The sequence below is a fragment of the Panthera leo genome, chromosome B2, assembly GCF_018350215.1.
Source record: "Panthera leo isolate Ple1 chromosome B2, P.leo_Ple1_pat1.1, whole genome shotgun sequence".
In the NCBI taxonomy this organism is placed as follows: domain Eukaryota; kingdom Metazoa; phylum Chordata; class Mammalia; order Carnivora; family Felidae; genus Panthera; species Panthera leo.
The window spans coordinates 106,766,603-106,982,002 of NC_056683.1; the positions used below are offsets into that span (position 1 = coordinate 106,766,603).

Sequence of the window (215,400 nt, forward strand, 5' to 3'; positions counted from 1 at the left end):
TCCTCTAGCCCTGCTGCTTTCTGAGCAGAGCTGTTGACTTTTAACATTCCAGATGTTAAGTCCTGCTGGCTGTCAGAACTCACAGAGTCTGGCCCCTCCGCTTTTTCGAGGGGCTCTGCCTTGCCCAGCAGGCTGCCCCTCCACTGCCCCGGCTCTCTTCCACCAGTCCATGTAGGTGTACCACCTATCGCCCTTCCTACCCTCTTCTGTGAGCCTCTGGTCTATGCTTGGCTCTGGAGAGTCTGTTCTGCTAGTCTTCTGGTGGTTTTCTGGATTATTTAGGCAGATGTGGGTGGAATCTAAGCGATCAGCAGGAGGAGGTGAGCCCAGCGTCCTCCTACGCTGCCAGCTTCCCGAAAGAAGGATCTACATAATGTATGTATCAATACAGTAATATACGTATCTATATAAGTTAGTTACTTTAGCTACTACTTTGATATTGTGTGCTCAGAAATGTTTTTGCTATGCGAGTGTGATAAAACATTGCTCTAGACTTTGCTGTAGGGTGAAAATTTATGAAAAAGCCTGTCCCTTTTTTTTCTATTATTGAGGTATACTTAGCATACAATGTTATATTAGTTTAAGGTGTACAATAGTGATTCAACAATTCTATGTGTTATATAATGCTCACCACAATAGGTGTAATTACCATACAATGTTATTACAATATTATTGACTATATTGCCTATGCTGTACTTTTCATCTCTGTGATTTATTTTGTAACTGAAAGTTTATACTTCTTAATCCTTTTCATCTATTTTGCCTGTCCCTGCACCCACTTCTCTTCTGGCAAACACCTGAAGAGTGTACATGGGTGTATATGGGTCTGTTTGATTTTTGTTTGCTCATTAATTTGTTTTTTTTTTAGATTCCAAATATAAGTGAAATCATATGGTATTTTTCTCTCTCTGTCTGACGTATTTCACTTAGCATAATACCCTCTGGATCTATCCATGTTGCTACAAATGCCAAGATCTCATGCTTTTTTATGGCTGAATAATAGTCCATGGAGAGTTAGGTTCTTTCCATTATGTTGTCTATTGTAAATAATGCTGCAGTAAACACAGGGGTGCATATCTTTTAGAATGTGTTTTCATTCTGTTTGGGTAATACCCTAGTGGTAATACCCAGTATTGAATCATATGGTTTTTCTATTTTTAAGGAACCTCCATGCCATTTTCCACAGTGATTGCACCAGTTTACATTCCCACCAACCACAGTGCATGCGAGTTCCCTTTTCTTCACATCCTTGCCAACACCTGCTATTTCTTGTCTTTTTGATACTAGCAATTCTGACTGATGTGTGGTGATATCTCATTATGGTTTTCATTTGCATTTCCCTGATGAGTAGTGATGTTGAGCATCTTTTCCTGCATCTGTTAGCCAGCCATATGTGTTTTTTGGGGAAAAAAATTCTACTTAGGTCCTCTGCTTATAATATTATTGTTTTTGGTCTTGAGTTGTATTAGTTCTTTATGTAGTCTGGATGTTAACTCCTTGTTGGATAGGTTATTTGCATATGTCTTCTCCCATTCATTAGGTTGCTTTTTTTGTTTTCTTGATGATTTCCTTTGCTGTGGAAAAGCTTTTTATTTTTGTGTAATCCCAATAATTTATTTTTATTTTTGCCTGAGGGGATATATCCACAAATATGTTGCTGATAATGATATCAAAGAAGATACTACCTGTGGTTTCTTCTAGGCGTTTTATGGTCGAAGTCTCACATGTAGGTGTTTACTCAATTTTGAGTTTATTTTTATTTTTATTTATTTAAAAAAATTTTTTTAATCTTTATTTTTGGGAGAGAGAGAGAGACAGAGACAGAGCATGAGCAGGGGAGGAACAGATATTGAAGGAGATCAGAATCAGAAGCAGGCTCCAGGCTCTGAGGTGTCATCACAGAGCCTGATGCGGGGCTCGAACCCACAAGCTGTGAGATCATGACCTGAGCCAAAGTCGGATGCTTAACCAACTGAGCCACCCAGGCCTCTGGCCACCCAGGCACCCCTTCAGTTTATTTTTAGATGGCATGAGAAAGTGGTCCAGTTTTATTCTTTTACATGTGGCTGTCTAGTTTTCCCAGAACCATTTATTGAAGACATTATCTTTTTCTCATTGTATAGTCTTGCCTCCTTTTGGTAGATTGTCCAAGGTAGAGAGATGTCGGTTTGTTTCTGAGCTGTCTATTCTATTCTGCTGATCTATGTGTCTATTTTTGTGCCACTACCATGCTGTTTTGATTACTATAGCTGTGTAGCATAACTTGAAATTGGAGATTGTGACACCTCCAACTTTGTTCTTTCTCAATTTTGCTTTGGCTATTTGAAATCTTTTGTTGTTTCATATAAATTTTAGTATTATTTGCTCTACTTCTGTGAAAAATGCTTTTTATAGGGGTTGCATTTAACTTGTAATTGCTTTGGGTATTATGGACATTTAACAATTTTAACTCTTCCAGTCCATAAGCATAATGTACCTTCCTATTTATGTTGTCTTCAATTTCTTTCATTAACGTCTTACAGTTTTCAGAGTATAGGTCTTTCACCTCCTTGGATAAATTGATTCCTAGGTATTTTACTCTTATTGGAATAATTGTAAATGGGATTGTTTTCTTAATTTTTGTTTCTACTAATTCATTATTAGTGTATAGAAATGCAACAAATTTTTGTGTATTGATTTTTGTATCCTGCAACTTGACTTACTTCATTTATTCTAATAGTTTTTTGGTGGTGTCTTTAGGATTTTCTATACATAGTATTCTGGTATCTGCAAATAGTAACAGTTTTACTTCTTCCTTATCAACTTGGGTGCTTTTTATTTCTTGTCTGATCACCATGACTATGATTTCCAATATTATGCTGAGTAAAAGTGGCATCAGTGGACATCCTTGTTTTGTTCCTGATCTTGGAGGAAAACGTTTATCACCATTGAGTATGATGTTAGCTGTGGGTTTGTTATATGTGGCCTCTATTATGTTGAGGTATGTTCCCTCTAAGCTCTCTTGTTGAGAGTTTTTACCATGAACAGATGCTATATATTGTCCATGATTTTTCTGCATTTGTTGAGATGATCATATGGTTTTTATCCTTACTCTTTTTAATGTGATCTATCACATTGATTAAATTTTAAAAATAGTTAACCACCCTTGCATTCCTGGAATAAATCTCACTTGATCATGGTGAATGCTTTTTTAATGTATTGTTAAAGTTGGTTTAGTAATATTTTGTTGAGGATTTTTGCATCTGTGTTCATCAGGGATATTGGATATTGGCCTATAGATTTCCTTTTTTTTTTTTTTTTTTTTTTTTTTTTTTGTAGTCTTTGGTTTTGCTATAAGGATAATGCTGGCTTCTTAGAATGAATATGGAAGTTTACCTTCCTTTTCTATTTTTTGGTATAGTTAGGAATATTAGGTATTAATTCTTTAAAGGTTTGTAGAATTCACCTGTGAAGCCATCTGATCCTGGACTTTTATTTGTTGGAGGTTTTTGAGTACCTATTCAATTTCATAACTACTAATTGGTCTGTTCAAATTTTCTTTTCTTCCTGATTCAATTTTGGAAGACTGTGTGTTTCTAGAAATTAATCCATTTCTTCTAGATTGGTTGTATTTGTAGGTCTTCTCTGTCCCTTTCTTATTCTCTTGGTCTCTTCCCTTGTGGTTTGCTAGTTTTCTTTATTGTTATATTACGTTCCTTTCTATTTTTTTTTTTTTTTTTTTAATTTTTTTTTTTTTAACGTTTATTTATTTTTTGAGACAGAGAGAGACAGAGCATGAACGGGGGAGGGTCAGAGAGAGAGGGAGACACAGAATCCGAAACAGGCTCCAGGCTCTGAGCTGTCAGCACAGAGCCTGACGCGGGGCTCGAACTCACGGACTGTGAGATCATGACCTGAGCCGAAGTCGGACGCTTAACCGACCAAGCCACCCAGGCGCCCCTCCTTTCTATTTTTTGTGTATCTGTTTTATGTTTTCAATCTGTGGTTACCACTGAGTTCTTCTATAACATCTTATATGTGTAGCCATCTACACTAAGTTTATAGTTGTTTAAGTTTGAACAAATTCTTTTTTTATTCTTTATTTTAAAAAAGTTTTTTTAACAAGTCTTCTTGCCTAGTGTGGGGCTTGAACTCACAACTCTGAGATTGAGTCACATGCTCCACCAACTGACCCAGCCAGGCACACTGAACACATTCTAAAAGCATTAATTTTTTACTCCCCTTTTCCATTTTTTGCATATGGTGTCATATTTAGTATCTTTTTATTTTGTGTAACTCTTGACTAGTTTTGGTATATACTATAATTGATTTTACTATTCTTGTGTTTTAACCTTCATGCTGGTTTTAGAAGTGACTGATCTGCCACCTTTACTGTGTATTTGCTTTTACTTTTGATCTTTGTTTGAGTTAAATAATTCCCTTTAACATTTTTTGTAAGGCTGGCTTAATGGTTATAAACTCCTTTAACTCTTGTTTGAGGAGCTCTTTATCTCTCCTTGTATTCTGAATAATAACCATGAGATCATGACCTGAGCCGAAGTCAGATGCTTAACTGACTGAGCCACCCAGGCACCCCATAAATTTAAATCTTTAAAAAAAATTTATTAAGTAATCTCTGTGTCCAATGTGGGGCTCAAACTCAACCCTGAGATCAAGAGTCACATGCTCTACCGACTGAGCCAGCCAGGTGCCCCTGTAAGTTTAAATCTTAATACCAACTTGTCAGCTTCAACATTAACATGTAAAAGAAATGGCCTTGAGAGGGTACAGACTTGCCTGGATTAATAAAGATAATGTAGTTATTAGTTCCCAGTGTACATCTTTTGAATGAGTTCTTGGTTGCAAGTAACAAAATAAATCAAAATAGCTTAAACAAAATTATTGTAAGGATGGAGCCTTTTATGGAGGAATGAATTCAAGCCTCAGGGAAGGGCTTAACCAAGGAATTGAAAGCTGTTAGGGATCTCTGCATTCCCCCTCTTCCTTGTACTTATCTGTTCTATGGTTTTCTTTACTCTCAGTTTAGTTGGAGTTGGTAAACTCTAAGGCTTATATTTTACAGGTGCAGCTATCTGATAAAACTAACTCAACTTTTTTTGTACCCAATTCCAAATTCTTAATGAGAGAATTAGATTTGTCCAGTTAGAGCTCTGTGTTGATCTTTGGTCCAATTAGCTATCCTTAGGTTGGCCAAGTCATACAGTTAATGATGGCTGCCAGAGGCCAGCCCTGTCGATCAAGGAGTGTTTGTAGGGAGTGTTTTTAGAGAAAACAAAAGGGTTATTGATTTTCTAGGTGGGCACAGATCTAAGTGGGTTAATTCTCAGGTGCCTCCAAATGTCTGTAATTTTGTCGGGACTAGATATCCACTCACTTACCCAATTCTGGGGCCTGAAACTCCTCTTGCCATAATTTATTTTATTAAATTTTATTTAATTTTTTATTAAATATCCAAATGGAGCAAATTACAGAGTAATGATCATTTATTGCTTAAACACTTTAAAACCTATTCTGATTGCTGGATTATCTTTCTGGATGTATCAACCTGATACATGGCTAGCTGTCATAGTCAGTAAAAGCACACATTTGCCATATTTGCTGATAATGATTTTTTTTTTTTTACCTGGGATAGTTTATTTCTTTATTTTTTATTTTAATTCCAGTATAACATACAGAATTGTATTCATTCCAGGTATACAATGCAGTGTTTCAAGAATTCTATGTATTACTCAGTGCTCAGCATGATAAATATATTCTTAATCCCCTTCACCTGTTTCACCCATCCCCCCTCCCACCTCCCCACTGGTAACCTTCAGTTCTCTATAGTTAAGAGTCTGTTTTTTGGCTTTTCTCTTTTTTCTCCTTTGTTCGTTTGTTTTGTTTCTTAAATTGCACATACGAGTGAGATCAAATGGTATTTGTCTTTCTCTGACTTATTTCACTTAATATTATATCCTCTAGATCTATCCATGTTGTTGCAAATGGCAAGATTTTATTCTTATTTATGGCTGAATAGTATATATGCCACCTCTTTGTTATCCATTCACCTGTTGATGGATACTGGGTTGCTTCCATAATTTTGCTATTGTAAATAATGCTGGAGTAAACATAAGGGTACATAGATCTTTTTGAATTAGTCTTTTCATATTCTTTGGGTAAATACCCAGGAGTGGAATTAAGGATCATATGATAATTCTACTTTTAGTTTTTTGAGGAACCTCCATAGTGACTTTTCCAAGTTTGCATTCCCACCAATAATGCATGAGGGTTCCTTTTTCTCCACATTCTTACTAACACTTGTTGTTCCTTTTTTTTTCGACATTCTGACAGGTGTTACTTCATTGTGTTTTTGACTTGCTTTTCCCTGATGATGAATGATGTTGAGCGTCTTTTCGTGTATCTGTTGGCCCTCTGCATGTCTTTGGAGAAATGTCTGCTCATGTCTCCTGCCCTTTTGTAATCAGATTATTTGGGGTTTGTAGAGTTGTATAAGTTCTTTACATATTTTGTATGCTAACCCTTTATCAGATATGTCATTTGCAAATAGTTTCTACTATTTAGTAGGTTGTCTTTTAGTTTTGTTGATTGTTTCCTTTGCTGTGTAGATTTTATTTTGATGTAGTCCCAATAGTCTATTTTTACTTTTGTTTTCCTTGCCTCCAGAGAGAGATCTAGCAAAATGTTGCTATGGCCAATGTCAGAGAAATTACTGCTTGTGCTCTCTTCTAGGATTTTATGGTTTCACACCTCACATTTAGATCCTTAATCCATTTTGAGTTTATTTTTGTATATGGTATAAGAAAGTGGTCCAGGTCCATTGTTTTGCATGTTGCTGTTTAGTCTTCTGAATAACATTTGTTGAAGAAACTTTCCCATTGCACATTCTTATGCTTTGTTGAAGATTAAATTGACCACATAATCATGAGTTTATTTCTGGGCTCTCTATACTGTGCCATCAATCTGTGTGTATGTTTTGTGCAAGTACCATAGTGTTTTGATTAGTACAGCTTTGTTGTATAACTTCAAATCTGGCATTGTGATACCTACCTCCAATTTTACTTTTATTTTTCAAAACTGCTTTGGCTATTTAAGATCTTTTATAATTCCATACAAATTTGAGGATTGTTTGTTCTAGTTCTATGAAGAACGCTGCTGGAATTTTGTAAACAAATCTCCTTCTGTATACCCCAGGCATTTTTCAAACTGCTACTTCTATGCTGTATCTCAGCTGTGCTGTCTCTTTAAGGGTGGGGACTCTACTTTTATGGTTCTCTTAGAGCTGAACGCGTTGATTTTTAAATTTCCAGATATTAAGTCCCACTGATTGTTAGGCCCCTCTGGTTTTCAGAGCCAAATGTTATGGGATTCATTCTCCTGTGCCTGGGGTGCTGGGTGTGTGGATCTGCTCCTCTCCCCTCTCTGCACCTGCTAGTCCTTCCTTCCCACAGACAGTCCCATGAGTCCATTTGGTTCCTAACCACATCTGGTTCTTTCTATCCTCTTTGATGTGGCCTCTTCTTTACATTCAGCTGTGGTGAGTCTATTCTGCCAGTCTTTGGGTCACTTTCTGAGTTATTTACACTGATGTGGGTGTTCTCTAGTTGTATCCTTGGGACAAAGTGAGCTTAGGATCCTCCTACTCTGCCATCTTCTGCAAAGGTCTCTCTGATTTTTAGGAAAAATGAATTGTGGTCCTATTTTTAAATTATTAGTAGGAAAACGTGGCTCAACCCCAACACAGACAGTAACTGACACATAAAGGTTACTTAATGAATTTATTAACTGAAAAATAAAATCAGTGACTTTTGCACAATACATAGTTGGTTTATAGCGTTGCCACACAGCAAATTGAATTTTAGTTTTCTGGAAAGACATTTTGTAGTTATACACCGGGAAGTCATGAAGCCCTAAACAGATGCTTTAGGGATGCATGACTGAGGCTATTCTTTGGCTATTGTGGGTGAGACCAACAGCTGCTTTGAAAGCATTCCAGCCAAAATTATTTCAGCTATGCCTTATGACATGGCACTCTGGAATTCCAGTAAAAGGTGATTTTAAGAACTAAAATAGATTCAATTAAGAGCAGCTTATTGAGGAAAATTTTCATTTTGCTCAAAATGAAATGGCCAGAGGAGGTAGCCATAACATAGTTTATCTCAGATTTCAGGATTTGATGTCCGTTCTGCCATTTCCAAAGCATATGGTTCTATCATTGGTCAGAAATAAAAACTAGCAGCATTCCAAGTCTTATCAGTAGTAGCTTTTGTCAGATTATAACCTCCTCCGGCTAGCCAAGAGCCTACATGAGAAAAATGGTATTTGAGGAACATTGTCTGAGGGACTTTTCAGTCTTTTATTCTCAGTTCTATCCTAGGATCAAGTTGTGGAATTTCTTACATTGAGTTATTCTTAAATACTAGAATTTTCCTTTTTATCAAAGTTTACTTCAAGAGAACGGTTTTGGGAAAGTCACCTGTTTTGTTGTAATAATAATTTAGAATATCATTTGCTTCTTTATCCAATTGTCTTTTATAATGAAGTTCTGTGAAAATTCCTTCCACAATTCAAGGTTAGGAAAGTTTTTTCTCCTCCCTGGAAGCATTCCTCTTTTCTGATAATAAAAATCAAATAACCACACATCTTATCAGTCTAGTGTAAAGATGCATGAGGCAAGCACTGAAGCTTAAGTCATTATATTGGCCTTCAATTCCATGTTTCTATTCTCATTTAGTCCTGACTTTCCACTCCTATTTAATTAGTAACTTTAATAAAGAATAAATATTTTTATCCTATGTCTTCTTTTCAGTCACGTCTAATTACTTTTTTAAATGAAGCAGTGTGTGTATATACTTTTAACATATACATAAATGAAATATAAAATAGCAATGAATTTAGAATGTAGAAGAATTTATGTGTATGTACAACCACACACGAGTGTGAATATATGGATGTACACAGAGTTCGTAAATACAGACCTATTTCATTTAATTTATTTGATAACCGACTAGGAGTTTGGTATTGTACCAGAAGGGAAAGGCCAAAGATAAATTATATGGTAATTGACTTTAAGACTATTTGGGGAGACTGAGAACAGATCTTTGCCCGTATATCATCTTTTAACGAGGCTCACCCAGACTATTCTGTTTAATACTGAAACATGCCCACCTTTTCCCATCTCCTGCACTGACACCCTACCATCCTTTTACTCTTTTCTGTATCACTTACCACTTTCTAACATTCAGTGGTTTTATTATGTTTACTGTTCATTGTCCATTTCCCCTGATTCTGAGTTCCATGAGGACAGGGATATTTGTACATTTTGTTCAATGACATATTTATCCCAATCACCTTAAGGAATGCCTGGCACATAGTAGCTACTTAATAAATATTTGAATAATTGTAATATAAATGCTATAGGTAGACATAGAAAAGAATGTCTAGTTCATTGTGAGGGCCTGAAAAAAACTTTCACAGAAGAAGTGACAACAGAGTTCTGTAGAAAGGTATTTCAGGCACAAGCCCAGAAAACTCAGGGATAAGAAGAGTAAATGCTTTGGTAATACTAAAGATAGAACTCATGTGTTGGTCTGTACGTGACCTCCTAGCATCTCAGGTAATCTTCGGTCCTTCTCCACTTCTCTGACTGTATGTTCTAAGCATCTTCTATTCATATATTGAGATTTAAACATATGCTGAGGTGCCAAAGGGCACAACATTCACATAGAAAATGGCATATAGAAAAAAGCAAAAGGAATGAATCTTTATTTTTTTTTTAATTTTTTAATATGAAATTTATTGTCAAATTAGTTTCCATACAACACCCAGTGCTCATCCCAAAAGGTGCCCTCCTCAATGCCCATCACCCACCCTCGGCTCCCTCCCACCCCTCATCAACCCTCAGTTCTCAGTTTTTAAGTTTTCACCATATATATACAAATATCTGCATTAATGCAGAGTCACTGGGATAGTACTGAACTATTTAGTCTTCATTTTTTTTTCAATATATGAAATTATTGTCAAAATGGTTTCCATACAACACCCAGTGCTCATCCCAAAAGGTGCCCTTCTCAATACCCATCAACCACCCTCCCCTCCCTCCCACCCCCCATCAACCCTCAGTTTGTTCTCAGTTTTTAAGAGTCTCTTATACTTTGGCTCTCTCCCACTCTAACCTCTTTTTTTTTTTTTTTTTTTCCTTCCCCTCTCCCATGGGTTTCTGTTAAGTTTCTCAGAATCCACATAAGAGTGAAAACATATGGTATCTGTCTTTCTCTGTATGGCTTATTTCACTTAGCATCACACTCTCCAGTTCCATCCACGTTGCTACAAAGGGCCATATTTCATTCTTTCTCATTGCCACATAGTACTCCATTGTGTATATAAACCACAATTTCTTTATCCATTCATCAGTTGATGGACATTTAGGCTCTTTCCACAATTTGGCTATTGTTGAGAGTGCTGCTATAAACATTGGGGTACAAGTGCCCCTATGCATCAGTACTCCTGTATCTCTTGGGTAAATTCCTAGCAGTGCTATTGCTGGGTCATAGGGTAGGTCTATTTTTAATTTTCTGAGGAACCTCCACACTGTTTTCCAGAGTGGCTGCACCAATTTGCATTCCCACCAACAGTGCAAGAGGGTTCCCGTTTCTCCACATCCTCTCCAGCATCTATAGTCTCCTGATTTGTTCATTTTGGCATTTAGTCTTCATTTTTAAAGAAATTAATTGAAATTGAGGTATAATTTTCATATAACATATTAGTTTCAGGTATACAACATAAAGGATTTGATATTTGTATATATATGGTGAAATGATAACCACAACAAGTCTAATTAATTAACATCTGTCACCTTACATAGTTACAAATTTTTTTATGGTAACTTTTTAAAAACATTTGTTTAACGTTTATCTATTTTTGAGAGGAAGAAGATAAGCGGGAGGAGCAGAGAGAGAGGAAGACACAGAATCTGAAGCAGGCTGCATGCTCTGAGCTGTCAGCACGGAGCCTGATGCAGGGCTTGAACCCACAAACTGTGAGATCATATAACCTGAGCTGAAAAGTCAGATGCTTAACTGAGTGAGCCACCAAGGTGCCCTTCTTATGGTAACTTTTAAGATCTACTCTCAGCAACATTCAAATATGCAATACAGTATTATAAACTAGTTACCATGCTGTACATTACATCCCCAACACATTTATAACTGGAAATTCTCAACTTTTGACCTCCTTCACCCATATTTCTCCCCCCATATCCCCTTTTCCACCCGTCTGCCTTTTGTAACCACCAATATGTTCTCTGTATCTATGAGCTGGGTTTTGCTTTTGTTTTTGCTATTTTATATATATATATATATATATATATATATATATATATATATATATATATATATATATATAAAGTTTATTTATTTTGAGACTGATTAAGTGCACATGTGAATGGAGGAGAGGTAGAGAGACAGGGAGAGAGAGAATCCCAAGCAGGCTCCATGTTGTTCGTGCAGAGCCCCACACAGGGCTCAGTCTCATGAACCATGAGGTCATGACCCAAGCTGAAATCAAGTCAGACACTTAACCATCTGAGCCACCTAGGCGCCCCTGTTTTTGCTATTTTAGATTCTATATGTAAGAGAGATCATATGTTATTTGTCTGTCCCTGTCTACCTATTTCACTTAGCATAATGCCCTAGAGGTCCATCCATTTTGTGACAAATTGCAAGATTTCATTCTTTTTTTTATGGTTGAATAGTATTCTGTTGTATAGTGTGTGTGTGTGTGTGCGTGTGCGTGTGTGTGTGTGTGTGTTCATTCACCCACTGAGGGAGAGTTAGGTTGTCTCCATGTCTTGGCTATTGTAAATAATGCTGCTATGAACATGGGGGTGCATATATCTTTTTGAGTTTGTGTTTTGATTTTCTTTGGATGAATACCCAGAGTGGAATTATTAGATTATTTGATAGTTCCATTTTTTTTTAATTTTTTGAGGAACCTCCATACTGTTTCCATAGTGGCTGCACCAATTACATTTCCACCAACAGTGCATGAGGGTTCCCTTTTCTCCACATCCTTGCCAATATTTCCTATTTCTTGTCCTTTTGATAATAGCCATTTTGACTTGTGTAATATCTCTTTGTGATTATGATTTGCCTATCCCTGATGATTAGTGTGGTTGAGCATCTTTTCCTGTGTCTTGGCCATTTGTATGTCTTTGGAAAAATAAAAATGTCTATCCAGATTCTCTGCCCATTTTTTAATCAGATTTTTTTTTTGCTGTTGAGTTGTATGAATTTTTTATATATTTTGGATATTAGCCCCTTATCAGCTATATAATTTGCAAATATTTTCTCCCATTCAGTAGGTTGCCTTTTTGTTTTGTTGATAGTTTCCCTTTGCTGCACAGAAGTTTTTTTTAGTTTGATATATAGTCCACTTATTTTCCTTTTGTTACTTCTTGTTTAAAAAAATTGTGATAAAATCTGTATAACATGAAATTTATCATTTTAATGAGTTTAAGTATACAGTTTGTGGCATTAAGTATATTCACAATGTTATGCAACCATCACTACTATCTTTGGAATTTTTTATCATCTCAAATTTTATACCCATTAGACAATAACTCTCTTTTACTTCCTTCTCTTCATTTCTGACAAATTCTGATCTTTTTTTCTGTCATTGTGAATTTATCTATTCTAGCTTCCTCACATAAGTGGAATCATAACATTATTTCTTCTTTTGTCTGGCTTATTTCACCAAGCATTTTTTTCAGGGTTCATCTGTGTTGTAGCACATGTCAGATTTTCACTCCTTTTTAAGGCTGAATAATATCCCATTATATGTATGTAGCACATTCTGTTATTGTAAGATAATAAAAAAATATATATATTGGTCTCTGCCCCAGATTCCTGGGTGCAAAGCTCCTAAACTCTTGTAATTTCCTAAATTATAAGAACACTATGAGCAATCTTGTTTTAATATTTGGTCTTTGACCTCATCTGTGACACAGGGCTCCTAAAACTCTTTTAAGTTCCTCAGTGATAAGAGCACCACCTCTTGGTCTACTAAGGTACCTTTAGGTGGGCTCCTGGATAGAGGACTGGTCACCAGAAAGACCAAGCCATGATTAGAGGCTTGGAATTTTCAGCCTTACCCTCCATCCTCCAGAGAGATGAGAGGGGCTTGAAATGACATTAATAATTGATTATGCCTATGTGAGAAAGCCTTCTTAAAATCCCAAAAGTATAGGGTTTAGACAGCTTCCAGGTTGGTGAACATGTCTATGCTAGGAGGATAATGCACCCCAACCCTATAGGGACAAAAGCTCTTGCATTTAGGAACATCTAAGACCTTGTCCTATGCATCTCTTCCTCTGGCTTTTTATCCTTTATCCTATCCTTTAATCTGGTAGACATGTTTCCTGGAGTTCAGTGAGCCACTCAAGCAAATTAACCAAACCCAGGGTCATTAGAGCCTCCAATGTATAGCTAGTTGGTCAGAGGCACAGGTGACAACCTGGACCTGTCCCTGGCTTCTGAAGTGTGCATATGTGTAGGGAGTGAGTGAGAGGAATGGCCTGTGGGACTAAACTCTGAAGTTGTGGAAGCCAATGATGTCTCTGAGTAGATAGTATCAGAATTTGGTTAAATTGAAGGACACTCAGCTGATGGCAGAGATTTATTTGTTGTTGGCTGGGGAGGGGTGGGGAGGGGAAGAAAACACACACATTTGTTGGCCAGAAGTGTCAGAAATGAATGTTTTGTATGAGGAGATAGACTGAATTGAAGTATTTCCCTACAACAGAAGGGAAAGATTGGGTTTTTAATTTTAGTTATCTGTTCATCCATTGATGGACATTTGGATTGTTTCTACCTTGTGGCTATTGTGAATAATGCTGCTATGGCCATGGGTGTGCAGGTATCTGTTCGAGTTCCTATTCAAAATTTTGCCTTTGAATGTATACCTACATGTGGAAAAGCTGAATCATATGGTAATTCTCTTTAATTTTTTTGAGGAACAGCCAAACTATTTTCCACAATGGCTGTATCATTTTACATTCCTACCAGCAGTGCCAAAGGGTTCCAGTCTCTCAACATCCTTGCCAACTTATCCCTCCCACCTTTTTATTTTTTTAAATTCCATTATAGTTAACATGCAGTGTTATATTAGTTTTATATGTACAATATAGTGTTTCCAGAATTCTATACATTACTCAGTGCTCATCAGGATAAGTGACTCTTAATCTCCTTCACCTATTTCATCTAACCTCACTCCCACCTCCCCTCTGGTAACCCTCAGTTTATTCTCTATAGTTAAGAATCTGTTTTTGGGTTTGTTTCTTTTTGTTCATTTGTTCATTTGTTTCTTAAATTTCACATATGAGTCGGGGCACTTGGGTGGCTCCGTCAGTTAAGTGTCCAACTTCCACTCAGGTCATGATCTTGTAGTTTGTGAGTTTGAGCCCCATGTCAGACTCTGTACTGACAGCTCAGAGCCTGGATTCTGCTTCAGAATCTGTGTCTCCCTCTCTCTCTGCGCCTCCCCCCCTCATGCTCTGTCTCTGTCTTGGTCTCTCTCTCTCAAAAAACAAGCATTAATTTTTTTTTAATTTCACATAAAAGTGAAACCATATGGTATTTGTCTTTCTCTGACTGACTTATTTCACTTAGCATTATACCCTTTAGATCCATCCATGTTGTTGCAATTGCCAAGATTTCATTCTTTTTTTATGGTTGAATAATATTCCATTGTATATATACTACATCTTCTTTATCCATTCATCAATTGATGGACATTTGGGCTACTTCCATAATTTAGCTATTATAATACTGCAGTAAACATAGAGGTGCGTATATCTTTTTCAATTAGTGTTTTGTGTTCTTTGGATAAATGCCCAGTAGTAAAATTATTGGATCATAGGGTAATTATCTTTTTAATTTTTTGAGGAACCTCCATACTGTTTTCCATAGTGGCTGTACCAGTTTGCATTCCCACCAGTAGTGCAGGAGGGTTCCATTTTCTTGGAAAATCACATCCTTGCCAACACTTGTTTCTTGTGTTTGTTATTTTAGTCATTCTGACAGGGGTGAGGCGATATTTCATTGGGGTTTTGATTTATACTTCCCTGATGATGAGTGATCTTGAGCATCTTTTCATGTGTCTGTTGGCCATCTGAGTGTCTTCTTTGGAGAAATGTCTGTTCATGTCTTTTGCTCTTTTTAAAAATGGGAGTGTGTGTGTGTGTGTGTGTGTGTGTGTGTGTGTGTGTGTGTGTGTTGAGCTGTATAAGTTCTTTATATATTTTGGATGCTAACCCTTTAGTGGATATGTCACTTTCAAATATCTTTTTTTCCATTCAGTAGTTTGCCTTTTAGTTTTGTTACTTGTTTCCTTTGCTGTGCAGAAGCTTTTTATTTTGATGTAGTCTCAGTAGTTTATTTTGCTTTTGTTTCTTTTACCTCAGGAGACATATTTAGAAAAATGTTACAACTGATGTCAGAAATTACTGCTTGTACTCTCTTGTACTCTTGCATTTATTTTTCTGCTATTCTGTGCCATTGATCTATGTGTCTGTTTTTGTGCCAGTACTGTACTGTTTTGACTACTACCGCTTTGTAGTGTGACTTGAAATCCAGATTTGTGATATCTCCAACTTTGTTTTTCTTTTTCAAGATTGCTTTGGCTATTCAGAGTCTTTTGTGATTCCATACAAATTTTGTAGGATTATTCTAGTTCTGTGAAGAATGCTGTTGGTATTTCAATAGGAATTGTATTAAATCTGTAGCTGGCTTTGGGTAATATGGACATTTTAACAATCTTTGTTCTTCCAATCCATGGGCATGGAATATCTTTCCATTTGTTTGTGGCCCTCCCACCTTTTAAAAATAAAAGTCAGCTTAATGGGTATGAAGTGGTATCCCATTATGGTTCTAACTTGACTTTTCTAATGACTAATGATGTTGAACATCTTTTCATGTGTTTATTGGCCATTTGTATGTTTTCTTTGGAGAAACATTTAAGTCCTTTGTCCATTGTTGAATTGGGCTTTTTGTTGCTGTGCTGTTGTGTTGCTGTTGAGTCTTAGTAGTTATTTATATATTCTGGCTATTAATCCTTTTCAGATATATGCTTTGTGAGCTTTTTTTCCCCTTTTTGAGGGATTGACTTTTCACTTTGTTCATAATTTCTTTTGATGCACAAAGGCTTTTAATATTGATGAAGTCCTATGTGTGCTTTTGTTAGCTATGATTTTGGTGTTATAGCCAAGAAATCATTGCCAAATCTAATTTCATAAAGGTTTACCCTCTTTTCTTATAAGAGTTTTATAGTTTTAGCCTTTATGTTTCAGACTTTGATCCACTTTGTGTTAGTTTTTGTATATGGTGTAAGGTAAGGGTTCATCTTTTTTTTTTTTTTTTTCTTGTGGATATCTGGGTTTTTCAGTGCTATTTGTTGAAAAAAACTGTCCTTTCCCCATTGAATGGTCTTGGCACTCTTGTCACAAATCATTGGACTATATGTGTGAGAGTTTATTTCTGGGCTATTTTATTTCAAAATTTTGAATACTAATAAAATTAAAATTATATTGTTAAAATTAAATATAACTACATTCAGAAAATTAGAGAGATATCGTAATTCCAAGGATTACCAGAGGTGGTTCATATGTAGTAACCTTCCAAACCAAAATTAAATGGTAGAGTCCATTGTCACAGTGGTATCATGTAATAGAGAATATTAGAAAGTTTGTGATAACATAAAGGAAGTTATGCATATCATTATTTTAAAAGAATATGTCTATTCCAAAATATGTTGTTGTTCTCCATTTCATATATGAAAATAATACTTAAGAGACTTCTATAGATAATTTTTAGCTGGATCCAAAGCAATATACTGCTCTCAATATTTTTATATGCTTTTATCTGAATATTTAACTCAGAAGCTTGTTTGTGATATATTTCCAAATATCTTATTTGTATTGTTTTTCTTAGAAAATTTTGCATTTCGTTCCTGTGAACATGAATAAAGCATTCCAAGCATGTTATATTATAAACTTCTCCTTCTCTACCCCCTAATCCACATTAATACTCTCTACAACATGAAGAAAGACACAGCAAAAGAAACCAATCATGGTTCAGCTGTTCAAGAAGCACTTCTCACAGCATGCCATATGTGTGCTCATGCTCTCTCTCGCTCTCTCATTTTCATTCATGTGCTCTCTGATTCTTTGTGATTCTCCCTGTAGGACCTATCTCTTTACTCCAGATTTAAAATCAGTGTTGGGGAAAAGCTAACAGCTAGAAGCATACTGTTTGATGATGAAAAGCCTTAAGTAAATATGTGAAGATATTATGTTAGGAACAGAAACAAGAGTTTTAATCATACCTACATACATGATTGGTTATGAAGGAAGTGACCAAATGAGATAAAAACTAAATATCTCAACCTGTATGTAAAAATCAGCTTGACCAAAGTAAAAGTGATATTGTGATTTATAATAAGAAATATTTGACCTTTGTCCCATTTCTGGCACAGAGCCTCTACAACTATTGGAATTTCCTAAGTGAGAAGAGGGTTGAAGGTGTCTTTTGTTATGTTAATCAGGTGATGTTTAGACCCCACCTAAGGATGGGTGCTCTGCCAGGGAGGCCAACCCTGTGATTACAGGGTTGGAACCCCTAGGCTTCCAGGGAGGGAAAAGGAATTGAAGATTGAGGTCAGTCACTAATGGCCAATGAAGCCTCCATAAAAACACAAAAGGACAGGGTTCAGAGAGCTTTCCGGTTGGGGAACCAGGACACTTCCATTTGCCATTGTGCCAGGCCCCAAACCCCAGGATCCCAAGAGGATCTTGTCCTATGTATCTTTTCATCTGGATGTTCATCTATAACCTTTAATATCCTTTGTAAGAAACCAGCAATCTAATGTGTAAATAGGTTTCTTGAGTTCTGTGAGTGGCTCTAGCAAATTAATTGAACACAAAGAGAGGGTTGCAGGCACCTTTGATTTATAGCCAGTTGGTCAGAGGCACAGATAACAACCTAGCCTTGGGATTGGGGTATAAAGTGGAGAGCAGTCTTGTAGACTGAGCAGTTAACCTGTGGGATCTAATGCCATCTCCAGGTAGTTTCAGAATTGTAGGACACACAGCTGGTTTGGAAAATTGCTAAAATATGTGGGACAACCCCATCCCTATCCCTGACACATATTGGAAATTGGCGATCAGAACTGTTAATAAGGCAATTGGTGGTATATGTCCACTGTGGTTTTACTTCTAAACTCCTGGCATAAAAATAGTGTTAACATAATAAATAGCATTTTTATCATTGTTCTCACATCTCTGCAAACACTCTTCCTCCTTTGACCTCCCTCCTGTTGTACTTACCTAACAAAATCCTAATCCTGGTGAAGTATAATTTACCCATTCATATAAACCTGTATCCAAGTAGCTGAAGATGGCCAAAGAGCAAAATCATGCTGATGGGTTTCAATATATAGCCTCTGATCTCAGTCACTTCTTGATAATCCTTTTATTCTTTAGTATATTTGCTCTTCTACTTTCGAACACAACTATTTACTCACCTATCATAATTTATATCTTTCCCAAACTATCTCATATTATCTTTGCAGGAAGGTAGGGTAGAAGGTATTTTATTACCCAGACCTGAAGACTGAGTCACAGAGGTTCTTTAAGATACTTGTCAGTGGCAGAGCCAGCACCAGGGAGCCTCAGAGGAGGTGAGCTTCCTTCACTGGAGTATCCAAGTTCAGTCAGGGTTGTTATAGGGGAGATTTAAGCATTCTGTCAGAGATTAGAACAGATGGCTTTTAAGGACTCTTCCAACTCCAAGATTCTAGGATTCCATGTTGCTTTTTCTATCAAAATAAATGTTTTGCTAAAACTGTTTTTCTTCAGTGATAGGGTTAACCCCATCTGTGGGGTGGGGGGAGAGCAAGAGAGAGGTAGAAAGGCTTTAATCTCATCCTAGGGTTCCTGTCACTCTGGAGACCAGACCTCAGAAAGGGAGGGCAAATCCAAACCCTATGTAGGACCTCTTTGGCAGAGTATCATGGTGGCATAATAATGGCTCTAGGTATACGATCAGCAAGGACAACATTGTCACTGCAGGAATGACAGGCAGTTCAACGGAGGTTTCCTGGACCTACCTTCCTTTGAGATGCAGTCCTATTTTTTATTTTTATTGTTTTCTAAGGAAAGTATTTATCTAATGTTTTTATTGGTGTATAGTTGATACACAATGTTACATTGTTTCAGGTATGCAACATAGTGATTTGACAAGTCTGAACATTATGCTATGCTTACCACAAGTGTAGCTATCATCTGTCACCATACAATAAACATACTATATTCTGGCATTACAATACCAGACTATATTCCCTACGCTGTACCTTTCATCTCCAAGACTTAATCATTCTACAACTAGAAAACTATCTCCTATTTCCCTTCCCTTTGTCATTTTGCCCATCCTCCCACTCATCTCCCTCTGGCAGCCATCAGTTCTCTGTATTTATGGGTCTGTTTCTGCTTTTGGTTTGCTTATTTATTTGTTAGATTCCACATAGAAGCAAAATCATATGGTATTTGTCTGACTTCTTTCATTTAGCATGATACCTTCCTAGGTCCATCCATGTTGTCACAAATGGTAAGACCTCATTCTTTTTTATGGCTGAGTAGTATTCCATTGTGTGTATATATGTGTATATGTATCATATCTTCCTTATCTCTCCATCTACTCATGGACATTTAGGTTGCTTTCATATCTTGGCCATTGTAAAAAATGCTGCATTAAACATAGGAGTGCATAGATCTTTTTTAATTAGTGTTTTTGTTTTCTTTGGGTAAATACCCCGTAGTAAAATTATGGGATCATATGGTAGTTTTGTTCTTTATTTTTTTGAGGATCCTCCATGCTGTTTCAGTAGTGGCTGCAGCAATTCACATCTCCACCAACAGTGCACAAGGGTTTCCTTTTTTTCCATACACTCACCAACACTTGTTTCTTGTCTTTTTGACTTGTGTGAGGTAATATCTCCTGGTGGTTTTGATTTGCATTTCCCTGGTGATTAGTGATACTGAACATCTTTTTATGTGTCCGTTGTTCATCTGTATGCCTTCTTTGGAAAAATGTCTATTCAGGTTCTCTGCCCATTTTTAATCAGATTATTTGTGGGGTTTTTTGGAGTTGTACAAATTATTTTGGATGTTAGCCTCTTATTGGATATGTCATTTTCAAGTATCTTCTCCCATTCAGTAGGTTGCCTTTTTGTTTTCTCGATTGTTTCCTTTGCTGTGCGAAGGCTTTTTTAATCCCAATAGTTTATTTTTGCTTTTGCTTCCCTTTCCTGAGGAGACGGATCTAGAAAAATGTTGCTAAGTCTGATGTCAGTTATTGCCTATGTTTTCTTCTAGGAGTTTTATGGCCTCAGGTCTTATTACATTTAGGTCTTAAATCCATTTTGAGTTTATTTTCTTATATGGTGTAAGAAAGTGGTCCAGATTCATTCTTCTGTATGTATGTAGCTGTCCAGTATTCCCAACACCATTTATTGAAGGAGGTATCATTTTCTCATTGTATATTCCTGCCTGTCTTTTCATTGATTAATTGACCATAAAGCATGGACTTATTTCTGGACTCTCTAGTCTGTTCCATTGATCTCTTTGTTTTTGTGCTAGTACCATAGTGTTTTGATTACTACAGCTTTGTAGTATATCTTGAAATCTGGGATTGTGATACGTCCACCTTTCTTGTTCTTTTTCAAGATTACTTTGGCTATTTGGGTCTTTTGTGATTTCATACAAATTTTAGTATTGTATGTTCCAGATCTGTGAAAAATGCTATTGCTATCTTGCATTGAATCTGTAATTGTTTTTGTGTACATTTAAACAATATTCTTTTTTAAAAATATTTTTTAATGTTTATTTTTGAAAGAGAGAGAGAGGGACGGAGAGGGAGGGAGGGAGGGGGCAGAGAGAGAGGGAGACATAGAATCTGAAGCAGACTCAAGGTTCTGAGCTGTCAGCAGAAAGCCCCATTTGGGGCTCGAACTCACAAACTGTGAGATCATGACCTGAGCCGAAGTCAGATGCTTAACTGACTGAGCCGCCCAGGCACTCCTAAACAATATTCTTCTAATTCACGAGCATGGAATATCTTTCCATTTGTTTGTGTCATTTTCAATTTCATTCATCACTGTTTTAGTTTTCAGAGTTCTTTCTAACTAACCTCCTTAAGATTATTCCTAGGTGTTCTTTTTAAGATTTTATTTCTAAGTAATCTCTACATTGAATGTGGGGTTCAAGCCCACAATCCCAAGATCAAGAGTCACATACTCTATCAACTGAGCCAGCCAGGCACCCCTATTTTATTCTTTTTGGTGCTATTGTAAATGGGATTGTTTTCTTAATTTCTGTTTCTGCTACTTATTAGTGCGTAGAAACACAACTGACTTCTTTGTATTGATTTTGTATCCTACAAGTTTGCTGAATTCAATTATTCTAAGTTTTTTGTTGGTGTCTTTAGGGTTTTCTATGTATAGTATGTCATCTGCAAATAGTGAGTTTGATTTCTTCCTTATCAAACTGTATGCCTTTTATTTCTTGTTTGATTGCTGTGGCTATGACTTCCAATACTATATTCAATAAAAGTGGTGAGAGTGGACATCCTTGTCTTATTCCTAACCTTAGGGAAAAATCTGTTTTTCATCATTAAGTATGATGTTAACTGTGGGTTTTTCATAAATGGCCTTTATTATGTTGAGATATGTTCCCTCTAAACCTACTTTGTTGGGAGATTTTGTCATGAATGGATGTTGTACTTTGTCAAATGGTTTTTCTGTACCTATTGTTGACATGATTTTTACCCTTTGCTTTGTTAATGTGATATATCATGTTGATTGATTTGCTAGGTTGAACTACCCTTGCATTCTTGGAATAAATCCCATTTAATCATGCTGTATGATTTTTTTTAATGTCTTGTTGAGTTTGGTTTGTTCATATTTTTTTGTGGATTTCTGCACCTGTGTTCATCAGAGATATTGGCCTGTAGTTTTATTTTGGAGTGTCTTTATATAGTTTTGGTATCAGGATAATGCTAGCCATATAGAATGTATTTGGAATCTTTGCTTCCTTTTTTTTTTTTTTTTTTTTTTTCAGAATAGGTATTAACTCCTTTAAATGTTTGGTAGAATTCACCTGTGAAGCTAATTAATCCTGGATTTTTATTTGTTGAGAGTTTTTGATTACTGGTCAATTTTGTTACTGGTAGTTGGTCTGTTTCAATTTTCTATTCCTGGTTCAGTTTTGAAATGTTATATGTTTCTAGAATTAATCCATTTCTTCTAGGTTATCTAATTTGGCAATGAATTTTTCACATTATTTTCTCACAATCCTTTGTATTTCTGTAGTGTCAGTTCTTTCTCCTTTTTTCTTTCTTACTGGATTTACTTAGGTCTTTTTTTCTTGATGAATGTGACTAAAGGGTTATCAATGTTGGTTTCATTGGTCTCTTCTTTGTATTTCATTTATTTCTCCTGTGATTTTTATTACTTCCTTCCTTCTCTTAACCTTTGCTTTTCTTCTTCTTTTTCTAGTTCCTTTAGGTGTGAGATTAAGACTATTATTTGTTTCTTCAGTTAAGCCTGTATTGCTCTAAATTTCCCTCTTGGAACTGCTTTTGATGCATCCCAAAGATTTTGGACCATTGAATTTTCATGTTCGTTTGTCTCCATGTATTTTTTTATTTCCTCTTTCGTTTCTTTGTTGAGCCATTGGCTGTTTAGCAGCATGTTATTTAGCATCCATGTGTTTGTGTTTTTTTCTAGTTTTTTTTTTTTTTTTGGTCTTGTGTTTAACTTCTAGTTCCATACTGTTGTGGTCAGAAAAGATGCACGATAAGATTCTAATCTTTTTAAACTAATTGAGATTTGTTTTGTGGCCTAACATGTGATCTGTCCTGGAGAATGTTCCATGTGCCCTTGAAAAGAATGTGTCTTCTGATGTTTTGGAATGGAATGTACTGTATATGTCTGTTGAGTCTATCTGATCTAATGTGTAATTTAAAGACACTGTTTCCATATTGATTTTCGGTCTGGATAATGTGTTCATTGATATAAGTGGGGTGTTAAATTCCCATGCTATACTGTCAATTTTTCCCTTTATGTCTGTTAATATTTGCTTTATGGTTTAAGGGCTCCAATGTTGGGTGCTTAGATATTTACAATTATTGTGTTTTGCTGGATTGATTCCTTTATCATTATGTAATGTCCTGTTGTTTTTTTTTTAATCTCCTGTTACAGTCTTTGTTTTAAAGTCTATTGTTTGATAGATGTATTGCTACTCTCATCTTTGTTTTTATTTGTATGGGATATCTTTTTCCATCCTTTCACTTTCATTGTCTGTATGTGTTTTTAGGTCTAAAGTGAGTCTCTTGTAGGCAACATATATGTAGGTCTTTTTTCTTTTTTTTTGCAGCCAGTATGGCAATTTAAAATTCTAAATCAAATCATGCTATTTATTACATGCTCAAGATTCTAGAGGATTGAGTTGAATTCCTTACTAAGCATTTCAGGCCCTTTGTAGCACAATGGAAAGAGCACAGGTTTTAACCTTTACTAGTTGTATGCTTGTGTTTTTCATTTGAGTTGTTAATTAAAAATGTTGAATTCTAATAAAAGGCTAGATGCTCAAGGAATGGTTGCTCTCTTATGCCATGTTCTCTAGCCCTTACACATTGGACCCATAGGATTGCACTTAATTCTCTGGATGTAGCTGGCCTGTTCTTTCTTGACACTTGTACTAGTTTGTATGTGAAACAACCCCGTCCCAGGTCTGGTTAATTCTTACTCATCTTTCAGTATTACAGCTGGGCACCATTTCCATGTCAAACTTTCCATGTCACCACTTAGGTAGAATCAATGACTTCGTCCTCTCTGTTCTCATGGTACACTCCATAAATCTTATTTGTGTGCCTTCTGAGGTTGCTTAAAAAAGAAAAAGTGGTCCTTGGCTATTTCAGCAAGTATATGGTTAGCTCTTTGAGAACAGATGTTCATCATCTCTGTATATCTGTGTCTAGCACAGTCACCTGCATGAGTACTAATCATCAATTCCTTGGTAAATAATCTCCAAATAGCAGATATATACAAGTTAGGTATGGGAATAAGTGCTTATAACTAGATTTGTTTTCTGAAATAAGCATTAACCACTTTTCTTAGAAAATTTATTCTCAGTTGAAGAAAAAAATTCAGAGCAAGTATTTTATATAAACTTTTTTTTCCAGGATAACTTATAAGAACATGCCAACTGTGCACACTCATACACAGTGGTTTGTTTCTTGAAGATTTGGTGAAGATTAAATAACATGATCTTTCTACTGCCCCTGAGCACAGTGTCTGACACATAGTAACCATTTAAAAAATTGGTCTTTGTTGTTGTTACAATCATTCATAGACCAGGTATTTATATTTATCTTGTTCACCCAGATTTTTCTAAAATCTACATTGCTTAATCAACTAAATTTGGCACTCCAGTTGTTGAGTAGTAGTTGAGTCCATGTGTCAGTAACAAACTAATTCCTAAGACAAATTACGATAGAACTGTCTCTACCAAATAGCCTTTGGCCATAAATATTAATCATAGATACTAACTGTATTAGAAGCTCTAGATCCCCAACTATCAGAGTAGTAAAATACACTATAAATAAGTCAGCAGTATTTTCTATAGTTGAAAATCTACAATTTCCACAAGTGTTTTCATTATAGTCTTGTAAATTTAGAGGACACAGTTTATATTACACATGGTAATGGAACAAATCAGTAGATTTACCTATCCTGATTTTGTTTTGATTATTGAAGTCAAATAATTTGATATTTTGTTATTATGCAGGAAATTTTTTTTCAGAAAACACTTTTTGGGTAAGTCTTACCTAGAATTAAAAAATACTTAAAAACTCAAACTTACTAGAAAAAAATGAAAAGCACTGTTTGTTCTAACAAAATTTATTATGCAGTAATTACAAAGGTTAAAGACTCTTCCATCTCAAATAAAAATAACTGTTATAATTACACACATAATATAGTAGAGTGATTCCAGTAAATATCACAGGAAATAGTGTATTTGCAAATTGGAGAGACAAATACTTTCTCATTCACAGTGTCTGACATAGGAAAGCCTGTTCACATAATGGTCTGTATAAGGTCATGCTCTTAGGAACAGTCCACACAGAGCTGTTGCCAACACTACTCTTTCAGAACGTGAAGTACCGGGCAAACCATTCCTGGCGCTGGGGATCGGGAGAAGCCACCGGGGAAGCTTCACTCTGAGGAGGACTGAATTCATAAAAAAAGAGAGACATGTAACCCAGCATTAAGCTGTTTTGCAAAACGAAGGGAAAAGCACAAAGAAACACCAGTGTAGATGACCACAAGTGGTTCCCTGCATTAGATGTGTTTTGTAGACCCCTCTACACTAGATTGGGTTCTCCACTCCATGAGAGCGTGAGAGTGCATCAGCAGCTCAGATGAAGTCAGTTAAGGAGGAGCCACATCAAAACAATTACAAAAAATTACAAAAAACCCCCCAAAATCCAGACAGTTGAGAAAAATAATGTCACCTTCTTTGAATAAAGAAAATTCAGGAGGAATTGTCAGAAATATGAATAAGATAACATTCCTCTTTTTCAGCACCTTTTCTTCTAGTTAATTAAAATTTCAGAATCTGACAGAAGCATTTGGTTTTTACAGATGTATCCTCAAATATAACTAACTTAAGTAACTAAGCCATGGTTCAGTATTTTTACTACATGTATATTTATATTGAACTATCATAATTCCATAAGCAAATACTCTAGGGGGAAAGGAGTACCATTCAGAAGCCAGTTTCCCCTCCATCTTCAAAGTTCAAATTTATACTTAATTCTAACTAAAGAGTCTTTGGGCTAGTTGAGAAAATAAAAGAATCCCTACCGTCTTTGGGGGAAATTACAAGGCACGCAACAATGTGTAATGGAAACTCCAGTAGTCATGTTCCTTGAGCTCATGCACATGCATCTTACTGATACCTGAACATACCCATGCACAAGGGAAAATAAGCAACACAAAATATTTAGCAGGAGACACATTCAAAACGTATTTGACTATTTTCATTCTTGCTATTTTTTCTCTTTAAAATAATTTGTCATTAACTATGTAATCACTTACCCTAGAAAAAGATAGTCTACCTGTAAGGCTATTACTGGTGACACAGCTGAGATTTAGTAGGAATAAGTTAAACAGTAAATTTAAAGCAGCACAGAATCAGTAATAGTAAGGTAAACATTTACCAAAAACCAGTACTTTCTGACTTTACTTAATGGATAAACAATTGGGTTTCATTCAAATTCTCCTTGTGAATGCATTTAATCAAGTCCGAGTTTAACTTAAAATTGGAATGTCAATGGTAAAAATTTTTTTTTATTTTTTGCTTACGTAGATCATGAAGTTCCCAGAGCTTACATATATTTTATTTTGGCAGTAAGCATATATATTTGTAAATAAGCCTGGCAAACGAGAGTGAAAAAATATAACAGAAATAAAAAATAATTTAAAGTTCTGTAATAAAGATGATTAGTGAAAAAATTGGCTACAATACTCAAAATGAAGCAATTATCCATAAATATTAAGAATTAGCACTTCTTTCAGTATATAGAAAAACTGACAAGAAATTTTAAAAAATCTTAAGAGCCAAAAAGAAGTTCTCTAGAGAAGTGATAAATATATTTTGAAAAGATTTCACAGTAATATGTTTTTTTCCCTAGGCTGTCCTTAAAGTAGTGAATTTCTGCAATGTAAGAAGGTAAATTTCTCAGGTTAAAAAAGAAAAGAGAAAAAAAATCATTGGTGAGACGGGGCTCACCTCAAAAATGTCTTGGGCTCTTTAGGTGGCACTGGCTGTGGAAGTGGTTTGCTGCTGTTGAACTCGGTATCGTGGACTGGAGAATTAGGAATGGGAGCCAGGCGGTTAGGATGTCCGTTGCCCACTCCACCAGATTCCAGAGCACTTAGATTGGGAACACTCACAAACCTGTTTGTTGGTGATTTATCATTCTTCTTCTTTTGCTGCATTAAAAATAATACATGTGAGGATAGTCCCTGTATAAGGACAAATGAGAAAATAGGAATAGTAGAAGATATAAATTTGGCATGGAAAATTTTCGGAAGCTTTACGTTAAATTGGGATGTTAAAATGAACCAGTGTCACCCAAAGTGTGGTCTGGGGATCCTTGGAGGTGTTCTTTATCTACATGGAATCCTCACAGACAGACATGCTCCTGGGCCAGAAAAGAATGAGGATTGGTGTTCATGGGGAGGGGAGGAGATGGAAAGAATGCCAAAGGGTAAAGAATACTGTGAGGAAATGGGGAAGGAGCAGGTCTTGCAGATACCACAAGGCTAAACGGATTTGGGCTCAAATTAGGAGAAGAAGGTATAAAGTTAAACAGTTTTAAAGAGATGTCCGTGAACTTTAGCCTTCTGTCAAAGGGAGGCAGTCCTTGTCTGGAAAAAAGAGGAAGTGAAAAAATACTTGGCACAATAGTTTGAGACATATTCCACATTTCCACTTAAGACCCAAAGCTGCCTTACGAGAGAAAATTAAGTCTGCATAATTAAATCTCATTTCCCAGTTGGTAGTATCACTAATTGGCTCATAATCTTTTAAAAGCATTTAAAGGATATAAAACAAAAGTGATCCATCTTTTTTTATTTTCTAGTTGGTCTTTAAAAGCAGATAGCAAGAGGAATATAATCGCAGAGTATCAAAACCTATCAGTTTACAAATCATTAACTTAAGTCTCTATTTTATTCGCACTCATCTTGCTGTGCAGAATAAAAATTCACAAGCTGCAAGATATTTTTAATACTCCCATCTTTTACTAAATGTGTACTAGTTAAATTTATGAACTATTTTTCTGCAAAATGATTCGAGTGTTTAAAAAAAAAAAAGCCTAATTGGCCTTTTTCCTTTATTTACAAAGTAATGATCTTGCTATCTACAGATTGCCCTCTGTCATATTCTGTCAGTCATGGAGTCTCTGACAAAGAGTCTTTAGCATAACTGAAAACAGAAAGGATATCTTCTAGAATCACAATATTAGTGAAAGGTGAAGTCATTCAAAAATTAACAAAGATGTGTGCATTTTCTTGTTCTGGTCACCAGAGGGCATTAAATAAACCCATTTAAGGTTACTATTTGAAGAAATAAAAAATATTATTATTATAAAAGTGTTATTGGTGTTATTATAAAAGTATTATTATAAAGTTGTACGGTAATGGTTTTATAGCTAAAACTGTAATTCCGCAAAATATATTAGAAATATTTTCCTTTTTATGATCTTGTTTCAGCAAGTCTCATAATCTTGCTCTCTAATTAAAAGCTTATTTCACCCTAAATTATGGACTTAAAAACTGAAACTAACTATATTAATTCATTCACCAATTATTTACTGAGAACCTTCAATGTGCCAGGCAGTATTTTAGGCTCTGAAGCTATATGCCTCCCTACTTTAGTCATTCTGTTTCATAAAACATTTAAGTCACTCTATGTTAAAGGTTTAAGTTTAAAGTTTGGAGCACTTTAACTTGTGAAGGAAGGATAGAATCCCATGTTCTTAACAGAGAAATTTTTATGAGCTTTGAAAGCAAAAGTTTCTGGCTAAGGGCCTAATACAAATTAGGCATGATGGGCAAATTAATTAAATCTGAATCAAAAGACAGCTTTACCACTAGTACTTTATTTCTATTACTGATGTCTTCCAGAAGATATATAAGTTCCTGTGAAGCCAATATAATTATTTATTCTTATTTGCTTTATTCACTTACCTGTGGTAGCTTATAGAATATGTGATAAAGTTTGCAACTGAACAAATATTTATTGATTACCTACTATACCCAAAGCACTATGAGGGGAGCCACAGGAAGCTGGGGTACAAAGATGTGTAAGACTTAGCCATGCCCATCTCATTTGTCTACAAGGCTCTTCTATCTGTCCTAAGAGAGTAACAAAGATGGCCCAAAAAATGGGTCATCTTCAATTTTAATTGTCATGAGAGGTCCTAAGACTGAGAGAAGTAAAGCCTTTTTCCAAAGACTAGTAGGCAACAAAATACATGTCCAATGCAAGGTCCATTAAGATGGCAGGCCTTAGGCTTTACGTTAGGGAGCGCTGTTGTGTATACAGGGCTGGAGTACCTTTAGGATCCCACAGAGAATAGTGAACACCAAGAAAATGACAAGAAATTATCCTGAGGAGATTTAAAAGTTAGTTTTCTTTGGAGATATGAAAAACAAAATGGTAGAAACCAAGGGTTTATAATTAATAAAATGTTTTAAGGAATAAGAATTCTCAACAAAAATATTAGCCTCGTTCAGTGAAAATGTATACATAAAGAATTCATAGATTTTAGTCCTAAATATTAAATTGAAAACATTGTTTGTAAGCTTTATCCTATGCTGCTCTAAATATTAAAATTTTTAAAGCAAGTTTTAAACTACATCCCTATTTTATGGTGTTTATAGCACATACCTTAGTCAATGGATTAATAACACCAACAGAAGGGCTTGAGTTAAACATTTTGTTGAAGTTAGTTTCTCGATTGACTAATTCCAGCTGATAAAATTTATTATCCTCCTATGCAAAAGAATTATAAACGTCACTTAGACATTTTCTATTGAAAATTTAAAACTGTAATGTATAAATGCCATTCCATTCAAAATTTAATATAAAACCTGAAGATTTATATACCTTGTTCATCAAAGATTAAAAAAAATTTTTTTAATGTTTATTTTTGAGAGAGAGAGAGAGCGAGCATGAGCAGGGGAGGGGCAGGAGAGAGGGAGGCACAGAATCCGAAGCAGGCTCCAGGCTCTGAGCTGTCAGCACAGAGCCCCACGTGAGGCTCACTCACAAACCGTGAGATTGTGACCTGAGCCAAAGTTGGACGCTTAACCGATTTGGCTACCCAGGCACCTCAAAGGTTTCTAAATCTGATTGCCAGTGTCTTAAGGACTGCTGGTGGGATGGTTATCAAAACCTTTCAATACCCTATGCTTTGAGACTCTTCTCTACCCTTTCTTTTTTATTTTTTTTTTAAATATGGAACGCTTCACGAATTTGCGTGTCATCCTTACACAGGGGCCATGCTAATCTTCTCTGTATCGTTCCAATTTTAGTATATGTGCTGCTGAAGCGAGCACCTTCTCTACCCTTTAATAACTTTTCCCTTCAAGATTGGATCGAAATGGTTTCCTTGGTCCCATCTCTATTCCAAACTGCAGGCTGTGCAGTTTGAACATGCTTAACTTACATTCATGGAGTTGTGTGCATGGTTTTGTTGTTTCTATAAAGGTGATACTGATACAGCATTACCTTCAGTACTGCAAATACATTTCATTTTGCTTAATCTCCTCTCTGAAACCTCAATGTTCAGTTAACTTTTGAATAATACAGGTTTGAACTGTGTGGGTACATTTACACACTGATTTTTTTTTATATAAATACAGTATAGTACTGTAAATGTATTTTCATAGTGACATTTTTCTTTCTAGCTTACTTTATTATAAGAATACAGTAATGATACATATACAAAATAAGTGTTAACTGACTTTGGTATCGGCAGGGCTTCCAGTCAACAGTAGTCTATTAGTAATTCAGTTTTGAGGGAATCCAGTTATATGTGGATTTTCAACTGTGCACAGAGTTGGTGTCCCTAACCCCTGCATTATTCAAGGGTCAGCTGTATTACAGCAATGGTAATCACTGACCAGAGAAACAGTGACCTACATAGAGATAAATCTTTGCCTTTCGCGTGACCAGTATATGTCAACTGAACAACTAAACTTTAGGAAATAAATACATGAGTGTGAAATGCAGGACTGTGCTCTAGTAGAACTAGATTCTTCATTCCCTTCTTAGTTACCACTACCTTTTGTATCATTAATCTCAGCCCACGTACTTCAGAGTCCACAGAATCAAGGTATAGTGGAAAGCATGTAGAACAACCCTTAGCTGGATTCCTAGTCTGTCACCAACTAGGTGTTGCTTTGAGTTTGTTTTATTCTTTGAAGTCTGATACCTATCCTGTTGTGAGGATAAAATACAACTATATCTGTGACGTATGCTCACTAAGAACTGGAAAAGCTGTTTCTACCATGGATGAAATATACTTAATATATTTGCTAATAACTTCATGTGTGGAATGTAAGGTGATCAAAGCAATCTATGAGGGCTGTGCTCATGTTCACAATGCCTGGGAAATCTTGCCAATGTCTGCTCCTGGCTCCATAATGAACCCCAATCTATGACCTGCTGCTTTTGGCAGGAACTTCTAGTCCCAGCCAACAGGATAGCTTTCCTAGATGCTAACATAGATAAGTTAAAGAAAAAGGACTTCAGAAATAAATGCTTCTAGGCTCTCTTTTCATGCTAATGTCCATAGTTTTCAGTTGAAGAGATCAGTGAGCCAATAGAGTGATTAGCATTCTATTTTTAGTTTTACTCTGAAAGATTTTTCTTTTTTAGTGATAGTAAAAAACAATACTTTAATTATGGATCAGAAGACTCTAAAATGTTTCATGAATTATGAAACATTTGTGTATTTCTTATTCTTGAAGAATAATAGCTTCAATGAAGGCAGTCTATTTATTGTTAAATCTGTGTTTTCTTCCCTGATGGACTGGTCAGAGACCCTAACACCTCAGTTTGGACCGAGACTCTTAAGAGAGAGCCTGAAGCCTTTCTTAGAACCCTAACAAAATGGAACCCTTTTCCCATGGAATATCCCTTTGGATCAGGGTAAGTTAACATGACTAACTGGAAGTATACGGTACAGGATGATGCATGCATGTGTTGACTCTTCTTTCCTATCCAACTCTAATTCTACATGAACAATATGCATATTGTTCATATAGTATATTAGCTGTACATTGTATATAATTTCAAACGTATACTAACTGTACATTGGCAATGACATATTATTTAAACATATGTCCTAAAAAAGACTCGTAAAAAAATACTGAAAAGAAGCACAATCCCTTTACCCTAATACCAAATTTAAAATTTTTAATTACTTTGTATTTCTTAATTCATGAACATTTTAATAAACTTTCAATCACAATGCATATAGTTTATACTTTCAATTTTCACTTAGCATTACTTAATACTTTTCCATGTTTTGCCAACCCACAGTCTATTGATTACTAACATGGTTACAACCTCCCCCTCCCCCCACAAATCTTACAATTAGTTTCTTTATGACTTGGTCTCTTTCTGTAAGCATGGCTTTTAATTCTGTAATCATCTGTATATCTTCTGGTTTTGATTCTCTCATTAGATATTTTTCTTCCATTTCTTCTAGTCTGAAAACAAGAAACCTTTAGTTCATTGATAGGACTCAGACACATCCTTTTTAATACCTGCAGTTTTCAAAATAGTCCAGCTGAACACATACAAAATTTAAAACCAAACTTTTTTCCTTAAAACTTTTCAGAATAACATGGTTGCCTCAATAGCTTATTAAAGCTATTAAAGCTAAAATATCTTATTAAATAGCCTTATTAAAGGCTCTACAGGGTAGAGGATGTTTATTAAAGACTTTGCAGGTTACTTTTGGAAGAATTCACTCATTGTAAGTCATTCAACAGTGTGTGGGGATGAGGTGAGGTAAGTTCTGTAGAAGAAATGATATATTGAATAATACCTCTAAATACAGGTTTGATGCTGGAATTGTAGGCTCACTATCAGGAGAACTTACCAAAATTATACTCCTGTGTGATGACATAAGGATTGGTAACATATCGAAAAGGGACAAGGGACAAGAAAAGATACAGAGGAAAGGGAAACAAAGGACACATATAATAACATCATTCTTTTCCGGTTTATGGGAAACTCAACCTAAAAATTCTGTATTATCAGCTAATACATTACACTCCAAAAAAGGTACATCAGATAATTTCATTTTTCCCTTTTTCTGCCCTGAATGAGACGAGAAGGCAACAGGAATGAATGCCACTGAAGACTCCAGGATAGAGGCTACCCTTTATGAGCAGAGGCTCCACAGACCATGCAGGGTCCAAAAATATAAGACAAGGCAGAATGAAGAGGATGCAAATGGAAACTGCTACAGAAGAAGTACTTTCAATTTTAGAAAATTTAAGTAGAACGACTTAAAAATTCACTCCTTTGAAAATAAAAGGATAGAAATTAAGCTCAATAAAATCATGGTGGATGAAGACACACAGAAAAACTTATTCACTCAACAAATACTGAATAACTTGTAGACAATCTGTCTTCTAGGATTCTGTGATCTACTCCCACCCCCTAATTCTAAAGGGGTACAAGAATCTCTGTGTACTTTAGGAATTTTAGTAAACTCCTACACTAACTCACTCCAAGCTAAAGTTCTAATCTAGAGGGTTTAGGGAGGTGTGTGGGTGAAGGGAAGTGTGGGGTTAGGAAGGGGCAGTCTCAGAATCAGTTGGTCTTTGTCAGTTCAGTTTGAGGTTAGTTTCACTGTCTTTACTTTTGTTCTTTTGTGACCATGCAGACTGAGTGAAAGATGTGATTTCACTGGGCTCACATAAAGGGACTTGCATTTTATAGTGATACGGTGTTTTAAGGGCAACAGTTTTAAGAAGCTTGAGAAACAATAATCCAGTCAAGGAAAAAGGCATTGGGTTTAACACTGGAGTAGCCACAAGATGTCACTGTAGAACTTTATCATTAAACACAAAATACAAGATTTTTGAACTGCTTCCTGCAGCTAAACAAGAATACTTGGCAGTAAATGGTCACTAAAAAACTCAACTTAACACCTTATTTAAAACTATTATGGAAAAAAAACCCCAAAACAGAACAAAATTAAAAAAAATAAAACTATTATGTCTATTATTTTAGTTCTAGTACAATGAGAAGTTAAGGAAAAGTGAGTCTAAATCACTTACAACCCGTGACCCATCTTTTTTGCTCTGAGCCTCAATTCTAGTGTAAGTTCTCATTTAGGTTAAGCATGCTTTACCTAAAAAACTGTCATCAGTTAATCCTCTGACAAAATGACTTTCTCTCTCTCTCTCTCTCTCTCTCACACACACACACACACACACACACCTTTTAAAAGATACCTGGATATTAAAGGGAAAAAATAATTGATTAAATTGAAGAAACCATTCATATAAATATAAATGGGAAAGCATTAAAGGAGAGAACAAGTAAAATGATCCAGATTTAACTTGCAAATATATTTCCAGAATTACCAAGTCTTTCAAAATTCTAACAGGAAGAACCCTCGGTGTTACTCTGATCCATTTCAAGCCAACGCTGGTCAACAATCTCTTTCTTCAGTTGCCCCTGTGACCTCTAGGCCAGCACTGCTTAAAGACTAGGTGTGAACAACTGGTGGTACAGGAAATGATCTTAGTTTATTCTCCTTTAATCTTTCTGGTCACAAGAAGGAAAAAAGTCACAGTTTTGTTCTATGTATCTTAAATGGCCTTTATAACATATGCTTATTACCCTACTTCATACCACTTGGGCAGACCTGCAGCATCAAATAGCCAGCTAGGATCTAATAACATTGTGGTATTTTCACAGAATTTATATTTGTATAATTATAGCCTAGCTTCTATTTATTTACTTATTTTTAAAGTTTATTTATTTTGAGAGAGAGAGACAGACAGACAGACAGAATGGGTGGGGGAGGGCCAAACAGCTCTGCACTGTCACAGCATGGAGCCCAATGTGGGGCTCAAACTCAAGAACCCACAAGAATGGTAAGGATGCTTGACCAAGTGAGCCATCCAGGTGCCCCAGCCTAACTTCTATTTAGAAAAATGGATACGGGGCGCCTAGGTGGCTCAGTTGGTTGAGCATCCAACTTCAGCTCAGGTCATGGTTTGTGGGTTCAAGCCCCCTGTTGGGCTCTGTGCTGACAGCTCAGAGCCTGGAGCCTGCTTCTGATTCTGTGTCTCCCCCTCTCTCTGCCCCTCCCCTGCTCACACTCTGTCTCTCAAAAATAAACGTTTAAAAAAAAAAAGAAAAATGGATACGATTTTTCAGTAGTGATAATGGTTTTACTGCAGAAATAATCAAGTTTTCCTGTTAAATTTTTTAAGTTATAATGAGTCAATTAAAAATATGAAAACCGTATCAAAGGTAGCTGGTAGCCAGAAATGACCAAATTCTGAAAGGTTAATAAAGCCTGGGAAACACTGCCTTGAGGGGAAATGTACAAGTTTGTATAGTCTTTTACTCAAAATACAGATTCACATTAAAAGTAATACTGAGAACAGAAGACTATGGGGGAGGAGAAAGGGGAAAAAAAAGTTAAGGGAGAGAGCCAAACCATAAGAGACTCTTAAAAACTGAGAATAAACTGAGGGTTGATGGGGGGTGGGAGGGTGGGTGATGGGCATTGAGGAGGGCACCTGTTGGGAGGAGCACTGGGTGTTGTATGGAAACCAATTTGACAATAAATTTCATATTAAAAATTTTTTTAAAAATTAAAAAAATACTAGAGAAAACAGAATTAAAACATATATAATTACTAATTAGGTCACTGTTGGATTCTCCCCAGGCATGCATGCCCTGATTTTTTTTGGCTCTGAGAATATATAGGTCAATGTCTAGGGTTCATGAACAACACAAACCAAAAATATGAATACATAAAAAATCTGTATAAAACATATAAAAAACTTTTCAAGGTGGCAGTACTCCTATGCTTTATAAAAATAATTGACAAAGTCAGCAAATTGAGATTATAGGCCAAACAGTATTGGCACACATATATTTTAGAATCTTAACTATATAAAAATAAACTCTATTATACCATCCTTCTCTACAGTTTAAGGAAAGGAAATACAATAATTGAAGAAGTTTAATGTTGAACCTTTCTTTCCCCATAATTTATGGGCACAGACTACTATCTCCTTACCTCACAAAACTTATGAACACAACCTGAATGGTAATTTAAAAATCAAACAACAACAACAAAAGATGATTAGAGTAGTATAGATAAAAGAACTCTTTTATCAACAACTTTTAAAGAGTGGTAATTCCAATATGGTGGAGTGTTTTTTCAATTAGGGATTACTTACCTACTTAAAGGCCCCATACAGAAAACTCTGCTTCCCCCAAGAAGAAACTCTTTTTGTTTCAGTACAGTGAGAAGTTAATGTAAACTTAATCAATAATAATCTCTGAACTCCCCTTTTTGCATAATAAAGATGTCATGACCCCATCCACATTCTATATAGATTTAGATTTGGCTTAAAGTTCTTTAAAACAGCCATTCTCTCATTTGTTTCTAAAACAAACAAAAACTATGACATATTAGACACAAGGGTTTTACTACTATCCCACTCAGGAAAATAAAATAGTTTCTATGGAATATCAGGATATCTAAGACTTGAGTACCTAGCACTAGAGAGGGGGTTTTCTAGTAATCATTCCATAACTACAGAACTCATCACCATTTCTACAATGTTTAGAGGGTACCTTTCCATTCTTTAAATTTCCATTCCCCTCTTCCCTGAAGTCCAAACAGGGTTTGGGGCAGGAACAGAAATAAAGCTTCCAGCTGCTCGAGAGGCCCTTCCACTTCAGGCTTCAGCCTGACCCATAATGCTGCAGCCCTTCCACTACCACCCACTTCTATGATTCCACAGGGCTTTTCCAATTTCAAAGACTTAAAGTTAGCATGCAGTTGATTAGGAACTTCAGTAAGGTGTCCGTAGTCCTTTGCAACAGGCTAAGAATAGTTCAAATGTTGTCCCCCCAGCTCCTTAACCTGGAATGCAGTCTCCCTGCTCACCACCACTGATGAAGGCATTCAGCAGATCCAAGCAGGCTGCATTTAAGGATATAAGGCAGAAATATCTCAACTGTCTAAAATTGTGCTTTCCAGGGGTGCCTGGGTGGCTCAGTTGGTTAATTGTCTGACTTTGGCTCAGGTCATGATGATCTTGCGATTTGTGAGTTCGAGTGTCGCATTGGGTTCTGTGCCAACAGCTCAGAGCCTGAAGCCTGCTTCGGATCCTGTGTTTCCCTCTGTCTCTATCCCTCCCCTGCTTGCAAACTCTGTCTGTCTCTGTCTCTCTCAAAAAAACAAAAACAAGAAACTGTGCTTTCCCAATATGGTAGCCACTAGTCCATATGTGGCTATTTACATTTAAATTAATTAAAATGAAATTAAAAATTCAATTCCTTGGTGGCACTAGCCACAATTCAAATGGTCAACAGCCATTGTGGCTAGTAACAACCGTACTGGGCAGAGCAGATACAGGACATTTTCATTATCGTAGACAAATCTGGGCAGCCCTGGTCTAAATACATTTATTTGTGTGTGTGTTTGGTTTCAACTAAAAGAGTAAATACCTAAACTAGAGACTAGTTGTATGATAGCAACTAGTCTTTTTCTGGTGGAAAAAGAAATACAGTTGGTTAACATGGATCTAGCTGAAGTATAAAACAAATGGTAGACCTAGAAAAGCAGATAAAATATTTGACTCATGAGTAATACTAATTCAATTAAAAATTACCATAATTAGCAAAACTAAGTTATTTACTATCTACTGAAAATTCCTAATGTGTAAAACCCTATAAAACAGAATAAAGTAGAAACAAATCTTTAATCTTTGTAAATTAACATTCCTAAGGAGACAGGACACACGGATAGACACAGGTTATTTTTGTGAGCATGTTTTTTCAGACTGTGAAGAGGGAGATACCAGGATTTCAGCCTCTGCCCAATGAGTAACACTGAGGCCAGGAGAAGGGAAAGCCAAAAGTGGGGTTTACTGTAACTAATTTTTGCAAAATGCCTAAGGTGATGGATGCACTCTTCTACATGGAAGATACCTGAGCTCTTACTGTAGCTCAAAAGGATTTAAATATTACCACAAAACCAGGAAACACCAGAAATCATCATGACTGGGAAAATGATCTCACAGGTCTCCTCATCATTTCAAGTATAACTTCATAATGTGATAAATGTTAGAATTCTCAAAAAATGCATTCAGGAAACATTCAAGTGCCTACTAATGCGAAAATCCTGTGTGTCCATTGCAGAGTACCTCACTTCAGAAGCCACCACTGAAGTAAATGCCAACAACTGGGGTCTGTTTTTTGTTTCAGCTGAAGTGAATGTGGTTGTATATGTTACATATACGTAATAGCAACTATGAAGCTTAATCAGTTAAATGAATAAAATGTGAGGAGATATTTAGATGGGGATAGGTAATCGGGTAGTAACAACAGATTATTCTAGACTGTAGAGGAAACATAACAATCTCAGAAGGAAACTGTCAGTGTGGTGGACACAGGTGAATAAGGCACAGTGACACTAGGAGTTTAAGTTTCACTTTGAGACTAAGGTTAACGGGATTAGTCACTATTTTGACTTTACTGAACTATGTGGAGATATTTACATATTTTTATTCAGCATTTTAAATTGACTGGAAGAAGATAGACTAAAGGTGAATAAACCATTTGCAGCCGCAGCAGTTTAGAGTAGATTAATTAATTCTAAAATAATTTAAGTTGGACCAGGTTTTAGGGCACAGAGATGGAGTGAATGTTATTTGCACATTGGCTATAAGAGTTTAGAAATGTGGAGAAAAGAGAAAAGCTATTAAATACTTTCTGAAAACATTAGGCAACAGTGATAAATCTTGGTTTTAACAATACTGGAGTTACTATGTATGAATAGTAACTATCTGTGATGTTTAACTTGCACTAATTTTTCAAATCAATATTAAATGTTTGTATGAATTCCAACAATCTCTCTGTAGAGTATAAAATATTTTTATAGTTTTTGCTCTTCCCCACCTCCAATACCCTGTAATCCATTCTCTAGATGGAAGTACTGTCATTAAAATTCTGTATTTGTTTTTCAAGATTTTTTGATATTTGTGTATAAAATATGTATTATTAGTTTATGTATAGGATCATAATATTCCTTTTGGCCACAATATGCCCTTTGTATTTAATATTATATAATGGACATCTTTGGAGTTTTCACCATGGCATGTCGGTTCAAGATCCTGAGGGACAGGCTTTAGGCAAGGACTGTCCTAGCAGAACCAGAACAGTGGCAGCTGAGAAACAATCATTCAATTGCCTTATGCTCATTAAGTAAAATATCATACTGCAATTACCATCTGGAATATAGCACTTATGTTTTCTTTTTTAAGTATCCCTTAATTAGATTTAAAAAGAATAGCTAATCTGAGGTTAGACACAGTCTCCTCAGTTTATGTCCCACATACGAATTTTCTTTAATATAATATGACTTACGACACTTGTAAAGCTGCATTTATTTCCTTGAGTAGCTCGTTAGTCTTATTAAAATCTGCCCGCATGATATTTTTCTCTCTGAGGTGGTCTGCTGTCATGACATCCAGCTCTTTTTCAAGTCTCTTGTTTAAATCTTGTTCATGCAACCTGTTTATTTTTGGTTAAGAAAATGTTATTCTGAAATCAAGCTTTCAAAACTTTCTATATTCTACAGATTTGAAATGGTTTTATGTATAATATAGAGAAAATTAATGGAAATAGTCTAAAATAACTTACTTTGCTCCTATCTTCGAGTTTGTTAAAGTTGTCTCCTTTAATGCTTTTTAAATTACATTTTATAAAGATTTTAGTTAATTGTATAGTTTCCAAAGTTAATGAATACATACCTATTATTCAAAATACCAACATTTTATCTATGTTCTAAATTACAGCCATCAACAAATAAAGGAGTGGTCTTCAATATCTATGAGAAGGCAGTCTAGTCATAAAAATAAGCATGTATTGCTAACTACTATTATAGCAGTCTTTCAGGTAACACTGTATATTATGTCTGTTATGATTAATGACATACCTCATCTGTTGGTTAGATTCACTTCGTATTCTGAGAATTTCTTTCCCCTTAAATTCCAATTCTTTGGTTAGGGCACTTATATTTTCATGAAGGTGCTGTACCTCCTTATCCAAGTCTGAGATGTGATGCTCTCTGTGCCTTAATTCCTCTTGTAGATCTGTTATTCTACACATATGTTCCTTACTCTGCAAAATACAAATAATTATTTTTTAAAGTAAGCTCTATGCGGAACTTGGACTCACAACCCCGAGATCAAGAATTGCATGCTCTACCAACTCGGCCACCCAGGTACCCCTACAAATAATTCTTAAACGTATTCTAGTATTTGCTTTCTGCATTTATCTAAAGGAAAGAAAGTGACATACTGGAATGTCAAATGTAATGACACTGCTTCGAAACAAACTGCTGAAAAAAATCTAAAGGCTCTTCTTTTTCCATATATATATGAAGTGTTTATATGGATACAGTTTATATGGATAATATCAGGGTGACAAGAGGCCCAAAAGACCATAAAATGCAATTTCCCACACATTTTACAGACAAGGAAACCAATACCCAAGAGATACCTGTTCAAGGAGGATGTATATGAATGGCAGAGCTGAAATTAGAATGCAGGGCTCCTACATACTCACCAAGTTACATGGGCTTACAGTAAAATGCTGGCACCACTGTCCTTTGATCTAAAAATTCCCTGCATCTAGGGAGGCCATCCCGACACACACATATCATATGGTTTAGAAAGCAGACTTTGTCTGCTTTGTGCTGATCTAACAGTTACCTTGTCTGAAAGATAAGCTCCCTTCCATATTCCTAGAAGTCACTGTTTTTCACAATGTCTACTAGATATTGTCAATTTCAGTGTTAGCATAGTTGAAGATAGAACTTCCCTCCATGATTATAAGGTGGCTCATTTAAAACTTCATAGCAATGAAGAGAAAATTTGAGCTGATCATTTAACATAGCTAAAGACTAACAAAGTAAAAGTCTTAAGTCTAAAAAATAATGGACTTCATTACACTATGCCTAGAAATCCATCCACCTGGATAGACATATATTCAAGATCATAAATTCTCTAATTAAAGGAAGTATACTTCATTAAAGAGCAAAGTTTAAAAAGCATAAATATTACCTGTGCTAGAGTGGTATGGAAATATCTTTTTTTTTTTTTTTTTTTTTTTGAGGACCTACTACTTCCCTAGCTATGCTATCCAGCATGACTATTTAAATTCAAGTTTAAATGATTTAAAATTAAACAAAATTGAAAATCCTGGTCCTCGGTCACACTAGACATATTTGGCCCATGTGGCCAGTGACTATCACAGTAGATAGCAGATACAGAAGAGGTTCGCCTATAGACAATGCTGTTTTATAGTATTCTGTCTTCACTCTTTGTGTTATTCATATTTCATTGATCGCTTTCTCAGGATGCAAGTAAAATTCAATATATTCAATTAAAAAGTCATAAAATGTAATTTTATGACCGATATAATAAGTCAAATTACCTTATTTCCCTTTAAAAATAAAGCTCTTCAATATAGGTAGCAAATAGTAACTAATGTAAATACTAGTTATTACAAAATTTTCAGAAAATTGTGAACATTCAGATCTATCCACATTTAGGGAATCATCACATAACATGTTCTTCTTTACCTGTCTTCTGCTAATATCTACGCTTCGCTCTAATTCCATTTTAGCAGCTGCCAATTCTTGATGATGACTGTGCCGTAACAAATCAATTGCAGCCGCATGTTGATGGTTTAGTTCTGATCGTAAGGAAGCTGGAATCCGAGGGAAAAAAGAGCTTTAGTATATTGAAAAATATTACTGATACTTTACGTAAAAATTATAAAGGTCACAGAATATTATTTTTAAAATTAGGACACTTGTATATGCCCATTAAAATATCATAGACTGTCATAGAATGTCATGAATTTAAAGGTCATCCAGCTTTGATAAGAACAAGAAAATTTTCATCTGCTCAACAGATCAAGGAATTTCCATATATGCTTTGAGTTTGGCAGTAAGGTGCTAATGGAAATGAAATATTTTTAACTTTTCTCATTCACTACTGGAATAACATCATTTTAAAGCTGAATAATACCACAACATATATTCATTTAGGAAGCAACTTCCCACCCAGGTAAGAATTCTTCCACAATATTTCTGAAAGATGTTAAGCACTGGCTGGTGAGTGCTCTTAGTGATTTGTAAATCATCATTTTTATTTGAATTTGAGATTATTTGATACAATCCACATTTACTGAATGTCAGGTACTATACTAAGGGAGAACAAAATATGACCCTGTTCTAATAACTGCATAGGCTACAGGGAAAGGCATCATGCCAGGGAATTAAGTGGAATATCAGAAATGTATATTAGTTATAATGAAAGCACAGCAGTGGAAGCACCATTTCCTAGGAGAAGGAAATTAGGAATGCTATCACAAAGGAACTGTCACAGGGCCTCAGTCTATAGCACTGAGTAGGGGTTCTCCAAGTGGAGAAAGAGAAAAGCATAAATGAGAAAGGGATAAGATATGCAAAAGCAGAGAGAACCTAATTTATCAGGTAAACTATAGGAAGATGGTGTGGCAGATGCCCACAGAACATGTGGTCATACTGGAAAGAAAATGGAGCCCAGTCTGAGAAAGTTGTAGCATAAAATGCTTTTTACTTTATGTTTAGGTTCATGGTTCTCAGTCTGGGATACGTGTGGCAGTATATCTGAGCGACTTTTAGGGTATACAATATCATCATCTGAAACATGAACTGTACTTAAAGATTTAGGGGAAAGTCATTACTTTCATGTTAATACAAAGGAGATGTGAGTAAAATGCAAATTATATATTCTAAAGCTAAAACATAAGATGACTTCAAAGAAATGCTGTGCTTGTAGCTAGTCAATTTAGGCTCTTCCTGAGGCCTCCACATAGGGCATAAGTTTAGTCTCCCCTGTATGAAGGGCGGCTTCAGTGGAAAAACTTGACAGGCAGTGAGGTGGTACATGGGAATCAGTGAAGGATTTAAAGTTGGGAAGTTACATGGTGAGATTTGAGTCTTACACAGATTAGCCAGACTGGAGTCTGAAGGATGAACTGAAGGAATAAAGATCAGCGAGAAGGTTATGACAATAACCCAGGTGAAAAATGATATGACTATGAAAAGTGGAGGAAATAACAGAATGTGGAAGCAAAAGAAAATAAGTTCTCCTAGCTTCCTGGCTTGGGCAACTGGGTAAACAGTGACACTCTTAGTTAAAATGGAAGGTACAGGAATGGCAATACACTTTGGACTTCAGAAAGATGGTAAGCTAATATTTAAAAATATAGAATATAATTTGCAACATCTAACTTTCTAATATGCAATTTGAAATAGAAATCTAATTCACAAGGAAAGGAGTTCGGTCTCGAAATACATATTTGGAATCACTAGCACAATAGATAGTAGTTGGAGCCATAGCTGTGAATCCAATCAACCGGGAAAAGCCTGAAGACTGAAAAACAGACCAAAAGGCTGGGGACTAAAGATTGGGAAACAGCCATATTTAACAGATGCACAGAAAACAGGACCAGCAAGTGAAGATTCTTAAAAAGCAGAGGTCAGAATGCAGTGCGGTGAGTATATGATCATGGAGACCAATGGGAAAAGAAGATTCAAGAAGGTCAAAGAGGTCAAATGATGCAGAAAGAGCAAATATGATGAGAGCTAGTGAGCATATATGAATTTGGAATTTCAAAGTTCAATGGTGACTTCAGGGACAGTAATTTTAATAGTATAAGGGGTGCAAAATGTAGACCTGAAGGATCCTGACAAAGGACTGGTACCTAGAATACACAAAGAACTCCCAAAACTCAACAGTAAAAATACAAACAATCCAGTTAGAAAAGATATACAGATGGCAAATGAATACCTGAAAACATGTTCAACATAAGTAGCCATTAGAGAAGTGCAAAGTAAAATTCACAATGAAGTAATACCACACTCCTATCTGAATGGCTAAAATACAAAACAGTGACATCAAATGCTGGTAAGGATGTGAAAGAAACTGTCACTCATTCATTGCTGGTGAGAATGTGAAAAGGTACAGCCACTCTGGAAAACAGTTTCTTAACTAAACCTACAATCATCATATGATCCAGCAACTCTCCTCCTAGGCATTTATCTCAGAGAAATGAAAGCTTACTCTTACACAAAACTGAAAACACCAGATGTCCTTCAATGGGTAAAGAATAACAATTGTCCTTCAGCAATAAAAAGGGACAAACTATTGATACATACGACAACCTGGATGAATCTCCAGAGAATTATGCTGAGTGAAAAAAAAAAAAACAATCACCAAAAGGTGATATCTTATTCCATTTATAACATTTTTTAAACGACAAAATAATAGAAATGGATAACAGATTAATGGTTACCAGGCATCAAAGGTGGGGAGGAAAGGGAAGTAGGTGTTGCTATAAATGGGATCCTCATGGTAATGGGAGTGTTCTGTGTCTTGACAGTATCAATGTCAGTATCCTGGTTGTGATATGAACTACAGTTTTGAAAGATGTTACCACTGGGGGAAACTGTCTAAAGTGTTCAGAGGATCTCTCTGTATTACTTCTTACAAGCTCGTATGAATCTATAATTATCTCCAAATAAAAAAGTTTAATTAAAATCACAAAAAGTCCTTTTGTCAACAAAGAGGCATTTAATCAAGTTTCAATGGACTAAACAATAGTGCTAACACTTGGCCTGTTTCTACTTCTTTTCATACAGTTGTGGAAAGTTTGTGCTTCCCTTGGGCCAGAATTCTCCAAAGGCTACCTCTGCATTGGACTGTATGCTCCTTGTATGTAAAGACAGATCAGCAGTTTACTTTTTAGTTCTCCTTGCTCAGCAGTTTCTGTAGCATGTAAACAGGTATTCCACAAATGTTTGATAAACATTCTCACTATGATTTTCACCCTGGCTATCGCAGTGTCTTGTCACAGAGGAAGAGGAGAGAACTATGACGACCTGGCCTAGGACTCCCAGCAATAATAGAGATGATGTATTGGGTCAAATGGCTTTGCCTTTGAGGCCTAAAGTATTCACAACACTTTGGGCTTCTCTGTTTCCAATTCCTACTTGGAAAGCATATGCCACTGAAATGTGACAACATACAATAAAAACTTATATTAAGAGATTTTGGGGAAAAAAACAAACAGAAGGAAAATGAGATGGTAGGAATAAAGTTACCAAACAACACCAAATCCCCCACCCCCAAACTCTTTAAATACCTATGCAGTATTTCTTCAAAACTCAACTGATCTCTTCATAAGAAGGGTAGTGATTTGAACACTTCAAAGATTAAAATCCCAATAAAAAATATCTGAAAAATACCTAAACAAAAAGTCAGACCTAAAGAGTTTTCTCATACAAACAAAATCCTGAAGTGGAAAAAACAAAAACAAAAACAAAAACAAACAACCCATATGACTATCATGTCTAAGGACGTGTGCCTCCATACTTATCTACTCCTTTCGGTCACTGGAAAGTCAGGGCAACTCCTTTTAGTCTCTTAATAGGTGGAAGCCCCAGTGAGTGCTGCTTACATAGCCAGAGTACGGAGAAAGGTGAGGGGACCTCACTTCATTGTGTTCTATCCATTCTACTCCTCCATACTCACCTCTTCATCTGGTAACTTCAAATATGCAAAACACTTAGATACTCATTTTGGTGTGTCAAAAATTAAAAATAAAACTTTGTCATTTCATGTTGAATTTTAAAGACGATACAAATAAATATGACAAGATTATAATCCTTTCAAAATACCAAGCATAGCCTTTCCTTCATCTTCTAATTCAAACCGAAGAGTCTGAAGTTCCTGTTCCATTTCTATCCGGAAGCCCTCCATTGACTCTCTATGTGCATCTTTTAATGACTGAAGCTCTGCAGAATGTTTTTGTTGTAAATGATTTTCAAGAGCCTAAAACAGGAGAAATGTATTCAATTTATTATGTTAGAATACAGGAAAGAAAATGAAAGCAAAATAAAAAATTGTGGGGGGAGGCAAAAAATAAATTACTAAAACTCAGTTATTTAAGAAAAACAAAGCATTTTTAATTCATCTTTAAGGATATTTTATATATAAGATAACAACCATTAGAAACTAAATTAATAGGGTCACTTCAGTAGAACAATCCTTATGAAACCAGTTGATCCAATGTATTGTGTTTAAATTGGGATGTCAGCCCTTTACCTAAGGTAGTTTTCCACTAAAGTCATTTTCTGAAGTTGTTGAGGGGTGTAAGGCACCTAAATGAATGAATATTTCCTCTGTGTGCACAAACTTAGGAAGAGAGGAGGAGGGCATTAACAAGAAAAGATCTCCTTCTGATCAGGAAAAGAAAGATGACAGATGGCTTTTACAACTCCAACCTTATCAAATATTTTGTAATGACTTTCTACAGGCATTTGGGAACAGAAGAAAATCTGTGAGAGTAGGGAACTGGAAAAGTAAACAAACCTCTCACATGATTAGTTCTAAAAGCCTAACCAGAGAAAATAGACTACATATATGTGGCTAAAACTAAGAGAAGTTATGTAGCCACGGGAGAAAAACAGAGCTCAGCGTACCTCAAGGATACAGACTGAACTGACAAGAAGGGTTTTTCTTACCATATCTGTAACATGAAAGGTTTCTGAGAAAGATACCATGTTGTAACTAGGGCTATATTTCCCTAGCCATTACTCTAAAATCCTGTTTTTATAAGTTAATATTTGGCTACTTATGCTCACTGTTTCTCAAGTGTTTTATTTCTGAAAAATAAAGCACAGGTTTCTTTAAATATAGTAAAATATGGAACTTTTAATCTAGACAACTTTAGTTACTTAGGTAGCTTAGCTACCTAGTGATGCACAACTTTTGAAAAATGATTAATGTTCTAAAGAGACTGAATGTGTAAAATTAAAGTACTGATACAAGAGGTTATATGTTATTCTCATTCACAAATGATACCAACAAAAAGATTATTTAACAATCAGGTCTAATTGTGTGTGTGTGTGTGTGCATGCGCACGCACATGCACCTTTGTTAAGGTACAGATAACATACAATATTAGGTTCAGATACAACATACTGATTCAACATTTACGAACACTATGAAATAGTCACCAGAAGTGTAATCACCATCTATCACCATACAAAGTTATTATAATATTACTGACTATATTGCTTATATTGTACTTTACTACATCTCCAGGTCTTCTTTTATAATTGGAAGTTTGTACCCCTTAATCCCCATCACCTACTTTGCTCATTCTCACCACCCCCATCTCCTCCCATCTGGCAACCACAAGTTCATTCTCTGCATTTATTAGTCTGTTTAGGTTTTGTTTGTTCATTTGTTTTGCTTTTTGTTCACTACATACAAGTGAAATCCTACAGTATCTGCCTTTCTCTGACTTATTTCACTTAGTATAATACCCCCAGGTCCACCCATGTTATCACAAATGGCAAGATTTCATTCTTTTAATGGCTGAGTAATATTCCAGTGTGTGTGTGTGTGTGTGTGTGTGTGTGTGTGTGTGTGTGTGTGTGTGTGTATCTTTTCATACACACACACACACACCTTTATCCGTTCATCTACCGATGGACACTTAGGTTGCTTCTATATCTTGGCCATTTTAAATAGTGCTGCCATGAATACAGGAGTGCAGATATCTTTTCATTTTCTTCAGATAAGTACCCAGAAGGGAAATTGCTGTATCACACAGGAGCTCTATTTTTAATTTTGGGGGGAACCTCCATACTGTTTTCCACAATGGCTGTACCAATTTACATTCCCTTTTCTCCACATCCTTGCCAACACTTGTTATTTCTTGTCTTTTAATACCAGCCGTTCTGAGAGGTGATATCTCATTGTGGTTTTGATGTGCATTTCCTTGATGATTAGTGATATTGGGTATCTTTTCCTGTATCCATTGGCCATTTGTATGCCTTCTTTGGAAAATGTTTATTCTGGTCTCCCACCTGTTTTTTTTTAATCAGATTGTGGTTTTTTGGTGTTGAGTTCTATAAGTTCTTTATATATTTTGAATAGTAATTTTTTATTGGATAAATCATTTGCAAATATCCTCTCCCATTCATTGAGTTGCCTTTTTGTTTTATTGATGGTTTCCTTTACTAGCAAAAGCTTTTTTACTTTTAATTAAAAAATGTTTTTTTTCTTTTTTCTTTTTTTTTAGAGAGAGAGCAGGAGAGAGGGGCAGAGGAAGAGAGAGAGAATCTTAAGTAGAATCCATACCCAGCACACAGCCTGATGCAGGACTTGTTCCCATGACCCTGGAATCAGGACTGAGCTGAAATGAAGAGTTGTATGCTCAACTGACTGAGCCACCCAGACGCCCCAGGTCTTTAATCCATTTGGGGTTTATTTTTGTATATGGTATAAGAAAGTGGTCCAGTTTCATTCTTTTGCACATTTTTCCGAGCATCATTTATTGAAGAGACTGTCTTTTTCCCATTATATATTCTTGTAAACTAATTAACCATGGGTTTATTTCTGGACTCTGTATTCTGTTCCATTGGTCTGTGTTTTTGTGCCAGTACCATACTGTTTTGATTTCTATAGCTTAGTAGTATACTTTGAAATTAGGAAGAGTGATAGCTCCAGTTCTGTTGTTCTTTCTCAAGATTACTTTGGCTGTTCAGGGTCTTGCAGTAGTTCCATACAAATTCTTAGGATTATTTGTTCTAAATCTGTGAAAGATGCCATTGCATTTTTAAAAAATGAAATTGCTGTTTATTTTCAATTCACATTATATACACAAATATTAACTTCTGGGGAGAAGGGATTTTTTTTATTGTTTATATTAAACACTCAGTGCTCATCATGACAAGTGAATTCCTTAATCCCCATCACCTATTCCACCCATCTTCGAACCCATCTACCCGCCTCTGGTAACCATCCAGTTTGTTCTCTATACTTATGAGTCTGTTTCTTGGTTTGCCTCTTTCATTTCCTTTTGCTCATTTGTTTTTCTTTTCTTAAATTCCACATATGAGTAAAATTATATGGTATTTGTCTTTCTCTGATTGACTTATTTCACTTAGCATTATAGTCTTTAGCTCCATCTATGTCACTGAAATAGCAAGATTTCATTCTATTTTATAGCTGAATAATATTCCACTGGATATATATACCACATCTTTATCCATTCATCTATCAATGGACACTTGGGCTGCTTCCATATATTGACTATTGTAAATACTTCTGCTATAAATATAGGGGTATATGTATCCCTTTGAATTAGTGTTTTTGTATTCTTTGTGTAAATACCCAGTAGGGCAATTGCTGGATTATAGGGTAGTTTTTTTTAATGTTTATTTTTTTGAAGAGGGCATGGGCAGGGGAGAAGGAGAGAGAGAATCCCAAGCAGGCTCCATGCTGTCAGCGCAGAGCCTGATACGGGGCTCAATCTCACAAACTGAGATTATGACCTGAGCCAAAATCAAGAGTCAGATGCTTAACTGACTGAGCCACCCAGGCGCCTCAGGTACTTCTGTTTTTAATTTTTTGAGGAACCTCCATACTGTTTTCCATAGTGGCTGCACCAGTTTGCATTCCTACCAATAGTTCAAGAGGGTTCCTTTTTTTAAAAAAGTTTTTACTTACTTATTTTTGAGAGAGAGAGACAGTACAAATGGGGAAGGGGCAGAGAGAGAGGGAGAGAGAGAATCCCAAGCAGGCTCGCACTACCAGCACAGAGCCTGATGCAGAGCTCAAATTCACAAACCATGAGATCATGACCTGAGCCAAAACCAAGAGTCACTTAACCGACTGAGCCACCCAGGCACCCCAAGGGTTCCTCTTCCTCCACATCCTTGTCAACACCTGTTGTTTCCTATGTTACTGATTTTAGCCATTCTGACAGGTGTGAGGTCATCTCTCATTGTAGTTTTGGTTTGCATTTCTGTGAAGATAAGTGGTGTTGAGCATCTTTTTATGAATGTGTTGGCCATCTGTATGTCTTATTTGGAGGAATGTCTGTTCATGTTTTCTGCCTATTTTTAATTGAATTATTTCTTTTCTGGGTGTTGAGTCATAGAAAGTTCTTTTTATATTTTGGATACTAATCCTTTATTAGATATGTCATTTGCAAATATCTTCTTCCATTCAGTGTTTCCTTCACTGTGCAGAAGCTTCCTTTTTTGATGCAGTCCCGAGCTTATTTTTGTTTTTGTACCCCTTGCCTCAGGGAACCTTTCTAGAAAAAAGTTGCCATGGAAAGTTGTCAAGAGAATTATTGCTTGTGTTCTCTTTTAGGATTTTTATGGTTTCAGGTTTCATGTTTAGGTCTTTAATTCATTTTGAATTTATTTTTGTGTATGGTGTAAGAAAGTGGTTCAGTTTAATTCTTTTGCATGTTGCTGTCCAGTTTTCTCAATACCATTTGTCAAGGAGATATTCTTGGATATTCTTTCCTGCTTTGTCAAAGATTAATTGACCAGAAAACTGTGGGTTTATTTCTGGATTTTCTATTCTGTTCCATTCATCTGTATGTCTATTTTTGTGCCAGTCCACACTGTTTTCATTACTACAGCTTTGTAGTGTAACTTGAAGTCTGAAATTGTGATCACTCCAGTTTTGCTTTTCTTTTTCAAGTTTGTTTTGGCGATTTGGGATCTTTTGCAATTCCATAAAAATTTTAGGACTGTTTTTTCTAATTCTGTGAAAAATGCTGTTGGTAATTTGATAGGGATTGCATTAAATGTGTAGATTTCTTTGAGTAGTATACATATTTTAACAATATTTGTTCTTCCAGTCCATAAGCATGGAATGTCTTTCCATTTCATTGTGTCATCTTCAATTTCTTTTGTCAGTGTTTTAAAGTTTTCAGAGTATAGATCCTTCACCTCTCTGGTTATGTTTATTCCTAGGTATCTTATTATTTTTGGTGCAATTACAAATGGGATTATTTTCTTAATTCCACTTTCTGCTGCTTCATTATTAGTGTATAGAAATGCAATAGATTTCTGCACACTGATTTTGAATTCTACAACTTTACTGAATTCATTTTCTCAGTTCTAGCCTGTGTGTGTGTGTGTGTGTGTGTGTGTAGTCTTTCAGGTTTTCTCTGTATAGTATCATATATATCATATCATATCTGCAAAGGATGAAAGTTATACTTCTTCCTTACTAATATGGATGTCTTTTATTTCTTTGTGTTATCTGATTGCTGTGTTTAGGACTTCTAGTACCATGCTGAATAAAAGTGGTGAGAGTGGACATCCTGGTCTTGTTTCTGACCTTATAGGATAGGCTCTTTTTTCCCCATTGGGGGTGATGTTAGCTATAGGTTTTTCACATAAAGGCTTTATTTAGTTGACGTATGTTCCTCTAAACTGAGTTTATTAAAGGTTTTTATTATGAATCAATGTTGTACTTTGTCAAATGCTTTTCCTCCATCTCTTGAAATGATCATATGTGATGTATCACGCTGACTGAATATTGAACCCTTGCAACCAGAGAATAAATCCCACTTGACCATGAGAATGATTTTTTTTACTGTATTGTTGGACTCAGTTTGTTAGTATTTTGTTGAGGAGTTTTGCATCTATGTTTCATCAGAGATACTTGCCTGTTGGTCTCTTTTTTAGTGGTGTCTTTATCTGGTTTTGGTATCAGGATAATGCTGGCACCATAGTATGAATTTGGCAGTTTTCTTTCCCTCTCCATTTTTTACAATACTTTGGGAAGAGTAGGTATTAACTCTTTAAATGTTTGGTAGATTTCACCTGTGAAGCCATCTGATCCTGGACTTTTGTTTGTTGGGAGTTTTTTGATTACTGATGCAATTTTTTTGTTGGTTATCAGTCTGCTCAAATTTCTTTATTTCCTCCTGTTTCAATTTTGGCAGGTTACATGTTTCTAGGAATTTATCCATCTTTCCTAGGTTGTCCAATTTATTGATATATAGCTTTTCATAATATTCTCTTATAGTTGCTCACATTTCTGTGGTGTTGGTTGTTATTTCTCCCCTCTCACTTCTGGTTTTATTTATTTGGGTCCTTTGTCTTTTTTTCCTTCATAAGTCTGGCTAGAAGTTCATCAATTTTATTCATTTTTTTTTCTTCAAAGAACCACCTCCTGGTTTCAGTGATTTTTTTTTTAGCTCTATTATCATTTATTTCTGCTCTAATCTTTATTATTTCCTTCCTTCTGCTGGTTTTAAGTTTTGTTTGTTCTTTTTCTGGTTCCTTTGTTGTAAGGTTAGGTTGTTTATTTGAGATTCTTCTTGATTCCTGAGGTAGGCCTGAAATGCTATAAACTTCCCTCTTAGAACCACTTTGCTGCATCACAAAGGTTTTGAACTGTTGTGTTTTCATTTTCATTTGTTTACATGTACTTTTAAATTTCTTCTTTTATTTCCTGGTTGACCCATTCATTGTTTAGTAACATGTTATTTACCTTCATGTGTTTGTGGTCTTTCCAGATTTTTTCTGGTGGCTGACTTCTAGTTTCATAGCGTTGAGGTCAGAAAAGGTACATGGTATGACTTCATTCTTGTATTTTTTGAGGCTTGTTTTGTGGCCTAATATGTGATCTATTCTGGAGAATGTTTCATGTGCACTTGAAAACAGTGTGTATTCTGCTGTTTTAGGATGGCATGTTCTAAATATATCTGTTAAATCTCTCTGGTTCAATGTGTCATTCAAAGCCATTGTTTCCTTGGTGATCTTCTGTTTAGATGATCTATCCTTTGATGTAAGTGCAGTGGTAAAGTTCCCTATAATTGTTCTAGTATCGATTAGTTCCTTTATGCTTGCTATTAACTACTTCATGTATTTGGGTGTTCCCATGTTGGTTGCATAAATATTTACAATAGTCATATCCTCTTGTTGGACTATGCCCTTTATTATTATGTAAGTATCCTTCTTTGTCTCGTTAATCTTTCTTCTAAAGTCAGTTTTGTTCAATATACATATTGCTACGCCAGCTTTCTTTTGACGTAACATCCATTTGTATGATAGATGTTTCTCCAACACTTTCAACCTGCAGAGGTCTCTAGGTCTCAAATGAGACTCTTGTAGAATGCCATTGCAATTTCAATAGTGACTGCATTGAAGCTGGAGATTGCTTGGGTAGCATGGAAATTTTAACAATATTAATTCTTCCAATCCAGGAGCATGACATATCTTTCCACTTATTTGTGTTATCTTCAATTTCTTTCATCCATGTCAGTTTTCAGAGTACAAGTCCCACCTCCTTGGTTAAATTTATTCCTAGGTATTTTACTCTTTTGATGCCATTGTACATGGGATGGTTTTCTTAATTTCTCTGATAGTTGTTATTACTGTATAGATATCCAACAGGTTTCTGTATCCAACAGGTTTCTATATATTAATTTTGTATATTGCAACTTTACTGAATTCATTTATTCTAATAGTTTTTTGGTGGATTCTTTAGGATTTTCAATGTATAGTATCATGTTATCTATAAATAGTGACAGTTTTACTTCTTCCTTATCAATCTGGATGCCTTTTATTTCTTTTTCTTGTCTGATTGCTGTGGCTGGGACTTGGAATACTATGTTTAACAAAAGTGGTGAAAGAAGGCTTCTTTGTCTTGTTCCTGGTATTAGAGGAAAAGCTTTCAGCTTTTCTTTGTTAAGTATGATGTTAGCTGTGGTTTTGTCACTGATAGCCTTTATTATATTAGGGTGTGTTCCATTTATACCCACTTTGTTGAGAGTTTTTATCATAAATGAATGTTGAATTTTGTCAAATGCTTTTCCTTGCATCTACTGAGATGATCATGTGATTTTTATCCTTCATTTAATAATGCAGTAAATTACACTGATTTGCAGATATGGAACCATTCTTGTATCCCTGGAATAAATCCCATGTGATCACGATGTATGGATTTCTCTAAATGTATTGTTAATTTTGGTTTGCTAATATTTTGTTCACAGTTTTTGCATCTATATTCATCACGGATAATGGAAATAAGGCCCAATTTTTAACCAATGAAACTTCCTTAACTTTCCAGATAAGATCGATAGACTATAATTTATTGGAGAGGCTAGTCAATTGTTTTTAATGGAATGTGATTTTGTTTTAACAATTTCTTTACAGCCTACTACTTCTTAAAATAGTTGCCTGCACCCAAATAAAGGATTGAAAACAACCTATATTGGGGCGCCTGGGTGGCTCAGTCAGTTGAGCGTCTGCCTTCACCTCAGGTCATGATCTCACCCTCCATGAGTTCGAGCCCCATGTCAGGCTCTGTGCTGACAGCTTAGAGCCTGGAGCCTGCTTCAGATTCTGTGTCTCCCTGTCTCTCTCTGCCCCTCCCCTGCTCATGCTCTGTCTCTCTGTGTCTCAAAAATAAATAAAAACATTAAAAAAATTTTTTTTAAAAATAAAACAACCTATATCATTAATTTACTATATATGGTGCAAATTATTCTTAGTAAAACTGCATTTTCTATCAAATGTTTTATCTTAATTATAAAGTCCTTAGAATAAAATGAAAAATACAGTGTTAAGAAATAAACTGAACCAAAATTAATCACACTACGACATGTCAAACTAGTGTCTTACACAGAAGAAGAATAATGTATCTATTTGATTTAAATCTCTTTTGTATGATCTTTCTGTATCACTACTTATTCACATAGCCTTTGGGGAGGTATACAGGGAATTGTACTATTTTAATTTCATTTTATTGTGAATTTTTTATAGGAGGGTCAGTAGTCTGAGGACAAAAATATGGGATAAAAAATATAAATTCCTTAGGTATTTGTGCCTTTTGTAGATCCAACCTGAGAGAGAAAACTGAAAAATTTGATGAAAGGCAATTATAAGTTCAAAACAGTATTAAGTGATTACAGTGGTTACAGCTCAGTAGGACCATGCTAAATTTATTTAACCACCATCAATTATATGACAAACCAGATGGTGTATCGGTCATAGCATGAATTTGGCATTATGGTGGGAAACAGAAATAAAATGTTGGCCCTAGTTTAATCTGTGTAACTAGTGTGTATGCTTAATTATTCTGACCCCCACAAGAAAAATTCTAGAAAACACAATGAAATAAAGCAATATATAATTTTTTGGAGGCAAAAAATGAATTCTTAAGAACATGAAGGCTTATAATAATATATTAGGCTGTAGGATACCTCAGAACATATATCACATTAAACTTACTCTTTGTTCCTTTTCCTTTTCTTCTTCCATAGTTTGAAATGCAAGGACATGTGCTTCTTTCAAAGATTTATGTCTCTGTTGATGTTGTTCCTCTAATTCTTCAAGCTCTTGTGTAAGTCGTTGTCGCTCTTGTGTGAACTGGGCTTGCAGTTGCTGCAAAGAAGTCTGAGACTGGGAAAGCTGCATCTCCAGATTCTGTTTCAGCAAGGAAATCTATGCCACAGAATGGTACACAATGAAGAATAAATACAAGGCATACTTCACAACAAATTTCCAATCTAAGGGAAAAAAGCATTTCCAAGATATTAACTAAAGTAAAATAATTGCCTTAAGTATCCACTTAAAATGTTTTGCAATATATTATAAATATTTAATATTTAGGTATCACCACTTGTAATTCTATTTATAATATCCTAAAAATAGACAGTTTTATTGGTATTTAGTTTGTGGACTAGCTAAAGAACACCCGACATTTAGAAATACAGTGAACACCTGTGTTATAGTGCGATAAAAATTCATAATATGAAATAAAAACAGGACAACTAATGTTAATGTATTTATTAGGTTACAGTCCTTCAAGGAGATAGTATAAATAGTTAAACTGCTGATTTGTGAGGTGGTAGAATTGAGTAGTTAAGAATGGGGGCTCTGAGTTAAAATCTTAGCTCTGTCACTTACTAGACCAATACCTCACCAGGCCGTGTGAGCTGAAGTGTGTTACTACACATAGTTCACTTAGAACAGCCCCTGGCATGTAATAAGTGCTCAATAAATGGTAACTAAGATTATGTGAGGATTTAAAAAATTACTCTTTATAAAAGATTTTTCCATTTATGGTTTACAATCCTTATGTAAAAAAAAAAAAGATGTTCACTTTTGAATTTTGATTTAATTCAAACAATTTGTAAACTTCAAGCTTTTTAAAACCACAAACATCCCACAGTCCTCTATTTATATCCTCACAATGTCAGGTACTTTTCTTTACTGATGGAAAACTGATTTGTCACTCCTTTTGAAACAGACATCACCCTTAATGTCTGCATTGCTTCTGAGTCCCTTTTAAAGAATAAAAGCACAAACGCATGTATACACATATATACATATTTCATTTGTTTGTTTGATATAACCATTTAATTTGATCTATTTCTCTTCTCATACACAGGAAAATCTAACTTGGAACTAGATAACTCAACCATATTGTAATAGAAGTTTGAAGCTAAGGAACATAGGAGAACCAGACAAAAAGTTGTCAATTGTATTCCATTAATTTAAGATGCTATATGTGTTTATATACAAGTAAAACAGTTTCTGTGGCCAAGAAGACTAAGGGAGAGAGGAAAGTGAGTTTTGTAAATGGGATAAGATATTCTTTTGACTGATGAAAGGCAGGTATAGGATGCCTCACATGTCTCACAAAGGAAAAGGGACCTGGGAAAGAAAAAGGGTGGAGAATCATCAGAGATGCAAAAAATAAGGAGAATGTTACAACAGCAGCTAAGGACATACTTGTAGAGTAGGAAGACTAAGACAAATTATACCATGTGACTTCTCACCATTTTATGCAAAGAAAATCAGGATGAAATGAATATTAAGATGAATATTAAGGACAGTCCAGAAAGAAAAAGTACATTACAAAAGGGTAAAATGCGTTGTTTGTGAACACTAACGTGTAATTGGTAGTCATTTTCTTCCCAGCTAGCTGGCCCTTGAAACAGAAAAGGCACCTACCTGCCCACTCTCTTTCCAAGTTCAACCCTTGTCTCATACCCAGCATGGGGACCCAGTGACACCCTTGTCTCTAGTGATAACTTATTAGAACATATATGGAAATGTTAGGAAAAGACCATGTTACATGTAGAATAATGACTGATATTTTCAAATCGATTAATTGGCCCCTGGCCAAGTAAGGACCAGTGAACAAACTGCTCACTAAGCTATCTGCCCTCGTATGCATCTGCATACACTCAAAGAAAGTGGGCATGTTTTTCAAACTTGCACACAGGTACCATATGGACTAGTAGTAGCCCTGGGTCCAGTCCTTTAATTAAGTGTGCACTTAGATTAGTAAGAAGCCAATCAGTTCATAGCAGTGCATCTTATTTTCTGCAATACCCACTTCAAAAATTCACTGCATCAAAAAGAGCTCTCCCATATGTTAATTGGACTAAAGTGGACTCACACTTAACTATTTAAGGATGAAACTTATGAAGAAATAGAGTATTTAAACTGAGAAACCACAGTAATAGAACAGTAACATATTTAAAATCTAAGGACACTTTTGGGGCACATGGGTGGCTCAGTCAGTTAAGCATCCGACTCTTGATTCTGATTCAGGTCATGATCTCTCAGTTCCCGAGTTTGAGACCCATGTTGGGCTCTGTGCTGTGTAGAGCCTGCTTGGAAGTCTGTCTCCCTCTCTCTCTTGCTCTCAAAAATAAATAAAGTTTAAAAAAAATTATAAAAGAAAAAAAAATCTAAGGACACTTTCAAACCTCTCTAGCTTAAATGAAATACATTTAAATATTTTACAAAATAATATAGTTTACCTTGAAAAAATTCCAAAGTATTATTTTTCATTTTGGGATATAAGATCAATTTTTGTTATCTATATTCAATAAAATATAAAGTATATGCAAAAGACATTATCATGCAATTTAGTGTTCAAATATACTTAGATATTCTGTATTCTTAACTTTAAAAGCACACCAAAATAATATTAAGGCTATATAAAATCTCTAGATTCATGCTCAATACCATAAGATGAATTATATGCAGAAAGCCTTTATCATGCAGTGCAGCATCAAAACTTATTTCGCTCATTTTATAAATAAGTTAGTAGCATTGCATTAAATTATCAGCCTTTATTCAACGTGACAGTGACATGGCACTTTAAAACACAGAAATAATGAGCAAAGCAATGTAAAATGAACTAATGTTTTATGTATAGCTATAACTTAAACAGCTGAGTATATTTTATGAAAATACATAATTAATATGAAACTTCATTAATTCAAAATAAAAGAGAACAAAGATAGACTTCACATCAAATAGTATAGGCAATCTTTATCAGTACTTTTATTACAGAATTATAGAAAGCCATTTCTCATAAATGAATGAGAATGGTTCAAATTATATATTCAAAGTATCTAGTCATGTGGTATTAGTTTATTTACATGTGTTATAATTTTAAATTTTAATGCTTTTTGCTTTGTTGGTTTTAAATAAACCAAAAGAATCCTTATTTCAGAAAAGAATTTTAGTAATTTAAAAAATTCTTACCACAGGAGTTGGATATGAATTATATAGTATATTCTATTGATTAATAGCTACGAGATATTTTGCAAACAATTTTAAAAGCCAATAGAAATTGCTACCCTCGGACCTGTACCACTTAAAACGCTGATATCTTTTCAAATATAAAGTGTTGTAAACTTTTCAAAAAGACTAAAATTAAAAACATATGGATACATTTTTCTGGAGAATGGAAAGTTTTATCTATTTCCTAGGGGCAATTTCACAAGGATTCTGTACCTTCACAATGGTGTATAAAAAAACACCCTCAAAATAGAAAATGAATCAAATCTGAAGTACTGGATGTGATAGGATGTCAACATGGGATATGGAATTATGTTAGGCCAAAATACTTAACAATTTTGACAAGAAAAGTCAACACAAATTATAAGAAAGTCTAAACCATATGATATCAGTTCAATACTTTCAAATATATAAAGCAACATTAAAAACTGCTAACACAGGCTTAGAGAAGACTTATTACTATATCAACAACTTCTATAAATGTTCATGTAAAACATTTGAAGGTCCCTGAATATTTTAACTCCTTTTTTTGTTTGTTTTTAACCACTAATTTGCTATTTTTGAAGAGTCTAGCTAAAAAAGTAAATTTAAGCTTAGGAAAATTATGACCATTCTGAGAAAATTCTCAATTGTTCATAATTTCTTGGTATTTTTCTAAGAAACCCTATAAACTGAATTTATCAATTAAGAACCCCAAAAATGCCTACTTAATGTCCTTAAGATATTTCTGCAGTATGTTCCCAATCACTCTTTCATTCTTAGTTGAAAGAAAGTAGACAGCTTTTATAAAGGACAAAGGTCTCAATAACCACTTGTCTTTTAGAACAAGACAGTATATAGCAGACAACTGTTTGCATGGAAGGCTGGGCAAGAATGTGTGGAGGGGGTGGGTAGGTGCTCACTCTGCTGAACAACACTGACACGGTCATGTTTTGTTTGGATGAGGACAACTTAGAAGAGCTGATCCTCAATGACTGATGTTACCAAAGGGAATTAATTAATGGGGATTTCATTGTGTCACCAACTCCTTTTACCTTTTATATGGATGAATCAAGGCATTCTCATTCTAGTTACTAATTGATTTAACTTCAATTTAAGGTTTTTCCATTTATAACTATTTAAGTAAAGATGACTATGTTGTCACAAGTATTCTGAAGTACAATTCTGACAATAATCTTACCTTATTTGGGTTCTTATCTCTATCCCAATCAGTATATTTGTCAAAAAGACTGGATTAATATAGTGATCATGCCCAAATCCTTATTAGGTTATATGTGAATTTCTAACTGTAGTCTTATTTCACCAACATTGGGATAAATATCTTTGTTGCTTATTTTTACATACATTTTTTAGTGGCACTAAGGTAGCTCAGTCGGTTAGCATCTGACTATGGCTCAGATCATGATCTCACAGTTGGTGAGTTCAAGCCCTGTGTTGGGCTCTGTGCTGACAGCTCAGAGCCTGGAGCCTGCTTCAGATTCTGTGTCTCTGCCCCTCCTGTGCTCATGCTGTCTCTTTCTCAAAAATAAATAAACATTAAAAAATTTTTAAAAATATATTTTAAAAATGATGTTCAATGTATTCATGTATTTCTAATTATGTTTTAGGTAGAAAGCAAAGTTTAATTTTTTTAACTTTCTATAATTTATTTATTTTTTACAATTTATATCCAAGTTAGTTAGCACATGGTGCAATGATGATTTCAGGAGTAGATTACTTAAGGCCCTTACTCATTTAGCCCATCCCCCCTCCCACATCCTCTCCAGCAAACCTCTGTTTGTTCTCTATATTTAAGAGTCTCTTCTGTTTTGTCCCCCTCCCTGTTTTTATATTATTTTTGCTTCCCTTCATGTTCATGTCTTTTGTATCTTCAAGTCCTCATATGAGTGAAATCATATGATATTTGTCTTTCTCTAATTTCGCTTAGCGTAATACCCTCAAGTTCCATCCCTGTAGTTGCAAATGGCAAGATTTCATTCTTTTTGATTGCCGAGTAACACTCCATTGTATGTATATACCACATCTTCTTTATCCATTCATCCATCAATGGACATTTGGGCTCTTTCCATAGGCAAAGTTTAATTTTAAAGGTAGATAAAGTTGTCTTTTCTTGCATAGTAGAAATAATTTAGAAAGGTATGAGGAAATAGTTTCACTCCAGAAGTATCAAAATTTTATAGGACATCTCTAGACTCAAGCTTTGAGTCCTCTAGGACAGGAGTTGCCAAACTGCAGCCTGTTGTAAATTAAGTTTTACTAGAACACGGCCACACAGATATGTTCACATATTGTTATGGCCACTTTCATCCTACAACAGCAACAGAGTCAAGTAGCTACCAGAAAAACTGCAGGGCCTACAAGGCCAAAAGTATTTACCATCTGGCGCTTTATAGAAAAAGTTGGTGAACCTCTGGCCTAGGATATCAAAAAAATATTCAAAGATCTTCAGCTCTGTTTTTTTTAAAGAACAATGTTGGGAACGGTAAACATAAATTTCATTTTTTCTTTTCATATTATATATGAAAATTTTTTAAAGAGGTGCTTATATTGGAATATTACTTTGAAGCTTAATTTCTGCATATTTAAGTAAAAACAATAGCTTTGGCAATTCCTAGGAAAGGGACTTACTTCATTTCACTTAAATCTTTTCATAATTACAACATCAAAATATAAAATATGTCCTGAATCTCATGAACCTTCACAACTAACACCTGTTAATTGATATTACTTTTTCAAAAAATAAACTAGTTTACCAAAAGAAAAAATATATTTACACTTATTTCCATTGTTTTGACAGTCAAGTAGTTAACAGTTTTCAAAAATATTTTTCAGAGTAATTTAAATAACGAATTCTATGTTTGAAAGGTAAAATCTTGCTCGGCTTTGTAATAAAAATTTGCTTATTAATACAATGTGGTAGAGGTATGCACATACACAAACAAATGGCTGAAAGTTAGAAGCTTTTGTTACCCATATATGAAACATAACTTATTGAATACCGAAGTGTATTTTTTATATTGTAAGTTAAAGCTGTAAAGCAGTGATGATATTTATGCAAAATCAAAAGTGCAACATGCCCTTGTGTACAAATTGTAAGTGCCGTTCACTTACATTGTTGATAGATTTATGCAAAGCTTCACCCAGAGAGTGCCGCTAGGAAAAAAAGATCAAAGGAATAAAGGGAAACATTCAGAAATCAACTAAGTGAAAGAAAGAGGAATATAAAAGGGAGAGTAAAACACAGAACATTAGTTATAATATGCTCAAGAAAAAATAAGTTGAAAACAGTTTTTCGGAAAGGAATTAGACCAAAAAAATTAAGACACACAATCTAAATTATCTGTAGTCCCTTAAGACAGTATCTGATGTTTGTGGGATGGCAGACTTACCTATGCAAAATACTGAAGGCCAGTACATATAAATCAGAATTCAGTTGGAAAGAGAATGGTTATTGAAGGACGTAGAAGAAATCTTACTGTTCTAAATTCCTCCCAGAAATCTACAATATAAAATGCTTCAAAGCATTATACTCAGTACTGATATAAGCTCATGAAAGACTTCTCAAGAGAAATGAGCAGATGAGAACTGAAACACTAACTTGATTGACTATATAATTTGGGGGCCAAAAATAAATATGAGATAATCATTAAAAATGTGAACATTTACTAATAATCTGATTTTATATTTAGGGGAAAGAAAGAAGAGATGCTTTTATATCTCTTCAGTCCTATTTTCTAGGATATATTTGGCAAAATTATTTATGATCTGGGTTCATTTTTCAGAAGTTCATTGAAATTTTCAGTGATATAAAACAACTGGAAATACCCACACCCTCTCTTTCCCCAAATATGAGAGAAAATGTGATTTCATTTTCAATTGCCTCATTTTTTTTTGCTTTCTAAAAATACAAAATAGTATTTTAAATTTATATTAGTAATTTAAATAAGTGCCTGTGGAATACTTTCTACTTTGGACACTATAATTAAATTTTCAGACAGAAAATAATTCTCTCTTTCATAATGTGATTATTCCTTGGTGTGTCATAAGCTAAAACTAGTTTTTATTTGGTAAACAATTTATTTAGACTAATATAAGATACAGTTTAAGATACAAATATATCAGAGTTATAAAAATAAGCTGAGAAAAAAAAGATTAATTTCTATTTAGTTATTCCATAACTGATCAATTTAAAGTTTCTCATTGATTTAATACATAAAATTACATACAGAATACATAATATACATAATACATATTTTGTAAATGCATATATACTTTCTTTTATATACATGTCATATTAATTTTATTTACTTTTTCTTCACGCTTTCTCATACTCAATATTCTTTATATACTAAAAAGACACTTCTCCAGACTTTACAAAATTTACAAAAAGCTAAGGGACGTTTAATTGTTTTTCTTGTTTGTTTTACTTCTTTTATTTCTCAGAAGTGGTGTTCTAGTACTAGAAGTTAATCTAAAATGTATGGCATTTACTTAGGAAGTAGATTTGATTTTTCATTCTTTAAGATATCATCAAACAAAAATATGTATGTTATTTAGGATTCCTGAACTAATTGATAAGCTAGGCTAACACAACATATCAAAATAGCATGCCAGGTCTTCCCTTAGGAATTCTAGACTTTAGATTCTGTACAACAGAAGTGTATTTGAACACTTGGAATCTAAACTCACATGGGTACTGCCTCTGTCAACACACTGTTACAGGCAATGGAAATATCTAAACCAAAAGATATGGTCCCTGAGCTGTGACCTGGGGTGACCTACACCACAGACTTGGCTGCAGCAATGGGGAAACGCACTAGTGCTATTGGGTCACAATACCCTAATTGGTTAATACATAAATGAAGATTAGTTTTTCAACTAAAAAATCTTTATTGGGGTACTATTAAATTCCAGGAAATAATCTTAAGTACAGAGTGATATAGAGAGTTGAATAAGACCATAAAACAAACATACAAAAAACAAATTCAAAAATAAGAAGTTGATGACATTGTAGTATTCTACAATAAAAAAAAAAAAAAAGATTGCTGTGATAGGAAATGACTGGAAGTGATATTGGGTAGATGGTAAGGAAAGATCTTTTGAAAGAAGTGAAATTTGAACTTGAAATCAATGAAAAAGGCAGCCACAAAATGAGATAACTGATCCTGGGGAAAGTGTGTCCAGGCAAGTGGATTAGCTAGCACAAAGAGCCTGAGGTGGAAGTGAGCTGTGAGTGACTGGATGTACATGTGTATATGATATGTGTGCCGGGGGGAAGGTTTGTGAGGATGACAAAAGATGGGTGATTTTTCAGGGGCCAGATGTCTTAGGGTCTTATAGGACAATAAAGGAGTCAGAATAAGAGCCTTAATTCAATGAAGCGCCTCGAGAGAATTTTAAGGAGGGGAATAACAAGATCTGACTACATCATAAAAGACTGCTTTGAGTACTTCTGAAGAAAAGTGACATTGGGGAGGCTGGATAGGAAGCTTGGCACAGTATTTACTAGGGTAGATAAAAGCTGATGGTATGTTTTAGAGGTGGAATAAATAGGATTGACAGATTACATGAGAGATAAAGCAAAGAGAAATCAAGGATGACTCTTCGGTTTCTGTTCTGAGCCACAAGCAGTGCCAAGAAATGAAGATGATGGGTTGGCAGACGGAGATTGGGAATCAGTATTTCTGAGTCAGGCAGGTGAAATTTGAGATGCCAATTATCCAATCAAATGATTTTGAGTTCAGGTGAAGATATCAAGGCTAGAGATTTAACTTTGGAAGTCACTGACACATAGATGGTATTTATGCCACAACACAGATGAGATTCCCCAAGTAAATGTCTGCTTGAAAGAATATTGGATGAACTAAAAGTCTGTATGCAAAGATGTTACTCAGCAAGCATTCTATATAAGCAAGATCCATGTTGATAAAAACTGATGCCCTATATAATAGTCCATTTGTTTTAAAACAACTTAAGCTTCTTGTTAGTTTTTGAGATGAGTAAAAAGGGCCTCAGGACATCCTCTTCCGCTGATAGCACTCTGATTTCTCAACATCGAAAGTACTGAATGTGTTTCAGAATTTCTTTTCTTGAAAGATGAATATAATCAGACTTTCAGATAAGTGAGAAAGAAAACAAAATAAAAAGTTGCTGTGCTTAATAAGAAATTTAGAGCTTTGTATGTAAGAAACTATGCTCTTAGGAGTCATCACATTTATTCTAAACCTGAGTTTATTCATTTAGAAAATAGCACAAGGTTTTACATGTTTGCAATTTGTAAACATATTGGTATATAAATATTAAAATCCACTGAATTACAGGCTTTTGGAGGACAATGACTGTCTTATTCACAGTTTGTATCCAAAGTGCCTAAAGGTATGTGGCAAAATGTAAATGGATCAATGAATGCTTATTTAAAGACTGAATGATATGGAATTTTATTATTTAGTTTTTGCTACTCTCTACCTTACTTTTCCTTTCCCCCATAATAACATAAGCAGTAAAAAGAAAGCTTCAAAGCTAAAAAGAAAAAAGTTATTTAGAAAAAATACATACATCCAAATCATGCAGAAATCCTGTTGACAGAGGCCAAAAGATTCTAAGACTTCGAAACGTATCCTCTCACAGAAATGAACTAGTGAGTATACCAAATATACTATTTGTCCTCAAAATATTGATCAAAACAAAGACCGACAAGAGGGAACGATATTTGTTGAATGGCACCTAACTTGTCCCACTGTATTCTATTCTCCATTCTGCAGAATTTTGAAATTATAATACTTGAATATTTCATACTCCTGATTAAAATCTTCCAACAGCTCCTCATTGCTCTTTAGATAAACTCCCAGCCTTGGGGATCACAAGACCCCAAGTGATCCAACCCTGCTTACCTCCCCAGCTTCCTGGCTCTCTACTCTCCAGAGCAAAGGTGTTTGGGGGCTGCCTGAGGGCCTTTGCACATATGTCCCCTTCTGCTTAGGATGCTGTTCTTTTCCTCTTTCCCTGATTCCTGCCTCTCTTCCAGGTCTTAGGTAAAGGATCCTATAGGCAAAGAAACCTTCCCCAAGTTTCCAGACTATGTTAGGTTCCCATGGTACACATGTGTACTACAATTATAATGAGTTAATGTATCCAACTGTTATTTCTATTTTCCTTCCTTTCTAGATTATAAGCATTGGGAAGGCAGAGATTATTATGACTCCATTATGGGTCTAGCACACTACATGGTGTTATCAGCACTAAATTTTTGACAGATGTCAAAATGTCATCAAATGTCGACAGAATAAAATTCTCATTACTAAAACAAGAAACGTCATTTATCAAATTTTTGATTACCTTGAAACAATAGGTACAATGATCTTACACTGCAATTCAAGTAAAATACGTTAAAGCCTAATGAAATGTTCCAAAATTCAATATTTAATATATAATATGGTAATTTTTTAAAGCAAATTATGTAAAGTCCTTTTCTAATATTAATTTCAAGTTTTACTAATATCTACAGAAAAGCAACCAACAACCTTAAGTTTTAAGAGTGAAAATCACAACTTTAATAATTATCCTAGGGGTGCTTGGGTGACTCAGTCGGTTAAGCATCCGACTTCGGCTCAGGTCATGATTTTGTGGTTCACAAGTTCGAGCCCCTCATCAGGCTCTGTGATGTCAGCTCAGAGACTGGAGCCTGCTTCAGATTCTATGTCTCCCTTTCTCTCTGCCCCTCCCTTGCTCGTGCTCTTTCTCTCTCAAAAAAAAAAAAAAAAAAAAAAAAAAAAAAAAATTAAAAAAATAATTCTCCTAAAGCAAAAAATTGAAGAAAAATTCATGAATAATTGTTCAGTATTTAAACTAAAGTAGTAATAACAGGCACACAATAAATGAAATTAAAGTAGAGACAAGCTAATGTTAGATAATTTTTAACACTTTCCTCAGAGATTATCTTAAATAACTGTATAATCATATACCCATTGAAATTTTTCAGATCCAAAATGCTTTTTTTAGTACCTTGTCATATGAAATACAAATATATTAAGTTGATTTGTTACTACAGTGCTATCTCAATGTTCGTAAGTATTTTTCAGATGTGTTCTGGGTCCTGCTACCTCTGAAAGAGGCACAAACTGCTCTGCATTTCATCAAAGGTCTTACTATGGTATTTTGCAGAACTTATATATATGCTTAGTACACATTAATCACTACCCAGTATTTTAAGCATCTCTTTTTAAAGCCAGGTGTAGGCATCATTGTTCCATCTCTTCAGTCTCTTCTCCTAAAGGTACCAATTTAAGAACTGGATAAACTTCTAAAAAGGGAGGTTTGGGTAGGGAAAAGAAAATGAAACATTTTTAGATTTGCGAATTAATTCAGAAAACAATTTAGTACTATTTATCTTGGAAAAAAAATCTCAAGATGAAGAACACTAACAACTTAAGTCTGATAAAAGAGGATATAATATAGTTAAAATAATGTCATTATTATTTTTTTTTAAAGAAAGAGAGGGTGCAAGTGAGCAACAGGCAAAGAGAGACAGAGTCCCACGAGGGGCAGAGAGAGAGAGAGAGAAGCGAGGCTCACCAAAGCAGGGCTCGTGTTCACCCACAGTGGGGCTTGAACTCACCCTGTGTGGGACTCGAACTCACAAACCATGCGATCATAACCTGAGCCAGTCAGATGCTTAACTGACTAAGCCACCCAGGGACTCCAACATCATAAATTTTTTTGACTGAAGAGAAATGAAGAACAAGCTTCCATATTTACTAAAGAAAAGACTGCATATTAACTTTGAATCCAGGAACTAAAAGTATGGAAGATAATGGATGTTGGCTGGGTTTTGGTAGACTTTAATTCCATTGCACATTTTCTGAGAAAGCAAAATTGGGTCCTGCCTGCTATTCTCACTCTCTATTCTAGGTGGCTTTTCTCTATGTTTTATTACACTTCGGTCTTCTGCTTTTTCCTTTGACTTCCCTTTTCCTTACTCCAGTCATCTCTTCTCCCCGGGCTCAAGCTAGATCTCTGATGTTTTTCTAAATAGTTTCCTGCTCTCCTAATTTCTAGGGAGAGGGTTCAGAACCTTCAGGGTCAGCTTCATTGATGTCCTATCACTGCTCAGGGCTCTGTCAAGGTCTTTGAGCTAGCTGGGAAGAGATGATTATTCCAGCTCTCTTTCTAATCTCTACCTCAGAAACTACTTGTATCTGTTCTTCCATTAAAAGGCAGTATTGTTATTCTTTTAAAACAAACATAAGGGGCGCCTGGGTGGCTCAGTCGGTTAAGCGTCTGACTTAGGCTCAGGTCATGATCTCGTGGTTTGAGTTTGAGCCCGACATTGGGCTCTGTGCGGACAACTCAGAGCCTAGAGCCTGCTTCGGATTCTGTGTCTCCCTCTCTCTCTCTCTCTCTCTGCCCCTCCCCTGCTAGCACTCTGTCTCTCCCTCTCTCAAAAAAATAAACATTAAAAAATTAAAAAAACATAAAAACTGATGCAAATATAATCTTTTTTTCAGTAGGCAGAAATGCAGTTTTTAAAGAGAATTCCTTCCTAATGTAAAACTTAATTTAAGAGTTAGGAGATGGAGCTAGCAAAATGAGCACTGAGCCAAATTTACTTTGAATTTTTGATCTAAATAGTCTAGACCATTGCTGTCTAACAGCATTATAACTGAGAGCCATGTGTGTAATTTTAAAAGTTTTCAGTAGCCAGAGGCACCTGGGTGGCTTAGTAAGTTAAGCATCTGACTTCAGTTCAGGTCATGATCTCACAGTTTGTGGGTTCAAGCCCTGGACTGGGCTCTGTGCTATCAGCAAGGAGCCTGCCTTGGATCCTCTATCCCTCTCTCTGTCCCTCCCTTGTTCTCATGCTCTCTCTCAAAACAAACAAATAAATGTTAAAAAATTAAATTTTCTTATTAAAAACAAAGTTTTCAGTAGCCATATTTTTAAAAAGGTTAGAATTATTTCAGGGTGCCTTGGTGGCTTAGTGTGTTAAGTGTCCAACTTCAACTCAGGTCATGATCTCATAGTTCATGGGTTCGAGCCTTGCATCAGGCTCTGTGCTGGCAGGTGGAGCCTGCTTGGGATTCTCTCTCTACCTCTCTCTGCCCCCCACCCTCCAGCTAATGCTCTCTCTCTCTCTCAAATAAATAAACAAATAAATTAATTAATTAACAAATTAATTAATAAATATCAGAACACAGTCTGCAACAGCCATAGGAAGCTGGCTTCTCAGTTGTTCTTGATCAACAGCACTTTTTTGAAATATTAAAAAAAAATTTTTTTTTTACCTTTACCAAAGTATTCCATCAAATTACATGTTTTTTTTCTTTATAGTTTCCCTTGTGTTCTCAATGAAATAAACTTAATTCAGGTCCTAAATGGGTAGAATTATTTGTGCTTCATATGTTTGACAAATGCCTCTTCAGTAGCCGTGTCTGTTTTTGTTCACTCCATCAAACAACTATCAAGTGCTTGCTATATGCCAGGGAGTTTAAGCATCTGGGTGTGCAACAGTGAATAGCACAGATAAAGGCCCAGCTCTCATGGAACTACATTCTAACAGTGTAAATAATATGATGCTATACAGTAATAAGTGTTTTGAAGAAACACAAAGCAGAATAGGAGGACACAGAGTGATGGAGGATGCTATTTTAGAGAAAGTGGCTAAGGAAGATCTTTTTGAAGAGTTAAGATTGAGCAGAGAATTGAACAAAGTGAAAGAAAGCCATAAAGATCTAGGGAAAACGGGTTCCATGTGGAGGCAGGGGCAAAGGCCCTGAGATGGATTAAGCTTGGTGTGTGTGTGTGTGTTCCAGGAATTCCAAGTCTTCCAGCAGGACTGCAGAAAAGGAAGGGAAGGAATGGCAGGAGATGATGTTGGTAGGGGACAAATCATAAAGCTACTACAGGCCACAGTAAAAGTGTGGATTATAATCTGATGGTGGAAAGTGTGAAGCAAGAGAGTAACATGATCCAACTTAACATTTTAAAAGCATCACTCTGGCTGGTTGGGAAATAATATGTAGGCGGACAAGAGAAGCAGCAGGAAGACCAAGTGCAGATTCCATTTGCAGTGTAGGAGAGAACTGCAAGTGGCCTGGACTAGCTGGTAGGGGAGGGAATGCTGGGAAATGATCAGATCCTAGGTGTACTTTGAAGGGAGAGCAGCAGGAAATGCTGATGAATTGATTGGCGGCACAGCACGAGGAGTCAGAGATGGCTGAGCAGTGAATGGACAGCAGAGTCTAGGAGGAGGAGTCTGGTTTCCGTTGAGGGGTGATGGTTGGGTGCATCATGTGTATTCAAGAGTTCTGTTTCAGACACTGTAGATTATTGAGATGTTTCCATTTCATCCTCACTTCAAAATCACAACCACATTAAGCTTCCTAAAATGAAATTTTCAACATGGTACTCTCCTATCCATAAACCTTTGACAGAATCCCATAGCTTACTGAGTGAACTCTGAACTCCTATGCTTGGAAGTCAAAATTTTTCACAATGACCTATCTCCCCAGCTGTCCACACCTCATTTTTCTGTACTCCTTATACACTGTGCTTGGGAAATAATAGTATATTCAATAAAACATAGAATGAGTAAAAATATTTGTGTTCATCCTTTACCGTATTTGAAAGTCACATTAAAGCTGACCTCTTTAATGAAAATTTTCCCAATCACTTTGGCTATGTCACTCTTTCTCTACTCCATATTCCCACCAAGCAGTAAGCTGATAAGGATGTAGGCTCTCTGAAAAATAAAGCCCTGATATGTAGCACATGCTGATATTTGTGGTGTAAATACTCCCAGCCACCAACATGTCCCAGAATATGGAGCTGAGAAGGCCTGTACACAATCACAACTATGTGAGCTGGTAGGAGCCAGACCCAGCATATCATTGCTCCTATAGTACAGACTCTCCAGACCATTTATAGTCACTCACTGCAGTGACTTTTACTGTAGGTATCTGTATACAAATCTTCCTCTATTACACTGTAGATATGTGGAGGGTAAAAACTTTGTCATATACAATGGTGGCTATCACCAGCTAAATAACGTTGGGGCCTCAAAGTTCAAACTGGAGAGTCAGACCCAAACAACAAAGTTCCACAGTTCTATGTCTGAACAGTCCATGTCTCTCCCAAATTTCTCAGTCCACTGATCTGAATGAGAGAATTGGAATATAAAGTCATCAAGTTGGACCCCAAATAAAATCTGCCCTGAAAACAAGGTGAAATAAATATATCACGACATTTTAGGATCACAAATAGAAAAAATATGATCACAGATGACTCTATATAATTACTTTTCTTTACAGTTGAAGAGTAAATGTAGTTCTTTTATTTTAAAGGAATTTAAATGTACACACTGATTAGCCCAGGAAGCATACCTAGTTTTGGACTAAGGTGTAATCACTGGACAGAAAAAAGAACACCATGAAATATTAAAACTAAAAATATGAAATTAGAGCACAGAATAAAAATAATAGCTTTGAGAAATTTTGATAAAGTGAAAAACATCTGAAGAAAAGTGAAATTCTTAGGCCTTTCTTTACCCATTTCTTGATAAGTTTAAATCATATTTAACTCTCAAGAGACTAAGTTCACAGGAAAGAAATTATTTCTTCTTTGCTCTAAGCAAAATGAAATACAGGTAAACCATGGCACAAAAATACTTATTTTCAGTTCACTCAGAAATAGTTAAAATATGTGAAAACACAGATCTCTGATACTTTTCACAATATATGTTTCTGCCTAAGGTCTGGCTGTTCCAATTCTGTTCCCCACTCTTACTCTTTAAATGTCACAAACCCCAAGGTGGGTCTGTTTTCCCTAAATGCAAAAGGTCCTGGCAGTGCTAGGGATAAGGGGATGAGTGAGGCCCGCAGAATGAAATGGCTGTAGGGCTCAGGGCTGGGGGTGGAAAGTATGAGGAACAGGGCTTGGTAGGATCAGGGACGGGGAAAGCCGTAGAGCAGGTGTAGGGCACAGGCTCTAGGAATCCATCCAAAATAACCAACAGAACAAGATCCAAAGGGCCAAGAAGGAGGAAAAGGTTCTTTTGTCCATAACAAAGTTCCATTAAAAAGCCTGCTGGTCCTGGGGCGCCTGGATGGCTCAGTCGTTAAGCATTACAACTCTTGGTTTCAGCTTAGGTCATGACCTCACACTTCATGGGATTGAGCCCTGGGTCCAGCTCTGTGCTGACAGGGTGGAGCCTGCTTGGGATTCAGTCTCCCTGCCCTGCCCCTGCACTCTCTCTCTCAAAATAAATAAATAAACTTAAAAGAAAAAAAACAACTTGCTGTTCCTGCTAGAAGTTTTTGTCCTCCCACATAGCTGGAAAAAATGCAACTTTGATAGCATAATACCATTTTCACTTCAATGTAGAATCTTTTGTTCAATTGTTTTCTTAACTTTCTTCAGGCACAGAAGATCCTGAGCTGCAACAGCCATTTGCCAGTTTTACCTAGGGTAATGTGTATGCCCTTTGTATTTTAGAAGGGGGGAGAGGGGAAGACATTATAATTTTGGAAATGGACCGATGGCATAGAGCAGCACAGATCAGTTTCACCTTTGGAGGCAATTAATTCCTGGTTATATTGATATTTATGGTTAATCTGCTTTGAAAATTGATCAAAAAAATTCTTTCTGTAAAGCTGGCAAAAATTGGAGCCATTATGTAATAAATTATTTTATGATACACAGAACTAAAACCATATGCAAAGCATTATTTCCTTTCAGGGATAAACAACGCAGACCAGATATCGGGGTGCGGGGAGGGGAGAAAAAAATGTCAGAGAAGCATGCATGAAATATGATAATTATAAGAGAGATTATAGGAATAATAAAATAATAATAGAAAACAGGTGGGAGAAGTGGTAGGTCCTCTTTACATTGCTAAACCCAGCCAAAAAATGTCTATTAGTCAATACTTTGTGATTGAAAAACAAGGCAGACTTTCAGTGGGGGGGTTATTTTTTACCATATATTTGAATTAATTGCATCTTTTTAAGTAGAGAACATCACAGAGGGGTAGTACCACTGTACCCAGAATCTGTCCTTCTAGGTCTCTAAATAGGGATGTAAAATAAGTGTACAGAAGGTAGCCTAAGCAATGCTAACATGGTGCCCAACTTCTAGTGAGAGTTGTTTCCTTCTGAGTTTCAAAGGTTGCAAATTTATTCACAAAAACTCATAAATATTCATGTATATACTCCCTTTTTAAAGTAACATTACTAATTATTATGAGAGAACAGACACAAATTGGCAGGCCCCAAGAACTCTTGAAAGATACTATATGTATGTACCTATGTAATAAATTATCTTACAGAAAGCCTTTCCTGTTTCTTGTGAAATTCATCATGATCACAAATAGAAAGATAATAGTAGATTTCTAGCACTAAATTATGGAGCTGCTTCTCGTCTAAGCTCTGCACTTGCTTATCAACTGGTGACTCATGCAGTCAGTCTTATTTAATAACTGGCTTTGCAGGAGAATGCTAAGAATTCATAGTTAGAAGTTGTATAAAATGAGTGAAAATGTGCACATTCGTTTAATTATAGTTAAAAATGGAAATAAGTGAGCCTGACATAAGAAGATAGATTTAGGAATATCACTACCTTTTGTTGATAACATTTTGAAGCGTAACAGGCAATATCCTTTTAGTGAGAAAGAAGGAAATTGCTCACTTCTGGTATGGTTTTAGGCAATCAGGATGCATTTAATAAATTTTACCTTCCGGGACCCAAATGATATCTGATGGCTTAAAAACATTTTTTATACTCTCAAAATATGGGTAACCTTCCCATTTAAAAATTCCTGATGTGTTCAGTTCAAATATTAAACCAAAAACATGAAATTCTTTTCAGAATTTAGGGCTCCCGATGTAACATTATTTAACACAACATTTCACAAGTTAACGAATATGTCTCCTTGATTTTATACATTAAAAAATTTTTAAATTTGCCCTATAGAAAAAAACCCAAAATACAATGAAATTAACAAACAATATTTTACAATATTTCCCTAGCTAGGGAATGTCAAGGAAATGAACTTCCATAATGTAGAGACTATTGATTACCTGGTTTAAGAGATCTTCTACTTTCTTCTGCCATGAATCCCTGGCTGCATTTTTCTCTCTCTCTTTTAATTGCAAAAGTTGAGACATTGCTGACTTCTTATCCTCTTCATGTTGTAGTCTTAACTCTTCACGAAGTTTAGAACACTCTTGTCTAAAATAAAACAAATACTTTTACTTTTTAAAGAGAATTATTCCTCTCAATAGCTATAATACAGTTGTTCGCAGGTTTTCTACATATTTAATTAATCCTCCTCAAAAGTCAACTCAGAATAAGAGTTACTAATGATTTTAGTCAGGCTTACAGGACTATACAGCAAGTTGGTAACTTACCCATGATCATTGATTTGTCAGTTAACAATGGCAGAACAGGTACTAGAATAAGATTTCTGACTTGAGGTTAGTATTTTACATTCAGGAAAATAAAATGAGAAAAAGTATTCAAGCAGAAAAAAAGAGTTCCAATTTCTCTGCATCTAATCATGAAAAAAATTCATTAAAAATACTGTCCCTATGATTTTAACAATAAGACAATGTAAGCCATATAACAGAAAAACATCTTTGCACATTGTTTTGTTTTTTTTTTTTTTTTTGAGAGAGAAAGCGAGAGAGAGACAAAGCACAAGCAGGGGACGGGTGGGGGGCAGACACAGAATCCGAAGCAGGCCCCAGGCTCCAAGCTGTCAGCACAGAGCCCGACGGATCATGACCTGAGATGAAGTTGGACGCGTAACTGACTGAGCTACCCCAGGCGCCCCTGCACATCTGTACTGATTAGATTACATCACAGAGTAAGAAATGTACCTAAGGTTTTCAGTCCATTTTACTTCCAAGTCATGGGCCATTCTGTCCACTCTGAGCTTCTCTTCCTCTTTCATGACAGCAAGCGTTTCTTCATGCTGTTGTCTTTCTTGTTCTAGCTCACCCTGAAAAATAAAAATTTTTCAATGAAAACAAGTGTTCAAAAGCAAGGTTATTGCTGGTTATTTCAAATAAGCAGCGTGCTTGCATTATCACTTTTAAATTCTTACAGCACAATAACTGATAGTGCCATCTATAACAATTACTCAAGATTTTCTGACAGTATGTGGCACACATTTTATATTTTAAATGTCCTTGTGCAAACTATGTTTTATCAAGGCTTCTAATTTTACAAATTATTTTAAATAGCTTAAAGTTAGCATAATTAATAATCTTTTTAAAAATGTTTATTTATCTACTTTGAGAGAAAGAGAGAGCTGGGGAGGGGCAGGGAGACACAGAATCCCAAGCAGGCTCAGTGCTATGAGCACAGAGCCTGATGCTGGGCTCATACTCACAAACCATGAGATCATGACCTGAGCCAAAATCAAGAGTCGATGCTTAACTGACTGAGCCACCTGGCACCCCAATAATCTTAACTAAACTTTCCATATCATGGGTATCTATTATCTTCATATATGTACACGTTACATAGATACGTTCTTCAAATTCATTCATATTTATAATCAAAAGTCTGCTATTTATCCAAAGCTGAAGCATTACAATTATACTTCACTGACATGATTAAAATAACTATAAGACATTTTGGCTACTATTTTTATTATGTAACTTCAAAACAGTGATCCATGTGTTTAGTGTTATGGAAACATAATATGCTATATATGAAATCCCTGCAGATTAGCATCAATCAAGTGGCTCTCCGGAGCCTAGGGCTAGACTGTTTGGACGACACTGGCAACCATCAGTCCCCGCCAGCAGTGGAGCTGCTCTCTGCCTCCCACAGAAGAGGAACAGATGATGGTGCTTCCTTCTGTTCTAACAGTGACCCTTCCTGGATCACCCCCTTACTAATGGCATGTGCTGTAACACTGCTGAGGGGCATGTCCAGATTAATGGGAGAGAAGCAAGTCAATGTTGAAACTGCCATTCTACACTGGTGACCTGGCTTATAGCAGTAAATTCTGAAAATTGGGTTTGGCCATCTTAGCCAACCTTCCTTTTCACTAAGTATTCTGCCTCTAGGAACTACTACTTTTTCCACCACAGGCAGCATTAAATGAGGTAGAAGTACTTAAGAAGTATTTCTTTTACTGACTGCAAAGTACTTTATCAGACATTAGTGGGGTAAGAAAAGAAGTAAAGAAAATACTTGCTTTTTTCCCCCAACTGTTTTCACATCCATCAGCTCATGGGATCCTCATAGCAACATGGGGAGGTTACAGGTGAGGAAACAGGCTCAGAAAGATTGAGTAATGGGAGAAACTATAAACTCCCAACTACAGATTTACAAATGTTAAACTAATATTATCATCACTGTCATCAGAATCTTACTCCTTATTTCCCAACTGTGGCCTAAAATGTCCTAAGTGCAGAGAGTCATGCCTTATCCGTGTCTGGATCCCTCACAGGTTATCAACCAACAACTGGACATATACTCAGGGATCAATATCCATTTTATGATGGGTTCATTTATGTAATACACAACCGAAACTCAGCAGGGAGGAGGGGAAAAAACTCACATCCAGAGAAAACACCTGCTGTTGAAGAGCTTACCTAAAGCTGAAGTAAACTGTGATGCAGTATCTGTATTTTCTCAATCAAAACTGTCCAGCAGAACAAAAAAAATGGACAGTTGCTAAGGTTTTGCTTACAACACTTAGTATATTCCACTACTTGATAGAAGAGCAATGTAAATATGAGCAAGGACCTTAGAGAAATGAAACGGATTCCAATACTAAGCTACAAAAATTAAATTTGAAATAATATTAATAAAAGGCAATGTTTCCTGAATGCTTGATATTTTACTAAGCACTGTGCTGTAAATGGTTTACCTCATTTAATTATTACAGTAGTGGTGTGAGGTGTATTATTACCCTCTCCTGCAATATGCAGATGAGTAAATTGAGGCTTAGAATAAGTAACTTGCCCAAAGTGACACACTAAGCGATGGATCAAGAAATCACACCCAGCCAATCTGACTTCAGAGCCCACACTCTAAATCACCTCTCTGAAGGAAAAGTAAGAACTCTCTGGAAACTATACGCTTAGTTGTTATGGATTCTTTTCTCCACTTTCTGAGGGAATCTAAATATTTGCTCTGCTCCGTGAGAATGGAAGGGAGCAGAGCCTTTCAAAATTTGTAGGTGACAGAGCATTGTTTAGTTGCTACATATGAGAGTTTGAATGCTTACCAATAGAAGAATTGTGCATCCTGATTGTTATGGGTTGAATTGTGATCCTGAAGAGATATGTGGAAATCCCAACCCCTGTACCTCAGAATGTGATCTTATTTGGAAATAGGGTCAGTGAAGATGTAATTCCTTAAGAGGTCATAGGGTGAGCCCCTAGTACTATGTGATGGGTAGCCTCATAAGAAGAAGATGTGGGGCAAAAAGGGGGGAAGCCTGGGTGGCTCAGTTGGTTAAGCATCTGACTCTTGATTTTGGCTCAGGTCATGATCCCAGGATTGTGAGACTGAGCCCTGAGTAAGGCTCCATGCTGAGTGTAGAACCTGCTTAAGATTTTCTCTCTCTCTCTCTCTCTCTCTCTCTCCCTCCGCCCCTTCCCCTGCTTGCGCTCTCTGAAAAGTAAAAAAAAAAAAAAAAAAGAATATGTAAGGACACACAGGAAGAATGCCACTGAACACCAAGGAGGAAACTGAAATCTGACACAAGCCAAGGAAGGCCTGGGGCTACCAGGAGCTGGCAAAGGTGAGGAAAGACCTGCTTTCTAGGTTGAAAAGGAAGAATAGTCTTGAGAACACCTTGATTTTGGACTTTCAGCCTCCAGACGGTGAGAGGATAAATTCCTGTTGTTTTAAGCCACTTAGTTTTAGTACTTTGCTAGGAAAGCCCTACAAAACTAATATACTATATATAATGTCTATTTACAAGAAACTTTAAGCAGAGTAATTAAATTATATTTTTACCTTGCTAATGTTTATAGCAGGACTATAAAATTACCTCAACATTCAGTAGCGCATCCTTGGTCTCCTTCAGCCTGCCTTTAGTCAAATCGAGCTCATTTTGAAGTCTTTCCTGGGAGTCCTGAAGACTAGCAATGAGTCCTTCTGCAGAGCCAAGACCTTGTTCACTTTTCCTTACCAGATCTTGGAGGCGGCCAATCTGCAAGTAAATACAGTACTTTTAATATACCTCACTGTTATCGATTAGCAAAAGTCACGTTTGTTTTCTTAAAAGTCTTTTCTTTAATGGTAGTGTTACTGAATGGGTCTTTTTTGATGAATTTGGAAGAAGCACTTAAATAATCATGATAGACTTCATCTGTTGTTGTTTTTTTTGTGAAGACCTCCATATTTATGATTTCCCTTTTTTGTGACAACCATGGAAATAGGTGGATAATTCAAAGCCCTGTTTTAACAAAGAGAATTCCCAGTTCTATCAAAGGAACTGAACCAAGATGATTACATCAAAGACAGGGGAAAAAAGTATTTTTTTTAGATAAAAAAGTACTTTTAAAATTTCTCTTCAAAATTCAATCATTTATACTTCATTTGAACCCAGTTCTCCTACCATTTATAAAGTGACTGATTTAGGTCAATAGTGATAAGCTGGTAAATGTGTATTAGAATAAATTGTGATTTCTTTGTTTCCATACAGTATCTATAATTGTTAAGAGTTGATTTATATATACTCTTGAAATTAGGAGTTAATAAGACTATTTGTTGATTAGGAAGATCTATATCCTCGAGTTATGAGAACTAAAATCAATAAATGAAATACTTTAAATTATCTAGGAAACCAATATGAAGTAAAAATCTCATTTTATAAAATGGCCAAGCTGATCAAAACTCGACAGAAATGAAAACTGCTAATTTAAAAATAACACCTGAATATTTCTCATTGTAAATACAGACACCATAAAGAAAATTATAAACATTTTCCTTCAACCTCCTCTCAATTCAGCACCCCTTTTCCTGTCCCCTTTCCACACAGATGTTTATATACTGGACAATTCTGGTGATGGATACCAACTTCATAAAATGAGCTGGGAAGAAGCTTCTATTTTTTTCTGTACTCTGAAATATTTTCATAGTTAAGATTTATTTGAAATTTTAAGTTTGTTTATTTGAGGTGGGGGAGGGTCAGAAAGGGAGGAAAAAAGACAGTGCCAAGCAGGCTCCACACTGCAGCGTGAGCCCAATTAGGGGCTTGATCCCATGAACCATGAGATCACAACCTGAGACAAAATCAAGACTCAGACCCTTGGGGCACCTGGGTGGTTCAGTCAGTTAAGCTTCTGACTTTGGCTCAGGTCATGATCTCGTGGTTCATGGATTTGAGCCCTGCATCAGGCTCTGTGCTGACAGTTTAGAGCTGGAGACTGCTTCAGATTCTGTGTTTTCCTCTCTCTATGCCCCTCCCCCACTTGCACTCTCTCTGTCTCTCAAAAATGAATAAATGTAAACAAAAAAAATTTAAAAGAAAAAAAAGACTTGGATCCTTAACCAAATGAGCCAGCCACCCAGGAGCCCCTCTGTTTCTTAAAATTTTTAATGAAATTCATCCATTAAAATCCTCTGGGCCTGGTGCCTCTCTAGATACATGTTGGAAGTCTTTATTTCGTGGTTATAATTAGTTCGGTCAAGTTAATCAACTACTCTGAGTCATTTCAGAAATTTAAAATTTTATACAAAGTCATCTTTTTTCCTAATTTAAAGAATAGAATATGATATTCATTCCATGTTTTAACATTTTCTCTGTCACTGAATTTATGCCTCCTTTCTCTAATCAATCTAGCTTATTTGTATCTTTACTTTTTGTGTTGATCCGGCTTGCCAAAAAAATTTTGTTTCACAATCCAGATAATTTTCAAATGAATAAGAGTTACATGCACAAATGGAATACATGAAAAAAACTGATAGGGATGCTTGGATGGCTCAGTCAGTTAAGCATCTGACTCTTGGTCTCAGCTCAGGTCATGATCTCACAGTTTGTGAGATGGAGCCCCACAATGGGCTCTGTGCTGATGGTGCAGAGCCTGCTTGGGGTTCTCTCTCACCCTCTCTCTCTGCCCGTCCCCTGCTCACATGCTCTGTCTCAAAAATAAATAAATAAATAAATAAATTGCAGAAAAGAAAAAGAAAAAAGAAAAAACTTAGTATTGTAGTTATTACCATAAAGAATAGAGAAGATCTGTTCAAGAAACTAAGAATATAATTAGACAGAATTGATATGTTTAAATGGACAAAAACCTTAAAATGCTGCACAATTAAACATTAGAAATAAATAATAACTGTTTATGGTTCACCAAGGCATTATAGCTTGTATACCAATATGACCCTACTTATACTAATCTTCATACCCATACCGTCTTTCATCATTCTTACAGCTGGAAAATTTACACCCACCTTTCAAAGACTACCTCCCATACCACATTTAAAAATTCTCCAATATCACATTCTCCAGAGTTTTTATGAACACTTAATGGTAGAGAATCACTCCCTCCTCTGAACTTTAAAAATACATTGTATTTATCACCAATTCATAACAGTCACTTGAAACTATGAGTTCCTTGACATTTTGTCAAAGTATCCCTACCATCTAGAAGATATCATGTAGTCAATAAATGTTTCCCAAATCATAAAAGATATACAATATTACTGATGTCACCGGACTGTAGTTCCAACTTTTCTGGAGACCAATTTAGTAATAAATAACTTGACGTATAACATTATTCCTACTCTGACCCAGTAATTTCATTGAGGGCAAGAGTTACACAAAAAGGAAGTAATTTTTAAAAATGAACAAAAGTATTAATAGAACTGATAATTTATCCAATTACCAGTAAAAATAAGACACTGATAAACAGCATTCAGAGAAGTCTTCTCTAATACCCCAGGCTCCTCAGGGTTTCAGGGCTGATGGCTGAAATACACCTTGGTTGGTCACTGATGAGGACAAAGTACTGGCCTTAGGAAACCGCAATCCTGCCATACTGGCCATGGCCTTTGCACGATCATCCTTTCTCCTCAAGTTAAGAGGGAGCAACTCCTTAAAATTATCTTTATAATAAAATATTTAAAACATTCAATGCTCAACAAAGAAAATGTTTAAGCAACTATGGTAAAGATATATAATGGAACACTATATGAATATTTTAAATGACTAACATGTAGACAAAATTAAATGTAAATATTTATATGTAAAAAAGTTTTATAAATCAAGTACACAAAGTACTGTGAATATAGATTGCAACCATACTAAAATGCACATACACATATTAAATACCATTAGAAAATCTGGAATTCTGAAAACGTTCCTCATGTTCTTACTTTTTTTTTTTTTGTAAAATTGCTTAAGTTCATAAAGAGCAATGTTCAAAACTTTAGCACGTACCAATCAGTGCCTTTGAAAGGAATATATTATGGATATTCCAGAACAGACTTTAGAAACTCAATCCTGTTCTCTAAATCATCACAATAAATAACCTGTTTGTCTTCTATTACCTAAATGCTAGTGTAGCCACTACAGGAGCCAGAGAAATTAGTTATTTGTGTGTTGCAGTAGGCTGAATTCTAATATGACCCCTCTCTGACCCTCACTTTCCCTGGGACTTAGGCATATATGATGGGATTTGCTCCCATAATTGTATTATGTTATTTAGCAAAAGGGATCTTGTAGATATAATTAAGATCCTTAACTGTAGTTGACTTTAAGGTTATCCAAAAAGATACTACTCTAGGTGGGTCTGACATAATTGGGTGAGCCCTTAGGAGAAACCAGAGAAATTCAAAGCCACTGAAGTTTTCCTGACAGCCTTGAACAAGTAAACTGCTATGTTATAAGAGGAGGCAGTCATGTTGCAAGGGCTTGAGGGGGGCTTTTAGAAGTAGAGAGCAATTTCTGGTCAACAGCTATCAAGAAACAGGGACCCCAGTCATACAGCCACAAAGAAATGAATTCTGACAACAACCAGTAAGCTTAAAAAAGGATCCTGTACCTCAAATGGGACTGCAGTATGGCTATCACCTTGATTTCAGCCTTGTGAGATCCTGAACAGAGGACCCAGCTAACCCATACTTGGACTCCTGACCCACAACACCATGAGGTAATAAATATGAGCTGTGTGATGCCACTAAGTTTTTGGTAATCTGTTACACAGCAATAGAAAACTAATAATCTTATTTATTATTATTAAACTAAGTTGACTTAGTTTTCAATGAGTTTTATTCATTCAACAAATATTTCATTTGCAAATACTGATCTCTTATGTGTCAGGTAGTGTATCATCTGTGATACAACATTTTATAATAAAGCCAAATGATTTTTATTGTAACAAACTACTGTATGTATATGCTTAAAAATCTTATGTCCAGAAGAAAATCTACAACTTACATCAGAACATTTAAAAAGACTGTAACAGATTTTATTGACCAGTCTAGTATTTTGTCCTCAAAGGTGACCCCAAATAACATTTGATAGGATAACAGGATTATCCTCCCCCTGAGATTTTAGACTCACTAGCTTCCCTTAATATATCTTCATATGATTTGGGCATTCATGAATTTATCACTGAAATCCCTAGCCGACCTACTTATGTTTTTAGGTTTTATCAATTCTAAGAGTATCAAGATCCATCTTATGAAGATAATACATTCATTAATTTTTTTTCTAAAACAATCACTCTCAGTCTTTATGAAGTACCCCTTAATTCTTTCCCCCTATCTTTCCATAGATATATCTACTTTCCATACAATAAATGTAAATGGAATAAAATCTCTATTTAAAAGGTACAAACTTCAGGTGTGCCTGGGTGGCTCAGTCAGTTGGGCATCTGACTCTTGATTTAGGCTCAGGTCATGATTCTGCTGTTGTGGGATCAATCCCTGTGTTGGGCTTTGTGCTGAGTGGAGCCTACATGGAAATTTCTCTCTCCCTCTTTCTTTCCCTCCCTCATGTGCACTCTCACTCAAAATAAATAAACTTTAAAATAAAGTAAAATAAAATAAAATAAAACAAAATAAAATAAAATAAACTTAAAACTAGATAAAATGCAGCTATATGTGGTTGGCAAGAGGCACATGTAACCATCAGTAGATGGAAAAAGATATACCAATCATAACAAACCAAAATAAAGCTGGTGACACAATATCAAACAACACAGACCAAACCACAAATCATGATTCCATGATTTGTGTAACCATGAGGATGCAGAAAAACAAAGGGTCAGTAGATGGAAAAAGATATACCAATCATAACAAACCAAAATAAAGCTGGTGACACACTATCAAACAACACAGACTAAACCACAAATCATGATTCATTAAGTAGCTAAAAAAATTTTATATTTGTATGCACATAACAAAACTTTTAAATATTTAAAGCAAAAATTGAAAGAATATAAGAAATAAATCCACCATCAAAGTATCAGTTTTTAGTAAATGATATATAAAAAAGATAAAATTCAAAAAGAATACAATATTTGGAACACAGAATATTGAAGAAAATAACTTAAAATCTTGTTTAATGAACTGGGATACAAGACTACATTGAAAAATTGGACACACCCAGAATATTAAATTTCTTTGATGAATTTAAAAATTTAAAAATTGCTTTCATACAAACAATATTTAACCATGATGCAGTTAAAGTTTAAAAAGCATGTCAATCTCACACAAATCTCCCATAGAACAGAAAAGGATATAAGTCTTTCATTTTAAGAGGCTAATAGGACCTTGATTTCAAAACTAGAAAGGACGGTATTAAAAGGGAAAAGTACAAAGCAATATTAGTTGAACCTAGGCTTAAAAAACTCCCAAAATGAATATTAATAAACTGAATCTAGTTATTATACACAAAAAGATATATAGAATCTATTATGACTACCTTGGGCTTACTTTAGAAATCCAAAGTTGATTTAATACTTGAAAATTAATACAAGGTACCACATTAACAAATTAAAGAAAAAAAGTATGATCTCGACAGATGCAGAAAAATCAACATCAATTTGTGATTTAAGTTAGGAAACTAGAATTATAAGAGAATTCCTAAACCTGATAAAGAACATTTACAAAATAAAATTTTAGAGAAGCATGATAACTAACTATAAAATCTTGACATCCTTCACTTTAAGAGCAGGAAACAAAACAAGAAAACTTATTATCTCTAGGCATTTTATCCAGCAAAGTAGGACAAAAAAAAAAAAAAAAAAAAGATGTCCAGGCTGAAGGAAAGGGTAGGTACATACAGAGGGATGAGCCAGGCAAATTCTTGGGGAGTGGTTCTTTTTTTATTTTATTAACTTAAATACAAGATAGTTAACATAAAGCATAATAATGTTTTCAGGAACAGAATTTAGTGATTCATCACTTACATGTAACACCCAGTGCTCATCCCAAAAAATGCCCTCCTTAATGCCCCTTGCCCATTTAGCCCTTCCCCCTATCCAACACCCTTCCAGCAACCCTCAATTTATTCCCTATATTTAAGAGTCTCCTGTGATTTGTCTCCCTCTCTGTTTTGTTTTATTTTTGCTTCCCTTCCCTTATATTCATCTGTTTTGTATCTTAAATTCCACATATGAATGAAATCATATGATATTTGCCTTTGACTGACTTATTTTGCTTAGCATAATACACTCTAGTTCAAGCCACATTGTTGCCAATGGTAAGATTTCATTCTTTTTGATCATTGGATAATATTCCATTGAATATATATACCACATCTTCTTTACCCATTCATCAGTCAATGGACATTTGGGCTCTTTCCATACTTTGGCTATTGTCGATAATGCTGCTATAAACATTGGGGTGCATGTGCCCTTCGAAACAGTATACCTGTATCCCTTGGATAAATACCTAGTAGTGCAATTGCTGGATTGTAGGGGAGTTCTATTTTTAATTTTTTGAAGAATCTCCATACTTTTTTCCAGAATGGCTATACCAGTTTGCATTGCCACCAGCAGTGCAAAAGATCCCTCTTTCTCTGCATCCTTGCCAACATCTGTTGTTGCCTGAGTTGTTAATTTTAACCATTCTGACAGGTGTGAGTTCATTGTGGTTTTGATTGGTATTTCCCTCACGATGAGTAATGTGGAGCATTTTTTCATGTGTCTGTTAGCCATCTGGATGTCTTCTTCGGAAAAGTGTCTATTCATGTATTTTGCCCATTTCTTCACTGGATTATTTGTCTTTTGGGTGTTGAGTTTGGTAAGTTTTTTTTTTTTTTATATAGATTTTGGATACTAACCCTGTATCTGATATGTCATTTGCAAATATCTTCTCCCATTACATTGGTTGCCTTTTAGTTTTCCTGATTGTTTTCTTCACTGTGCAGAAGCTTTTTATCTTGATGAGATTCCTATTGTTCATTTTTGTTTTTGTTTCCCTTGCCTCTGGAGACATGTCAGGTAGTAAGCTGCTGGTAGAATTCTCCTGGAAAGCCATCTGGCCCTGGACTCATGTTTGTTGGGAGACTTCTGAGTACTGATTCAATTTCTTTACTGGTTATGGGTCTGTTCAAGTTTTCTATTTCTTCCTGTTTTGATAGATGTTTCTAGGAAATTGTGCATTTCTTCCAGATTGCCCAATTTGTTGACATATAATTGCTCATAATATTCTCTTATTATTGTTTGTATTTCTGCAGTGTTGGTTGTGATCTCTCCTCTTTCATTTGTTATTTTATTTATTTGGGTCCTTTCCTTGTTGATAATTTGGCTGAGCGTTATCAATTTTGTTACTCCTTCAGAGAATTAGCTCCTGGTTTCATTGATCTGTTTTACTGTTTTCTTGATTTCGGTATCATTGGTTTCTGCTCTACTCTTTATTATTTCCCTTCTTCTGCTGGTTTGGGCTTTATTTGCTATTCTTTTTCCAGCTCTTTAGGTGAAAGTTTAGGTTGTGTATTTGAGACCTTTCTTCCTTCTTTAGGAAGGCCTAGATTGTTATATATTTCCCTCTTGTGACAGCCTTTGTTGCATCCCAGAGGTTTTGGGCTGGTGTGTTTCCATTTTCATTGGCTTCCCTGTACTTTTCAATTTCCTCTTTAATTTCTTGGTTAACCCATTCATTCTTTAGTAGGATGTTCTTTAAGTATTCAAGACCTTTCAAAATTTTTCCTTGTCATTGATTTCAAGTTTCATAGTGTTGTCTGAAAATATGCAAGGTATGATCTCGATCTTTTTGTACTTGTTAAGGCTTGATTTGTGTCCCAGTATGTGATCTATTTTGGAGAATGTTCCATGTGCACTCAAGAAGAATGTGTATATGCTGCTTTAGGATGAAATGGTTTGAATATATCTGTTAAGTCAATCCATTCCAGTGTGTCATTCAAAGCCTTTGTTTCCTGTTGATTTTCTACGTAGATGATCTGTCCATTATTGTAAGTGGGGTGTTAAGGTCCTCTATTATGGTATTATTATCAGTGAGTTTATGTTTGTGTTAATCACACAATTATAATAAAACATACGTAAGTTTATATATAATGTAAATATATAAATGTGATTTATATATTTGGGTTCTTCCACATTGGGACATAAATATTTACAATTGTTAGATCTTCTTGGTGGATAGACCCCTTAATTATGATATAATGCCCTTCTTCATTTATTGTTACAGTTTTTATTTTAAATCTAGTTTGTCTAATATGAGCATGGCTATTCAAGCTTTCTTTTGATGACCACTGGCATGATGGATGGTTCTCCATCCCCTTACTTTCAATCTGCAGGTGTTTTCGGTCTAAAATGGGTCTCTTGTAAGCAGATATAGATCGGTTTTGTTTTCTTATTCATTCTGATACCCTATGTCTTTTGATTGGAGCAATCAGTCCATAGACATTTAGAGTGAGTACTGAAAGATATGAATTTAGTGCCATTGTGGTGCCTGTAGACTTGATGTTTCTGGTAATGTTCTCTGGTCCTTTCTAGTCTTTGTTGCTTTTGGTCTTCATGGTTTTGTTTCATCTTTTCCCCAAAGAGTCCACCTTAAAATTTCCTGCAGGGCTAGTTTAGAGGCCACGAACTCCTTTAGTTTTTGTTTGTCTGAGAAACTATTTCTCCTTCTATTTCAAATGACAGCCTTGCTGGATAAAGAATTCTTGGCTGCATATTTTCCCAATTCAGCACGTTGAATATATCCTGCCACTCCTTTCTGGCCTGCCAACTTTTTGTGGATAGGTCTACTGCAAACCCGATCTGCCTTCCCTTATAGGTTAAGGACTTCTTTCCCCTTGCTACTTTCATAATTCTTTCCTTGTCTGTGTATTTTATTTATTATTTATTTATTTTTGAGAGACAGCGTGTGTACAAGCAGGGAAGGGGCAGAGAGAAACAGAGACAGAATCTGAAGCAGGCTCTAGGCTCCAAGCCACAGAGACCTACACGGGGCTTGAACTCACAAACTGTGAGATCATGACCTGAGCCAAAGTCAGATGCTTAACCAATGAGCCACCCAGGTGCCCCCTCCTTGTCTGTGTATTTTGTGAATTTGACTATGATATGCCTTGGTGATGTTTGGTTTTTGTTGAATCTAATGGGAGTTCTCTGTGCTTCTTGGATTTTGATGTCTGTGTCCTTCCTCAGAGTAGGAAAGTTTTCCACTATCATTTGCTCACATAAACCATCTGCCCCCTTTTTCTCTGTTCATCTTCTTGGCCTCCTATGATTTCGGTGTTATTCCTTTTTAATAAGACACTGAGTTCTCTAAGTCTTTTATCATGTTTTTTCACCTTTGTTTTCCTCTTTTTTCTGCTTCGTTATTCTCCATAATTGTGTCTTCTATATCACTGATTTGTTGCTTTGTTTCATCCATCCTTGCTGCCGTGGTATCCATTCAAGATTGCATCTCAATTATGGCATTTTTAATTTCATCCTGACTAGATTTTACTTCTTTTATCTCCAGAGAAGGGGATTCTATGCTTTTTTCGACCGCAGCTAGTGTTCTTACTATAGTGATTCTAAATTCTAGTTCAGACATCTTGCTTAGATCTGTGTTGATTAAGCCCCTGCCTGTCATTTCTTCCTGTTTTCTCTTTTGGGGTGAATTCCTGCTGAGTTCTGTGGCTCAAGTTATGCATATCATTGTGTTAATCCTCATATCAATTTCCTAGGTGTGCAAAATGGTTTGGTGCTGATCTACCTGTGTTTCAGGGATGAGATGAGCTGAGGGTCTCCATGCTGCTCCACCATTTTCAATTCTTTCCTCTTGGGGCATATTCTAATATGGTACCAAAACATTACCAGGGTACTAAAGCATAATTGAGAAAGTATCTAAAAGGAAAATCAATTACATGTTTATTATAGCTCTTCTCAGTGAGATTACAGTGTGTAGACTGCAGGAATGCTTAAACCATTTGCAACTGAGAGGAGACCCTGGGGGAGCTTAATGAGAAACACAGATGGTCACTAAACTGCCTTCTAATGAGAGCAGGACACCATAACTGCAAGGATCATATCCTGCCAAGAGAAGTATACAAATATGGAGCAGCAGTGAATTATCTTGGACAAGAGAAGAGAGGCTGACCTAATCTAATATAGCTAAAACACCTGCTTTTTGAAAGTTCATTTTATGCTACTTCACTTTCACAAAATACCTACAGTAGTACCTATTTTTGCTAACAGAAATAATCTGGAGAGATTTTCACTTTTACAAAAAAAAAGGCAAAAAATAAAATAGCATTCAGCATCTGTTTTGCAGTGAACCCTCACAGAAACAGCACGCACCCCAGGAAGTGAGAGGGCCCCACCTAGTTCCTTCCTTCGGAACCGCACTCAGCATTTCAGTATCACACTACCATAGCTTTGAACTGTGTCTGTGAGCATCTGTGCAGTTGCTGGATATTTTTTGTGTGTATCTGTTAGCAAGATGGGTCCTAAGGTATCAGAAAAGCCTAAGAGAGGTTAATTTTGGGGTCTTGGAATGCTCAATTTTCCATATAAATTAATCATAACTGCTTATTCACCTTACACTATTTCAGCTTACAAAAGGTTTCTGAGGACACTCTACCTACAGATAAGCAGGGGAAACCTGCAACAGTCTTAATTCTATCATTCCCAAATACAGTGATTGGTGCCTTCTCTGAATAAATGTTTAAAGATAAGTAAAGAAGACTGGGTGCAAATGATTAGCATGCCCAGGGGCACTCCTGTGTTGGCATGGTTTCTGTGAGCAGCAGCTGAGTGATGAGAAAGCAGGACTTAGACAATCTTGGGAGAGATGACGCTATTGAGGCAGGAACAGCTGACAAGATGAGAAATGTCAAGACAAGAACTTGTCTTAGGAAGAGCACTCTGCAAGACAAGACTGTCCACACACATGAAGGATGAACTGGAATGGAAGGGAAAAAAAAGACAACAGGTGTGGCTATTCTAGGGTACAGGTGAACCTGGGCTACAGAGAGAAAGGAAAAGAACAAACAATATTAGAATTTTTAAATTGTCTTTACATTTATTTTATTCACAACAGAATTTGTGAATTCACATTCTTTTTATACTCTTAGCCTTTTCTAAGCTAAAGAATACTATTTTCTTATAGCATTTAAAAATTATTTTAGATGTCACTCTCCAGATGTTATAAAATCTCTCTTTTTAAAATGGAGATACAGTGTAGAGAATACTAAGTCTGTGTTTTACAAAAGGGTGTATAAACCTTTTCAATTATCTTTCATATGGTGACATTATCCTTTGTTTTGCTTTTCCCCACAAGAGCACCTGGGTCTAATGTTTTGGGTAGTAAATTTTTACCTGGTAAGATATAACCAATGTATTATGAAAAATTCAGCATGAAGCAAAGTGATTATTTTTACTCTAGATATTTTACCATCTCTGGTACAACATTACCAAATAAGGATGTTATGGATAAAACATAACACAGGTGATAAGGCTAAAGAATTCTTGCCTCTTGATTGGCTGTATTCAGCTTGTCTTCCAGCTCTTCCTTCAAGTTTTCCAGCTCTCGTTGAAGTTGACTTTTATCCTCTTCCAGGTTTAGTTTCTCCTTTTTATACTGTTCCTCTAATTCCTTAGGAAGAGACATTTTTAACCATTAACAAAATTGCAAACATCGTATACCTCAAAGACCTCAAGAAAAAGACTACTATTCTGTTTTATATTTTGATATTTTGCTCTTCAAATTAGCCTTATTGTTAATTAATAATATTGGAGTTATTAGTCAACCTAACTAATCCTAAGGGATTAGATTCTGTCATTCTGAATCACTTATGATGTGGTTAAATAATTATTTTTTTTAAATGATAAGAATATTTGACTTGTCTAGATCAAGCTGAGTCAGTAACAGGAATGTATGCTATATGTGATAATGTGGGGAGATAAATAAAAATTCTAACTATCTCTTGAATACAGAATTTTTTATATTTATATAAAAAGAGCCAAAATCCAGTAACATTTCTGGAACACGAGAACATAGTCAAGAGTTACCAAGTACAAAATTAAGGCATCTAAAGAAACAATGCCAGTAAAACTGATACTTACTGAAGAACACCTACTATCTGGCATGCTACTTGGGATGTGTACTTGGGATACACAGGTATTAACACATGGGGCCTGCCCTTAATAAGTTCAAGGTAACAAGCAATTAAAGAATATGTGATTGGGGCGCCTGGGTGGCTCAGTCAGTTGCGTGACCGACTTTGGCTCAGGTCATGATCTTACAGTTTGTGGGTTCAAGCCCCGCATCGGGCTCTGTGCTGACACTTCGGAGCCTGGAGCCTGCTTCCGGTTCTGTGTCTTCCCCTCTCTCTGCCCTCCCCTGCTCATGCTCTGTGTCTCTCTGTCTCTCTATAATAAATAAACGTTAAAAATATTAAAAAAAAAAAAGAATATGTGATTAAAATTAAATATCCATAGGGACTACAGGAGTGCATGGATGGAGAACTGGTAAATTCTATCTTGGTGAGGAAACCTTCACAGATAATGCAATTCCTAAGTAGAGTTTGAAGGAGTGTACTAGTTAGGAATAGAGGTGAAGCAAGGGGGAAATATAACATGTTCAGCAGAAGAAACCCGTGCAAAAACCATGGAGGTACAAAAGAGCCTGGTATGTTACAAGCAGTTCAGTATTTCTATAGTGGAAGGTGAGAAGAGTAATAAATGCAGTTCTGTGGAGCTCCCAAAACAAACTCTGGGTTTGATGATTTGCTGGGATTACCCACAGGACTCAGAATATAGTTGTCCTCACAGTCATAATTTACTTTATAGTAAAAGGATACTAAGCACATTCAGCAAAGGAAAAAGGCATATGGGGTGAAGCCTGTAGGAAGCCAGGTACAAGCTTCCAAGAGTCCTCTCACACAGGACTCTCTAGCAAGTTGTGACAATAATGTGAAATGTTGTCTTCTAGTAAAGTTCATGACAGACTCATTGCCTAGGTTTTTTATTCGGGGCTAATCACATAGGTACTTGATTACCATGTGCCAAACACCCAGACTTCATGAAGGAAAGCGGACGTTCAGCAGAAACCATATTGTTTGCATAAACACCTTAGGCATATGAGCTGTTGTTATCAGGGAATGGTGGAAACCCTCCCGAAATTCAAGTTCCCAGATACTAGCAAGGGCCAACCTTGCACCATGTGCCTTTCTAAGGATAGCAGCTTCAGGCCTGCAATGGTAACTCTTTTCTGCATGTATTCTCTATATAGTCACTTTCAAATGGGGTTGGTAAACTCAAGTTATGAAAAAAAATATAATCCTTTTTGATAACTAAGTAATAAGGAATGAAGAAGTCACCTTTAGGTAAATGTTCTTTAAAAGATAATGTGACATGAGGCGCCTGAGTGGCTTAGTCATTAAACAGCCAACTTCAGCTCAGATCATGACCTCGCAGCTCGTGAGTTCATGTCCTGCATCAGGCTCTCAGATGACTGTGCTGACAGCTCAGATGGAGCCTGGAGCCTGCTTCAGATTCTGTGTCTTCCTCTCTCTCTGCCCCTTCCCTGCTCACACTCTGTCTCTCTCTGTCTCTCAAAAATAAATAAACATTAAAAAAATAATAAAAGATAATGTGACATTGGAGAAAGACTATTCTAAAAGGAGGCTGGTCTGAGCTGAGGCTCAGACATGAGCTAGCTAGGCAAGAGAGGAATGAAACAGCAAGTGATGAGTTATTTTGAGAAAAGGGAAGGGGATAGATAAAGCTATCATGAGTTTTGACTATGTTCACACACAGGAAATGCATGTCATGTGTTTTATAGCAACCACATTTTAAAGAAAGATTGCAAGAAATGTAAGTAGCTTAAAGCAGATTTTTAGGTGGCTCAGAAATTGAAATTCAGTGGGCAAGGGTATAATTAAGAGAGAAGTAATGAGGTAAAAATGATATTGATGAAAGATGCCTAGATTCTAGCACTTAGAACTTAATATAGAGGAGTAAAGAGAGGCAAAAAGCAGAACACCTGCAGGTTAAATATCACAATAAGGGAGAAGGCTAAGGTGAATAAGGGATGTAGAGATGAAAAAACAAAACAAAAAATAGCTATGGAAGAGCTTACTGAAGCAGCAGTTACCACTGAATACTTCACTATAAATCCCTGAACAACTGACACAGACATACAGAGTCAGTAAGCATGTACATGCACCACGTAATTAAAGCTGTACAAATTCGTTCTGGAATAGTGAGCTGGCACACAGAAAATAACAACCACAATTTTGAGAAATAACATGTCATTAAGATTTGTCTCCAGCTACATAAACATATAGTAGCAGGTTTAGACAGAAATAACATTTTAACAGGAAGTTTTATTTGAATTTTTAATTAAGTTCAAGTGTTGAATATTTTTTCCAACTAGTTGTGTCACAAAAGGAAGAGACATAGAGGTGAATCTCTCAATTCATATCCTGCTTCTTCTATATACTAGGTTGGTGGCACTGAATACATCATTTAGGTTTATTAAAACTATTTCACCACCTGTATAATAAAAATGACATTAATCTTCAAGCCTTAAGTAATGAGGAGTATACAAGAAAGCTCTTAATAAACTCTAAAAAGCTATTATGTAAAACATACAACAATCATCATTAATACATGCTTTTATGTGGTGGTTAAGTGCCTTAGAGTTTGACATCTGAAACCTGAGTTCAAGACCTGACTGATTCTTACTAGCTGCATGTGACTGAACAAGTGTTTCACCTCTTTCCTCTATCTCCTCTTCAGTAAAGCGGGTGCAGCAATTAAACCTATGAGTGTGGCGGGAATGAAGTAAAAAAACAGATGGAAAACACTATTGCAGCGCCTGGCACACTATAAGAAATACTAAAAACTAACATTTATTTATCACTATATGCTAGGACATGTCTGAGTTCTTAACATTTTATTTCACTTAACCTTCACAGGAACATTATAAGATGGATCTCCTCTTCATCTGTCACACGAGGACAGGCATGGTTTTTGAGGCCCAAATTTAGGCAGCCAGTAAACAAAGAGCTCAGTGTAAATCCCAGATCTGTCAGACACCTTGTTTCTTCTACTATGCGAAAGGAAACATCTACAGGAGCGTAAGTGCTTCAGCTAGTTGAGGCTTCCCGAGGAGCACACTTAAGACAGTGTCTCATGAAGAAACAGCTCAAGATCAAGGGAGTATTACCATGGCTCATACAAAGTAGGAATGCCTCCTATCAATCTACACACAGGAGATATCAAGAATTTTTAAGTATATTACTCTCTGAATCATGATTTACAGATTATGAGAGAGCAGCCATCAGAATGAAGTAACTCATTACTCTACAATATGGGTCATACTGGATCATTACAGAAACCCTTCCAGTTCACGATGCAATGCTACCTTGAATTTATACTCACCGCTTGTAGTTTTTTCTTATCCTTAACTGCATTACTGTGGACAGCTTCAATTGCCATGTGGTGCTTCCAAGCTAATTCTTCCAAAGTCTTAGAATGAGCCTCATTTAATTGAGCAACCTCTCCTTCCAATCTATTTTGCAGATTTTTTAGCTCCATCTCATAATATTCTTGCTGAGTTTTCTTTGCTTCATTTACTTTCTAAAATTAAAGCAAATAAAGATCAATAATTACACCTGCTTTTTTCATTACTGCTATTAGTATTCTGAAGACTCAATAAATACATACATTTGAATGAACTGAGTACTATGGAATTTAGACTTTGGACATGAGATTACATCATTGGTGTTCTCAGAAAATGACAGGGTAGCACAGAAAAAATTAATAATTTTAACACAAGTAATAAAACAGGCTAGGTCAGAACCAAGTGTGAGTTAGCACATCTGTGAGCTTAAGACAGAAAGCCTTCCTGTATGTCAAAGCTGTACACAAAATGGCTTACCAATTTACCACTCAGATGATATTCAATACAATTTCACTGAGTGCCAATTATATGCCTTTTAAGCAGTCACAGTCTGGAAAAAGGCAAAAGACAATGGAAATATAATTTTATACATTCTATGAAAGGAGTGTACATCACACATTGTAAGAGTATACAGGAAAGGAGACTAACCTGGATGGGGTGGGAAAGGGTGTGTGTGTGTGTGTGTGTGTGTGTGTGTGTGTGTGTGTGTGTGTGAGAGAGAGAGAGAGAGAGAGAGAGAGAGAGAGAGACAGAGAGAGACAGAGAGAGACAGAGAGACATACATACATACATACATACATCAGGGAAGGCTTTCCAGAAGAGAAATCATCTAGGCTGCTGATGACACGTTCTCATTTAATTCTCACAAGTCCATCAGGAAATGAAAGAGGAGAAAATTTCAAACCTAGATCTGGTGTCAAAAACCTGCATTCAAAACCATTTCCAGCATTTTGAAAAATGAGCAGTAGCCAGCCTGGTGATGAAGTTCAGATAAGATAGGAAGACCATGTAGCTGAGCGGTGTGGACGGAACAGCAGATATGAGGCTGGCAGTGGTAAGGAATGGGGCTCAGCAGGGGGCACGAATCAAATGATGAAAAAGGGTCTTTTATGCTAAGGACTCTGACTTTTATTCTGACAGGAATGAGAAATCACTGCAATTTATGTAACTGACATATTTTTAACAACAGTCATGTTGACAGTAGGCTAGTGAGCTGAGGCAGGGAGAGCACTGAGGAAGCTGTAACTGAAATCCAGGCAACAATGATCTAAACCTAAACCCAGAATCCGCGAAAGGGTATGAAGGGATATGATGGAATAAAAATATATTAAGGGAGCAAAAAGCCAAGAGGACTCCATAACAGGTAAGAGGGTTAAGGAAACAGTAATCAATAACGACCAATTTACCAAGCTACACACACAGTAGTGCTATTGGTTGAAAAAAGGAATGGGGAAAAAAAAAAAGTACTTCTGAGGGGAGAAAGTTCTAGGCATGCTGATTTGACACGTTTGTGAGAAACCAACATATCTTGTGGGAGTTAGACACACACGGCACAAATTTAGGGAAAAGATGGGGCCTAGGCCAACAGATTTGGGAGGGATCACTTAACAAGTGACAGCTGATGTTACCAGAATGGAAAAGCATATAGAATGAGGTGAAAATGCTGGGGAACGTAAATGGTAAGGGAACAGACAGAAGGAAAGCTCACAAACAAGACTGCAAGGCCGGGCAGGCAGGAGGAAAATGTGGGAGAATGTGAAATACCAAAAGGGAGATGTTGTAAATCAGAGAGAAATAAGTAACACTGTTGGATGAGATTCATCAAGTCCAGCAACCAGGATGTCCCCGGAGGCTGGGGCAAACACACATTCTGTGGAGTCGTCGTAAGAGAAACCACATGGCACTCAGGTAAGGCGTGAATGGGAGGTGAGCAAAGGGCAAGGAGATCGGACTTATTTTTAATATGCCTGGTTGTTGAGGGAAAGAAAGATTCCAAAACTCCCACTTGATATCTGAACAACTGCAATAAATATTCAGCAATTACTCTACAAATGATAGGTCTTATTTGTTTAATCTAGAAATTCAATATGTTGGTATATGAATTTTCAGAGCTCAATGATTGCCAAAAGTTTTACCGAAATTTCCTAGGTGTATAGGCAATAATACATTTCATCAGTACAAAAACATATGATCAACCACAATGTACATTCCACTGAAATAAGAGTTTCACAGTTTCTGGTTGAAATACGTTGAAATGTCTTAAGTTTTTACATTATAAATTGTTAATAATATTCTGAATACATGGGAATGCCAGCTGGTGCAGCCACTCTGGAAAACAGTATGGAGGTTCCTCAAAAAACTAAAAATAGGACTACCCTACGACCCAGCAATTGCACTACTAGGCATTTATCCAAGGGATACAGGTGTGCTGTTTCAAAGGGACACATGCACCCCCATGTTTATAGCAGCACTATCAACAATAGCCAAAGTATGGAAAGAGCCCAAATGTCCATCGATGGATGAATGGAAAAAGAAAATATGGTATATACAGATACAATGGAGTATTACTCGGCAATCACAAAGAATGAAATCTTGCCATCTGCAGCGACGTCGATGGAACTGGAGGGTATTATGCTAAGTGAAATTAGTCAGAGAAAGACAAAAATCATATGACTTCACTCATATGAGGACTTTAAGAGACAAAACAGATGAACATAAGGGAAGGGAAACAAAAATAATATAAAAACAGGGAGGGGGACAAAACAGAAGAGACTCATAAATACAGAGAACAAACTGAGGGTTACTAGAGGGGTTGTGGGAGGGGGGATGGGCTAAATGGGTAAGGGGCACTAAGGAATCTACTCTTGAAATCATTGTTGCACTATATGCTAACTAATTTGGATGTAAATTTTTTAAAAATCTGAAAAAAACATTTTGAATACATGTACAATAGATAGTCCAGCTTTATATCTTTTTCCTCAAAATAAAGACAAAAACTTATTAGAATTAAGAAATGGACTGTTATTGGAGCTCCTGGGTGGCTTAGTTGGTTAAGCATCTGACTCTTGATTTTGGCTCAGGTCATGATCTCACAGTTTTGTGAGTTCAAACCCCATGTGAGCTGCTTAGGATTTTCTCTCTCCCTCTCTCTACGCACCACCCCCACTCTCTCTTTCTCAAAATACATAAACATTAAATAAAAATTGACTGTTACTGTGAAGTAGAAGTAAACACTTTTTAAATCAAATCTGAGAAAACCGAACTTTTTTTCTTTTCCTTTCTTTGTTGTGGGACAGCGGGTGGGGGGCAAACTCTACTGCTTTTTACCTTCTCTAGTTCCAAAATCTGCTGCCTCTGCTCTTCATCCAGACTCTGAGTTTTGCTTTGCAAAAAAGCTCTTTCTTCTTCAAGCTGAGATAATCTCTCGTTGGTTCTTGATTTTTCTGATTCTAGATCTTTAATTGTAACCTCTTGGGTCATCTGAGTCGCTTGAAGCATTCCAATATGACCTATACCCCAAAAAGAAAAACTCTGCAATTTAAAATTTGTTGCACTGAGTGTAAAAGTTTATATTTAATGACACAATTGTACTTAATACCAGAGTGAAATAAATAGTCTGCATGTACAAACAGTACTTTGGTTTGTTCACCGTATAAAATGGAAATATTTACCATGGGAATGTTTCTTATCCAAGTAGAATAATTTAAACGAGGAAAAGGTCTATTTTCACATCACTACATCACTGTACCCAGGACCCTTTTTTAAGATTGCACACTAAACAAGCTGAAGTAGAAGCAACTCTCAGAGATGCATGTAAAAAAAAGCCTTGGGAGTCAAACAAAGAGGATGGCACTACAGTGCCAAAATGAGCAATTTGTTCTTTTCTAATCTCTTTTTTCAAATTCTCACATAAAGAGAAAGAAATTTAGGGGCGCCTGGTGGCTCAGTCGGTTGAGCATCCAACTTCGGCTCAGGTCATGATCTCACAGTCTGTGAGTTCGAGGCCCGCATCAGGCTCTGTGCTGACAGCTTGGAGCCTGGAGCCTGCTTTGGATTCTGTGTCTCCCTCTCTCTCTGCCCCTCCCCCACTCATGCTCTGCCTCTCTCTGTCAAAAATTAATAAACATTAAAAAAAAATTTTAAAGAGAAAGAAATTTGTACACGGGTAGTAAATATGGAAGGCAGTGGTTTGGTTGAAACTGAATTTGTTTTAGACAAGAAACCTGATAAAGAACTAAGGTGGATTAAGAGATTAAGTCAGCAAGTTATCAAAGAATAAATAAATGACAACAACAAAAAAGGGGGACGGGCAATAAGAGAGACAGAGAGATGAAAAATGAGTGTGAGATAAAGGTCTCAGAAAGCATGTGTTAGGTAGGCCAGTGGTTCTCAAAGTGCCCTGGACCAGCAGACCTGGGAACTTGAGCCCGCAGTGAAGATCATCTCAGACCTGCTAAATCAGAAGCTCTGAGGCTGGAGCCCAGCATCTGTGGTTGCACAAGCCCTTTGGGTGATTTTCATACACACTAAAGTTGAAAAACTACTACTTAGGAGAAAGGTCATCTGGGAATTCACAGATGAGCCAATCAAATCAAATGACATTCTCAAAGAATTACTTCAAATGGCTTCATCTGGCACACTAAACACTTGGGCAAAATGTAACTTCAGAACTGACATGAATCACCCACTTCCTCTAGTACAGGTTATAAAATGAGAACATTAGCCATATTAGGATAGGCAACTCAGCTTTAGTATGTAAATGATCCTTATTAATAAGCCAAATGAAATGAGGCACTATAATTCACATATAGTTCCACTAATTTAAATACTTTAAAACATGTTTTTAAAGAACAAAAAAACTTCTTAGAATGCTTCTTTGTTCTTTTAGTGAATGATTTATTGGTGATAAAATACCTGCTCTTAATTTTTGTATAAAAATATATATCTTAAAAATAAGTTATTATTTGCTTATCTTACGATTAAAAAGAAATTAGAGTCCTTTAAAATATTTAGAATCTAGGGGCGCCGGGTGGCGCAGTCGGTTAAGCGTCCGACTTCAGCCAGGTCACGATCTCGCGGTCCGTGAGTTCGAGCCCCGCGTCAGGCTCTGGGCTGATGGCTCGGAGCCTGGAGCCTGTTTCCGATTCTGTGTCTCCCTCTCTCTCTGCCCCTCCCCCATTCATGCTCTGTCTCTCTCTGTCCCAAAAATAAATTAAAAACGTTGAAAAAAAAAAAATTAAAAAAAAAAAATATTTAGAATCTAAATAATGTTAAAGTATGAGAAGAGAAGGCAAATTTTGTCTTGAGTAAACATTTTAGTGTTGGTTTTAGCTAAGGAATACACCAAGAACTGTGGTCACACATACTAGCTTTGAGGACAAGGTCTGAAGCCTGTTGTTGTAAACGTTCTCTGGCCGCTGCTAGCTCACTTTCCACTTCCTTGTGCTTGCTTAGTAAGTCCATCTCTCCCTCCTTGGCATCATCAAGCTGTTTTTGAAGAACCTAAGAATGATCAAATAGCCATTACTAATATGCAAGAATGATGCGAAGCTAATTAGCTAAGCTAATGATGCCAATTCACTTAAATTACAAGCATCAACTTTCTCATATTCAAAAGTTGCAGTTAATGATACCTAGTTTTAAATCTGTTTTGATAGCACTTAGAACTTACCTTCATAAATCATATGACCCAATCATGAAAGGCTATTCAACCTTTTTTAATCCACTCAAATGCTACAGATATTAAAAACAGCTACGAAATTTTCTATACCTATTTTCAGGTTTAGAAAACAAATTTTTGATCACTGTGCAGACCATTATTAATGAAGGTAAAGGAGAAAACATAATTAAAACTAAAGCCCAATATTTTAACTCTCCCAAGTCACTTGTGAAAAATATCAACACGTTATTTCAATAGAAACCTTTCTTTATCAGGTTTTAAGTTATCTTTATGGGCCTTTAGTATTTGAAATTCTAGTAGTAGATAATAACTACAGAGTAGTAAAAATTGCCCCTTTATTGATTTTTCTCACAAAGGAAAAGCAGAAGAAAGCAAAATGGAAAAAAAAAAAGTTAAAGTAGTCTAATTGAAAAGAAAAAGACAAAACTGGGGAGGGAGAGAGAGTGGGTATCCATAGGTTGAAAGTGAGAGGCTTTACTTACCTGAACATTGTTCTCTGCTGTAACAAGTGCTATCTGAAGCTTTTGGCATTTGTCGCGAAGACTTCCAGCTTCATCCTGTACCATCTGTAACTCTGTCTTCAATTTTCCTATAGTTTTTCTTAAAATTGCTTCTTGTCCCTGAAATTCTTTTCTAAGATCAGCTTCCTTTTCTTTGCTAGCCTGGAGGCTTTCTGCTGTAAAAAGCTGTGACCTTTTCAAAGTATCAAGCTCGTGCTCATAAAAGGACTGAGCTTTATTCAACTTGCCTTCATAATCCTCAATTAGCTTTTTCCGTTCAAGTCTTAGCTCCTCCAGTGTTTTGTTTAATGTCTCCACCTCCACCCTGTGCAGTTCCTCTGCCTTCTCCTGCCCTTTACTGACCGAGGCACTGTGATCCTGCTGGGACTTCAACAGCTCTTGGATTTCCCGTCTATGAGCAGTTCGCAAATCTTCCAATGCCAACCGTTTGTCTTTTTCAAACTGTACTTGGAGTTGCCCAAAACTCCGTAATCTTTCCTCAAATTTCCTTCTGATCTCTTCAACCTCTCTAGACATGGTTACTATGCGTTGGACATGCTGGGCTTCTGCACAAAGTTGTATGTCCTCAACTCTGTGCTTATAAGCTTCAAATTCTGTCAAAGCCTGCTGCTTCATTTTTATGTGGTCTTCTAATGATGCTTCTAAAACCTGAATCTTTCTCTTCAGGTCTAACTCCTCTGTTACTTTGCTTTTATATTGCAATATTTTTTCTCTTGTTTCTGCAAGAATCTGTTGGATTTCTTCTTCATGAGCATCTTTGAGGGCCTGAATTGCAGATTCATGCTCATCATTTTTAGTATTTAAAGCATATATTACCTGCATAATTTAAAAAAAGGGAAAGAATTGAGCAAACCATGTTCTGTTCTTACTGGAAGTTAATTCTTCCATTTGGATTGATATTTTTCAACACACAAAATTGGGTATGGTAAATACTAAATACTGAGCTTCATGCATTGTTTTAGATTCATAGATTGATTTACGTAGCAAAGTTTTACCTTAGCACAACCTGAAAAGTTGCATCTGAAGATTCCACTATAAATGAAACAGTGAGGAGAAAAGAGACAAAGGAAGCCTAGAAGAAAGGAGTTCTCCATAGGGTCCAGTCTAGTTTGGGGTGAGGATCAGCAGAAAAGCCTCAAAGTATCTGCCTTACTCTAGTGCTTTGCAAGAGTGGAAGTTCTAGGCCTTAAGTCTTCTTAAAGGCTCTTTCATCTGTTTAATGTCCGGTACGTTCTAAATTTAGAAATTTCCTCTTCTAATTCTCCTATGGTCAGTTTTTAAAGCTGATCCTCTTCTCTCCAAGTTCCTAGAGGTCTCCTTACAAAATCCAGTTAGTACTTTTCTGCTCACATATTAAACACTATAGTTTTACTCACTGCCTAATTTTCCCTCTGAATCCAGGCAAGCCAGGTTTCTAGAGCCAGAGTATCTGGGCAAAGGTCTTTATTTTCATTTTAGTCCTTGGATTTTAATGATTCCATTGACATTTCCCCAACCTTAATTACAAATGACAACATACTCCCTTTGTAGTGATGCTCCCATTCTTGTATGTTCTTTGATACCCTCCATCATACCACTGTGGCCAAACAGTACAATATTCATGACTATTACTTAAGGCTTACAGGTTCACCCACTTTCTTCTGAAGTAAAAAGAAATGAACACTCTCCAATCCAAAAATCCAGAAGCTAAAAAATCAGTGTCCTGGAGCTTTGCTCGTTTCAATGTGATCTTATTCTGGCTTTAGAAATGGATTCCAGCCCCAAAAGTCAGAGGCAATTAAGATGCAAACGTGTTGCAATTTTTGTAGAGAACTTGTTCATACAGCCTGAGGCAACAGAAACAAACTACCTGGCTCTTCACACATCCTGGTGACACCAGATGCTATTGCTAAATCTAGGTGGTCACCTGCTAGGCCTGTAGCTGTACTTGTGGAAGGAGAAGACACACTGGAGGCTTACCCCACTGAAGACACATTGGAGGCTTACCCCACTGCAGGGGCTTCACTCTCTCCACACAGGGCTTTGTCTTCCAGAATCAGGCCCCCATTCATATACTCACTTGGTCTGCTCTAACTATTGAGAGATGTAATCATAACAAAGGTGAAAAGATTGAGAGATGGCAGGACTCCATTTGTCTTGCCAGCTACTTCACCTGCTAGCTACTGCCAAAGGGAAATATGTGCACAGAACAGAAATAAATGCTCACTTCCAGTTTCTCCTTTTTTAAATAACCCTAATTCCAAATCCCAGGTTATGTCCCTAATGAGCTAGACAAGATCACCATAGAGGACTCCTTTCATTTACACATTTAAACCTAAAGGTAGCCTATAACCCAAGAAAGTTGGTAGACTCCTACAACCTTCCTCCAGGGTCTTACCTACCCATCATGTTGATGCCCACAAAAGACTGAAAGAGGCACTAAGGGAAAACAATGCCAACTACCTGGAGAGAAGTCCATTTGTAGAATGCTTAGAGCAGAGCTGGTGTAGGCCACAGGTCTCAGACCTTCCCAGGGAATCTGCACAAATCCCCTAACTATCTTACTAAGCACATGGAAGGAAGAGAAATGATACAAGAGATGGAATCCCTAGAGAATAATAAGTGACACTTTTCATCATTTTATCCCAGGAAATGATCTTGAAAAGGACCACTCCATGGTGGGATTTCATATAACAAGGGATGAAACACTATGGGAAGATGTGAGCTTCCCCTTGTCAACAATTTCTCAACAATACTCTTCTCTTTTTTCTAATACTTGATTTCCCTGCAGTTTTTGAAGCATCAGCTCAAGTCCTGTATCCTTTAATAAGGCTTCCAAGACCACCCAAATTCACGGGAGTCTATCTTTTCTTTATATCCAGCACCTTCATTTCCTTACCACTATTCATTCTTGTAAATCAGTAAATGTTCAACTGGTTAAAAATGGGGGTCTTGACAACAATTTTGGCAAGCTGGGTTAGGATGTTAGAGAGCCTAGAAAAGTAGCTGAAGATATAAAAGCACAGTAACATACAAAAGTATGGATTAAAAGGTGAAATTAGAATAGAATTTAAGAAAAACAAACTAAATGTCTGACCAATAATAGGGAAATATGGTGAGGAACTCTATTTCACTTGATATTCTATTCCAGACGTCAGCAAACTATGGCCTGCAGGCCCAATATGGCTGCTGCTGGTCTTTGTAAATAGTTTTACTGGAGCACTGCTCTGCCCCTTTGTGTATGTGTAGTGTACAGCTGCTTTCCTACTACAACAACAAAGTTGAGTAATTACGGAAGAGACCTTAGTAGTGACTCCTGTTGTGATGTACACTTGACAAGTCATCTTTTAAAAAAATTTTTTTAGGGGCGCCTGGGTGGCTCAGCCAGTTAAGTGTCCGACTTCGGCTCAGGTCGCGATCTCGTGGTCCGTGAGTTCGAGCCCCGTGTCGGGCTCTGTGCTGACAGCTCAGAACCTGGAGCCTGCTTCTGATTCTGTGTCTCCCTCTCTCTCTGACCCTCTCCCCATTCATGCTCTGTCTCTCTCTGTCTCAAAAATAAAACATTAAAAAAAAAAATTAAAAAAATTTTTTTAAATGTTTATTCATTTTTGAAAGACAGAGAGATACAGAGCACAAGCAGGGGTCGGGGTCGGGGGGACACAGAATCTGAAGCAGGCTCCAGGCTCCGAGCTGTCAGCACAGAGCCCCACACAGGGCTCAAACTCATGAACTGTAATATCATGACCTGAGCCAAAGTCAGACTCTGGACCGACTGAGCCCCCCAGGCGCTCCGCACTTGACAACTCATCAGCCAAAGTTGGCAGCCAAAAATAAAAAATATTTGCACTAGCTTTGTTTACCCTCTAATAAATAGTCCAGGGTTCTTACCACTACAGCTTCTTAAGACATTAAGAAAACCAATTATTTGATTCTGAAAGTATAAATATAAAAGAAAGAAAATATTATACTGGCCATATAATAGTATCTTCCAAGACAGCAATGTTAAAATAAAGTTTCTAAAATCTTAAAAAACAACAATAACAAACTAATAGTGTCTTTAAATAGCCATTTAAAATACACCACTATAAATGAGAATGCTATATATGAATTTTCAACTTGACATTAACAAGATATCCCCTGACTGTTCACTTTTCTACATAATTACAAAGGTAACCATTTTAAAGTATCTTTCTCTGATTAATTACTCTTTCTCAGACCAAAGAAATAGAAATATTCTATGTTCTTTGAACACACAGAAAATATGACTTGAAGTAACAGAACTGATCCAAACTGGATTTCTCATTCTATGTAAAATAACTTAATTTCTCCAATTTCTTCAAGTTTCTCAATATTAAATAGAGATCATATTTATTCTATCCTAGTGACATCATTATTATAAGATCAACCTATCACTGACATTTAAAAAATGATACTATATAAATATTTTTCAAAAAATATAAAGCACTATGAAATGATAAATCTTTTTTTATTCATTGTATCATTTATTTATGGAGAAAATGGGAATAGCTTTAAAATTTGTCTTTAATGTTTATTCTTTTTTTTTTTTTTTTTTTTTTTTTGAGAGACAGAGGACAGAGCACCACAAGGGCAGAAAGAAAGGGAGTCACAGAATCTGAAGCAGGCTCTAGGTTCTGAGCTGTCAGCACAGAGCCCGACGCAGGGCTCAAACTCACAAACTGTGAGATCACGACCTAAGCCAAAGTCGGACATCTAACTGAGGCTGCATTTAACCTGAGCCGCCCAGGTGCCCGAGAATAACTTTAAAAGAAACTTTGGTGAGTGATCATAATCACCCATAAAATTGGCTATTATTTTCCACATGGGAAAAGGAAACTCTCTAATATCTCTTTTCATAAAGTATTTTTAAAGACATTAAGAGCCATTTGCAGTTTTTCTGGGACTATAAGCACTCAGAGAATGGGAGAGCACAATTATTACCACAATTTCATGTAATTTCGCAGCTCCAGCTTATGCCAACAATGCACGATTTAACTACATATTCCAGGGTGAAAAAGGAATAGTCAGTAATTTTTACTTTTTCTATGAAGATTTTCAAATAATCTTACCCACTAATAAAATGAGAATAAGTCTAGATCTACTCTTTAAAATGCTACTTAGGTAACAACAAACAGTCTCTGAAATAGTTCTTGTTGTTGGCTGCTATAGACTGTATTGTGTCCCTCTCCTTCCCCCAACAAAATTCATCTAACTGAATGAAGCCCTAACTGCCAATATAATGGCATTTGAAGATGGGGCCTTCGGGAGATAATTAAGTTTAGACAAGATCATGAGGGTGGTGCCCTCATGATGGGATCAGTGCCTATAAGAGACATCAGTGAGCTTGCTTCCTCACTCTCTTTTAGCCATGTGAAGATACAGTGGAAAGATCTACAGTACTTTGTTTTGGCAGACTGAAACAATACACTGGCAATATAAAAATATATTCCCACTAAAATCTAGCTCATTAGCAATAAAGTACATTCATTGAAAAGTATGTGTGTATTAGCTTAAAATATGTTAAGCTAAATTGTTGCATATTATACCACCAGTTTTAGCAACATTAAAGTTGCTAAGGGAATCATTGAATAAATGATGCTAAATTCATACAATGTAATATAATGAAACCACTAAAAAGCACATCTCATTTAGGAGAATATTTCATAATATAAGAAAAATCTTGTAAGAGAAGACAAATACACAATACTATATCAACAAGATCCAATCTTACAGAGAGAAAAATGTAAGTGTGCATGTGTGTGCGATACATACTGAAGGTATATAAAGAAATAAACCAAAAAAAAAAAAAAAAAAAAGAGAAAGAAAGAAAGAAAGAAAGAAAGAAAGAAAGAAAGAAAGAAACCAAACTTTAACTGGGGATATTCAGTATTTCTAAACCTTCTATAATGAATGTATGTTACTATTACAGTCAGAAAACATTAAGCCCTTTTAAAAGATTAACACTAACAATATTAAAAAAAGAATATTCAAAATGCCTTCATTTTAGGAAAAAAACAATCAAAATTCAAAAAGAAAATTAAAGGAACATTCATTAATTACCAACAGACACCCTGAAAGTTTCCTTTAAAATCACTCAATAAAACATTTATAAAAATCACACTAAATATTTTAAAGAATTTTACTTATGAAATAATTTTACTTATGAAAAAGATCACATATTTTGAGAAAAAGTTTAAAAATCTAGTTACTTAGTTAAAATTTGATAACATACTGGCAAATCTATAATGGTCAATTCCTACTTCATTTATTCTTCCCTTCAGCAAAAATATATTGCACACCTGCTATGTGCCAAGGTCTATAACTGGCAGAGTAAACACAACTGTGAGCTGGATGCATATACATGGTATCTATTCTCATGCAACTTGGTGGAGACCAATCTTAAACAAATATTTACTCCATTAGTCAAATAAAATTTTGATAAGTTACACAAAGGAGAATAAAGACAAAATGAGTTTTTGCAAGGGATGGGAGTGACAGTGGTAATGTAGGGGTTTCCCCTTATTCTCAATGAAATGCTTACTTTATCTCAACCAGAATCTCTTCATTTAGTCAAAATGTTATGGATAAAGTACAGAGAGAGAATTGTGAGCTGAGGGCTAAGAGTAGAAGGCACAGAAATGGAAAGCACAGGATTCTGTGAGGGGAAAAATGGGTTCCAGAGCTACAAAGGTAGACATGCAACACACTGCAGAGGTACTTGCATTGTAGCTGTTGCTCTGGATGGGATCCAGAAGGGAGAAACTACTTAGAAAGAGTGAAAAAGACTGAGGACAGGCCTTGGGCAGGGTTCAGGGGCAGCAGGGAGGATGAGGACCCACAGACAGAGGCAACATGCTGGACAGATGAGTAAGAGTGGAATGGAGGCAGAGCATCAAGGTCTAAGATGAACAATACATCTTGTCAAAGGCTGAATAAAAATCAAGAAAAATGAAGACTCAAAGACCCTGAATTCAGAATCTAAATCTCAGAAGTAGGTCTTTGAGAGCACATTTGGTAGAGTGGTGAGGGCAGAGCTGGAAGAAAAATGGCAAAAGTGGGTGAGTGGATGGTAAGTGAATGGAGGCAGTCCATTAGTAGAGAAAAGCTCCAAGAAATGGTGGTAAAAGAAAGGAAACAACTAGGGACAACTAGGATAATGGCTTAGGAGGCATCAAAGTCCAGGGAGAGTACTTTTCTTAAAAGAGAGGTTGAAAATGTGACCCAGAAAGGGTCAATTGTAGAACCAAAGTCATGAAGAAAGTCTGAGGCTGGACTTGCCTGACGCAGTGGAAAGACTGGTGCTGGCTGACAGTAGGAAAAAGTCCTCCCAAGAGAGCAAGGCTGAAGACCGAGATCTTTAGGTAAAGAGGGAAGATGGACAACCTCTGTCTGACTGAGTCATAGTTCTCCTTAATAGGGAGATGAAATTATCCTCACAGAGTGCAGTAGGGGTGCTCTTCTCCACTGGACATAAACAATGCTGCTAATGTTCGCTGCTGAGGCCAGCCCCAGCCTTCTCAGCATGTCCCACTGAAGACAGCCTCAGACACACAGCAACCATGTGCAGACCCTTCTCATCACTACTCCTCCAGATGTTTCCCAGCCAATCTCAATCTTTAGTTTTTGCTTATTTGAAATTTCTGGGAACTTGTTCACTTTCCCTTTCTTATCAATGTCAGAGACACATAGACTAATAGCAGAGAGAGAAAGAGAGAGAGAGAGAAGGAGGGAGGAAGTGTGGATTTACCCTCAAGTACACAAGTACTATATGAGGCACAAGGGAACTTACAAAGTAATAAAGGAACAATCTCAGATTCAATATTTTTTTTAAAAAAGATCCTGTATAAGGAAGAATAAAATATATTTTTACTATTAAACACTCAGTCCTTCTAATTGAGCTACTCACCAAAAGGTTACTTTGGGCCTTAAAGCACCAAACTTAAAGAATATTGAAAAGAGACACTCTAACTTCTCAAAATTAGTGGGTTATTGACCTCTGCCATGTAGGTTCTATTGTATCTGTTCTAGAGCAATAACACAGACCATTGCTTTAAACCATAACTTATATTCAATAGTACTCACATACCAGTCTTATAAGTAACATTTTCACATATTATCAAGTAACATTGATGAGCTCTAGGTGGCTTACCTAGGGAATCTAATGTTTCTATGAAATGGTTCACCTTTTTGGAGTCGGTATAGTATTAGCATACTTGCTACATAAAAGCATGTTAATAAAATGTGTTTAAAACATTTTCTTAGAATCTTGGGCTCACCTCCTCCAGGACACTCTTGATATAGCAGCTACATATGTGCAACTAACTCTGAAAACTGGAAGAACAAACCTTCCACAACTAATCTTAGAGAGGAAGCCACATTGAAAAGGGTAGGAGGGGCATAGACATGACTGGGAACCAAACTCCCTGTGAAACTAACCACAAACAGGAGGGACATCATAAGCACAAAGAAGCAAGAGGATAGACCCCACACCAGGCAGCCTAGGCACTAGGGACCTGAACTAGGAATACAAGTCCCCATAACATCTGGCTTTGAAAACCAATAAGCCTTAACTCTGAGAGTTTTAAAAATCAGTGGGGTTAACTCTAGGAAATCTGAAAGGTAGTAGAAAACTGAGTCCCCACTCTTAAAGAGCCAGCATAATAATTAACTCAACCAAAGACACAGGACCTAGGATGTATGTGTAGATTTATTTACTAATCTCAGAATGTGCACTGGAGCAGCAGGAATATTCAGATATCTCCAGGAATAATAGTACTGACAGGCACCATTTCTCTTCCCCTCCCCAGCCTAGATAGCTGGACACTTGATGGAGTCAGAGCTCACACTCTCCATCTATGTTGCTAGCACTACATTCTCCTGTGAATCCACCTTAGCAGGCATCCTCCAAAGCAGCTTCTGTCCCACCACTTCCTGCAACCAGCCCCAGCAGGGACATGTGCCACTCCAAACTGACTCTTGCCCAGAGGAGAAGGTGAGATAACCCAGATCCAGCAGTTGACCCTTTTAGCTGGCTGCACAGGGAGCAAGCCCTGTTATTCTATGCACCTGTAGTTATGGCAGAGAGGCTGACTGCAGATAAACAGCCTGACCCCAACCTCGCCCACCAATGAGCCCTAGGCAACCTCAGAGAGACCTCTCAACAGTGCAGGGAGCAGACCCTGCCCAGTACACCCACAGGAGGAAAAGCAGGTCAGTGCAGCCAGCTCGGCTGCAGGCAAATATGGCTCAGTCACAACAGCAGGGGGAACGTAGCCCACACAAGAGATACCCAGTGGAACACCTGGTTCTGGTCACCAGGGGGTAATGCATTACTGGACAACACAGGACCTCTTTTACATAAAGCCACTACTTTCAACACCTGGAGGTGTAGCTGACCTCTCTAATACACAGAAACACAGAGAGTAAGACAAAATGAGGAGACAGAGGAATACTTTCCAAATAAAAGAATAAGACAAAATCACAGTATAAGAACTAAGTGAAATGGAGATAAGCAATAGGCCTGATAAAGAATTCAAAATAATTGCCATAACAATATTCAGTGGACTTGAGAAAAGAGTGGAGAATCTCAGGGACAACTTCAACAAAGAGAAAATATAAAAAAGAACCTGTCAGAGAGAAAGAATTCAGTAACTGAAAAAATACACTGGAGGGAAAAAGCGGCAGACTAGGGGAGGCACAAGAACGGATCCACAGTCTGGAAGACAGGGTATGGGAAAAATCAAGCTGAACAGCAAAAACAAAAAAGAATGACAAAAAATGGAAACAAGGTAAAGGAACTCAGTGACAACATCAAGCATACTAACATTCACTTTACAGGGATCCCAAAAGGAGAAGAGAGAAAGAAGGGGTAAAAAAATCTATTTGAAGAAACAATAGTTGAAAATACCCTAATTGGGTGGAAGGAAACATTTAGGTCCAGGAAGTACAGAGAGCCCCTAACAAGAGGAACCCAAGGAGGTCCACTTAAAATGGCAAAAGGTAATAATAGAGAATTTTAAAGCAACAAAAGAAAACAGTTACATACAAGAGCAATCCCAAAGGCTATCAGCTGATTTTTCAGCAGAAACTTTGCAGGCCAGAAGGGAGTAGCAAATTCAAAGTGATGAAAGGAAAAAAGCCTGCAACCAAGAATACTCTACCCAGCAAAGTTATCATTCAGAATAGAAGGAGAGATAAAGAATTTCCCAAACAAAAGTTAAAGGAAACCATCACCACTAAGGCAGCCTTACAACAAACATTACAGGGTATTATTTGACTGGAAAGAAAGGGCCATAACTAGAATAAAATTATAAAGGGAAAAATCTCACAGGTAAAAGCAAACACAGAGGAAAGGTAGTAGATGAATCACTTATAAATCCAGGATGAAGTTTAAAACACAAAAGTAGTAAAATCAGTTATGTCTACAAAAATTAGTCAAGGGATACAAAAAGTAGAAAGATGTAAAATATGACATCATATATATAAAATGTGGACAGTGGGTAGTAAAAATTTAGAATGTGTTCAAACTTAAGAGACCATGAACTTAACACAGACTGCTATATGCATAACATGTTATATACAAACCTAACGGTAACCTCAAACCAAACTCTGGTAGTAGGACATGCAAAAAACAAAGAGAAAAGAATCCAAGTGTATCACTAAAGAAAGCCAACAAGCCATGAGATAATAGAGCTAGATAAGAAAGGAATACAGAAGAACTATAAAAACAACCACACAGGGTACCTGGATGGCTCGGTTGGTTAAGCATCCAACTCTTGCTTTCAGCTCAGGTCATGATCCCAGAGTTCTGGGATCAAACCCAGCATGGGGCTCCATACTAAGTGTGGAGCCTGCTTCTCTCTTTCCCTCTCCCTCTGCCTCTCCCCCATTTGTAAGTATATGCGTGCCACACGTATGCTCTCTCTCAAAAAAAAAAAAACAAAAAAAACAGAAAACAACTAACAAAATGGCAGTAAGTACATACCTATCAATAATCACTTTAAATGTAAATAGACAAAATGCTTCAATCAAAAGACATAGGTGACTGAATAAAAAAAAAAAAAAAAAAAAAAAAAAGACCCATCTATATGCTGTTAACAAGAGACTCATTTCAGACCTAAAGAAATATACAGACCTAAAGTGAAGGGACAGAAAAACATACATCATGCAAATGGAAGCAAAAAAAACAAAATAAAAAAAGGTGGAAATACTTATTTCAGGCAAAACAGACTTTAAAACAAAGACCGAAGCAGGAGACAAAGAAGGGCATTACATAATGATTAAGGGATTAATCCAACAAGAGGATATGACAACTGTAAATGTCTATGGACCTGAGATAAGAGTATCTAAATACATAAAGCAATTATTAATAGACATAAAGGTAGAAATTGACAGTAATACAATTAATAGTAGGGATGGTACATTTACATCAATGGATAAATCATCTAGATAGAAAATAAATAAGGAAACAGTGCCTTTGTTTTCTTTTTCTAATTTTTTTTTTTTTAAGTAGGCCTCATACCCAATGTGGAGCCCAAACTCACAACCCTGAGATCAAGACTTGAGCAGAGATCAAGAGTCGGACACTTAACCGACTGAGCCACCCAGATGCCCTGGGAAACAGTGCCTTTGAATGACACATTATAACAGATGGACCTAACAGATTAATGTATAGAACATTCCACCCTAAACAGAAGAATACACATTCTTTTCAAGTGCACCTGGAACATTCTTCAAGATAGATCACATGTTAGGCAATAAAACAAGCTTCAATAAATTTTAAAAAAGTGAAATCCCATCAAGCATCTTTTCCAACCACAAAGGTATGAAACTAGAAATAAATTACAAGAAAAAAAAACTGGAAAGAACACAAACACATGAAAGCTAAACAACATGCTACTTAACAACCAAAGAGTCAACCAACAAATCAAAGAGGAAACCAAAAAAAAAAAAACCCAAAACATGGAAACACACGAAAATGAAAACACAATGGTACAAAATCTTTGGTATGCAGCAAAAGTAGTTCTAAGAAGGAAGTTTATTTTTTTTAAGTTTATTTATTTATTTTGAGAGAGAGAGAGAGAGAGAGAGAGCATGCACATGAACATGGAGAGGGGCAGAGAGAAAGAGAGAGAGAGAATCCCGAGCAGGCTCCATCCTGTCAGTGAGGAGGCCAATGTGGAGCTCGATGTCACCAACTGTGACCTGAGCCAAAATCAAGAGTCAGCTGCTTAATGAACTGAGCCACCCAGGCGCGCCCCATAAGAGGGAAGTTTATAACATTACAGGCCTACTTTAAGAAACAAATCTCAAATAAATAACCTAACCTTACATGTAAAAAGAAGAAACACAAAGGCCAAAGCTAGGAGAAGAAAGGAAATAACAAAGATTAGAGCAGAAATAAATGAAATAGAAACTAAGAAAAACAATAGAAAAGATCAATGAAACCAAGAGCCAGTTCTTTGAAAAGATCAACAAAATTGACAAACTTGTAGCCAGCCTCATCAAGAAAAACAGATAAATAGATAAAACAAATAAATCAGATACAAAGGAAGAGAGGTAACAACCAACACCACAGAAATACAAAGGACTGTAAAAGAATATTATAAAAAAGTATATGCCAACAAACTGGACAATCTAGAAGAAATGGATAAATTCCTATAAACATACAATCTTCCAAAACTGAATTAGAAAAAAACAGAAAATCTGAACTGACCAATTACTAGTAACAAAATTGAATTGGTAACTAAAAATTTTCCAACAAACAAAAGTCCAGGACCAGAAAGCTTCACAGGTAAATTTTACCAAACATTTACAAAAGAATTAATACCTATTCTTCTCAAACTATTCCAAAAAAATAGAAAAGGAAGAAAAAGTTCCAAATTTATTCTAAGAAGACAGCATTACTTTGATAGCAACACCAGTACAAAAGAAGAAAACTACAGGCCAATAGCTTTGATGAACATAGATGCAAATGTCTTCAAGAAAATATTAGCAAACAAAATTCAACAATACACTAAAAAAATCATAAACAATAATCAAGTGAGATTTATTCCAAGATGTAAGAGTGGTTCAACATTTGCGAAAGTGATCAATGTGATATATCACATTAGCAAGAGAAAGAATAGAAACCATATGATCATCTCAATAAATGCAGATAAAGCATTTGACAAAATTTAACATGCATTCATGATTAAAAAAGAAAAAAAAACTCTCAACAAAGCAGGTTCAGAGGGAATATACCTCAACAGAATAAAGGCTATGTATGACAATTCCACAGCTAACATCATACTCAATGGTGAAAAACTGAGAACTTGTCCTTTAAATCAATAACAAGGACATCCACTCTCATCACTTTTATTCAACATAATACTGGAAGTCCTAGTCACAGCAATCAGATGAGAAAAAGAAGTAAAAGGCATCCAGATTGATAAGGAAGAAATAAAACTGTCACTATTGCAGATGACATGATACTATCCATAGAGATAAGACCAAAAACCTACTAGAACTAAAATATGCATTCAGTAAAGTTGCAGGATACAAAATTAATACACAGAAATCGGTTGCATTTCTATATACTAATCACAAAGTAGCTGAAACAAAAATTAAGAAAACAATCCCATTTACAGTTGTGCCAACAAGAATAAAATACCTAGAAGTAAATTTAACCAAGAAGGTAAAAGGCCTATACTCTGAAAACTGTTCAGACACTGCTAAGTGAAATTGAAGATGACATAAACAAATGGGAAAGTATACTATGATCATGGGTTGGAAGAATATCATTAAAATGTCCATAGTACCCAAAGCAATCTACGGATTCTATACAATACCTATCAAAATACCAATAAGTATTTTTCACAAAACCAGAACAAATAATAGTAAAATTTGTATAATACAAACAAAAGATCCCAAATAACCAGGGCAATTTTGAGAATGAAGAACAAAGATGGAGGTATCACCATCCCAGATTTTATGATACACTCAAAGCTGCAGTAATCAAACCAGTATGGGTCTGGCACAAAAACAGGCTTGTAGACTAATGAAACAGGATAGAGATCCCAGAAATAAACCCATACCTATATGGTCAATTAGTATAGGACAAAGGAGGCAAGACTACACAGTGGGAAAAGACAGTCTCTTCAACAAATGGTGCAGGGAAAACTGGACAGCTTCATGTAAAACAATGAAACTAGACCACTTTCTTATACCATATACAAAAATAAACTCAAAATGCATTAAAGACTTAAATGTAATACTGAAACCACTAGATTTCTAAAAGAAAACATGCAGTAATCTCTTGAACATCAACCTTAGCAATGTACTTATAAATATATATTCTCAGGAAAGGAAAACAACAAAAATAAACTATTGGCATTATACCAAAATTAACAACTTTTGCACAGAAAAGGAAACCATCAACAAAACAAAAACATAACCTACCAAATGGGAGAGGATATTTGCAAATGACATATCTGAAAGGGGTTAATAACCAAAATACATGAAGAACTTATACAATTCAGCACCAAAAAACAAACAATCCAATTAAAAAATGAGCAGAGGACCTGAGTAGACATTTCTTCAAATAAGACAGACTGATGGCCAAGACACAGAAAAGATGCTCAACATCATTTGAATCCTCAGGGAAATGCAAACCAAAACCACAATGAGATATCACTTTAAACCAGTCAGAATGGCTAGTATTAAAAAGACAAAAAATAAGTGTTGGTGAGGATGTGGAGAAAAGAGAATATTTGTACACTCTTTGTGGGACCGTAAATTGGTGCAGCCACTGTGGAAAACAGTACAGAGGCTCCTCAAAAAATTAAAAATAGAAATTACATATGATCCTTTAATTCTACTATTGGGTATTTACCTGAAGAAAACAAAAACACTAATTTGAAAAGATATATGTACCCATATATTTACTGCAGCATTATTTACAACAGCCAATATACATAAGCAATACAAGTATCCACTGATAGACAAATGAATAAATAAGATGTGATATATGCACACAATGGAATATTACTCAGTGATAAAAATGATTAAGATCTTAAGATCTTGCCATCTGTAACAAGAATGGACCTAGTGGGTATTGTGCTAAACAAAGTAGTTATACTATATGATTTCACTTAAATGTGCAATCTAAAAAACAAATGAGGGCACCTGGGTGGTTCAGTTGGTAGAGCATGCGACTCTTGATCTCAGTATTGTAGGTTGAGGCCTATGTTCGGTGTATATTACTTAAAAAAATTAAATCTTAATAAAAAAATACTAAGAAACAAATGAATGAACAAACAAAAAACAGACTCAATACAGACAACAAACTAAACTGGTGGCTGCCAGAGAGGGTAGAATGTTAGGTGGATAGACAAAATAGATACAGGGGATTAAGAGGTACAAACTTACAGGCATAAAATAAATAAGCCATGGAGATGTAAAGTACAGCATAGGGAATATAGTCAGTAATATTATAATAATATTGTATGGTAACAGATGGTTAAGTACACTTGTGGTGGGCACTGAATAACGTATAGGATTGTTGAATCCGAATGTTGTACACCTGAAACCAATATAACATCATCATGTTAATTATACTTCAATTTAAAAAACTTTTTCTTTTAGAGGTGATGAAATTGCACAAATCCTTCCATATTTTCTGACCTATTCTGTTGGTAATCAATAATAGCATGTATTTTTGCAACCTAGACAACAGGATTAATCATTGCAATGTAAGAAAACAAACAGTTTAAAAATAAATTCTAGGTTTCTAGAACTCAATTCAAGAACTCGTTCCAAGTAGCTCCACACTAGCAAAATGGACACAAGGGAAAATAACAATTAGGAAGTCACAAATGAGCACGCATCCTAAAGAAAAGAAAGCAAGAGGCAAAACCCACAGGACATCACTTAGCGTAAAACAAATGTATGAAAGAGAAAACCCCTCTTTCAGCACTAAGCACGTGCACTCACGTATGTGTGCATACACACACCCACACACACCCACCCCATACATTTTCTTTTCTTAAACCATCTTGAAATAAATTGCAGATATCAGGACTAATCACCCTTAAATACTTTAGTATATATTTCCCAAAATCAAAGACAACAGCATTATCACACCCAAGAAATTTAACCTAATGAAACACACAACTTGTATTCAAGTTTACCAAATTATTCCAATAGTGAAATTTATAGCAGCCTTTCTCTACGGATGCAGATTCAATCAAGGATCCCACATTGTACTGAGCTTATTACTTTAATATACAGAAGTCAAAATATAAAGAAGACAAAAAACAAAACTAAGCCTTTTTTTTCCCCCATGGCAGTGACTTTTTTAACGGACCAGGCTAAGGTTGTCTTGCGGAATAAATATGAGAAACTTTTGGGGAACCTGAATGGCTCAGTCAGTTAAGTCTTGACTCTTGGTTTTGGCTCAGTTCATAATTTCGCTATTTGGGAGTTCAAGCCCTGCATCGGGCTCTGTGCTAACAGCACAGAGCCTGCCTGGGATTCCGTCTCCCTCCTTCTCTCTGCCCATCCCCTGCTTGCTCTCTACCTGTCTCTCTCTCTCACAAAAAGAAATAAACATATGATAAAGACTTTCATACAATTACATCAAGTTCCTCTTTGTGGAAATTTTATGTTGTGTTTTCTCAACCCATCCCGTTAGATTTTATGGTAACTAATGCCACAATACAAGGGCACATTTGTCAGTCTCCTTTTTGTTCCTCCACCCTCTTCCAATGCAATCTCCCTTTTTGATGATGTCCTACTCACAGTTTAAAGGCCATTTAGAAAGGAGGAAAATAATTACAAAACAAATTTAATTTTGTTTACAAACGGTTGAGTCCCTAAGATAAAGCATCTTACCTATATGTGGCAAGCCCTTCAAGGGGGCTTGTGTGAATAATAGCTACTCCCGTGGGCTCCTTGTCCTTTCTTTTCCTGAGTAGAATTTGTAAACCAAAGGCCAGGCTTGAATTACTCAAAACAGTGGAGGGGATTTTTCTAAGAGTCTGTGAGAGTGGTGAAGAGATAAACAGGCTGGGTATTTAGAGAGGATCTTAACATGAGATGTTATATGATATAATTGATATGCAATATATATATTGAGATGCAATATACAATGTGATGCAAACCCTCTTTTTTAAAAAAAATTTAAAAGTTTATTCATTTATTTTGAGACAGAGACAGCACAAGTGGGGGAGGAGGAGAGAAAGAGAGAGAGAGAGAGAGAGAGAGAGAGAGAGAGAGAGAGAGAGGAGAGAATCCCAAGCTGACAGTATGGAGCACAATATGGGGCTCAAACTCACGAAACTGTGAGATATGAGCCAAAACCAAGAGTCACACGCTTAACTGACTGAGCCACCCAGGATTCTTAAGATGCAAACCCTTTTATTCCATCTTCTCACAAAATATTCTGCCACATAGCATTTGCCACTAATGACTATAGAACTAGGGAAATACACTGAAGTAGTAGAGTTCAAGGTGAGCGGAAAGGGAAGAGATGCTATCTATTCAAGAGTAGTTTTGGTCCTGGCAATCAATTACTTCCATTTTTTCCCCCTTTTTTTGGTCCAGGTTCTTTTGTTTTAAGTTAGAAAGAAAAATAAAAAACAAAACAAAAAACAAAGGCTATTCTTCATACATTATGTAATCAAATTAATTCCAGCAACGACTTATGTCCAAATGAAACATTTATAAGGCAGTTAACAAAAAAAGCTCATTTGGATTTATTTAAGCCGAGGGCACTATAAAACCCTAATTTAAAAAGAGCTTTAGAATCCAACTGCTTTGAGAAAGAATTACTTTTAGAGATATGTTTGTTCTCTATGATATCTGTAATTATTGTTGGAAAAGTCTTTTGAAAAATATTTATAAAGTCTAGAAACAGTAGACATATTTTTCTCTATGGTAATGTAGAATATATCTATTTCCCCAGGAGATTTAACCTGACTTCTGAAATAGCAAATAGCAACTCTAACAACCCACTGTAAGGTTTATTGTTTAGGGTTTGTGCAATGGGATCTGTGCTACTGAACAAGAACAAAAAAAAAAAAAAAAAAAATTAAAAATCAACAGACTCTTACTCAATATCTTGCTATGTGCTCAGTACATTTTTTATATGTATTCTGGCAAAGAAATGTATATGTGTTCCTACTTAATCCTAAATAGAACTACTTAAAATAAAGCATACATAAAATAATGGCAGACAATTTTAGATAATATGTATTCAGTGTCAAGCTACAGAGTATAGAATACCACGTACAGCAGGAGAAGTTTTGGGGGGAGGAGTTTCACTACATGAAGGCTGCAGTAAATGGGAAGAAAGCAGCCCAAGTTAAGGCACAAGACAGGAATGAGGGTAACTCATATCATGGAAGGTATGGTCAGATCCTGAAGAGAGAGAATGGTGAGTGGTAGGGAAAGCCAGTTAAAGTTAAAAATAAAAAGTTCCTGGTGATTAGTTTTCTCCCTGAAATTTAATTGGGAAATAGGTCTCTCCAGTAAATTTAGATTTAGAATCTATACATAATTTTCTGTTTCTATGTTCACTATAGTGCTGGACAATGGTTCCAAGACATACTTTTTTTTCCCACACACTTAAACATCTAAGTTGGGATGAATCTTGCAATCAGTTTGCATCATAGTTGGACAGTACATTTTTTGCCCCCCTTAGTGGTACATAAAAACAATAATGCATCTTAAAAATCAACCATTACTATGAACTGAGAGCACTATGAAGCCATTAGGAAGAATGGATGAGGGGGGGAAAAAGTGTTTTATGTTTAAAGTAGAACATGATCAACTTGCAACTCTATAAAAAGTTGCAAATTCTTACTTTTTACTCACAAGAAACAAATGACCAGAAGATCTACAGCAGGAAGGGGTAGGAACATATCTAAATTGAATCCCTACAGAAAGTGAAGAGTTCACAACAGAGACCAGAGGATAGAAAGCAAATGTAGAAATGATAAATTATTTTTCAGAGTAGAAGTTGAAAACTTTTCCAGAGCAGAGGTCTGGAAAGCATGGGGTAAAATCATGGTATGATGATAGGGAGGTTGTTTCCAAGTTTGTCAAGAGCAGTTAAACCCCCAAGTCATCACTTGGATCAAGCAAACAGTTAAGTCACTTCTATACTGGTACAAAATAGAAGGGAATTGGGAAAAGTGAGCTAGAACAGCTCCAGACTGGGGAACACTGGGCACAACAGAGGGCAGGGATGAGGCATAAAAAAATCTAACAACCCATCGACCGGAAGACAATCTTTACAAAAGACATACCTGATGAAGAAGATGGTTATCCAAAATATACAGAGAACTCGTAACAGTAAGAAAATGAATAACCTGATTAAAAAATGGGCAAGGGGCACCTGGGTAGCTAAGTCTGTTAAGCATCTGACTCTTGGTTTTGGCTCAGGTCATGACCTCACAAACCATGAGGTCAAGCCTCGAGTCAGGCTCTACACTGACAGCACAAGACTGCTTGGGATTCTCTCGCGCGCTCTTTCTCTGACCCTCCCTCCCTCTCTCTCTCTCTCAAAATAAATAAATGAGGGGCGCCTGGGTGGCGCAGTCGGTTAAGCGTCCGACTTCAGCCAGGTCACGATCTCACGGTCCGTGAGTTCGAGCCCCGCGTCAGGCTCTGGGCTGATGGCTCAGAGCCTGGAGCCTGTTTCCGATTCTGTGTCTCCCTCTCTCTCTGTCCCTCCCCCGTTCATGCTCTGTCTCTCTCTGTCCCAAAAATAAATAAACGTTGAAAAAAATTAAAAAAAAAAAAAAAATAAATAAATAAATGAACTCAAAAAAAATAAGCAAAAGATCTGAACAGACACCTCACCAAAGATATGCAGGAAGTAAATAAGCATATGAAAAGATGCTCAACATCACATGACATTTGGTAATTGCAAATTAAATGAGATACCACTGCAAACCTGTTAAAATGGCCAAAATCCAGAAAACTAATAACAACAAATGCTGGTGCTAATGTGGATCAATAGGAACTCTTCACTGATTGCTGGCAGGAATGCAATATTGTATAGCCACTTTAAAAGACAGTATAGACTTCATATAAACTTAGTATCACTTAGTATAAGCTTAGTATAACTAAAGTTTAGTACAGACTTGTGCAATCACAACATTGCACACCTGAAACTAATGTAGCACTGTGTGTCAACTATATTAAAAAAATTTAGCAGTTTCTTACAAAACTAAACATGCTCTTAACATGATCTAGCAACCTTGCTCTTCAATATTTACCCAAATGAGTTAAAAATATGTCCACACAAAAACTTACACACGTTATGTTTATAGCAGCTTTATTTATAAGTGCCAAAATTTGGAAGCAACCAATTAATACTTCCATAAGTGAATGGATAACCCAGTGAAGTGTATACCCAGACAGGGGGGATACTACTCAGTGTTAAAAGGAGATAAGCTATCAAACCATGAAAAGGCACGGAAGAACTTTAGATGCATATACCTAAGTAAAAGAAGCAAATCTGAAAAGGATACATAGGACGTTCTGGAAAAGGCAAAACTATGGAGACAGTAAAAAGGTCAGTGGTTGCCAGGGAGAAGTGGCAGATGAACAGACGGAGCACAGGGGATTTTTAAGTCAGTGGAAGGATTCTGTATGATACTGTAATGATAGATACATGTCATTACACATTTGTCAAAATCTAAAGAATGCACAACACCAAGAGTTACACTTACCTACTGTAAACTCTGGAATCTTAAGTAATTATGATGTGTCAGTGCAGGTTCATCAGTATAACAAATGTACCACCCTAGTGCAGGATGTTTATAGTGGGGGGTGCTATGTCTTGTATAGGAATGGGGTACATGGGAATTCTGCACTTTCCACTCAGTTTTTCTGAGAACCTAAAACTGTTCTAAAATATAAAATCTATTAAAAACAAAATCCGCATCCTGAAAAAGTTGTCCCAGTTTCCCTGTCCTTCCCAGATTCCAAATGCCAGGAGTCAGACTTACAGGTCCCTGGCAACAGATTAAAGAATCCTCTGGAGGGGCATCTGGGTGGCTCAGTTGGTTAAGCATCTGACTCTTGGTTTCGGCCCAGGTTCTGATCTCACAGTTGTGAGGTTAAGCCCAGTGTCAGGCTCCTCGCTGAGCATGGAACCTGGTTGGGATTCTCTCTCTCTCCTCTCTCTCCCCCCTGCTCTCTCACTTAAAAAAAACAAACATTTAAAAAAATTAAAAAAGAAAAAAATTCTCTGGAGAACACAAACCACTCAAAGAAAAGTCATACTGACATTGGGTGTGTTCAATTAAAAAAAAAAAAAAATATATATATATATATATATCTATATATATATATAGATGATATATATATATCATCTGAAGGACTTCCAGTTTCCACGTAGGATATAGAAAGAGAGAAGGAGCAGTGTACACAGTAACAAAAAATACCAAACACCTACAAAATCACAAGTTTTCCTGAACCTTTTAGACAGCTGAGGTCACTCTAACAACACTCTCATAGTTTTTCATCACACGAGTGCAGAAAAAAAAATCCTTTTTTGTGACCTTCGAAGTTGTACCTGATCTGGTCCCTACTCCTAACCTAAGCCTAAAGCCAAATGAATCAACAAATATACCCCCAGAGACAACAGAGGAAGCAGCACAAGCTGAGACCAGTACTACACAGGCTGTGTTGAGAGGCACGGGGTGCAAAACTCATGAGGAATTTGAATTTCTATGTGCGTTTTCTTAAAGAAAGTACCCCCAGCATAATGAATGAATCAAAAGCCAAGGTACCAGTACCTTCTAAGGAGTTCAATAAATATGCCTTTCTTTGTAAGTAATGGGAGAAGTGAAGGCTTTTAAGCAGAAAAATAACTTGATCTTTCATTTTAGAAAGTAAAATTCTGACTGCACTGTGAAAGATACATTAGATGGGGTAAGACTAAAAAACAGCCAAAATGTATCAAAATAACCTGAGGTTCCTAACATAAACTTTGGCAGGGAGAGACGAGACCTGATTGTTTAGAGGTATTTAGGAAATCATACACAGCAAGGGAATCTGGTGGCTGATTCAAAGTGGGAGGAGAGATACCTCTCCCAGTTTTCAGTCTGTCTGGGAGGTTATGTACCTCTATAAATTTCATTCTATCTTCACAGGGTTCATTCATACCTGATGAGTTACTGGGGACTTGTATAGTGCCTACTGAGATTACTCACATGTCCCACCCCTCTACCACCCACCCTTACCCCCAGACAGTGACCTGCTGTTTCAAATAGACCTGGGCTGATAGAACTCAGGAGCCTCTGACTCCCAAGTCTACAGTTCTGTTCTTTGCTTCTATCTTCCCAGAAGACCAGGCACTTCTAAAAATGCATCATCCCAAATTTCTGTAGCCTTCTCTTGGGCTATTTGTGCTTAATCATTTTTCGGCCCCATAACCAAGAGGATATTACGCTCCCATAAATAACATTTTTTTAAATGTATTTTATTTTTCATTTTTATTTTTGAGAGAGAGAGAGCACACAGCCACAAGCAGAGGAGTGAGGGGGGGAGAAGGGGAGGGGGAGAGAGTGAGAGTGAGAGAGAGAGAGAGAGAGAGAGAGAGAGAGGGACAGAGGAATATCTTAAGCAAGCTCCATGCTCAGTGCGGAGCCCAACAAAGGGCTCAATGAGAGAGAGAGAGAGAGAGAGAGAGAGAGAGAGAGAGAGAGAGAGAGAGAGAGGAATATCTTAAGCAAGCTCCATGCTCAGTGCGGAGCCCAACAAAGGGCTCAATCCCATGACCCTGGGATCATGACCTGAGCCAAAACCAAGAGTTGCATGCTCAACTGACTGAACCACCCAGGTACCCCAACTTTTTTTAAGAGAGAAAGCATATGCACAGACAAGTGGGGGAGGGACAGAGAGAAAGACAGAGAATCCAAAGCAGGCTCCAGGCTGTCAGCACAAAAACCCATGCACTGTGAGATCATGACCTGAGCTGAAGTCTGATGCTCAACCGACAAAGCCACCCAGGCGCCCCTCATTTGATCACTACGGTAGACATTCTTACTTTGCTCTAGGGATAGGATGCAATCAAGAATCACCAAGTGGCCTTTTAAAACTACACACTCATTCCCCTCTCCCTTTCTGACGGGTACCAACACACTCACCAAGGGGTGGGATTGAGTGGAAACAAGATTAAGAACCACCTACTGCTTTCCTAACCTGTTTTATAAGAATAAGATTCGGATATATAACAGTAGTGTCCCAAATTGAATTCTAAGAGAAGTTACTCTGTGGTTTTTGAAATATCTTCTCTGTTGTTTCCTATGGTGATAAACATTTTCAGGTCTCAATCTACTTCTCAGCAGGAACTACACATAGTTTAACGAGATGAATATTATGATGCTCTCCCTACTGTGAAAATCTCAGTGCCATTCTGAGAGGATCTGAAGTTAAGAAAGGTAATGAAATTTTAGGAAAGAGCTTTAATGCTGTCAATATTCAAATTCTTTAGAGAAAAAAATTAGCATTTAATTTAGTGACCAAAAACAAACAAAAAAGCACCTACTCCTTTACTAACCCATGCATCTTTACTTTTGTAACAGAATTTTTTACTTTTTTTAACGTTTATTTATTTTTGTGACAGAGACAGAGCATGAGTGGGGGAAGACCAGAGACAGAGGGAGACACAGAATCTGAAGCAGGCTTCAGGCTCTGAGCTGTCAGCACAGAACCCGACATGGGGCTCAAACTCATGAACTCGGAGATCATGACCTGAGTCGAAGTTGGATGCTTAACCAACTGAGCCACACTGGGGCCCCTTATTTTACTTTTTGTTTGTTTATTTTTGAGAGAGAGAGAGAGAGAGAGAGAGAGAGCGAGCGAGCGCACACATGAGGGGGATGGGGGGAGGGTGGGAGGAAGAGAGAGAGGGGGAGAGGGGGAGAGGGGGAGAGGGGGAGAGGGGGAGAGGGGGAGAGGGGGAGAGGGGGAGAGAGGGAGAGAGGGAGAGAGGGAGAGAGGGAGAGAGGGAGAGAGGGAGAGAAAATTTCAAGCAGACTCCATGCCCAGCGTGGAGCTGGACACGGGGCTTGATCTTACAAAAGTGAGATCATGACCTGAGCTGAAATCAAGAGTTAAAGAATGCTCAACCAACTGGGCCATCCAGATGCCCCTAACATAATTTTTTTAAGAAAATACTGGGGGCGCCTTGGTGGCTCAGTCGGTTAAGCGTCCGACTTCAGTTCAGGTCACGATCTCACGGTCCGTGAGTTCGAGCCCCGCGTCAGGCTCTGGGCTGATGGCCCGGAGCCTGGAGCCTGCTTCCGATTCTGTGTCTCCCTCTCTGCTCCTCCCCCATTCATGCTCTGTCTCTGTCTCAAAAATAAATAAACGTTAAAAAAAAAAAAAAGAAAGAAAATACTGTATGTAACCCTGAAAGGGAAACTAAGCTAAATGAGTGAATTACAACAAAATAAAGCATGCTAGCTTTCGAACTGCATGCAATAATCCAGATTTTCCCAAAATGGGGCACAGAAGATGACTTTAAGGAATCAATACATTTACTTTAATGGTCACTAAAAGTAGCTCATCAAACCTGTGAAGTCATACATTTTGTTTTAGGCAAGACTAAAGCAGGAGGAATTCACACAGACTTCTTATAGGCCCTATGTTCAAAAATGGTCTTGTTGAGCCCTGAGTAACTAAACATTGTGACTTTTTTTAAAACAACTGCTTTGAGATATAATTCACATACCATAAAATTTACCCCTTTCAAAGTAAACAATTCAATTGCTTTGAGTGCATTCACAAGGTTTTACAACCATTACCACCATCTAATTCCAGAACATCTTCATCACCCTAAAAAAAACCCATAACCATTAGTTATTCCCACTCCCCACTGGCCCCTGTCAACAACTAATTTACTTTATGTCTCTATGGATTTGCCCATTCTGAATACTTCAGAGAAATGAAATTATACAATATGTGTCCTTTTGTGTTGGGCTTATTTCACTTAAATGTTTTCAAGTTCCATCTGTGTTTTAGCATGTATCAGTACTTCCCATCTTTTTATGGCCAAACCACATTTTGTTCCCCTGTATCAGTTGATGGACATTTGGGTTGTTTCCACTTTTTAGTGAAAATAAGTAATGTTGCTATGAACATCCATGTACGAGTTTCTGTGTGGACATATTTTCAATTTTCTTGGGTATATACCTAAGAATAGAATCGATGGATCATATGGTAACTCTACATTAGCCTACTGAGAAACTGAAAAACTATTTTCCAAAGTGGTTGCATCATTTTATAATCCCATAATATATAAGGCTCTGATTTCTCCACATCTTTGCCAACACTTTCCTATTTTTGTAAATTATTATACCTGTCTTAGTGTGTGATCTCATTGTAGTTTTGATTTGCATTTCCCTAATGACTAGTGATGGCAACTAATTCTTTGTTAAATATGCATGGTACAGATAACATATCTCTAGTGTCAAATCACATACTACATTTCTTTGGGCATTATGACATGATTTTTTTTTTTTAATTTCTTAAATGTTTGTTTATTTTTTTTTTTTCAACGTTTTTTATTTATTTTTGGGACAGAGAGAGACAGAGCATGAACGGGGGAGGGGCAGAGAGAGAGGGAGACACAGAATCGGAAACAGGCTCCAGGCTCCGAGCCATCAGCCCAGAGCCTGACGCGGGGCTCGAACTCACGGACGGCGAGATCGTGACCTGGCTGAAGTCGGACGCTTAACCGACTGCGCCACCCAGGCGCCCCTGTTTGTTTATTTTTTGAGAGAGAGTGAGAGACAGAGCATGAATGGGGGGCGGGTGGAGAGAGAGAAGGAAACACAGAATCTGAAGCAGGCTCCAGGCTCTGAGCTGTCAGCACAGAGCCCGATGTGGGGTTCAAACTCACAAACCGTGAGATCATGACCTGAGCTGAAGTCAGATGCTTAATCGACTGAGCCATCCAAGCACACCTATGACATGCTTTTTTATCCTCTGCTACTGTCTGGAGTGGGTGTGGTTATTATGAGTTCCTTCCTCCCTTTCAGCTCCTGTCTTGGTAACCTCCCCAAGAAGCCATGCTTTTTGTCTATTACCCTGTTCTCTTCTTTCTCCTACAAAGCCTATACTCTCCACTTCATCTCTGAGGCCTGGTCCTCATCAGGTTCCTGCTCTCACTTGGACAACACATACTTAGCTTTCCTTCACACAGCCTTGCCCTCATCACAGCAGCCTCTGTCAGCCCTACCTCTGTAAACTTCAGCTTTTCCCTCTCTCTCAATTCCCTCTTCTGTCTCCCACTCTCACATTCCACACTTCCAAAGTCCTTCGTAATTTTTCCACATTCTAAACCACCTCTCCCTTTGACTCCAGCCTCCTCTCTGCCCCTCCAATCCTCTCCATGTTTCTCCTTCCTAATATGCCTAGGCTACAAGCCCTCCAGACCTACTCCTTCACCTATGGTTTGTCCTGGCACTATTAAATGTTGTCCCATTCTCTTTCTCTATTCCTCAGTTTGTCACTGTAGTCTGCAGTCTGTCTGCCATTTGATTTGTGAGTAAAAGCAATGACAGAAGAAAACCTTTCCAACTGAAGAGCTGTGATTGTGAATTTTATGTGTCAGCTTGACTGGAACATGGGGTTTCCCAGGTGTATGGTCAGACATTATTCTGGTTGTCTGTGAGGGGGTTTCACCATGACTTTAACATTTGAATCTGTGGGCTGAGTAAAGCAAACTGCCTCATCAATCAAAGTGAAGATCCAAATAGAACAAAAAAGGCTGAGTAAAAGGGAACTGCTTTGTCCATTTCAACTGGAACATTGGTCTTTCCTGCCATGGGGCTGGAACTACATCATCAACTCTCCTGGGTCTCCCACTAGCTGACGACAGATATTGGGTCTTCCCAGCCTCCATAACCACATGAGCCAATGCGTCCTAACAAATACTTATGCTTCTTCACACACATCGCTATGGCATATTTAAAATTTTAAGAGTTTATTTGAGCAAAACCTAATTCAAATTGGGCAGTGTCAAACCAAATGTGGTTAACAGAGCATTCCACTGACAGGAGCTAGTGATGACTTTGATAGAGAAGAGGTGGAAGCAAAGTAAGGACATTATCTGATTGGCTACAGCTTAAACTCTAGTTGGCTCTTTGTGATTGGTTTTCTGTGTGTTTAGATTTCATAACCTTGACATTTACAGGCTTAGATTTTGGTTTGCTTACATAGAGTATATACATATACGCAGACTCACACACACACACACACACACACACACACACACACACACACACTCTATGGGCTCTGTTTCTCTGGAGAACCTGACTAATACAGATGTTTAAGCCATAGAACCCCTTAACTCACAAATAGGAAGATAAGCAAAAGTCATGGAGAGGAATTTAGATTTGGTCCAGTGAACAAAAAAGAGAAAATGACTATTTGTGCGGGGGTTATGTTTATTAATAGTACAATAGACTAAACAAGACAAATTGAAATAGGGACAAAAGTCAAGAGACTACAAAAATAAGGTCTACATGGATTCCTGCCTGGGGAAATGCAAATGAAATGAAATACCAAAGAAACAAAAATGCAAGAAAAAAGAAATAGAAAATTTAATTCCAAAGTTCCACTCTAAAAGGAAAGTAGGGTCAGACAGAAATGCTATAGTTAAGAAAGGAAACTAGGTTTTTGGTTTATTTCTTTATTCTTTGGCATGTGGGAGAGGTCTGATGGAGAAGATGATTAATTCAATTTTGGACATGTGGCATTTGAGGTGATGGCAGACATCCAGGTACAGATGACAATCTTAAAAGATGAAATGGACAGAAGCTTCCTAAAATTAATTTAGGCTTCTACCATCCCACAGCAACATTTTACACTCACCAGAATATATCCCTTGTCTTATTCAAGGGCATCACTTGGCATTGGACACCAAAGTAACTGGTTAATGAACCTTGGTTCTATGATGCAGTTAGTTTCAGTTCTATCACTAAAATCTTCAAATATCTCCCAAACTAATGTTATTCATATGATCTACTAAGAACTTCCTTCCTCTCCAAAGTGATGTAAATTTGAGCACTCACACATGCTGGTCATTTACATTGTGATAAAAGGAAGCCAAGAGACAAAAACTATCATAAATACTCAGGATTCAAACCACAAGATCACTAAAATCCCCTTAAATCCTCCTAGAAATAGGACTACGTCCTATGTAGGTCTGGTCTGGAGGGCACTCACCAGTGTGCTAAAGATTTTGATTTCTTTCTTCCTGACACAGCCACTACATCTGTCACCATATGCCCCTCTCTTAAAGGGGCTAAGAGGATAGAAACAAGAGCTTAGTCAGAGGGAGAACTTCTTTCCACAATATGGTTAAAAATTAATGTAGCATAACTTGAAACCAGTGAACGCTGTTGCCCCAATATACACATACACTATTATCGCTGAAGCAAAGATCCAAAATCCCAAAGATCTCAAATCCAACATCTCAAAAAGTCTTAAAATTATGGTCCTCTTGCTTACTGTCCCAAGAGGCAGAAGATGACAAGTGGTTAAGCAGTGACAATATCCAAAGTACACACCATTACATAGTGTAAGCTCTAACTTTCTGCTATGCTTATAATAAAAAAGCTTTTCTTATTACCATATATTACCATAAATCTAATAATGCCTTTTTAAAATGCTGCGGGAAAGTGTCTCTGCTAATCTGAGGATTCTCGATTTGTGTTCAAATGGCAGGAAGAGCTCTTTCCTAATAATTTATATTAGGTAACCATCTCTCTTATTTTTTACACCCTTAAAAGTCTGTGGCTAATTACTGAAAAAGCTATAAACATGGATTACTTTTCTCCCCTATTCCCAGAAAGTATACATTTTAGCAGTCTGTTTTCCCAAAGTGGTCACAATATTTCCCATCCCACATGCTCTTCTGCAATATGACCTTGCCACTCCCCTACCAAGGAGTCCAATTCTCTCAAATCTAGGCTGGCTTTAATGATTCACTTGTAACCGACAGATGTGGCAACAGTGATAATGAATGACTTCTGAACTTAGATCTGTAGAAGCCTTGCAGCTTCTTCCTCAGTCTCTGGAAGACCCAGGCTGTCATGCTGTGAAAAGCTAACACCACATGGAGAGGGCATATAGGTCCTCTAGTTAGATTCCCCAGATGAGCCCAGCCTTCAAGTCACCCCAGTCCAGGCACAAGGTGAAAAAAGAAGTCATCTTGCAAGTAGATTCTCCAAAGCCAGCTGTTTCAACTCCCAGCTGAGCAAATCACACTCATCCATTCTAGTCTTCCCATCTGAAAACCCAGACATCATAGAACAGAAAAACCAACGCTTCCATCTCTTCTCCGAATTCTTATCCCAAGAATTTGTGAGAATAAAATGACTGTTGTTTTATGCAAAATTTTTGAGTGGTGTGAAAGGCAGATGGATAACCAGAGCAGCAACAAGTAACTGGAATGTATATGCTGAGCAACGTGGCCATCCCCTCACTTTAGTGACCATATTCCATGTTTTTCTTCCTTCGTGTTACTGAAACTTCCATTCTTAAAGAAATTTTTTTTTGCCAATTTTGTTAATTTCCCCATTTATTTTGACAGTTCAACTTTAAAAACCATCATATCCAATAAAATAATTTCCTAGTGTTTGATTTCCAGCTTATTGGTTTTAAAATCTTATTTCTAACATTCTCTCCAGTTACTAGACTTAGTCTTTTTCACCCTTTTATTACAATTTATGTTTGAATTAGGTCATGTCTAAAGACATAATTAGTTGAAGATGTTGTGCACCCAACTATAACCATGATAAGTAAACATTCTGTCAAGCACAAGAATTATTCGGCACTTATCATAAACAAAGAACTATACCAGTACTTCAGGTTTTACCATTATAAACGCTTTATTAATGAGTTAGCTATTTTGAATTCTATATATCTACTCTCATCCGAAAGCCTTATTTTGCCAGAAAAAGCTCATTTTACTGTTTAACAAAAAGAGTATCCTTAATATATAATATTAATATGAAATCTTCAAACCACTGAATTTTCATAAATATAGTCTATTTTATAACTTGCTTTTATATTTAATAAGTACAAATTGGTCACTCACAAACCATAGCATAAAAAAATCGAGCTCTTCATTTTCCCAACAGAACATCTTTTTTCTTTTAAAACTTTTTTTCTTTGTTCTTTTTTCCCTTTTTAAATCTAAATTTTAGTTAACATACAGTGCAATATTGGTTTCAGGAGAATTCAGTGATTTGTCACTTACATACAACACCCAGTGCTCGTCACAAGCGACCTTCTTAGTACCCATCACCCACCCACCTACCTCTATATGCTCCCTACAAGAGAGTCATTTCAGACCTAGAGACACATGCAGATTGAAAGTGAGGGGATGGAGAGCCATGTACCATGCTAGTAGACGTCAAAAGAAAGCCAGGGTAGCCATACCTATATCAAAACAAACTAGATTTTACAACAAAGACTTTAACAAGAAATGAAGAAGGGCATTATATCATAATTAAGGGATCTATCCACCAAGATCTAACAATTATAAATACTTGTGACCCCAATGTGAAAGCACCCAAATACATAAATCAATTAACCACAAACAAAAAGAAACTCATTGATAATAATAACAGTAGGGGACCTTAACACCCCACTTACAACAATGGACAAATCACCTAAGCAGAAAGTGAACAAGGATACAATAGCTTTTTTTTTTAATGTTTTTATTAATTTTTGAGAGAGAGAGAGAGAGAGATGGGGAGGGGCAGAGAGAGAGGGAGACACAGAATCTGAAACAGGCTCCAGGCTCCAAGCTGTCAGCCCAGAGCCCGATGCAGGGCTCAAACCCACCAACCATGAGATCACAACTTGAAGTGGAACACTCAACCAACTGAGCCACCCAGGCGCCCCCCCCCTTTTTAATTTTTTTTTTAATGTTTTTATTAATTTTTGAGGGGGGAGGGGGGAGGGGAGAGGGAGAGAAGGAGGAGGAAGAGGAGGAGGATAAAATAGCTTTGAATGACACAGTGGACCAGATGGACTTAACATATATATTCAGAATTTCATCCTAAAGCAGAATACACATTCTTTTCTAGTGCACATGGAACATTCTCCAGAATAGGTCATGTGCTGGGTCACAAATCAACCCTCAATAAGTACAAAAAGATCAAGATCATACCATGCATATTTTCAGATCACAATGCTATGAAACTTGAAATCAACCACAGGAAAAAATTTGGAAAGCCCTCAAATACATGAAGGTTAAAGAACATCCTACTAAAGAATGAATGGGTTAACCAGGAAATTAAAGAAGAATTTTTTTTTTAAAAATACATGGAAGCAAATGAAAATGAACATACAGCAGCCCATAACATTTGGGGCGCAGCAAAGGTAGTCCTAAGAGGTAAGTATATTCCAATTCAGGCCTTTCTCAAGAAGCAAGAAAGGTCCCAAATACAGAACTTCATTTTCTTTATGAATTTGCAACTACTTGGTAGAGAAAAACTTAGTCCTGTTGTTTCTAAGTATTTAGTCATTTCTAATTAAAGTTTTTTCTTTGCAGAAGATATTCAGTTAAAATCAGATATTATCATTCCAGTTACAATTGGAAACTCCATCTCCTGGACCTCACTTGCGTCATCCAAGCATTCCCACCTAGTGTTTCTTCTGTTTTCACCCCACTCAGCTGGGCCCTTCTAGGGGCGCTTACATGGACATTCTGCTTTCTTATTGACATATGCTAGGTTGAACAAGCTGCACATCTGGCCAATATTATCCTCTTGCTGGTCTGGAAAGTGTAGTGGAAAAACACTGGGCAAGATAGTGGCAGCAGTAATAATACAAGCAGTCTATGACAGATAAAGAACAAAGTGAAGCAAGGAAGGGCTGATGAATAGAAAGAAAATGAAGACACAAAAGAACCACAGGGTCTGGAGAATGGGTAAAATGTGAAAAAGGAAGGGAGAAATGAAAAGTTAAGAAGTCCATCGATTTAATCAACAAATTTTTACAGTGCCATCCATTTGGTTATTCTGGACTTTAAAACTGAGAGGAAAATCTATCAAGCAGCTTGAGTAAAGTTAAAGACCACAGAATCTGCAAAGGTCAAGAATGTGAGACTAGGATGTTAGATGGGTCACCCATGGACAGCAACTCTCTGCTAGCATGGGAAGCAACAAAGAGAGAGGTGCAGGAGGAAGAGACAGCTGTCCTACACCTCACGAACTGTATTTACAGAAGAGTCTAGGAGTAATGGTTTACAGGCTGCAATGAGAGCTAGAAGAAAGATGTCTTCAGGACCTTCGGTTGATGAGGTGTGTGAAAATGAGTAGTGGTCACCTACAAAGGCAGTGGGAAAAGCAGTATCCTAGGGAGAGAGTCAGGTTTTCAAATAAAGCAAGCAGATAGAGTATTTGATGACAAGATATGGCTGTAGAGACGTTTGTTCAGTAGGGAGCAAGAGTTCTAGACAGCAAGTATAAAAACCCAACAAGCATCCAGGAAAAGGAAGCACACAATTGCCTGAGGATAAGCTAGGTGACCCCGGGACCTGCATTTGGAGCTAGGGCCCAGGGACAGAGATATGAGGTAAGATAGAATGAGCTGGCTTGAAGCTTCTATATGTGCTCTGTTCTTATCATTCTGAATCCACAGGATTTCCAGAATGTCAGAGACAGGTAACCAGGGTTAGCCTTACTTACAACTAACTTTAAGAAAGTTAACCTTAAATATCTCTAAGCCTTAGGTTTCTTTCCTGTAAAGTGAAGAGAATAATATCCAGTTGATGAAGTTAAAATGATGAAACAGAATAGTGTATCTAAAATGCTTAACACAGTGCATGACACACAGTATTGCACATTTTTCAGTTTGTTTTGCTTATTGATATGTCCTTCCAAAAACCAGTAACCCATATGCACGGGACAAGCCGGCTTAGGCCCACCGTCTCCCATCTTGTAAAAACAGTTGTGTTCAGTAGAGGAAATGAAAGGATCAGAAGGCTCTTCTTACTGATCTGGCCAGTTTTGCTTAGGTGACATGAAACATGAAGAGGGTTGCCAAACACTGCTTTGTCTCAGGTATGTTCTGTTTCAGGTATGTTCTTGTACATCAGTTAGCTTATAAGCTCCTGAAGGATGAGCTCCTTGACCTATGTGTGTCCTCCACAGTGTCCAGCACTTATTAGACCCTCAAAATGGCTACTGCATGACTACCCATATAGGAATAAAGTAAAACAGGCAAAGTTCCATACCTCAGACATGGAATTCCAGAGGTTATATTTGGCACGATTCTCTTCTTTTGTTTAATAACTTCTATTCTAGTTTTCTAAAAGATGTTTAGATTTTGTAAAATGTGATTTTCAAGTCTAACCTTTAAAACTTTTTTTCAACAAAAAGGCAAAAACCTGAAAAAATACCCATATTTATTTTAGTAAATAAAATATTGGTATTTTTATTCATTCCTTAATTAAAAAAATTAAGGATGACAAACTATGCAGAAATTTTATATAAATTAATAATCAAGTTAGAAAAGACAGTTTGGTCAAATAATTCACAAATATATCACTTTTTTCTTAAAAATTCTAGTGTCTTGTTTAATATTTATTGAAGACCTATAGTGTTCTAGTTGCTAATAAAAAAAGAACAAGCAAAATAAGATTCTGCATTCTAAGACAACATATTCCACCTTATTTAGCCATATGACTACAGAATAGCTGCAAAAGCTAAATTCCAGTATCCATCTTCACCCCCTGGTTCCTCCACCACTGCCCATATTATTATACTCTTTGCAATCCCTGAGCCGATAATTAAATATCAGATCAAACACCTACTACCCACCCACACAAATAAAACTAATTCTTAACATCCTCAGAACCCCTTTCTGCCCTTCTCAGCCAAAGACATAGATTCTCTTCCAACAGAAGCCATATCCTATGCTGCACCCAACTTATCATGGGATGTGGAAGTGATCTGGGCATTCACCTAGCTACTCAATGCTGCCTTCTAAAAAGGGCAACATGCCACAGTCAGACAAATTGTTCTATTAGTTAGCTTCATCACTGCACCTGCCTCATGATAGTAATAAACCAGCCTCCAAGTCACTGCCCACATTTAGTATATATTTAGGCATGGGACTCATAAATTTCCCTCCTATCCCAAATGTCATTACATTTGGAGATTTCAAAAATTATCTAGAATTGGGATGCCTGGGGAGCTCAGTCAGTTAAGCATCTGACTTCAACTCAGGTCATGATCTCACAGTTTGTGGGTTCAAGCCCTGCGTCAGGCTCTGGGCTGACAGCCCAGAGCCCTCAGCCCAGAGCCTGGAGCCTGCTTCAGATTCTGTATCTCCCTCTCTCTCTGCCCCTCCCTCCCTCCCTATCCCTCTTTCAAAAATAAACGAACATTTTTAAAAAATTTTAAAAATTCACTTAGAATCTGAAAGACCAACTCTAACAACTGTCACTCCGCTATAAACATTCTCAAGACCGTACTCTGCATCTCATTTTAACTTGTTCCACCTCAGAAATAGCCCCCCTCCCATGTTATAACTCCTTGCTGTAAACCTTCAACTTCTGGGAATTAACTACATTCACACCAATGGTCCTCTCAATTCCTAAATTTTCCTTAATCTATCAGCTCCGTCCTAACCCCACTTCCTTCTCCGTGCAGCATGCAGCCCAAGGGTAGATTAACTGAACTACTATCTATCGAAGCTCTTTTTTTTTTAATTAAAAATTTTTTTAATGTCTTTATTTATTTTTTAGAGAGAGAGAGAGACACAGAGCATGAGTGGAGGAGGGGCAGAGACAGAGGAAGACACAGAATCTGAAGCAGGCTCCAGGCTCCAAGCTGTCAGCATAGAGCCTGATGCGGGGCTCGAACTCATGAACCGTGAGATCATGACCTGAGCCAAAGTGGGACACTTAACTGACTGAGCCACCCAGGTGCCCCATGAAGTTAACTCTTTTAACCTCAGTCCTTCCGTTATACCCATCAGTCAAAACAAAGACTCTGGATTAATCATTTAAGAACTGCCTTCTTCTCTTCTACATTTGGTGAACAATGGTCCTCTCCACAGGACTGCATAGGACTTTACAGAAAACTGTGATGCATTTAAACTGAGACCAAATACCACATCTAATTTCCTCTTGGGACAACAACACATCTCACTGGATCCTTTCACTTGTCTCTGGTCAGTGATTTTCTCCTTCTTCCCCCAGCAACTATACTAAATATTTTCTATTCTGCTTAAGGCCCCAATCACTAATGATTTTAACTACCACCTATATGCTAATGACTTGTAAATGTTATTTCTAGTATTGATCTCTCCTTTTGGCTTAAAATGAATATCCAAATGTTTGCTCTTTCTATCTGGATATACATGGCCATCTCAAACTGTGAACTCATTATCTCTCTCCCATCAATTCTGCTTCTCTCTTGGGGTAACCAGCCGCTAAAATGGCCCCCAGTGATCTTTGTCTCCCAATATTCAAATCTTTGTGTAGCTACCACCTCTAGTATACCATGGTTGGTGTAATCAAATAATATATGGCAAAGGTGGTGATATGTCACTCTATGATTATGTTACGCAGACTATAGCTTCCACCTTGGTCTCTTTCTCCAATCCCCGTGGGTCACTTGCTGTGGAGAGGCCCACGTGGTGAAGGACTAAAGTCTCCTGCTAACAGCCATAGGAGTAAACTAAAATATGAAGCCTCCAGCCTCAGTCAACTCTTCAGCTTGACTGTAACCTGAGAACCACCCAGCTAAGTGACCCCTACATTCCTGAACCTCAGAAACCGTGAGATAATAAATGTTGTTTTAACCTGCTAAATTTGAAGGTAACTTGTTACACAGAAATAGATGTCCTTCCCATATTCCTATCTCAGTTGACGTTAATATCTATCTAGTCACTCAATCATTAACATTCATTCACGAGTACCTACCATGTGATGAGAGACCTATTATTCTTAATCTTCCACTACAACAGATTGTCACAAAGTCCCGACAAGTTTACTTCCTGTTTCTTTAATCTGCCCCTGAAGATTTTCCAAATCTCTCTGCTCTCTCTACTACCACAGTCCCAATCCAGGTCCTCATAATCTCTCATCAATACTATATTCCAATACCCTCCCAATTAGTTTCCTTGATTCCCATCTGTCCCTGTCAAGAGTGAGCTACTTAAGACACAGAAAAACAGCATATACATGACAGTTAAAGTGGCAGGACCAGGAGAAAGTTCTCTCAAGGAATGAATGACCCCAGTATCCTTATAGACAAGTAACTGAAGTTTGGTAGTCTTGACCATTTTAGTAAAATAGAAAGCAGCTTATCTACATGATGTGTATACATTAAGAGGAGAAGAAGCAACGGTGGGCAATTCAGAGAGACAGCAACATAATATAAGTCAGCAACACGGTGTGATCAGGTAAAATTGGATCATATGATGTTGCACAGAGCTATCAATGTCCAAGCCTTAGTTTCCTCTAGCTGCTATAACAATTTGTCACAAAACTAGGGATATAAAGCAACATACATTTATTAATCTTACAATTCTGGAGGTCTCAAAAGAGTTTCACTGGGCTAAAATCTGGAGGCTCTTGGGGATAATTTGTTTTCTTGCCTTTTCCAGCTCCTAGAGGCCACCTGTATTCTTTGGCTCATGGCCACCTTCCATCTTCAAAGTCAGCAATGGCTGGCCAAGTCTTTCTCATGTCCCATCACTCTGGCACTGATTCACCTACATCCCTCTTTCACTCAGAAGGATTCTTATGACTATACTGGCCCGATCCAAATAATCAAGGATAATCTCTCCATCTCAAGATCCCTCACTTAGTCACATCTGCAAATATAAAGTAACGTATTCAAAGATACCAGAGATTGGGCTGTAGACATCTCTGGGGTAAGGAAGGGAAGGGTAGCATTATTCTGCCACAGTCCAGTTCCAAAATTTCTCTGGCAATGCTCCACAATCCAGAAACAGAGAAAACAAAGAGGAAAGGTGACTCGGGATTGAAATTAAAGATATGCAGGGTCAAGAGAACAATATCAAAATGGCAGGCGTGGCTTGAATTCAAAGTCTTACTTTTTCTAGGCCAGTTAACTTTGCTAACTCCTTCAAAACCACAGAGTGTTCTTATCTGGGCTCCTTTCTCACCGGTAGTTTCTGATAATCACCAGGGGATTGGGACAAGAAGGTATGGATAAATATGAACATACGCTACTATTAACAACATTGAAAATACACATATTCTAGGTCATTTAAGAAAGGTATAGGTCAAGATAAAAAAAAAACAGTAAGTCTAATTATATGCCAAAATATTCTATATTTGAATAGTTAAATTTTCTGCACATTGTATAGTTAATTCAGAAACTTCCAACCAAATGTGCTGAATCCCAGAGAATATAAAATTTGTAGTTATCTTTAGATACCTATACAAAGGCTTTTAACAAAAACAACTCCCACACTGACAGTTTATGCTGAGAAGGAAGTAACTGCAAACATATTTTAAACAATGAATATAAAAAAAATAAGACTATTTTAATTAAAATAAGTCAACATTATATTTTCAAAGGTTTCACTCCATGCCATAGAATATTTTTTATATTTGATTCCTTTTTCTGACCTAGAGCAATGTGGTAGACTCAAGTTCAGATTGTGAAGATCACAGTTTATATACAAGGAGAATCTCTGGGTGCAATTTTGTCCCATGTTTATGATTATAGGCTGGCTACTAGGTGACTGGCAACTCACACAAAAGATAAGTATTCCTGCCCCCACTATCCTTTCTACCCCTTTCATCTGTGGGTGCTTAGAGGGATAATAAAAGTCAAAGTCATACTCATGTGAGGGTGTTCAGGGTGTTAATAAGAGTCATAGTCATACAGGCCCAAAACAACAGCTGAAAACCCAGGGCAGGGGCTAAGTAAACAGCAGATGCAGTTCTGTATCCATTCTTAGATACAGTAGATGCTCATCATTCATGGATTCCATATTTCCAAGTTTGTCGACCTGCTAAAATTTGTATGTAACCTTACAATTTAACACTCACAGTTTGTTAATCTTCATTCACACGTGAGTTATACACTGTTGCCTATGAGTTCACTGTTAATGAACCAATTAGGTGTATTTAAAAAATTTTTTTTAATGTTTATTTATTTTTGAGAGAAAGAGAGCCAGACAGAGTGTGAGCAGGGGAGGGTCAGAGAGACAGGGAGACACAGAACTCAAAGCAGGCTCCAGGCTCTGACCTGTCAGCACAGAGCCCAACGTGGGGCTCAAACCCATGAACCACAAGATCATGACCTGAGCTGAAGTTGGGTACTTAACCAACTGAGCCACCCAGGCGCCCCAATAAGATATATTAAATAAGGTGCCGTTAAACAGAAACACACATAAAACAAGGCTATGTGTTGACTGGTTGATGAAAATGTGACCAGAGGGTGTCAGGAACATAACCCTATATTTCCCCTAGAACATAACTTCATAGAATACAACCATCTCAAATAATAAGAACCACCTGTATTTTATTTGCTGTTAAACCTTTACTTTTGATAGCTGTGGTCTCTAATAATGTAGAATATATCTCCATCAAAAGAGAAAATATATACAAAAACATACTCGTTAAAACTGTATCAGCAAACGCTAAGCCAAGGGGTAGGGGTGTGGAAAATGGGTAGAAATTGGCATTTACTGACCTCCTCTCCTACACAAATTATTTCATTTAATCTCTACAATAATTCTATGAGATAGGTTTTGTTATTCTCATTTTACAGATGAGGAGACTGAGGCTCTAACAGGTTAAAACTTATTAAAAGTAAAACACTAATACATAGTGAACCTGAAATTCAAACTGGGGTCTGTCAAACCCACTGAACCACACCTCTGACCTATAATGATGGGCACTGCTGCTTCACTGGGTCATATGGCTATGGGACTGTGGCTCTCTGGCCTGCCCATGAGAGACCTAAAGCTAATACAGTCCCATTAACTCCTGGGTTTCAGAAAACTGAAATTTCCCTTGCAAGTCCTCTACCGCCTGGACAAATATGTTATAAATCTGTAACCAGAGAATGTGTTGATGTTACTCTTTAAATTATTATTAAAAACCTTATTAAAGAGGACACTGGAAGGGACTAGCTTAGTTTATCTAAGAAAATGAGATCTATAAATTCTACCCAAAACAAACCAAAAAGCTGCCCATAATTAAGCATTTAAAATTATCAGATTAATCTGTTGATTAAAATGTTCACCTATTTCATTCTGGTCATATTTTCTCACAGATCTATTGGAACAAAATTAAAAATATATATAGTCCAAAAGTGGAATGATAAATGAATAGTATCAAATAATCAATAGTACCTAGCACAGCATCTTTCATGGACGAAGCATTCAACAAAAGTTTACCAATCATATGGATCTATATGCTCTATTTTAGTCGTATTTAAGTAGATCTTCAGGGGCGCCTGGATGGCTCAGTCAGTTAAGTATCTGACTCGATTTCAGCTCAGGTCATGATCTCACAGTTTGTGAGTTTCAGCCCCATGTCAGCCTGCATGGGATTCTCACTCTCCCTCTCTCTCTTAAGATGAATAAATAAACTTAAAAAAAAAATTTAAGTAGATCTTCTTTTGTTATTGTGGGTAGACCATTATATCAAACATACATACGTACACACGCAATTTCCCCTCAAAATTACATACGCTTTGTTTTTAAAGTGTTTCACTAGGCAAAACATCTAAGAATAAGATTGAGATGGTATTTAGTGTTTCAGTTATGAAATGTTTTCTGAAAGACATGACATTCTGTTACCACCGTGCTTAAGAAAAAACAGGATGAAAAATGCAAATACCTGTGAGCACAGAGACGCACATTCAGCAGAATAAACAACATCTTCCCAACCAGAAAGCCAATGTCTAGAATTTGTGCACAAACTTTGCACTTTGTTTTATGAGGAAAACAGGGTAAATAAAACAAGAAGTAACAGAATTTATTCAGAAATAAAATTTCAGGGGCACCTGGGTGGCTCAATCGGTTAAGCATCCGACTCTTGATTTTGGCTCATGTCATGATGTCATGGTCTTGAGGTGGAGCCCCGCATCAGGTTCCATGCTTAGCATGGAGTCTTCTTAAGATTCTCTCTCTCCCTCTGGCCCTCTCCCCTGTTCTCTCTCAAGAATAAATATTAAAAAAAATAAATAAAATTTCAGTATTTGCCACAGGATTAGTATAGGTTTAGCCTAATCTTCTATGCATATACTGAAATTGTAACACTGATGGAGAGGTAATAAAGGACTCTGTGGAACTTATGAAGGTATGGTTTAAATGTAAATATATTATTTTGGAAGATGGAAAATTATTAATCCCTATGGTAACTTCTAGTTAACTAAAATAACCCCTCCAATAATTTTGAATAGGGGGTTATCTTAATATTTTACTAAAATTGTGAATTTTAGGGATAACTTAAATATTAGCAATGTACTTTGTATACCAAATTTTCATTTTTAAATCTCAAAATAGAAATGGTACATATAAATAAAGAAATATAGATTCATAATTTTTAGAAGTCATTAAAAATACATCTCCTCGGGGCACCTGGGTGGCTCAGTTGGTCAGATGTCTGACTTCGGCTCAGGTCATGATCTCATGGTTCATGAATTTGAGCCCCACATTGGGCTGCTGTCAGTGCAGAGCCCACTTTGGATCCTCTGTCCCTGCCACCTCTCTCTCTGCCTCTCCCCACTTGCACGCTCTCTCTCTCTCAAAAATAAATAAACATTTAAAAAAAATACTATATCCTTTGTAATAAATTAGGTGGCATATTAGGACCTGAATCTAAACTGTTCAAATCCCAAATATTCTGGTTGACCACTAAGTCTTTTGTTTTTCCATCTACTATAGGTCCTTTGGTAGTTTCAACCTCCCTTTATATCTCAAAATGAAGGTAAAAGATATAGGACAAAAATTTACATATTCAACTTCACTAATTGTGTACATTCTCATTAAGGTTTAGTGGGAAAGATGTAATCAGTAATGAAATAAGTTTGAGACCTACAAATGACAGTATTCACTGTTGTAGTTTAACTTTAGAAAGCTAAGAATAAAAAGTTTATTTTCTAAAATACTTGCTTTGGTCTCAAATGTTAAGTATACCAAAATACGGACCATAACTGGTAATCCCCAACTTGCAAAGACCGGTGTTTCCAAAATTCACCTTTATATATTAATTGATTGGCAGTCAGAGACTATTTTCAATACTTCAAAGAACTGTTAAGTTCCCAGTTCAATCTAAAAAAGCCTCTGGGGCTCAGATCACGCTTGGGATATAAAATATAACTTTGATAATAATATTTCCCCACATCAAACTACCATTTTTAACATCGCTTTTATTTACCAAAAAAAAAAAAGTCCTGAATTAATTTAGCAATTGTCTCCCACCTTTCCTCAGATGTTTATCTGCAAAATAGACTGAGGGGCATACCAATTCTGACTGGCTTACTTAATGTCCTTCTCGCTCATAAGTGGTCTACAAAATAGAAACTTCCAGTGGTGAAAAAACAAATATGGCATTACAAATTTTCATTTTTCACATCAATCCGATCTCATGGCATAATATTCAAGTTTATTTGAATGCTCAAAGATTAGAAACTTTTTCCATCTCCCAAGATAAGCTGAAAGGACAGAAAATAAGTTATTGGTTTTCTTTTTTTATTCCTCCATTCCCCCTCCCCCCACCAATTACCTCCTATTATCATTCAGAAGCTAAATGGTTTTACAGACCCAACTTACTCTGCATTCTCATCTCAAATTTATGAGGTACAACATTTTCAGAAATACTAATAATTTTCAAAATTAAAGTATAGGGATTTACTTACTAATTCAATTAAAATGACCAGACTGTTTCACTAACATTTTGCTGAACCTCCTCTTTCATACCATTTTTTAAGAGGTTGGCAATTAAAAGACAGCAAATAATTTTCATAAACAAACAACTAACACAGAGAGAGGGGTGAAGGGAGAAAAACTGGTAAACTTCCAACTTCCTGCCTTCAGGAATGAGACCTAAGCAACAATCCAATTAAGAAAGCAAGCAGTGTAAGGAAAAAAATTTAAAATAACCCCCTAGTAACTTTGACACCAAGTATGACAGTCTCCAAATCAAAGTAATTAAAACATTTTTTAAGTCTGGAATGACTAAAGCTGTTAAAGAAAACATAAAAATATTATGACATTTACCTGAGAATACAAAAAATAGCTCTGTTACAAATTTGCCAAAGCCACAGTTGCAAACTGTACAACCTGTAAATACGGAGAGACAGCACATCACATGGGTTCACTGTCCCAAGAAATCTGTGATTGAGATGGTGGACGAAACATGGTTCCAACATGACAAAACCACCACCAAAACAAGTCTCCAGCTTCTTAGAAAATGAGTGAGTAGTATTAGTTAGAAAGAAGGAAGACATAGGGAAAAGAGACCTGCTAGCACAGCTGCCCTTCTCTCTGGGTTGGTGTTCAGGTTCTGCCGGGGGCAAGCTGTACAATCTTCAAATGACTCCGGCCCTCAACTCCCACACCTATTAAATGAGAGGGTTAGGCTGGTCAGAATCTGTGGTTTCTTCCAGCTCTAAATTTTTTTAACTCTAAAGGCGTCCCTTTATAAAAGTTTGGACAACTGATAAACAGTATATCAAGTTTTTGTGCCTATTAATAAAATACAAGAAATCAATTCAAACCACTCAAATATGACTAACATTCTTTGTCTGGACAAAGAATGAATGCTCCCCATGGACCAAGGTGGGTCCTATGGGAGACAGAGTAAGCTGGGGTGGCGTCACCTAGGTGTATCCAAGAGGGTTACCTGAAGCTTGAACAGACCTCAGCAAAATAAACATGAAGACCCTGCAACATCCAAGAGGCTGAGGAAGGAGTAAGCAACAAGCCAGAATACAGATGCATTTTCACTGTCAAGCAATCTGAAGTGAGGAATCCTGAGCAATGGAGGCAGGAGGTAGAAGACACAGGAGGAAAGAATGAGCTTTAAATGTGTGCCAAATCTATAACAGCACTGAAGCTAGATCACCATGCACCATTCAAGTGAAGTTTGCTACTAGTCTTTCCTCTCTTCCCTTCTTCCTTTTCCAACAGGGATGGGAGGGTAGAGGGGGTGTTAAATCAGGAACAGCAAGACAAAGCAAGAGTAGAAAAGCCCAGGCAGAAGAAAAAAAGTCATGATGCCCCCCTTCCTGATTATTGGCTTCCCGCTCATAGTGGGCAGAGCTGGGAATGGGCATGGGGGAGAAGCGTTGTCCTTAATTTAGGTTTGGTTTCGGGTCTTTATTTGTTGGCACTGAACATTTTAATAATCAAATTGAGACTTCTGCAATTAGTTACTGAAAGACAACTTGTATTATCTAATAGCCACCAGAAAAGTCAAGTTTATCTACAGGCAGATGAGCCAGCCTCACAAACTGAAAGGGACAATGAGTAACACACAAAAAAAGCTGTTTGATAATTACATTACATATATTGCTTTTCACCCTAATACAATAAAGAGGCAACACAGCAGAGAGTAGAGAAGCACACAAATGTGATCCTATTAAACATAACTCAACCCACCCAGCTTCTCTGCCTATCCTAAGATGGTTCAGCCACTAACAATCCCAGAAACCTGCCATAACATGACTCAAGAATCTAAAACTGATTCTTAAAATTTGCTGGAGTGGCCTGAATATAACAGATTCACTTTAAAAGGCAGAGACTGTGTCTTGCTCCATGCTATATCTCGAACATTTAGGATAGTGCCCCTTATATAAAAGGTGCTTTAAAAACTACTGTTCTTCTTTCTAGGAGATGGCTGCTATGTTAGGTTCTAGGGAAATAGAATCTGAACAGATATGTCTGCAGCTGAGCTGGCTTTTTAGTTAAAAACATATTGAGTCTTACTATGTACAAAATTATAATACAGAGGGGCGCCTGGGTGGCTCAGTCGGTTAGGCATCCAACTTCAGCTCAGGTCATGAGCTCACGGTTTGTGAGTTCGAGCCCCGCATCATGCTCTGTGCTGACAGCTCAGAGCCTGGAGCCTGCTTCAGATTCTGTGTCTCCTTCTCTCTCTCCGCCCCTCCCCAACTTGCGCTCTGTCTCTCTATGTCTCTCAAAAAATAAATGTAAAAAAATTTTTTTTTAATTATAATACAGATTACTTTCATCCTTAACCTTTCATAACTAGTCAAGTATTTGAAAAATGCATGTATTTTCAATACTGTTCTACAACAATGCAGAATACATGTGAAAAATTTAAACTCGGCGATTCCAATAGAATTAATGTATATATTTTTAAAAACTTAGCAGAAAACCCTCTAAATAAATACAATATAATAATACTACTAAATGCAAACTAGTTTATTTTAAAAAGAGAGGAAGAGTTTAAAAATATATTATCCACTATTTTATTAATATTCTGTTGGCACAGATTCTCTCTTTTCAGTGACAGCCAGAATTAAGAGCCTACTATCTTAGAGAGTTATAGTATCATCATCCCTCTCTTAAAGATTAGGAAACTGAGGTCCAGAATTTAATGACTTGCCCAAGGTCATATTACTAGTGATCAGTAGAGCAGGAGTTTTAATTCAAGAAAGTCAGATTCCCAAGCCACGCTAATTATAATGCTGAAGAGCTGAGTACTACTGACTCTCTCCAGAAGATAGAATATCCTATTTTAATGATTATAATGTTTAATTCTGAAATATACGCTAAGCTTCCAACCTACTTCTACTAATGTGAATAAACCCTTCCTGAGTGAAAATTCTATGTAGCAGATACCAGTAAAGTTTCTAACAGTTGATATATTAATCATATTGTTCTGATTGTACAGTATTTACAAGAAGTGTTTGTGACTGTAAAATTGGACAGTTTCCAAAATGGTACATAAGGGATGCATGTCTTATTGTAGGTTTCAAGAACTAAAGGATGTTGGCTCCGGTAGAGTCCTATTATCTTATTATTTCATTGTCACATCTTATCTTAGTAATAAATGCAAGAGACAGGGTGGGATAGATATTCCAGTACAAGTCAGTGCTTCTCAACATGAGAGGAGTCCCCCAACCTCCCGGGGACATTTGGCAATGTCTAAAGACATGGTCATTGTCATGATGGTGTGTGCAGGGGGGGAGTGCTACTGGAATCTACTAGGTAACAAGAGGAATGCTGTTAAACATCCTATAATGCACAGGACAGCCCTGCCTGCTCCCAACAAGGAATTAGCCAATCCAAAATGTCAACAATGCCAAGACTGAGAAACTCTAGTGTAAGAGATTAAATGTCCGAGGCACTTAGCAGAGAAGGTGGTGTGGGTGTTTAGAGACTGTAACTATAAACACTAAATCAGAGAGTCCAAGTAACACTCAGTAAAGATTAGGAATAGTACTGGAGCCTTGAGGAGCAATGGTATGGGGGCAGCTTCCTGCCTCATTAGAGTAAAGGTGAGTAATCAGAGAAGGTGATAGCAGCTTCTATCAGTACTCTCAGCTTTAATAGTTGTACTAATATTTTTGTCTGATAAAAGAACAGAAAATCGAAAAAGGTAGGTAGTAAAAATAAAAGTAGTTTACTGGAGAGATGAGAAACTTTTTATTCAACTGCACACAGTTCCACTACCAACTTGTTTCTATTACATACGGCAGGAACCTAGAGGGTTACAATCTCAAATAAGAACAATGGGTGTTGTGGACATACCATAAGAAAAGCCAGAATAAATATATAACCATGTGCTTCATTCTGAACATCAGTATTCTGAAGACCAAACATGATTTCAGGAAACCCGGCTTTGAGCTCCCAAACGTATAAATGCCCTGATGGTATACTATTGTTTCTTCCTGGGCTTTCCTTCCTCTGAATATGGGAATCATCTGTCACAAGATTAGGCAGTAAAAACTGGGCACATAGTAAGCTCTGAGACAGAGTGGACCTAAAATGAAAACCAAAACACAAAATTTCCCCCAGTGTCGCCCTGCTTTGCGTGGCTGACTTTTACCATCATGTTCTTGCTCCTTTTTCCTTGAATGCTCTTCTGTAGGAGACCTCCTTCTTCATCCTATCATGTTAGTTTTCTTTCTACCCTCAATCATATTTCTTCACCAAAATCATTTTACCCTCTTTTCATTCCCATTTCACTGTTTCCTTTCTTCCAGCTCTGTCTTACTCTACCTTCTCAATAGTGCCAACTAGTACTGGAATTATAAAATGAGAATTTTGGAGTTGAAAGAGTCAGACTTACTATTAGTACTTACTATTAGCTCTTACTATTAGTAAACGCCCATGATACCCACCTCTCTTCATCATACCCACACTAACAAGTGGTTAGCCAACTCAGCTTAAACACATTGAGAGCACCTCTACTAACTTTCTGAAACCACGAATCACTTGTTCTCATTAACAGGTATTGAAAGATTGCTCATGATACCTAAACAGAGCAACAGAATTGGTCTGAAATTGCTCTTGCTTCACAGATATCAACTTCTCATTATCAACATTAACTAGAAAAAAGCTCACCATCCTAACTACAGTTGGCCAAATTTGCAGACTTATGGGTTTGAAAATTATCTTTTGATAGACTGAAACATTTAACTAAGCGCAGACACATGATTCATCTAACAAGCCGTGTTTGACATTTTGTCAGGGTAAGGAATGACTCATTAAATCCCCAAAATGGCACGCAAGGTATGTTTTACCCTCCTACATTGTTCAGGTTTATTCTCCCCTAAGTACGTATCCAACAGAAGATACTGATTAATTGGGAAGATTCCGGGTCTTGTTGGGTAAATACGGTACTGTACTTAATACAGTAGTATAAAGGCTCGTGAAGTCTGGGCAGATACATGAGAGCAAAACTAAAGTGATTTATTATTGTGCAATAAAGGAAGTAGATCCTAATTTGTTCTGTGCTGGCTTACCCCCTAAAGGGCAGCGGGGTGCGAGTCCCATAAACCCAGCCGTGCGGGTGAGTTATCTAGTTTAAATGAACGTCTCCGGCGTTCCACCGAAGTTTGAACGGTTCTTGGAGCTTAGTCTCTGGCTGTTGCTTCCCCACAGAAGCCCCCTTCAACTCGCCCGGGGCGCGAGGCTCGCAGCCTCCCTGCCTGGCAGCTGAGCCCGTCGCGGCCCACATGGGGTCCCCGCCGTGCTGACCCCGCCGCCGCGCTCTTACCTTGGTGAGCTGGGCGATTTTCTTGCTCATTTTCAGGTGCAGGTCCTGGCTGTAGTCCATGCTGTGCCCCGCCTGCTGCGCGGCGGCCGGAGAGGGCGCGAATTTGGCCGCCCCGGCCGCCGGGCCGCCGTAATAGTGCTGCTGCCAGCTCATGCCCGGGGTCGCCATCTTCCCGATAGACCCCGGCCCGGGCACCCGTCCTAGCGCTCCGGGGGCGGGCCGAGGAGCAACAGCGTCTGGGAGGCAAGAACCCGGGCGGCCGCTTCCGGACCCGACCCCCGGCGTTTGACAGCCGCGGCCGCAGGCGCCCTCCGGCCCACGACCCCCCCCCTCCCCGTCACTCCCGTCCAGGGACGGGGCAGCCCAGCCGGCTCGAGGCCGCGGACGACACCGGCGCGGGGCAGACGCCCGGGGTCCAGCGGCGGCGGTTCCGGGCCCGACCCGCTCTTGCCAGCTTTCCAGCTGGCTCCTGGCGGGGGCGTCGTGGGCAGCGTGGCCCCGCAAGTCCCGCTCCCACCCGCAACCAGGGACCTGGCAAGACGGCCGCCGCCGGGGCTGCGGAGGGAGGAGGAGACGGGGCGGGCTGGTGCGGGGGAAGGCGGGACATGGAGGAGGACGCGGGAGCCGCGGAGCCGCCGTTACCAGGGCGCGCGGCCCGCGGAGCGCGCGGGGACGACTACGTCATTTCTCCGCAGCCAAGCCCCGCCCCGGGCCGCCGCCACCGCCAGCCCCGCAGCCTCGCGGCGGGTAAAAGGCGCCTCGGGAGGGCCCGCCGGGACCGCGCCGCCAGGTGCTTCACCTTGCCGTGGGGATCCCTGAGCCCCCAACTGGGCGGCGAGCCCTGTGTGCCGTGCGTGGGGCTCTACGTAAAAATTTCTGCGAGAGTGGATGAAGCTGTGGTCCTTTCGATTTGCAGAACGCGTGCCGATTTACTGACGGTTTTCCACGTGTAACATCGCGTGCGCTTGGGCTAACTAGCTTTTCCCCAAGAAGGGCGTCAAGCTCTCATCCAGTTCCCTCCCAAAGCTGGCCTCAGCACCGCAGAACGTGGGTAATGAAATAGCTGGGAATGGTATAATCCCTCCCTTAAACCTTTCAAATGCATGCAAATATGATGGTTACAGTGTAGTTGGCCGACCTACTAAGTGCCAGGCATTTGTCCTTCATTCAACGTCAAGTATGTGTGTGTGGAGAGATCATACCTCATTAGTCAATAGCAGAGCACTGCACCCTTACTTTTTCCCAGTCTTAATGGAGCCCGAGGCAATTATATATGGAATCTACTTTACTTCCAGACAGCGGGGAAAAACAGAAGTTGGAACAAGATGCCAGCTCCTTAAGGTTTTGGGGCTGCGCCAAAATGTGTCATTACTTGTGCATTTTCACCTCTCTAAAATGTGTTATTTCCTACTGATTTTCTCCTAACATCTCTACTCCTGTAGATCAAGTGATTTTTTTTTTTTTAAATTTTTAAGTGTATCCTGTGTTGAAGTAAATAACTCGTTTTAGGGCGATCTTAACAGAAACTTTAAAAATGTAGAATTGTGCCTATTTTAGAAACTCTGTTCTCCGGGCAGTTTTGCAGAACTGAATTCCCCCACATTATAGTATGTAATTTCTCTTTAGGATGCAACTAACCATTGTATAAACTTGAGATTATTAACAAATCCGACTGGGGACAAGATTATCGCAAAGTATCTGACTGTAACAAATCTAAACCAACAAGGTGAAGATGGAATAGCATCATGAAATAGTTCCAGAACTGTTGGAATGCCAGAAAAGAAGACTGAAATTGGCTACATCTTTTCCCAGGTGCTAGGTACTCAGCCCACCCCACCCCAAGTCCCCCAAAATAAGTGGTCTAGTTCCAAGGTCTGAATGGAGCAGATGCCCAGAAACAAATATCATGTAAATTTTGCTTTGCTCTTAAACTCTAATGATTCAATGAAATTAAAGAGAATTAGGAGCTAGTGCTATTTCATCAAATTCTAGGCATAGAAGATGAACACTCATTTTTGAACTCCTATATCCTTTACATGCTAAGCAAAAATGTATGCTCAAAAGACTCCCCATTTCCTTAAATTTTTATAATTAAGTCTTGCTAGGGCAAAGAAGGTGTTTTTAGTTTTGTCTCTATAATATAGTGGAAAGTGTATAATAAGGAGATCAATGTATAGCCTCAGCTGAACCTGTTTGCTCCTCAAATTCCTCCTCTGAAAAGAGGCAGTATTTATCAGTCTCTTCGCACTCTAACTGGGCAGTTAGAGGTTGCGGCCCTGGTTTACGCTGAACCCTATCACATGAGATCCTGGCGTCACTGTACAGCATAGCCCAAGAGGAGCCTTATCCTAAATACTATGCTCACAAGACATCCAGTGTCATTCCATGAATTTAATATTTTTGCCCTACCACAATGGGATAACACAGGTCATCTTGTATAGGATTCTATGCAATTATAAATAATATAAACATAAAGAATAATATAATACACCCATAATCCTATTACCCAGAATCTCACTTTTTAAAAATCCAATAAAGGAGGTATGCAATAGGAGAGAAAACAGGAAAAGCTAGTTAGGCAAGAAGTCTTTATTTAGTACCTGTTTCTCTCATGAGATGGTTTATGCAGAAATATTTATTGAATACTTATTGTGTTCCAGGTGCTGTTAGGTGCTGAGGTTGCAGTCATGACTAAGAATCAGTCTCTGTCCTCAAAAAGTTAGCAGTCTAGCGGGAAACACAAAGAATAAGGTGCAATGCAATGTGGTGTTAAAGGAACTCACAAGAGGGGCACTTAACCTCGCTTGAGGTGTCAGAGAAGACTTCACACACACACAAAGGCAATAATTGAACAGACTTCTGAAGGATGAATTTTTCAGATAAAAAGGGTAGGAATTTTTCAGATAAAAAAAAGGTGGACTACAAACTCTGAAGGTGAGAGAGAACATAATCCACTTAGGGAGCAGCAAGTGGTATGGTATGGCTGGAGCAAAGAGCTTGATGGGATGTCAAAATATGAGATAGAGCAGATATCAAGATCATGCATGGGGGTGGTGCTTGACCATTCATGGGGGTGGTATTTGCCTTGATAAATAGTTGGGACTTTATTCTGAAAGCAATAATGAACTAATGAAGGGCTTTACACAGAAAATGAAACAATCAGATTTGCTCTTTAGTAACATAATTCTTGTGACTGTGGAAAATGGATTCAGAGGCAACTTTATAGGCAAGGAGACTAGTTATGAGGCTCTTGCACTTATTCAAGTGAGAGAGGATGGAACATTGACCTAAATTATGACAGCGAGAATAGAAAGAAACGGATGTATGTGAAACATCCCTAAAGTAAAACAGGACATTGAGGCCGAGGAAGAGAAAGCAATCAAGAGCTCCACCTGAGATGGCCTAGAGGAGAAGGGACAGGTGGGAGAAAGTGATAAGTTCAGCGTAGAACCTGTTACTTTTGAGGTGCCTATGGGACATCCAAATGGAGTTGTTCAGTTGCAATCCAATACAGAGTAGAAGAGGTAATATGGTAATCAAGTTTGAATACAATAGGAGAAGGTTGCTTACAAAGAGGAAACCAGAAGCTATTAGTATATGAAAAGAAGCATCTGTCTAGGCACGGTTGTTATCTATGGTATCCTCAAGCTTCTCTCTGAAGAAGAGTCATAACCCATGGATGGAAGCATCAGGCCAAAGGAAACAATGCTGGAGACATGGGCTCATAGTAAAGCAGAGGTAGAGGCTGGTACAAGGGAGCAGTCACTGAAAACAGGTAGAGGAATAAGCTGGAAGTAAGAAGAATTATTGCCTGTTAGAGCTGGAATAGAAGTTCAAGTCCAAACCTATTACTTTATACATATTGAAGATAAGAAAGGTAGAGTTGTGGGGTGCCTGGGTGGTTCAGTCGGTTAAACATCCAACTCTTGATCTTGGCTCAGTTCATAATCTCACAGTTCTTGAGTTCAAGCCCCGCTTTGGGCTCTGTGCTGATGATGCAGAGCCTGTTTGGAATTCTCTCTCCCCCTCTCTCTGCCTCTTCCCTGCTTGCGCACCCACACTCTCTTTCTCTCAAAATAAATAAACTTAAAAATTTTTTAAACAAAACATTAAAAAAAAAAGAAGGGTTAAGTTGCACAGATTTTCAAAACCAATTAATAATAGAGCTAGAAGACAGACCTAGATATTTTATACCCAGTTCTTTCTGGTTTACTAAACAATAGTTTAAAGCTATTCATAGGGGAATCTCTGCTCTGATGTTCTTTGACTAGAAATTTCTTATTCTAAAACCTCCAAGCTCTGATTTTTCAATTATGATTTATATTTGGAATGATGCCTCCCAGGCTCTCAAATTCCCTACACACTTTCTGAATTGTTAGAAATGGTAGGGGGAGGGAAGAAGAAAGTGGTAGTGGGGGCTGTAAGGGCTGATTAATGAAGCTAATGCAGTGTCCATGTCTCCTTCCAGGAGGGGTCCTAACTAGTGATAACATGGTTAAAAATTTACTAAAAAATTATGAAAATAACTTTTTTGTGTTTTTCTCTCAAGACCCCCAAATTGTATATACATCAGACTCCAGAAAACCTAGATTAACCCAAGCAGCAGTACCTGAAGTTAAGAATTAATATTAAGATTGGGGTGCCTGGGTGGCTCAGTCGTTAAGCATCTAACTCTTGATATTGACTCAGGTCATGACCTCACATTTTGTGAGATTGAGCCCCATGTAGGGTTCTGTGCTGACAGCATGGAGCCTGCTTGGGAGTCTTTCTCTCTCTCTGCCCTTACTTCCTTCTCAAAAATAAGTAAACATTTGGGATACCTGCGTGGCTCAGTTGGTTAAGCGTCCAACTTTGGCTCAGGTCATGATCTTGCAGTTCATGAGTTCGAGCCCATGTTGAGCTCTGTGCTGACAGCTCAGAGACTGGAGCCTTCTTCAGATTCTTTCTCCTTTCTCTGCCCCTCCCCCACTTGCACTCTGTCTCTCTCCCTCTCTCTCTCTCAAATATAAATAAACATTTAAAAAATAAAAAAAAATAAACATTTTAAAAAAAGAATATTAGGATTTAAATGTGTCTTAAAAGTTAGGGGGCGCCTGGGTGGCTTGGTCGGTTGGGTGGCCGACTTCGGCTCAGGTCATGATCTCGCGGTCTGTGAGTTCGAGCCCCGCGTCCGGCTCTGGGCTGACAGCTCAGAGCCTGGAGCCTGTTTCAGATTCTGTGTCTCCCTTTCCCTCTGCCCCTCCCCTGTTCATGCTCTGTCTCTCTCTGTCTCAAAAATAAATAAACGTTAAAAAAAAATTAAAAAAAAAAAAAGTTAGTAGACCAAAAGCAACAACAACAAAATAGCTGCACTGGACTTCATTAAAATTAAAAACTTTTGTGCATTAAAGGACATCATCAACAGAGTAAAAAAGCATCTCATGGAATGGGAGAAAATATTTGCAAGTTATATATCTGATAAGGGAATAATATTCAGAATTTATTTAAAAACCCCCATAACTCAATAACAACAAAACAATCAGGTTAAAAAATAGGAACAGGCACCTGGCTGGCTCAGTCAGTAGAGCATGCAACTCTTTTAAAAATTTTTTTTCTTTACATTTATTTACTTTTGAGAGACAGAGACAGAGCACAAGCTAGGGAGGGGAAGAGAGAGGAGACACAGAATCCGAAGCAGGCTCCAGGCTCCAAGCTGTCAGTACAGAGCCCAGTGTGGGGCTCAGACTCACAAGCCGTGAGATCATGAGCTGAGCCAAAGTGGGACACTTAACCAACTGAGCCACCCAGGCGCCCCTGGAGCACACAACTCTTGATCTGGGGTCATGAGTTTGAGTCCCACATTGGCATAGAGACTACTAAAAAAAAAATGGGTAAAGGACGGAAGTACACATTTCTCCAAAGAACATATGCAAATGGCCAATAAGCACATGAAAAGATGATAAGTTGCTCCAGATCACTAATAGAGTAACGAAAATCAAAACCACAATTAAATACTGCTTCACACCCATTAGAATGGTGATTATAGAAACAAAAGAGAAAATAACAAGTGTTATGTGGAGAAATTGGGACACTTGTACATTGCTGGTAGGAATGAAAAAATGGTACAGCCATTGTGTAAAACACTATGGCAGCTCCTCAAAAGATTAAACATAGTATTACCATATGATGTAGCAATTCTGCTTCTGGGTATGTACCCAAAAGAATAAAAAGCAAAGACTCAAAGAGATATTTGTATAGCAATGTTCTTAGGAGTATTATTAACATAGCCAAAATGTGGAAGCCAAGGTGTCCATTAATAAATGAATGGATAAACAAAATATGGTATATACATACAATGGCATATTACTCAGCCTTAAAAAGGAAGGAAATTCTGACACATGCTTACCACATGGAAAACCCTTGAAAACCTTATGCTAAATGAAATAAACCTGTCACAACAGGACAAATACTGTATGATTCCACTTATATGAGGTGCCTAGAGTAATCAAACTCAGAGATATAGAAAATAGAAGGGTTGTTGCCAGGGGCTGGAGGGAGATGGGAATGGGAAGTTATTATTTGATGGGCACAGAGTTTCAGTTTTGGAAAATAAAAAAGTTCTGGAAGTGGATGGTGGTTATAGTTGCACAGCAATGTAAATATACTTAATGCACTGAATGGTACTCTTAAAAGCGGTTAAAATGGTAAATTTTTTGTTATGTGTATTTTAACACAATAAGAATATTGACACTGACTTCTTCAATGAAATATACTCTCATTACCTTTGGGAAATCTATTCCAGAGAACAGACAAACAGAAAATACTGTTCCATCAACCAAGAAGTATCTATTGAATGCTTCCTTCATGGAGTGAAATAATCATTTCCTATCCCAGGTCATGGTTAGCTATAGAGGACATCTAGATATGAAGTTTGAAAGAAGAACGAGGTAGGGGAATGTTCTTCTTTCTCCATTTTTCCTTTCCCATCCTTCCCATCTGGATCAGAAGGGTCATAGAATTCAAATCAGAGAGTAAATTGAGAGTGGAACCAAATATCTACACAAAAATGCCTGGTCGGGCAGGTGATCTCTAAAGAACCTCCTAACTCTCCTCTCTTCTGCATCACATTGTTAAGCCTCTTAGGAACATTCAGTACTTGAATGAAACTTAATCTAAGGTTTTACAACAAAGCTTAATAGCATAAGGAACTCAGAATTAATAAAGAATGTGTACAAGCAACTGAACTCCAGTGGTACCAATAAACACACCAGATCTCTGTAAAACTTGACACATGTACAGAACTTTTTTTGTATTAAACATTTTCCAAATGACGTCCATTACTTTGGTGACAGTCTCTAAGGATAATGGAATCCAAATCCTTCTTCTATTCCAGGACTGATTGTGGCACTAAACCACCTCTTTTTCTTCATCTGTAAAGTTAGGATATTGAACTAAGTGATCTTGAGGATTTTCTGTATTTCCCATATATTACATGTTGAATTATTTCATATTTTTAGAACACATAATTTGATTATATTTATTTGGATATACTACAATCAGTCATATACCAACTCTTGTGTTTACTTCCTAACACATCCAAATAAGTGGTAAATCCATTTGGCTGCAAACTGGTAGACATTACTATAAAGGAGTATGACTCCTGTTAACTGTTATTTGTTGATGTCTGGGACTATGTTCCTTTCTCTTTCTCTCTTTCTCTTTTTTCTGTTCCTTCCCCATGAATTTAGAAAGCTCATTGCTGTCACATCAATCATTTGAAAGTGGTATATAATACTTCTAAAATGTTTGATGCACAAAAAGATCCTCACTAAATGTTCCCAAATTTTAGTTAATTTTACTTTCTCCACCAAAACTATAATTAGCTTTTCCTTTATGAACAAAGCCAACCCTTTCTATAAAACATAATCAACGAGCAACTAACTAGTTTATCCATCCACTTTGTTTGGATTCCTCAGAAAGCAGACTGAATCGGGTAGTTTACTTAATAGGTAATCTTGGGAAGCAGAGAAACTGAGAGAGATAAGAAGGAAAAGGCATTTGACAATACATTATTGAGCTGGCTACCACATTGATCAGTTGGGACTCAGTTTTACTAAGGACCCTCTAAGAAACCATATAGAATGCATCTCAGAATTTTCCTGCCCAAGGACAAAAGGCTGATGCATTTATCAATTGACTCATTTAACTCATTAATTGAGGGCAGCTTCCAGAGGAATAATCCTCTCATATGTCTGGTCATTCAGTGTAGGCTTAGTGAGCTCCTGTGGCTTTGTAAAGAGAGGTGAGTCAGAAAGGCAGAAAGATGCAGCAGACACTTGAGTAGGAACTGTGGCATGCATGGGAACTGTCCAACACCTCTGCAGCTGAAATCAAATGAAGTGCCACAGGACACCAAAAGTATCTGCTACAATCTATCACTGAAACTTTTCAGATCCATTTTTGCCCTATATAAAATCCATTCAGTCATCAATTCTTTAAGGTCACGGCTGGCTTCTCCAAAGGACTTAAGGCGACAGAGTTAGTGTAGCAAACAGATGTCCCATGCTGCAACTGGTCCAAAGACCTCAATTTGTATTCATCAGGTCCCTTCTCCACCACCCACTATAGATTTTCCTTACTCTTGGCAAGCACGTTAGCTGGTCTGAATTATTTGTTTGATGGATAGACCCAGGTTTCACCCCCTGAGGAGGCTATGCCCATGCTCAGGTCAGGCGGAGGTTGCTACAGTTTTTCATTCAGTGCTATAGGGGAATCCCAGTGAATCTTTTGTGATCTAGAAATACTTCTCCTTGTCCCCATTATTTAGCCAGGTGCTTATGACAACATATAAATTTACCTTCCAGTATAAAAAATGCCTTTATTTATCTGCATGTACCCTGGCATAAAGAGCCAAAGTGAACAGGTGGCAGTCATAGCTATCAATTTTGTGAGACTGTTGTAGTACTCCCTGGTAGTAGAGATTTTCTCCTTCCCACCAACAGTAACCAAGATCTGTAAATTAACAGAGCCTAAGGATGTGAGAATAGGAAGCACAAATTCTATAAGAGGCTTACTGGGTATGATGGTGAGAGGAGTCATTCCTACTTCCCTAGTTTGGTGTCCAGGCTCATGTATTCTAACTATTGAGTACACAGCACCACGTATTTGTCATGGGCTCAGCGCATATACCTCCTCATGTAGGACAACTCCCAATCATATAGGGTGTTGTCCCCAAACTAACTGAACCCTTACTAGTCCATTTTAACACTCTATCAGATCAAATTCTTCTAGATAATATGGTGTATGGTAGGAATAGTGGATTCTATTGTCTTGTGTCCATTATTGTCTTGTTGTATCTCTTTTACTATGGGTCTTTTAGTCCAAAGTGATGTTATTAAGGATACCATGTCAGTAAATAAATCATTCTGTAAGCCCTCAGATAATAATCCTGAAAGAGATGCTATGGGTAAGGAAGCCAAGAACATATCCAGAATAGGAGATGCTTCCTGTAAGATGAATCACTTCTTCCCCCAGAGAGGGGTGAGGGATCCAATGCAATCAGCTTGCCATTAAGTACCTGGCTGGTGTCCTTGAGATTTGGTACTTTACTGAATGCTCAGTATTGGTCTTTGCTGCTGACAAGTCAGAACTTCTGCAGAAGCAGTAGCTATTTCAGTTTAGTGAAAAGGAATCAATACTACTGGAGCCATGCATGGCCTCCATACCTACTAATAAGGCTACTGTGTGCATGGGCCTATTGTACTAGCATTGGGGTAGTAAGAACAGAGGCTGGTTGACATTTACATGAACAGAATCTTGTCTACCTGGTTGCTCTCTGGGAGACAGTGTAAGACACAAGGATGTGCATGTTCGTTTCTACTCCTACACTTCATATGCCTCTCTCCCAAGCTTTATACTTGATAGTATAGTTTTATTCATCCTAGGCCCCTGATCAATCAGCCAAGTAATTCACCACTGCACAGAAGAGCATATATATCCTTATATCAGGCTAGTTCTTCTTCCATATACCAAGTGCCCGCTCCAATCTCTGCCCACTATGAGACTTTATTTTTAGCACAGGCTTTTAGTGGTAGTAATCCTATGAATGGGATATAGTACAATAGCAGACCATTTTCACTTGTACCAACATATAGAACCAGGCCATGTTTAAAATAGGCTTAGATTTTTTCCGTTCTGTCAGTTGGTCACAGGAAACATTTCATGAGGCCATAGGTGTGGAATGACAGAGAATCACTGATGCAACAGAAGGTGGTGATGTGGGAGTCCGGTCATCTGTTTGTGAAATTTACTTGTGCCCTCTGGACTTCTCAGACCTGATCCTGTATGTATCATTTCCATCATATGATGGATTACTGCTGTGCAAGCTCACCTTTACTTAGATTATTTGACAATATACTTCCATTTGCAGTCACTTGATGTCTCATAGTCAGGTGCTCAGTCTCAACTAGGACCCTGTAGTATAAGGAAACTTATTTTCAAATGGTGGGTGGTTCTTTGTAGCAGGAGGCATACCTTGACTCAGAATTATAGAGCTCTGAATTGTCATCTCTGTTGGATACTTATAGCACCACTGAATCTATTGGGTTGTATAGTCCTAGCAACAAGGAAACTTGTATTATTGCCTGAACTGCTGCAGAGTCTTCTCTTCTTTGAGTCTCACTAGAAAGTGGAAAATTTCTGCATCACTCAATTTGGTTTGGGGCAGTATCTGTTGCTTCTAAAATTAAGAGACCAAACTTGTGCTGTACTTCTTGCCAAGTGTTAGGAATGCGAAATTTAAGAATGAAGCATATCCATCCCAGTTATGCATTTGGGGCTTGGGAGAGTACCATAGGATGGCCTGCAAACACACTGGAGATGTCATGTATCCTGGTACTCCATTTATCCCCTGGCTTCTTTAAGCCTCCACTTTATTGAGGAGGGCATGATGGCATTTGGGCCCCCTGTTATGATTGGCATCTTATTTTTTAATATAATTTATTGTCAAATTGGCTAACATACAGTGTGTACAGTGTGCTCTTGGTTTTGGGGGTAGGTTCCCGTGGTTCATCGCTTACATACAACACCCAGTGCTCATCCCAACAGGTGCCCTCCTCAATGCCCATCACCCATTTCCCCCTCTCTCCCACCTCCCATCAACCCTCAGTTTTCTCTGTATTTAAGAGTCTCTTATGGTTTGCCTCCCTCCCTCTCTGTTTGTAACTATTTTTTCCCCTTCCCTTCCCCCATAGTCTTCTTTTAAGTTTCTCAAGTTCCACATATGAGTGAAAACATGATATCTTTCTCTGACTGACTTATTTCACTTAGCATAATACCTCCCAGTTCCATCCATGTTGCTGCAAATGGCATGATTTCATTCTTTCTCATTGCCAAGTAGTATTCCATCGTATATATAGACCATATCTTCTTTATCCATTCATCAGTTGATGGACATTTAAGCTCTTTTCATAATTTGGCTATTGTTGAAAGCTCTTCTATAAACGTTGGGGTACATGTGCCCCTATGAATCAGCATTCCTATATCTTTTAGGTAAACTCTCAGTAGTGCTATTGCTGGGTCATAGGGTAATTCTATTTTTAACTTTTTGAAGAACCTCCACACTGTTCTCAAGAGCAGCTGCACCAGTTTGTATTCCCACTAACAGTACAAGAGGGTTCCCGTTTCTCCACATCCTTGTATGATTGACATCTTAGATTCTGTATCTAATAGTCTTTGAAAAGTCTGAGTAGATGGCTATAGGTTCCCTTGTTGGAAGAGTTAACGTATATACTTATGATGGGGCTGCATGGTCTTTCCTTGACGGAATTAGGTTTCCTTTTCAGTCATTGCGTTCTTGGGATGGGAACTACCTCAGATCTGGAAACTCAATGAAGCATTATGATTTTCTATGATCAGGATGTTGACCCCAGCCTGCTGTTCACCTGCTTTTGATTTTTTTCTATTTATGAAAGTCAAGTAATACTTTCATAGGCTGCCTATCTATCTTATCTCTAGTAATATAAAGGTCTATTAGCCATTACCCCAAATCTCTAGTGTAGAGGAACCCTGAATTACCCCTCTAGTTTTGTTGCCTATTACAGTAATTATGCCTTTGATGTTTAAGTACAGCTGCCTGTCCTCTAATGTCATGAAATTCTTTCATTCTCATGGACCCTCAGAACCAAATTCTATGGTAACATTTTCTTCTGTGAGCCCTGGTTCATAGAGTATACTGCCACCGAAATTTAAAAAATGCTATCACATTTCTTATTGCCCTAGTAAAGAGAATAGTCTAGGAAATATAGCCAGGCAGGGGGTCTCACATAAAAACCAAATTCTAATATATATACCTCTTTGAGGCTTCTGATCTGTTCCCTAATACTGTGATAGGCAGTTTTGGCATCTCTACATTGTTGTTATGTCCTAACTTCAAGGCACCATTTCAGCAGTGTGTTGGGACAATCCAGGTGTCCCTGACAGGATATCAATCCCTGAGTCATGTTATATATTCCAACAAACTCCCCCCTATTCTGCTTTATATCCCACTCATCCTATTTTATATAACACCTTCAAATCCATTCCCATAGATCTTTCCCTCATTCCTGTCAGTATATATTAGCCAGATTCTCTAATTCTTTCAGTAAGTTATTTCTTCCCATAGCAGACTCTACCTTCCCTCATATAGTACTCTGGGACCTGACTCTCATTATTAAGCTGCACAGCAATCAGAAGAGTTAGTGGAGAAGATCCCAAGGAGGATAAGCATCATGTTGCCAGGCATTCAGCTCAGGGCAGTGCCCATCCTCTCAAGGCAAGCGAAGACTGCTGTTTTCTAGTGGGGGGGGGGGGGGGGAGAGACTGGCTTCTACAGCCTCCATTATTCAAGAGCATCCAGGGTGTAAGGTCCTCACATATCCTCACAGATGCCTTCATCCCAATTCTCAGAGTCCCTGTCTTTCTCTGTCAAAGCCATGATGTGAGCACAGATCTTAGACCTGCACGTTCAATCTCATTTGTCATTCTGCTACTTTTAAGATTACATTCTGAACCTGATTTTTAGCACAGTCTGCTCTTTTGCTATAGGGTCTCTTTACTTTCTGTCACAGAGGACGTCTGACTTTCACAGAATTCCTTGAGTTGATAATTGGGTGAAATAAATTTGTCTCTCTTTCTTTAAGGCATTCGTTAAGGCTTCTAAGGCAGTTTACAAAAGCTACCCAATACTACTGCTTGTATAATTATCATAGACTCTTTTCATTCCAGTATTAGAGATACTGGATAAGCAAAGCTTTCCCTTCTACCACATCCTACTGCAGTTGAAAGTTTGATATTTATGCCAGAGGTATGGGCATCACAATTATCACCAGCAATGGGGTTTTTGTCTCCATCTGTCTGGTGAGTAAACCATTTCCAGAATACTATCTTGGGGGTTCACTTTTTAGGGTTATACCTGTCTTAATTTGAGTCCCTTCAAGAGCAGAGCCTTAAGTAAGGACATGAGTTTAGGTAATTTATTTGAGAGATGAATCCAGAAGTTTGGAGAGAGGAAGTGAGCTTCTCAACAGAAGGAAGATGGAAAAACCAGAAAAGGGTATGCTATTGATCCAACTACCACAGAGGGCAATGGCACTCAAGTCTTCTGAGGATCCTCTGAGGAACCATGTAGGATATACCTCAGAATTGCCCTTCCAAAGAATGGGAGGCTAAAAACTAATACCCTGGCTTCCACACTCCATTGTTCGAGGCATGCCTGGAGGCCTTTCTTCCCTACACTTTGGGCTTGCCCTGCACACAGCTATAGAGGCTCCCACTGCTTAAGAGAAAGACTTAGAAAGAAAGTCAGAGGGATGAGATGATGGGACTCTGTCAATATGCATGGGAAAGCACACTACAGCTGTAGCAGAAAGCAAAGGTGGGCTAAGTGGAGGCAGCACAGGTTAACAAGAGCATCTGCTTCATCACCAAAGCCAATCCCATATACCAGTGAATGGTCTCCTAGTGTCCTTTAATTAAATGTCCCCATCTCCTCCTTGTTAAGAACCCTAAATTATAGGCCCTATCCATTCTTACCAGAATAACTTTTATCTCCTCACAGGCAGTGAGTGAGAAAAGAAACAATCTACATTATTAAGTTAGTGCTAAAGTTAGGAAAGATCCTAGCAATAAGATTTGTGTGATTGTGATTTCCTGTCAGGTATATATGTGTGTTTTATGTGTGTCAAATTACTGGGGGAAAAGATCTAAACAAATTACCAGTTGTTCAGTCCTCACCTCTGGCTCCAACATCGAGTGCCCAGGAGATAGAATTTTGTCTTACTTTTCATGGCATTCTCTGGGAGGGTCTCTGTAAGAGAAGATATTAAAACATCTAGAGGAGTAATACTATACATTCTTCTACTGTTTTGTGAACTTCTGGTGCATCCGTCCAGATAATGGGAAGACTAGGAAGAAAGAAAAAGGTAATATTTAAGGGTATTATTAGTATTGATATTCTTTGCAAGGCTGAGGTTCAGTATGGGAGTGATAGCACACTGGGTAAATGTTTGGGTACATGTCTATCTCTCCCCTTCCTCCTTCAGTCCCCTTACCCCCCTCCAACTTGCTCTTCTCAGGTACCAGCATGTCATTGGCATTGGTTAATATGGGCTGGTCTCTAGACAACCCATTGAGGTCCAGAATTTAGAAACAAAACAGTGCATTTTGGCACCATCCTGCTTGAAGCTCCCTCTCTTTTCTCATTTGAAATTTTTATTGTTTCACTCTGGAGGGTGAGAAATGGGGTTAAGAAGGAAGAATTCAGGGAGAACAAAGAGTGGGGGCCAGATGAAGCAATAACGAGAGGAGTCCAGATTTAGAAAAGTTACGTCTAAAGGAATATTGGGGTCAGAATAATGACAACATTATTTTCTATCCTTTCCATCTAGTGCTTGACACTTTTTTCTCTCACCTCTGCCTCATGATTGGTTTTATTCACAACTTGAAAAGTGCTACTTCCTTTTTTTCAAAACTGTTTATTCACTTAAGTAAATGAGCTTAGCTTTCACTTCTCAACCTCTTTTCCTCTTTTTTCTTCCTGTCTTATTCTTTAATTTCTCACACTATCTTTATAAAAGAACAGTGAAAAGCAAAAACTGAAACAAAATATGAGGCATCATCAATATACACCTGTAAAACAAGTTTTACATATCCACATAACTGAACTAATAAAATGAATAACTGAGATGTCTTCCTTTAGGTTTCACCCCAAAGTTAAATCTGCCACAAGGATTTGTGTACAAGTAGTTTATTTGGGAAGTGGTCATAAGAAGCACAGGGGAGGAGGGGAAGCAGGACAGGAAATGGAGGGAGACACGCCACAGGTGGCACATTATTACTAGGCAGGTTATTGCCATGAGCAACTAGATCACTACCACTGTAGACCTTCTGAGAGATTGTGTAAAACACATCTGATGAATGGATAAAGAAGAGGTGAGGGGTGCCTGGGTGTCTCAGTCAGTTAAGCATCTGACTTTGGCTCAGGTCATGATCTCACAGCTCATGAGTACAAGCCCTGCATCGGGCTCTGGTAAGCTCCAGCTTAGAACCTGGAGCCTGCTTCAGATTCTGTGTCTCCATCTCTCTCTGCTCTTTCCCCCACTCATGCTCTCTCAAAAACAAATGAACATAAAATAAAGAGGTGGTACACACACACACACACACACACACACACACACAGTGGAATATTACTCAGCCATAAAAAAGAATGAAATCTTGCCATTTGCAATGGCATAGATGGAACTAGAATGTATTATGCTAAATGAAATGTCAGTCAGAGAAAGACAAATGCCATATGATTTCATTTATATGTGGAATTTAGGAAACAAAACAGATGAACATATGGGAAGGGGAAAAAAAGAAGAGAGAGGGAGGCAAACCATAAGAGATTCATATACAGAGAACAAACGAAGGTTGATGGAGGGAAGGAGGTGGGGGGATGGGTTAAATGGATGATGGGTATTAAGGAGAAAAGTTGTTATGATAAGCACTGGGTGTTATACGTAAGTGATGAATCACTAAATTCTACTCCTGAAACCAAGGTTACACTATATGTTACCTAACTAGAATTTAAATAAAAATTTGGAAGAAAACAAAAACACCTCTGAAATGCTCCCAACAAAAGACAAAGAAGCAGGAGTATTTACCCATCAATATTCACCCATTACAGTGGCTCCCTTTTTAGCTGTAGGGGACACATTCCAAGACCGCCGGTGGATTCCTGAAATCAAGAATAGCACCAAACCCTAGATACACTATATTTTTTTCCTATACATAGGAAATACATACCTGGGATAAATTTCAATTTATAAGTTAAGCACTGTAAGAGATTAACAACAATAACTAATAATAAAACAGAATAATCATAGCAATATACTGTAATAAAAGTTGTGTGAATATGATCTTTCTCTCAAAATATCTCATTGTACTGTACTGACCCTTCTTATTGTGATAATGGATTATCTGTTTTACTGGGGTTGACTGCAGGTAACTGAAACCATTGAAAGTTAAACTTTGGGTAAGCGGGCACTACTCTATGGGTTGAAGTTAGCTCCCAAGGCATTTACTCCCCAGAAGCCTTCAAACAGAGAAATCTTTAAAGTTAAGGTAGTCATTGGAGGTAAGCAAATTTTCTACCCAAATGAAGCTGACCTCCAGAATGAGCTGAGGAGATGTGAGCAGAGCATTGATGTCGGAGTTGCATATTTTTGTCTCAAAAACCATATGATAATTTAGCCTTTTTTTTCTCTCTGTATTGACTGTTTTAGTTTTCTTAAAACATTAAAAGTACTTTTCTATATTATGTTTTTGTAGGCTCCATCATAATAGTAATATTCTATAATGTCTCATGTTTCTCACAATACACTTCCAATTATTTCTTTTAACCTCAAAATAGCTCTTGATATGAATATTATTAGCTTCACTTTACTGTAAAAGAACTGTGGCTAAGATAAGTTAAGTATTACCCCATAGGGCCATCAAGTAAGTTGCTGATACTCAAACGTGGCTCTCTCGATTCTAACCTTGGTGCTTTTCCCATGATACTCACTTGTTTCCTATAATAGCACAGAATTTCTTGAACATAAGCATAAGATGTACTATACTAATAATGCTTAAACATTAAGTAAAAATCATTTTACCATTCTTTATGTGACTCTCTCTTACTCATATCCCTAGCTGGTGTACCCAGAATACATAATAGAAGATAAGGAACCACCATAAAGATACAAATGAAGTTAAAGAATAAAGGGTGTGAATGGAAGCAACACAAGTGCCCACAGGCAGATGAATGGATAAAGAAGATGTGATGTACACACACACACACACACACACACGATAGAATATTACTCAGCCATAAGAAAGAATGAAATCAATGACCTGGATGGATCTAGAGGGTATAATGCTAAATGATATAAGTCAGTCAGAGAAAGACAAATACCATATGATTTCACTCATATGTGGAATTTATAAACAAAACAAATGAACAAAGGAAAAAGAGACAAACATGAAAAAAAACTCTTAACTATAAGAGAACAGACTGGTGGTTGCCAGAGAGGAGGTGGTTGGGGGGCTGGGGAAAATAGGTGAAGGGGATTAAGAGTACATTTATGCTGATGAGCACTGAGTAATATATGGAATTGTTGAATCGCTATGTTGTACAGCTAAGACTAGTATAACACTGTGTGTTAATTATACTGGAATTAAAATTAAAAAAATAAATGCAAATTAAAAAAGAATAAATGGTATGAATCCGTTATAAATACAGCAATACTAGCAAGAAACTGAACCAGAGTCTAACATGGATTGGGTGTCAGGGCACAGGAAGGAAGCTGCGCATCATTGTCCTTCCCACTTCGGAAGATCAAGAGTGTCATGTTCATGAAAAGAGTGAATTTGATTATAAACATAAGGTACCAGTCACTTAGGATTTGCTGTAGACCAACAGTTAGTGGAACTCTTAATTCCCCCAAGTATTATTGACAAGGTGGGGAGAGTATTTCTGGGGTGATAATTGTTGAGGATGAGTAGACTTCATAGGCAACAGAGCCATTTCTGTTCTCAAGATGACTGTGGCTTGCCTACATTGAATGTCTAAGGCAATGTCAAGAAAGTATACAAATTTAAGAAGGTATATATAGTGGTTTCTGAAAGCATGTAACAATAAAGGGTTTTATGTTTCACTGTTGAACATCCAAAACACCTCTCTCACCCCAGATTGGAAATGTCCAATGCGTCTTTATCTATCAATTCTGATCATAGTAGTGGACTTTGTGGAAGACAGAACACAGAGGGGGTGGGTCTCATCTGTGAGAAGTTAAAGAGAGTTGGCTCCATAGGGTAGGTACTTTTTTTTGAGCTAAAGTGAAGGGGAAAAATTACCCAAGAAATTATCAAAGACCCAGAAGGCACAAGAAAGAAGGCCTATGCCTAAAATAATCTCTATTTGGAGTCAGGTTTACAAAGTAAAAGGAACTATAGCAAAATTGAACTCCAGTATGTAACAGGAAAGCAGAGAGCTACTACCCTGGAGAAAAGCATGATTTAACAAAGTCAGAGAAAACAAATATGAGCTCTAAAAGCAGGCTTAAATCAACACATCTGCCAGGAAATATTGGGAAGAGGACATAGCAGTTCTTGGGTTGCTATAAAAGATCCATTCCCCTATTCTCTCTCAACAGGACCTCAGTTTTGTTTAGATATTCATCTATTCCACATGTGATTCTGGAGTAATCCTCAGCACAGGCGTCAGTGCTAATTGGTCTGAGTCAGTTATGATATCCCTATTCTCCTGCCAGGAACTGGTTTATGAGTATGTGGTCCAGGGACCTGATACCCATGAAGAGGATGGGCAAGAGCTTCTGGGTGAGGTTGCCTGTGCTAAAACACAGCCCCCTTTCCACCTCTCGACCTTGCTGTGTCTGTATGTGATGCTGAAACTGCTACAGCCATCTAGTCACCAGTCTGAGAATGAGGCCAAGACACTGATCATATATTGGGAAGTGGAGAGATGAAAAGAAGCTGGGTCCTTCATGACATTCGTGGGTAGCTATATCAATCTTCTGAAACCTGTTTACTGTTTCAGGACTTTCTGATATACGAATTGATGAGTTTCTATTATTTAAGTCAATTTGGGATTTTTGTAACTTACAACCAAAAACACTTTATCTTATGTAAAAGTGAGAGCAGTGGTGGTATATCTTCCATCCCAGCATGCAGACTTTGCCCTTTCAATTATATAAGAGGAACAGGACAAAACTAGGAGGCAGTGCAAATAATATATTTCCACTTTATTTGTTAGAAAAGATTCAGGGAAAGTCTACTTCCAAGGAATCATATCTATGATTTCCTGAAGCAGGAAAAAAATATTTTTTAAAAGAAATGGAGAAAAAAATAATTAAAAAAGAGGGAGAAAGGTTAATTCTTTTCCCCAGTAATAATGCATTATGCCATATATTTGAAAATGAGAATTTTTTTTCTCATCAGATTTATTGGTATATAATTGACGTATAACATGGCGTGAGTTTAAGGTGCATAACATAGTGATTTTACATATGTATATATTGTTAAATGATTACCACAAAAAGATTAGTTAACACAGCCACCACTACATAGTTATATACTTTTGTGTATGGTCAGAACCTTAAAAATCTATTTTTAGCAATTTTCCAATATAAAATACTGTATTGTTAACTATAGTCATCATGCTGTACACTACATCTCCAGGACTTATTTATCTTATAATTGGAAGTTTGTGCCCTTTGATCATCTTCACTCTTTCCCCAACCTCTCACCCCCTTCCCCTGGCAAGCATCAATCTGCTCTGTTTTTGTGAGTTTGTTTGTTTGTTTTAGATTCCATATATAAGTAAGATTCTTTAGTATTTGCCTTTCTCTGACTTAATTCACTTTGCAATATGCTCTCAAGATTCAACTATTTTCTCACAAATGGCAGGATTTCCTTAGTTTTTATGGCTGAATAATATTCCATTATGTATATATATTTTCTTTATCCATTCATCCACTGATGGACACTTAGGTTGTTTCTGTATTTTAAGTATTGTAAATAAATCTGCAGGGAACATGGAGATACATCTATTTCTTCAAGATAGTGATTTCATTTCCTTGGGATATATACCAAGAAGTGGGATTACTGGATCATATGGTAGTTCTATTTTTAATTTTTCTGAGAAATCTCCATACTATTCTCCACAGTGGCTGCACCAATTTACATTCCCACCAACAGTGCACGAAGGTTCCCTTTCTCCACATCCTCACCAGCATTTGTTATCTCTTGATAACAGCCAGTCTAATATGTATGAGGTGATATCTCTGTGGTTTTGATTTGTATTTCCTTAATGACTAGTGATGTTGAGCACCTTTCCATGTACCTGTTGACCACTTCAGGTCTTTGCCCATTTTTAATTGGATTATTTGTTTTGCTATTGAGTTATATGAGTTCCTTGTATATTTTGAATATTAACCCTTATCAGATATATATGGTTTTTAAATATTTTTTCTCACTCCATAAGTTACCTTTTCATTTTGTTGATAGTTTCTTCAGTTTAATAGGAACTTCTTTACTTTGATATCATAACACTTGCTTATTTTTGCTTTTACTGCTTGTATGATATCCATATGCACTGTGAACACCAATGTCAAGGAACTTTTCCCCTGTGTTTTCTTCTAGGAAGTCTATGGTTTCAGTCTTATATTTAAGTCTTTAACCCATTTTGAGTTAATTTTTGTGAATGATATAAGGTAGGAATTTAGTTTAATTCTTTTGCATGTGAATATGCAGTTTTCCTAGCACCATTTATTGAAGACATCATCTTCTCCATTGAGAATTCTTGGTTCCCTTGTCAAATATTAGTTAATAATGTATGCATGGACTCATTTCTGGACCTTCTATTCTGTTTCATTGGTCTATGTTTCTGCTTTTATACAAATACCATATTGTTTTAATTACTACGGCTTTGTAAGAGTTTGAAATCAGTAATGTGATGCTGCCCATGTTGTTCTTTCTCAGGATTCCTTTGGCTGGCTGTTTAGTCTTTTCTGACTCCATATGAGTTTAAGATTTTTTTTCTATTTCTGTAAAAAATATTCTTGGAATATTGGTAGGGATTGCATGGGATCTATAGATTGCTTTGAATAATATGTACCTTTTAACAATATTAATTTTTCCAAATCATAAATATGGGATATATTTCCATTTATTTCTGTATTCTTTAATTTCTTTCATCAAGGTATTATTATTTTCAGTGTACAGATCTTTTACATCTGTGGTTAAATTTATTTCTAGGTGTTTTATTGTTTTTGATGATATTGTAAATGGGATTGTTTTCTTTATTTCATTTTTGGGTACTTTGTTGTTTAGGGTATAGAAACACAACTGATATTTGTATGCTGATTTTGTATCCTGCAACTTAAATGAATTTGTTAGTACGAACAGTTTTTTTGTTGAGCCTTTAGGATTTTCTTTTTTTTTAAGTTTTTAGAAGTTATTTATTTATTTATTTTGTGAGACAGAGAGAGAGAGAGAGAGAGAGAGAGAGAGAAAATACATGAACAAGTGGGGGAGGGGCAGAGAGTGAGGGAGAGAGAGAATCCCAGGCAGGCCCTGCACTATCAGTGCAGAGCCTGATGCAGGGCTCGAACTCACAAACCATGAAATGATGACCTGAGCCAAAGTCAGATGCTTAACCAATTGAACCACCAGGCACCCCAGATTTTCTATATATAAGATTATGTCATCAACAACTCTACATCTTCATTTCTGATTCAGATGCTTTTCTTTCTTTCTTTCTTTCTTTCTTTCTTTCTTTCTTTCTTCTTTCTTTCTTTCCCTGATCAGTCTGGGTAGGACCTCCAGTACCATGTTGAATAGTAGTGGTGAGAGTGGGCACTCTTGTCTTGTTCCTAATCTTAGAGGAAAAGTTTTCAACCTCTCCCAATGAGTATGATATTAGTTGGGGGCTTGAGGATAATTAGTTTTTAAAAATATTTGAATTTACAAATATTCCAGATACTACAGCCAGAGAAATGAGGAAAGTATTTGCTTTCAAGGTATGGAATCTTTAGAATGGGAACTTAAACCTCTTGAGGGCTAGGAGGATGCCTCAGATTTGCATTACCAGAGTCCAGCATAGTGCCTGATAAATAAAGGTTTACCAAATGAGTAATCTGAAAAACTGGGAAAATTTGGTAACACAGAGAGGATCCAAATGGTCTATTACAGAGAGTATCCCTACAAAGATTCCAAGAATGATATCTTAACTGTGTCGTTTCAAGATGCCAAAACTCATGAAGACTTTCATTATTTCATTTTTCAAAAAATAGTGCATGCTTTCAAAATTATAAATTTTATTTTATTTACATGTAAAAAGCACATAGCTATTTATTCCGTAAGTGTCAACTCCATACTTCTTCCAAAGAGCACTATGAAAAGAAGGGAAAAGAGTAACTTTAGAATGCAGAAACTGACAAACAGGGGCTCCTGGGTGGCTCTGTTGGTTAAGTGACTGACTTTGACTCAGGTCATGATCTCCTGGTTTGTGGGCCTGTGCCCCATTGGGCTCTGTGCTGATAACTCAGAGGCTGGGGAGCCTGCTTCAGATTCTGTGTCTTTCTCTCTCTCTCTCTCTCTCTCTCTCTCTCTCTCTCTCTCCCCTACTCATGCTCTGTTTCTCTATCTCTTAAAAATAAATAAACATTAAAAAAAATTGTGAACTACACCAATAGATTAAAAAAAAAAAAAGAAACTGACAAACAATACCTTAGTCAGGTGATCAATATCAGTTGTGGTAAGTTATTTTGATAGCATGTACCTTTGATATGATATGATGTGTTGTACTTTAGCTCTGGGGTCTTCTTCCCCCAAACTCATAAGCCCTGTCTAATTATGAGAAACACATAAGGCGAATCTCAGTTGAGATGCTCTGCAAAATATTGACCAGTACACTTCAAAACTGTCAAGGTCATCAAAAACAAGGAAAGTCTAGGAAACTGTCACAGTCAAGAGGAACCTAAGGAAACTTGGCTATTAAATGTAATGTCATATTCTGGATAGGATCTTGGAACAGAATAAGGACATTAAGTAAAAACTAAGGAAAACTGAATAAGTATGGGCTTTAATTGATAGTAATCTATCATACATTAATACAAAATGTTAATAATAGGGGAAACTGGATGTGGGATATTGGGATCTCTGTACACTATCTTTATTTTCATGTAAATCTAAAATTTTTCAAAAAATAAAATTTATTTTAAAAAACATATGGGCTACAAATAGTTAAAACAAAACTATTAACTTTCTAGCTATGTTTCCTGTTTTTCTAATAATTTCCATCTAATACAAAGTTGTTTTTATCATTTTGATAGTAGAAATATATATAATAGCATATTCACATCATAGAAATTCATTATAATATATACTTTGACAGCAAATATCAAGTACACTTATTGCTAAGACACATAATAAGGTAGTTGGCAAACGTTAATTTTAATTAATTAACTCTGGGTAACTAACTTAAAGACATCAGTCATGAACAGCCGAGTGTCAGTGAGTTACCAATTCTATACTTAAACAAATTGCATCACTATCCAAGGTCAGAGAATTGTCTTGGATTTTTGGCATGCTTTTTATAAACTGTCATTTTTGAATTGGATATCACTAGGAAGAGAAATGCTATTAGAGATCACACTGATTTATTTCAAAAGAGAACATATCAAAGGGTAATTTGTATAGCTATTACTCAGAGTGGGACCTTTTGTCTTCTCATCTGTTTTTGCAGTCTTATGACTTTGAAAAAAAGTAAGCCAAGAACTGACTATGCCATTAGGTTCTTTTGCTAATTTAACTGTTATAATTAGAGGTCATATGAATTATTTGGAACAAACTCAGTATATCTACTTAATTACTTGGCTCTCACCTCAGTTTTGAAACTAATGAACTGGATAGACTTTGGTAAATTAAACTTTTTGTGTCTCAGTTTCCTTATCTCTAAAAATAACAAATAGTAATTATCACATATGACACAAATTTGTTGTAATGATGATAAGTAAAGTAATAAGGCATGAAAAGTACTTGATAGGTAAGGTACATTTCAGAATACTAAATGTTCTTTGTAAACACAAACATTCACCGAAAAAAAAAATCTCTGAGTAGTTATGATGAATGGGGGAAGATTCTGTAAGAACAGAGATTAGTAATTGAGAGTAATGTTTTCCAGAAATGAGGAAAAACCACATATCCACTTGTTACACTCATTTATCCAGGTTGCTTACTTCGTGGAATATTTCTGTAGGCCATATATTTCTCATTCATAGCTCTCAAATGAATCTCAAAATTTGGGGGGTAAATCTATTATCCTGAAGCTGTGATAAAAGTTAATTACTAGGAAAATACCACTTAACATATAGTAGACACTAAATGTAAAAATTGCATATGGAAAATAATTTCTGCATGATCTTAGTCTGCCAAAGCCAATAACCTCTCACAGATATTTATGTCCATACTGTTTTCCTACCTTGCCATGAGATTGTAAAGTTTTTAAAAACTCACATTTATTAATATTACCCTGAATGTGAACTCAAGGTTTCTGAGGCAGAGCAGATTATTATTTGTTTATGAAAAATAACTGTGTTAGTTTCCCTTTGCTCCAATTGTCCCTACAGTAACACAATAAAAGGTAGATCCAAATTATACACACCAGAGTTTGTAATGTAGGCGAAGAATCTGGAAAATATAAATCTGGGTGTTTGTATAAGAAGAAACAGCTGTCTCCCCTCCCCTCCTGAAAGGTGGGGACAAAAAACCTTTGTTCCTTGAGAAGGATCCTCTAACCCTTTGAAATATAAGTAAATCTCTCCAGGGGAAGATAAGACTATCTCCAAAAAGGGTTTTATAGCAATTTTATGGCTGGCCCAAAAGTGTTGGGCTAAAATATGAAATGGTAAGCACTCCATCACTGCAGGCTACAATTATCAATTTGAAGGGCATATCTTTAAAAGGATGTCATAGATGGAATTTTTATATCAGGAAGGATGATTGAATGGAGAATCTCTAACTTTCTTCTTTTGAGTTTGTGATGTAAATAAAAAGGGCATTGATTTTTTTTTCCTGCTATTAGTAGTCTGAGGAAATTTAAGACATATTCATTAGGTAGCAGCATTTTTTACAAATATCATCTGAATTGGAATAAAAGGTCGGTCAGGCCAGGTCCTCCAGAGATCAGAATCAGGATTTCTGGGAGTCAGGCCCAGAATCTATGTTTTAATGAGCTCTCCTCATAATTCTTACGTACTCGAAAGTGTGAAGAGCACTAATGATGCTGACGATTTTTGGTGTAGAGTTCTTGCATGATTGCCATGGCATTCCTTTTCTTCTTATTTGCAGTTAATATACGTTGTTCATCCAGACCTCTGATGCCTTGATGTAGGGTGGGTGAATTGTCCTTGACACCCTTACCAAATAGTTACTTTTTTGTTGAATGACTATGGGTAAGTGGAAAGAACTGGAGAGCTTGCCTAGAGCAGAGTAGAACCATCGCCAGCACCCTCGGGTCTCTTTTCTGTTTTGAAACACCATTAAATGCCCTATATCCCATCCTGGCTGTATTGAACTCCTCTGGACTTCAGCTTGCTTTCTCTAATCAGTGGCTCTAGAATTCAGCAAGCCCTGGTGGCTATCTTTGCCTCTGGCAGTGTTCCATAGTAGTGTTCTGGATCTGCTACTCTTGAGAACAATTTCTTGACTTTTTTCTTTCTTTTTTTTTTTTTTTCAAGTCTCTCTGCCTTTTCAAATTGTATACTTCAAATTTCAGAAATCAGCTGGTATCCCAGGCCCTCTCCATGGATTGAAAGTGGCAATACCTCCAGAGATTGGGTTGGCTTCTTTGGAAGGAGTTACCCAGGTCTTGATGGATCATTTGGTGGAGAGCGAAGAGAGCTGCTGGTCCATGAGCTGAGACTTAGTACTAGCTTGGCACCCTCGGATGCTGCTAGGTTTTCTAATCATCAGGGGTCTGAGTGGATTTGGGAATGCTGGGACCGATCATCTCTATTCTCCAGAAAATAGGATTGACCTCTCCTAGTAAACTTTAAAAGTTTTTCTTCCTAGTATTTGAGTGCACACATGAGCTGACCCAATACTACAAATCCAAATCTGTTCCCCACTATTTTCTTTTTTTTTTTTTTTTTTTTTTTTTAAATTTTTTTTTAACGTTTTATTTATTTTTGAGACAGAGAGAGACAGAGCATGAACGGGGGAGGGGCAGAGAGAGAGGGAGACACAGAATCGGAAGCAGGCTCCAGGCTCTGAGCCATCAGCCCAGAGCCCGACGCGGGGCTCGAACTCACGGACCGCGAGATCGTGACCTGAGCTGAAGTCGGCCGCTTAACCGACTGAGCCACCCAGGCGCCCCCCCACTATTTTCCAAAACAGGCTTTCCTCCCCATCTCACAAGGAAGTCAATTGTGTTCTTACCTCCTTGCCTTTCCTTACTTTCTACTTGGAATGTTCTTTTTCTTTTTTTAACCTTCTCCCTTCAAAAATTCTCCCTATTCCCATCTCCTCCACAAAACCTTTCTCCACTTTTCTTTGTCTTATTTCTCAATTTCTGTAGCACTTATCCTCTGAACCACATAATTTAGCCATTAATTACATACTGTGCCATGTTATTTGCTCTAGTGTTAATGTGTCTTAGTTTTTTATTCTCGAACTAAATTATAAGTATCACGATGACATTTCACATCTCTTACTTTACAAATGCAAAAACCCGCTCCTAGTGTACAGAAGAAATTAAGGTCACAGATTTAGAACTGGTTTTAGCACTTAAGCCCCACCCCCTTTCCCCACTCCCTCTTCCTATATACTTCCATTCCATTGTGTGCTGTGATTCTGGAATATTTTCTTTAAACCCTCTCATTGTATTTTTTTTTTATGAATCCTTCTCTTTCTCTCTATTGAATGTTGATAAATGGTCATTTCACAGGATGAATATATTAGCTATGTACACAGACCATCACATATCCTCATAAAATATAATAGGATATGGATGGAAACAGGATTATCTTGATCTTGTGGCATTTTACACATGAGTTTTTATAACATTGTGGTAAAATCTGACAAATTGAACTCTTTAATGAATAGGGATGCCCACATTCCTGAGGATTTTTATGAGAAATTTTAGGAAACTCAGCTCTATTTTTGTTATTTAAAAAGTCATTCCTGGGGTACCAGGGTAGCTCAGTTGGCTAAGCTTCTTACTCCTGATTTCAGCTCAGGTCATGATCTCATGGTTCCTGAGTTCAAGTCCTGTATGGGGCTCTTCACTGACAGGGTGGACCCTGCTTGGGATTCTATTTCTCTCTCTCTCTCTCTTCTCCTCCCCTGCTCATTTGCTCTCTCTCTCTCTCTCTCTCAAAAATAAATAAATAAATTTTTAAAAGATCATTCCTTCTCACTATTTCCACCATTCCTAACGCCATTCCTTTGTTTATCTAAAAGCCTATTAATTCATTATTTTAAATGTTACACAATAGCAGCCTTAGTTCATTATTTTCAGGTGCCCATCTGATTAAAATGTAATTCTTCACTATATTTTAGGCACATTTCTCAATTAAAGAACAAATATATTTATTATTTTTGTCTTTAAACACACTTTTAACTCATCTCGCCATGTCAGAGAGTGTCCATCCATCTCACTTAGGGAAGGGGCTCCTGACAATCCCTGGGCTCCAGGGATTGTTTCACCTGACGTAAACCTGACTCTGATGATTTAGCCAAGTGAGAGAGATTTTTCTTATACAACAGGAAGTAGGAAGTCCTACTGGAAAGTAAGTAGCCCAACTAGAGGTAGGTCACCCAGGGATGGTTAGCACCTCACTAAGGTCATCTTTCCCAGGCTGCTTTTTACTTTGCAATGTTGAACATGTGGCTTTTCTTTTCCTGGGTCTAATGGTTTCAGTATAGCTGCCCCATATCTTGTTTCCCATCCAAGTTTTAGATATGAAACATAAAAATCAAACACACAAAAAGAAGACAACAGCAACAAAAGCAGTAAGGAAGAAGAGCCTATACCAGGAAAGTAAAACTCTAGATCTGTAGAGGACTTGAGCTTGCATTTGAAGGGCAGAGCTGCGTCACATGGTCACCTTTGGCTGCAACAGAAGTAAGGAAATGTTTTTTTTTTCATGTTGTAGGGTATACTGTGGGACTAATAAAAATTGGAGTTTTTATTATTAGAGAAGAAGATATTAGAGAGAAGGATATAGAGTAAGCAACTAGCAGTGTGTATCACAGAAAAGCCAGAAGCAAATTACCCACAATTAAAACCTACTTTCAGGGGCGCCTGGGTGGCGCAGTCGGTTAAGCGTCCGACTTCAACCAGGTCACGATCTCGCGGTCCGTGAGTTCGAGCCCCGCGTCAGGCTCTGGGCTGATGGCTCGGAGCCTGGAGCCTGTTTCCGATTCTGTGTCTCCCTCTCTCTCTCTGCCCCTCCCCCGTTCATGCTCTGTCTCTCTCTGTCCCAAAAATAAATAAAAAACGTTGGAAAAAAAAAATTTAAAACCTACTTTCAAAGTTCCAAGATGTGGCAAAAAGATTATTAATGTATGTGTGGTTGCCTGAGACATTTCAGGCAAGACTGTTGAAAGCCCTGAGCAGAATTTCAAGCACTCAGGTATTGCTTCCACTGATTAATTAGACTTTTATATTTCACAATAAAGTACTCTTTATTAGTTAAGTTCAGATAAATCCTTCAAGCGTTTCTTACAACGAATGTAGGAGACCTAGAGAAAAATGTTAATTCCACTTTGTTTAAAGGGACAAAATTTAACACTGTACAAAATTTAACACAGGTACAAAATTTAACATCTGTGCTTTTGCTCAGCATTATGTCTAGTTTATGGATATTTGCTGCCACCTGCAGTTTAAACTTGATATTCACTCTGGCTGTCCCCTGTAACTGGAACATAAGGGCCCAGGGAGTAGAAAGGAAGAAAATCTCGATAATAGTATTCTTGCCACTGCTGCAGCTTATTCAAAATGAAATTCCCTATTTGCACACCCACATTCATAAGCAGCATTATGTATAATAGCCCAAAGCTAGAAGCAACCCAGGTATCCACTGACAGATGAATGGATTAACACACTGCGGTTGTATATATACAGTAGAATGTTATTCAGGCTTACAAAGCAAATTTTGACACATGCTACAACATAGATGAATGTCTTTGAAGACATTATGCCAAGTGAAATACGCCAGTGACAAGAGGACAAATACTGTATGAGTCCACTTTACATGAGGCTCCTAGGACAGTCAACTTCATAGAGACAGGAAGTAGAAGGGTTGTTGCCAGGCAATGGGGGAAGGAGGGATTGGGGAATTAATGTTTAATGTATAAGAACTTCAGTGGGGAGGAAGATCAGAAAGTTCTGGAGTTGGATGGTGGTGATGGCTGCACAACTATTGAATGTACTTAATGTACAGGACTGTACGTATAAAAAATGGTTAAAATGGTACATTTTATGTTATGTCTACTTTACCATGATAATCTTTTTAAAATATTGAATTTCCAGGAAAATGAGTAAGCTGGTTCTGTAGAATACAGAAACCAGGCATACTCTAATTTATATTACCAGGTAGTAACAAATTGGCATGAAGTCTTTTGGGTTTCTCTACTCCTGAAAAAGTAGGTCCCTTGCGGTCGATGAATATGCAACTTGTTTGGGTATAGTATCAGGGATGCAGCGATTTAATGTACTAATGTGCTACAAAAAAGGCATGTAGCAGACTCAGCTCTAGGTAAGAAGGCAAATAAGGGTAATTTGGGCAATTTATATTTCTCTAAAAAAGCAATTTCTTGGTATGTGGAGCTGAATATTTTCATTACAAGAAATAGTGTTTGGACTGCTTAACAGTCCTAGAGAAATTATTTCTATGGTCTTTTGGCGATTTTAGAATATAGCAAAATAACATAGCAAAATTACAAGACTATGTGTATGTATACATTTTTTTAAGAGTTAGAAACTATATAATTCCTGAGTGTTATTTATGCTGGAAAGAAAGCATGTGAGGACCTCCTATGTTCATGAAATCATTACAAAAATCTTTCGCTGGAAGTTTATTGGATTTTACATAAAGCAGCGTTCTTATTCCTTTCCCTCTCTCAGTTTCATGGGCTTCCCCTCCAGCACCAGCAGTTCAGAGAAGCTGCTACCTCTTATACCCTTGAAGAGTGACCCCTCTGACAGGCTTCACTCTAAAGAAAAACTGAATTTTATTCTTTCAGGAATAAAATAGGGAAATTGACTGAAGTCCTTCTTCATGTCTTGAGATGCTCATGCTATTTTTTTTTTAAAGGAAACATGTATAAAAAAGCTGGAAACTGAATTGAGAAAGATATTTGAAATATCAGAAAAGATGAAAAAGGACAGATGTAGAGTTGAGGACATCCATGGAAGATTTATGCATGTGGGGTCGAAGAAGAATGACTTCTGCAAAGAACAGCAACAGCATGACTGTCAGATAGGCTATTTGAAAGACACATTTCCTTTTTCGAAATGCTCTGTGCAGCAGTTTGAGAAAGGACAAGGGGACGTTTGGGGACTGTCTATTGCAACAGAGGGACGTGCAGTTGGCTGACAGCCCCCTGCTGCTCCCCTGGGCCCACACTCCCCAGGTTGGCTCCAGCCATTGACTTTGTGGGGCAGAGGTGCATTCCCTGTGGGAGGGGATACTGCTGTTTGGGGCAACTTTAGCTGGGCTGTTTGGGGAATTTCTTATGACTGTGCTGCATCTGAGACTCCTACAGGATTCCAGCTCTTTCCCTTTGTGCTTCCACAGGTGTGGGACCTGTCTCGCCATAGTGGGAAGCCTCCTCCCTTCCACTGCTGCCTTGGGCACTTCCCCTGATAAATCTGTTGACTGTCTAATGAATCTTGGTGACAACTTCTCAGAAGTCCCAGTTTACATACCAATAAACACAGCAATTTACGGAACTAAGTATTCAGGACAATCATGCTGGAGTCTGCCCTTCCTCTGAGAGAACAGACCCAGTTATCAGCCCTTGCTTCCTTACTCTCTTCAGCCCACCTCAAAGCCCCAGTCCCAAAACACTCCATTTCAGCTTACTTTCCTCAACTTTTCCCTTTTTTTTTTAAAGTTTATTTATTCAGAGAGAGAAAGAGCGCACATGTGCATGCATGCATGAGAGCAGGGGAGGGGCAGAGAGAGAAGGAGAGAGACAGCACACAGCCTAATGTGGGGCTCAGTCCCACAAACTGTGAGATCATGACCTGAGCCCAAATGAAGAGTCCGATGCTTAACCTACTGAGCCACTCAGGTGCCCCTCAGCTCTTCCTTCTTAAACACACTCACTGTATCCCCTGAAATTCTAGAACTGTGTGATCAACAAACTCTTGCACACATTCAGCCTGCCATACATCCTCCCAAATCTCTCTGGACTCTCAACATCTTTCCCCTTCACTATCATTAAGAGGCCTGGCGGAGTCCTGAGGGCACTGGTTCTCCTGCAGCCTTCTCAAATGCCTGTGGTGCCAGCACGTGGAGGAAGAGTCCTCCTCATTCCCACTCACACTTCTGAAGCCATTTTTCTTCCTTTCTTTTCTTTTTTTTTTTAATATTTATTTACTTTTGAGAGAGACAGAGATAGAGCGTGAGCAGTGGAGGGGCAGAGAGAGGGGGAGACACAGAATCCAAAGCAGGTTCCAGGTTCTGAGCTGTCAGCACAGAGCCTGATGTGGGGCTCAAACCCACGAACTGTGAGGCAAAGTCAGACACTTAACTGACTGAGCCAAGCAGGCACCCCTTTTTTTCTTCCTTTCTTTCCTCCACCCCCATCATGGTCCTTTGAAGTTCATGCCATACAGTTATACCTTGTTGCTATCATTTCTTATTCACGGAAGACTTTAGTTTCTAGTTCAGTATCTCTCTCCGCCTACCGTTGTCAGATTAAGCAATAAAAATACAGGATGCCCAGTTAATTTGACTTTCAAACAACACATACGTTTTTATATGGCAACCCTCATTCCTCCCTTACTCTCCTTCTCAATTTCAGTGGTTCAGTGTCTGTGCGGGTCACTGGCCTCTTGGTTACTCACCTCCTAACCTCATATGATCTTTCCTTCTACTGTACTCTAGCACCGTGTCTATAGTCACACTCAGGAACATTACCTCCTCCAAATCTCAGTTTAAAACATGGGATTTCTGCCTTCTAGTCTTCTACCTTACATTCTCTAGAACAGGGGTTGGCAAACTATGGCACACAGGCCATATGTGGCCCAAGGATAGTTTTTTTGTGCAGCTTGCAAACTGAGAACAATTTTTACATTTTAAAATAGTAAAAATAAAAACTGAATAATATGCAACAGAGGTTGTATGCAGATCACAATGCCAAAAACATTTACTATCTAGTACTCCATAAAAAGTTTGCTGACCTTGTTCTAGAACCTTCACTCATTCCATTTTTTTTTTTTAAACTTTTGAGGCCTCCAACTCATTGATCTCACTTTTTTCTCAACATCAATCAACTCTCCTGATTTACTTTCTCCTTCGTCCAGCTTGGAGTTCCTGACTTTCTCCTTTTATCACTCATGTATGCCTAACTTAACCAAGTTGCACCCAACTCTACTTTTTGTGCTTGCACCCCAGAAGCTGGGTTTTGCTCAAGAAAAATCAGAAAATCAGGTTGACAAGGACCACATGATCATAGAATGCAAGGACCATATGATTATAGAATGCATATTCAACTTGCCCAGTAATTCTACCATTTGTGCCCATTCAGGACTTTCCTACACTCTGGGGTCACCACTTCCTAGCTTCTCTCTCATCAGTGCTCCTGCAGAGTTGCCCCATTTCCCTCTTGCTTTATACCTAAACTTCTCAAAATAGTTGTCTACACTCACTCCAAAATGATTCTTGAATTTTGTCCACAAATCTGTTTCTTTCCATGTCAGTAGAAGCTCACAAGTAAACAGAGCCTGTGGCAAGGTTTAATGCTAATGCTATGAGGTGAACACAAAGGAAAGCAAGGCAGGGAGGCATTGGAAACCATGTAAGGTGACATGCTACTGCCCTGGCCAACGTAAGGACCTGAACTTGTGGGGTTCTTTGGGCAGGCCAGATGGAGAACAGACCAATTTCAGGAGAAGGGTAATCTGTCTGCACACTTCCTCTTCCTTCTCTGTCTCCCATTTTCAAGGTGACAGGAACAGCCAGAGACCCTGGGTGGGGGTTGGTTGGTCAATCTCAGGGTCAGAACAGTGTTTGACCACAGTGCTGGCTGAGGCAGGACACAATACCAGAAGGTGTAGGAGATAGGTAAGGCTGAGGAGATCTAAGGAAGTATGTAAGATATGTCTATGTCTTAGTCAGCTTAGGCTGCTATAATAGAAGACCACAGACTGGGTGACTTAGACAACCATGTTTTTCTCACAGTCTGGAGTCTGGGAGTTTCAGGATTGAGGGGCCAGCAGATCTGGTGTCTGGGGAGAGCACTCTTCCTGGTTTGTAGACAGCTGTCTTTTCATATCCTCATATGGTGGAGAACAGAGAGAGCGAGGAAGCAAGCTCTCTCACATGTCTTCTTGTAAGGGGATTAATCCCATCCATAAGGGCTCCACCCTCATGACCTAATTACACCCCAAAGCTCCCACATTCTCATACCATCACATTGGGGTTTGGCTTCAACATATGAATTTTGGGGACAATGACATTCAGTCCATGGCAGCCCAATGTATTCTCTCAGTTTCCCTTTTTTAGAAGATCCATACCTCCTCCAACATATTTTTTTCCAACCTGAAGCTAGGAGCTAAGACTCCTCCTCAATTTTCTCTCTTTCATTAGGCTCATTCAATAACGTTGCAAGTATTGTGAGTTCTACCTTCAAAAGATATAATCAATTTTCTGTCTCCATTGACAGCACATCACTCGTATTCTGGGTATAATCTCTTAGTTTGTCTTTTGTTTAGTTTTGTTTGTTTGTTTGTTTGTTTTCATTTTATAACCCATTCACCATATAGCAATGGAAGTTGTCTTTTACAATGTAAATTAGATCACATCAATTACCTGCTTGAAACTCTCAGTGGTTTTAGTTTCACTTAGAATATAACCCAAATACTTCACATGGGTTACAATTCTAAAACTGTTTACTGAGCCTATATTACGTGGTAGATATGGTCTGTAAACACTCGAGGTACAAAAGCAAACAAAACAGGAAATGATAATCCCTGATTCATGGAATTTATATTCTGACAACAGGAGAACATTAATAAGCAATGCATTTAATAGTTCAGATAAGTGCAATGCTACCAATAAAAAGTAGGCCAGGGTAGAGGGGTTTGGGAGGGCTGGGGAGGTGAATGGTGATTCTAAATTTGGTCATTAGGTTTGGAAGAAAGTGATACTTGATTAGTGAGTTAGAGGAGGTGAGACAACACACAGAGATCTGGGGAGGAGGGAGAACACCTAGGAAGGTCAAATGCTCTAAGGCAGAAATGTGTCTGTGTTTTTAAGACCCAGCAAGGAGGTCACTACAGGTGGAGCCTAGTGAGTGAGGTTGGCAAGTAACTGGGTACCAGGTCATCTATAGCTAAGTAGGCCAATACATGGCCTTGGGCTTTTCTCTGAGGAAATGGAAAGCCACGTCAGTGATTTGAGCAGATGAGTATCACGATCTAAGTTACATTTTGAAAGCATAGAAGTGTAAAAGCAAGGACATCTTTTGGGAGGCTGCTGCAGTAATCCAGGCGAGAGAGGTTGGTAGTGGGCATGTGTCAGCTTCTAGCAGAGGTAAAGGCATTTCTTAGCAGACTGGCTTGAGAGACAGAGAGGGGTTAATGATGACATCAAGGATTTCAGCTGGAGAAACTGGAAGGTTGGAGTTGCCATCAGCTGAGATGGGCAAGGATGCAGGTGGAGTAGGTTCAGGAAAGAAGAGTGAATGACAGTGAGCAAGGAGCTAAGATCACTGGAAAATAGGATGATGACAGCTACAATGACAGCTGGCGGAAGATGTGATCTGATGGCACAAGATTGAAAGTAGGGGGAAGATCAGGCAGAGGGAAGGGAAATAAGACTGAAGGCAACATTAAGAACTCCTGTCCCAGCTCCAGGTCCTGTGGTCTGTGGGGTGTGGGAGAAAAGCACTGCAGAAATGTAGGGTCTTCACATTACAGCCAGAAAAGGAAGAGAAATATTCGGAGAATAGTGTGAGCATGCAGGGGATTTTGCTGATGATGAGGGACTGTGAATCCCAGAAGTCACAGTAGGAAGATTTCAGGAACTGGGGAGATGTGGGCAAAGGGGGCACACGAGGGACACAGGGGGCCTATGGGAAGTGCAGTTCAGCATATGAGGGGGGTGTGCGCTTCCTGTGAGTGACAGACATAAACAGAGGTAAAGGCTATAATGATGCAGTGAAGGCTGAGAGTGGTGGTGAGGCTGTAAATGCTGAGGAATAGGGCAGTCTGGGGAAGCAGGGTCTTCGTCTTGTGTACAGATCTCCCTTCACCCCACTCATGAGGGTAGGTCTTAATGCAGGTGTAACGTTGGGCCCTGCCCACCTCATTTACCTCATCTTGTATCAGGTTCCTCTTCTGTATCTGTTCCTCTTCTTCCTCTTCTGTGCTGTAGCCATCCTGGCTGTCTGGTAACTTCCCAGAACTGAGGTCTTTGCAGCCTCAGGGTCTTTGTACTTGTGGTTTCCTCCACCTGAAATATTCTCCTGTCAGCTGTTTGCATGGGTGGCTCTTCTCCTTCCTCAGCATTTACCTAAAATATAACTTCCTCAATGAGGCCAAGTGTAGACACCTCCTGCTATTCTTGATCATAGTGCCTTTTAAATTCCCGTCATAACATTCATTAAACCAGCTGTTCTTTTATGCATTGTGCTTAAATGTTTATTCAAATTAAAGATCCATGAGGACACTTGGCTATGTCTGTTATGTTCCCTATTGCATCCCCACTGACTAGTACAATATCTGGTATAGTAAGTGCTTAGTAAGTAATTATTGAATAAATGGAACTCAGCCAGGGTAACAAGAACCCAGAGGAAGAAGGTTATTTCTGCAGAGGGATAAAGCAATTAACTGTTCATCTTATCCCCAGCTGATCAGTTCTGTAGAATGTTTATTAAAATCTGCCACCTTTGGGAGGAAGGAGTGGCAAACCAGACCAGGAAACAGTGCATCCTTGGACTGGTTTGTTGGCTCCTTTTGTTGTTGGCTAGAAAAGCCTGTTGGAAATGGTGGCCCAACTCTCCAGAATGTCACAGAGCAGAAGGTGAAGAACCACAGCTCTTGAGAGCAACATTTGATCATTGCTTCTGTGTTCCCCTTCTTTTTATTGGCTTACGGAGGGTTTGGTGGTGGCCGCAGTGAACTATAGACCTGACATTTGTTTTGGATTGGTTCCCAGAGTATTAGTGGGGTGGTTCTTGGTTCAAATACACAAAATTAGAGGCTAAGAGGAAGAAGGCAAAATTTTTCGCTTTGCTGACATATAGCTCTGGGTTCAGATGTCTCACTCATGGAAAGAATGCAATAGAATTAAAAGCAAAAACAGAATAAAATAAAACACACAAATCATTTTCTATCCCCCTTTCGATAATTGTCCAATATTAGAAAATAAGGATACATGAACATAATGAAATGTTATAGATTCCTTAATATTACCAATGTGTGGATTATATATAAAAATGGACTGATGCTTATGTTCTGATATGTGAAAATAGAATATATGATTAATATAATGTATTTATATAGAGAATAAAATTAAATATATACTGTAATTTCTAACATACAAATGTTAATATGCATAAGGATTTAAAGTAACATGTAAATGAAAAATGTTATATTGGAGTGGTAGATACAGAAATGGTTTTTTTTTTAACTGTTCTTTTATACTATTGTATTCTTAAAATGAAAAGCCCTCAAATCCCTGGAAAGAGCCCATATGTACATGAGCAGCATTATGAACAACGTCTTTCATCGTACGTTGTGTTCAGCTTAAAGAATCATATGTTAAAGAATCCTATGTTGGGACTTGGGTTAATAGAAGCTCCTTTTATAGCACATTCTCACGGCAATTTGTTCATTTACAACATGATGAAATTAGTTTTGCTAAGAATGTCTCTGAATTTACACTTACATTTGTCAGTGTTTATATAGGTATAGCCTCTGAGATGATTTGGAGAGTCAGGATAGAATCACGCATGTGCTTGAGTTTAAAAGGTCTCTATATTGGGGCACGTGGGTGGCTCAGTCGGTTGAGCATCTGACTCTTGGTTTCAGCTCAGGTCATGATTCCAGGGTCGTGGGATCGGGCTCTGTACTGGGTGTGGACCTTGCTTGGGGTCCCCCTCCCTCTGTCCCTCTCCTCTGCTTACTTTCTCTAAAATCAAAAAAAGAAAGAGAGTTCTCTATATTAATTATATATTAATTATACTGAGGCAAGGAGCTGGGGAAAAGGTTCTTGCAAAAGGAAAGAGCCATCTTCATTTCTAAACAAAGTGGGTAGACCCAGAGACCTCTCCGGAGTTGATTCTTATGATCGGTGCTGTCTTCTGAGAACTCTGCAATTCTTCTGCTCATGAATTGCTGTTTCCCTCAAAGTAGTTTAGTATTTCATTGTTTATTCAACATACACTTCATACTAGAAGATCTGGCAGATTCTGGGAACACAAATAAGAAAATATATGGCTCCTCCCTGCAATGAGCTCATCATCTAGCAGTTTTTTCCTACAGCTTCTCTCAGGTGGGTGTAGTTGACATCTCCTACTGCCCAAGAGCGGAAATGATCTGTTGGCAAAAGGACTGAGCTTCACTTGTTTTCATAGGGCTGGGAGTTTTTTAAAAAACTAAAGTTATATAATTAGTTTATATTCATTTATTCATAAAGTTATATCATTAGTTTAGTTGCTGAAGACAGTTTACTAGGAGACCTCTAGGACCTAATCAGAGAGACCCAGGAAGTGTGATCTTCAGCATTCAAGAACAATTCTTATTGCTTAAAATAGTGAAAAACTAAAAAGAACTTAAATGTAAAACAATATAAAAAATAGTAAAGGAAACAATGAGGAAGGGGCAGTGGTGACTTTGTGAGTCAAACTTTGGGGCCCTGGAGCCGGGTTGCCTCTATTTGAATGCTGGCTCTGCCACTCACTAGCCATAAAATTAATTAAACCTTGATTTCTTCCTACATAAAATGAATTTCTATGTGAAAATTAAATCTATTCCATAAAGTTGTTGTTAGTATTAAATTAGATAAAGTATATAAATGACTTAGAACAATGCTCAGGGCACATTAAGCGTTTAATAATAGTTTTCTTTATATTGTGGTAAATGATCTTCATAGAAGATTGTGTAGCCCTTAACACTCTGTTTCTGATGAGTTCGTAAGAAGGCACAATTTTAAAATTATCAGTGAACACAGTATAATCACAACTCTAAAAGATAAGAGACTAGAAGAAACCTCAACATGGCATCAGTTTTTCATTTTCTTTCAAGTGTAAAGTTTCTGTTTTTATTTTGATTCAGAAGTCTATCTGTGGTTTTCTTTTCCAGCTGTATTGAGTTATACTTGGCAAATAAAATTGTAATGTGCGATGACCTGATATATGTATACATGCATCAGCAATAGTCACCGCATTATATATTAGATCCGCAGACTTTATTCATCTTACAACTGAAAGTTTGTACCCTTTTACCAATCTCTTTCTACTTCTCTCACCATGCAACTCTGGCAACCACCATCCTACTCTCTGTTTCTAGGAGTTCCACTTTTTTTTTTTTTTTTTTTTTTTTTAGATTCCATGTATAAGTGATATCATGTCATTATATGTCTTTCTTTGTCTGGCTTATTTCACATAGCACAATGCCTGGGAGATCCATCCACGTTGTTCCAAATGGCAGAACTCTCTTATTTGCTAAGGTCAAATAATATTCCATACCATATCTTCACCTGTTTATTCACTGATGGGTGCTATGTTGTTTCCATACCATGGTTATTGTGAATAATGCTGCAATCAATATGGGAGTGCAGATATCTCTTTAAGGTAATGATTTTGTTTCCTTTATAGACATACCCAGAAATGGGATTGCTGGATCATAGGGTAGTTCCATTTTTAATTTTTTGAGGAATCTCCATACAGTTTTCCATAGTGATTATACTAGTTTACATTCCCACTAACAGTATACAAGTGTTCCCTCTTCCTCACATCCTCGCCTGCATTTGTTATCTCTTGACGGAGAGAGACAGAGCATGAGCAGGGGAGGGGCAGAGAGAGAGGGGGACACAGAATCTGAGGCAGGCTCCAGGCTCTTAGCTGTCAGCACAACAGAGCCCAACGCGGGGCTCGAACTCATGGAGTGTGAGATCATGACCTGAGCTGAAGTCGGATGCTCAACCGACTGAACCACCCAGGTGCCCCTCCCCAGCACCATTTTTAAAAGATGTTTATTTTTGAGAGAGAGAGAGAGAGAGAGAGAGAGAGAGAGCAGGAGCAGGGGAGGTACAAAGAGAGAGGGGGACAGAGGATCTGAAGTGGGCTCTGCGCTGATAGCAGTGGGGCTCAATCTCATGAATTGTGAGATCATGACCTGAGCCAAAGTTGGATGCTCAACTGACTGAACCACCCAGGCGCCCCTCTCCAACACTCTTTGTTGAAGAGATTATCCTTTTTCCATCGTATATTCTTGGCTTCTTTGTTGAAAATTAGTTGGCTGTATATGTATGGGTTTATCTCCAGGTTTTGATTCTATTCCATTGGTCTGTGTGTTTGTTTTTATGTCAATACTATATTGTTTTGATTATAGGTTTACAGTATGGTTTGAAATCAGTAAGTGTGATAATTGCAGCTTTGTTCTTTCTCAAGTTTGCTTTGTTTTATAGTTTTCAGTGTACAGATCTTTTTCCTCCTTTGGTAAATTTATTCCTAAGTGTTTTGTTCTTTGTAATTCTATTGTAATTTCTCCGTCTGGTAGTTCATTGTTAGTGTATATAAACAACTGCTTTTGTATACCGATTTTGTATCTTGCAACTTTACTGAATTTGTTTATTCTAACATCTTCCTGGTGAGGCTGTTGCCATTTTAAAATAATTTTATTGAGATATAACTTTCACATCCTGAAGTTTGCCTTTTTAAAGTGTACAATTCAGTGGTGTTTGGTATATTCACAGCTATGCAAGCACCAACGCTAATTTTAGAACATTTCATTTTCACAAAAAGAAACTGTGGCCATTAGTTGTAATAGTCCTCATTCCCTGGCTTCCCCCAGCCACTGGACAGCCATTAATCTACTTTCTGTCTCTATGGATTTGCTTATTCTGGACATGTAATAGAAATGGAATCAGAAGGGGGCGCCTGGGTGGCGCAGTCGGTTAAGCGTCCGACTTCAGCCAGGTTACGATCTCGCGGTCCGTGAGTTCGAGCCCCGTGTCAGGCTCTGGGCTGATGGCTCGGAGCCTGGAGCCTGTTTCCGATTCTGTGTCTCCCTCTCTCTCTGCCCCTCCCCCGTTCATGCTCTGTCTCTCTCTGTCCCAAAAATAAATAAATAAAAAAAAAAAAAAAAAAAAGAAATGGAATCAGAATATGTAGCCTTCTGTGTCTGGTTCCTTTCGCTTAACATAGTGTTTTCAAGGTTCATGCATGTTTTAGCACTTCGTTCCTTTTTATGATCAAATAATATTCCAGCATATGAATATACTACATTTTGGTTATTCATTCGTCATTTGATGGACATTTGGATTGCTTCTATTTTTTGAGTATCATGCTGCTATGCACATTCATGTTCAAGTGTGTTTTCAATTCTTGGGTATATACCTAGGAGTAGAATTGCCATGTCATATGGCAACTCCATGTCTAACATTTTTAGGAACTTCCAAAGTGTTTTATAAAGTGGCTGCACTATTTTACATCTTACCTATGAGAATTCAAATTTCTTCATATTCTGATCTACCTTTTTGCTCAATGCCGTCTCAGTAGGTGTGAAGTGGTATCTCATTGTAGAGTTGCTGTTATTTGAGTGGAGAACTATATGACATTTTTAATAGAAAAGTACTTTTTAAAAAGAGAACTTTAGATAGATGAGCAGTACAGGAATTCCAATTTGAGTGCCATTTCATTTTAAATAGTTCCAGGAATTGCCTGATCCAGAATTTCTAAAACTCAATGATGTTAGAAAATCTGGAGTGGCATTCGTACATTTTAATATTTTAGCAGCACCAACATTCTAGTGCAGACCTCTAAGATATTTGCTGTCAGTTGAGTGATTATTTGATGATATCACTTTTGCTTGGCTTCATGCTAACTAGTTTAGAAGGCTAATTGGAGTGAGAATAAGGCAAAGTGATTTCTCAAAAAGGCATGAAGATCTGAACTGTCAATGAAACAGTGTGGTACTCTACTTTGCCAAGAAAGTGATGGAGTACCTAACAGAATTTGGCTCTATTTATTATCCTAAGTAGACTATTTGTCACTTTTTTCTTTGAGGGTGAATTAATTGACCCATCCTCTGGGAACACTAGTGCTCTTTCTGTTTAGGGTTGTGGATGTTTATAGAAGCACCCGATGGTTAGCCCTCTGACATTTCAGCCTCAGTCACCAGAGCAAAGTGGGAAAAGAACCCTGAAGGGCTTATCTTACATAGAGAGGGCTTCTAGGGGAATTCAGGTATTGCTGGGCTAACAAGATCAAGCTCCTTAAACCTCTACTGTTTATGGTGACAAGTTCATTGCTGCTTACACTAGTCATAGAATGTGTAGATGTTTTGGTCACAGAATCTTTGCTGAGAAATATAGGTATTTAGGAAATAAATATAGGCAGTAATTTTTTTAAACTCTAGAGAAATACAGCTGGAGACATTTGTTTCTTCCCTACTCTATTTTTAATTCTGTCTAAATTACCCCTTTGCTGATTGTAGAATTAGATTACAGTTGTCATATATAGATTTAAATAAACCTCAGACACAAACATTTACAAAGCACACCCCAAAATCATATTCACTATCAATTACTATTTATGGAACCATATATTACTGATAATAAGTAAAATTGGCCTTGAAAATTCTCATTTTATTTCTTTTGTAAAATTTAAAGTGCTCTTGGCTATTCATAGTCTTAGCTAATCAGTGTTTATGGAGTTATAGGTTGTAGTCAAAGAAATTTTTCAATCCGAAGGATTTTTATCTTTTCATTTCATTTGGTTTAACTACTTGGTCTATAAATGACTTGAATTCTGTCAGAGTTACTCTGGTTTAGCCACAGCATTGGAACTTCTTATATGTGTTAACAATGAAAAGAGCTCTATAGTATCAAAGTTTATCTTACAAGTTTAACAACTTATTGACCAGCAATATTTTATGTAATTTTTTTTAGAATAAATTATGTTGAAACTTATGCTACCAACTCTTCAATTTTTAAATCAAGGCAATAATTATGATTATAACTAGACCATTAGGTTTAACTTTATGCCAGCAATTATGATTACAATTTAAAAATCTACATCTATTTATAAAAATTTTACCTGGGGGTGTAAAAGCCTTCTCATACTCTATTAAAAAGATGATAGTTTTATACTCTATTAAAATGAGTCATGCCGAAATCATTGGTTACGAGGGGTTCATCTAAATGATAATGGCTGCAAAAAGTAAGTTATACCCTGGTAGTAGAGGTCTTTTTTTTCCATCTGGCAACTCTAAGAATACTTGAAAAGATGTTAGTCATGAACAAACTAATAGTCTAATTAGAAGATCAAATAAACCCTGCCCCAGTGGTGTACTTTATTTTACATCTTTAAAGTACTTTCGTTAACAGTTAAACCTGTATATTCTGAATAGATAAACCCCAGCACCCTTCGCAGCAGAGCAGTTATTTTTAGCTTTCTTGGGGTTATGTGCCTGACAAAAGCAATGATCCATTTGGCCTAGGAAAATACATATGTGTATACTTATTCATAAAAATTCCTGGGATCCATAGAGTTTTCGAATTTCTGTTCAGTTAGTCTCAGAAAATATTAATTGCAAGTAAGCTAATTTTATGAATGTTTTGAAAGTGCTTTGAAAGGTGTTATAAATTATTCTTTATAAGCATTGTTGTGGCTTAATAATTTTTTATTCATTTCCAGGCCATAGCATTTATTAATGGTTTTCTGAGGATACGATTTCAGAAAATTTATATACAAGTCTGGTCTCAGCTGGCTTTATTAATCAATCAATCAATCGATCGATCAATGTATGTTAACAATTACTAATGTGGCCATCTTTAAGCAAGTCCAATAATGAAATATTATCTTTTATTTCAGGTTTATTTCCTTACATTCATTGAAGAGCTAGTTATAAACCTAGATGGCTGCACCAATTTGCTAACAGTATTGAAGATTTTGTATTTTCTGACATATAAGTTCTGCATTCACAACTTTGCACCCACAACTGGCAAACTACTTTGAATTCCCAAAAGAGCTGGTCTATTTCAGAGTGGGTCTCTAGGTCAACATTCCAAGAGGAAAAGTTCTTAATGTCTTGCGCATAGTGTGCACCTCAGGGAGGTCGTTAGAAGCAACTAGTAAGCCAGCAAGTGGGGGTTTTCCCTGAGGTGCACCAAGCAGGGGGGAGTTTGACAGTGGAAGCTAGGATGTTACCTTGAAGGGAGAGCTTCTCAACAGTGGATGCCTCACTCAGGGTCCCAACAGAAAATAGACAGCACATTCAAATTAGGATAATTTGAGAGAGGTCCATCTGTAAAGAGATAATTTCGAAAATGGGGGTGAGGTAGGGAAACTATTACAGTAGCACAGGAATCTGGTGAGGTTGTCACCACCCCTAGGTCTAAAGGGCCAAGACAGAGAGAGGTTATCAGAAGCTAGAGGTTACCAGAAGCTAGCGGTTACCAGAAGAGTGGTAGAGAGCAGGCCACCTTCTGTCCAGGGATACGGTCAGCCCAGGGTGACCTCCCTAGGAGACAGCCAAGGGGGTAAATGCCTCTGTCACTTTCTTCCCACCTCTGATCTTTTGTCGGGCTCTCTTTTGGCAAGAACCCAATAAGAGTGTATACTGGTCAGCCTCCTGTGGCAGAAAGTGCTAACAGATGACAGGTAGAGAGGGTTTTTCCTGACAACTCTCAACCTAGAAGTTAGATATTTGAAATCCCTTCTTTTTCAATCATGGTGGCATTTTTAAAATTGTAGTAAAACACCGTAAGGGTAGAAAAATTCTCCCTTCTTCATTTCTAGATTCTTTGGCTGGTCTAATAATTAAGTTGACATAAGATATATCAACAGAAAAAAAAACAGATATAATTTTATACATAGAAGAGCCTCATAAAAATATGAGGCTCGAAGAAGTAACCAAAACAGGAAGCTTTCAGACAAAGAATTATTTGTGAAAAATTGACAAGACAAAGGGATTTGGCTTTGGGGTAGTAAATTGGTGAAGAAGTAACCAGGTTTGTTTATACAGCTTTCTCAGTCCTAAAGCCCCTGTCTCTGGTGATAAGGATGCCTTCTACCCTCCTGCTACAGGGAAGGTAGCTTTCACATGGGAGATTGATCTTCTGCATTCAGGGAGACAAAGGAGGCTCAGAGTATCCTTCTTGTACTTGTTCTTTCTCAAGCACTCTTGATTCAAAATAATCAATATGCCAAATTGGTAGATTTTGGTGTGACATATTCTGAACCCCTGTAATATACATCTTATAAAATGTATCATATTAACCATTTCTAAGTGTGCAGTTCAGTAGTGTTGAGTATATTCACATTGTTGTACAACCAGTCTCCAGAACTCTTTTCATCTTGCAAAACTAAAACCCTATATCTGTTAAACAACTCATTCTCCCCACCCCCTTGCTTCTGGCAACCACTATTCCACTTTCTGTCTCTATGAATTTGGTTACTCTAGATATCTAATATACGTGCAATCATACAATACCTATTTTTTTTGCATGGATGGCATTTTTTTTTAAACGTTTATTTATTTTATTTTTGAGACAGAGAGAGACAAAGCATGAACAGGGGAGGGGCAGAGAGAGAGGGAGTCACAGAATCCAAAACAGGCTCCAGGCTCCGAGCAGTCAGCACAGAGCCTGACGCAGGGCTTGAACTCACGGACCGTGAGACCATGACCTGAGCCGAAGTCGGACGCTCAACCGACCAAGCCACCCAGGCGCCCCTGGATGGCATTTTTAAGGTTAGTGTTCACAGGCATTTTGTAGACACATTTAGTTGTAGTCATTAATAGAACATTTTCATTTTGAAAGAATGTTCCACTTCCTGGAGATTCCAAATGTCACAGATTTGTGAAATAACAAATAACAACAGAAATAGGGCATTAGAAATAGAGTTGACAAAAATAGGTGTACTTTAGGGTAGAGAAAAAATTTTTAATAGGTCAAATTTGATACAAGGATGTGACAATCAAGTATTAAAAGGTATGGATCAGTATAGAATACAAAAGTATATCAGTGGAGAACATGTAGTTTGCACACCAAAGGAGGAGCTGGGTCAGTGGTCATGGACCTGAGAGTTATTTTGCATACTGCCTGCTATGGGTTTCACCAGTGTCCTCATGGGGAGGTAGAGGAGTTTAATGTAAGAGTCTCACTCTAGTGATGCTTTAGATAGCTGCATTTTATTGTAGAAGTCATAGATTAGTAAACTGCATGTAATTGACACTATAACATGGAGACTAGTGCTTCTTTTTGAGCTTTTACACAGCCTCTAATTTCAAACCCTTTGTGTATTTATAAAGAGTCCATTAATTATTGATCCAAAGTATTCCCAAAACCTTTCCGCAGGTGTAAGGGAATCTCACTCTTGTGAACACCTTTCTACACTGTGCATACCCTTCTGTTATAGATGTGTACAGGGTGGGGAGTGGGGCACACATTTGTGTGTCTGATTACTTCCTCTACCAGCCCAAGGCAAGGACTCTGCTTTTCCATTCCTATCTTTTCTATACCTGTTAGCACTTGGTGCAATGCACATAACATAGTAAGTGATAAGTACATTTTTGTTTAAAAAAAGGAAAAAGTGACACAAATATTTAAAGTAACCATTGAAAGAAATCAGAATATGTCACTCCCAAATACACTTCGACTTAAAAATTATTTTGAACTGAAGGCAATTAAGGAGCAGCAAACGCATAAAAATCCCCCCTTTTTCTGCCTACAAGCAAAATATAAATTTTTTTTATAAAAAAAATATATATTTTATATATGTATTTTATATATATAAAATATATATAAATTTTATATATTTATATAATATATAAATTATATATTTATATATAATTTATATAATATATAAATTATATATTTATAATTATATATAATTAATTATATATTATAATTTATAATATATAAATTATATATTTATAATTATATATAATTAATTATATATTATAATTTATATAATTTATATAATATATAATATATATATAATAATTTATATACTCCTCCTGTATAAAGGAGTTTTTCTCCTTTTACTAACTCTTATCAGCCCCAAGAAAGCACCAGAAGAATCTTCAAACAAACTTTACTCCGTTAGTTCTCTTCCATATATTTATGTTTCCACAATTTGCTGTCATTAGAAGCCTAAAACTCCATTGTAAAAATCAGCAATGGAGAACCACCATTGCATCAAATCTCCCTCATGCTTTGAATCTCTTTCCAGGGAGAGCCCAATCCCTTTAATGGCTCATCTGATTAGGTCAGGCTCACCAAGGATAATCTCCCTATCTGAAAGTCAACTGATTTGGGACCTGCAAAATCCATTCATGGCAGCACCTAGGTTAGGGTTCCATTGAATAACTGGGAAAAGATGTATGCACACTGGTGGCAGTGGGGAGTCTCAGAATCCTCTACCATGGGGTAACAGTGAGAGGACAAGATCTAGGGTCTCACAAGGGAAACAGGTAGCTAAGACTGTTCTCCACTCTTCAGAAAAAAATAACACCTGCAGGCCATGGGAGGAAATATTCTGGGTTTCTCGTGATGTCATTGAACCTCATAGAAAAGGACTTAGCCTAGCAGTTAGGAGACCTGCCCTTTCCACTAAGTAGCTATGTGATTTTAGTCAGATCTTTTAACTTCTCTGGGTCTGGAGCTGAGGGGATTGAATAGATCAGGAATTCCCAACAAGATGGGGAAGCAGGAGTAAGACAACTACCCTGAAGTTACCTGGGGTGCTTTTTAAAACCAAGACCTTCCCCTTCTTTCCTAAGCTGTAACGGTGCCGGGAGGTGGGAAAGAAAGGCTGACAAAGAAGCAGGACGGGCATACGAAATATGGAATTGTTCCTCAGGTCATTCACTCACTCACTAGTTCATTCCACAAATATCCATTCAAGACCACCTACTATGTGCTAAACACTGTGCTAGGCCCTGGGGAAGTTAGAAAAAAGCATACAGGCTCTTTGCTCACCTACCATCTAGCCAGGGAGACAGAGGCAAGTGAGTACAAGATGGTGAATGTTACTGAGTGGGGACCCTATGGGCCTGAAAGCAGGGGTCCTTCTTGAGGATGCTTAAGGAATAGGCATTAGCTGAGAGAAGAGATTGGAAATGCAATAGAGTGAGGAAGGTGGAGACATTCAGGCAAGGAAAAAGCATTTATGAAGGGGTGGAAGCCTAAATGGCTAAGGCACATTTAAGGCATTATAATCAGCCCACTGTGACCTGTTTTGGTATAGGCCATAACTGGCCTTATAAATCATGTTAATGAATTTGGATTCTTATCCTAAGTGCAATGGGAAAACATCAAAAGGTTTTAAGCAAGAGTGACTTAGAGATTAGCACTTTAAAAGTATCATCCTGGTTATAGTTTGAAAAATATAGTGAAGAAGGTGGTTATAGCAGAGTCAGGAATACCACGGCAAATGGGTAGGGCCAGGATGGTGTCAATGGGTTTAGAGAGAAGGCGGATATGAAAGAGATGCCGAGTTTATATAGTTGCATTTAAGGAGTGATCCGTGTTTCTCCAGATATAGGAGCCACAGGATTAAAGGTGGTTGCATGTATTTTAACTCACAATTGCCCCTTTATACTACTCAAGTTGGCTTCTCCATTCACAAGATGTTTAGTTACAATAAGACAGAAGATCTTCTGTATCCTTTGGACTGTTTATTCCATTGGTTTGGAATATTCTACTGTCAATAAGTATTTAAGCAGGATACAGAAGATTTGGGTTCCAGTGCCTGGTTTCCTTATCTGCTCAGCGAATGGGTTGAATTGAAAACCTCAAAGACTAATTCTAGGGCTAACCCTTGTGAACCCATAAAATCCACTTGGAGACGCTGGGCAGATTCCAGTTCCTTCCCAGGCTCTCCTGAGTTGCTGGCTGCAGTAACAGAAGAATCAGCAGAACTCCCTGAATGCAGCTCACATTTGGATCAAGGGATACCCCAAAGGAAGAATGTTTGTAGTGCTCTTGTCCCAGGAATATTGCAAAGTTAAGGGCCAGAGACAGCCATGCATATAACTTTGGCTTTATAGCCTGGTATCTCTGGAATTTGCCCAATGTGACACATGGTAGGTATCTACCTTCGGCACATGGAGTATGCACCCAGATTCAGTTTCCCTTTAATTTCTCCCCTCTCAGTGAAAGAAGATGCATTGAGTACATATTCAACATAAAATGCATGGAGTTTGAAAACTTCATTTTGCTCTGTAATCAGAAATTCCAATCAGCAGTGGAGCTATGTGCCTGGGCGGACACCTGAATGCAATTTGCAGGGGATGGCCATGAGAAAGTTCTTCCTGTGGCTTATTTACTAGGGTCGACCTGGGCTCCCCCCACCCAAGGCAAAACCAGCCATATAGCAGATATTGTGGGACATTTCCACCCTGTTAGGGCCCAGACCCATTTAATTGGGTGCATATTGCCTTTTTCTGGCTATATCTCAAAATTTCTCCTTATGTGCATTTTAATCTAATTTCATTCTCATAACTGCCTGGATGATTTGTAGAAAGTGTGTGTTATCTTAGTCCACTAGAGGGAACCAGAGGGATTTAGACATTATTGCCAATGAGACTATCTAAGGTTCTTAGTGTCAGTATTAGAGAAATTTCCAGGAGTTCTTAAATTGGACTTACTGTCAGAATCACTGGGGATTGGTTTCTTTCTTTCTTTCTTTCTTTCTTTCTTTCTTTCTTTCTTTCTTTCTAATGCATCTGCATTAAAAAAATAGGCTTTATTTTTTAAGAGCACTTTTAGGTTTACAGCAAAACTGAGTGGAACAGGAGTTTTAAAAATATGTAGGTTTCCAGGCCCTGCTCTAGATCTACGAATTCAGAAGCTTTAGGGATGAAGTCTGGGAATCTCTACTGAAAGGGTGGTTGGAACCCCTGCCTTAAACCAAGAATGGGGCAAGAGCACACTGAACATTATGTAGCACACGGCAAGATGTAAGAAGAGAGGCTCACAAGGATTAAAAAGAAAAGACAGAGGTTAAACACTTGGAGATTGTCAATATTTAGAATATGAGTCATATTTCTCCAAATAATTTCATTTGTTAAGTAGAATTCACGTGATTTATTTAGAGCCAGAGGAAGAATCCAAAAACCACCATTACAGCAAGGCTTATAGGTCCAGAAATAAGATTCTAGGGAACCCCCAAATCATGAAACGTTATTTCTGAAATAAGCATTTCATGAAAGACTGCCAGATTCCTGTGGATCTTATCCAGGGAACAGAACTAAGTGCTCAAGATCCAATTGCCACCAGACACAGATGTTCCCATAGTATCAAATACATTCTGGCAAACTGGCCAAAAGACACAAGCTGCTTAAAAAATTACAGCAAGAAAAGAGGGCACATGGATCATCACAGAAGATTTAATTTTTTTCACCATAGAAAACAGCTTAAAATAAAATGAAAGTAGTCTTATTGATTTATAGGAAAATATGTTACAAAACCCAGATGATATGAAGGAAATTAGCAATCTAGTTTAAGAAACACTGGACTGCCTGTCCCCATGGGTGCTAAGAGCCTGTGGAAATTTACAAATTTGTTTTTTGGTGTCACACACCCAGAATCCTGTGATAAGAACTAGTCTTTATAAAAGGTCTCTGAAACCTAGCTTGACTATCAGATCAAAACTCACAGTAATGCTCTTACACACTGCCCTCTGCCCAGGTCCACCCTGACTGGGAATTTGCCACAATGTCATGATCAGAATTGTAGTTACTGATGGCCAATGTTATTTCCTAAGCCAAAGGTAAAAAGGAACGCCTCTTGATTTATTGTTCCTTTTAAAGACATAAAGATTCTGAGCACAAACTTGAAATATTTCTCCTTAAATATTTTTTCTGGATTGCCAGGCTCAAAAGGCCCAACAGACCCTGATAAGTATGGAAACAAGATTCCTCACTTTATGTGTTTGCCTGAGGAATCTGGGCAGACTGGCAGCAATTTTAGAATTCTTTATTATTCTTTTTTCAAAGGTTTGTTTACTATGTGTGAAGGGCCCTTACATGCTTCTGTAACCTAACTACTCAATCATAAAATACAGTCCTGTATGATGTTTTATGTTACGGATATATTTCAATACAGAAAAACATCAGAGTATTGGGAGATGAGGGGTGTGTGTGTGTGTGTGTGTGTGTGTGTGTGTAGGGGGATCATTGTATGGGTAAATCTATTCTTCATTAATTTATTTTCAAACTAGCATTTGGAAGGGAAATCATGTGAAGGAGAACAATATGGTAATTTACACTTAACTCTCCCAAGTAAAGCATAAAGAATAAAATGAATAAAATTTCATTTCTAGCTAACTTGATTATCTATCCTTTCCTACATAATCATGTCCCATTGTGAGAACAAAATTTTGAGGTTTATTTCTCCTCATTAAAACATTCCACTTTTTTCTGTTTTGAAATAAATGCCAAGTTCCTTGTAGATTTTAATGATATTAAGTATCAGGATATAGAACATTTTTTTCATAATAAAGAATGAATCTACACTGTTAACCAGTCCCTAATAACTGCGGGATCAATTTCATTTCTTTGCCTGTGCCTATCTGCTAAATATTTTTCCTCCTATCAGCCTATGGTTGCGAATGCAATACAATTTGCAGTAAGTTAGCTGGTTGCAAACGCTGGTAACTCCTACTTGGCTGGCTTGGCTAGAGGACAAGAGTTCTTGTTTGAGGTTCTGATGCAGCTCCAACCCCAGGAGACCATTAAAATTGTCAGCTGGTGCTACAACAGCTGCCTGGATCCCAGTTTCAACAACTCATGTGCACTCCAAACCTACATTTTTGAAGAAAAAGGTAACTCCAACTGTAAATGCCACTTCTTGTTAACTTGCAAATTTCTTTTTTACTCAGTCTCTTATTTTTTCACATGTTCGCCACTCCCCATTTTTCTACCCTGTTAATCCCGCTGGTGACAGGTATATCTGATGGATTACAGCTTGCTTTTCCTTAGAATGGCATATAGCCCTCTAATACTTTACAGCACAGTGATCCAAACAGTTCCTACCAATTGTTGGAAGTGGTCACATGAGGTGAAATCTATTTACTACTCTGGCTTTAAGTTCTACCTTTCAGATAACATTAGATTTCAATTAATTTTACACGTGGTAGTAAAAAGCTTAGAGGATGGGTAGAACTGGGACCCAGATGTTCACATAATGCTCCCTTCATTTTAACCAGCCCTTAGAGTTGAAAATATTAGGGGACAAAGAGCCAAACTAGGCAATAAAGACAGGCTTTGTTCATAAATATTGCTGGTCTAAGACTTGTCATTGAGTTGAAAAACTGAGTTGTAGTAAATCTTGTTTGATGGTGCTTGTTTATACTCAATTGTAGATATTTTTGTGTGACCAAAGAGTGATCATCTCATCAGAGGTTTGAGAATCAGTAAATTCTCAGGAGGAAGCATGTATTCAAAGGAGAAAGTTTGGCAAAGTGTTTGGCACATAAGAAAACACTACTAATTGGTTGTTGCCAACTGCATTCAGCAGCTCAGTTTCTATGCAGTCTTTTCCATGTGGGTTTTAATTTATTCTGGATTGTTTTACTAAAGAATTCTGAAATATCTTGATCACAAAATGCTGGAGATCTAATTTATATTTTTATTTCTGGTAGTGCGGTAGACTAGCTATCCAAAATGAGATTCCTACTTGAAGTACAGAAATCTTAGATAAATAAATTTTTAAAGCCTTCCTTCATTTCTTCCTTCATGCACTGGAAAGTCTGAAACAGAACTGAAAGCAGGAATTATGGAAGTTAAGATATTAACTGTAGTTTTAAGTATGTATGTTAAAAGAGGTTGGATTACCATTAAAAGGCTAGAAATGATATAACTTCCAAGCAAACAGAGGAGGGAAATGGAATGGGGAAAACATAGTCAATCTAAAAGGCAGCATGAAGAGGCATCCATATTGGTGAGGAAGAAGTCAAACTGTCAGTATTTGCAGAAGACATAATACTATATATAGAAAACCCTGAAGACTCCACCAAAAAACTTTCAGAATAAATGAATTCATTACAGTTGTAGGATACAAAATCAATACCCAGAAATTGGTTGCTTTTCTATACACTAATAATGAAGTAGCAGAAACAGAAATTAAGAAAACAATTCCATTTACAATTACTCTCAGAAGAATAAAATACCTAGTAATAAACTTGACCAAGAAAACTTTGAAAGACTTTCAAAGACTTTGAAAACTATAAAACACTGGTGAAAGAAATTGAAGGTGACACAAACAAATGGAAGAAAATTGTATGTTTATGAAGAACCAATATTGTTAAAATTTCCATACTACCCAAAGCAATCTACAGATTCAATGCAATTCTGGCCAAAATACCAAGAGCATTTTCCAAAGAACTAGAATTTGTACAGAACTATAAAAGACCCCAAACCGCCAAAGCAATCTTGAGAAAGAAAAACAAAGCTGGAGGCATCACAATCCTAGATTTCAAGATATATTACAAAGCTGTAGTAATGAAAATAGTGTGGTAGTAGCACAAAAATGGACACATAGATCAATGCAGAGAAGAGACAGCTTAGAAATAAACTTATGCTTATGTGGTCAATTAATCTACAACAATGATGGCATGAATACACAATGGAAAAAGACAGTCTCGTCAGTAAACAAAAGCAGAAACAGACCCATAAATATAGACAACAAATAGACAATTGCCAGAGGTGAGAGAGGTAGGGGGATGGGCAAAATGAATAAAGAAGAGTGGGAGATACAGACTTCCAGTTATGGAATGAATAAATCACAGGAATGGAAGTACAGCATAGGGGATATAGTTAATGGTATTGCAATAGCGTTGAATGGTGACAGATGGTAGCTACACTTGTGGTGAGCACAGCACAATGTACAGACTTGTTGAGTCACTGTGTTGTATACCTGTAACCAATGTTACAGTGTGTCAACTATACTTCAATAGAAAAATAAATAAAAGAAGGCAAGAAAGCTAAAAGAAGAAAATATAGTAAAATAAATAAAAATCACATGATACAGATCTAGAGATAAATCCAAATAGGTAATCATAATAATTCTCTAGCTAAAGGCAAATTTTATCAAACTAAATAAAATTCCGCAATATGCTCTTTGTAAGAGATATACATAGCATAAAAAAAAACACACACAAAAAATTGAAAGTCAAAGGACTGAAAAGGCATATGGGAAACATCTAAATGAAAACTAGTATACCTAAATTACTATTAGACAAAATATAATTTAAGAGTTAAATATGAAGTCACTTCATGATGGACAAAGTTAAATTCATTAGGAGGATATAAACAATTAAAACTTGTATGGACTTAATGAAGTCTCAAAATATAAAAAGCAAAAATGGGCAGAACTATATAAAGATAAATAAATCTATAAGCATAGTAGGAGATATTAAATATCTCTCAGAGTAAATGATAGTAGACAAAATATCTGTATGTATATAGAAGATTTAAAGAGCAAAATCAAGAAACTCAATCCCTCAATTTGGAGTATATATATATTTTTTTAAAAGTACACATGAAACATTTTGAAAATTCACATTGTGCCAGGTCATAATCAGAGCTTCCTCACTCACTGTATATAAAGCCTCACGTCAAAGGAATGGTATCATATAGATCACTTTTCTAACACAATGCAACTAACTTAGAAATCATTAAACATAATTAAGAAAATCCTATATATTTAGATATTAAAAAACATATATATAAGGTTAAAAAATCATGGAAATTGGAAAACATTGAGATCTGAACAAATAAAAGTACTACCCATCAAATCTTTGGGGATTCAAATAAAGTGGATTCAGGCAGCTCACCTGTGGATAATGAAAAGTTTTGTGGTCAACAGGAGTCCTAATAATAGCTTCATTCCAGTAAACTGTTGAGTCACACATAGAACTCCAAATCTCACTCAAAGCCTCTCTTCCCCAATTAAGGCTGCTCCAAACTGATGCTATGGGAAAAGAGAGCATGATGGCTTCTTTTTTTTACTGTATCTGAGCTTCTGACCATGCCTCTCTGTCCTCTGTTCATGGGGCTAATCCTGGATCCTCACAGAAGGGGACCCAGGGAGAGACAAGGGTAGGAGCAGGACAGTTACTGCCTTCACTTGTGGCAAGGAACCTGGCACTTGTTTCCTCCAGCTGGAAGAGGTTTAAAGCTGGTATTTCTCTGGTGTGTGTTTGTGGATCTATGGAGGCTCCACCTGGAATATATCCCTCCATTGCTCCTGAGATAGGGATGATATTTTTCTCCATCCAATGTCTTCCCTCAACCCCTGGGACTTGGAAATCCACTCCTTCTGTTAAGGTCACAGCCTGCTTTAAGAAGACTATTGGGCAGACTAACTCTCTCTCCATTGTGGCCACTTCTAACCCAGGGAATATCAAATAAAGTGGGTTCAAATACAGAAAAATTATATTAAAAAAAGAAGAAAGGCTCAAAATCAATGAGTTAAATATCTAACTGAAGAAATTAGAACAATGGAATAAACACAAAGAAAGTAAAAGGGAGAAAAAATGCAATTGCAGAGTAGAAACAATGAAATATAAAACACACAATAGAGAGGATCAACATATTTCAAATTTGATTCCTTGAAAAGGCTACAAACAGCAAACCTCTGGAAAAACTAAGGAAAAAAGGGAGAATATTCTCAAAGCATATCATGAATGAAAAGAAGGACAAAAATAAAGATATCAAAAAGTCATTATGAGAAAAATCAATAAATTATAAACCTCAATCGAATGAATACATTCATATAAAAATATGACTTGCTAAATCTATCCCAGGAAAAAATAGAATCTGAAAATTCCTATAACCATTAAAGACATAAATTAGCTAAAAATCTTTGCACAAAGAAATTTTGTTCTTCAGATAGTTCTAATCTTACACACTTACAGAGAATAGAAACTGAGGGAATATTCCCCAACTTATTTCATGCAGTCAACATTACCTTGATGCCAGATCTAGACAAGGACATTACAACCGAAATGAACAAGCAAAATACTCTCAATCATGACCATAGATACAAATCCTTAAAAAAATTCATATTAGCAAACTGAATCCAAAAAGGCATAAAAAGATTGTATATTATGATTAATTACATTTATCCCATGAGTGTAATATTGGTTCACTTTTAATTTGTTTACTACCTCATAAATTGAGAAAAAAATCATGAGATTATTTCAACATTGTGCAGAAGAAAAACACTAGAAAAACCTCAACATTTATTCAGATTTAGAAAAATTCTTGGCAAACTGACAGTTATTATCACAGCTTGGGTTCCTCAGTAAGAAGAGTCTGAGATGGAGATTAACATACAGGAGGTTTGTTAGGGATTGTTCTTGGTATCAGTACCTCTTGAGGGAAAAGAAAGAAAGTAGAGGTACACAGAGGGAGGAGAAGTTGGGTTGTAGTGTAGCCTCAGGGAAAGCCTCAGCCAACCCTAAAGACAGCTCTGAAATGAGGCTGGCCCTTTGGAATTGCCCTGATTTGGAATGAGTAGGTTGGGCCTTACCTCATGTCAGCCAATCACCTGAGGTAGGCTGCTCCAGGAAGTAGGTGTGACATAGGTGAGGGGACTCTTCTCAGCTGAAGAAGGCAGACAGCTGAGGATTATCTGCTAGCAGGACTCCTACCTGCTGGGAAGAATTACTTCAGCTCAGAAGGGGGACCTCAGAAGCACACACAGTGTCCTTTACAAGTACATACAAAAAGCATATAGCAGATGTCAAATTTAATGGTAAAATGTTGAGAGATTCCCTTTAAGATTAGAAAATCAAGACAAGGAGGTTCATTATCACCATTTCTATTCAGCATTGTGTGGGGAGGCATGAAAAAAGAAAAGGTTTAAGGATTAAAAGATAAACAAAATGAATGTGAATTGCAGGTGATGTTACTTTCATCACAATCTACAAATAATTATAATAAAAAACAGTTTGAGTTTTTGGATGCAAAGTAAATATATGTAGGTATCTGTATGTATGTGTGCCAACTGCATTTCTATATTCAAGAAATAATTTAGAAAACCTTATTTAAAAATACAATTTACAATGGCATAAAAATAACTGGAAATAAATCTATCAAAAATATGTAATACCTTCATGGAGAAAATGATAAAGCTTTATCAAGAGATGTTAGAAAATGTGTAAATAAATAGAAAGATATATAATATTTATGGATATAAGACTTTTTAAAATTTTTTATTTATTTTGAGAGAGAGAGAGTGTGTGCGAGAGAGTACAAGCAGCGGAGGGGCAGAGAGAGAGAGGGAGAGAGAGAATCCCAAGCAGGCCCAGAGCTGTCAGCACAGAGCCAGTTGTGGGACTGGATCCCAGGAACTATGAAATTATGACTTGAGCCAAAATCAAGAGTCAGACGTGTAACCAACCGAGCCACCTAGGCACTCCTAGAAGACTCTTAAATAACTATATTAGTTCTCTCTAAATTGATTTATAGATTTGATGAAATTCCAATAAAGCAAAAATACCGCTGTGGTTTTTGTGAAATTTAACAGGCTGATTTGAAAATTTATATGGAAGAATATAACACCAGGGAGGAAGAAGAAATATGGGAAAACTTGCATTACTGGATATAATGACTTATTATCAGACTACGTAATTAAGAATATAATGTTGATACAGGATGAGACAGACAAATGGAACAGAACAGGAAATAGAGTCCAGAAAGAAATCTGTGCATATATAGAAACTTGATTTGTATAGATCTGTGGGAAGAGCAGATTATTTCATAAATGGCTTAAGGACAATTTGTTATCCATATATTTTTTAAAAATCTGAAGATAGATTTTTATCTTATAAATCAATCTAGGTGGTTAGATACCTAATGTGAAAGGCACAACCATACACTTTTAGAATAGCATATAGGAAATATCTTCAAATTCTTGAATAAGGAACAGTTTCTTAAAGAAGACACAGAAATGAGAATTACACAGGAAAACATTAACACACTCAACTGTCTTAAAATTAAGCATTCAGGTGATAAAAGACACAGTAACGAGAGTAAAAAAAAAAAACTCAAAAATTGGGAGAAATTATTTACAACTCCTATTATTAACAAAAGATTAATATCTAGAATATAAAAACTTAGATCAATATAGGAAAGGCAAAGAAACCAAATTAAAATGAAGAAAACATATGAGCTAGATATTTACAAGAAAGGAACACAGTCTATGACCAGAGGAAAAGATGTCAACCTCATGAGTAATCAGGGAACTTCAAACTAAACTAAAAATGAGCAGTATAAGTTATCAGTTATCTTTTGCTCCAGAACTCAACAGCTTAAAACTACAATAAGCATTTATCACCACACATAGTTTCTGTGGGTCCAGAATTTGCAAGTGGCTTAGCTGGGTAGTTGTTGCCTGGGGGTATCTTCTGCGCTTGCAGTCAAGAGGTTAGCTGGGCTGTAGTCTTCTAAAAGCTTCACCAGGACTGGAAGATCTGCTTCCAAGATAGCAATAACCAACATCAACTTGCTAGCCATGCAAGTGGCTCTTGTGGAGAAATAGCTTAGTGTCCTTTTAACATGGCAGCTGGCTTGTCCCAGAGCAAGTGATCCAAAAGAAAATCTGGCAAAGCTGTGATGTCCTTTATGAGCTCACCTCAGAAATAAGAGCCTTTCATTTCTACAACATCTTATTGTTTATGTAGGTCAGCGGTATTTATTGTGGGAGCACAGTCTGGAAGGAGAGGAATATCAAGAGGCAAGATTCACTGAGAAACATCTTGGGTGCTAGCTACCTCAGGCATAATTGCACATCTAACAGAATGCAAGAACTTAGACATCCACCACTCCCTGTCATGAAAGGGACAAAATTATACTCACTAGGACAACAGGGGAAAAACTCAAGGCAGGAGAGTTATTGTGTTCTATAGGCCCCCTTTCTTACTATTTTTCTGGCAAGAGAGAGGAACAAGGACCATTAAGACATATCTCTCCTTAACCCAAGAGGCTAGAGCAATAGAAACTCTGTCATCTGCATGTGCAAATATAAACAGGCACAACCATGTTAAGGAATATTTGCATTTCCTAGGTGATTTGAACTCATTATGAGTTGAACTCATTTGAACAACCTGTGATCCAGCAACTTCACTCCTGGTATATATGTTAAAGATAGTTGTACACATGTGTCCTAGAAAAGATGTTCACAAAAGCCTTGCTCTAAATAGCAAAAATTCATAAATAATCCATTAGCAAATAAACTAATTATGGTATATTTCCTCAAGTGGAATACTATACTGTAATACAAAATGAATGAACTAAGTATATGCATCATCTTAGATAATCTCAAAGACAATGCTGAACAAAACACAAAAGTCACAAAGGAAAATGCACAATTTATTCTTTAGAGATCTATGTATAGGAGATAAAACTGTAAAGACAAGAATGATCAATACAAAATATCGGATGGTAGCTACTTCTGTGGGAGAGGGATACTCCTGGGTAAGGGAGGGGCACTGATAATGTTCTATTTCTCAATGCCATGCAAGTTTACTATGATTCTTTAAACTCTACAGATACATGTTGTACAGCTTTTTTTGTAAAGATGATATGCTTCACAACAAAAAAATTGCAAATTAAAGTATTCTTAAAAAGAGACATAGCCCTGGCATTTTAAATTATTTCAGTGAGCAAATTGTTCTAAAATATTCATCATTACACATCAAGTATCTATCCAACCTCCATTCTCCTTCATCAAAACAGAAAAGTATAAATATATCAAGCCTGAAAAAGGGAGCGGAGTTTCCTCAATTCACAAATGTTACCACAAAAGTCATGGTAATTTGCCCTCAGAGCTCCTTTTGATTCATTGTCTGGCTCCAGATCTTTGATGTGTATTTTCAGGAGAATAGCTAAAATAGACTGAGAATAATAAGCCCAAACCTAACCCTCATACAAAAGAAAGATTAGAATTTCATTGAAATTGATTCACTGTGTGAATCCTACTTCTTTTCAGGTCTGTGGCATCCATGCCATTTTAATATTAAAATACGTATTACTCTCTTTATTCTTCTTAATGTTCTGCAAATATTTCAGCGTAGAAATCTCATCATCTCCAGATGAGTTACCCAGATGGCCCTAAATATTAGGATTCTCCTGTTGATAAAAGAATCAACAGAAAAAATATTTCCAGAAATACAGTACAATTTTTCAAACATGTATGTTAATCACTAAAAATATTTTTAAATTCATTCCAAGTTGCAGACAGTTTTCAGTAATGTATATTCATTTTAGCTGCATAATTTTATCAAAAACAATTCATTGGCATTAAAAAAAATCAGCACAGATTTGATAGACTGGACTATCAGCAGGGTTTTGGGTTCTTGGTTTTTTGGGTTTTTTTTTTTTGCATTTGACAGTTCATATTTTACTTGATTTGTCCATTAACAATGACATTCAGAGTAGAGCTACAGATCACCAGACAGGTGTGGCATCACACAAGCTTCTGTTTCCTGATCCATTTGTGGTGGCAATGCCCATGGACAGGCATACAGGAACTCATGTTTAGTCCCTGTCTCTTACATTACTCCTTCCAGAGTTGTGGTGAGGAAACCAGAACTATAGAAAACCCAAGTGTTGAAAGCTATCTTTTACTTCCTTTGATTCAGGCAGTAAGTGCTGCATATGACCACGCAGTAGTGTGAAAGCCATAAAACATCTAAGATCGGCCTTGGGCACTTCTTAACGTGAGTATCCTGAAAAACAAGGGAACTTCATCATGGAGCTAAACATACACACCTGGCCCAGGAGTCTAAGAGGCTGAGGGATTACGGGAAGGTGGATAGTAGCAGGTCTGGCTGTTGCTTTACACCAAGGAGGTGAGCCAGCAGATAAGTGACAATGGATGTGAGCTACCAAAACCAAATCTGACTGATTGAAACTATAAAAGAATTTACTGGAAGGACTTGGGGTACCTAATTGAAGTGAAGAAATAATTGACCCATCAGACTTTGGAAAGGGCAGGAATTAGGGTAGATCCAGGAATCTAGATAGTGGGGCCTAGACAGTATTTTTTTCCTAGGTACTATCATAAAAATAAATTCACATCAGTATTTCTAAGTTCTTGTATCACTGTGCTTAACTTTCAAATTCCTGTTATAGTCTGGCCTGGTTTGGGTCATAGGATTCTTCTTGACAAGACGAAGTTATGCTGTGATGGAAAATTTGACCTAGGTTTGCTACAGTGATAGGTTTGGGATGGGATGGGAAGAGATCCCGTGTTTTCCAAAGGAAAATCAAGGGTCGTTCCTAAAGAATATGGGCATTGATGTTGGGCTAGAAAAATAGCAGATATCCACTAGAACCCTTTGATCAGAAATTAATTTTGCTGTATTCTTACCTAGAACCACTGTACAATTTAAATGAATGCTATAAACGTTTGGGCCTTAGTCTGCTTGGACTGCTATAACAAAATACCAAAAATTGGGTGGCTTGCACAGGAGAAATTTATTTTCTCACAGTTTTGGAGCCTGGAAGTCTGAGATCATGGTACCAGCACGGTTGGGTCCTGGTGGGAGCCCTCTTCCTGTTTATCGATGGTCACCTTCTCCTTGTGTCCTCACAAGGGATCTCCTGTCTCTCTCTTCCTCTTATAAGGCCACAAATCCTATAGGATTAGGACCCCACCCTTGTGACTTCATTTAACCTTAATTATGTCTTAAAATTCTCATCTTCAGATATAGTCATATTGAGGGTTAGGGCCTCAAAATATATATTTTGTGGGGACATAATTCAGTTCTTGGCAGGTGCCCACTATGGGGCTCACAATTTGCCAAATAACTCACTTTGATAGTCCTCTTGTCCTCATGCACAAATTTGATGCAATGTCTGCTGAGTGAGCACCATTTCCTGAGCAATCTGTCGGGGTTTGCCAGGCTCTGTGGAGAGCCCTTCCTCTACTCCTGGACCAAGAGTGAGCCCCCAATGTGAGAGGCTCTGCCTCTGATGGCTCATCTGACTCTACTACTTTTTTGCAGTTCAGCTCTATGGCAGGCACTGCTCCAATCTTGGTAGTGTCTCCTCTTCTGTTTTTCTGACACCCCACCAGAAATTACTAAGAGAGGCCATGTGGAATTGTGAAGATGTGAAAGTCAGAGCACCTGTGTTCTATTCCCAGCTCTAGCATTTACAAGCTGTGTGACTTTAAGGAAATCACTTAACTTCAGTAAGCTCACAGATGCCACAAAAGTGTTGCTTTCTTACAAATTCAGGGCTAGGTGTTGAGAAGCCGGTGATCTGTGCTACGAAGAAAAAGTGTAGGATGCTATAGAACATGTGGGGAGGGTGGGCAGCTACCAACTAATCTGATAGCGTAGGTCACTGAAGTCTTTCCAGAGGAAATGATCTTGGATAAGAAAAATGAAAGAGGAGCAGGAGTTGCCTGGGAGCAGGGGAGGGGGCAGTGAGGGGTAGGGGTGGGGGAACACACAAGGCAGAGAGAAGAGCATGTGTCCAGGCCCTGAAGTGGGAGGGACCTGGCACATTGAGCTTTGCCTGGATCAAAGAGAGGTGTGGCAAGAGTCATGCATGTAAGGAGAAGGTGGGCAGGAAGGCAGACGTAAAAGCATACAGCCATTAGCCCTGTCAAAGATTGTGTTCTCTTCGGTGCCTGGGTGGTTCAGTATTTTGGCTGAGGTCATGATCTCATGGTTCGTGAGACTGAGCCTTGAGTCGGAGTCTGTGCTCATAGCATGGGGCCTGCTTGGGATTCTCTCTCTCTCCCTCTCTCTCTGCCCCTCCCTCACTCACACTCTCTCACTCTCAAAATAAGTAAATAAACTAAAAAAAAAAAAAAAAGATTTTGTTCTCTGTCCCAGGACTAAGGTAGGAGTAGGGGAGAGGCAGGTTCCAATATGTGTTTTCAAAAGATCATTTGGACTGGTGATTCTATTGGGTTTGGTGTAGGGTCAAATGAGATATATAAACTACTCATGTGTGTATGGTTACTTGGGATCTCTAGTTCCCTGATTACTAGAGAATATGATTTTTCAACTTCCTTCCTGTATTAGTTTTTATATGGCTGCTGTAACAAATTACCACGAACTTAAAACACTACAATGTATTACCTTCCATTCTGGAGGTCAGAAGTCCAAAACAGGTCTCACCGGGCGAAAATCAAAGTGTAGGCAGGGCTGCGTCTCTTCTGGAGGATCTTAGGGAGAATCTGTTTCCTTGCCTTCTCCAGCTTCTAGAGGCCATCTTCTTGGCTCATGGCCCTTCCATCTCCAAAGTCAGAAACATCCAGTCAAACCTTCCTTGTTTCCTGTCACACTCACACTCTCCTTCATCTCTCTCTCACTTACGAGGATTCGTGTGATTACATTGGGTCCACGTGGGTAATCCAGGAAACTCTCCCCATCAGATCTTTTGCTTAATCACATCTGCAAAGTCCTTTTTGCCACGTAGGGCAACACACCCACAGGTTCTGGGGGTTAGGACATAGACACCTAGGGTGGGGGGCATTATTTTGCCTACCACTCCTTAGTGTAGCTTTACCATGTCTAAATAATGGATGGAATTGTTTTCTCTTCTCTATTTTCGGTTTTGTTCTCAGTGTGTTACTGAACAGTAAGGTGAAACACAGGGGACATCCAAAGTTGGATGAGTCTTTTGTTTGTTTGTTTTCCTTGTATCTGAGAGATTTCAAGAGAATCCCAGAGAGCTTCCTCTTTATGAGAGGGTCAGGTGTCAAAACCACAGCCCTCTCTCAGCTGCTATGCAAAAGAGCTCAGCAGGTCGTTTCTGACTCTCACAGCTGACTCACTGTTCTCAGACTATTCCAGTCAGTATCTGGAAATCTTTAACTATGAGTGCTCTGTTGAGCAAGATTTCCTCCCTACAGGGTTACTCGTGGGAGGGGTGGGGAACGCTTTAAAGAATATGCCCTGACACCTTTTAGAGCAGAGGTAGGAAAAGATTCAGGTAAATAAGAGAAGATAGGGACCTTGTTTCCTTATGGGGGAAAAGACACTGAGCAATTCCTTAACGTATTATACTTTCCCATACTGCTGCTATGAAGGTATGAGAAAAAACACCACTGGGGATTGTTAGTGACCCACTTAAAACTAAATTAATTGGCAGGATGTAGTTTTGGAAGTCCCTCCAGTGGCGGCTCTGGAGGAGTTCTGAAAAGGCAATTAAGGGTTGTGTTCAAGTTCTCTTTTTCCCTTCAAGCAAATGACTAGGGTTTCCTGATTCCAGGTGAAAAAGTGAGCATTTAGTCATGGCAAGTGAAAACTTACTCCCTTCAGATGCACGGTTGTGTGAGACATGTGTGAGTCTCTGGTGGCCTCACTTTGCTGAGACTGCCAGGTTCGGTTTGGGTGTCAAGCCCCAGCAAGTGACAGAGGTTAAGGACTGGCGGTGGGGGTGCTCTAAGCTGTGTGGTGAGAATGGGCTTGAGGAGGAGGAGGGTGGATACTGGAATGTTTAAGAACACAAGGCCATATCCGAAAGGAAAATGGTGCAGTCTGCCCTCGTGAGTTGCCTTCTGTGTGACAGGGACAGGAGTTGACAATAAAAAGGTATGCTGACAAAAGGGACAGGAGAATTAACTTTCTGGCCAAGTGTCTTTATTGTTTGCCATATGCCACACTAATGGGTCGTCTGGTCAGATTTGCTTCTTCAGGGAAAATGATTCTCCATTCCTCCCCCCAACCCCCTAGCCGCCTGGTGAGAAGGCCCTTGGGGGAAGCAGCCAATGAACTTCAGGCAGGGTGGGCCTCATCTTTGAAGGACAAATGCCCGTGGCACCCAATACGCAATATCCACTTTCCCGGACTCACAGGGCATCTCTTTCTTCCTTTCTCAGCCATTTTCAGGACTGTGCTCTCTGCTTTCCATCAGTGCCTGTAATCAGCACCATCTCCTCCTCACCTCTCCTCCGTTTGCAACACAATGCCTGAAACCTGGTTCCCTCCCCTCTGTTCTCTGTGCTGCAGTCTCAAGTCTCAAGGGCACTAGCAGAAGAACAGAGAGGCTCCTTTTGCCAGAAGTTGAGTCTCCTTTCCCACACTCCAAGAAGGAACATGTGAGAAGGGTGGGCGGGGGGGAGGGTCTTTCTTTCCCTTTCAGAATCCTGGCATCAACACCCTGCTGGGATTTGTGCGTGGAGCTTCATGGTGCATTGCGGTCTAGGGCCGATGTCTCTATTAAAGCTAGAATTGATTCACTAGGTAATAAATTGAAGAATCCTCCCCAGGCTTTCCAGCAAAATTACTTATGCTATTAGTAGCATTAAACAGGCTTTTACAAGTGGAGATAAGCTCTCCTGAAGTCCTGTCTGTCTGGATGCGTGAAATCCAGGGCTACGTTTCATGGCTGCGAATTGGTGGCAGGACCAGAGGAGAATGTGGACTTTTGCGTCTTGAGTCCCTTACTTAGATTTGTTCCTATGATGAATCAATCTTTAATGCGTTCACTAGAAAGCCATAGCTCATTAAAACTGACTAGATACAGAGGACAAAAAATAACAACACTTTTAAACTATGACTTTGCCTTAGGGTTCAGTGGCCTGCCTACTCAAATTGCCCTGGTGTTGATCTTAAAGCAAATCTGCCTCTGTCAATAAATCACCAGGTGGCCCCGTCCAAGTCTCTGAGCGGTCTGTGTCACCAGTCTGTCACTTCTCCCTCTGGCTGCCTGCAGTTTTGACAGTTGGGTGCAGGGCTGGTGCAAATCTAAGCAGTCTGGTTGCTGAGCTGCTGAGCCGTTGAATACGGATCAGCTGGACTCCTTTAAATAAAGTCCATCTCAGGGCCCCCAGAGTTACAGGTCCTGGAAGGAGGCTGTGTGATAGATGATCAGGTGACATTTTCCAATAGAGGAGCTCAGAACAATTTTAAGTAAAATCTTCTATTATTGTTATTAGGCCATCTCCTTTAAAGACCCATGTTCACGAATCCTTTTTAAATACAATCATCCCCTAATTTTATCTCTTCTAGAAGTGCAGATTTTCATATGTTGGAAAATGATTATTCCTCCAGAGGAACAGGGCACATGGGTGAGCGAGCCATTTAGCAGCAATATAGTTAAAGTGTGGAGAGTTAATCATTTCTCTTCCTACTCCCACTAAATCTGTTTTGTGTGTCCCAGCTTGGAACGTTATGGAGGACACGGAGGAACATCTGAAGACAATATATCAGTGAGGCAGCACGGGCCTCCCTGGGGTGCGGTATTTGTGGATGTGGGGACTATTGAATGGGCCGGGGAAGGACGCAGTGACCTTGTAGGCCTGATGGTTTCACTTCCCGACAGTGTCCCAGGCACATCGTTTCTGCCTGTCCTCCGGGAAAAGAGGGTAATGAAAAGCAGCAGAGGACATGTTCTTCAGAGACCAAAAGCAACAAAAAATACAAAGGGTAAGGAGCCGACTTTATCTACTGAAGCCCGCACTTAATGTTCTTCCTCCTCTCAGGGACAAAAACGACATTGAACATTTAACAACACACAGCGAATGCAGTCCCTGCAGGAAACCAGAGGGCCACTCAGTAAACAAGAATGGACTTAACACTCTAAACCAAGCAGCACGGAGAGAAGGAGTTGACTGTGATTACAAGGCACACAAACTGTCAGCCTAGCCATAATCATCACTCCCTTCCAACGTGATGCTACAGAATTTACAAAATACATCTGCTGCTCACAGAGATCCTGCAGGGTGGGAGTTACAGGTTGAAGTATATCTCCCTGTAAGTAATGTTGAAGTCCTAACCCCAATGCCTATAAACATGATCTTATTTGAAAGTAGAATCTTTGCATATGTAATCAAGCTAAAATGAGATGATACTGAATTAGGATGGGCTCTAATCCAATGACTGGTGTCCTTATAAAATGAGGAGAATTTAGATGCACACAGAGAGAAGAATGCCATGTGAAGATACAGATACACCAAGGAAGACAGCCATGGAACAATGGAGGAAGACATTGGAGTTATGCTGCTATAAGCCAAAGATGCCGAGGATTGCCAGAAACCACCAGAAACTAGGAGAGAAGCATGGAACAGATTCTCCCTGTGGGCTGCCAAGAGGGAACCAATCTTGCTGACATTTTGATTTGGGGCTTTTAGCCTTCAGAATCGTTACAGAAACATTTCTTTTGTTTTAAGCCATGCTAGTTTGCAGTATTTTGTTACAGCATCCCCAAGAAACTAATACTGTGGGTATTATATTTTTATTTTATAGAAGAACACAGGTTTCAGAGATGTTAAGGAAGTCACCCAAGATTGCATAGCCAATAGAAGGTTAACATGGAGACTTAAGAAAACCCAGAGCTGTGTCTTCAAATCCCGGGCCCTTCTCCCCACACCACCTCTGAAAGTAGTTGACATGGAGGTGAATAAAAAAGAGATGTGCAGCAATTTCATTCTGAGTATATACTCAAAAGAATTGAAATTAGAAAATTCATACCCCCATATTTATAGAAGCATTATTCACAACGGCCAAAAGGTAGAAGCAACCCAATGCCCATGGATGGATGAATGAATGCGTGACGAAAATGTGGAACACACATGCAATGGCATACATGCAGCCTTAAAAAGGAAGGAAATATCACACATGCTACAACATGGAATGAAAACCCGGAGGGCAGTTTGGTCACTGGGATAAGCCAGTTATAAAAAGACAAAGACTGTACGATCCCACTTGCATGAGGTATCTAGAGTAGTCAAATCTGTAGAGACAGAAAGTAGAAGGGGCGGTTGTCAGGGACTGGGGAGAGGGGGCAATGGGGGGTTGTTTAATGGAGTTAGAATTTGGTTTTATGAAGTATACCCAATTTCCAGAACTCTTCAACAATATAAATGTACTTAGTACTACTAAACTGTACCCTTAAAAATGGTAAATTTCATGTGTATTTTGCCATAGTTGTAAAAAGAGAGAGATGTGGATGGGGCTTGTTCTCATAATAGGAGGGTTAGCTTGGCCTAGCTACGAGAGGGCAGCCAGACTGCACAGGCTGGTTTCCTCACACCAGAAAACAGTGTGCTGCCTGCCTGCGACTTGCATCCGATGGAAGCTTTCAAAGAAGGAAGGTCACCTGCCTTTCTGTAGGAGGTCTGGAAGCCCACACACTGAGAGTTGCCAGCTTTGCCCTTCACACCAGTATACGCTCAGCCACTGTTACTCCAAATGCTGTGAGAGGCAGCTTGGCTCAGGGGCTTAGCATCTGCCCTTGAGACTTAGCTATGTCCTTCTCTCAAAACATTTGAGGAAAACACCCGTTTATTTGTTACTAGAAGAGTGATTTTAATCACACCACTTCCTGATTTTGCTAGCTTGAGGTGAAGAGGAGAGTCATGAGGGTCCCTTCCATGGACTATTCCCTTCACCTCCGATCCCACGCTTGTTGGTAGCAGAGCTATGGCTCACCAACTGAGACATGGCTTCAGCCCTCTACTTTATGGATGGGATCTGAGTGCTGAGATGCTGTGAGCTCCTGGGCAGCGGCCCCTGGCCTGCTGGGGTGCTCTGTCAGCACTCTAGGTGGGTGGTACAGGCCTCCACTTTGTTTGCTTTGCTTGTCTTTGTGCTGCTGACACACATTTATAGTCTGATTCACCTGACGTTTACAATTTCTTCTACTGAGAGTTTAAGGGGTGCAAAGGGGCTCCACAGATATATAAACATCATAGTGTTATATGAATGTGTTGGTTACTCTCCATCTGGCCCTTTAGATCCACTCTCTGCCCTTCTCTGCTGACCTCTGAAAATGACATTTCCAGGGCTCCCCTTTCTCTCTGGCTTCCAATTGGGTTCAGCCCCTGGGAGACCCTGGCAGGGGAGAGCAGGCATTCACGGTAGGTACTCCCTCTGCTCCCTCCCTGCTGGCCTATGACTGCATTCCTCTGGTGAGGCCACAGCTTCTGTGTGTATAGAGTGGGGTGACATCTCATGGCTTTGGCTTTCCCAGGGTTCCAGCAGTAGCTTCCTCCTGACAAATGACAAAATGAAAATGATTTAGTAGTAATGAGTTTGGTGTCCTTTATTCAAGGGAAAACAATCCATGGGTTGGGGGAGCACAGTGCCTCACAAACAGTGGAGCACTCTTCCAAAGGAGTCTGGGCCGGGGTGAGTTTTATACAGTATTAGAAGTGGCAACATGGAAGCTGGGCAGGATTGGCTGGGGCTGCATATCTGACCTTATTGAGAAAGATCAAGGAACAAGGAAATAAGCATAGAGCCCAGAGTTGGCTTAGAGTTTGGGGACTGGCTGCCTGGGTATACTGGGTTCCT

The 215,400-nt window shown here is 37.6% G+C and overlaps 1 protein-coding gene, 1 long non-coding RNA gene and 1 other non-coding gene across 5 annotated transcripts; all 3 read right to left on the minus strand.

Annotated features, from left to right (window-relative positions):
* Positions 1-24,998: 24,998 nt before the first annotated feature.
* Positions 24,999-147,162, minus strand: FAM184A (family with sequence similarity 184 member A). Of its 3 annotated transcripts, XR_006202804.1 has the most exons (19): positions 146,659-147,162; positions 99,405-100,259; positions 98,609-98,744; positions 96,570-96,751; positions 93,221-93,418; positions 89,304-89,426; positions 77,413-77,574; positions 74,273-74,394; positions 73,472-73,622; positions 55,086-55,298; positions 45,702-45,855; positions 41,553-41,680; positions 39,903-40,087; positions 39,332-39,478; positions 32,283-32,400; positions 29,570-29,674; positions 26,903-27,138; positions 25,975-26,069; positions 25,251-25,338 (listed from the first exon to the last, which is right to left on the minus strand). XR_006202804.1 is itself a non-coding variant. In XM_042939714.1 (18 exons), exons 1-18 carry the CDS (start codon positions 146,824-146,826, stop codon positions 25,257-25,259), a joined length of 3,432 nt encoding a protein of 1,143 aa, XP_042795648.1. In that variant the 5' UTR covers positions 146,827-147,162; the 3' UTR covers positions 24,999-25,256. The 3 variants fall into 3 exon arrangements, 2 of the variants coding, with proteins under 2 accessions (XP_042795648.1, XP_042795647.1); XM_042939714.1 differs by lacking the exon at positions 25,975-26,069 and having other exon boundaries at positions 24,999-25,338; positions 26,903-27,105; XM_042939713.1 differs by lacking the exon at positions 25,975-26,069 and having other exon boundaries at positions 24,999-25,338.
* Positions 30,134-30,240, minus strand: LOC122220907. The gene has a single exon (XR_006203053.1). It is a non-coding gene; the product is annotated as a U6 spliceosomal RNA (small nuclear RNA).
* A 34,756-nt stretch (positions 147,163-181,918) lies between the features above and the next one.
* LOC122220339 lies at positions 181,919-209,658 on the minus strand. The gene is made up of 3 exons (XR_006202806.1): positions 209,239-209,658; positions 190,333-190,429; positions 181,919-182,408 (listed from the first exon to the last, which is right to left on the minus strand). It is a non-coding gene; the product is annotated as an uncharacterized LOC122220339 (long non-coding RNA).
* Positions 209,659-215,400: the final 5,742 nt, after the last annotated feature.

What these genes read in the sequence shown, in the direction of transcription:
- FAM184A (XM_042939713.1), bottom strand. Translation starts at nt 146,826, where the DNA reads ATGGCGACCCCGGGCATGAGCTGGCAGCAGCACTATTACGGCGGCCCG. An exon ending in ATAAGAAAAAACTACAAGCG is followed by an intron (nt 89,427 to 93,220) that starts GTGAGTATAAAT and finishes TCTCTTCCTAAG; the next exon opens with GAATTAGAGGAACAGTATAA. An exon ending in AAGTCATAAAGAAACTAATT is followed by an intron (nt 29,675 to 32,282) that starts GTAAGATTTGTG and finishes TCTTTTGCATAG; the next exon opens with GAGGATAATAAATTTTATCA.